The sequence below is a fragment of the Plectropomus leopardus genome, chromosome 6, assembly GCF_026936395.1.
Source record: "Plectropomus leopardus strain MGB_pleo_1.0 chromosome 6, ASM2693639v1, whole genome shotgun sequence".
NCBI lineage: Eukaryota > Metazoa > Chordata > Actinopteri > Perciformes > Serranidae > Plectropomus > Plectropomus leopardus.
The window spans coordinates 28544201-28768603 of NC_142181.1; the positions used below are offsets into that span (position 1 = coordinate 28544201).

The 224403-nt window shown below is 37.2% G+C and overlaps 8 protein-coding genes and 1 long non-coding RNA gene across 14 annotated transcripts; 8 read left to right on the top strand and 1 right to left on the bottom strand.

The window, feature by feature from the left end:
• The first annotated feature begins 8061 nt into the window (after positions 1-8061).
• urb1 (URB1 ribosome biogenesis homolog) lies at positions 8062-25953 on the top strand. 2 transcript variants are annotated; one of them, XM_042487064.2, is made up of 39 exons: positions 8062-8299; positions 8455-8594; positions 10816-10967; positions 11356-11485; positions 11572-11668; positions 11751-11836; positions 11920-12045; positions 12141-12271; positions 12354-12549; positions 12937-13074; positions 13196-13369; positions 13461-13593; positions 13696-13821; positions 13931-14043; positions 14156-14275; positions 14814-14930; positions 15064-15202; positions 15289-15447; positions 15730-15929; positions 16019-16237; positions 16318-16521; positions 16663-17500; positions 17616-17820; positions 17896-18082; positions 18162-18220; positions 18322-18509; positions 18625-18735; positions 18808-18871; positions 18957-19125; positions 19459-19561; positions 19649-19809; positions 19978-20089; positions 20281-20387; positions 20606-20749; positions 21285-21394; positions 21508-21714; positions 21877-22118; positions 23497-24075; positions 25378-25953. In XM_042487064.2, exons 1-39 carry the CDS (start codon positions 8176-8178, stop codon positions 25563-25565), a joined length of 6798 nt encoding a protein of 2265 aa, XP_042342998.2. In that variant the 5' UTR covers positions 8062-8175; the 3' UTR covers positions 25566-25953. The 2 variants fall into 2 exon arrangements, with proteins under 2 accessions (XP_042342998.2, XP_087935282.1); XM_088079156.1 differs by having other exon boundaries at positions 13699-13821.
• A 5639-nt stretch (positions 25954-31592) lies between these two features.
• LOC121942959 (SR-related and CTD-associated factor 4-like) lies at positions 31593-60344 on the top strand. Of its 2 annotated transcripts, none has more exons than XM_042486280.2 (18): positions 31593-31839; positions 35090-35173; positions 37449-37493; positions 37629-37790; positions 37882-38005; positions 38151-38284; positions 38383-38529; positions 38625-38698; positions 38805-38901; positions 39143-39226; positions 39470-39552; positions 39863-40050; positions 42666-42766; positions 42869-42982; positions 43088-43244; positions 43343-43437; positions 58411-58549; positions 59293-60344. In XM_042486280.2, exons 1-18 carry the CDS (start codon positions 31810-31812, stop codon positions 59709-59711), a joined length of 2277 nt encoding a protein of 758 aa, XP_042342214.2. In that variant the 5' UTR covers positions 31593-31809; the 3' UTR covers positions 59712-60344. The 2 variants fall into 2 exon arrangements, with proteins under 2 accessions (XP_042342214.2, XP_042342212.2); XM_042486278.2 differs by having other exon boundaries at positions 31594-31839; positions 59290-60344.
• Positions 60345-61049: 705 nt separating this feature from the next.
• On the top strand, positions 61050-166089 carry LOC121943546 (rho guanine nucleotide exchange factor TIAM1). Of its 3 annotated transcripts, none has more exons than XM_088079157.1 (27): positions 61050-61283; positions 85639-85730; positions 85851-86772; positions 87787-88243; positions 88702-88874; positions 89116-89340; positions 91503-91688; positions 93462-93608; positions 93764-93841; positions 94230-94400; positions 94769-94873; positions 95350-95431; positions 95715-95801; positions 96549-96761; positions 97843-97940; positions 104208-104393; positions 158430-158498; positions 158856-158981; positions 159091-159199; positions 160702-160881; positions 160982-161100; positions 161188-161296; positions 161396-161454; positions 161659-161764; positions 161897-161984; positions 162111-162283; positions 164374-166089. In XM_088079157.1, exons 3-27 carry the CDS (start codon positions 85861-85863, stop codon positions 164910-164912), a joined length of 4797 nt encoding a protein of 1598 aa, XP_087935283.1. In that variant the 5' UTR covers positions 61050-61283; positions 85639-85730; positions 85851-85860; the 3' UTR covers positions 164913-166089. The 3 variants fall into 3 exon arrangements, with proteins under 3 accessions (XP_087935283.1, XP_042343021.2, XP_087935284.1); XM_042487087.2 differs by having other exon boundaries at positions 61052-61283; positions 93767-93841; XM_088079158.1 differs by lacking the exon at positions 61050-61283 and adding an exon at positions 73052-73188.
• LOC148189422 (uncharacterized) lies at positions 153940-208534 on the bottom strand. The gene is made up of 4 exons (XR_015776836.1): positions 208395-208534; positions 201659-201863; positions 158881-158948; positions 153940-157170 (listed from the first exon to the last, which is right to left on the bottom strand). It is a non-coding gene; the product is annotated as an uncharacterized LOC148189422 (long non-coding RNA).
• LOC121943676 (claudin-17-like) lies at positions 170319-171539 on the top strand. Its single transcript, XM_042487254.2, has one exon. The coding sequence runs from the start codon at positions 170450-170452 to the stop codon at positions 171137-171139; it is 690 nt and encodes a 229-aa protein (XP_042343188.1). The 5' UTR covers positions 170319-170449; the 3' UTR covers positions 171140-171539.
• cldn8.2 (claudin 8.2) lies at positions 173046-174518 on the top strand. Its single transcript, XM_042487033.2, has one exon. The coding sequence runs from the start codon at positions 173135-173137 to the stop codon at positions 174008-174010; it is 876 nt and encodes a 291-aa protein (XP_042342967.1). The 5' UTR covers positions 173046-173134; the 3' UTR covers positions 174011-174518.
• On the top strand, positions 178880-181554 carry cldn8.1 (claudin 8.1). Its single transcript, XM_042486931.2, has one exon. The coding sequence runs from the start codon at positions 179017-179019 to the stop codon at positions 179785-179787; it is 771 nt and encodes a 256-aa protein (XP_042342865.1). The 5' UTR covers positions 178880-179016; the 3' UTR covers positions 179788-181554.
• Positions 181679-184217, top strand: LOC121943672 (claudin-8-like). The gene has a single exon (XM_042487251.2). The coding sequence runs from the start codon at positions 181887-181889 to the stop codon at positions 182979-182981; it is 1095 nt and encodes a 364-aa protein (XP_042343185.2). The 5' UTR covers positions 181679-181886; the 3' UTR covers positions 182982-184217.
• LOC121943302 (glutamate receptor ionotropic, kainate 1) lies at positions 185581-218540 on the top strand. Of its 2 annotated transcripts, XM_088079159.1 has the most exons (16): positions 185581-185992; positions 196540-196707; positions 196838-197095; positions 207185-207366; positions 207919-207972; positions 208403-208576; positions 209547-209690; positions 214026-214133; positions 214672-214713; positions 215078-215191; positions 215277-215480; positions 215575-215798; positions 215984-216102; positions 216322-216539; positions 217098-217323; positions 217441-218540. In XM_088079159.1, exons 1-16 carry the CDS (start codon positions 185908-185910, stop codon positions 217728-217730), a joined length of 2610 nt encoding a protein of 869 aa, XP_087935285.1. In that variant the 5' UTR covers positions 185581-185907; the 3' UTR covers positions 217731-218540. The 2 variants fall into 2 exon arrangements, with proteins under 2 accessions (XP_087935285.1, XP_042342744.1); XM_042486810.2 differs by lacking the exon at positions 214672-214713.
• The last annotated feature ends 5863 nt before the right edge of the window (positions 218541-224403 follow it).

Genomic DNA, 224403 nt, shown 5'->3' on the forward strand with positions numbered 1-224403 from the left:
AAACATATTTATATATTTTTTTCTGTTGCGCTTATGGAACTTGATGTTACAGTCCCTTAGAATTATCAGCACTTGTGGTGTCTTGAGTAGGCAGAGATAAATATTAATGCTTAGAAATTTGTCTCGAAGAACAATTCATTTCCCTATCAGCTTCCTGTGTTTCCTTATGGGGCACATCAGCAGGGCTAGCTGAAAGATGTACACAGTAAAATACATAGTAGGTCTCCATTCCAGGCGGCCAACCAAGGTGGCACATCCCAGGCTCGTTAGGATCCATTGCCAAAGTCTGCAGTTTAAACAGATATTGTAGAGGTAAGCACTACTATAAAATGACATGAAACACATGGGCGGTAAAACCAAGGATTTTTGTCATTTTAACTGGAATGTCATTGAAGAAAAGTTTTAACTGTAAAAAATGGAGCGATGTGTATCGTAAAAAGACTTTATCATTAGTGAAACTTAATACTGAAAGTGAAATTTTAATTAACATGGAAAGAGGAAACAACTCTTAGGATATTTCAAAAAGAATGGCTTACATTCAAATGATAATTTTTCCAGCGACCTCTGCTAAATCAAGGGGTGGTTTAATAATTGAATATCATGCTTTCACAGAAAAGCCTTTGAGAGATTTATCACAGTTGGGAGGAGCCTCTATATCACATGTGGCTGGTGTACAAGAAAACCCTTTTAACTCTCCCATTAACCTGCTCACGCTGCTCTATGTCATTCTACTGTCTTATATCTGAATTAATTTTAACCCTTAGCCCCTGCCATAGGATTCAACTAACACTCCACAGTGACATCTTCTGACAGATAACCCTCCCCTGAGATTTAAGGCCCCTGGGTTCAGCTTTGAAGACCACCAGGCAGCTGGAGGACAGATTGATGACAGAGAGAGCAAAAGTAGTAGTGCAGACATTGGACTTTAACAATGGGGGATCATCTAAAATCAAGACTAAAAACAAATGCATGTCTAGGACAGTGATGTTATCACGGCCCACAAGTCTCATACTAAGGCTTTAACTCATCATGCTTACTCTGCAGGGGAAAACTTGAGGAAAAGATATACAGAAAGTAAAAGCCAGTACAAACAGAAGACCTCCCTTTGATGTACAGAACAAAACCATTTCAGTCATGAGAATGGGGAGGAGGGGGTCACGGTGAGGGTACCTCACTAAACTTTACTTCCGATGTCATGCTCAGTGAGCCTGGGCCAAAGATGTTGTTTTAATGGTGTGCAGAGAGAGGGAACAGGCGGAGACAGCAGAGGGATAGAAAAACAGGGGGTAATATCCACCAAAGTGTTTTTCTAATCACCACAGGCAACCCTTAGGGGCGGAAGACTCTCTCCAGGCCATCTCAGGTCTGGTATTAACATCATATCCAGTGCATTAATATGTCAACTCTACAATCACTAATAGGTGTCTTCATGTCTATGTATCATTAACTTTACATCTCCACAGTGGGTTCTAATGCATCATGTACCGGACTGGACACCAAGCCACTTGGTTTTATGTTCTCTCCTCAACTCTTTTTGGATTTTAAATGTTTCTTTTGAGCCATTTTTCTTAAACAATGTATTGTATTTAGTGCAACAGCAGACTGGCTTATACTGTCAGGAACATCATCTTCTGTCAAACTGCAAATAAAGACTTAACCTGAGCAAATCGGCTTGATGTCTTTCAAAAATATGTGAGAAAGTCAATGGGCAACTCGAGAAGAAATGACAAAAATGGCAAAAAAAAAAAAAAAAAAACACCAGAAAATTAACTGAAAATTAGAAGAAAAAGTGCAAAAGAATTATATATATATATATATATATATATATATATATATATATATATATATATATATATATATATATATATATGTTCTGTAACATATTTTGAATATAGGATTATATGAATCATAAACATAGTTCCTGGACTTTTTTCCCTTCTGGGCAATTTTTCTACTATAGAAACAAAGAAAGAAATAAAACCTATTTAGACATTTCTGAGATTAAAATCTGCACTTTACAATGCTGTATCTGAATGTTGTACTTTTTGTTATTCTGATGTTAAAAAAAAAAAACAATACAAAAACATGTCAGTTCATGAAATATGATGCATTGTCCTAGACTGAACTACCCAACACTCTGTATATTAAGAAAAATCAGCACCAGCTGGACCAGCTGACACATTCATGCATCAACAATCTTGGTTATGGGATGTTACGAAGTGTCTTGTGGTAAACATAACTTTACTTCAACAAGCACTAAATTTAGGCATCATATTTCAAGAACTGAAATCTAAGTGCTTATTATGTAAAATCTATGAAAAAGTTCTGCAGCATTCTCGCCTCTAGGGTCACACTAGGTGATATTTAGTGGTTCACACTCGCCCATTTGGAAAAAAGCAACATTTTTTGCACTGTTTTCAAAAAGCATCTTGCAAGCGGCACTGTTTTCAATCAGCTTTGCTGAATAGTGACAACCCACAAGCCAGTGGCATATCCCGAGGTACTGAACCCAATCTGGGTGTAGTACAAACATTCTAAATTTAATAGGACTTCAGAAAGCATTTTACTTCTCCTTGTGGTGGGCGATTCTGAGGAACAGAAACATCTGTACCTTACGTGAGATGATCTCCAACATCTGGCCTGAGTCCTGATTGTTTCAGGGGTGTGGGCATGCACCAACAGCTGCAACCAACCACTCCCAGATGTTTCTGATAGGCCAAGTGTCTAGCTGTTTGTTAGGCGTGGGGTGATCTTTGATCCTACGACAGCGTTGGCTGTAGTGTTATCGTGAGGAGGCCTGAGAGGCTCTGAGAGGCACACAACGGAAGCGCAGCAACCTCACAGAAGGGCCTGTGGTGCACTGTGGTGAAAACAGGCATGGTAAAGTGGCTTCAGCTGTGGAAAAGAACTCTTTGGAAACCACCCAGCGTCCTCATCCAGACCCAGTCGCGCTACTGGCATCGTAATAGAGGAAGTAAACACATAAGTATAGTATATAACCTTGTGATTTACAGTTGCACCAAAAGGAAAGAGAAGAGTGCGTAATTTTTAAGTGTGTTTTATATGAAAGAAATGGGAATCTCTGAAACTTTATCATAAAAACAAAGAAATATCTATCTCATAAAAACATCAATGTTAATGTATTCAGCAAAAATTATTCTCAATTTCTACACTGCAATGCTTTTTCCATCATATATCAGTGGTGAGTAGTGTAGCACATTGTGGTACGGAAGACACCAGTGTCATAAATAATCCTTTTCTTCTTTTCCACTGCAAAAAAGGGAGAACTTTGCCCTTCTGCTGACATGATCACTCTGCCTGAGCTACACGTGGCTAAAACCTCTTTGAACTGATGAACATCCTGCTTCTACATCCCAAGGCTATAAAGGCCTGGCCATCCCTGTCAGCGCCGTGACAGGCTTTACACACCCACCGTTTTGTTTAAAAGAGAAGTGGTGCACACCAGGCCAGAACTTCAAAAATAAACATGGCATTTATGGACCGGAAAAGGCTTTGCATTGCTATGCCACTCCTGCTTCCTCTCTCATCCAGCATAGCTTGGTCCCACTGCCAGAGCACTTTAGCATCAGGTCCGTAAGAGGCAACACAGCAGATTTTTCTGTCATTTATGAAATACCTATGCCACAAGGTTCAAATACACATCACTTGAGAGCATGTTTCGAAGAGCTTTTACACACTAGAGAGAATCTCATTTGGGTGAAGATGCCTCAAACAGCAGCATACAAGAAAGGGTGATATATTGGCAATGAACAGCTTATGGTCAGAAAAAGCATCCATCCATAAAGTGGTCACGATGAGTTAACCACATATTGTATGAGTATCAATGTTTTTCTTTATGATTTAACTGTGGAACAAAGGTTGGGAAATTAATCCCTATTGTAAAAAGTTATATTTCAATGTGTTTTCTTTTATTATAAAGCAAGTATAGGGGTATAAGTATTGTGAAAGTATTAAATTGCTCGATCCACAGAGAAATGCACAGTCTGCATTCAGAAACTATGCCTTTAAAAGAGCCATCAGGATTTCTGTGAAGTTGTGATGTCACAACTTTACTAAATAGACCATTTCAAAGTTGATACAAAAACAAACCAAATTAGTCTCTTTTAATTATTTTAAGTCTCTTTTGACCCCAAAGTCTTTGTTCAGGCCTCAGATGCAAAAACTAAAGGATTCATCAGTATGAAAAATATATAACTATAGATAGATACAACATATATACATAAACAAACAGAGAGAAACCTTGGAAACTTGACAACTTGAAAACAACAACAAACCCCTTCTTTTGAACATCAAGTGATTAGGTTTTCATGCAGACCTCAATGCATTTTTTTTATTTCATTAAAGATGTAAAAATGTATTTAGTTTTGGCTCTGCATGACTGATTTCAGAGTTCTCAGAGATTTCAGTTCCACCATGATATTTTGCTCATTTTTCATTTCAGTTCCTTTAATATTATCTAGCACCGTTTGACATCCCTGCACCATGATTAAAGATACATTTTAATCTGTTTTGCCATGTCTTGCAGGAATCCATTCACTAAATATTCTCTTCAGTCAGCAGTGCTGAACAAGCTAACAATCACTCTGTGGTGAAGTTGCATCAGAACAGTCATGCTATTAAGCTGTAGCATTCATTAAAAAAGTCTGTTCACTTTCATTTTGTGCACTTCAGGAATTCATTGGAGACAAAGCAGGAGTGGGTCTCATTACTTCTGGAGTTTTGTATTGAAAAATTTAAACAAAGACACTGGGGAGTCTGGGAGTTAATACAGGGGTTCCAGTCTTATTGTAGCCTACTGTGTCCCAAGAGAGAGTTTGTAGGACTGCATATTAACGAGTTGTGTAATTACATTGTGAAAACTGAAGTATGATCTCAAAATGTAGTTTTACTGTGCTACGCCCTGTTATATCGCAGATAGATTAAAGTGTATTGTATCACAGGCAGAGCCTAATTTACAAACCTTTATTCTAAAAAGGGCTTTAAAGTAGTTTGGGGTTTTCTGCAGCAGATATCTTTTACAGCATGCGCAGCAGTGAGTTGTAATCAAATCACCAGAACATCTCAGACAATAGCAGACTGCCTGCAGGCCAAACCTCACAGCGGATCTCAGTTATAGTTTAACACAGTGGATCTGGAGACTCCAGATGACTAAACCTTACGGCATCTAACATGTTGCATCTGCCGTCAAAGGTGTTTCACAGCATGTCCTTCTGACTGGATTGTAACTGATTATGTGAGACTCTTGAGTAATCTGGACAGCTGTTGTATGTCAATTTACATGCAGGTCAGTTTTCAGTGCATAGTTTTGTGTGACTCTTAAGTTCTCAAACAAGCAAAGGTGCCCCCTGATGGCCATGCAGCTGCACAACAACTAATAGAGTACACTGACATTGTGGAGAACAAAAACTGCATAAATCTGATGCTGCCATTTCCTTTTGAGTGGAAAAAGTGGTTATCTTATTCAAGTTCATGCCACAAAATAATAAAATTGTTGTCTTTCTCAGTGATCACTAAAAGTAGATGTGTATCATTTGGAAGAGCAGTCTTTATGTGTTGTCTAAGCTTTAATAGACATAATGCAACTTATTTTATAAAGATGTCATATTTTCTCAATGATCATTGAGTCCAATCACCAAATGAGCTGCTTGGTTTTTTGTCCTTGTTTAAATCTTATAAACCAATGATTATATACACTAAAACAAACTGTTAGACTAAAATGGAAAAATTACCCCAGCTTGAAAAAAATAGATTTCATATTTCAGAAAACATTTTCAAATGCTGAACTGAACAGCTTTGGGCCTTTATAACTTTGACATCAACTCTGAGTTCTGGTTAGGCCCTGGCTGCAAAGGTTTGTTGAAAGAATAACTGAGAAGAGGCTGCACTTTGGTTGTAAACCACATACTCTTCAAATAGGCTACAAAGCTAAACCACAACTATGTCTACATGGTCTCAGCAAAATGTGTGTTTTCCCAAAATTATGCTGTAAGTGAATGAAACTAGAACAAGGCATGCTGAAAACTGAAGTGCATAAAACAAAAATCGCAGAGACCATAATCTGTACTGTCAAAACTTTACAAAATGAAATGCAGTTTTCTTATTTGATAGTTAGGCAAAATATATAAAGCCTCTTCAGCATAATATTCAAGCATAATAAAAAAAAATGAAAAATGCATTTCCTGCAGAACAAGCGTGTGGATGTTTAAAGCTGAAATAAATTCAAAACTATGGCTGATAATAGAGACATATATTACAAATTGCCAGATATATCTGAAAAACCAACAGAAAGTACTGGAAGCTGAAGAACTGTAAACTGAAGAAGCTACGACTTAAACTGGAAGAGTGTCAAAGAAGGAAGCTGACGTTAACTGAGAAAGTTAAATAGAAGAAATGTTTAGAAGTTTGAGGAATAAAATGAGGGAAAAAAATTAAGAGACATTATTGTCTTTGAATCCCATGACATTTTGACATTTGAATGGTTTTTGTTACTGAAAGTATGCAAAGGTAGTAGGAGTCCATCAAAGAAGTACACAAAAGTACTACTAGTAGTCATAGTAGTAGTAGTTGTAGTAATGGTAGCAGAAGAAATAGCAGTACTTCCGGAGTAGTAGCAGTAGCAGTAGCAGCAGTAGTACGTAGTAGCAGTAGTGGTAGTAGTATTAGAAGTAGTGGTATTAATAGTAAAAGTAGTTCTAGTACAACTCCTAGTAATAGCAGTAATGGTGGTAGTAAAAGAAGTAATAGTAGTAGTAGTAGTAGTAGTAGTAGTAGTAGTAGTAATAGCAGTAGCGGGAATAGAATTAGTTGGTGTGGTATTAATACTATGACTAATAGTTAGTAGCAGTAGTTGTAGTAGAAATAGTAGTGGTAAAAGTAGTTGTAGTAGTGCTACTGGTAGTAGTAGCATTAGTAGTAGAAGTAGTTGTATGCACTACTAGTAGTACCAGTGGTAAAAGAAAGGTTACATTTCAAAGTGGAGTGGGCTGAAGAGGATTTGAGATTTTCTCCATTTGTTTAAACAGGGGAAAAAAAGTTGGGAAAAAAGCAGAATATTTTAAAAAGTATAAATAGTTGGAATGAGAAAAGTGACAACCATCATGTCTTGAAAGAGCTGAACATTTTGATAGTTAAATGGTATAATAGTTAAAAGTGTGCAGAAGTAGTTGAGTGCCGAAAAACGTACGAAATCAGAAAAATAAAGATTTGTAGAACAATGGCGGCTGTTGAAGCATCTACAGTAAATAAGAAAACCTGCTCATGACACAAAATAGCTTCTAGACTATAATTAAACATGAAGTATTGCAGGCTAATAATACACATATTGTTCAGCCTCTTTCATCACGCAAATATATCTATTATAACTGTTGCTGTATTTGTTTGCTATGACTTGCTATGTTACTTTGTACATTATGTGTGTATGCAAATTTTCATTACATATATGTGGGTCTATATGTTTTGTCATGTTTTTTTCTTTCCTCTTTCTGCATATTCCATCATGAACTTTAACTATTTGCCTGAAGACTGCTGTTATGATTAAGAAATGTATCATTGTTGAAAGCATTTTATTAAGTGGGGTCAATTTGCACAAATTGTTAGCAAATATTCACAAACATAGAAATTACTAATAAATATAACAATGTGGCATGATTATAATTAGTGTATTTATATAACTAGTACAGACACTGCTCTTCTCCAGGATTTAAATTTTTACTTTGCTTTTTACTTCTTTTTTTTAAATTATAAAAAAGAAATTTAAAAAAAGAGAAAACAAACGCAAAAGCATACATCCCACCCAGCCTAGACACCCAATACTAAATCAAAAACATCCTACAAACAGTTGATAGCAAAAATTAGCAAGTGGCATTACATTGTTATTTTCTCCAAATAGGAGAAATTGAAGGAATGAATTGTTGAAAATGTATTTCAATATGTTATTTTTTAGACAAAGAAAGGAGCAAAAACAAGCTTCCTTTGAAGTAAGCTGAACGCAAACAATGCGGAACTAAAGTGCAGTAGCAAACGTTTTCAGCCGGATGACAATTTTGTTGCACATTTTTCTGTTTACAGCTCAACGTGGGTCATTGTGACAGAACTTTTATGGGTGATATAATTCCTAAAAGTCGATAACATTGGGGGTTTTTTACGCGTATTGAAATGGGTAAAAAGCGCCACAGCGAAGACTCGGCGGAGTCAAACACTCAAGCGAAAAAACAAGTTCCGGAGTTCAATGGGACTGTTTTTAAAGCCATGTTAAAGGATCCCACTACAGCCATGAAGGGTGAGAGTCTGAGTTACACACATCTCACAGATACTAACTCATATTAGTTATTCATCCCTTCATGTAGCTGCCCATCCATCCACTATTGTGTAGTCAGTATGTGAGTACCATCTTTCTTGCCCTCTAGGCTAATTCTTAATTTTCATCGCCTGCAGGACTGGAGACATTCATATCCACCGCCAAGAAGCTGCCATGCTCTGACCTGTATGATGTGGTGGAGGGTTATATTAAAATCTCTATGGAGTGTGCAGAAATATTCAAATTGCTGGAGAGAGAAAGGCCTCTAGAGAGCGAGGTAAGTACAAACCAAACCAAAATTACTGATTTATTGTCGCACAAAGAACTGCTTTAAAATAGAACCTGAAGTGAGGTATGATTTCAACTAAAAACAAAGATCTCTGTGTACACAGTTATGCTCACAAACGTTACCATTAGCCTTAGAGACTGGTAGGCTTAATGCCATTCCAGAAGAGGGGCGACACAGGAACAATAAAATGAGAATGAGGTTCATTACCTCTTTTGCTGTAATATATATGAAGATATAAGGGGTGTACCTCTCAGTAAAATGACCTCCCATTCAGTTCAATGTATTATTTGCCCCAGAGGGCAATTGTTGTTGGGGCAAGTGTTAAAACACATAAAGCACAAACAATATGACACATAAAGGTACAAGGTAGATTTATTAGTCATTTTTTAAACATAGTTCAAAAAATTGTATTTTTCACGTTGAGCAAGGGGTTTAGGATTCTCACAGCCTGGGGAAAGAAGCTGCTCCATAGTCTGGTGGTTCTGCAGCGGATACTTCTGTATCTTTTTCAAGATGGCAGCAGGGTGAACAGACTGTGGCTGCTGTCTTTCAGTATCCTTTGGGCTCTGTGCAGACACCTCACCTCACCGAGGTCACTGATGCTCTGTAGATGGGAACCAGTGATGTTCTGGGCAGTTTTAATCACCGGCTTTAGAGCCTTCCTGTCCTGGGCCGTGCACGAACCATGCCAGTTTGTGATGTTTCCAGTCAGTATGCTTTTTTATTGCTTCTCTGTAGAAGTTAACCAGGATCTTGCTCTGGAATTTAGCCTTCCTAAGTTTCCGTAGGAAGTAGAGCCTTTTCTCTGGTTTTTTAAGCTGGGTGGTGATGTGTGATGACCAAGATAGGTTCTCAGTGATGGTAATTCCAAGGAACCTATTGCTGTTCACCTGCTCCACCTCAGCTGATGTGAACATACAATATAAAACATAAACATACACCAATTGACATTAATCTGTACACAGGGTGACTTGCACCTATGCACATTCAATCTCCACAGGAGCAGATTAATAAGTGTCCACCATAACTCCATAGGGCCTATAATAATTCAGTAGGCGTTAAAAGTGACAGCATCTCCTATTAACACAAACCATTTCCAGTGCGGTACACAGCACCATCAACAGGCCATGACAGTCACAATAATGCAGCATCAGGACCCGCACTATAAAGGCTGACAGTGCAACATAGCACACAATTACAATATGTACTGTTACTGTCACTCTTACATCAACATCATCAACATCAATATCTCAACTGCAATATGTATAGCTATTGTCAACCAATCATCGCCATCATCAACATCATCATACTACAATACAACATGTACTGCTGCTGTAACCATATCGTCATCATTGTCATCTTCATCATCATCATCATTATCACCATCACAGGTAATGGACAACCAAAGCAGGTTCTTCTTTCTATTATTAGTGTTAAAGGCATGAATGGAGGCAGGAATTAAGGAAATTTTATACCTTTTTTGGCAGCTACAACCCATACAGTCTAAGGCGTGGTGAAGTCAGTCGCAATATATGTGATGGCATTGGCAGTTCAGTGCGCTGAAATGCCACCAAAACATTCAAAAATATGGTTGCATTTTATGCAACTGAATGCTTCCTATTGGACTCTGTTGGTATTAATGTCACTGGAAGGGCACTGGTGTCGTCGTTTTTTTATATTTATTTATTTTTTATAACATAAATCGCCTGCATTTAGGCGTAGGCCGTTTATGTTGATTTCTGTTGGGTGGATGACTATGAAAAGTTTGAGCGATGTTTTAGAAGCAGAAGTAGCAGAATTTGCTTTTCAGGCCTGGGATAGAGGACAGAGTATTATCTTTAGTGGCCGAGCAGTAAGATAACATGTATTTTGTTTTTTTTGGTTTTTTTTAAACACATTTTATTGATTTTTTTTTTTTATAACCCAAACAATACAAAACACAGAAACACCCCCCAGACAGCCCATGTTATACAAAATTAGACAAGAAAAAATGTAAAATAGTTAAGTTGACTAAGAATATATTATGTATTTTGTTTTGATCACAGCAATGATATTATAATGGTGTCTTGTAAACCCATGAGGGTTGGACATATGTTTGTATGCATGACACAGAATAAAGAAATCGTCATCCCTCCTCACAGTGTATGGGATTGACTGGCAACCTGTTTTTGGACATGTAAAGCTCTAATCCAATCCTGCTTCTGTCCAGATGATGCTGATTTTTGAGAGTTTGGAGATGATTCTTCTCAGGACGGCCAGTGACTTGTCCCACTTCAACATGGTCGGCAATGCGATTGTGAAAAAGACTGTTTCCAGCTATATGAAACTTCTGCAGGGATCTTTTCATTCAGAGAATCACAGGTTGGTGTGATGACCTCAGGGCAAGGGTCAGTCCTTTTAAGCACAGTTTAAAATTTGCCCTCTGCCCTGTAAATAATAATGAAAAAATGTTGATGTTTGATTTGGGGTATGTGGGTGTATGCATATATGTTTAACTAATTAGAATATAGGTTTAAATTAATACAGAAGCTGGCTCATTTAAATTCAATGACTTATGGGGAAAGGGTGGGATTAAATAAGTTTTTACTTCTTCTCACTCCTTTTCAAATATGTAGGCAAAGTCATCATCTGTAAATATTGTTTTTTGTCTGTCTGCTTGTTTGTAAAATGATTTTTCTATTTTCTTTTTTACATGTTTGAAATAAATCAGATCACAATCAAATCATGTTGTGTTTTCCTTTGTGCGCAGGTTTGTCCGTCAGTGCCTCAGTCTCCTGTCCGCCTTGGTGTCTCAGGGTCCAGAAGCTGCCAGAGAGATCCTGAGTAACATTCATGTCAATAAATCTCTGTCTAGACTGGCAAAAAGGAAAGATAAGAGGGTGTGATGCCTTTTTCAGTTGTCAGCATGTTTTTTTGGGTTTTTGAATCTGTAGATATGTATGCTTACTCTTGGTGAATTATCCAGGGAAGACCTGATGTCCGCATGGCCTTCATCCAGTTTGTGCTGTCCTTCTTGGTGTCTGGAGACAATGCTACAGTTGGACAAATATTAGAAATCAAAGGTAACAATTAAATATGCATTTACATTCACTCAATCCACATTTATCTCAGGTATATTAACGAAATTTAAATTTGGTGCGTCAGAACTGCTGCCAGAGATCCTGAGTACAGGTCTGAAGGAGGATAGGATGTCCATCGTCAATTTGATTTTGTCCACATTGAAGACTAGAGTAAGTGCTCAGCAATTTACACTTAACATTTAAAAAATGATTTATGGATTTGACCATTCTGTTTGTTGTTTGTCTTGCTGCAGGTTGTACTAAACAAGGTCATTAGTAAAACACAAAAGGTGCGTTTTTTCACACCTGCTGTTTTAGCCAACATAGCATCTCTGTATAAATGGAACGGGATTGTAGATGCAACCACAGATGATGACAGAGTGAGTCAATTGTTTTTCTTTTTTTTTTTAAAAAAAAAAAAAAGCTTTCTTATCCCAATTTACCTTTCAACTAAATGTTATTTATTTTCCTCAAGATGCTAGAGGACTCAGAGCATGCTGGGATATCTGTCATTCGGGAACTTGTTCACAGTTTTCTCCTTGACTTGTGTTGCTCTCGTAAGCATGGCATCAGCTTTCATGATGCCAGCTTTGGCACAGCTGGTCGGTAAGTAATCAGAGTGTCAAGTTTACCCCTTACTCTTCTGGAAACTCTTCATGCTGATTGTAAAATTTTGACTTTTTTCCAGAGCTGGCAACATTGTCTTGCTTCAGTTCCTGGTGGGACAGAAGCAAGCCACAGAGGATGAACTGGTGACGGAGCTGGTGGTGAATGTGCTGAAAGCTAGCCCCGACATGCTGGCCAGATACTTTCAGGAGACACAATATTCGTACACCCCCCGTCCCAAAAATGCTTGGCAGGAAAACGTCAAGTTACTCAAAAAGGTAATACCTGCAAGTATATTTGAGTTCTAGTAGGGCTGCAGCTGACATTAATCGTTAAGTCCAAAAGTGTTTACAAAATTGTAAAAAAAAATTGCTTCTGTTGTCCAACCCACAGTCTAAAGCACAAAGACTCTCCAATTACTATCATAAATTACAAAGAAAGTAGCAAAGTATCTCACATAAGAAGGTGGAACCAGAAAATGTTTGACATTTTTGCTCGAAAAATGACTAATTTATCAATCAGCAAAATAGATGGCAATTCATTTTCTTTCAAATCACTAATTGATTAATTTACTAATCGTTGCAGCTGTATTCCTCAGTGTTGGCTCATATCTTTTTTTTAATCTATTTTTAGAAATAATGATTCTCTTTGAATTTATACGTCAGATCTACGAGGCTCAGCCAGAGATTTCCACAGTCTTCCAAACTCGTGAGGTCATCCCTCTGCCTCGCCTACTGTCCATGATCATGGTGATATCTCTTCCTCCGGTCTGTAACAAGGCCTTCTTCACACAGGGCCTCAGTGTAAGTGACTGAGCCTCATACAGTAAATTCAACCACGCTGTAGTTGCAGTACCACAAAATACCAAAAATGTACAGCACTGTGTCACAAATTGTCAGAAAATCTCCTCTTGTATCCTGATAGCTTGCCAACACAGCAGTGCAGCTCACAACTCTGTCCATGATGAGTTTCATCTTGAAAAGAGCCCATAAGAATATAGAGCACCTCCTGGAGAAGTCTGAGTGGCACGACTCAGATGTATACACTTGTGACATGATGGGGGATTTGGTGCAGCAGTACAGGGAGACACTCAGCAAGGTAAGCTCTGAAGATTGCTGGATTCATACCCACAACAGTAACGGTGCACCATTCAACAACTCAAGTTTCCACTTTTCATCCTCTGTCCCAGATTTTGCCCGATATGACGAGCATAGTTGCAAAGTGGCAGTCACTCAGCAAGAAGGAAAAGACGGATGGTGAAGAAAAACAGACCAGAACTGAAGGGAGTGCTGTACAGACAGACAATAAAAACGAAGTGCCTGGTATTAACATTAACATTTCATGTACAGTGTTTATTCTATCCAGTTCTGTCAGGTAAAAGGCACGACCAGCATTTGTTTAATTGTGTTTTTCTGTGTGTTCAGCAGTTGCTGAGACAGCTGAGGTAATCCTGCTGAAGACTCTGATTCTTCAGGTCATATGTCTTTACCAGAAGGTTGTGCCACATCTGGTCAGCCAGTGCAAATTTGACTTCAGCAAGCTCTTAAAAGGTAATGTTGGGGGTTTTGTTCATTAAATTTATTTGTAAGTGATATGTTTTGTGGATGATGCTTGTGCTTCTTAAACAAAGCTTTTAAGAATATTTTTTAACCTCTTAAGGGATTGTGTCAGAGAAAGGAATGAGGGAAGAAGTTCCTCCAGTTTTGCAGTATCAGATACTGCAGTTGGCCTTAGATCTGCCTGCAAGCAAGTTCTCCTGGTTCCGCATACAAGTAAGTTACAGGGTTCATTTACCCTGTCATTTTCAATGATTGCTGTTTAGAAGGTTTCACTTTGTAATTAACATTGTTTCAAATGTGTTTGGTTATTGCTGTTTCCTCCCAGGATGTTGCAGATATAGACTCATCATCTGGAGAGAAGTCAGTTCTTTACCTCCTTCTCAAGATGTTTGTCAGCAGCAGCAGAAGCCACTTGAAAACCTCCACACGGATGCTTGTTCTAAAAGTAATTTCTTATTTTCATCTGTGCATTTGACATCAGTATTAAGATACCAGAACTGCAAATCTTTCAATTAGTCACGTATTAGACCTGATCGTTGTTTACTCCTAAAGTTTACCACATTAGTCTACTCGAGTAATCAGACTGTAAGTTGGACACATGATCAACAAAAGTTGTATAGAACAAAAACTCAGATACACTTCTTGCATAAATTAGCACAAGTTCACCCCCCTGTAGTTGTCAAGAGTCAAAGTACAGCTTGAAGATGTATTACTTCATTTGAGGTACAGCGTAAGGTCAAGAAGATATTTTAGCAGTCCTTCAGCTATATTGGGGAATAGTTCAGGCCGTACATTTACAGAGGTAGTTTGTCCATATAACTTAAAAGTGCCTTAACCATAATGATACTGAGGTAAAAGTTCATATTTATGGAGCTAATGAAGTAAGAGCAACATTGACAAAGTCCCTGTGTCTGCAAAAGTTTCATATTAAACTGAACTCCTTGCTACTTTCTCTTAACAATCTCTTCCTGCTTTGTTTTCAGGTGCTTAAGGACAGTGGGGTGTTTGAGTACACCTGGACTGAGCTGGAGCTCTGGCTCGACCAGCTTGCCAGAGTGCAGACAAACCAACAAGAGACTGTCATCCAGTTCATGGAGAGGGTGAGCTCATCTCCATATCTTTGCTTAAGTGTTGATACTTCTGTCTGTTACTGTTATGCTGTTATTAGACAGAATAAGACATTCATGACATCGTTTTCATACTTGATAATAAAGTCCTGATCTCTTACTGTAGGTGTTGGTGAAACTGGTGTGCAATTCTCACACATACACAGATAAGGTTGCCAGCCTGGTTCAGGAGGCAGCTTATCTGCAAGCTAACCTGAGCAGCCAGGAGGGTGACGCTGCCAGTATCCCAATCTCACACATAGATGGTGAGCATTTAAAACATTGAATCAAGGTTCATTTCTTCTATTCATGAGCATGTCTGTGAAACTTGTGTTTATAATCTGATTTTTAGATGTTTTGGACATGCTTGATGTCATTATGGAGGGTAATGAAGGTGAGATGGAAGAGTTTGGGCCATCTCTGAGTGAAGACCTCATTATTCAGACCTTCCCCTTCAGTGTGGTGGTACCCACTGCTCTGGAGGCCCGAAACAAACTGCCAGCAGACAAGGGTAAAGCACTTCTGCCTCAAAATGGAAAAATACTACAATGTTGAGAATGGAGCCATACATAGACTGTGAAATGGTTAAAGTAGTGATAGAGTCAATGCACACATTAAAAACATTTCTGTTGCAGCTCAACATTGTAATTTGCTGCTTTAAACTGCCACTTTACCCTGGACGAAAGCCTGTTCTTTATACTTAAAATGTGGTTTCTCCTTCCTGATATGTGTTTCAAAACTAACTGTGTAGTATGATGTAATGCTGATAACCATCTGTCCTTTCTTTTCTCAGGGGTGGTATATGAGTACTTGTCTGCGGTTTTGTCAGATGTGCTGCACTGTCAGAGAGAGCCGCTCCCCTTCTGTCTGGCTCTGCTGCAGTACGATAAGGAGCTCGTGTCCGCAGAACTCTCTGCCTCCCCTCATCCCTCCATCATACAACTTCATCAGTATTACATCAAATGGCTGCCACAGCAGTGCCGGGAGGAACTGGTCAGTTTTTAATGAAACCAAGAAATTGTTTAACTCAAAGGTTAGCATACTCTTTATGTAGAAAATAACAGCTCTCTTTTTTTTGGCAGTTCAAATCCTCTGAATGCCAATCAGAGGGATTGTTGACCCCCATTTCATTTACTGCACTGATGAAATCTGCATATAGTCAAGGACCCAGTGCTTTGCTTGAGGAATCCTTTGGGAAAAATGTGGAAGGAGCTCTAGCTTCCATGTCGATGGCTGAAATTCCAGTAGCAATCAAGCAGATTTTACTCTACATAAAATCAACAGTGGAAAACCTTGGCAAGGTAAGAACACAAAGCAAGCTTTCTACTCAGCAAATCACTTAGCTGAAAATATACTCAACACATCATGGTCTTCTGCACAGTTCCCCAAAGACATAGGAACTGCCCCACTGAAGACCTTAATGGGAATGCTCCAGGATTTGGTGACCAAGCTTCAAGGCTTTCAAGAGACTACAAACTGTGAGCAGCCAGCAGCAGCAGCGGCGGCAGCAGAGAACTCCCAAGAAGGATCAGACCTCTTCCTGGAAATCAACCAGTCGTCCACAGCAGAAGCCAATAAAGAGCAGGTTGGGAAGAAGTTTGGCCTTTACAATGACTTTTATTTGATGGAAATACTTTATTTTTTCAAGCAATGACCAATGTTAGCAAGTTAAATTCTACTATTTTTTTACAGTTGCTGATTCTTATACAACACTTTATGTCTTTAGATCCTTGTTTCTGCCCTTGGCTCCATCTTCAAGCATCCATGTCTGGAACAGTGGTTTCTGGCTCTGGAGCTGGCGTCTTTGCCTCCTCACACTCTGAACCCTGTCAGGCTAAAGCATCTGTGTGCTCAGCTGAATGATGACATTTTGGCCTTGCTGAAGACCAGCTCCCCCACTCTCCGTGATCTAGGTCATGTGGAGCTTATTTGTAGCTACATGGGGTCAATAGGAAAAGCTGTTCTCAAGGAACTGATGGAGAAGGGCTCCCAGGCTGCAAAGGAACAGTCCAGACCTTTCCAGGCCCTCCTGTCTATGCACAGCTTCATGGATTCCTGCAGTTTGAGAGAGGTGGTTTCCAAATTGCTACTCCTCCCTCGGCAGAGTCTAATCTCCCCCAGCAGTGATGGCACACAAGCCGAGCTTAGTGCCTATGGTCATGCAGCACTGCAGATCCTCACACAGTCTAAAGCAAACTCTTCCCAGGACCATGGGATCTTTCTATCTCAGGCACACCTCCACGGCCTGAGCACCCTGCTGCTGTCCTGCTCCAGCCCTGCGCTGGAGGCCTTCCTGCTGCAGACTGTGTCTAGCGAGCCAGGTAGTGCTAAACTCATCCACACAGACGTGCTGCTGCACTGCCTCCGGTGCCCCCGCCCAGACACTCAGGCCATCAGCTCTCTGCTGCTGCAGAACTGCTCCACACACCGCCTCTGCTTTGAGATGTGGTGCCTAGAGCCAGAAAACATGGAGAAGCTTTCCGACCAGTCAGAAACATTCCTTCCACTAATCAAAACCTACCTACAGGTGGCAAGTAGAGAGGATCCTGCACGGCCTGAAGATGGTTTGTACTAAACAAATTCTCTATTCTCTGAAAGCATACAAGATTAATGCCACTATTTTTCTGTCATGTTAACTTATATATTAATATAGATGTGCTCAATTGCTGTCTTTTATAGTGCAAAAAGAAGTTTTAAAGGCCTTGAAGCAAGCACTGCTCAACAAATTATCCCAGTGTGTTCTGGGGAACCTGACAGACGACTCCGGAGCTCAGCTTGCTGAAACACTTGCTAGTCTGATCAAGCTCTCTGCAAATATCAAAGACATCTCCAATTTGATCAACAATTTGCCCAATGCTCTTCAAAAAGTGGACAGTTTTGAAAGGTATTAATTAACTCTTAATACTGTATGTAAATCATCAGTCACTAGGTGTTAACTAAATGTTGTTTTCCCTTTCAGATGGCAACTAGTAGATGTTATCACGGACAAACTGGCTGAGTGCCCAAAAGAACAAGAAGCCTGGAAGAAGTCTGTCACCACTGCTGCCGTCAAGTGCCTCATCGCTGCGTACAGTCACTCTAAAGATCAGGCTGCTTCCTGGTCAGAGCAGGAGCAGAACATCCTGGAAAGACTTCAAGCACTCGTAGTGGGTCTATTTTTGTCACACATACTGAACATTTTCTGATTTTATTTTATGCATGTCATAACATATTTTCTTTTCATAGATATCAGCTGAAGACATCACTGCATCTGAATGGAATAGTTTTGTCAAGAGTGGACTGAAGTAAGATATTTGTCTAAATCCATTCTGCTAGATGTGTGTTCCAGAGCGTCAAATCAAAATTTTTTTTTTTCAGTGACCTAAAAAATATTCTTCCACTGTAGATATCGCTACAGAGATCAACACTATCTGAACACACTGAGCAAACTAGTGGAAGTGATATACAGTAACAGTGAAGTCCAGAAGGATCTGATTCCTTTATCCACCCTTCACATGATGACCAGCAGCCATTCTCTGTTCCTGCCCACCATGTTGGGCGTGGATGAAGAGCCTAGCAGGTGTCAGGCTAAAGGTACATATGGAGCAGAATAGAATGGACAAAACCATTCACCTGCAAACCTGAGACCTTATTTCTCAATTATATATTTTAGTACTGAATACAAACACTTATCTTGTTGTCATTTCAGATGCGTTAGTGTCCCTTCTTCTCTGTTTGGTGAAGAAATGCCCAACAATCTGCAACATCAATCACTTTGTTGTGCTTCTGGGAGCATATGGAGTTACACTGAGTACTTCAGGTAAAATAGGGAATCTAAGTATAATTTGTGTGTTTTTTGTCCTTTCCTCTTACCTCTTGTTTTGGTTTGCAGATCAAAAACTGTTGCTGCTTCTTCAAGAATATGAAAGAAACAATATCAGTCTGCTGAAATTTCAGTAAGTCACATTCATATGTGTATGTTCTACATGCAAGTAGTGGACTTGTTATCTGCAAACACTAAATATGTGTTTTTGACTGCAGATCCTTCTTGTGGGGCCCAGCAGCTGTGGAACATCACAAGACCAGGAAAAGCCTTGGAGCTTCTCTGTGGAAGCAAGCAAGCTCAGATGACCTGCTGGCTCTGCTGAAAACTGAGAGGATGCTCCAAACGATCGCACACTTTCCCCAACAATGCCAAATCATCCCACAGGTAGATATTTGATTTCATATTTCGTTTCCAACAGAGTATTTTTAGAAGAATTTATCTGTTAAAGGGTCAGTTCGCTTAAATCACAAAGAAAAAAAAACTCAAATACCTTTAGTGATGTCAAGCTATATGAGGAAATGGTTTTATATGTTGTTTTCAAGGCTTTAAATGTCATAAATGAAATTCCATCCACCTCCATTGTAATTGAATGGCTTCAGTAATCTCAGAGATAGATATCTAAAAAAAATCCAGCAGATAAAAGAAGAGGAATTAGTGAGAAAATAATGTTTTTTGTTATTTGGATGACCGTTTTATATCTTAAGTTTTCTCTTATAGAATGATAAGGAGCCACTGTACAGTGACAATGCAGTTAAGGACCTTGGGGATTTGTATGATCCCCGTTTTCTTTTGCCTCTGTTCAGTACCATTCTGCAGCCAGGTGAGTATATTTCAGTGCTGTTGTCATCTCTTAATCTGTTATCACTGCCTTTTAACTGTAACATTTTCTCTTTTTTCTATGTACCAGAGTGTGTGATTGACTGCCTCAAGTTTGTATCCAGTCATGCCCTCGGAGTGACTGTAATGGCTCTAAGTAGCTACGACCCCAAAGTGAGAGCAGCAGCGTACCATGTACTGAGCTGCTTCTACCAACACCTGGAGGGTGCTCGCTTCAGAGAGAAGAGACAGGTAAAGTATGATGGAGGTGGTGTGTGAATATGGTATATGTGTGTGTGTGTGTGTGTGTGTGTGTGTGTGTGTGTGTGTGTGTGTGTGTATGTATGTATGTGTGTGTGTGTGTGTGAGAGAGAGAAAATCCCCTCTGGAAGCACTGATGGGCTTGTTTTTCTCAAATAGCTGCTGTACTTGATGGACACAGTGAAGAATGGAGTTCGACAGCAGAATCAAAAACTTCCATTTGTCCTGACCACTTACATCGCCAAAGTGGCTCAGCAGATGCTCAAACCTGGTGTGTAACTCTGAGAAAGTGTTTGAGACTTTTTTCAAACTTATAAGGAACTCTGCATTATTACGTAGTATGTTTTTTGAATGCTCTATTACATATCTGTACACTGTATATATTTTACTTTTGCCTGCTGAATCAGCACTTTTGCCTTCAGGATCCTTGAATTTTTGTCTTTGCTTTCTGTGATTTCCCAGAGGACCACATGTACGTGGTGTTAAACAGGTTTTTGCTGTCCCATCAGAGTTTGGACTTCAAGAGAGTCCCTGAGTTCTTCAAGCTATTCTATGGCTTTGACCTAGAGGTAAAGTTGCTGAAAGTTTTTTGTTTTTTTTTTTCCTGAACTGCAAGTCGTTAATCATGATGACCTAAAAAAAATACATGATTGTCCAAATAAACTCTTCTTGTGTCAGCAACAGTCAGCCTTCAACTGTTTGTTTTGCTCAGCCTGTGCTTTTTTAGACTGATGTAATCTGGTCACGTTGTCAGTTGTGAGAGTATGACTGTCTGTTTTCTCTGCAGCATAAAATGGAACGCGAGTGGATCTTGAGTGTACTTGAGGAAGGGATAAGTGATGGACACTGCTATGAGCTGTGTGAACAACAAGGCATCTTTCAGACCCTTCTAGGCTTCAGCAGCAGCCCCCTGTGTGATGAGCACTTCCAGGTACACACTGTGAAAATCACAATGCAACACATACTATTGGCGACTATCAGGCTTTCAAAAGTTAGCTGCCAATAGGCTGAGCAGAGAAACACTAACCTGCTGGATGTGCTGGCTGTCACTGAATGAGTGAGACGACTCTGATGATTGTGTGTTTGTGTTTATAGTAGAAAAGTGTTGCAGCAAAACACTTAAAACAACGTTCCATGGCAGTACACAGGTGTTCAAAACAGAAAAACGGCAATCAAAGACATAACTAAATATAAAAAAGCGAAATGCGGTCAGAAATAAATTAGAGCTTCCCCTGTCATCCCTCCTCCTCCATTCATTCACAAAACTGACTGACAGCGTGATATCTGTATTCCAACACCATGTGAACTAATCACCTGACATGGTGAAATAAGGTGTATAATAACATAATAATAATAAAGATAGTAATCAGGCGCCACAATTACAATGCTCTGAAATGCATTTCACAAGGAAAACGAATGAATAAAGTTATGTCTAATGAGCACGTATTTCCCTTGTATGTCTCTAGTTACAGATTATCAGGGTGTTGTGCCAGGCTGCCCGTGTGACCAGAGCAGCCTACAACCTCACAAAGAGCTCTGGGCTCCTGACCTGGATAATACAGATAGTTGAAAAAAGGTAAGCTGGAGAGTAAGCTCTAGTCTTAACTATAGCTTGTTATTTTGACATTATTCATCATATAACTACAATAATCTCTTCAGCCATAAGTCTGCACTTACTATCCTTCTCAGGAGTCTAGACCAGCAGCTGCTGAGTGCCATCATAGATCTGCTCCATGTGCTGTGGTTTACTAATCTTGGGCAGAAGGAGAAGCAGGTGGAAGAGGCCAAAACCTCCTCATCTACAGAAAAGAAACCTATAGGCTCTGTGAAGTGTCTCCCACTCCCACTCATCAGTGAATTCCTGTGTGTGGCATTAACTATCAGCAGACACCTCAGGTAAAGCATAACTATCAGATACAAGCAGTTGTAGGCAATCACAGTGAAAATGTAATTTAAGTCACTCTTTTGGCACTCTCAGTAATACATATAAATAACATAATAGATGTTAGCTGCCTTTTGGTCAAGGATGTCATTGTTTGTCTGATTTCTTCCCGTCAGGTCACGTGTAAAGGCCGCTCAGCTCAGCCTGTTTCTGCAGACTCTTTGCTCGGTACTGAAACATCGTGGGACAGCTCTTAACGTAAACGAACAGGCTGACCGGCTAACGTTCCACCCACAGCCTCTCACTTGTACGGAAGCTCTCACTCTGCTTCATTGTTGGGCCTCTCTGTCCCGCAACACAGAACTCCTAACCCAAATACAAGCCTTGTCTGAAAAGCACAAAGTGAAGGAACTGTTGGGTGAGTGGCATCCTGACATATCGAGAAGGTTTCACAAATATCATGGTTTTATTTCTATCTAAAGGGCTGACAAAATACTGTAAACACCTAATGGAAATGTAGTTAGATTGAATTCTGTCAGGATAAGTCTTACAGTAATGCTGCTTTCATATGGAATCAGGGAGAAGGTAGACGGCAAACTGGATAACATTTTAGTGGAGGAGAGCATGACCGTAAAATTAGGTGAGGCTGGCTGGAAATACCGGCAGTGGTTACGGTAGAAGGCATTTCCATTCAAAGTTAAAATATTTTAACTTTTTACTGTCCTCAGTCATGGAATTTACAACCAGATGTTGCATAGCTCCTCTCCAAAAGCGGAAAATACAGGTGATCTCGACAATTACTGGACTTTATTAGAAATATCACATTAAATATTAAACAGTACACGCTTTTATTTAATATATTTTAATTCCGTTTTTTGTAAACAATATGGCATCATCATAACACATAGTTATGCATGTTTCATCCTCCTATCCTGCCATTTTATCAAACTGTTTTTCCCTTGCTGTCCAGAAAGTGTTTCCTGTCTGCCTGCCATGTGAACGCAGCATAAGCCTTTTGATATGATATCTAATTGATATGTTTTCAAAGCAACAAGAGACAATGAACCAAAAGAGGACAAATTTATTTGTGTAGTAAAAAACACAAGTTGTAAACTCAACAAAATGAACACAACAGACATATTCAATGTATAGATGTTGACATATATTACTAATCGTCATGAAAATGGAATATGACCCATCTTGTAGCAGTGTTTGCAGCTGAGTTTTAATTAATTAGGCATCACGTAATTAATATTTTCTACACTTCTGCTCAAACAGGGCTTTTGCATAGCCTTAATAACTATATAACTGTTAACTATAGATTGTAGATGGAGAACTGCTTTTCTAAAATATCTTGTTTTTGTGTAATGTGACTGATTTGTAGCCAAACAGAAAGATGCTATGAGGCATATGGGCATTTAAATATAGACAGCCAAAAAAACAACATCAGTCCCAACAAATAATGCTAAATATTTAATATTAGGCTATCTGAACCTACAATGAAGCAAGCTCATGTAAGAATGTTTGAGCCCTTGAAGACTATACAGTTAAAACACTATCTCTGGTCAGTAGATGCTCCAAGATGGCTGCTCTTTCACTGACCGTGTGTTCACCTCTCTGTAGGGAGATGATGCTTAAAAAGTATCAATTTGTTACATGTGATGGCATTGCATGCTGGGCTATTTTTTCCATTACAAAAAGTGGAGAGTTCAGAACTTTGTTCCACTTCACAGTATCTAAATCATTCCTTGTACCTTTAATGGCATAAACATGGTTTTGTTCATCTTCCTCCTCAGGGATGGGAAAGGATAAGGCCAGAGGTAAAGGCTCTTTTTCCCAGGGCCGCACACGAAAAGAGAACCTGGCAGACGATGCTGAGACTGAGAAACAAGAAGAGGGTCTCCTGACAGAGTGTAAATTTTACCTCAGCAGTATCTTTGTTCACTGGGAGCCTGTGCTCCCCCTCTCTGAGCCCCAGCCAGCACAGCCAAGAGACAAACCGGATCCCAGTTGGTTGGCCGTGGATACTGCGCACCTGCTTACCAAGTGGTCCCTGAGGTGTTTGTTGGAGGACGCGCATGATGAAAGCAGAACAAAAGAGTTCTTGGACTGGGTCGAGAAGGCTGTGATAGAACATGGGGAAATCGTGAATGTTGCATTACTCAGTCCTGGCATGAAAGCAGATATCCTTCGACTCTACCATCAGGCCTTTGAAGCGCAGTGTCACTCCAGCATTTCAGCAAGAATGGAAGTCCTCCAGCTATTTACCAACATTATGATATGCTTACTAGAGACCCAAGGCCACCTTCCAGAGCTGCATCAGACTGTCGTCTCTGCCTGCCTGCCAGAAGCCACACATGATCAGTCAAGACGTGGTAAGAGCCTGCCACCTCATTTACACACTCTATCTGTGACTGCTAGTGTGCTGAACAAACAATACCATATCATTACTGTGCCTCACTGAAAAACTCACCTCTCCACTACTAAAAGAACTTAACTGTGTTGAAGCACTGACACCATCAAGATTTTTATATCCAAGGTGCCCAAACTTATAAAAAATGTAACTTAATGGGAATGCCATCAAGTGGTATATGATCTTAAAGGAGCAGTGTGTAGGATTTAGGGAGATTTAGGAGCATCTAGCAGTGAAGACTGCAGATTGCAACAAGGGAGCTGAATTATCTACAGACGTCTCTTCTAATCCAAAACAAACGTACCAGTTGATTAAAACTGCTAAAAACACTCAATAAAGTTGTTTCACAAAAAAATTAAATAAAATAAAATAGTATTTTTCAACACTGCTCATTGCAGAACAGCTGCTAACTATAACAGCCAATGCAAAAATGAAAATGGCCCTATCTAGAGCCAGTGTTTGGTTTGTCCATTCTGGGCTTATGTAGAAACAAAATGGTGCATATGGTGATTTACAGATGAGGACCAGCTCCCTATATAAACGCAGATGCTCATTCTAAGTTAACAAAGGCTCGACTATTATTATTTTCAGGTGATTATACGCTGATGAAAACATACTTATTTTATTATCTTCCATTCCTGCTAGTATTTCCCCATAAATCCACCACACCGAGCCTCCAAGATGTAAAATGATTTAAAGGTCCCAGATCTTTAAAAATCTTAAAAAAAAAAAAAAAAAAAGCCTGAAAATGCCCCAATTGACAGTCATCATTTATTTTAAGTGGATCTGGATTCAGGATTTTTTTTTTAGATTGCAAGATGGGATATTTTTTTAACATTATTACCATTTTTTCATGGACTACTACATTTATTGAAAAAAAGAAATATAATGTGTCCCATGCCTAAATCATTTGTGATATAGATCCAGACACAGATTGTTGTTCTATTTTTAAAATGACTTTAAAAAAGATATAAACATTTACTTTGATTATCCAGCAGTGGACTATGAAAGTGATTAAAGACATTAAGTCTTGCAACATTTATTGTAGTTCCCATCTAACAGGACATGTTAGTGAGGTTGTGTTTTTACAAAACAATTCAGTTACTTTGCTTTAACACATTCCTAGAAATCAGTTTTATTATGTAGCACTATATGTGCCACATTTGCAATAAACACGGAGGGGAAACTTGATTTTGAAAATAATTATACATATGTAATAGGTCAAAGTGTAAATTAATTAAGCCTCTTGTTTTCCCCTTTCCAGAGGCGGGGCTGTTCCTGTTGTCGTCATACATCCATGAGTTGTGGAGTGGAGCCACGTCAGTGGGCCTGTTCCTGTCTCATGTCAGTTTGGTGACCAGAACCAAGTGTAAAAGACAGAAAGCATCCAAATCAGTGACTCAAGCTGCCATCAGATCCATCTGTAATGACATGATGACCATGAAGAGTTAAATATGACATCTGAACTACACTGTGTTTGCTGAAATAGACTTAACCATAAGAATTTTCTTTTTGTTCATTTTATTCCTTTTTGTTTTTTGTAAAAACACTGAAGATATTTTATAAAACCCTCTGTTATAAAATGGTGTTTTACAAATCTCTTACAATTTTTGTAATGTTTTCTCAACATATTGTTCCTGCAACAGTTAATTTGAAAAGTAATTGTATGTGAAAATGTTGGGATTTGAACATGAGCTGTTGTGGACAAAGAAACTGGACCTCTCCTCTCCTTGTACTTTTAACATTTAGGGCAGGGTCCAAATGTACACTGCAGTTTAAAGCACAGGATGAAAGTTACATAACATGATAAATAATAAAGTATCCTTGTACTTTGAAGGTATTCAGTGTAATAGAAAGAAAACAGAATCACTGGCTACTCTTTTTCAAAACTTCTCCTTCTCTTTTTCCCCAGAATTATCATTACTTTTGCATTTTCATTATTCTGATATTGTCCATCACCTCAATTTTGGAGGTTTTTCTTCACGTCCATCCACAAAAAGTGCCTCAGCCCCCGGTCAAGCAATAGATGTTCTGTGACTTCCACTGATGGTTGATCTTTGACTCCTGCAACAATAATGAGGAGAACGTTTTAAAGTTTAGTTGAACTTTGTAGCTTTAATGTAGTTTAGGATGTGTGAGTGTATAATATTTAAGTTTGGTAAACCCAGTTACCGCATCCTCCATTCAAGACAGTTGAGACTTTGAAAGATGACGCACGCATCACACTTACCTTGGCAAGTTTCCACTGCGAGACATTATATTTAAACAGAGAAAGAGGAATCCCAAAAAAGCAGCCAGAATGATCCAAAATATTATAACAATTGAGTCTGAAAGTTAAGAGGAAAATTGTTATCATCTTCTTTATCACAAGAGGACATACAAAAAAGTCTATGAAGCATAAAGACTTACATTTGTTGTATTTCAGCTTGTTCTCATCCACAATTACAGTATCAAGGTAATCATAATAGTATTCCCACTGAGTGGGAATAACACTCGTTGAGTTTTCCATCATAGCCACCATTTCATTTTGAAGTAAAGCTGTCTCATTCCAAAAAGCAGATAGTCTTGTATATTACAGCAAGCCTAAGGAAAGCTCCCTCTAATCCTTTCCCACATGTTTGTCTGCTCAACCCCAGTTGTTTTTCCTCTTGTCAGTTCTGCGGACTTCATTTCAGCAGATGTGTGCAGGTTTGGCCACAGGAGGGCGTAAAAGAGAAATACTCAAGGAAACTAAAATAGAATAAGGTAGGGTAACATACCTATTTAAAGTACCTAGTATTCTGTCGCTCTGTATGTAATTAATGAGTGGGTCTAACGAGGTGCACCTTATTGTATTATTATAAGCCTAATTATAACTTGGTTATTTTTATATTAAGAGCTGATGGATCTTTGGATGTAGTTTTTTTTAAGTGAGGTTATTCCCAAAAAGAATTGAAATGGTAGCACATCTCAAGTCTTCAAGTCAAAGAGGACAAAATGCTTATATTTTACTTATTTATTATGGGCCAACCCTTCCAACCCCTCCATCACATAATAAGAGGGGCTGGAAGTCAGAAAATTTCCAAAGAGTTACACATCACTCGTGATGAGAGCCAAATGAATAAATTAAATGTGAGTATTTTGTCCTTCTTGACTTCAAGACTTCAGATTTAAAACTTTTTCATTTTTTTGGAATAAGCTCACTGGATTTAGCACTCCACTGAGAATCCCATTGTTGAAGCACAGACTCTTTTTCTAAATACAGTTGTTTTTAAGTCTCACTTAATCTTGAAAATCAAGAGAAAATTGAGTCATAATAGATCAAATAGCCTTTATATAAATATGTATCCATATTTTGCATTTGATTTGTTTAACTATTACAGCGATGGAGTAGACAGTCAGGCTACCCATTGAGACCAGTAGCCTACAGTATAGTAAAAAAAAGAAGAAGAAACGTTAATTAATTTAAAAAGATTTATCCCTATAAAACAATGCCCCAAACTACTGCCAATATTAAAGAAAATATTTACTTTAAACTTCATATCAATAACATTGCCACGGTCAAAAGTAGTCCCCCATGCTGTTTAAGAGACCCAACAACAGCTATTCTACCTGTTGTTTAGTAACTGGTAGCCTACATTGTGACTTATAGTCCCATTTAGAAAAGTGGCTATCCAGATGTGGCTACTTCTGAAAAGTTTGTTGGCCATTCTGGATTAAGTTGATCCAATCCAATCTTGCTTTTAAAAAACAGCATGAAAGTAAAATGGGTTAGTTGAACCTGGATAGCAAAATAGGCCCAGGCCTCTGTATTCTAGTCTGAGTCTGAACAGAATTAGGCTGTGGGATTTAAAAAACAGCTATACAGGTACAATATGGAAGCAGTGGATTTATGTGCAGGTTTATTTCTCCCAGTTATCACCTGGTGCAAAGCGAGATAGCTGGCAGCTCAGTGTCTGCATAAGAAACTCGAAACTCGGATGCTTAGAGAAAAGTCTGCAAACAGTGGACTGCATCGCCTCTGTGCTGATGACAAATGGATGAAAGTGGTGAGATCTTCTCCCTATGGGTAAGAGTCCATAGTAACACTATAGTAATATAATGATGAATGAGATTTCAAACTAACACTGTGGTCTTTTACCATACAATTAATTTCAGATCAGTTTTTTTCAGATATGAATTGCTTAATCAGAACAGGACAAAATTGTCAAGGTTTAATTTGAGTCAGTAGAGCTGAAAATACACAATATTTAAAGATTACCACTTCACAAATTAGTTGTTTGATTTCTATTATTGGTTAAGTGATGTTGTTGGGCTATTATTTTGATTCTATTGTTTTTTTATGAGTAGTATTTCCCATCCTTAATTATAAGGAAAACATATTTTTCAGTGTGTTCAGGCTCATTTCATGTGCTTTGTTGTTATCATTGTCCTGCACTTCCTGTGCTAAACACTTGCTTATGTTTCAGTTTCAACCAGATAAAACATCACATCTTGATGGATCATGTCTTATGAAGAATCAAAGTGTGTTTCTATCCCTTGATCAGCAACTGGTGGGAGAACACAGCTGCTACTTTCACAGATAATCAGTAGTTGAAGCATTTAGGGTATCAAGAGGCCTTTTCCTCTGCACCATGTTGAAGCCACAGTTGAAGAGGCAGGACACCACTTATCGCCTCTGCATCCTCCAACAGAAGAGAGTGGCTTTGACTCTATAAATTTGACAACCCGTGACTACAAAACTGTGGCAGATCTCTTTGCTGTGGGGGTAGCATCTTTTTGCTGCTGTGTGCATGAGTTCTGCACTGCAGTCACTGAAGTACTTCAGCTGCAGCTTGCTGTGACACCAAAGAAATCTAAACTTGTGAGAATGGCCAACTCTGGATACTCAGTGTGTGTTGAACTGACAGCAGATGCTTTATTGTTGGTGATACTGGGTATCCTTCTCAACACTGGCATGTCAAACCATTCATCAGCACAAGCTAGCTGATTGCAGAGCAAGAGCTGTTAACTCTCAGATTAGTCAAGGGCACAGTGAAGCCCAGTATGCGTTTGAAAGGCTGAAGGGTGTGTGGAGTTGCCTCAATAAATGAAATGATTGCAAACTGGAGTTTGTCAAGGGCATGCTGGTTGAGACATGCTGTGTGCTTCATCATCTCTGAGAAAAACAAGGATATGTTTCTCCCAGGATGGATCAGTCTTAAGCCACGAAGACACATAATGACACCTCATGTACTGAATAATGTGCATGTCATTAATAGTTAAGGCTAATTGGAGATTTCTTTAAAGTCTTATTCAAACATTTAAAAACAAACAACATCATTAAACATGATTGTATAAGTTATGTGACTTGAAAACTCTGATTTGGACAATTTCATAGTGGTAAAACTCCGAACAATAAACAAAAATATACCTTGAAGTTGTTAGTAGCTGTTGTGCATTGAATGACTCATTGGCAAAATTAGATAAAAAACAAGCTGTTAATCCAGTTACCTAAATACTGTTAAAGAGCTAAATTACATTAAAATATGCTTTCCTTTCATTTAACCCTTTAAATCCTGCAGTAACATCACTTTTCTTGAGTTGCTTTCAGCTGCCTTTCACAAGAATTTAACCCTCTGAACCCTGAGCAAATTTGTAAGATTTCTTTCAAAACCACTGGGAAAAAGGCAATGAGCAACTTGGTGAGAAATGTTTCATGAATTGTAAGAAATTAGTAGATTTAAGAAATTATTATTTTTTTGAATGCAAGGGAAAATGTCTGTATGGAAAAAACTATACCTATAGTTATCATAATTACATGTTTAAAATTATGTTTAAAAAAAATTGAGCACAGAAGGTCTTTTGTTGTTATTGTTTTGTTTGTTTGTTGGTTGTTTTTTTTTTAACATTTTGATTTTCTTGTACTTCTTACTGATTCCTTGCTAATTTTTGGGTAATTTCCTCTTTCATTGCTCATTGCCTTCTTCCCATGTTTTTGAAACAAATCAAGCTAATTTGTGAAGGTTTGAAGGAGTTAAAGTACAAAAGAAAGTACTTCTTTGTCAATGTTATGACATTTTGTCAAGTACAGCTATGCTGTGGTGTCCAGAATAAAAAATTAACTGTCCAAATAACATCTGTCCAATGCTACTGTTCTGTAGCAATATAAGAGTGTGTTTGAATTTACAAAGTAAATAAAAATACATCAATTGCCATCAAAAATGTACCATTCATGGAACTGTCGTATATCCTTACAAAGCAGCGGGGTCCTTTGAAATAAACTTGCAATTTGCATTTAGCAGGTCAGTAGCTCACTGTCTCTCTCATCAAGCTTTTTGCACCTCAGTTTCTGGTCTCTTTTGTCTTCCTCTCCACATAAAGCCAGCTCCTGATGCATTGCCTCTGCTGAGCTCGTCTCCCTCCCCATTTTGCCCCTTCTGCAGCCACTGCCTGTGGCACTGTCATGACACTGAAAAACTCTTTTGTAGTGTCACACTTAGCCCTCTGTTTATGTCTCTGTCTCCTAAACTGCAAACATCTGCATTATGTGGTGTTTCAATACACCTTGTATCTATAGACACCATTAGATGGAGCCAAAGCAAGGACCAACAGCCCTGTAGAAAGACGCTAGCTGGGGAATGTAGTAGATGATCAAGACTTCCCCTGACACATGGTGCAATCATGGGGAGAAACAGCTGTAGCTCGTCTTCAGTCAGCTCACCATGAGCTGAAACTCCTCTCCATCCTCAGCCCAAAGAGAGAGAAAAGCAAGAGAACGCACCTGCAATAGGTCCAGGTTTTTTTTTTTTAATTATTATTATTTCATGGGGGACACAAGAAAACTTTGTCCTTTAGTTGCTTTTACCTAAGCAAATTAATTTGACGGAAAATTAAGTGATTCCACAGTTTATATTTAGTCCAATGGTGTTTATATGCTTCTGTAATTACCTTCAAATGAAGAATTGCATCACAGCAATATTAAGTTTTGCTGTAAAAGGAGAGGGGACACCACTTAAATTCCAGGGGTAGTGTTTGATCCATCATGTCTGACCCCTAAATTACTTTCCTAGTCAAACAAGAGCAAAAAAAAAAAGACAAATAGCCTACTTTCCTTTTTCACCCCACAGAAATCAAATTTATACAAATTTATAGATTTCAGTATTCAGTTTGGATCTTTCCAACACAAGCTTTGCTGGATACATTCTATATAATATCTTGAAGGATATTCCCTTAAGCTTGTTATTTATACAGTGGGCCTATTTGTCTCCCACACTGTAGGCTATAACATCAAATAAGGATAACTAAAAATATCTAGAATGAAGAGACAATAACGTAACTAATTGTGTTTCTAATATTTTTGTTAAAGCACATCTCTTTAATATATTAGTTCAACCAATATAAATATCTTCCCCACAATCTTCAAAATTAACAGGTAGATCTATAACCATACAGCCCCAGAGTTAAGTAGAATTGTATTAAAATTTCCGACAGTCCTGAAGGCAGCTATACCTCGTGACATCAGACTCTGACGCGCGCGCACGGGGTGGATCCGCGTAGCTAGTAGCTTTCCCTAGCACAGCTTTCACAAGCAATGTGAACATATCAGGATCAAAATAGTCTTTCAACGTCACTGTTTATGATGTTAGCTAGCGTAATATAACTGCAAGTGGTTATGATTTGATAGAGTAATAAAAGAGAAACGTTCGTCAACCGATTTTCAACATAACAAATCATCATGGATGCAGTGAACGCGTTCAACATGGAGGTAAAGTTTGCTCGTGTTTCAACCTAACGTTCGAGCTAAACCCGAAGGCTAATGCTAACTAGTGTCTGTTGCCTCACGTCAACGCTGGCAAATGTGTTTGATAGCCGAGTTCATCGTAAATATATACATCTAAAACGGCCGGATTGGCTTATTTTGAGTGAAACTGTTCGCCTAGTTGAATGTGATCAGTTAAAACTTAAACACGGCTTGACTGGATTTGTTAGCCATTAGGCCCGTTTCACACAGCGCGCGTCAGCAGTGCGTGACTTCAGCCTCGCCAAGCTGCAGCGCGTTTCATGTTTGTGGTCATACCATGGATGTACGCACATGCGGCGTTGTTTCAACGTCGCCGCTACGTCGCTGCGCGCAGATATGAGTTGTGTATTGTCATATTTGTCAGTACAAATTCCACTCATCTGTGTATCAGTGCAAGCCCCCGCATTGCCGTCAACACCGTCGGTCCTGTAAATGTTTCAAAATAAAATGCCTTGTATCAGCAACTGATGGGATTCTGTCCACATAGAGAGCTTTTGTTTTTAAAAGAGAAGGGGGGAGTTGGGGTAAAACAGACGTTGTATTTCCTCATTTCTGTGACAGCGAGAGAGACGTTTAAGCTGCAGTAAAAAGTGGTATAAGTTCAATCTAATCATTAAACACCATTTTCAGTGTCTATTTCTGCTGACAAACGCGCGCGACACGCGTAATAGAAAACGGCCAGCCACTGTTTCTCTGGATGTGCATCAGTTGACACGCAGCTGAGACGCGCCTGACAACCGCTGCTTAGGCACTGTTGACGCGTGCTAACGGGCCTAGCTTAAATCGAGTTCAACGTTTGTAACGCCACCCTAATCTTGCTAGGCCAGTGTAATGTACTAGAATAAAAAATTAAAAATAAACAATCTCTTAAAGAGCTATGGGCCTGTGAATTTAGCATCTAACTTTTTTCAAAGGTGCAATAATTATCATACATTGTGTTAACTACAAGAATTGGTGAAACAATTCTGCTACAACAGTCCTCTTTGCAATAATTCAAAGTGCGATATTCTTTCAACTCTTGAATGTAGTCTATATTTAACATGTTACACATATTGTATATGTTGTATACTTATTCTTACTTATGTATCTGTTGTACATTTTAGCATCATACACATATTTTATGTTTATAGCTTTACATGTTGGTGTTATGCATTGTGTTGTAGCGTAAGGCACGTCGTTTTATATTTTTACACACTTTACACCCTCAGCACGGTATACATATTTATCATTTTAAATGTTTACATACTAGTGCTAATTGTTTTTTATTATCACTGTATTTCTATTTTGTATTTTAAACACTTTACACACTTAGCACATTATACATATTGATAAGTTTTCAATATACATATACTAGTGCTAATTGTTTTTATTATTGTTGTATTTCATCTTTATAGTTTATATTTTTAAATACTTTGTGCTGGTAATTATTCCTACTTTTTTATAATTCTCCTTGCTTTGCATCAGAGCTACTGTAACAAACCACAATTTCCCCCCAAGGATAGATAAAGTATTACGGATTTTGATGGTTAACATAATAATAGCTTATGTAACCTTATATCCCACACTTATAGAATCAATTATCTGTCTTGTTTTTAGTCTTAAAAATTAAGCCGTTGACATTACCTTTGAGTCACCAAGTATTGTTTGCACTGCTGCCATCTGATGTTACCTGTTTTGAGGAAGTTTACGCGAACTTAATGTTATTAACGCACAATAGACCAACATGACTTAAGCATGTATTATTTTACTGTTGTTGTCTTGCTTTGCTTTGAATATGTGTGTCGTCGATGGTGGGACATAATTCTTAGCCTTCTATTAATTTTTTTTTTAAACTGCGTGTTGCTTTCAAAAGGTATTTCGATGCTTTCCCATGTATAAATCAAGGCATTGCACGTGTTAAACCTGTTTGATCAGAAAATTGGTCACAGTAATCAACATAAGTGATCATTCATTTTTCTGTTTCTTGCGCATTTATGTTGAAATTAAGTGCTTGATTTTTTGTTTTAGATTTAAGCTATAGTAAAGGCCAACATTGGCTTACGCATCTGCATTTTTTTGTAATTGAGCCTCAGGTAATCAGTAAACATTGTCTAAGAGCAACTTTCTTAGACAGAAATACATTTTTCTCAATCCCAGATGCTTGAATATGGTTGTAGAGTGTAATTTGTTAACTTATCACAACCTAAATTAAGAACAGGAATTCTGGAAAGGTATTCGGTTTGCACAGATAGCATGTTGATATAACCCAGGTTTTGTGAGAATGGATACAGTCTGTATTCGATTTTTGATCTAATTTCACTTTATTGTCAGAAAAGAAAAAATTGTATAATTTGTCTTGCGTCCCAAGACATTGACTGTTTCACATAAATGCACTTAAATACAAAAAACATAACAAGAATTAACTAAACAACAGAATCATACAAGAAACACTACAAATCACATCAAACACCATGAAAAGTGGAGGATGCAGTGCAACATATTACGCATTACTCCAGTGTTCGACCCAGGCTGTTAGCCCATACTTGGGCCATATTCTGATTTAATACGTTCACAGACTGAGGAACAAATGAGTTCCTCGAACCTGTGGGACACTAAATCTTCTGTGTGATAGCAAAAGCTGATATTCTTTCAATAATGTTTGAGAAGGGTTAGATGCCGAATTAACAGCCAGAGACGACACTCTTTTGGTATATGCAGTTTGGAAACAAACGCTTGACCCACAATTTTTGAGCAAATATGCAACAGTGTAGCTTTAAGCTGAACAGAAAGAAAACTGTAACATGCAATGATTCCATACTGCATAACACTCTGTATTATAGATTGACAAAATAATAACAGGATCTTTGTTTGCTCCTAATGACCTCAGTCTAATATGAAAATGAATGCATTGTACCGTACTACAAATATGATCTATATGTGCACTCCATGGCAAGCAGTCTTTAGATGTGTAGGTGTATAAACACTTGCAGTGCTTTAGCATGTTTAAAAACATTGTTTAAACTATCTATTTTCTTAATTATATTGAGAGTTTGTTCCTGAATTTTCTTTGGCCCACTAAAGGGAAATGGCTGTATGTTACTGTAATTTAGTGGTGTCTGTGTTGTGTATTATTATATAAAGCAGGACATTGTGTGCTTTCCAGTGTTAATATATGCTAGTATTTTCTTTTTAATTAAAATGTACTGATGTATTTCTGTTTTTGATTACCATTTAGCTGTTCTCCATGATTGACGTGAAGCCTCCAATATCCCGTGCTAAAATGATGTCTGTAACAAAGTCAGCCATCAAAGCTATCAAGGTAAAGTGAATATTTTATCAGTTTTATTGTCACTGAGTGGCTAATGCAAGTGGTGGCCTACTAGACTTTTTGATTTAGTTGTTTCAGAGTGAAACGCATTCATTTTACTAGGGATGTCTTGATCAGATTGGAAGGATAGGTATTGGGCCTGATCAGTGCATTTCTTAATTGATCAGGATTAGTTATTTTGAACGAGTGCCCCACTTGATCCCATGTATACATCCACTGTCACACAGGTGTCATAAATTGAGAGCACAATTAGTGGCAGGTATTGAGGTTTTATTGTAATGCTGCTACTCCAAAAAGTAGAAACATTTTTTTTCATATTCAGTGTAAGCTGCTACGTCACTTTTTAAACATTCACATTCTAAATGTTGGAAACTGATTGTTGAAAACATGTTACAACGACCCTTTACTATATAGTACTGAATTATGGAGTTAGACAGTTGACTGTTTTTTCACCATTTTCCTGTTTTAAGATTTTTTGGGTGGGCCTAAAACCATAGCTCGATGATGCAATGGAGCTATACTCAGCATAACCCCGCCCCCTGACAGTGTAGCAGTATAGAAATGGTGAGCATCATTAGCATAGTCCCGTGATTGGGCGTGGCCTCTGCTCCTCCAGCAGACACGCCCCCAGCATTTCAGGTCAGAGAATACTGTGCATTTTTTCATGATTTTGAGACCTTCTTTTACATACTTGGCAAATTTTTTGGTCATTCAAATTTGGTCAGGTATTTAATAACACATCTTTCTGTGATGTGACGAACTCAGAACACATTTTAATTATCACTTTACATGGACTTTAAGGTGAATTGATTGAATTGATTTTTTTACTATGATGCTATAATACGTGGAATTGTGGGTGATTTTTGGGACTGTTGGGACTTGGAATGTTGAACTTAAGCTCTAATACTACTTTGAAATGGAATTGTTATATATCATCATTTATAGTGTTCTGTACTTTTATTGTAATACTACACTAAGTGGATTTTAGAGCAATTTCTGAAGACACAGTTGTTGTTTTTTTACTTGGTTATTTTATTTAAACAAACAAACCAAATGATGCACTAAGTGGAATTTTGATGAGAGCCATATGAAACACATTTAGTTTGTTTACTTAAAAAATAAATATGAAATAAAAAAATCTGTTAAAACAGTTTGCATGCAGAATTTTTCCTTGTATTGCATTGCTGTATTATCCAGGTAAAACAAGTATTTGTTAATATCAAATTTCAATTTCAAATTTTCAAACTTGGATTGGGATCGAGGGTGAAAAAACTTAATCGGCACATCCCCACATTATACCCAGAGCATTGTGCTCTGGGTTTTGTCATATGTCGCAAATGGAACAATGAGATTTTTCCCCAATATGTCTTTGATGTTGCTTTAATGATTATCTTTAATGATTATCATGCAAAATTAAAAAGTTTTTCTGTAGACTGACAAGCCTTACCCCAGGGAAAACTGTACTGACAAATTCTAATTTTCATTTAAATGATTCACCTCCTGTAGTGTTGATTGCTGAATGCAATTATTTGTACCAGGGGGTACCCATAAATCTGTTGCTTCAACAGTCAGAGATGTGGCAACCAAAGTAGCTACTGAAATGACTACATTCACTCACTACAATCAGTGAGTGAGCAACAGCTAAACAGAGCTCCTCCAGTCCAACAATTATGCTTGCTAGTGGACATTAGGGGATTGTGGGAGATGGGTATACTTATCTTCTGTATATTTGAGTGAAAATAGCGTATTTGTATATATTGAACATTTTAGTAGAGATATTTAAAATTATGTGCTAATAGTTTTTGCAGACATTTTGGACCAGGCAATGGCAAAAACTTTGAAAGCTCTATTTTTCATGGTTACAGTGTTATAATGCAAATATTTCTTCATTTCAGGCTAAAGGGGGTAATTAAGTGTTGTAAAAATCCAAATTTTGAATCAGTCTTTTACAATATTGTCAACCCAGTCCCTTTTTTGGGATTTATATTTCCAAGGGCATCAATGAACTGAACACGACTAGTTAAATATGATGTTTGTGTGGTCTTAATGGGTACTTACTGAGACATTTTGAAGAACACAGAAATTCAGTGTCATATGAAAAGCATCACCACCAGATAGCAGGTTAATCTTTCATTTGATGCCAGTTAATGTGATGTTTATATGCCCAAAAAATCGTGTAGGAAATATTCCTCCATGATTATACTTTGCATGAGTGAAGTATAATTTTCTATGCTGTGACTGATATATTTTTTCTGTCTTCTATTAGCTTTACAAACATGTTGTCCAGATTGTTGAAAAGTTCATCAAGAAGGTATGTGCTACAGAGCCCCTTACTATACATTATATTCAACACTGGAGGACAAAGTGTGCTTTAAAAGTGCAATTTGTAATGAGACAATAAGAAAATAATTTTCTATTTTGTTTTGTTTTTGTGTGTTCCTGACAGTGCAAGCCAGAATTAAAGGTCCCTGGTTTATATGTGGTGGATTCCATTGTTCGACAGTCACGGCATCAGTTTGGTGTTGACAAGGATGTATTTGGACCCAGATTCTTGAAGAATTTTACAGATACCTTCCAAAACCTTTACCGCTGCCCAGAGGATGATAAGGTAGTCGATGTTTGTCCTCTTGGCATTTTATTTAGTCGCGGTAAATGATAAAAAATATCTCAAGGGTTGGATTGCCTTTATTCTTTTTCAGAGCAAAATTATCCGTGTCCTGAACCTGTGGCAGAAGAATGGTGTGTTTGACATGAGCATCATTCAGCCTCTGATGGATATGGCCAATGGAGCCATTGTAGACCTACCTGCCCAAGCACTGGAAGGTAGAGAAATAAATATAATTCTTATTGGACACTGTTTGAATGCGCTGGTATGCTGACTGGAAGGAAAGGAATGTGAGGTTGTAATTTGTCAACTGTTTGATGAACTGCACACAATGTAAGATGACATTTTCCTGAATCTGAACAGTTCCCGCTGACCCTCAGCCAGAGACACAGCCTCCCGTCACCACTGCCCCAGTCGTGCCTGCTGTGCCTCAGCTACCCACACCTGATGCCTTAGCTGCTGTGGCACAGCTTTTTCAGTCCCCTCATGGTCAGGAGGTAAACAAGAAATAGGTGAAAGCATTCTATCATTACTAGATCATTGTGGCTAATGAAATCTTTAAATTCTGAATGGTCCCTTCCTCTCCCTCCTCCAGCTGCAGAGGATGCTCCATAACTTCCAGCAGGCAGATAAGACCCTGGCAGCCACCATCACAAACAACATAACAACCCCACCCCAGATGCCTGCCACCCAGCTCAACCCGTACAGCTCACATACTGAAAAGAAAAGCTCTTTAGCTGAGGTAATGGCATAGTTCAGTCTCACTACATAAACTGCTTTGATCATATACAAACTTACTTTGCCCATTTCCTTAACTGCAATTTACTATTTCCTCAGAAACTCCTTGACCGATTTGACTATGACGATGAACCAGATGATATAATGGCAAAAGATGGCAGTGGCCAGTCGCTGTGAGTTTTATAAACTGTATTTATGTTGACACATATGATGTGTTTTATAATCTTTGTAGGTTTGTAATACCCAGACTCACTATAAGTGTATATTTTGTCATGACAGAGGCATTCCTGAAAATGTGTTTAACCAGTTTCCTGGTCAGATGCCCTACACAGAGAGTGTTCATCCACATATGATGGGACAGTCTGGCTGTACAGAGGTATCCAGTTGTAACTGCATTAAATACGTACTTAACTATCTGAAATATAGCACTTCTCTAGTATGATGCCAGCATGCTCTCCACAAATTGTTTGAAGCAAATGATGTTTTAAATTTTTGTTTTTATTATGTAAATTATCAAATTTATGGCTCTGCATGCTGCAGTCAAAATGACTGTCGTCAATGCCCCTGTATCTATGTTTTTTACTCTCTCCTGTGTCTGTCTCTTTGTCATCCCTCAGCATGGTGAAGGGATGAGTCATGATGAACATCACATGATGCTCGATGGATACCGTTCCATAGATGAGGCTTATTCAAGATCACGGGTAAGCCTTCAGACCCACTTTAGTTTAAACTTTAAAATGTCTCTGTTGAGAGATAAAGAAAAAGAGTTTAATTGCATTTGAATGTCAATCTTCTCTGTAAGTAAATTGTTCTCATTAGTAATAAATGTTATCATGCCACATTTTAATTTAAGGCCTGTGGTGTAAACTTTTAAATTGGTACCTGGAACCCTCAGCTCATTAATTTTGGACAAATAAAAGTACCATGTTATCATTGTCTAATAGGGGAATTCAAGAGAAGACTCATCTAGGCACGAGGGCAGACACAGAGGCTATAGCAGGAGATCAAGGTCCAGATCTGGTTCAAGGTAAGAGACTGTGCTCATCACCGATAACTGTGTGGTGTGGTGTGGTGGACTTCAGTTAGAGGTTAGTCATAGGTTTTATTGGGGTACACGTTACACTTGCCAAAGCCTATTTTGTAACTACTTTTGGTGTTTCAGTGGGTTAAGAAATCCTTTTATAATCTACTGCAGTATTCAATGCATCTGGTTAAATTACACTTGAGAAAGTGCGGAGTACTGGTAATTAAAAATGGTGAATCGCTAACTCCCCCTCTTAGGAATTGTATTATTTGGTGTCAACATATTTCAGCTGGTTCAATGCTTTGTGTTTCAGATCTCCAAGGAGAAGAAGATCAAGATCTTCGTCTCGCTCAAGAAGGTCAAGGCATCGGCGCTCTCGTTCTCGCTCCAAAGAACGTCGCTGGAGATCTCGCTCTCGTTCTCAGGACAGGAATGAAAGAGAGAAAGACAGAGAGCGCAGACAGAAAGGTCTTCCCAGCATGAAGAGCCAGACACTCAGTGGTAAGTGCTACAGCAGAAACTAAACTGTGAAAGTCATTTATGATACATACTACTACACATAACTCCTGGAATCACGCCTACTTGCAAGTTACAACAACAATATCTAGCTAACCCTGTAGAGAGGAACCACTTAGATTTTACAAGTGATAACTAGAATAGTTGGAAATATCACTGCTGTGTATATACAGTGAGCTACAACACACAATTATCATCAGTGTGTTGAGTAAACAGTCAATTGTTGAGGCTATAAAGACGAGTGCCAGTCAGTGCTACCAGAACCTAAAGTGATGTCTTAAAATTGCTTACATTTTTAGAGTTGAAAACTTTGATTGGGGGGGGGGCTGCACATTCAGTGTTTCTGCATCTGTATGAGATTGTTGCTGCTAACTTTTGGCTGGTAGGAAAAAATCTACCAGCCAAGCATATTTTTTACAAGCCATAATACTAAATCTCTTTTTTTGTCTCACATGTACATTTATTTCAGTACATTTAATTGAGATAATATGCAAACTTTGAGAAGAGGCCAGAGCAAAATCTGAAGTAAAAGTATTAAATATTGTGAACATCTCATCACCACAGCCTCTGTGTGTAAATGACTTCCCTCTGGTTAGCTGTGATGCAGTGTATCTGTCTAGGGCGCAGATGTGTGTAAGTGCGAGTGACGCAGAGAAAGCACAGGAGCAGCTGCACAGAGCAGCAGAGCCGTGCACCCCTAAAAACGCACCGGTGACTCTCAGCAGAGTTCAATACGTGACTGTTCTGGCACAAATATTTACCCACCAGTGTGGCGAATAACATTCAGAGATTTTTACCACATTTGGTGCTCGGCGGGTGTTAATTTGGGATGCCGCTGACAGTTTTCTTTTTTAGTGATTTCAAAGCACGGTTATCAATAATTAAAATTTGAATGATATCACTTACCGTCAGGGAATTTCACCACATTTTTCTTGATATATTTTTTGTGCTTTATTGAATTGATTTTATTTCTTTGTGCATCAGAAAGCACACTGAATTTGTTTTATGTGTTCATGTATTCATAAATACAAAAACTTTGTGAATGTCTTAACAGAAACAGTTATAATCTACGTTTAAACAGAAATGGTTCCTTTTCAAGCATGGCACAGACATGTTAAACTTCAGAGCACGGTGAGGGTTAACTGTAAGCATACTCATTCTTCTAAGAAGTACTTCAGTGTGAGATTTAACACTACTTTTTGTGCATGATGCAGTTACACCAGTGTTATGACAGTGTTTTATTACTATGGACATTTTTTATTGGTTATGGCAAGATCTTGAGTAACAGTAGCAGAAGATTGTGTTGTTCTAACTTATACTGCTGCAACCAATAGTGAAATTCCTCAGTTTTGTGGTTACCTAAAAGTAGAAATGTTTTGATACCATTCTTCCCTTCCCAATACTGATTCCAAAACCTGAACTTTCCCAGCTGCTGATACTGAATACTGATCCAATACCACTGCGTAAAAAAACTGTTTAATAGTTGTGTACTACTAATCCTGTTTGGATGTGAAATGATTGCTGTCATTGTTATATGGCATGGCTTAGTAAGATGTTTAAATTGGCAACACTAGTTCCACTCCTAAAGCTAAAGCCTTGCTTACTTTACACATTGCTTGTTTAATGGTGGGACTATTCAGTGTAAATATTGCCAAACTTCTTTTCATTTTGCTAGTGGCTGATGTTACACTATGTACTGGAAATCAGTTCGCCATGAAAAATGGTAATTACTAATGGCCGCACAGGGCAACTTGCTGTGCTTGCTACTGTTTTAAAACAGCGAAGAAGAATTGATTTCTTGGAAAACTGTAGTTTTCTCCAGCTGTGAAACTACTGTTATGTTCAGTAATAAATCTCTTTTATTGGAGCAGTGCATAAACTCACATACTCGCCAATAATTGATCAAGCATTTTAGGCCCTTCAGAGTAACTCTGTCTGGAAGTCCACTTCTCAGAATCAGCTGTCCTCTCATACAAAGGCTGTGTCCATTATGCAACAATCATCTGGACATTACAGTATGTGTATGCAAAACATAGAGATAAACACATAGACACACTTTTCATATAATTATTGCCATTTGGAATGTGAAACTTTCGAGCTTAATATCTCAAAACCGCTCAAAACGCAGATAGATTCTTTTAATTCTAAGGTGGCAATTAGTTGTTTTGTTTTATTCCACACAGTTTAATTTTGCTGAAGTATATGAGTTGAACAATAACAGCAGTCTCATTCACTGAGGCACAAGGTCGCATGCTGAGGGCAAGGGATATGTTGTTTTTTTTGTTTGTTTTTTTCAATACAGGGCAGCTGGTGCAGCCAGATTTGTAATAGTCTCTAATTTCTGAGCAAAACTGTATAACCAACACCTAAGAGTCCTGGGCAACCAAATTAGTCCACCATTGAGTGCTTTCATGTTGCCCAGGTGTATCTGAGTAATAACCTTTACAGTAGAACTGTAAATATTTTTCAACTCATACCAGCAAAATTTAAAATTAAAAAAAGCAGAGTAACGAGCATTCACATTTAACAGATAGTGAAGTTAAACACAGCCTAAAGCTGTTGCATGTTCCAAGCAATTTCTAATCCATGTTTGCTTGTAGTTTGTAGCACTACACTCTGGGTTGGACAGCTAGACAAGAAAACTCAGCAATCCGATGTGATGTCACTTTTGGAAGAGTTTGGCCAAATTGAGTCCATCAATGTAAGTTTTGACAATTGATGTCATAGATACTTGAAATACTCTATGTTCTTAAGATAATTTTATCAAGTATTTAACCATTGCCTTTGCTTTCTCTATGTCCAGATGATTCCTCCGAGGGGTTGTGCCTATATTGTTATGGTTCACAGACAAGATGCCTACACAGCCTTGAACAAACTCAGTAGGGGGTCATACAAAGTTAATCAGAGACCTGTTAAGGTACATTGTACACTGATTTTTTAAATTTTATGTTTTATGTCAGTTTTGTGACTTGTTGTTGTGGTGATTGTTAACTTGATCATAGCTAATGTCATTTTTGCCTAGATTGCTTGGGCTCTGAACAAAGGTATAAAATCAGCGCACAAAAAGTTCTGGGATGTGGAGCGGGGAGTTACCTACATCCCATGGAGCAAAGTCAAAGTTGAGGAGTTGGAGAGCTATCGAGAAGGGGGTTTGCTGGACGCAGAGACACTTAATCCAGGTAAACACTCACCTATGCCTTCAGCATGGCCAAGATTCGTTGTCTGCAGGCTATTAAAAGATTTGCCTAACAATGCCATTGAATTTTCCATTTTGCAGATTGGAATCATGGCAAGGACATCAATAAGCAGGCAGCTGTGAATGGAGCTCTGCAAAGCGTACCGGCAGATGGAACTGTCACTGCTCACATTCAGGTAATGTTAATCGAGTCTTTAAACACCTTCTTTTTGATATTACAAGTGCTGATATTTCATTGGTTTAATGGCCTTGGTGTCAGAGGCTTACTTCACAGTCTTTCTTGTGGAGGCTGTAAGGAAAATAAATTATTGTTACATTAGTAGTGGAGCTTATCTGAACTTACCTCTTATCTTATCTACAAAAAATGAAGATTTAAATTAATTACCCAAGTGAATGACTCAATCCTCTAAATCAAATCAGAAATAATGTGATCGTTTCATACTGTACAATTTTAGAAATACTGTGTTTACAGACTATCCCATTGAGTGAGAAATACCCTGCAAATGAAGGTATACACATGACATGTTTCTAAGGCTTTCTTCTGAGAACTTTCATCAGGACTCTTACAATGGGCCAAGGGAAATATCTTGTCCTTATTTGCCCACAAGTGTTTAAAATTGTGTAAGGGGACATGTTATGCCAAGTTCAGTGAAATCATGGTCATACTGTAAATGAGTGCTCAGTCTATATTAGGTCAACCTGTTCTCAGTTCCACCTTGTTACATACTGACGCTTGGTCAGTGGCCCTCAGTGTCAGATACCGATGCACTGAGACACCCTTAAGACTCTGAATAAAATGCAGCTGGCCGCGCAATTTTCAATGCTCCAAGCAACAGAGGTAGTATTAAGAGCAAAAAAGTCTGCATAGGGTGGGAGGGAGAGGTGGTTGATGCGTCAAACAAACACAGGACTTTGACCCAGGAAATATTGTTCATTTCCTATGTGAAACAAGAAGTCAACATTGAGTTACCTTAAAAACGTAATGTAGTATGTCACGTGATTTTGGTGACCAGCTGCTGTCCCTTGTAACCTGTAGGGTGAAACATTTCAAGAGACTTTTCACCATGTAAGTTCTTATTGAACGATGCTGGGATATGGTTCACTGTAAATTGGTTTTGAGAAAAAATCACATGACCTTTGTGGCCCTTGGGCGACTGCTGGTCCCTCCACTGCCATCACCACTGTGACTGCTCTTAGCTGACCAGATACTGCTCCAGTGCCCCCCACTTCTCTTATACAGCTGTTTCATCGCCGCCTGCAGTACACTCTCCTAGACCAGATACTCCTTCTCCAGTTCCGTGTTACATTATGCTAGGAACAAACACACTTATTTTAAACAGAATCATAATCTTTTGTCTCAAACTAACTATTTACTTCTGATGCCTAAATAAACCAACTGCAGTAAACCAAAAAATGAATTAAACCTATGTTATTTTTGAAAGAGACTGTATGCATTTAACAGTTGCACTGTACATTTTCTGTAAACACTCAAAAAGACACTGCATGTAATATGAGCTACCAAAACTGAAGCAAGAGGGACACTTTGAGCGTCGTAGTTTAAGGTGTGGAGCTGCTGACCAAGTGTCAGTAGTACGAGTTGGGAGTGACAATGTGTCAGTTAGTCCATAAGTAACCACAGTAACATTTCTGATGCCCTGTTGTGCCTTTGATGAAATACACTAATGGTTAAACTGCTCGATCATCCAAAAAAAGCAATTTGCCACAAGAGTGCATATGCTCTGATAGAATTTAACTAAGGCCAATGCTTAGTCAGAAGGGATGCTATAACCCACTGCGTTGATCAGTACTGATTGCATCTACACTTAAACTGTGAGTGAGTTATCTTTAGGGCTTTCTGTATTTATTTATTTATTTATCTGGTCTAGTTTACACAAGGCTTACATGAAATGGGCCGTGATCTAGAGGCCAAGAAAATAAACATTCTGCAGTGAAATCTGACAGTGGAATTGGTGTCAATAAAGGATACAAATTTAACTGTTGGTGTATTAGGGCTAATGTGCAAATGTTTGTGGGCTTATGAGCTCCAAGTGTCAGATCTACATAACTGAAGTATTACTGTGGATGACAAACACTGTATTTGGAGAATATACCCATGCAGTATTGCTTGCAAAGCCCCAAATGTTATGATGAAATATAAATTGGATAGATTAAGCCTGTCGCAGACAGCAGATGTGTTCATTCTATGACCCAACCCAACAGAGAAATTCATTTCGATCGCTTAAAAAGTGACGCCCTTCGATGCTCATGATAAAAATGTAGCTTTGAGCAACTCAGTTTTATTAGTCCGTTCTTCTATGAGGTCTCAATGTGTAGTCTCGACCTGGTGTTGAACACTGAGTTTGATGCTTGTCATGTGTAAGTTTCTCAAAGAGGTCAGACAGCCCGTAAATGGTAACAGGTTACAACTTGCTGCCCAAGTTTTGTGCTTTTAGAAAACCTTCTCAGTCAAGGTGTGTGCAACAGATGTGGGATGTGATGAGTATTTTGAGTGCTGTATTAAAGTGATGAATGAAAGAGAAATTTCTGTTTCTGTTTAAAATGAATATCAGATTATTTACTCTATAAGAGGGTTTGTTGACATGTCACTCATGTCTTTGTTTGCATCCAAAGGGATGTTTTTAGTCATCAAATAAGCAGATAAGTCTAATTTGGTGATTTTTATCAACTTTGCCACAATTCAGATAAGCTCCTCTGCTGTTAGTCATTAAATCAGCGATGCTTATTCATCCTTTCTCCCTTTTTCCTTTCAAAACACTATCATCTTCACTCAGTAACTTTGTACTGTGCAGTATAACTTATTCAAATAAAGTGGGAATTGCAAAAAACTTAAATTACTGTTGTATGTGTAGAGGGAAGCATTTCTGTGATCCTTTCTCTGTTTTCCATAACTAAACTCTATTACCAAGAATGTCAGGGTTTGGCACAGTTATCTGTTTTTTCACATCTAAATACAAAAAATGTTTTCCTAACAACACACCAGGTTGAATGACACAAAAAAAATATTTTAATCGTTGAACAGATGAATCAATGGGTGTGAACCCTAAAGTCATGAACATATAAACTGAGCCTGTAATAACTCAGGTAAAGCACAAAATAAATGCAACAAATGTATAAGTTTTATGTAGAAAAGTACACTCAGTTGATTGCAGCTTTCCACCCAGTGTGTCTGGGGGCATGTGGGTGGGGAACAGGGAGTGCAGGGCAGGCTGTGTGTCTAGTGTGTACACATGACAATGGTGGAACAAATAGCTGAAACTCACTCAGTTGTCCCTCCTGGCTCCCTTACAGTCATGCTGGCAGATGACAGAAACAGGAAGGAATACATTCATCTTGTATTGTGTCTAACTGTAGTGGATCATAATGCACGGAGTGTGGAATTAATCTGCAGATGTTCCAGCTCAAAATGAGACCAGTTTTTGAGCCATGACAAAGGCCAAAATGTGACGTGCAACAGACTAGGTAAGGGTTGTTGTTATCTGAGCTGATTTACAGAAATGCCTTTTTCTTTGTAAATGGCAGTTGTTGATCACTTGCTTTTCTCTCCAGCAAGTTAAGAGGAGTAGAATCAACAGTCAATGATGGTATTAAACAGAGCAGTCAATAAAATAGGTTTTTTAAAGTAGTTATCGCAAGCACGAGAGCTTTTTGAGCATAGTCATAAATGTGCACAAAATATAATTAGGCTTTTGTGAGATTAGCTTCGGACAGACAGATACATGTACACACACACAGCTAAACGCGTGAACTCAACAGGCTTACATCTGGCCAAGATCATAAAAAGTTAACTAAAACTTTTTAAGCAATTTTTTTTTTTTAAAGTTCGAATCACGACATGCTGAAAAAATAAACTATGTGTAAACCGGTTAAACATGATCCAGCTGGACTGTCAAACCTGCCATACTTAGCAGGCATGCTAGACTGCACACCTCTCTTTCAAGAAAGGTTGCTCACGTCTTGAGGTCGAGAGTATCTGATTGTTGGATGCTGGTGGGACATAAAGGCCCGATTGGGATGAAGAGTGTCCAAGTGGAGACAAGGTAAGCCGTCAGCATCGTGAAATGTTGCGTAAAACCCGCCAATTCTTAATGAAAACTTGACAGGGGATTTGACTTTTGAATTTGTTTAGATATGTTATTGGCAAGGATATTGCCTAGCAAAATAAGCCCTGAGTCGTCATTCATGACTTGGTGTCTATGTATATAAAGCAGATTTCAGTTTTCGTTAACTAGACATTTTACACTGGACATAAAGGTTGAATGAGTGCCATTGATGGTATGATTAGGGGAAAAACTCCACAATCCTAAAAAGTACAAAACAACTAAAACCACTCGTGGCATAGTCTTCGGTATCAAATCAGTCACAGATACCCGGTGGTGCACTCTCTTGATTTCTTCATTTAATACTTAATTACTAAATTAACCATTTGTAATGCTTACCTTTGACTCAGTTGTTTGGCTATCACTCATTCTTTGTCCGTCTTGTCATATTGTTAAAGATAACTAAAAGAAACTGGCTTTAGTTTAGTTGTTAATGAATCTGTTTTTAACAACTATTTTGTGGGTCTGAACACCTTTTTTTTTATGTGTAAACAGAACCCAGCCCTCTTTTTTTAAATATGTGGATTTCGAGACCTGAAGCAAAAGGAAATTTCTTAGTTGTTAGACCACATGCATGTTGTCTGCTATTTGAAATGTATGCAAAAATATAACGACACCAGCAGAATGTATACTTAGCCTTCATCTGTATCCACCTAACCATGTTATGGTCACTTTATACCAAAAAATATAAACTTAACATGGAAGCTGAAGATATGAATAAAAACTTAATCTTCGCTAAACACTTTCAAAAACATTTTTAAAAAATTTGTCGTCTACTCTATATGTGTAGTCCACATCTGGCCGGTCACTATATTTAACTGTATTTTATCAGATCGCCTCTAGGGATGACATTTAAGGGGCATCAAATGCTGTCACTCTTCTTAACGTTTGTGTGGATTTTTTACCAGCAAAAAACTGCCATATTTTCTGTTCGGTTTATAGTCATGATAGCCTTTTGCATTTGGGCAACCTAGAAAATGTGAATGTGATTGTCTATTAAGTCTGTTTTTTTGTTTGTTTGTTTGTTTTTTTCAAAAACATTTCCCATATTCTTTGCTTTATGGGATTTTACAGAAAACTGAACTTGTCAGTTTTCTAAATATTACCACATCCTTTTTATTACCGTCCAATCACTACAAAAATGTAGGCATCCCACATAATGACGGTGAAAATGTCTTTATTTTAAAGCAAGTGCACCAGTTTGACTTCTTTGGTTTCAAAACGTGTCTTTCAAAAAGTTGCTTTTCTGAGGCAAACCACTTTTAATATCTGCAAAACCCTTTGGTGAATTTCCCTTTTGGATATAAGATATGGCACCCAGATGAGTTGTGCAGATCAGCATATAAAGGTTTGTCCTTTTGCATCTGTGATCTGCCTGTGTTAGCCACAGGGATTATAGGACGTCTTGAACATGTTTGTATAGCAATGCAAACTACAGGTAAACCCTTTTCTCAGTCATGTTGCTAGCTATAGGATATAGCATCCTGTCCAAATCAATTGAGCACTGAAAGAAGCTAAGCTTAGCTTTGTTTGTGACATTGTTTGCTCAGCCTGCATTGTATGATGCGCATCAAAGCGTGCACACACTATTGCTTTCTATGTGTATATCTACATAATCTGGCACACCAACAGCGTCTTGGCACACATGTATGAGTCAAGACATGCAAGTGTCTTGACTCATACATGTGTGCCAAGATCACATCAGTGTGCCTCAACTCTCAAAAAAGCTGCAGTGTCATCACATTTGCTCCCCATCCAGGGAGCAAATGCCTTGACTGGCTCTTCTGTCCATATGCCATATTTGGTATCTGCTACAGATGTCATGTGACACCTCCACCGATGTGGCCAATGTGTGTGCAGCACTCAAAGGAGGAAGTTTTGCTGTCAGCCATCTGCTAGGTTAGCAGAAAGGAGAAGATAGGTGCCTTGTAAAAAAAAAAAAAAAAAAAAAAAGTCTAATCTAATAGAGTCTAATCTGCTCTTAACTGCAAGGCCAGGTGAATGATTTCTTTTCTTGCAGACAGTATGTTACTGCCTGGATTGCCTATTCTCGTACTAAATGGTAAATATCACTTAGTGACTTGGTGGCTCTAATGCTCCTGTAATGTTTACAAATGATTGGGTCTGATGTCAGAGCCCATTTAATGAGGTCAGTGTTTCTTTGCAGGGCATTTTAAATGTCTTACATAATTTAGACATATTTGACCCAGGGTGTTTGCATCTCTGATTCCATGTTTTGCAGCATGTTTATCAATTTTTCACCGATAAATAACCAAACAGACAACATTACAGGATTTCCACTTGACTATCAGCCATTGCTTCTACAGGTAAACAGGCATGTTGAAGCAAAGCAGATACAGCAAAAAATGTTGCCAGTCCTTGGAATGAAGTGGATGAGGTTTAAAAAAAAAAAAAAAAAAAGAGGTCAAAGATAAAAAAAAAAAGCTTTTACTGCGCAAAACAACTATTAAATCAAGGAAAATTAGATTTACTTGCACTTTAAGGACATTAATGTAGTAGTCAATAAAGTAGTGCTCCCTAACTGTCAAATTTAATCTTACATTTCGCTCCTGAACATTTAACTTTTTTACACTTTCTTTCATCATATTATTTTTCAAAAAGGATTTATGAATAGTCACTGGTTTATGGAACACTTAAATATTCAAAACATCAAAGAAAAAAATTACATATAATCTATTTCTAGTCAGTTTTTAAGGGACGGTCCACTTTTAAATGAATTAGATATATAAAAACTCTAAATTACATTTATGATGTTTATAACAAATGGCTGCAGAATTATGACAAGAAATTGCAAAGTCACTATGTTTTTGTGTGGCTGTCACTCAGGAGATTCTATTTTTTAAAAAATTCAAATCACTTTCTTAGTTTGATTGATGCTTAATTTTAATAAGTTCACACAGAACGAAAGTATTCTAACTCAACACTTGTGTCTGCTTCTATTTTTCGTGAGGTTGAAAGAAAAGATAATTCTTTTCACACAAAATGCCTATTTTTCTTAAACGCTGTATACAAATTAGTTTAAATCTGTGTTGGTGAGCAATTTGCCAACATAATCTATCAATCCATAATCCATCCACTTGACTGGTGTGGCATATAAATATACAGATTAGACAGCATGATTATTGCTCAGGTGTGCCTTTGGCTGGTCCTAAGAAAATTCCACCATAAAATGTGCAATTTTATAACACAACGAAATACCATAGATGTCGAGGAAGAAGTTTTAAGAGCGTTCCATTGGCATGTTGACTACAGCACTGTTCACCAGGTTTTTTTGCCCCTAAAATAACTATTACACTACCATAAGCTGATGTTATTTGCAAGATTTTGGCAGCATATGCCACCAGTCTCATGACACCAGACTATGCATAACCACATAGTCCAACTCCACATCCAGCATGTTTACCTGCAAGATCATCTGAGACCAGCCACCTGACAGCTGATGAAACAATGGGTTTACACAGTGAAAGACTTCATGCACAGGTTGTTCTCAGCTGTCTCAGGGAAGCTCATCTCAGTGGCTGGTCTCAGACCCTGGAGGGACTGGATACGGTGGCTTTGGGCTGGCTTTCGAGACAGGTTGGATGTTCTGCCAAGTTCTTGGAAAAGACATTGGAGGCGGCTTATGCAGTAAAATGGAAACTAGATTCACCGGCAACAGCTCTGGTGGACAGTCCTGCGGTTAGAAAGCCTAAGGCACACTCACTCAAAACTTGTGGCATCTGTGGCATTGTATTGTTTGATAGAACTGCACATTTAATGGTGGCCTGTCATTGAGACCAGCCCAAGGCACACTAGTGTAATAATCCTGCTGTTTAATCAGCATCATGGTACGACACACCTGCTGGATGCATTATGCTGGCTAAGTGCTCGACTATGTGGCTTTATACAAAATTGAAGAGAACCAAGGCTTTTGTGAGCATAGAAAAAGTATAAGATCTTCATGAAAAAGGGGAGCAAAAACAAGTGTTTCTATTTTTGTTGTTCAGTGTACTTACACATTAGGGTCTGTGCATGAGAGTTTTTTACAAAGGTTTTGCATAGAATACAAATGTATTTTAAAATGTGAGGAGGAGAAGTAAGGAGAATTGCAGATTCAAAATGCGATGGTGTCATGCTGTAAAACCTTAAGCTGCTCTCTTTTTTTGAAAGTTACTTTTTATGCCTTCTATTTTACATGTTGTAGACATCATTGGTGTAAGTCTTAGACCTCTGGTTCAGGTAGCTCAGTGATTGACATGGAATATAATGTAAACTTCTGAGCAGTCTTCTCCTTTCAGTCATTTTCGAGTGAAGTGACATTTCAAGGAAAAAAGGGAAATGCTTCAGTTACATCAGACTCACATGAGGCCTCACAAAGGTGAGTGTTAAAGAAATGATCTGATGTTGGGATTCCCACTGTTGGATGATGCTGTTGACTGGTTGGAAGGTAATGAAAGGCTCTTTTATATTAAAATGGACTTTTAAATTGTTCCATGACATTTGTTTACTCATGAATAATATAAGCTATATTGTAGAGCCATATCATTACCGTCCTTTCACGTCTTATAAGTAGCAGATATAAACAGAGAGCAAAGAGTGACGAGTGAAAGCTCTGAGTTGATGCCCACCTGAGATTTGAGTTTTGATCAAAGATCCAGTGCCCAGCTGCCTGGCCTGTGGGGTTTCCTAAGTGGAAATAACCTGCAGGAAAAATGGAGCAGCAGATATCCTGTGTTTTCTGCTGATGGAGTGAAACGCCAGGGTAAGAGCAGACTCCTCTGTTGCTATTTGCAGAGCACTGAGTGCATCAAAGATGATTGATTTATGAACTGCTTTTTCTTTATTTTAATTGTATGATAGTAGTAATTGAAAGAAAACATCACCCACAAAATGATTGTTTGTATATCAATTAGTTGAGCCTTATTGCCTTAAAAAAAAGCATTTTTCTTACATGCCTCGCAACAACAGCAAAACTGTATCAAAATGTCCGTAAACAAACTTTCTTGTGTAGTACAGTATAATCCAATCAAGTAGTATTCTGTTCTTCGCAAACACAAGAAGATTCACTAAAATTCTGAAACTGTAGTGAAAGTAAAACTTTGTGCTCTCTTCAAAGCCAGACTCCAATACTAATCTGCATCTGTTGTTTTTAGCGAGAGAAAAAAAAAAGCTTTTGTTTGGGAAGTACAGCACATACAACTGGATTTCTGAGATTTGGATTGTACTGCACAAGTAGAGTTTGTATACTGATGTTTTTATATAGTTTTGTTAGTTCAGTTTGAAGGATTTAGGGGGATATATTGGCAGAGATGGAATTTAATGTAATAAGTATGTTTTCTTTAGTGTAACATCATCTGAAAATAAGAATTGTGTCTTTGTTACCTGTTTCAACAGTCGTCAAGAGTGGACAAAAAAACTCTGGATGGTGCCATTCAGGTTTTTCAGTTTTCATGTCTGCCACAGACGTTAGCAGGCCCTTCGCAACAAGCAACATCGGAAAAACACTGAATTATTAACGTGAAACTGCTTTATTACAGCAGTTTAAAACTCCAGGTCCATTTGTTTCAAAGAGGAATAAACCTCTACGGATAATTTGGCTCCTGGCATAAACCTCCAGAAAAATGAACACTGAAGGATTTCTAACCGGGAAAAGTTTAAGCTGGTTGTAATCTGCCATCCTCACCACTAGACGCCACTAAATTCCCTTAAATCTTTGACACTGTTCCTCCAAAGGTGTTCCACAATCAATCAATGAGTCAATATGTTCGTTGTTCTGTGTGGAGGCATACGAGAAAAACATTGTTTTCTTTTTTAATCCAAGATAATATGACATGACTAACTGATAAACAAATGTTCATTTTGTGGGTGAAGTACTCCTTTGCATGAAATGGGCTTATATAGAAAAAAAATGTCATGTTCTCTTTGTATTTTCTGTCATTGCTGCACATAGCTAAATTGTGCTCCATACTGTGTGTCTGTTTGTCTGTGTGTCTGTGTGTCTGTGTCTGTCTCCCAAATGTAATTTTTATAATTTCACGTCTCACCTTGACATTGTCAGTCACCTGGGGAAGAGTTGCTCTTCCATCTTCTACTTTTCCTTAGATATCACTGTAATGTGTGAGCATCATGGTCATCAAATGTGCCACGCCTGCCACAATGTCTAGCCCTACTCACTGATGTCTGTCTCATACATCGAAGTGCAGATGTTGCCATTCTTAGTGTGTGTGTGTGTGTGTGTGTGTGTGTGTGTGTGTGTGTGTGTGTGAGAGAGAGAGAGAGAGAGAGAGAGCCCTAACTCAAAAAAATGCATCCCCTCTCAGTGCACTGTAGCAAGCAGAAATGTACACTTCTATCAAGAACTAATCAGCCATTTCAGCAAAGATTAACAAATGATCAAAGTGAAAACAATGTCATTGAGCATTGCATTTATCTGGACTGAGGTTAACTGTCAAATAAGTTGTTAACTCAAATATTAAATGGCCTGTGGGTGTTTGTTCTGGCTACTTTTTGTTGTTGCACTCTCTTTTAAAAAAAAAAAAGAAAGAAAAAAAAGACTTTTACCCATTAAGATAGCAAAGCTTTAACTATAAGAATCAATTGTATCACTGACTTGAGTTTGGCTCCTGATGATTCAAGCTATAACCATCTCTGCCAAATTCTGAGTCTATTGCAGAGGTGCTTTTATCTGCAGTTCTTTTGATGGCCACTGAAGTGTTTTCTTATTAAAACAAACAAACAAGCATTATTATATATACATAAAACATTATTGAAACAACAGGGAAATCCCAAAGTTCTCTCTTGAAATACAAAGTAAGTATAATGTCCGTTCCTGTATTCAGTCATTCTGGTGATGTGGGATAAATGATTACATTACTATTGCGTGTAGATTTTGTTATTGGTGATATCTTCTTTAAAATTAGTTTAATGGCACATATTTTCTTTTGTAGATAAAAACAGATAATTCCTGTGAAACCAGCAACCTAAAGTATGTGTTGTTGTCTGCAATATGTGCTTATTTTTGCTTTCTTGATACTAGCTGATGGCAAACTAAGATTTTTCCAACAGTACACATGGTGCCAAAAAAGGAGGGGGAAGTTAGACTTGTAGTTTGCTTTGTCAATGAAGTCATATCTACACAAAAAGCAAAAAAAAAAATAATAATAATAATAATAAGGAGCACTGTTTTGCAAAAGTTTGAAAGGGTTTAATAAATGGGATCAGCGCCTAGGCATACAACTCAGTCTTCATCAGGGCTTGTTAAAACAAGTGGCAGCTCACAGATATATCAAGGCTTATGTCAGGTGTCAGCCAATCAGAGTAACATTAGATAATTGTTTCAGGTCAACTCTAATAATGCACCATTACACTCAAGACCAGCAAATTCATCACACAAACAACAACATTAGTCACTTAATTTTATACAAAAACATCCATAAAAATGAATATTATATTATTATAAAAATTAATATAAAATTTCTCATAGGAGCACTATTTCATCACAACAGATTTTTTACAGATATGGAAATTAGTCCAGCTCTTCATTCAGGCCTGCACTCACAGTGGCCTTTAACTGGAAGATCCAAAATGTTTCTCTTTGTAACAGTTTCTTTAGTTTTAGACATTTAGATGGCCTCTATACCTTCTGCTTTGAGTGTGTCCGGATAACAACCATGGTGCTGTTTATAATTCTTGGCAATGGGGTGGTCCTGATTCCATGTGTGGATTGCATATTTGTGTTCAGCAATTTCTCTCTCAGTTTTCTTTTTGTTATTCCCACATCAAAATACCCACACGGGCAAAATGCTGCAGCACTCCTCAGCAAACCTATTTTACAGTACACATGGTGCCTTTAAATTCTGTTAAGGTCCCAGAGTCTTTGTAGGCTTATATCTCTTAAATTATTTCTAATTCATACCTTAATAAATTTAAATAAACATTTTGAATTTTATAAGACTGAATTTTAGTTTAATATGTGTGCATGTGTCTGTGATAGGCAACAGACACACGTTGCAGAGAACTATCCCGACTGGGTGTCAAAATTCAGGTCCAATAATAATTCAGAATGGCTTATACTGTAGATACTAAGACAGTTTTAGTTGCCAGATTTTCTTTTTCTCAGAGTATTTGATTTTTTAAATAGGATTAAATTGATTTCTACCATTATATTAAAGATAGGGTTTTAGATGTTGCTGACAGTTGCTTTAATGTGTCGTTTCTTTATGCTCTGTCACTAAAAACTTTTCTTACAGTGACAAGGAAAACTTTCCCTGTGCTATAGCATTTTGGAAAGCATTTGATGCATGATTAATGAATAATTTGTGACTCATCTGTACAGAAATGATTTTTAACATCTCACTCCACTGTATGTGTTTAAGATAATATGAAACAAAAACAGGTGCTCTCTGGGGAGATATGTTTGATTTGCAAATTAATCCCGTTGTTGCTCATTTTTGAACACATGGTTCATTGGGAGAATTTTTGTGTATTTGTTGTCCTGGTGGTATGCACTGGGAGGTCGGCAAGTCACATTTTGAAGGATAACAGCATATTGCATGCATGTCAGTAAGATTTATGTGTAAATTTGCCCTCTAGCCTGTGTGCAGTAAACATCTTTGGTATCAAGGAGAGAATGACAATGCAAGAGCTTATGGTCATCAACTTGCAACATCTGGTAGGCGATGAGTATTAACTTGATGTGCTTGGTGGCTCTGTGGCCAACAGTTATCACGCTTTTATAGAGAGAAATGTGATTTGTGTTAATGATAGATTTAGGGTTGTGAGTTGAATGCACGACACGTGATTTCCATTTGGGGAGAAATTGAAATGTAATGAACAATTTGAGTTAAATTAATGCATCAGTGGTACTGGTGGACATAAGTGTTTTAATTGTATATGTCATACTAATTATTCCTCTTATCAAATTGAATTACCTGAGGGAACAGTCATGCAGTAACTAGTACAGCACATGACATGATTAATATGTTTCTTATTTTTATTATTTTAGATACCGTATTCTGACTTAAAATATAACACTGTTAACTCGTCATTCATAGATAATAGTATGTATTTATTATACAATGTGTATGCCTGATGCTATTTCATATACCCAGAAAGTGTTATTTATCTGTGCATAAAGCTTTAGTTCTGCCTTATTAACCCTTTAAAACCTGGACTGACATCACTTTTCTCCTGCTAAGTTCAGGCGCCTTTCACAAGCTGTTCTATCTTTTGAAACCAAATTGGTTTGATTTCTTTTAAATATGTGAAAAAAAGGTTTCAAGAAATTAATAAAAGGTGACAAGAAAATTACCTGAAAATTATATTTTAAAAAAGGGGTCAGGATTATTAGACAATTATCAAAAAACCTAGGAGAAAATGTCCAGAAAACTATCATTCTAATTATTATAATTATATTTTTAAAATTGTGTCACAGGAGGCAAAAAAAGGTTTTCTTATATCTGTAATTTTCTGCATTTTTGAGGTAATTTTCGTGTAAATTTTTACTTATCTTGTTAATTTTAGGAACATGTCTTGTTAAGTTGCTCATTGCCTTCTCGTGTTTTTGAAAGAAATCAAAGCAATTTTCTCTGGTTTCAGATGGTTAATATATATAATGGTTGAGATCAACTCTTTCTTTGCAAGCTGCACAGTTCTATAAATTTAAAGCTGCATCAGTATGAATGTAGGCACAGTTATGCCTCTGATAAAAGGAAGTAATTGGTATACCTGTGCAGTGTAGCTTGTAAAATGTTTGTGTATGGCAGTTCAGGATTATTAGTGAAACGGATCACAGAGAGGGGAACTTGACCTCTGCCACAGAGTCATAGCTTTTGTCCATTGTTAGTTTGTCGGTCAGCAGGATATCTCAATATATGCTAACTCATTTCTCTTAAAGTTGGTGCCAACTGTGTAACAGTATGTCTTAGGTCAAGTGATTTTACATGTGCATGTTTGGAAATTAAAGAGTCACCTTTAACTTGACCTGAAAAGAAAGTTATTATGTTGGCTTTAACTAGAAAACTAAAGAAAAACTGAAAGATGCTAAAGGAGTTTTTATTGGGACAAGAAATATAATTTAACATTTTGTTTGTTGTTTGGGAGTATTATAGGAAACGTGAATTTTTGTGATTTTTTTCACCATTGTAAGGGTTGTAATGTTTACCTTCTGAAAAATCCAGACTCCATAATGGCAGATGTCCTCCAATATGCGGTCCCTGCTTCTCTTCAGAAGCAAATTTGATGTTTGTTCACAATTGTGTGTGGTTGTAGTGTTTAAAAAATGTGTGGTGTGTATAAATCAACGGTATTTCATGCTTTGCTGGTAAAGTGTTATGGGATGACTCAATGACATTATGACTTAAAAAGGCACCATAATGTCACAGGGATGTATACAGTATATACTGTGAACCTCCACATATCAAAGTATATTCATCCATAAACAAGGCTCAACTGAATTTCAGCATGTGCTCCACGTTCCTGTGATTGAAGCTGTAATATAGTAAGGAATAATAGTTGTGTTTTCAATATTAACTCACTACAGATTGTTGCAATTATATTGAATAAATACATAGTTTTATCATACAAAGCTTGCAGTTAGTGTCAGCTGCAAGGTAAGACTGTGTTGGCCTCTGTTTTTGATCTGTGCATTCCCTTTACCAAACACCTCTTTACAATGCCTGACACTTACCATGATGTATGCATTTCTAGTTTGTTTTTAATGTGACAGTTGGGTCAACTTTGGAACATGATTATATATATAAATATATTATCTTCTGAGGACTCTACTGAAAATTCTTGATGAAACTTTCAAAAATACTGCGCAGAAATAATCAACAGAAGATGTTGTTTGTCAGATATGACAAAGATTAATGAAATATACAAACATGGGATGCTGCCAAGAAGCTGCTTCCTGCTGTAGAATAAGAAAATGTTAATGTTGTCTCTTCTTTCAGTTCACCTCTCAAGGAAAGCTTTCTTGCTTGTTTTACTTTAATTTTAACAAGGACGCCGTTGTGTTCCTGTGTCTTCCAGGTGCCATCAGTTCAACAGGCAGAACCCATCGGAAGTCCACCTGCTTTTCCTGGCCCCATCATGCTGTCCCCTCCATCCATGCCTCCAGGAGGACCTCCTTTCATTCCTCCTGAGTTTGACCCTACAAAGTTGACACCAGGCAAGACATTTATATTGATGAAAACAGTGTGGGGGTTTTAACCATCATCTTAAGGGAAGATGTCAATGCAATCCTTAAAAGTATTTAAAGGCACTGAATTCAGTAATCTAAAAATAAGCCCTTGATTGGTATTAAAATGTCTTTAATACATCTGTGAAAAGTCTTAAAAATGCTAAGATACCTGGAAGCAGGATTTCTTTTTCTGATGTTGTATTGTAAAATCTAAAAAAAAAAAATGGTAACATCTTTTTAAATATAGAATTTACCAAATGCCTTGTGTATCAGTGTCACACAGGTCAGGATAATTGAACCACTCATTATTTTGTTTCCAAGGCAGTGGAGTAATACATGCAAAGTGTGCAAAACACCAAGTCATGTTATATGTTACAATGCACATTTGGGTCAAAATTGTCCCTAACTCATTTATGTTAGTCCATGTATATATTTTAAATTAAGTTTTAGTCATTGTAAAATCTTATCTTTTAAATATTATTCAAAGAGGCATTAAAAAGTCTTAAATCTTACTTGCTTTAAGCTGTAGGTACCCTGGAATGCTGTCATGTTGATTAAAAGTATCTTCTCTTTGGACTTGTTAATATGAACAGATCTGTGCTGCAGTGTGTCACTGTTTTTTGCTTGATGTTATTTCTTTAGACGTTTTTCTCTGTTTTTCTTTCTGCTGCCACAGTACTTAATTTCCCATTAAGGATCAATAAAACCTTCTCTTATCCTCTTTGCAGCAGGAAGTGTAAAACCCCCAGAGGAGTCCACCAAGGATTCTACAGGAGACAAAGGCACACCCTCAGATCCGGTCACTGCAAACAAGCTGGGGTCTCCAGTAGCACCGATGATGACCCTGCCAGGCCCAGGGGTCATTCATGCTCCCAGGCCAGGGATGCCACCTCTGCAGCCTCCCCCCGGAATACCACCTCCATTCTTCCCACCACCAAGCATGCCACACATGCCCCCGCACATGATGCCCGGAGGACCCATGTTTCCACCAAATAGATTCAGAATGCCGATGCCCTTTCCACCACGTGGCCCCCCTTTCCATCGACATCCCACTATTAGACCAGAGGACATGGATGACAGAGAAGGGAGGCCTTTCCGAAATGGGAGGCCAGGGTTTGGGCCCCCACCCTTCCCCAGAGCGAGGTGGTAGAGGTGAATGATGGACCTTAAGGGGGTTGATTCTGAATCACTGTGACAGATACTGAGTATCAGGGCATTTGGTTCAACAAGGACTGCTGTAAACAACTGAGGTGCAGAAACTTCTTTTCAGACTTTATTTTACACCACCAGAATCTTTTCTTAGTGTCAAATAAAAAATGAAAAACAAGACACCATGTTCTGAATGTGGTTCGTTTTCACCAGAGAGTTCACCAGAGAAGTGGCTGTAAATACTGTACGTGCTTCTAGCTGTTTGCTATCTTTTTTGTATATCTGAAGTTGTCTAGTTTATGCTCAAGTCTAATCTCATAGTTGGAGGTAAAAACAAAGTGTGTATTTTTGAGCTTATTCCCTCACCAGAGTTTTTGTGTATGGAAGGAGACTGTTAAAATCTATAATTCATACCTTTTTGGTATTTTGTTTTTAGTAAAATGCATTTGTAACACACTAATGTTCAATTCTTCATAAGGGAAGATGGATTTCACTTCAAGCAGAAGAGAATTTCATGTCCTGCCAGTAGAGGGTAGAGTAAACCCTGTCACTATGGCCAACCTCTGTTGTACATTAAGGTCATACTTTGTAGGATCACGTGGAGTGAATATTAAAAAGAGGTATTACCATTTGACCGTGTGGTTTTATTTGTGTCGATCACACAGACATTTCAAAGCTCTTTTTAAGAAAACTAACTTGTGTTGATAAATAGTCTTGCATGAGAGTTTGCTATCAGTTTTAAAGACCATTTAGCAAACAGCCATAATGTTTTTTTTTTTTTTGCATTTTAAGAAATTACATGACATAGTGACACTGGAGTTACTGATCAAAATAGAAAAGAAAAAAACTTAATACTTAAACAATACGTGAAGCTAAAAACACAACACAACACAAAAAACAGAATATGAAAATAAACAGATAAATAATAATAGTTACTGCATGCCTCATCGGTGATACATACAGAAATAACTTGCAATTTCCCTGCCTTTCTCATATTAAACCACAGTTATGGGATATTTATAATGATGCTACTTGACATAAACGCCTAAGCCTTTATCCTTTTTTACAAATGTTTGACAGATAGAATAAAAGTCAGTGACGATTTTAGTCCGTCACATTTCTTGAAGCATTTATTCGCTCACATCTTTGCAAATAAATGCATGTGTATGTGCGGGAGATGGAATGCACAAGCAGGCTGCACCAACCACCATTTAAATTGTGCATTAGGTTTAAAGAAACAGATCATCTCGCCGTTTTTTTTCCTCGTAATTAAAACACTCTTGTGAAACTACCTTGTACATGGTCATTGAACGCCGATTCGAGGTGAACCGCAGCTGATTGGCTCTGAGAATAAGCAAGTGGCATTCTCATGATCCACTTGCGCACAGTCTCCAAGGGCCGTGCGCTCCGCCCCTCTCAGCGGTGTGGAAACAACACGCATGGTCCGTGCACAGGCACAGACCTTGGAGAGGCGGCAGGATTGAGAGAGGCGGACGGGCAACACCGGCGTGTGAAACATGAATTTTTCGGTGTCCGGACGGACGCAGCCAGGAGCCGACGGCGGCGGTGACAGGTATGTGCCGACACACCGGGAAGCACGCTGTCTTCATCATGACAAGGATAATAGGCTCGGTGTCCGATCATGCTTCCGCGTGGTCCTAGCGCCGTGTGAACGCATGACAGCGTCACTCAATCATACAAGTTTATCAGGGGTGACAGACGGTGCCGCACTGAGGTCCGGTGGAAAAGGCCATCAAAGCTGCGTTTGTGTGCACGGAGTGTTGCGCATCTTGTGCGTCTTCTTTCAGTCAGGCGTCACTGATTTTGGGGGTACAACAACCGTGTAGCCTGAATGACGTTGGGCATACAGCAGGGTTAACGTGCATGTTCAGACGTTTCAATTTCCTCCCCAGAGCATGAATGCGCATCCTGCACTTGCTAATGTTGCCTCTCTGAAGCAGTGCAAATGCAGGAACACAAAAACAGACACGGTAACCTGTCATACCCTGGAGGTGTTTGGACGGCACTGTGGTCATTTCTGCTGTTAGGGAGAGCAGGAGCTGCGTTTGGCCTCAGTGCGGTATAGTGTTGCACGAAGCAGAGTCATTCAATCTGACTCGTTGCTGTCTTTTTGTTGTAGTACAGATGATCCATGCTGCTGCTGTTGTATTTACTCTTTGCGTTGGCAAACAGATCATGTGCAGGTGACTCAACTGAAAGGCGATAGCTCGTTTGTGCAGCTGCCTCACTCCCAATGACCTTATGGTGTCAAGTTTGTTGCAGCGTCACTGCAACAGTCTGCTGCTGAAAGTGGTGTCCTCCTGTCATGTTTCTCTTTGGCTCTGATAATCACCCTAACAGGTAGGTGCACATGTGACTATGAGATGATGCCAATGTGCAGTGCTGTAGCAGGTTAAGATCTAATGCTGCATCACATTTCACTCATGGGGACAACATGACACTGAAATGGTTTTATGCAGTCTTTTAAAACTGACCAGCAATGAGGTAGCTATGTATAAGGTTTTTAGTATTAGGTAGATGTGCTTTTGTTGGCATTCAGTTTTCTGCAATTTATGCTGCCAAGAGAATATTGCTTTTCTACAAAAAAAAAAAAAAAAAAATCTCACTACTGGGAGGGTAAGGCACAATTTTTCCCAGTCAGCAGCTTGTATTTATGGTGAGTCCAGTATGACCGTACCGGCCCACAAACAGGCATCTCTCAAGGAGATCCGGACAACAGAAATAATAATATTGTATTTGCATAGAACAATTGATAACTACAGGAGATTTTCAGTGATGGAAGTTAAAGTAACATTTCACCCTGCACTAAAATGTAACAATGCTGTTTAAAACTGTAACTGTGGCATCATCTAAATCTATCTTTTTAGTATCAAAAAACCCACCTGTGGCCTGAAAGGTGAGAGGTCTGTAGTTTACTTCCTCACAGAATGCAGTGGCATGAATTATGTCAGTAATGATTCTAACAGTTAATGTTTTTCACACAAGGAAAAGTGTAACACCCATAGAAATCTCTTAAATCTACTTAAGTGTCCATCCATGTGCTCAGTGTGTTTTGGCAAGAGTTTCATACACTGATTATTAAAAAATTGCAACAGGTTTATTCTGTGTTTTGAGAGGTTTAAATCACCAGGTCCATCTGTTATGAAGTGTTAGAGAGTTCGGCAGATAATGTGGCTCCCGTTAAAAACCTCCTGAACTGCTGGATCTTAAGTTATTAGAAAAAAAGGTGAGGACGTATTAGTAGGTGCTGGGCTATTGGCCCATCTCCGTCATGCCAAACAGAATCAGAGAAACACTGATTTGGAATGTGAAACTGCTTTATTCTGTGTTTTTATCGGTTTTAAACATGCGGTCTTCTTGTTTTAAAGAGATCTTTGCTGATAATTCAGATCCCAGTTAAAAAAAACTCCTGAAAAAATGAACACTAATGAAATTGAACTGGGCGAAGTTTCAGCTGGTTGTAATCTGCAATCCTCACTTTAAGATGCCACTAAATATACCTAATTACCTGATTACAAATGGTGACAAGATTTCGCACCATGAAGAAGAGTTTTAAGTTGTTAACAGAAATCCTTGTAGTGTGTGATTGGCTTAACTTTACTTTGAAGCTGACAAAATGGTTGTTGCTGTGATAGCTTTCCAGTTTAGTTTTGGCATCTGATAAGTCTTAAAACTCATGAATTTAGTACTCAAACTGGATGTTATTAAGTTCCCACAGTACCTGAAATAAAACGGCCAAAAACTAATGCTGGACTGGACTGTTTTTTTATTTTATTTTATTTAATTTATTTTTTTTATGCACTGTTTTTTTTTTTGTTGTTGTTTAAATGCACTTTAATTCAGCTGTCCTCCATAGATCTATAGATCTAGTCGTTGTTGTCCAAATACATATTCAGAGTGAGTGTTTGATACTCCCAAGATGCTTTAGTTTTGGAGTGGATTACTCATTTAAAGTTTAGTTTGTTATATTGAGTTATTAGTTGTTTCAAGATAACTTACAAGTTATGTAAGGCACAAGTTAAGGTAGAACTATTGATTCACATGTGGAAGGTGTTTTCTGCAGTGGTAACTAAAAATGCATGCCCCAAACAGTAGCCTGAATACTTAATACACGGTGGAGAACCATGGGAGTAAAATAACCGTGCTACAGAGCATTCAGCAGAATGGCTTCAGTGCATGCAGTGTGTCCTCAGGGTGGTAACCTGAGCCCACCTGTGTGACATGCCTGCACAGAAACCCCGGCCTCTGCCTTTGTGTGGTCAAGTTGGAACTAGTTTTGCTCCCCCTCTGGCTTGTGTCCACACTCTTTAACTCTCCATCTCAAAGATCCCAAACGTTGGACCAACTTGAGGCAGAGTAGCGACTGGCGCAGCCACACATGAAAGAATGTCTTTGCATTCATATGCTAATTTGTTGGCTTTTTGTACAATCCATGACTTTGTTCTTCATGTCTGTACAGCCATGTACTACCAAACACAGTTGATTTCTTCAAATGCGCATAATTTAACCCTGGTAAGTGCTCTTTGTGAATTATTCATTTCCCATCCCACTTGCACATAACTCTTCATTTCTCTGCAAAGTGGTGCAAAGTAAATAGTGAAGACAGTGTAGTGTTTTGCATAGTGCCAAGAAAATAACATACTGAGCCCAGCGTGATAACATTAACACAGACTATTCATTCCAAGACAAACTCACTACTACCAACTGCATTACTTACAGTAGTTTTGAATCTTGTAAAATCAATGGTTTTATTCTTAATGCCATAACAACAGTGTGTTTTTACATAGTGTCTTACTTAGTCAAGCCATGTGTTTGGAAAAAAACTAAACAAAACAGCAAATAAGAAGAGGAGGTCAGTCAGTCAGTCATTTTCTGTAACCGCTTGTCCTCGTAAGGGTCGCGGGGGGGCTGGAGCCAATCCCAGCTGTCATTGGGCGGAAGGCTGGGTACACCGTGGACAGGTCGCTAGACTATCACAGGGCCGACACATATAGACAAGCAACCACACACTCACAATCACACCTAAGGGCAATTTAGAGTCATCAATCAACCTGAGCTGCATGTCTTTGGACTGTGGGAGGAAGCCAGAGACCCCGGAGAGAACCCACGCACACACGGGGAAGAAGAGGAGGTGTGTTGCGGAAATATTAAGTACACAAGTTGGACCCCAACCACAATATCTGGAAATCTTTCCCACTAGGAAACTTTTGTCATTCTAAGTGTCCGATTATAAGTACTATATTACAGTGGGCGTGCATAGCTGAGCTAAAGCCCCAGTGCCATGCACACATATGTCCAAATGTGGAAGGAAAATCTTAATTGCCATTATTCCAACCATTAAGTTTTAATAATGAAATGACCACATCTATACTTTCCAGCAGTTCACTTAAATGCACACTGCTGGCAGAGTTTTTAAACGTTATAGACTTTGGGCTCCACTGATGTTTGTGAGTCTGAAAGTTCATATTTCCTGAATAGAAGCCCTGTTCAGTGAAAGGAGAACCCATGCTTCAGTTTTTATGGCAATACGAAACTCTAAAAATTTTTTAGAGGTGTAAGGAATAGTTGATCAACAGGTAATTGATGAGAAACAATTCTGAAAACAATTAATCGATGAAAGGATGGATGACTTGCTTTTGCCGATTTTTCTCCTTTTTTTTTTATTAAAAATTGAATTGTTCTTGGCTGTTAGTTAGACAAAGCATGTCCTTTTAGGATTTCTCCCCGGGCTGTTGGAAATAATGATGTGCAATTCATAGGCTTTATCTTTTATAAAATAATTAAGTAAAAAAAATAATTATCTCTAGCCCTAAACTGCATTTTATAGGACAGACAAGTCACCTCCCTGTGACGTTACAACTGGAACTGCGCTCTGTTAAACATTTTTTCAGTGTAAAAGTGGCCTTCTCCCACGCAAATCCTGTATTTGAGCAGCCACATTGTGTAACAGTGTTGCTGTTGCAGCTGTGAGTGGTCGTCTGTGTGCAGACTCTTGGGGTGAATGCAGTCTGCACAGGCTGATTGCCAAATTTGTCTTGTTAGAATTAACTGCTCTCTTTCTGCATAGAACAACAGATTCCTTATAAAGTGGGTTCGCCTTCATGTTGCAACCATATGCATGATTGATTGATTACTTTCACAACATGTATATCAGATAATGGCATTAAGAGTTTTTTTTTAAATCAAGTAGTCTTTGTTCCCTTTCAGTTCAAGTTGATGGATGAAGGAAAACCATGCTTTCCTCTCCACTTCTGTTTACATCCATGTTGTGTTGAGTTTCAGACTAGAGCCTGGCCTTCCCTTGTTCCTCCTGACAGGACATCTGTCTCCATTAGAGAGCACTATTGATGTGCTGCTGTATCAGCCTGTCTTCCACCATCTTTGGACAGTTGAAAAGAGGAATCTTATTGTTCCGCACAATCGGCCACATTGTACACATCTAAGACTGCAGTATTGTTTTGTTCCGGACCATATGCTGCTAAGCAGGTGATTCACTGAATCTTTGAACTGTACTTCAGTATTTCACATCCGTTTTAAAAAACCTTGTATATTTTTCTCATGTAATACTGATGGCAGAAGACTGTCAGATGCTGGAGTATGTTGCAATTCTAAAGTGAGGTCACATATGATGAATTCATGATGTGCTGACAGTCAGCGTAATCTGGAAAAGCATGTAAATGGCTTGCCAAGTTTTGATCCCAGATGCTTTCCATAGCACAAACCCTTTAGCAGTGCTGTACTTTTGAGTGACTATGATGCGCTTTGTTGAATGTGAGACAAGGTTGGGTTATATCCCGCTAACCTTAAAAAGCAAAGACCAAAGTCACAATTATTTCACACTTTGAGTTGAAGCTTGTACAGCTGAATGTATACTGCTATGTAGCAGATAAACACTGCTGATGCTTCAACAAATATTCTCATCAAAGTCAAAACGAATAGGCCCTTTGCTGTGGCTTGCACCGTAGAAACAAGCAAGCAAGTGCTCCACACAAATTAAGTTGACTCGCCTGCACCGTTGCGTATTGACTTGAGCTTCAAAGCTGCCTTTGAGGTTGTGGTAGCCTCAGAAAAGTGATTTCTGAAAAGATTCTATTCCAATTACAGTGGGCTAGTATTCCAAAGTGAGAGGCAAGTGTGTGTGTATGTGATGACTAGTGGATGGTATTCGATAGCACCGTGGTACTTGCTCTCCACAATGGTCATGCGGGTTTGGAAAGACATGTCTGATGAGCATTAAAAGGCCTCATCAAAGTTCAGCTCCTCCTCCTATTTCTGAGCTGTGAGCAAAAACGTATGAGCAGCTGTCAGAGTTGCACATGGTGATGATCATCAGCTTCACATGGCTGATAGAGCCTTGTGGTTTTAGGATGAATAATGGATACTAAGTGCACTAAACTGCTGAGGCTATGAGTCACTTTGGGAAGGTTGGAGTTAGGCTAACTTTACCACGCCATTAATCATAAACTAGAACTTCTCAGGGCCTTTTCTGTTTGCTTGAGGTTGACTCTGAAGTGGGATTTGTTTTGAAATGGCATAGAGCAATAATTATTTATCCTGGGTGTGCAAATGAACCTCTCTCAGTAAGCATTTATTTGGTGATATGCCGCCAAAACATGTCTAGACGTCAAGGTTGAAACTGGGCTAAATTTGGCACAAAAATGAGAGCAAGATTCCTAGGTTACATAAAGAGTAACAGTTCTTTTAGATGACAAATTAGGTCAAATTCCGCGCATATATCTTAGAGAGTATAATGATTAAGTTCTGATATTTTATATCCAAGAGGTCGGAGGTCAACTGTGAAATCCTAAAGTTTTGCAAAAACACCTTTCTGGCCATTATTCAACATCATAAGTCAGGAACAGATGGGGAGACATTTGGTCAGGTACTGAATTGATGACACGTCCATCTTGAAACTGTGCTGATTGTTTAGATCTTCTGTGCTGCCAGCGGGGAAGATTTGTGTGAAGCATCCATGTTTTCATAGACATGGATATAAACTGTAAAAGCAACTTTACTGGTGCGCGGTGGCATACAACTGGACCAATATTAAGAATTTTCCTAATGACATTTTCATCTACTATAGCATAACTTTAATTACTTTTTTAAAATACTAAACTATGACTGTTTTACGATATACTATGACTTTTCTTAATGACAATTTCACGACCTTTTTACATGACATAGTATGACTTTTTTTAGTGACTTTTTTTTTTTTGACATACTATAATATGACATTTTTTATGACATACTATACTATGACATCTTTAATGACAGAAAACTATGACTTTTTTATGACATACTATTGTCTGACTTTTTTATTACATAATAGAAAAAGGTTTTTGTGTGCTATACTATGACTTTTTTAGGACTTACTGTACTATGACATTTTTAATGATTTTGACATATTGTACTTTGACATTTTTTAAGACATAGTATGCTAGTATGACTTTTTTGTGACATACTATTTCATTACTTTTTTATGACATACTATACTATGACTTTTTTTAATGACAATCTTTAAGGCATACTTTACTTAGAATTTTATTTTTAGGACTTTTTTATCACATATTATACTATGACTTTTTAATTACATACTATACTATAGTATAACTTTGTATGAGATATTATACTCTGACTTTGTATAGGGCATTTTGTATGACATGATATACTGACATTTTTTATGACATATACTATGATTTTTTATCAAATATTATACTTTTATTATCCAAAAGGTCAAAGATAAATTTCAGTGTGGCATCATAATGATGTGCAACATTTTTCTGGCCATTTCTCAAAGCCATAACTCAGGAACAGGCGGGGAGACTGAATTGATGACACTAATCTTGGGAGTCCACCTTGAAGCTGTGCTGATTGTTTAGATCCTCTTTGCTGCTGGGTTGAAGATGTGTGGAAGGAATTCATGTTTTCATAGACATGGATGTAATGTATAAGTGCAACTGACTTGACTTGATGCGCGGAGAACCGTGAGGCAGTATTTCTATTCTTAATTAGTAGAGAAAGATAATCGACTGATAAAATTTAATGAATTTTGTTATCTTTTGGCCTGTACATCAGTGCATACTTGGCCATGGATACCTTTATGTAGTTTACAAATTCTTGTCAGCCAAATGATGGTCAGTGTGCTTTGTGTACAGTAACAAGCTCAGTAAATAATTGACCTTGCCCAGCGGCTTGTCAGGTGTAGACTACTGCACTTCTAATGTGCTTCAAGCATTTTTTTAATAACTCGGATTGGAGAGCTACCTATGCTGTATAGGTTTAGTCCTGTCCAATCAATTCCAGCTCTTTTTCCGCATTGTAAATTATTTCCCTCTCTATACTGGTGTCTTTGATGTCGACGCTTGAGAGGCAACTCACTGCTGGAGACCACTGAGTCTTTCGCTAATGATCTCTACCCGGGCTGGGTTACTGCTTTCATGTCTTGCGAAGCAGTTGCATTTTTATCTTAAGATATCAGTTGTACATGGTGTTCTTTTTCAGTACAATGGATCATCTGTTCCCTCAGAGGGGCACAGGGGGGACATGTGTTGTTGTGATTGAGGAGACCTTCAAGAAAATATACACTTGAACCCTTGTCGAGATGGATGTTCTTTTCAGTGTTGTTGTAGATTCACAAGACCGCCTTATGCTGAACAAACTGCTGCATACAGCAGAGCACTTGTTTAATAGTAAAAATCAGCTTCAACATGATGTATGCACAGTTTGTATTTATTGACCAGTAGCTTGGTGTACAGTGCTGGGAAAGTTTGAATGGTCAGACAGATGGTGCTGAATCTACATCTTGATGCATAATTGCGGGCTTTACTCATCCCCTGTGTGTTAATTGAGTATTTAATCGTTGTGCATTATATTCTGGTTATAGAAAGTCAGGTTACTTGTGCCTAATAATTCTACTCTGATCTACAAAGCAACACACTGTAGGCCTGCCTTGACCTCTCTATATTGAAATTTGGCTTGTGGGTGCTGTTTGGATCCCTTGTTTTGGTGACTGTATCTATCAGCATGCCCTTTAAATTAATACATAAAACAATGAACATTTTAACATAGCAGCTGCATTGCGTTGAATGATATGCTGTCCTGTGGTCCATTCAGAATTGCTTTAATAAACCAGCGTGTAGTCATTTATTAACTGACCTTTATTTAGAGCTATTCTGGGGAGCTGCTCTGTGATTTATCTGCTTAGATGTGAGATATTAGGCTCCACTGCCTCGAGAAAGTCTTAACCCCTGTTGACTTTTTTCTCATTCTGTGATGTCTAAGGCCTCACTTCAGAACAAAGAAGGAAGAATTTATGTGACTGGTCTTGTTGTAATGACCCCAATTGGCAAGTTCCAAACTAAAACTATAGTGCCCCAAAATAATCAGTTTGGTGCAACTAATCTCCTGTCCGAATGAGTCTGTTTCTGTTGAAGGCAGCACAGCTCATCACCTCTCTAACACCATCCCTGCTGTGAAGCATGGTAGGATCATCAGCTGTTTTACTGGTAGGAGCTGAGGCATGGGTGAAAATAAAGGGGTGGATGCTGTTGGAAAAAACACAGGGAATTGCTGCAGAATTATTATTCAGTGGCTTCCTTACTAACTTGAGGTAGCTTGAGCAAATGTTGAAATTTTCAGATCAGTAATTTTGCAAAATAAATCCCTGTAATGCAATTTGAACTTTTTCTGCTAAAACATGAGAAAGAAATGTGATTTTGATTTTTTTTTAAAGATGCTACAAGTATAAATCCAAATAATAGTGTAGGGATGCGCAATAATGATCGGCCCAATAATGGGACTTATGACATCATAGCGATAGCATTTCAGCTTTTTGTCTGAAATGTCATTTTTTTTTAAATGAAAATGCACAAATTCAGATATTAAAAATGAAACCGAAAAAGCTAGATTTAAATGGTTTTATGGTCTATAAAAGCTGAAGATCTGTTCTTTATCTTTGATGTATTCATTGTTTTTGTATTCAAAAGATAAAATATTCTGCAGGTCACAACAGTCTATCTGTATTTGTCGATGTTTTATCTACAGACTAAGCAGCCGAAGGCTTTTAGTTGTATAAAAGCTTTTATATTTTTATTGAGTGATACAATTTATAGTTACTCTGATTTGACAGATTGTCAGAGCTTTTAACTTGAAAACAAAATGTCCACTTTAAGAATCAGAACTGTTGTTGTGTTAACTGTAGTAATGTCAGTTATATTTGGTTTGGTCTGAGCTATAATGGTAAATTCATCTGTACTCACCACATCTCAGCCTTTCATAACCTCAGGAAATGAAAAAAAAAGAAATGATCAGTTATTGGTATCTTATCGGCCACGAGAAGCTGGAAATTATTGGTTATCGGTATCAGTTGAAATCCTCATTATCGTGCATCACTAAATAGCGTTACTTATAACAAAACATTTCAGGTAAACTAGATTGTTGTGGTTTTGTGAAGAGTTGAATCCAGTGAACTTGCATATTCTAGGTAATGGATTGCTATCATTCCTCCACCTTCAGCTGTGATATTTTTGCTCTCTATGGCTGAAGGTGATTGGCAGTGATTGCAGTTAGTTTTGACACCTGGACAGCATCAGCAGTCTGTAGTGTTGCTGTTGATCTGTAACTGTAATCTCACCTGCCAAATTGCTCTAGCGGTATTGAATGGCCTGTCAATGCATTGGATGTCCAATTCAATCAGCTCCTAAATTGAGTGCAGATAGCACCAGGGCTAATAGCCTTGTGTTGGTGATGAGAAAGCAGAGTATTCTGTTTAGCTGGGCTCCATGCAAGCAATCTACATTTCTAAAATGCCTGTGGTGAGACGAGAGCAGACGTGGATTCAGCATTAGCCCACATTTCACTGATAGATGCATTTACTGCACTGCTGCCAGTATTTTTTTTGAGTGAGGACCCAAGCAGATGAGATGATTGCATCTCATGGAACATGAGCTTATATTTTTTTAACTTACACCTGAGAACACATCAGAAGTCCCTTTAGGCTAACATTTGATTGTAAATTGCTATAGTCAAAACACACTATTGGTATATTTTTGTCGACTCTTTTAATGTCTGTCTAAATAATAATTTCTTGACATTGTGTCCTCAAGCGGTATCATGTGCTTCCAAGTCTTTTGTTTTCATTGGATCAGGTCCCAACAAATTGTTCATTAATTAGAATAAAGAAATTGGCACATGGTGTGTTTTGTGAGTGGAATTTGTAGCAATTTTGGCACAAGACCTCAAAAAAATCTGTTTTCCTGAAAGATTACATGTGTGAAATTGAGCTCAGGGAGTTGATAAGAACACAGGTTATTATGTCTGGTTGCCTCTGAAGACCAGACATTCCTGTCTTCACAATAAAACCCCAGTGATTTAGTTTGATATTAGGGTCACAACCTTGGCAGTGCATGAAATACATTTAGAGTTGGTCAGTCTGACCACACTGCTGAGTGCTTTTTATTTTGGTCATAGTCATCGCAAAGTCTAGACAAGGCAATTCAGCCCTCCAATCTGTGGACTCCTTTCAGGCAGACTAAGCCCAGTGCTCTCTCCGTCTCTGCTCTGTGTCGTTGTCAGGGTGTCTACATCCTCGACTAGCTTGAAGCTTGTTTTACTTTCAGCATGCATGCAAAGCGGCTTCTGGAGCACATGATGCAGGCTGCAGCTGAACAGACGTCGCTGTGCCCTCAATCTCCCCATCCTCCCTTTCCTCTCTCTCCCCTGTTCCATCATCTTAAAATGAATCCGGCACTGACGCTGTCACTGCTGACGTGATAGCCACACGACATCACTGGTGCTATGACAACAGCAAGTCCAGCCTTTTCTCTCATTCACAGGTCCATTTTGGGGCGTCACTGAATGTTCCAAATTATACACTGCAACACATTAAGACCTTTCAGCCCTTGTTGCCTCTGAGGTGAAGAAAACATGAGCTTCATTATTCACAAACAAAAGAGATGAAAGCAAGATTATTTTTTTTACAGTTAAGCTTCTTCTGATCCAGAATGAGAAGTGCAGACCTGAATCTGACAGTTGTGGACAATAAAAAGGCTGCTACTTTTAGTGTAAACATAAAGCTGCTCATAGTAGAGTGGAGGGGCAATTACAGAGGAGACGAGGGAGGGAACACGCATTCCTGTTGGCAGTAGGTTTGTAGTTTAGGGGGATGGAATTATAGAATGAAGGAGGGAGCAAAGAGGGGAGGGAGGGAGCAAAGAGTGTGAAAGATTTAGCAGGAGGGGTGTGTGTGGGGGGTGGGGGGGATTACAAACAGTCACTCCCCCTCTCTCCTTCAGTTCTTCAACTCATCCTTGCATGTAGTCAGTCTGCTGTGGACTTGCAGGAGGAGTGTCAATAATCCTCTCATGTGGGGCTTTAAATTTTTCCCTCAGTGATGTGTGGGATTTCCCTTGGCTTCTGTGGAGAAGCAGAAGTGACACATGTTGGTTGTACTTAGCAAGGTAAGTCATTGTATTTGCTGCTGTGTATTTATGTAGCATTGTGTGTTTGGCTGTGTTAGTAGATAGAGGAGACAAATGGCAGTCCAGCTTGAAACCTCCCACTTTTCAAAAGAGGTGCTAAATCACAGCAGCAGTAACCCCCTGAGTCAACATGTGGCCTGCAAGCAAAGGTTGCAGAGTGTAGTTACATTTGTCAGATGCAGCCAAAGCGCTTGTGAATCTCATTGTGACTTAAGGTTTGTATTTATTTTTATTAGTTTCCATCACTGTTTGAATTTCCATGCTCTTGGCCTATAATTTCATGTTTTGTGTGTGTGTGTGTGTGATGCAACCATATCCTGGGGTCTTCACAGCCTGTGTTTAGGGTGGGGTTTCCACTTCATGTTTGTACCTGTAGCCCTCCTGTGTAGGGAACAACTTTACCTACAACAGCAGGCTGTGAGCCATTGTATTGCTCTCCATTCACTGCCAGACACAAACAATACTGCTTGTGTCTGTGTCGTTGTAATGACAAAGAACTGGTGGTGGTGGCGGTTTTGTGATGCTGAGAAAGAGAGATGATGAATTGCAAATGAAAGAGATGGTCAAAGTCAAGGAGAATTCCCAGAGCGCATCCTGGAGGGGGGCTGGAGGACTTCATGATGTGTGAGTTCATTTAAAATCTTGGCTTTGTGTTTGAAAGCCCCGTTGTGACTCCTGTGGTGGGGAGAGGGGCGAGAAATGGTCATCTGGTGTCATAGTTATGGAAATGTATTGACCAATCGAGGCTTAGCAGGACAGGAGGTCAGGCGCTGGCTTTCAGGCTTGTAAATCTTGACAATGCTCCCATTATGAGTGGAGGAAAGCAAGCTTTAAAAAAAACTCAAACTCTGAGTTTTTTAAAAAAAGCATTATATGATAATCACATGACTCGGAGGATTTTCCCAAATCTAAATTCAACCCTACAAAAATACTCTTCTGAGAGGAAAATAATTGTCATCACAGATTGGTTTGCATGGTCTTGTGTCATAAGCTTCATTTCATTGAAAGGCACAGTGTGCAGAGTTCCTCAGAGATCAGGTGGTTTTTCAGATACTGAGCTTATTATAAGTTAGACTATATATGAAGCAGATTTCAGCATGACAGCCAATGCGGCTCCACATAGAGGTTTTTCTATTTGCTCAGTTTGATACCACACGCCTCAAAGCATTGCCCTTAACTGCATTTTGTTCTGGCTTTTACTCAAATTTTCACCTGTAGCATGTGCAGCCTACTCCTGCATTTCTTTTAGCACAGGAAAGACCTAGAGAAAAACTCGTAAGACTGTAAAGACTCTAATGAATGAGAGGAATTGTTCTCTACCACTCAGGATATTGGAGCTATAAACTAGATAATTCTTTGCTTAGTGTGAAAGCCAGTATTACTATATTAAGACAATACCCTTTATTTAGTTTAGAAAATACATGTACGTAACTTCTTTTTAGATCTTTCATTGTAGCTGTTTTTTTTTTTTTTTTGCTTTAGACTCATGCAAATTTGTTTCCATTCAAAAGCAAATTCCCAGTCCAAACATGTAGAACCACATGGGCCATCAAATGTTTTGTTTGCTAACAGTCAAATAAGATTTTTTTATCACCACTACTGCATGTTTTATGTCTGCTATTTAATTTGCTACCATATATGGTGCTGAGTGTAAAAATGAGTCATGAATTTGTAACATAAAGGTATGCAACTTGGCAAGAAATTCTTTTCAACATTTTCAAAGAAGGGAGCTGTGCCATGGAATGGAGATGTGTGATTAGTAGTTTGGCTGCCCACTTCTCTATTACTTTTTAGATGATTTTAGATGATGAGTTGAATGTTGATTGGCCTGTTCATGTTTCTTTTATCCCCAGATTAAAGATTGGACTGATTGTGCCCACTTTCCAAGCTGATGGGACAACTTGAGTGTTTTATTGATAAATTTTCCACGTGTATTGGACATATCACAGAGTTTTTGTGCTCTTTCAAAAAGTTGGTGTCATCCTTAGCTTTGGACTTATTGAGAGCACTAATAATGTTGGCTACTTATATTTCAGATATGTCATTTATTTAAAAAACAGGGTGTGCTTGGTTGATTATAATCCCAGTTAGGTGGATTAAACAACTGAGATATTTTTTGTACAGACTTAAAATAAATATTTAATTCAGTAGCAAGGATATGATATTTCACCAGATCACTGTTAATATTAACCTTAGTTTATTAATAAAATAATATATTTTTCCTCTTTTATTGGACACTTCAAAAGGAGAGAGTGCCAAGGTGAGAGATAGAGAAAGATAGTGGTGTTTGTGGGATGCCCCTCGAACATTCAAATTTGCCTGATCTTTTGCATCCACTGAGCTCTGTGGAGGTACAGGATATCAGTATGGCCCATGCTTCAGTGATACTTCAGCATGGATGATTATTACAGACCAAAGTTTTTGCTAATTGTAAAGGAATTGCATGTTTGCGGCTAAAATTCAGTGTTGCCTCTAACGCTACAATATGCTGTTGTTTGAATTAATTAAATGCACCACATTAGCAGGGAGTGCCTCTTCTACATACCAGTGTCCTCCTGCTAAGACACCTCTGCATGAGATGTAGTATTTACTACCAGGTTTAAAGTCTAGTCAATGAATGAAGATACTGGACTACAGCTGAGATGTGACCTTTTTTAGTGACGTCATACCACAGGAGAATTAAAGAGGCCTGTACTGGAAAATGTGATCAGGACTGCTCGGAGGAAGCGGACACATTTTCTACTCAGCTTTGTGTAGTCATGTGTGTCAGGATCCACCGTTGCTGTGCCTCAGTGCACAATGCAGCACAGTAAGGAGTTTGGAGCTCCAGGGGTGTTATGGTTGAGGTGGTGCTCAGGGATGACTTCTCCAGGGCCTCTGTCCACAGATATGATTTAGATCAAGTCCTCAGTGCATGTTAACACTGTGCATGTAACTGATGCAGCAACAAACTCTGTAGTTTTTTGACAGTGTTATTTGGAAACTTCCTCCTATGTTCTTCCTTCCTCTGTATCTATTTGCAACATAACGTAAAAATGTTTATTCCCTGCTCATTAATATTGAAATCAAATTGAGGGAATGGACTTTGACATTGACCCAGATGTGATTTTTGAGAGGAGATGGATTGTGTGTCTGCACTTGTGATACTAGATAAAAGGCTTGATATTCCCACTCACTGACCTGAAAACAAATGATTGCCTCTGTGGAAGAAGATCCTGAGTGAACCAGATTTAGAAAACACATTTCCAATGCAGGATTGCTGCTCCTCTGTATTCTTGGCATTGTGTTTATTCTGCTGCCAGCAAAGGGACATTCAGGCAAAGACAAGTCAGCTGCCATACTGAGATTGGTAGGTGAATGGCTCACCCAGCAGTGGACTGGCTTCTGGTTTCAAGACATCAACATCCATTCACTGCTGTTTTTGTGGTATTGCCAGATTACTGAACATGACCAGAACATTTGATTTAGATTTGAATTTTATATAATGCAAAGATTGCAAGGTCAGCTGGGCTCACTGCAAGTGTGCTGACCAAGGCTGAATTTTACACAGCCTTCGATATATAAAATGTACTTGAGCACGGAAGAAATTGCAAGCATATTCTTAACTCTTACTGACTTTGAATTTCTCTGTAACCCCATTATTTAGGTTTTGGTGCAATTTATCTGGTGGCATGTCCTTATAATCGCATATATAGATTACTTTTACCTACATTTATCTATTTATCTACATCCACAAGCTGAATATTGACCCTACCTTGCTATTGAGCTGAAGACCAGTGTGACATCACCAGTTGTAGGAAAGATAAATTATATAGAGATGGAAAGATATTTCATTCTTGGCTGTTTCCACTAGGGGCCGACAGATTCTCGGGGGACTGATATTTGGCAATTTGCGGATTATCTATCTTGATATTTTACATTAATGATTGCCGATAAAACTAGTCAATTAAAAAGTGTAAAGAAAGTGTCAGCATGGGAGGAACTGTTACTTTGTAAAACCTCAGGGAGCTATTTTTTAAATTCCTTTTAAAAAAAAATTGCATTTGACTTTATAAAAAAAAGTTGTTGGGAACTTGATTTATATGATGTTAAATGTTTCAGTTTTGATTAAACATTTGCTAAAGGCATTTAAACAAAGTTTTGTGTTGGAGTTTGTTGTGTTACAAATTCTAAATATTGACTGAAAGAATTTCATTTTTATTGTAAATACATATCGGTTCCAAATATCATTTACCGGTCTTATTAACTACAAATAATCTGTATTGGTATCTGCCCAGAAAAAACAAAATCGGTCGACTCCTAGTTTCCACCAATATCTAATTTCAGCTTGCAGCTGTTTTTCCATATACATCATCCTGTGTCAATGCTCAGTAGATAATATTCCCTAGTACATGCAGCAATTTACCATTGCGACAGAAACCCAGTGTTTTGGTAACCAGTGTGTCCCAGCATTGATACCGTTGATCACAAATCTACAATCATAAAACTGTCAAGCACATTTGCTCGTCTTGTGAGGGGGAAAATTGTTGGGTGTGTTTGGAGTAAAACTATGGAGGAGCGAATTGTAAAAGTCTGGAATGTGAAGCATGTAAAGGCAAACTAATGTTGATGCTCCATGTAGCCAAGGGAGACCTTTTCACTGACAGTGACAGTAACAGGCTATGAGAAGGTCAGTGACTGAAAGTCTCTGGTGATGGTGGTTGTGATATTTTATCACAGCAGCTGAAGCCTTTTTCATTACATGAAGCATTTTTTTATGCACCTCCCAGATGAATACTTCCATCACAAACTGTTAAGTGTTGATCTTGAATTCTTGTGTGATCCTGCTGTCACCGTCTCATAGTGAACATTTCTCTGGCATCTGATGTGAGTTTCACATTATTGGTAGTTGAGTTTAAATGATGTTCAAAGGATTTACTTTGGCACTTTTGCCTGCATCCAAATCTAAAAGCACCTGCCTCCAGTATTAAAGAAAAAGGGTAAACAGACTATTGATGCTCTGACAGTGTCTTATGAAATGAACATGGGGGCTATGATTTAGTGAAGGGGATTTTAAAGAAGATGACGGATTAAATGGGAGGATAATTTATTTAGGATGTTATTAGTTATTATTAAGTTATTTGGTTTTATTCTAGCAAGCAAGTCAAAGCATTAAAAGAAATAAGAAGCCTAACACTTATCTATCTGACACACTAATGATGATTACCTGCAAATTTCAAACTGTGCTGTCAGTTGCCTTTTAATCTGAGCATTAATAATACTATGACTTTTTTGGGCATACTATACCATAACATTTTTATTTCCTTTTTACACCATTTATACCATGAGGTTTTAATAACTTTTTTATGCATACTATACTATGATGTTTTCACTTCAACTTTTTTTTAGGCTTATTACAGTCTGACATTTGTAGGGCTTTTAAGGTATATTATACTATGATTTTTTTTTTTTTTAACTTTTTTAGTTATACAATACTATGATTGTTTAAATGATTTTTTAGGCACACTATACTGTAACATTTTTAGAATTGTTTTTAGGTCTTTTTTTAGGCATTCTATACTATGATATTTTTTAGGTCTTTTATTAGGTATGCTATACTATGATGTTTTTATGACTTTTACTAGCATATTCTACTATGATGTATTTTTTTCAGATATGCTGTGCTATGATGTTTTGAAGCATACTGTACTCTGATGTTTTTATGACTTTTAAGGCATACTACACTATAACGTTTTCAAGTCTTTTTTTAAGGCATGCTATAGTATTGCGTTTTTAGGTGTTTTTAAGGCATACAATACTGTGATGTTTTTTTGTGTTCTTTAGGCATACAATACTATGACTTTTTTTAGGTTTACTATACTATGGCATTTTTAGGCATACTATAGTATGCTTTTTATGACTTTTTTAGGCATACTATACTATGTTGATTTTATGTGTTTTTAGGCATACTCTACTATGATGTTGGTAGGCATACTGACCAAATGAGTTGTTCATATCAGCATAACAGATATCGCATCTCTAGATAATTGGCATAGCAGTCTCCTCTCAGAGTAGAATTCTCTGCAGAGAGACTGCAGAGAATTTGCAAAAACAAAAACCTCCATCCACCCCCTTTATCTTAACAGTGGTCTGTGGCTCACGTACACCTCCAATCAACATCTGTTAAGGGACTTCAAAGGTTGCCAATGAGGAGCTAAAGAGCCGTAAGCAGGATGTGGTCTGATAGCACCTCGGTTGTGACCCTCTGGACAAGCAAACAGATCACACTGATGATGGAGATGAAAGTACTTGTGTTTCTAGAGCCAGTGTGAAAAAAGACAAAGAAAAAAAAAACAATTTTCATCAGTGTTGCATCTTTTTATAAGTAAGATTGATTATCACTGAGGTCTTTTTAAAATTTCTATCTTTGTAAGTGAAATTGCATATCACTGGGGTCTCTTTTAAATTCATATAAATTATCCTTGTGCTAATTTTACATGTCTCCTGGTACAGCAAGTGCATAATAAGTAGGAACTACAGTTAAAATGGTCAGATTTAGTCTAGTCTAGTCTATTCTTTAAAAAGTACACTTTAGGAAATAAAATTTTTACCAGTGGCATAGAAGCATGTAAAGCATTCCTAAACCAATAGAGTGGACAAAAGACTTGTTGACCCAACAAACCCGGCAGCATCTGCTGTAGACATACCCCATAAAGCGTAAACAGCAGCAGAAGAAGTGACCTCTGCACACAATGCTGCCCGAGAGAAAACCCTGGCAGGGACAGAGGTGTCACCAGGCTTAACAACACCAGCTGCTGCTCAACAACAGGTTCCAAAACCAGTGCCTGCAGAGTTATTGCAAAGAATATAACTAACTTATAATATACACACTTTATGCACCAGGGCATATCTTTTGCAATCCTTAACCACTTTGAAACCAATAACAAAGTCCCACAACACACAACCACCTGAGCCTCTCATGTCGGGGTCACACAGGTCACACACAGCACCATCATTTGCTGCCATCCTCTGAAACATGAAATCAGTTCTGCAGGAAATTAAAATGACTGAGGTGGTTTGACTCACTGTCTGTTTTTGTTTTTGATGGCCCCATGATTTTGTATGTGTAATGTTACTTCACCCACTTCTATGTCAAAGTAAGATTTGTTATTGCCAGAGTAGCTGTTAAAAATATATTAAATATATATTTCTAAAATATTAGCAGTGGCAGTAAAATTATTTTGACCAATATTACTGTACCTATTCTGCTTTTCTAGATGTATTCTCGACAGATATTTTTCAAAGATGGCTGTATAAATCTTGGCTGGATGAGCCCAATGCTGGCTAGCCCCTTGGTTCGTGATGCATTCTGTGCCACATCTTGGCACAAAGCTATTCCAATACAAGTTGAACTGCTTTCATTATCATTTTCCAGCTGTTTGCTATTCAGGGTTTCTAGGGCTACAGATTCCAGTCAGAAAAATACTCCTTGGCTACTTGACAGCAGTGTATCGTTTTCTGTTGTGCTATCAAAGGAAGACTGAGGGAAGTACTTATTTTGTTTATCAACATCCCAAATAAATGCTGCTCTGATACGGATGTTTCTCATCGACGTGAATCATTTGAAAGAGGATGCAAGCTTTGTTGAGGCTAAATTTCCCCTCTGGCCTAAAAGAATCCTAAATGCAGTTGAGCACACTCGGGAGCAGAAAATGAGTCATGAGAACAAGAGATTTCTGTTTGGTACTTCCATTTGTGCAGAAGCATATGACTCTATCAGCGGGGAAATGTGAGCTGTCTTGAGTTCAGTCTTTCAGTGGTAACCTCCTCCCCTCCCCCTTTGTATAACTACCTGTGTTATTATCTCTAGAGACTGGAGTGTTCAGATTACAGGGTTTTGTGTTGGAGCTTGTAACTAGTCGGCCCGGTGCATTCTTGCCTTTCACCAGTGTTGTTAGGTTCAATGACAGGCGTGTGTTTGCAACATAGTCAGAATCAGATTGTGTCCAAATTAATCTCAATTTCCATTTCTATCTTCTGCTACATTAGGAGTCTGAGTTCAAGGCAGCTGAGTCATTTATTTTACTTTCAGATTTGTCTTTACAGTGTTGTATTTTGTTGTGGAGCTTATGAGAATAGGAATGTGTGACCAGGTGTTTCTCACTGTCAGTGGACTCTACTTTCTTTTGAAAGTCAGTTTTTGGCTTTAGGGCAAGAATTGTCATCGTTTCCTCAAATAATACAAGCAACTTGGCATTTTTGTCCCTGGGGATCTAAAGGAGAAGAACAGCAGGTGGGGGTTAGGACAGTTTTCCCTTATTCCTGTTCCCACAGGCCCAAGTATTTGTCAAATATAAGCTGGGCTTTTAAGTGTTCTTTAATAACAAAAGGTCTTTAAATCTGCCTGTCACATATTTCGGCGATGACAAAATCCCAAAGCACATGGGATGGAAATATGAACATGTTTCTCCCAAAACAGTTTCAGATATCATCGACATTGTAGAGAAAATGAGTGGCTCTGGCATAAATTAGAGTGCATTTATGTCCCAGTACCATCATGCAGATATTAAAGATCCGTCCTGGATATAATTTCAAGTCTGTCTTACCATAAATCCAGAGTCTGGCCACTGGGGACAGAACCTAAAACATCTTTATGTTCAAATAACAACTTCCCGCTCCAGTTACTAACATTGTGCAAATATTTGCCTTGTACTAACAGTAACTAATAATTTCATAAGCAATCATCTTCTGATGGGGAGGGTGCAGCATTCTGACTTTGTATTTCACTTTAAGTGGGTTCCGAAAACCTGGTTATGGAAAACCTGTAAAATCATAGAATTTTAATGTCACATTTTCCAGACCTGGAAAAGTCATGGAATTAGTAAAAATTGTTGAAATGTTTTGAAAAGTCATGAAAGTTTGATGTGTATAATAAAATTATGACATTATCTAAGGATGATTTATCTTCTGTAGCTTTCAATTAACATGTGTGTTGTTTTGTTTACCATCACATACATTTCTTCATTTCTTCATTTGTGTCCGTCAGCTGAAATTATGTTTAAAGAGTATGAATGAGGCATACTCATTCATACTGCCATGTCTGGAAAAAATATATTTTTTTCCCCAGACATAGCAGTTACGCTCTAACATATACTGGATAGTGACAAACAACTGAAAGTGCTACACAGTAAGACTCTTGACATGAAAACTGTATTTTATGGATTTTACAAAATTGATGTTTGTACCTCAGCTGCTCATTCACAAACAGCCTTGGTCTGGTGTTAGCCTTAGTTGAATTTCTTTGCTTTTCCCTGAAGCCGTTGTGTTGCTAATCTTGAGTCACAATAAATCTGTTCTTCTGTTTGATCTGTGGGTGGATGGAATCTCCTGTGGTTATGTATTTCATTAAGGGATATCAATGACATTGTTGTTGAATCCTCTGTCCTGTGCTCCTATGTAGCCTGCTGAAAATGATCCCATTTACTCAGGGCCCTCACTCTATCACACTCCCAAATTACTGGCAGCATTTTCCAATTTAATTGTTCATTTCCATTTATTTATTTAGTCGCGTATGAAGTACAAAAGTGACAATACAAGACGGGGACACGTATGTGTGTTAGCAGGTATCTCTACAAGAGCCCACTGGCTGTTCCTGGGGATATGATACTCTACAACATCTTATCCAACCCCACCATTTCTTCCTCATGTATTAATAAAGAGCTGATGATGGATTCTGTGCACCAACACCATTGCAGCTTTAGAGAATAGTGAGGTTGAGGCCATTTAACCTTGTGTTTAGATATTCTGGTATATTGTATGGCATATATACATTCTTATTAATTTGTATTTATAAGAGCCTATCCAGGTCAGCGGCTTAAATACCTGGTTTCATGTAACTTAAAACCTCTGGTAGAAATCATCACTATGCTCAAAGGGAATCAGTGTTCTCCATGAAAGAGGAAAAAGTAGCTTTGCTAATTCATCACGGATCCTGCTGCAAAACCAATTCTACTGCAAAGAGAGCTGTTCTTTCTTTATTGCAAGATAATAATGAGCTTGTGGCAGATTGAACAAGACGCTGTGTGTGCTGTTAAGATTTAAATCTGTTGTTCCAGTGAACATGCTGATTTGATAATGGCTGAGTGGACAAGTTTGACTTTGTTCTCATGGGAGTTTAATATTTGATTTTATGCACAGTTTTACTTCCCTCTCTTTTAATAAATGTCGAGTTCTGTTTGACTTCTGCTGCTGTTTTTTTTTAACTAAATGGGACTACCCCTGTGAGAGAGAGGTTAAGGACAGACTATGTGTAGTCAATGGTAATAGGTCTTGTTGCACTCCAACAGTGTTGCAGAATGAAGTAGCTATTTTCATCTGTTAAATATTTGTGATCATTTGGTGTATTCGCTGATCAGCTGGTTCACATATTCCAGGCCTGAACAAATGAGGTTGTGCTGTTAAATCCAAGGTCAGAGCACAGTGGGCTGCCTCAACGGTACCAGCTGAGGAAACCACGTCTCTGCTGTTTAAGCCCCTCATCTCTGCTTGAAACACTCCAATTAATTTCTGGCCAATTTCACCTCATATTAACATTGAAACTACTGAGAACATTAGTAAATCCAGCAAAGCAACATATTAAAGCTCCCCTATAAATGGCAGACACTTCATCCATGACTGTTGGACCTGTCAGAACATTCTCGTGAGTCTTTATTTTATTGTATTTACAGTTTTATGACACCCTGTAGCCCTCACAAAGTGGCAATCAGGGCTAAAACGCACTGGACGTTTTGTTTCTCTCCAGGGATGACATCTGCAGAGCCATTAAACTTTCACCTAACGCATATGAAAAAATAGAGGGTACTGTGCAGGGAACTAGCACAAACAAGACAAGGAGTAGCCCTTGGTATAATGTTTATGCTAGCATTTTGTAAGCATGTTCGTGTTCCTCAGTGAATCTCATTTCCTATATATAATGAATGCAGTGGCATTTCATTTTTCTGCCCCTCCTCCTTTGTTTTCTGTTCTTTTCCTCCTTCAAATAGGATCGAGTGAAACAGGCACTAAACTGGAGGGTTTTATGAAAAATAAATGGACTTCCATCAACATCAAACATTGTGCATTGCGGTACCAGTGAGGGGTGATGAGTGAGCAGAATGAAGAGGGGAAAGGGAGCAACATAAGGTAGAAAAACGGGGTCAGCTCCAGTTTACGTAACGCCCCTCTTCACAGTAAGCCTGAGTGCATGCAGTAGCAGAGGGTTGGGCTTCCACTCATCTGCGGTGGCTACACATGCAAAAAACACTGCACCCCCAAAGGGTCTGTCCTAAAAGGAGGGAAGCACACATCAGGAGGAACAGCAGTCACAATGTTGTTAGTTAATCTCCTGTCCCATCTGTTGATGGTCCCAGGCATAGAGCCGGACCTTTTTGGAGCAAGCTGTCCAGCCTAAAGGCAGGTAGATGAAGTCCAAATGTGCATTATGGTGAAAAAGTATCCCCCCCGTTCCCAACCATGTTTAATGCAGTGGTTCTTAAAAACACACAACAACAACGCTACATGGACGACTCACTTCAGCTCTGAATAACTCATGTTCACTCAGGCTGTCACACTGCTCATATTGTCATTACGTCCCCTCCACTTCACACAACCCCTGTGCACATTGAAAGGGGCTGAGTGGATCACTTCCTCTGTCAAAATGAGGGAGTGGTTTTTCTAGCTGGCTTGACCAAAACTGGCTCTTTTTTTTCTTTTAAGTGAGTGATGGAAAAAAGAAACACAATAAGCCAGGATTGCATTACATCTGATCCTCTTTTCTGCTTTCCTTATCTCAACTCCTACATTTTATTTTCTGACCAGCATCAGAGTTGTTAAGGGGGGAAGTCTGTGCTGGAGGGTTGGCCACATCCATGTCACTTTGCAGTTTCAAGATTTAGTGGGGTACAAAAGTACGAGAAAAAGTTAGTAAATGCTTGGATCAGGCTCATTTTTTATCAGCAAAACAAAATAATTGAAAATGAAGACATAAGTTGTGTTCCATTATGCACTCTTGGGCTTGCAACAGTAAAGGGATTTTTCTGCAGTCTTTAGCGGAGTTCTAGTTGATGAATGCTCAAACATGCTTCAATATAACTGATCATGTCTGTACCTTGCTTTAACGGTATATTGTTGTTCAAGGGGAGTGTATACACTTTTGTCCCGTAGATTATGATCCATGTAAGTATGCGGGCCCTTTGGGCAAAAAACAAACAACTCTAGCTTTGTGTACAACTTTTTTGACTATTACATAACAGCCCAAGAAAGGCCACTATGATGAAAGTAGCTTGTTTATGTTTCTATCTTTAGCTGCAGATTTCTTTAAACACAAGCCAGTATTTAACCATGAAAGCATACATAATTGGAAGCACACAAGGCACAAATTGAATGATTTCTCATCTGGATATCTGTTTTCAGAGCTTTGTGGATTGTACCAACAGCTGAAGGTCCAAACTGTCTGATGATCCAGTGACAAATGCAATGCAAGAAAAATCACCACAATCTTGCAGGTAAGCTTACATTCAGACACATTTCTGTCATTTAATGTTTGACACATTTAAGAGACAATTATGATCCTGTGTTCGTTTCATGTTCTTTTGAAAGTAAGCTTCATTTTTACTTCTGTTCAGTGTCTGAATCATGGGAAATGTCGAGAGCCAGAATGGGGACCATGCCCTCTATGGTCACGAACATGGCTATTTGTCACGTAAGCACATGTCTCGGTCCCTTCGCATCTCCAACAAGCAGTCCAGACGCTCTCGACATGCTTCATCAGGGAAAATAGAGCACAGGAACTCTGAGACGAGTACACGCTCAAGTAGCACCCCCAGTATCCCACAATCCCTGGCTGACAATGGCCTGGAGCCCTTCAATGAGACAAATATCCTCCCAGACTTTGGAAGCCCCATTTGGGTGGACCGTGTGGCCATGAACCTGCGGCCGGTGTCCTTTCACAATGACCTGGCAAACCCCTCTGTGCACATGAATACGATGCGCATAACCCTACCTGGCCCCACTGCAGAGGAGGCGCAGGATGAAGATGTATACACAGGTGAGGTAACATACCTACAGAAAACTCGGGATGGCGCCAAGGAGACTGTTAGCTTCAAGAAGAAGAGGTCTAAGTCTGCAGACATGTGGCGAGATGACAGCCTGGAGTACTCCCTGTCTGACCTCAGCCAAGAGCACCTGACGAGCACAGAGGAGATCGTAGACACAGCCAATGAGAGGGACTTTGCTGACTGCAAAGGACACCTGCAGTCCAGCCCCTCAGACTCCACTGACAGGGCGAATTCCCTGGACGAGCTTTATGGCCAGAAGAACCCTGCCCGCAAGCAACCCCACGGCCGCTATTCCAAGTGGCATGATGCGACCAGGGCTATCAGGGAGGGCGAGGATGATAAGATGCTCTCCCCATCAGAAGAGGATGTGAACACCTATGGTGCATACACCCTCCCTTGCCGGCGTTCCCACTGCCTATCCGAAGGCCTGAGCAGCCACCAAGCTGCCATGTGTGCCAGTATGCAGGGCAGGAGGGCGCAGACGATTCAGGTAAGATGCAGAGCAATTTAACATTGTGCTGATCTTTTAAACCACCTATTTGGCTTAAATAATCTCATTTAAAAAGTGGTACGATTCAAAGAAAACAGAACAAAAGCATTTCCTCTTTGCCTAAAATGTAAATAGTATATTCATGTCCGTTTGGCACTCTTAGTGAAATGTCATGGACCTGAACTGTTGAAGCTGTGTCATGGCTCCTTTCATGTTCCTTGGACAGAGTATGAAAAGCTGTGCAGAATCTTAATGTAGTCTGGTGGCATCACCAATAAGAGAGCTCCCCTCATTCATTTTCCCTCCATTGTGTCTGAGCGTTTCCTCTCCTGCATTCACCTCACAGATAATAAGCTGCTGAAACAGATTAAGTGTAAAAAGAAAGCTAATGTCAGAGGAGCAATGTGTCGTTTCCTGATCAAACTCTTGTTTTTCTTGGGAGAGAAGACTGTTGACGAGAGGGTGTGTGTGTGTGTGTGTGTGTGCAGAGCTTAAAGTCACTCCCTGTTTGAAATGCCTCAGTCTTTTGTCATGTTAATGAGGGGAGGCCTGTGGAAGAGTGTAACAGTAAAACGTGTATGGTGGCCCTGTCACTGCGGGGCACCATCAGCCCTAGAGAATGGAGCTGTGGAGCACATGATTGTGTCATGTGACCAGATGGAGATACCGAGCTCGGTGTAACCCCCTTCATCTCCCAGGAGCCTTTGGCCATGTGGGTAGGAGAGGGCAGACCCTGTGGTGCCACAGGGAGGGCAGGCTGTACTCACACAGCAGACGCTTTGCTGTGAGTAATTAATTTTGAGCAGAACCTCAGGATTAAGCAGCCCACAGACTTTCGTTAGGCCTCAGTACACAATTTTTGCAAAATGTGTAGAAGAGAGGCTCTATCCTGTATGTACATAGACAGCGTAGTTGTCAGTGAGGGTAGGAGTTTTGACTGGCTTCATTCTTAGTGATGCTGAAAACGTGGCTGCCATGCCGTCTCACCTGTCTTATGCTTCTGCCACGACGCAGGATGTCACAGCCGGGGAGGGCAGTGAGTATGAGGACAGTGGCATCGACGGGGTGACGGTGGAGGCTGAGCACCAGTCCCGACGCTACAAGACCATGTCGGCCTCCTTCTCCATGTGCTCAGCAGCCGGCAGGAGCATGTTTGCTGGCAGCGACAGTGGTAGCAGCAGTGGCGGTGGAGCCAGTGAGTGTGTACAAGGCGTGTACGAGAACTTTCGTCAAGAGCTGGAGATGAGCTCCTGCCAGACGGAGAGTTTGGAAGAGGCAGGGTCTGCGCTGAGTGACGAGCAGAGCACTATGAGCTCCGCCTATCAATCTGACCCATTGCTCAGTGTCGCCCAGGGGATGGTGCGCAAAGCTGGCAGGCTTGCTGTTAAGAACTTCCTCGTACATAAAAAGAACAAGAAAGTGGAGTCAGCCACGAGGCGCAAGTGGAAGAGTTACTGGGTTTCGCTGAAAGGTTTGTCATGCCCTCGATGTATCCATGACATTTACATTTTATTCCATAATATCAGTGTTAATACAGTTCTGTCAACACAGTAAGCTTTTGATATTTAGGTTTTTGCTGACATATAGTAGCTTATGAAGAAATACTCAAAGTCTAATCTAACTTCAACTTACACTAGTAGCAGTAGTTAATTCAAGCATGATGCAAACCTCATTATCAAATTTTATGCCACTTGACTGGGCTTCATATCAAATCATTACTCTGATGATCATGATGCTTCCCCTGCTGATAAGTCAGCCAAGCTGCACTTCTTAATGTCGGCCACTGGAGAGCAGAATTAAATCGCTTGAGCAAATCTGGCCTTTTTACAAAATAAAAACAAATTTAAAACATGGGTGTCATTGTTAGTCTTTCAGAGATATTGTGGCCAGCAACTGTCTGAAATGTCATTGATTGGTTTGGTTTTCCAGGTTGCACTCTGTTCTTCTATGAGACTGATGGCCGATCGGTGATTGACAACAACAGTATTCCCAAACATGCCATCTGGGTTGAGAACAGTATTGTCCAGGCTGTACCCGAGCATCCCAAAAAGGACTTCGTGTTCTGTCTCAGCAACTCCCTGGGAGATGCTTTTCTCTTTCAGGTAAAAGAATTCTTAAATGTCATCTGGTCTGTGATTAAATGCAAATTCTCCCATGGGCAAGCATTACCTTGACCTATATGTGATGTTTTATGCCTTTCATGCTCTTTTAAAGTCAGATTTGCTATTATAATTAGCAGTGAATCAACACAGGAAAAGCGAATAAAGAGTCTTTTTTATCTTGAATGTCAGGGAGTCGGTGTGTTGTTTAACCTCTGACCTTTCCCTTTCTGTCCCCACGCAGACCTGCAGCCAGACAGAACTGGAGAACTGGATCACAGCCATCCACTCGGCATGTGCCACCGCTGTCGCCCGCCAGCACCACAGAGAGGATACAGTGCGTCTGCTTCGCGCAGAGATCAAGAAGCTAGAGCAGAAGATAGACATGGATGAGAAGATGAAGAAGATGGGAGACATGCAGCTGTCTGCTGTTACTGACACCAAGAAGAGGAAGACGATCCTGGATCAAGTAGGTTATATTCTTCTTTCTCACTTCGGTTTGTCTCTCACAGAGTCCTCACATGACAGGCAGTTGTGTTGGATTCAAAAAAATATTATCCTGACTAGACAAGTCTGGAAATTAGATTGGTTTCCCTAGGAGGCCAGTTAATACCATGCCAACTTGGAAAAACACTTAATAGGAGTATACTTAAACTTGTTTTTTAAAATTGTATGCAATTTATATTTTGTTGTACTTGTTATTGCAGATTCAGATTTTCTTTTTTCTGTTCCCCATTCAACCTTTATATGAAATAGTTATTCTAACAGAATGATACCTCAAGTACAGGGTAGTAAATACCATTTGCCAAGTACTTTATCTTTGTCCATATAACTTCAAAAACAGAAAAAAGATATAATATAGAAACAAAGTGGACAAGTGCGTCTTCCAAACATGAGAAAACCCATCTGCTGCTAGAATACATTCAGATTAGTTTAGATATTCCTAATGCATCACAATATTAAATTATCTTTCAATTAAGGAGAAAAGTACAGCTTGCATTGCATATTTTCCTCAACAGTGGAACGGGTTTTAGTGGAAACCAACCTATTTACCTATTTGAAACTTTTCTGATCTGATTAGCAACTTAACAAGCTAGGAAGGCCATGGACAAGCTTTGTCCTGATTTAGTGGAGTAGTATAAAAAGTCATGAAGTATTACATCAACACAAAAGCTCCTGTCACCACCCCACAACTTTGAAGAGTCAGAGATCTGCTCAAGGAAGAACTTCATCTTTACCCTAGAAACAAATTACTGTAGCATTCAAGTCAGTATGTTTACATCCATAGTTAAGTTGAGCCACAGTTATAGCTTGAGCCATTTAAATGGACTGCTGTCCTTGTCCCAGTATACAAGCATCGGGGGAGAATGGATTTATTGACAGAAGTACGCCCCACTGCTTACGGTACTACGGTAGGTGGTGATATGCCCTCTTTCAGCTAGTTGCTAATGGACCTTCTTCCAGTTGACCTTTTACATCACAAATCAAACAAGTTGGCACTTTGTAAACAGGTTGTGTGTCAAACTGAAAACACAGCACTGTACATTTTGTATTTACTCTACCCTTTACTTTTTACCTTCATCTTATTTTGTTTTGTTTCCTTCTTCCTCTTTTGTTTTTCCCGGCTTTCTTCTATGAATTTATGCTGTTCGACTTCAAAGTCAAAAGGACTTCAATATGACTTTGATTTCCGTCAGACTAACATGTTAACATGCACTTTAAAAGTACAGTTTTAGTTAGACTAACACAATAATTTCACTTTTTCTAACATCATGTAAATGCGCTTTCACTCCTACTGGTCCACGTTTAAAGTGACATTAAGAACTTTAATTTTCAAAATATATTCGGGTTATATATTTTCTTAATTACATGTATCACATGTAAGTAGGTATTTCAATATCAGTATCCCAGAGTTTTCAGACTCAAGAAACATGAGATGGACAGAGAAGCAGAATGAGGGATGAGGGGATTAAGTAACAGATCTCAAAGGGTATCATCCGCTAGAGGCTGCTGATGCTACACACCTATTGGCCACCAGATTGCTTTTTTTTTAAACATAGTATGTAGTTGGCACCAGTGGATAGCCTGCCTTTTTTTCAATTAATCACAAAGCTCATTTTGTCTTTTAATAGGTCTGTTTACAGAGAAGGGAGATCAAGTGGCCTTTGTTTGGTGAGTTAGGTAGTGCCTAGTTGGAGCGGTTCTGTTCGGCAGTGTCAGGTTTCACATTGTGCAGAGCTGAATGGATATAGGCCTGCTCCTTAGAAAGCTGAAACGCTCCCAGCCTCTATCTGCCAGTGGAATGTGCAGTATTGTGTCTTTCTCGTCTCTGGGCTACTTGGCAGTAATACAGAGCCCTCCGCCATGGCACCGGCCACCCCTTCTAAACACCAGCGCAGGACCGTGACTGGGTGGGGACGGCCCAGTGAATAATCACAATGTCCTGCTCTACTGCCCCAGTAAACATCAAGCCATTAGGGACCGAGAGCGTAGGTTGGCAACACTTGGAGCAAACTGGTAAAAGGGCTTCTGGGTGAGAGAGTAGATGCTCCAACTTGGTCTGAAGTTGACAAACAAGAGCCCTGATGAACAATTAACCGGATGTGTTGTTGTGTCCCTCTAACTCTGCAGATCTTCCTGTGGGAGCAGAACCTGGAGCAGTTTCACATGGATCTATTCCGCTTCAGGTGCTACCTGGCCAGCCTGCAGGGGGGAGAGCTGCCCAACCCCAAAAGGCTCCTGGCTGTTGCCTCCCGCCCCACCAAGCTGGCAATGGGCCGACTGGGTATATTCTCAGTCTCTTCCTTCCATGCACTGGTAAATATCACCTCCTTGTTTCTTCATCTTTATTATAAAAATGCCCCCATTCAGTCTGTTTTTATGAGGAATTGTCATGATATGCTTTTTTTTAACATATTGGGTTTACAGCAGGGCTGTCACACGATGTATTTTTAAAATTGGGATTAATTGCAGAATTTCAATTGCTAACTGCGATTAATCATGTTTTCATTTCCATTATTTTGTCTTACAAAACAGTTATGAAGTCCATATTGACACGGTAAAGCAATTCTTATCAGACTGTCTTCATTGGGAATCAAATGACAGCAAAAAAAAAACTTGCATTGGGTAGAGAATAAAGTGGGCATGTATGGGTACCCATGACTCAATAATGACAGTACCATTATTCTCACTTTTAAAAGTTAGCCTGGCATAGCCTCTTAAAGAAAGAAATGTTGGCCAGCAATTATTGTGATAACAGCAACAACAAAAAAAGATGTGTTATGTATGGACCTTAACTGCATCTTGATTAGACAGCCCTCATTTACAGACATTTCAGTTTATTCACATTTAGCTGGAGAATTCAGAAATGTGACTTAAAATCAGCAAGTTTTTTAAGGAACCAATGTGCAGCTCAAGTATACTTCAGCAGCACGAACTGTAGCTGTTGCAGGGATCAAACCTGTAACCTTTCAGTTGTGGGATGATCTCTCTAAAACTACGTTGCCCATATATTTAGAAGTTGCTTAGATTGTAAGCAGAGCAGAATATCGTATCTCGCTCAAAATACATACCGGGCAATTGATTCCAGAAACTGACGTGCACGGTGCCAAACCACGTTTTTCCAATATGAGTACTATTTTGGAGTCTGGGTCTCACACAGGGTATCTGTTTGTGGGTTTTTGGTTCAGTTTTGGCCTCCCACTGCTGCACTGAGGTTACGTGCTTCATAGCTAAAAGCACTGGTAGTACTGGAAAACGTCTATTTGATTTGTAGAGATGTTTTGCAGATCAGCGAGGTAGCACCAATGCAGTGCTTTCGAGCAGGTGGGTGTTTAAGCTGGCAGATAACAGGCCAGGATGTCTAACAAAAGACACTCCAACAGCTCTCTCCTCTTTTTTTTTTATCTTTGCTACTGTTGCACTCCTATCTAATTTGCTCGACTCTACTTCCATGAATACGTTTATCAGCAATATGTCCAAAAGGGGCTGAAAGAGTTGAGAGAACAAAAACAGACAGAATGAGTGCTAAGGTTAAGTTTAGAGCATGCTTGCTCCTACATGCACAGTGCTTTTTAATGCCTCATTCAGCATATTTTTAAAGACCTTTTACTCTTGTTTCTTCACAGCTGAGTAGCCTAGAAATGCCAGGTTGTGTAAAAATCTGCATGAGCCCATTTCTCATGTGTGAATGTATATTAACTATTCATGCTGAGGTCCATGTAACTCCTTTTCCTCATTTTATTTAACCAGATAAGTCGATAAAAAAAAGACCTAATTCTAAGTGATGGTTGGGTAGAATGCTTCCTCAATTTTCATCTGTTTTTTTTGTAATGTAGAGCCCATGGTTTGAAAATACTTTGACCATTTTGTGCTTTTATGTTCATTTTGTGTTCCTTTTTAAGACTGTTTTTGTTTTTTCATTTACCCCTTAACCTACGTTGGACTCTTGTTGCTGAGAATATGATGTACAAAGCATTAATGCTTGCTACACATTTTTGCAAAATGTGATGTGACATGACGTCGAACAGATTGTTGTCAATGTGTCATTTGGTATGCTTGAACCCTGACTGAGCTGTTATATTTATGCAGGTGGCAGCTCGCACAGAGAACGGAGTGAGACGGCGAACACAGGCCATGTCTCGTTCCTGCAGCAAGCGCAGGAGCAGGTTCTCCTCCCTCTGGGGTCTGGATACTACCTCAAAGAAAAAATCAAAAGCACACCCTAGTATCAACCAGGTCTGTGATATTTATTATTAAATACCTTTTATTTTGAATTTTTAAGGCAATAGATAGAACTGCCATGGCTATGAAAATATTTATTTTGCATTTTGATCAAGCATTTATCCTCCACATCTTTGCCTGAGTTATGACCACCTCCTTTTTTGTGCCAGCAGGTCTTTGCTGATGGCGAAGAGCTGTTGAAAAAGCCTGTAGATGGCTTACATGTGGATTCTGCCAAGGAACACACAGTAAGGAGGAATTATTCTTTGTTTGAGTTGTAGGTCAAACATGACTGGGAACTTAATTGACTAAATCTTTAGCCAACACTGATGTCAATGAAATATTAGCCCTCTATGTAGCCTGAATAAGCTGCAGAGCAGAGACTGCTCATTTTTCTTTTACTTTCTTTCACTTTTCTCCATTCCTTTTAAGCAGATGTTTAGCAGTGTACTATACTACATGTAGATGGGAGTTACTGGTGAGAGTTTACTTTTGGGAATGGCTAAAACTCATTGGTCAAATATTCAGCCATTTTAATTGAACCTAAACTTTGCAGTAAAACATTTTTACAGAGTAAAAATTAATCTGTACTAAAGAAGCAGACTCAATAAGCCTTTTAAATGTCTCTGTTCAAAGAAAAGTGAGGATGGCACTGTGAAAAGCCTTCCACGGCCCAGCACAGAAAGTGACATCTGGGCCCCCGACCACCTCACCCCCTCTTGGGTGTGTTTGCCAAATGACCAGCCGGTGTTAACCATCATCCAGCCAGGGGAGTCGGTACTTTGTGCTCTGGAAACCATTTGCAAGGTAACAGTGGCCATTCCCAAATGACCTGAGCTGACCAGCAGTTAACATTTCACTTCAGTGATGTTTACATAAAAAAAATGTAAAGACTTGGAAACTTATGAAATGAAAGCTACTGTTTGGCCTCTCATAACATCATTTAATGAGACAAATAGCGGTGTTGCAGGGTCAGAAAGATAAAGGATAAAGTCAGGGAAGACTCAAATCTTATTGTATCTCATTGTAACAAAATATGTTGCTAGGTAAAAGCAGAATAGCTTTGTTAATCTTTATTTCTCGTCATTTAAAAAAAGAATCACTGATAAGCTGCTGTCAAATTTATGGTATCAAATAACCAATCCTTTTTCTGTCCTCTTTTCCTCATCTCACAGGCTCACCAGCTCGATCCTACTAAGCATTACTTGAGACTCAAATTCCTTATAGAAAACCAAGTGCAATTCTACATTCCCAAACCAGAGGAGGATGTGTGCGATTTGGTATGTAACTACCTGCTTAAACATGACCTTATACCACCTTCTCCATTTGAAAAGATTACAAAGATAAAAAAAAATGTTTGAGGAAACTCTTGTGATTGCATGGAGAAAACATGGAGAATATAAGACCATAATAGCATTCTTTGTTGTGAATTATTAATGGGTTTTGAATTTTTATCTTTTCGATTTGTTCTGTTTTCTCCTAAGAAATGCTTGCCTTTGAGAACTGTGCACTAAAACATAAATCTATTCATAGAGAACTTTGATAAACAATATCTGTAGTGTCTTTTGCATTTCCATCATGTAATCATGACATGTCATGGACCACCCTGCATAATGACTCCACAAGAGCAGCTTTGTCTACAAATAGACAAAATTAAAGCTCTCTTTCCATGCTGCCAATAACCCACCCACCAAAATGTGGACAAGTTAAGACGTTGTTTCATGATTTCTATAATAACTTTTTTTGTTCTTCACAGCTTTACAAAGAAATTGAGCTCTGCTCCAAAATTACAAAAGTAATCCAGTTTGACAGAGATGAATCCTGCATGATTGGTTATGGTAAGAACCATTTAAATTATCCTGCGCAGTTTCCTTACATTTACATTTTATAATATGATTTTTTTTTCAGTTAAGATGCTGTAATGATCTCAGTGTCAACAAATTTATGTAGTGCTGTTGTTTTCAGCATAATAATGGCTTTTCTTTGACCTATACACGACCTGCGTTTTTTTCAGACCATTCCCATTTGTGCTGCACAAATCCCTCTGATGTGTTTTATATAAGAGTCCCCCTTCTTACTCTCCCTCTCTCTCCTCTTTTCACCTCTCCTTTCCTCCTCCAGGTTTCTCCATTTCAGTGGTGGAGGAGGATGGCATACAGCAGCTCTACATCACTGATGTGAAGGCGGGTGGATTAGCCTTCGCCAAAGGTTCATTACCCTTTATTTCCATCAAATAGATTCCCTCCAAAGACGCTCAATACGTGTCCATGATCTGATAAGTTACAGCTAGAGAAAAAAAGAAAAAGAAACTGAGGTCGCTGTTTTTATACATTCTTTTACATATGTTTTCAAAGCATTTTTTTCTCACATCAAGGTCAATAGACATTTTTACTGCATCTCTTTAGAAATGCATTAGGCATGTTTTTGAATAGGCAGGGAGGGTTTCAGAGAGCACAGCAGTTCTCAAGAGCCGTTGATTACTATAATAATAACCACACTGCCTCTCACTGGCCTTTGTGAAGGATGTTGCTGTACAACACCTCACTGCAGCTGCTTTGTATTGGTACCCCTGCTAGGAAGTAAGCGTGAGGGGCTGAGTAATGTGAAAATGACTTGGTGGGGTTGGTCAGAGTGCAGGTAGAACACATGCAGTGATGCTGTGCTGCAGAAAATGAGATACCTGCGCTGTCTCAGCAGCTAACACTTTAAAGGGCATAGAGAAGTGGGTCATGCTAATGCTTGTGGGTCTGAGAGGAAAAGAAAAGACAATGAATCTGAAACTAATGGTCTCCAAAGTTGTGTTTTTACTTTGTTTCTTACAATAATTTAATCTCATCATCTTTATTAGGAGATAATAGCCTGTTAATCAGTAGTGAAAACAAGATATATTATTGATTGATTAACACATGAGGGGCAGTAAATTAAATCAAAGCTGATGGTGTTCACACTTTGCAGGTCTAAATGCAGGGGATGAAATACTTCAGCTGAATGGAAAAGACTCTCACAGTCTCAACTTCTCCGACATGAAGGCAGCTTTCTCTCAAGCCTCGCTGGCTTTGACGGTCAACACCCTGCCTTCTGTGGAGCGCCGTCAGCTTTGCTACCTGCCGCCACGCCGCTCAGATGCAGAGGAAGATCTCTACACAGACATCTTCTCCCAGAGTCAAGGTGAGAAGCTCCATCAAATAAAGCCTGAAAAAAAATCCAGGCCGCTTTAATTTTTTTTTTTCCATATTCATTTAAAGCTGCACTTGGCAACTTGGCACATTTACAGGTCCAATTAGTGGACAATACTAAAGAGTTTGACTTCAAATCTTTGACTTCCAGAAATTATGCACAGCGTATTAAAGCCATCAGTTGCTCACAGCATGGCCGTGTTTATAAACCCAGCTGGCCTGTAATCACTTAATACCAGTGGATAGCAAATGTACCAGAGGGCAAAAGGATGCAGTTCTCAAGCTCAGATTTGTTTTGCTTGTATGCAGAAAAGATTTATCGCTTGTGTCCTCAGTGACACCAGTTTCCTTTATGCAAATACAGTGAATATACAGGGTCTTAATTAGGGAGGACAGGAGGCTCTCAGCAGTGTGTTGTAGCTTAATTTTGTGGATTATTGTGATAAGGTCGTCAGGTTTTACATGAAGGTCTGTCAGAGCCATTTCAAGCTAGTCTTTCTAATTTCCCATTTTTTGGAGGGTCACTTGAATGTAACACCTGACCTGGCATCTCAGGTGTTTGAAATGGGTAGAGCAGGAAGGAAGCTACAGTCTTCAAATGCTGGATATTTGGTCAAAATCTCACTTTTATTGTTCGATAAATCCATTTTTGCCCCATTGATTTGAACTTTGTTTTTATAAAAGCCTGTTTATTTTGGGTGAACATTTGTTTGGATTTTTTTGTTTTTTTATATGAACGCGACAATCTTTCAAGTCAGTTAAGTGTCACACAGCAACTCTCCTAACATCTTGCAAATTAATCAACACAACAATAACCATGGATCATCAAACAAAAATGGTAAGTACAACCTAATACAATGATTTGGTCATATCCCATGGCATCTGTGCGCGGCTATTTCAAACTTATTTAGAAGCTGCAGTATGAACTTATTTTTAATAAAAAAGTACACAGCAAGGACAATGTTACTAAAGCATTTTACAGTGCTTTTAAAAGTGGAATCATCTAATTTGGAGAAAAAAGGATCCTTACAGCTTTTCATGAGGCTCATACATGACTGTTATGTTTGTTGCAGAGGAGATCCTGGACGATGGGGTGGGACTGTTGCTTGAGAGCTCAGGAGACAGCCTGGACGACGACTCTGAGATGTACAGTGATTTTGAGTGCAGAAAAGTAAGAGCACAGTTTTATTATTCATTTGTGGAGTCTGATTGAATATCACTCCAGAAAACCTCCGAAAGCATATCCTTCAAATGTTTCCATGCCTACATTATCCCAAAGTTAATCCCATGTTTCTCAACACAAATCTGCATCTGGTTTTTCTTTTCCTTTTATGACACAACTGTTTTAATTGCGCTTACTAGCCACTGACAACAAAAATCAAAAGAGACCTAAATATTAATATATGCCATCATTGCTAAATGAAATGCATTTATGCATCAGTGACTTGAGGCAAAGTGAAGTGTTTGCTTAGAATGTAACAGCCAAGTGATAGATGGGTCTTTGATTAAGCTTGCATTCCAATTGCATTTTAACTCTAAATGGACTTGCAGACACTGATTACAAAAGAAATCATAGAGCAAGATTGGTAACAACAAGCAATTGCAACCCCAGTTCAAAAAAAGTGGGAACAAAAACAAAATGCAGTGGTTAGATTTGCAAATACAACTGAATACAGCACAAAGATAGGCATTAAAGATATTTAATGTTTAAATGATAAAACTTTGCTTTGATGCCTGCATCACATTTCAAAAAGTTGGGATAGTGGCACGTTCACCACTGTGTGATATCACCCTTTCTTTTAAAAAAACTTAAACGCATTTGAGAACTGAGCACATTATTTGTTGAAGTTTTGAAAGTGTAATTCTTTGCCACTCCCTCTTCAGTTGCTCAACAGGCTGTCAACTGTCCATCGACATACAGTATTGTTAGCTTCATAATACCCTCACATTTTCAGTCAGGTCTGCACTGGAGGCAGGCTGCTCTGGTACCTGCACTCTTTTACTATGAAGCCATGCTGTTGTAACACCTGCAGACTGTTGTTCAGCATTGTTATTATGGGATAAGCAGGGACATCCCTGAAAAAGACATCATCTGCATGGTAGCATATGTTGCTCCAAAACCTTTACCTTTGAGCTGGGGCTCAGAGACAGCTTTTCTGGATGTTGTTGATATATGGCTTTAGCTTTGCATGGTGAAGTTTTAACTTACATTTGTAGATGCTCTGTCAAACTGTGTTTACTCAAAGTGTTCCTTAGCCCACCTAGTAATATCCTTGTATCGTAGTAGTTTCCTTGTCATGAAGTACTGCATAATGAGTCAAAGGTCACAGGCATTCAATCTTAGTTTGAAGCCTTGCCCCTTATGTGCAGAGATTCCTCTGGATTCTGTGATTTTTTTGATGATATTATGGATTGTAGATGAAAAGAGATGAGATTGTAGATGATTGTAGGTGAAATCCCTAAATTTATTGCAATAGTGCTTTGAGAAATGTTGTTAAACTGTTGGACTGTTTTTCTCACACAGTTTTTCACAAAGTGGTGAACCTTGCCCCCTCCTTGCCTGTTAACAGCTGAGCCTTTTGAGGATGCCCCTTTCATTATACTATCACCTGTTAACAATTGACCTGCTGACTTGTAAAAAAAAAAGAAGTATGCAACTAGCTGACTCCTAAGGACAACTGGGCTCCAGAAAGAACGATTAGTTCATCTCTTATCGAAACACTTGACATCATTTCTCATTGTATCAACTTTAATTAGGAGCTAAACTGGGAGAACACCAAGGGTCGCTATGATATCCTTATCTCAGTGTCAGCCCACTTGCCCTTTTGACTTGTCTTATTACTGCTCTTTTATCTGTTCTCTCTTCAGTCCCATCATGTAACCTCGCTTTGTTATTGAGCAGCAATTAATCAAATATTTTACCAATTCTAGTGAACAGCCTGTGAAAAAACTAGTAAGAATAATTTAATGGATATAAATGAAACAAGGATATGGATTTTGGATATGAGCAAAAGATAGGGAAAAACATCTGTAGATTTCTGCATTCTATCATAGTAGTGATTTGTCCTGTTAATTTGCTCCTTTGTTTTTCTTTGAATGCTGACTGCCCTTCCTCTCTCTTTGATGCTAGTTCCTTTGTCTTTGTGTAGTGTTGAAAGTATTTGATGAATCAGAGCAAGGCAAATCAGAGTAAGATGCTGCACTCTGAAAAACTTCAAAGTTCAGAGATGAGTTAGGATTTAAGGCTTTGTATCTGAAATGTCTTAATGATGTCTGGCATTGCACCACAAGCTCACTAATAATAAAACAAAATCATACAAATTGGCGAACTGATCTGCTTTTTGGCTTGGCAAGTGAGCCCCTTATGTGAAACATGATGGCCATTTGGTCCTTTAAAACTTCTTTTTGCAACAAATGTTTTTAGATTATAGTCAGTGAAAATTTGCAGTAACTCTGACAAGGGAGTAAAGTTAAAAATAGTCTACAGTAGCTTTAAAGTGAATGCTTTGAGAGATTGATTACTTTCATTTTGTTTTGTGCTTTGGATCTGACACAAACCTCTTTGTTATTGCACTAAAGGGCAACACTCTTTTTATTTATTTTACCAGAAAGTCCTATCAAGATCTTTTTGTTTTACACGAGAGACCTGTGAAAGATATATTAAAAAAGCTATTTGCAATATAGTGTCCATTCCTCTGTTTATGACCCCTTTACTTGTTGTGGGGTGCATTTAAATGGTCATATTTGTTAGTGCTAGACATTCATAGCAAGGACTTGGTTATACTCTACCACTGTCACTTTCTGGGCAAAGTGCCCTTTGTTGGTGTGTGTTTGAGAGCCATTCTTGTAAATAATGCAATAACTGAGAAAAAGGAAACACCAGAAAGTTTTCTCAATGATAACATAAGTACTGAAAACTACTCAGAGATGGAGGATTTCTAAATATGTGATAATATCTGTTGATGTATTTGCCTTGCTTCTCTCCTTTACCGATCTGAGCAAGGACTTGTCTCTGGGCTTGTGATGCTCCTTCCCCATTTGATTTATTACTTAATACATTTTGGCACGGTGCAAAATTTACCACTCTTCATTTTCTTCCCTGTAAAACCTCCCACACCGGTTGTTCCTGTATTCACCTTCCTCTGCAGCCTGCTCCCTTACAGCTCCCCTCTCCTCATCACTCTCCCCCTGTTCCTGAAATCCTGCATTTATATTCTACTGCGGTGTAGCTCACCCAGCCAATCCTGCTCTACCACAGCCTTACGGAGGAGACTCTTTCCCTCCTGCTCCCCTGCTTTCTCCCCGGTCTGGAGGATTATCAAGACTCATTTACAATGCTGCTGGAGTTGGACAGATCTTCACACTTACACTGTGTGCCTGAGTTTAGAGAAGAGAGAGAGGGAGAGAAAACACCAGAGCAGGATATCAGTGACAGAACTACAGCAGACTCTGAGGGTGAAAAGAAGGAGAGTTGGAAGGCTGTAAGCGCTAGTGGGCGGAGAGGAGGAGGCTAAGCAGCTTCACTCATCCCTCATCACAAGCACCACAGCACCTTCTCTTTTTTTTTTTACAACAAGAGGAAAGACAGAAAGGCTGAGACATGTGTTGGAGAGGCGCAGTATATACTTGACTTTTTCCAAAGCCTGGAGTCTCTTTCTCTCTGGCACTTAAAACGACGGTCCACCTGCACTTGGCTATGTCTGTCCTAAAGTGGAGCAAACACAGCAAGCGCTCCTCAGACTCCATCTATGACATGCTTCATCTGGTGAGATTCCTGCTTTGTTTACCTTTTCCTTAACTCGCTACCTCTTGCTACTGCTGTGATAGATGGCAAGCTGCTGTTGTCTTATTCCAGTGAGAGTAAAACACCTTTTCCTTTACAGCATTTGTTTCTCACCTCCTCTTGGCTGCTTGAGACAGATGAGAGGAAGCTGTGAGTCACTGTTTTGTCGCAGAATTGCCCCGTAATCACTGAAATACTCCACAGGATGCCAAAATGAAATGCTGTATGTAGGAGCTTAGACTCTACAGGTCTGACCACAGATGACTTGGATTCTGCTTGACATCCTACCCTGACTGTTTTTGTTGCTGTTGCAGAGTTTCTCTCTTTGGCACCCCGAGCTGTGATCTTAGGCTCAGTTTCATAGGGCAGACGTGCAATCTTCTCTACGCCATCATCTGTGCTTTCATGCTTTGAAACTGCTTTTAATCTATATTTCATTTGCAAGGGGACAGGCTGGTCCCTGGCATCTCACAGTTTTGCCCATGACAGCCTCTCTTATCTACATATTGTTCTTTTCATGTGATATTGGAGGCTTTGATCCCCCTCCATCCTCTGTTCTTTCTTCTTACTCTGCCATGTCATGACTTTCCATACACCCAAGGCTGTCATGGTGTTAATTATTTTGTGAATGGGATTGTGAAGACAATGACTGGGCTGTGGCTGTGTTATTAGGCTCAGTAAAACTGGTTGGGCTCAGTTGACTTAATTGGGTAAGAAAGAATCAGGTTTATTTACAGATTCTTTTCTTGGCATTGCATTTATTTTAAAGGTTGCACATTTGAATCTGTCCTGCTGTTGAGTGTGTTTGTTCATCAAACTCATTGTTGTCATACTGCACTTGGACTAACATGTGGCCGTATCATGATGTGTATCATCACATCAGAAAGTGCTGCAGGAATGAATGCAGACATGTACTGAGAAAGAAAACATATGTCTTGTGATGAAGTATGTTTTAAAGGATGCTTATGAAGCAAATCTCAATTGTGTTTTGACAGGATTTCTCATGCAGATTTTTTGTGTAAAAATATATTTTGCACACTGTCAGCAGTAAATTCATTGATAATGGGGTGTTTCAAGGTTAATAGACCTTTCTCAGGGAACTGGATTTTTTAGAACCACTTACTACATCCAAATGGTTTTGTAAATAACGGAACTTAGTTGCATGCACATGCTGTGTTTAATCTAACATTTTTCTACTCAGCCAAAACATCATCAGCAGATATTTTACTACAGATGTAGTTAAAATAGCACCAGTGCAATGGTGTAAATTGCTTGACATGACATTACGTTTCCAGACATGACAGCACTTCCTAGTTCATCTGTTGATCTGGGAGTTGCCTGATTATTTTGGGAACATTGTCACCGGGGACAAACTGCTGTCGTGCATCACATATGGATGTGTCTGTCTGATTAGATAACAACACTGATTATCATCGTCATTTGCAAAACTGCATGAGAAGCTGCGTGACTGTCACAGGATAACACAATGTTCTTCCTTTGTTCTGCATATACTTCGCTTTTGTATTTTTTTATCATAGTTTAGTGAATGGCTGTTTTTTTTTTACCTTGCATCAAGTTGTTGTAAGTCTGAAAAAACATTTTGTATTTCACTTAAATGAGCAATGCAGTTTCATATATACACTTGTTTTTACGCACAGTGATGACTAATTGAAAACACAAAGTTGTTTTGATGCCCTCTGATGTGTTAACCGATGATAGACTAGAAGCTTGGATCTTAATTAAGATTGTTTTAAGCTGAGAATGATAACTTTCTATCTTCTGCAGGTGTTCAAGGCTATATATTTTTTATTTCCCAGAGGAGCTTGTAGTTGTGACAGGATAAATGGCTTCTGTCTGACCTATAAAAAAATCCTTATATTACCAACCAGAGACCTCTCAGCTCTCCGCTATGCACTCAGTCTCAATACCATCAAGTGGGTTCTCTTATGTGGCCATAAATGTTTACTCCTCGCAACTTTCTCAATTTGTCTTTATCTGTCATATCTGTTAAAATAAAACATCTTTTATATATTAGATTCTGTCCCCATGAAATTGAATAAGGTTTTGATGGATATGAATAATTTTCTTTGTGTTTTCTGTTTGTATCGATCTCAAAAGCCAAAATACCCTTGTGTTGTTTTGACCGTCGAGACTGTAGCCTGTTGCGAACAAAGTAACCGTATTAGTTAGGCAATGTGGGCTGTTACTAAGTGGGGTCTATTTTTGTCCAAAATGATAGTCTAATTCACATCAGGGCTGGTCTCCAAGGCAACCCATACTGTATGTGGACAGACGCTGTTGTGTGTGTATTTTTTGATTCCATGAAAGAGATGAATCATTACACCACTGATCCTTCAGTAGGAAGAAAACACAAGGGAAAAGAGGGCTATGAGAGAAAGAGAGGGAGGCAGAGAGTCATTGTTATGACAGACTGAAAATAGACCAAATTAGTGCAAATGATTTTTTTTTTTTTTAAGCGCTGCCTCTCTGCCTCTTCCTAGGCTCACTTTCTGCACAGTCATGAACCTGTGCACATCAGTAGGTGGAAAGAAACACTGTATGTTAATATTTGAGGTGCTGCCTCTGTACTGATTGATAGATATTTGGATAAATATTTTTCTCCTCCACTTTTCTGTCCTTGAATTTTTTTTGTAGAGTACGGAGCAGGTCGCTGCTTTCTGCCGCAGTCTCCATGACATGAATACCTCGGAGTGTGTGTCCTCTTCGCCCAGTCCAGACTCGCCCTTCCCACCTCCTGCAACTCTTCGACAGCTCTCCGATGCCGACAAGCTTCGCAAAGTCATCTGTGAACTTGTGGAGACGGAACGCACCTATGTCAAAGTAAGTATCACTTGTCTTACTCGTAAGGGGCAGATCGTCTTTGTGGGTGTTTATGTGTGGCCCTCCTGTCCATCGATCCATGTTTCTTGTCAGCCTCAGGTTGTGTTAGACACACACATTACCTATTCCACATGACCAATCCATATTTATCTGTGTGTCCCAGGAGATATGAGGGGGACACAGCTGTGCCCTTGCCTGGATATTGCCTAATCTTTTTTCTGCCTGTTATAAATGTGGCTTGGTAAAATAACTGGGTTAGAGGGAGTGTATAATAGGATAATGTCTAGGCTATCTAAAACATTATACTTCACTACAGTGGGCAGATAATACACTAATTGCAGAAATATCTTTATGCATGATATAGTGTGTATTGTATAACCTTCAAAGGGGATAGTTAGATTTTTTGTGGACTTGGGCTATTTCTTCTAATTACAGAGTTAAACAGACATGTGCATATACTGTGTGTGCATGTGTGCAGTTTGCAGTAATGGGACCTTGTAGTTCAACTGGGAATGAAGTAGAGGTGTTGACAAAATAACAGAAAAAGACTAAATGAAGAGTGACTCACGCTATTTTGGATGAAATACTATACTATGACTATTTATAGTATAACATACTATTCTATGACCTTTTTATGCTATTTTTGAGGACATTTTACATTGTTTATGCTATTTTGGATGACATACAGTACTATACTATGACTTTTTTTCACTATTTACTATACTATGACTATTTTTTGTGAAAGTTTTATGCTGTTTGGGACAACATACTATTCTTTTACTTTCTATACAGTTTTGGGTGACATACTATACTATGCTGTTCTTTCATGATTTTGGATGACATATTATACTATGACGTTTTACCATAATTTTGGACCACATACTGTACTATGATGTTTTTTCATGATTTGGGAGACATACTATACTATGAAGTTTTTTCCTGATTTTGGACCACATACTATACTGAGGTATTTTCATGATTTTGGACCACATGCTATACTGTGATGTTTTTTTCAGGATTTTGGGCCATATACTACTATGATGGTTATGTGATGATGATGGACGACACATTATTCTTTGATGGTTTTTTTTAATGATTTTGGACCAAATATTATACCATGACGGCTTTGTGATGATTTTGTACGACATACTATAATATGACACTTTTTTCATGATTTTGGCCAACATACTATAATATGACATTTTTTTGGGGATTTTGGAAGACATACTACACTATGACCTTCTTTTTTTTCATCATTTTGTACAACATTCTATACTATGATGTTTCTTCATGATTTTGGACCACATACTATGCTGTGACAGTTTTGTGATGATTTTGGAAAACATAACCATACATTGACGATTTCTCATGATTTTAGATCATATGATTTTGCACAACATACCATGATATTTTTTCATGTATTTGGACTACATACTATACTGTGATGGTTCTTCGTGATTTTGAATGACATACTATAATATGGCCTTTTTTTAATGATTTTGGACAACATACTATACTATGATGTTTCTTCGTGATTTTGGACGACATACTATACCATGGCATTTTTCATGATTTTCACTATCACAGTGTTGCGATTATTATGGAAGACATACTATACTATAACTTTTTAATGATTTTCAACGACATACTATACTATGACTTTTTAATGATTTTCAACGACATACTATACTATGATGTTTTGCCATGATTTTGGACCACATACTGTACTATGATGTTTTTTTTCATGATTTTGGACCACATGCTATAGTATGATGTTTTTTCATGATTTTGGACCACTTACTATACCAAAATGTGTTTTCATGATTTTGGACAACATACTATACTGCGACATTTTTCACGCTTTTGGACCACATACTGTACTATGCCCTTCTTTCATGATTTTTGAAAAGATACTATGGTTTGACCTTTTTTCGCAATTTTGGACAACATACCATACCGTGCCGTTTCTTTTTTCACAATTTTGGATGATATACTATACTATAATGTTTTTTCATCATTTTGGGAATGCCATACTAAAGTATGGCGAAAAATGTCAAAATATGACATGTCCCAAGAACAACTGAAAACTGCATAAAATAGTGTGCCGAGACACGCCATAGCATAGAATGTTTCAAAAACGGCCCAAAACAACATAATATAGCATGTCGAAAAAACAACTGAGAAAGCCATATAGCCGCATAGCGAAAAATGTCAAAATATGATATGTGCCAAAACCAGCTGATAACTGCATAAAATAGTGTGCCGAGACACGCCATAGCATAGAATGTTGCAAAATTGGTCCAAAACACCATAATATAGCATGTCGAAAAAACAACTGAAAAAGCCTTACTATATTATGGCAAAAAATGTATATATGACATGTCCCAAAAACAGCTGACAACTGCATAAAATAGTGTGCTGAGACCCTTTGTAGCATAGAAGTTTGCAAATACTGCCCCAAAACAACATAATATAGCATGGCAAAAAATGTCAAAACATGACGTCCAAAAAACAGCTGAAAACCACATTAAACCACATGAAATAGTGTGCAGAGACATGCCATAGCATAGGATGTTGCAAGAATGGCCAAAAACACCATAAAATAGCATGTTGAAACAATGACCAAAAATGCCATACTATAATATGGCAAAAACTTCAAAAAATGACATGTCCAAAAAACTGCCGAAAACCACATTAAACCACATGAAATAGTGTGCAGAGACATGCCATAGCATAGGATGTTGCAAGAATGGCCAAAAACACCATAAAATAGCATGTTGAAACAATGACCAAAAATGCCATACTATAATATGGCAAAAACTTCAAAAAATGACATGTCCAAAAAACTGCCGAAAACCACATTAAACCACATAAAAGAGCATGCACAAAAATGACATAGCTTAGGATGTTGCAAAAATGGCCAAAAACAACATAAAATAGGATGTTGAAAAAAACACTAAAATTTCATGCTGTAGTATGGCAAAAATGTCAAAAAATGATGTGTCCAAAAAACTGCTGAAAACCACATTAAACCACATAAAATGGCATGTAGATACATGTCATAGCATAGAATGTTGCAAAAATGGCAAAAACACCATAAAACAGCATGTTGATGAAATGACCAAAAAAGCCATACTACAGTATGGCAAAAACATCAAAAAATGACATTTCCAAAAAACTGTTGAAAACCACATTAAACCACATGAAATGGCATGCAGAGACATGTCATAGCATAAGATGTTGCAAAAACTGCCCCAAACACCATAAAATAGCATGTTGAAAAAATGACTAAAAATGCCATACTATAGTATGGCAAAAATATCAAAAAATGATGTGTCCAAAAAACTGCTGAAAACCACATTAAACCACATAAAATGTCATGTAGATACATGCCATAGCATGGGATGTTGCAAAAATGGGCAAAAACACCTTAAAACAGCATGTTGATAAAATGACCAAAAAATGCCATACTATAGTATGGCAAAAATGTCAAAAAATGACATGTCTAAAAAACTGCCGAAAACCACATTAAACAACATTAAATAGCATGCAGAGACGTGCCATAGCATAGGATGTTGCAAAAATGGGCAAAAACACCATAAAATAGCATGTTGATAAAATGACCAAAAAATGCCATACTATAGTATGGCAAAAATGTCAAAAAATGACATGTCCAAAAAAACTGCTGACAACTGCATAAAATAGTGTGCTGAGACCCTTTGTAGCATAGACGTTTGCAAATACTGCCCCAAAACAACATAATATAGCATGGCAAAAAATGTCAAAACATGATATGTCCAAAAAACTGCTGGAACCCACATTAAACCACATGAAATGTCATGTAGATACATGCCATAGCATAGAATGTTGCAAAAATGGCCAAAAATACCATAAACCCAGCATATTGATAAAATGACCAAAAATGCCATGCAATAGTATGGCAAAAACGTCAAAAATGACATGTCCAAAAAACTGCTGAAAACCACATTAAACCACATGAAATGGCATGCAGAGACATGCCATAGCTTAGGATGTTGCAAAAACTGCCCCAAACACCATAAAATAGCATGTTGAAAAAATGACTAAAAATGCCATACTATAGTATGGCAAAAATATCAAAAAATGGTGTGTCCAAAAAAACTGCTGAAAACCAGATTAAACCACATGAAATGACATGCAGATACATGCCATAGCATAGGATGTTACAAAAATAGCCAAAAACACCATAAAACTGCATATTGATAAAATGACCATGAAATGCCATACTATAGTATGGCAAAAATGTCAAAAAATGACATGTCCAAACAACTGCTGAAAACCGCATTAAGCCACATGAAATGGGATGCAGAGACATGTCAACTACCCCAAACACCATAAAATAGCATGTTGAAAAAATGACTAAAAATGCCATACTATAGTATGGCAAAAATGTCAAAAAATGACATGTCTAAAAAACTGCTGAAAACCACATTAAATCACATGAAATGGCATGCAGATACATGCCATAGCATAGGATGTTGCAAAAATGGCCAAAAACACCATAAAACAGCATGTTGTTAAAATGACCAAAAATGCCATACTATAGAATGGCAAAAACGTCAAAAATGACATGTCTAAAAAACTGCTGAAAACCACATTAAACCACGTAAAATGTAATGTAGATACATGCCATAGCATAGGATGTTGCAAAATGGCCAAAAACACCATAAAATAGCATGTTGAAAAAAATGACTAAAAATGCCATACTATAGTATGGCAAAAATGTCAAAAAATGACATGTCTAAAAAACTGCTGAAAACCACATTAAACAACATAAAATAGTATGCAGAGACATGCCATAGCTTAGGATGTTGCAAAAACTGTCCCAAACACCATAAAATAGCATGTTGAAAAAATGACAAAAAATGCCATACTATAGTATGGCAAAAATGTCAAAAAATGACATGTCTAAAAAACTGCTGAAAACCACATTAAATCACATAAAATGTCACGTAGATACATGCCATAGCTTAGGATGTTGCAAAAATGGCCAAAAACACCATAAAACAGCATGTTGTTAAAATGACCAAAAATGCCATACTGTAGTATGGCAAAAACGTCAAAAAATGACATGTCTAAAAAACTGCTGAAAACCACATTAAACCACATAAAATGTCATGTAGATACATGCCATTGCATAGGATGTTGCAAAAATAGCCAAAACACCATAAAATAGCATGTTGTTAAAATGACCAAAAATGCCATACTATAGAATACAAAAACGTCAAAAAATGACATGTCCAAAAAAACTGCCGAAAACCACATTAAACAACATAAAATAGTATGCAGAGACATGCCATAGCATAGGATGTTGCAAAAACTGCCCCAAACACCATAAAATAGCATGTTGAAAAAATGACTAAAAATGCCATACTATAGTATGGCAAAAATGTCAAAAAATGACATGTCTAAAAAACTGCTGAAAACCACATTAAGCCACACAAAATGTCATGTAGATACATGTCATTGCATAGGATGTTGCAAAAACTGCCAAAAACACCATAAAATAGCATGTTGAAAAAATGACTAAAATTTCATACTGTACTATGGCAAAAATGGCAAAAAATGACATGTCCAAAAAACTGCCGAAAAACACATTAAACAACATAAAATAACATGCAGAGACATGCTGTAGCTTAGGATGTTGCAAAACTGGCCAGAAACACCATAAAATAGCATGTTGAAAAAATGACTAAAAATGCCATACTATAGTATGGCAAAAATGTCAAAAAATGACATGTCTAAAAAACTGCTGAAAATCACATTAAACAACATAAAATAGTATGCAGAGACATGCCATTGCATAGGATGTTGCAAAAATAGCCAAAACACCATAAAATAGCATGTTGAAAAAATGACTAAAATTTCATACTGTAGTATGGCAAAAATATCAAAAAATGATGTGTGCAAAAAACTGCTGAAAACCACATTAAATCACATAAAATGTCATGTAGATACATGCCATAGCATAGGATGTTGCAAAACTGGCCAGAAACACCATAAAATAGCATGTTGAAAAAATGACAAAAAATGCCATACTATAGTATGGCAAAAATGTCAAAAAATGACATGTCTAAAAAACTGCCGAAAACCACATTAAACAACATAAAATAGCATGCAGAGACATGCCATAGCTTAGGATGTTGCGAAACTGGCCAGAAACACCATAAAATAGCATGTTGAAAAAATGACTAAAAAACCCATACTATAGTATGGCAAAAATGTCAAAAAATGATGTGTCCAAAAAACTGCTGAAAACCACATTAAACCACATAAAATGGCATGTAGATACATGTCATAGCATAGAATGTTGCAAAAATGGCAAAAACACCATAAAACAGCATGTTGATGAAATGACCAAAAAAGCCATACTACAGTATGGCAAAAACATCAAAAAATGACATTTCCAAAAAACTGTTGAAAACCACATTAAACCACATGAAATGGCATGCAGAGACATGTCATAGCATAAGATGTTGCAAAAACTGCCCCAAACACCATAAAATAGCATGTTGAAAAAATGACTAAAAATGCCATACTATAGTATGGCAAAAATATCAAAAAATGATGTGTCCAAAAAACTGCTGAAAACCACATTAAACCACATAAAATGTCATGTAGATACATGCCATAGCATGGGATGTTGCAAAAATGGGCAAAAACACCTTAAAACAGCATGTTGATAAAATGACCAAAAAATGCCATACTATAGTATGGCAAAAATGTCAAAAAATGACATGTCTAAAAAACTGCCGAAAACCACATTAAACAACATTAAATAGCATGCAGAGACGTGCCATAGCATAGGATGTTGCAAAAATGGGCAAAAACACCATAAAATAGCATGTTGATAAAATGACCAAAAAATGCCATACTATAGTATGGCAAAAATGTCAAAAAATGACATGTCCAAAAAAACTGCTGACAACTGCATAAAATAGTGTGCTGAGACCCTTTGTAGCATAGACGTTTGCAAATACTGCCCCAAAACAACATAATATAGCATGGCAAAAAATGTCAAAACATGATATGTCCAAAAACCTGCAGAAAACCACATTATATTACATACAATAGCAAGCAGAGACATGCCATAGCATAGGATGTTGCAAGAATGGCAAAAAACACCATAAAATAGCATGTTCATAAAATGACCAAAAAATGCCATACTATAGTATGGCAAAAATGTCAAAAAATGACATGTCCAAAAAACTGCTGGAACCCACATTAAACCACATGAAATGTCATGTAGATACATGCCATAGCATAGAATGTTGCAAAAATGGCCAAAAATACCATAAACCCAGCATATTGATAAAATGACCAAAAATGCCATGCAATAGTATGGCAAAAACGTCAAAAATGACATGTCCAAAAAACTGCTGAAAACCACATTAAACCACATGAAATGGCATGCAGAGACATGCCATAGCTTAGGATGTTGCAAAAACTGCCCCAAACACCATAAAATAGCATGTTGAAAAAATGACTAAAAATGCCATACTATAGTATGGCAAAAATATCAAAAAATGGTGTGTCCAAAAAAACTGCTGAAAACCAGATTAAACCACATGAAATGACATGCAGATACATGCCATAGCATAGGATGTTACAAAAATAGCCAAAAACACCATAAAACTGCATATTGATAAAATGACCATGAAATGCCATACTATAGTATGGCAAAAATGTCAAAAAATGACATGTCCAAACAACTGCTGAAAACCGCATTAAGCCACATGAAATGGGATGCAGAGACATGTCAACTACCCCAAACACCATAAAATAGCATGTTGAAAAAATGACTAAAAATGCCATACTATAGTATGGCAAAAACGTCAAAAAATGACATGTCTAAAAAACTGCTGAAAACCACATTAAACAACATAAAATAGCATGCAGATACATGCCATAGCATAGGATGTTGCAAAACAGGCCAGAAACACCATAAAATAGCATGTTGAAAAAATGACTAAAAATGCCATACTATAGTATGGCAAAAATGTCAAAAAATGACATGTCTAAAAAACTGCTGAAAACCACATTAAATCACATGAAATGGCATGCAGATACATGCCATAGCATAGGATGTTGCAAAAATGGCCAAAAACACCATAAAACAGCATGTTGTTAAAATGACCAAAAATGCCATACTATAGAATGGCAAAAACGTCAAAAATGACATGTCTAAAAAACTGCTGAAAACCACATTAAACAACATAAAATAGCATGCAGAGACATGCCATAGCATAGGATGTTGCAAAATGGCCAAAAACACCATAAAATAGCATGTTGAAAAAAATGACTAAAAATGCCATACTATAGTATGGCAAAAATGTCAAAAAATTATGTGTCCAAAAAACTGCTGAAAACCACATTAAACAACATAAAATAGCATGCAGAGACATGCCATAGCATAGGATGTTGCAAAACTGGCCAGAAACACCATAAAATAGCATGTTGAAAAAAATGACTAAAAATGCCATACTATAGTATGGCAAAAATGTCAAAAAATGACATGTCTAAAAAACTGCTGAAAACCACATTAAACAACATAAAATAGTATGCAGAGACATGCCATAGCTTAGGATGTTGCAAAAACTGTCCCAAACACCATAAAATAGCATGTTGAAAAAATGACAAAAAATGCCATACTATAGTATGGCAAAAATGTCAAAAAATGACATGTCTAAAAAACTGCTGAAAACCACATTAAATCACATAAAATGTCACGTAGATACATGCCATAGCTTAGGATGTTGCAAAAATGGCCAAAAACACCATAAAACAGCATGTTGTTAAAATGACCAAAAATGCCATACTATAGTATGGCAAAAACGTCAAAAAAATATGTGTCCAAAAAACTGCTGAAAACCACATTAAACAACAGAAAATAGCATGCAGAGACATGCCATAGCATAGGATGTTGCAAAAATGGCCAAAAACACCATAAAACAGCATGTTGTTAAAATGACCAAAAATGCCATACTGTAGTATGGCAAAAACGTCAAAAAATGACATGTCTAAAAAACTGCTGAAAACCACATTAAACCACATAAAATGTCATGTAGATACATGCCATTGCATAGGATGTTGCAAAAATAGCCAAAACACCATAAAATAGCATGTTGTTAAAATGACCAAAAATGCCATACTATAGAATACAAAAACGTCAAAAAATGACATGTCCAAAAAAACTGCCGAAAACCACATTAAACAACATAAAATAGTATGCAGAGACATGCCATAGCATAGGATGTTGCAAAAACTGCCCCAAACACCATAAAATAGCATGTTGAAAAAATGACTAAAAATGCCATACTATAGTATGGCAAAAATGTCAAAAAATGACATGTCCAAAAAACTGCTGAAAACCACATTAAGCCACACAAAATGTCATGTAGATACATGTCATTGCATAGGATGTTGCAAAAATGGCCAAAAACACCATAAAATAGCATGTTGATAAAATGACTAAAATTTCATACTGTACTATGGCAAAAATGTCAAAAAATGACATGTCCAAAAAACTGCCGAAAAACACATTAAACAACATAAAATAACATGCAGAGACATGCTGTAGCTTAGGATGTTGCAAAACTGGCCAGAAACACCATAAAATAGCATGTTGAAAAAATGACTAAAAATGCCATACTATAGTATGGCAAAAATGTCAAAAAATGACATGTCTAAAAAACTGCTGAAAATCACATTAAACAACATAAAATAGTATGCAGAGACATGCCATTGCATAGGATGTTGCAAAAATAGCCAAAACACCATAAAATAGCATGTTGAAAAAATGACTAAAATTTCATACTGTAGTATGGCAAAAATATCAAAAAATGATGTGTGCAAAAAACTGCTGAAAACCACATTAAATCACATAAAATGTCATGTAGATACATGCCATAGCATAGGATGTTGCAAAACTGGCCAGAAACACCATAAAATAGCATGTTGAAAAAATGACAAAAAATGCCATACTATAGTATGGCAAAAATGTCAAAAAATGACATGTCTAAAAAACTGCCGAAAACCACATTAAACAACATAAAATAGCATGCAGAGACATGCCATAGCTTAGGATGTTGCGAAACTGGCCAGAAACACCATAAAATAGCATGTTGAAAAAATGACTAAAAAACCCATACTATAGTATGGCAAAAACGTCAAAAAATGACATGTCCAAAAAACTGCTTAAAACCACATTAAACAACATAAAATAGTATGCAGAGACATGCCATAGCTTAGGATGTTGCAAAAACTGTCCCAAACACCATAAAATAGCATGTTGAAAAAAATGACCAAAAATGCCATACTATAGTATGGCAAAAATGTCAAAAAATGACATGTCTAAAAAACTGCTGAAAATCACATTAAACAACATAAAATAGCATGCAGAGACATGCCATAGCTTAGGGTGTTGCAAAACTGGCCAGAAACACCATAAAATAGCATGTTGAAAAAATGACTAAAAATGCCATACTATAGTATGGCAAAAATGACATGTCTAAAAAACTGCTGAAAACCACATTAAACAACATAAAATAGTATGCAGAGACATGCCATAGCTTAGGATGTTGCAAAAACTGTCCCAAACACCATAAAATAGCATGTTGAAAAAAATGACCAAAAATGCCATACTATAGTATGGCAAAAATGTCAAAAAATGACATGTCCAAAAAACTGCTGAAAACCACATTAAACAACATAAAATAACATGCAGAGACATGCTATAGCTTAGGATGTTGCAAAAACTGCCCCAAACACCATAAAATAGCATGTTGAAAAAATGACTAAAAATGCCATACTATAGTATGGCAAAAATGTCAAAAAATTATGAATCCAAAAAACTGCTGAAAACCACATTAAACAACATAAAATAGCATGCAGAGACATGCCATAGCATAGGATGTTGCAAAACTGGCCAGAAACACCATAAAATAGCATGTTGAAAAAATGACTAAAAATGCCATACTATAGTATGGCAAAAATGTCAAAAAATTATGTGTCCAAAAAACTGCTGAAAACCACATTAAACAACAGAAAATAGCATGCAGAGACATGCCATAGCATAGGATGTTGCAAAACTGGCCAGAAACACCATAAAATCGCATGTTGAAAAAATGACTAAAAATGCCATACTATAGTATGGCAAAAATGTCAAAAAATGACATGTCTAAAAAACTGCCGAAAACCACATTAAACAACATAAAATAGTATGCAGAGACATGCCATAGATTAAGATGTTGCAAAAACTGCTCCAAACACCATAAAATAGCATGTTGAAAAAATGACTAAAAATGTCATACTATAGTATGGCAAAAATGTCAAAAAATGACATGTCTAAAAAACTGCTGAAAACCACATTAAGCCACACAAAATGTCATGTAGATACATGTCATTGCATAGGATGTTGCAAAAATGGCCAAAAACACCATAAAATAGCATGTTGAAAAAATGACTAAAATTTCATACTGTAGTATGGCAAAAATGTCAAAAAATGATGTGTGCAAAAAACTGCTGAAAGCCACATTAAATCACATAAAATGTCATGTAGATACATGCCATAGCATAGGATGTTGCAAAACTGGCCAGAAACACCGTGAAATAGCATGTTGATAAAATGACTAAAAATTCCATACTATAGTATGGCAAAAATGTCAAAAAATGACATATCCAAAAACTGCCGAAAAACACATTAAACAACATAAAATAACATGCAGAGACATGCTGTAGCTTAGGATGTTGCAAAAAATGCCCCAAACACCATAAAATAGCATGTTGATAAAATGACCAAAAATGCCATACTATAGTATGGCAAAAATGTCAAAAAGTGACATGTCTAAAAAACTGCTGAAAACCACATTAAACAACATAAAATAGCATGCAGAGACATGCCATAGCATAGGATGTTGCAAAACTGGCCAGAAACACCATAAAATAGCATGTTGAAAAATGACTAAAAATGCCATACTATAGTATGGCAAAATGTCAAAAATTGTGTCCAAAAAACGACTGAAAACCACATTAAACAACATAAAATGGCATGCAGATACATGCCATAGCATAGGATGTTGCAAAATGGCCAAAAACACCATAAAATAGCATGTTGAAAAAATGACTAAAAATGCCATACTATAGTATGGCAAAAATGTCAAAAAATGACATGTCTAAAAAACTGCCGAAAACCACATTAAACAACATAAAATAGTATGCAGAGACATGCCATAGATTAAGATGTTGCAAAACTGCCCCAAACACCATAAAATAGCATGTTGAAAAATGACTAAAAATGCCATACTATAGTATGGCAAAAATGTCAAAAATGACATGTCCAAAAACTGCCGAAAAACACATTAAACAACATAAAATAACATGCAGAGACATGCTGTAGCTTAGGATGTTGCAAAAAATGCCCCAAACACCATAAAATAGCATGTTGAAAAAATGACTAAAAATGCCATACTATAGTATGGCAAAAATGTCAAAAAATTATGTGTGCAAAAAACTGCTGAAAACCACATTAAATCACATAAAATGTCATGTAGATACATGCCATAGCATAGGATGTTGCAAAACTGGCCAGAAACACCGTGAAATAGCATGTTGATAAAATGACTAAAATTCCATACTATAGTATGGCAAAATGTCAAAAATGACATATCCAAAAAACTGCCGAAAAACACATTAAACAACATAAAATAACATGCAGAGACATGCTGTAGCTTAGGATGTTGCAAAAAATGCCCCAAACACCATAAAATAGCATGTTGATAAAATGACCAAAAATGCCATACTATAGTATGGCAAAAATGTCAAAAAGTGACATGTCTAAAAAACTGCTGAAAACCACATTAAACAACATAAAATAGCATGCAGAGACATGCCATAGCATAGGATGTTGCAAAACTGGCCAGAAACACCATAAAATAGCATGTTGAAAAAATGACTAAAAATGCCATACTATAGTATGGCAAAAATGTCAAAAAATGACATATCCAAAAAACTGCCGAAAAACACATTAAACAACATAAAATAACATGCAGAGACATGCCATAGCTTAGGATGTTGCAAAAAATGCCCCAAACACCATAAAATAGCATGTTGAAAAAATGACCAAAAATGCCATACTATAGTATGGCAAAAATGTCAAAAAATGACATGTCTAAAAAACTGCTGAAAACCACATTAAACAACATAAAATAGTATGCAGAGACATGCCATAGATTAAGATGTTGCAAAAACTGCCCCAAACACCATAAAATAGCATGTTGAAAAAATGACTAAAAATGCCATACTATAGTATGGCAAAAATGTCAAAAAATGACATGTCTAAAAAACTGCTGAAAACCACATTAAGCCACACAAAATGTCATGTAGATACATGTCATTGCATAGGATGTTGCAAAAATGGCCAAAAAACACCATAAAATAGCATGTTGAAAAAATGACTAAAATTTCATACTGTAGTATGGCAAAAATGTCAAAAAATGATGTGTGCAAAAAACTGCTGAAAACCACATTAAACAACATAAAATAGTATGCAGAGACATGCCATAGCTTAGGATGTTGCAAAAACTGTCCCAAACACCATAAAATAGCATGTTGAAAAAATGACTAAAATTTCATACTGTAGTATGGCAAAAATGTCAAAAAATGACATATCCAAAAAACTGCCGAAAAACACATTAAACAACATAAAATAACATGCAGAGACATGCTGTAGCTTAGGATGTTGCAAAAAATGCCCCAAACACCATAAAATAGCATGTTGATAAAATGACTAAAAATGCCATACTATAGTATGGCAAAAATGTCAAAAAGTGACATGTCTAAAAAACTGCTGAAAACCACATTAAACAACATAAAATAGCATGCAGAGACATGCCATAGCATAGGATATTGCAAAACTGGCCAGAAACACCATGAAATAGCATGTTGATAAAATGACTAAAAATGCCATACTATAGTATGGCAAAAATGTCAAAAAATGACATGTCTAAAAAACTGCTGAAAACCACATTAAACAACATAAAATAGTATGCAGAGACATGCCATAGCTTAGGATGTTGCAAAAACTGGCCAGAAACACCATGAAATAGCATGTTGATAAAATGACTAAAAATGCCATACTATAGTATGGCAAAAATGTCAAAAAAATTATGAATCCAAAAAACTGCTGAAAACCACATTAAACAACATAAAATAGCATGCAGAGACATGCCATAGCATAGGATGTTGCAAAACTGGCCAGAAACACCATAAAATAGCATGTTGAAAAAATGACTAAAAATGCCATACTATAGTATGGCAAAAATGTCAAAAAATTGTGTCCAAAAAACTGCTGAAAACCACATTAAACAACATAAAATAGCATGCAGAGACATTCCATAGCATAGGATGTTGCAAAAATGGCCCAAAACACCATAAAATAGCATGTTGAAAAAATGACTAAAAATGCCATACTATAGTATGGCAAAAATGTCAAAAAATGACATGTCTAAAAAACTGCTGAAAACCACATTAAGCCACACAAAATGTCATGTAGATACATGTCATTGCATAGGATGTTGCAAAAATGGCCAAAAAACACCATAAAATAGCATGTTGAAAAAATGACTAAAATTTCATACTGTAGTATGGCAAAAATGTCAAAAAATGATGTGTGCAAAAAACTGCTGAAAACCACATTAAACAACATAAAATAGTATGCAGAGACATGCCATAGCTTAGGATGTTGCAAAAACTGTCCCAAACACCATAAAATAGCATGTTGAAAAAATGACTAAAATTTCATACTGTAGTATGGCAAAAATGTCAAAAAATGACATATCCAAAAAACTGCCGAAAAACACATTAAACAACATAAAATAACATGCAGAGACATGCTGTAGCTTAGGATGTTGCAAAAAATGCCCCAAACACCATAAAATAGCATGTTGATAAATGATTAAAATGCCATACTATAGTATGGCAAAAATGTCAAAAAGTGACATGTCTAAAAAACTGCTGAAAACCACATTAAACAACATAAAATAGCATGCAGAGACATGCCATAGCATAGGATATTGCAAAACTGGCCAGAAACACCATGAAATAGCATGTTGATAAATGATTAAAATGCCATACTATAGTATGGCAAAAATGTCAAAAAATGACATGTCTAAAAAACTGCTGAAAACCACATTAAACAACATAAAATAGTATGCAGAGACATGCCATAGCTTAGGATGTTGCAAAAACTGGCCAGAAACACCATGAAATAGCATGTTGATAAAATGACTAAAAATGCCATACTATAGTATGGCAAAAATGTCAAAAAATTATGAATCCAAAAAACTGCTGAAAACCACATTAAACAACATAAAATAGCATGCAGAGACATGCCATAGCATAGGATGTTGCAAAACTGGCCAGAAACACCATAAAATAGCATGTTGAAAAAATGACTAAAAATGCCATACTATAGTATGGCAAAAATGTCAAAAAATTATATGTGCAAAAAACTGCTGAAAGCCACATTAAATCACATAAAATGTCATGTAGATACATGCCATAGCATAGGATGTTGCAAAACTGGCCAGAAACACCGTGAAATAGCATGTTGATAAAATGACTAAAAATTCCATACTATAGTATGGCAAAAATGTCAAAAAATGACATATCCAAAAAACTGCCGAAAAACACATTAAACAACATAAAATAACATGCAGAGACATGCTGTAGCTTAGGATGTTGCAAAAAATGCCCCAAACACCATAAAATAGCATGTTGATAAAATGACCAAAAATGCCATACTATAGTATGGCAAAAATGTCAAAAAGTGACATGTCTAAAAAACTGCTGAAAACCACATTAAACAACATAAAATAGCATGCAGAGACATGCCATAGCATAGGATGTTGCAAAACTGGCCAGAAACACCATAAAATAGCATGTTGAAAAAATGACTAAAAATGCCATACTATAGTATGGCAAAAATGTCAAAAAATTATGTGTCCAAAAAACTGCTGAAAACCACATTAAACAACAGAAAATAGCATGCAGAGACATGCCATAGCATAGGATGTTGCAAAAATGGCCCAAAACACCATAAAATAGCATGTTGATAAAATGACCAAAAATGCCATACTATAGTATGGCAAAAATGTCAAAAAATGACATGTCTAAAAAACTGCCGAAAACCACATTAAACAACATAAAATAGTATGCAGAGACATGCCATAGATTAAGATGTTGCAAAAACTGCCCCAAACACCATAAAATAGCATGTTGAAAAAATGACTAAAAATGCCATACTATAGTATGGCAAAAATGTCAAAAAATGACATGTCCAAAAAACTGCCGAAAAACACATTAAACAACATAACATAACATGCAGAGACATGCTGTAGCTTAGGATGTTGCAAAAACTGCCCCAAACACCATAAAATAGCATGTTGATAAAATGACCAAAAATGCCATACTATAGTATGGCAAAAATGTCAAAAAATGACATATCCAAAAAACTGCCGAAAACCACATTAAACAACATAAAATAGTATGCAGAGACATGCCATAGCTTAGGATGTTGCAAAAACTGTCCCAAACACCATAAAATAGCATGTTGAAAAAATGACTAAAATTTCATACTGTAGTATGGCAAAAATGTCAAAAAATGACATATCCAAAAAACTGCCGAAAAACACATTAAACAACATAAAATAACATGCAGAGACATGCTGTAGCTTAGGATGTTGCAAAAAATGCCCCAAACACCATAAAATAGCATGTTGATAAAATGACCAAAAATGCCATACTATAGTATGGCAAAAATGTCAAAAAGTGACATGTCTAAAAAACTGCTGAAAACCACATTAAACAACATAAAATAGCATGCAGAGACATGCCATAGCATAGGATATTGCAAAACTGGCCAGAAACACCATGAAATAGCATGTTGATAAAATGACTAAAAATGCCATACTATAGTATGGCAAAAATGTCAAAAAATGACATGTCTAAAAAACTGCTGAAAACCACATTAAACAACATAAAATAGTATGCAGAGACATGCCATAGCTTAGGATGTTGCAAAAACTGGCCAGAAACACCATGAAATAGCATGTTGATAAAATGACTAAAAATGCCATACTATAGTATGGCAAAAATGTCAAAAAATGACATGTCCAAAAAACTGCCGAAAAACACATTAAACAACATAAAATAACATGCAGAGACATGCTGTAGCTTAGGATGTTGCAAAAAATGCCCCAAACACCATAAAATAGCATGTTGAAAAAATGACTAAAAATGCCATACTATAGTATGGCAAAAATGTCAAAAAATTATGAATCCAAAAAACTGCTGAAAACCACATTAAACAACATAAAATAGCATGCAGAGACATGCCATAGCATAGGATGTTGCAAAACTGGCCAGAAACACCATAAAATAGCATGTTGAAAAAATGACTAAAAATGCCATACTATAGTATGGCAAAAATGTCAAAAAATTATGTGTGCAAAAAACTGCTGAAAGCCACATTAAATCACATAAAATGTCATGTAGATACATGCCATAGCATAGGATGTTGCAAAACTGGCCAGAAACACCGTGAAATAGCATGTTGATAAAATGACTAAAAATTCCATACTATAGTATGGCAAAAATGTCAAAAAATGACATATCCAAAAAACTGCCGAAAAACACATTAAACAACATAAAATAACATGCAGAGACATGCTGTAGCTTAGGATGTTGCAAAAAATGCCCCAAACACCATAAAATAGCATGTTGATAAAATGACCAAAAATGCCATACTATCGTATGGCAAAAATGTCAAAAAGTGACATGTCTAAAAAACTGCTGAAAACCACATTAAACAACATAAAATAGCATGCAGAGACATGCCATAGCTTAGGATGTTGCAAAACTGGCCAGAAACACCATAAAATAGCATGTTGAAAAAATGACTAAAAATGCCATACTATAGTATGGCAAAAATGTCAAAAAATTGTGTCCAAAAAACTGCTGAAAACCACATTAAACAACATAAAATAGCATGCAGAGACATTCCATAGCATAGGATGTTGCAAAAATGGCCCAAAACACCATAAAATAGCATGTTGAAAAAATGACTAAAAATGCCATACTATAGTATGGCAAAAATGTCAAAAAATGACATGTCTAAAAAACTGCCGAAAACCACATTAAACAACATAAAATAGTATGCAGAGACATGCCATAGATTAAGATGTTGCAAAAACTGCCCCAAACACCATAAAATAGCATGTTGAAAAAATGACTAAAAATGCCATACTATAGTATGGCAAAAATGTCAAAAAATGACATGTCCAAAAAACTGCCGAAAAACACATTAAACAACATAAAATAACATGCAGAGACATGCTGTAGCTTAGGATGTTGCAAAAACTGCCCCAAACACCATAAAATAGCATGTTAATAAAATGACCAAAAATGCCATACTATAGTATGGCAAAAATGTCAAAAAGTGACATGTCTAAAAAACTGCTGAAAACCACATTAAACAACAGAAAATAGCATGCAGAGACATGCCATAGCATAGGATATTGCAAAACTGGCCAGAAACACCATAAAATAGCATGTTGAAAAAATGACTAAAAATGCCATACTATAGTATGGCAAAAATGACATGTCTAAAAAACTGCTGAAAACCACATTAAACAACATAAAATAGTATGCAGAGACATGCCATAGCTTAGGATGTTGCAAAAACTGTCCCAAACACCATAAAATAGCATGTTGAAAAAAATGACCAAAAATGCCATACTATAGTATGGCAAAAATGTCAAAAAATGACATGTCCAAAAAACTGCTGAAAACCACATTAAACAACATAAAATAACATGCAGAGACATGCTATAGCTTAGGATGTTGCAAAAACTGCCCCAAACACCATAAAATAGCATGTTGAAAAAATGACCAAAAATGCCATACTATAGTATGGCAAAAATGTCAAAAAATTATGAATCCAAAAAACTGCTGAAAACCACATTAAACAACATAAAATAGCATGCAGAGACATGCCATAGCATAGGATGTTGCAAAACTGGCCAGAAACACCATAAAATAGCATGTTGAAAAAATGACTAAAAATGCCATACTATAGTATGGCAAAAATGTCAAAAAATGACATGTCTAAAAAACTGCCGAAAACCACATTAAACAACATAAAATAGTATGCAGAGACATGCCAAAGATTAAGATGTTGCAAAAACTGCTCCAAACACCATAAAATAGCATGTTGAAAAAATGACTAAAAATGTCATACTATAGTATGGCAAAAATGTCAAAAAATGACATGTCTAAAAACTGCTGAAAACCACATTAAGCCACACAAAATGTCATGTAGATACATGTCATTGCATAGGATGTTGCAAAATGGCCAAAACACCATAAAATAGCATGTTGAAAAAATGACTAAAATTTCATACTGTAGTATGGCAAAATGTCAAAAATGATGTGTGCAAAAACTGCTGAAAGCCACATTAAATCACATAAAATGTCATGTAGATACATGCCATAGCATAGGATGTTGCAAAACTGGCCAGAAACACCGTGAAATAGCATGTTGATAAAATGACTAAAAATTCCATACTATAGTATGGCAAAAATGTCAAAAAATGACATATCCAAAAAACTGCCGAAAAACACATTAAACAACATAAAATAACATGCAGAGACATGCTGTAGCTTAGGATGTTGCAAAAACTGCCCCAAACACCATAAAATAGCATGTTGATAAAATGACCAAAAATGCCATACTATAGTATGGCAAAAATGTCAAAAAATTGCATGTCTAAAAAACTGCTGAAAACCACATTAAACAACATAAAATAGCATGCAGAGACATGCCATAGCTTAGGATGTTGCAAAACTGGCCAGAAACACCATAAAATAGCATGTTGATAAAATGACCAAAAATGCCATACTATAGTATGGCAAAAATGTCAAAAAATTATGTGTCCAAAAAACTGCCGAAAACCACATTAAACAACATAAAATAACATGCAGAGACATTCCATAGCATAGGATGTTGCAAAATGGCCCAAAACACCATAAAATAGCATGTTGATAAAATGACTAAAAATGCCATACTATAGTATGGCAAAAATGTCAAAAAATGACATGTCTAAAAAACTGCCGAAAACCACATTAAACAACATAAAATAGTATGCAGAGACATGCCATAGATTAAGATGTTGCAAAAACTGCCCCAAACACCATAAAATAGCATGTTGAAAAAATGACTAAAAATGCCATACTATAGTATGGCAAAAATGTCAAAAAATGACATGTCCAAAAAACTGCCGAAAAACACATTAAACAACATAACATAACATGCAGAGACATGCTGTAGCTTAGGATGTTGCAAAAACTGCCCCAAACACCATAAAATAGCATGTTGATAAAATGACCAAAAATGCCATACTATAGTATGGCAAAAATGTCAAAAAATGACATATCCAAAAAACTGCCGAAAACCACATTAAACAACATAAAATAGTATGCAGAGACATGCCAAAGATTAAGATGTTGCAAAAACTGCTCCAAACACCATAAAATAGCATGTTGAAAAAATGACTAAAAAACCCATACTATAGTATGGCAAAAACGTCAAAAAATGACATGTCTAAAAAACTGCTGAAAACCACATTAAACCACATAAAATGTCACGTAGATACATGCCATAGCATAGGATGTTGCAAAATGGCCAAAAACACCATAAAATAGCATGTTGAAAAAATGACTAAAATTTCATACTGTAGTATGGCAAAAATGTCAAAAAATGATGTGTGCAAAAAACTGCTGAAAGCCACATTAAATCACATAAAATGTCATGTAGATACATGCCATAGCATAGGATGTTGCAAAACTGGCCAGAAACACCGTGAAATAGCATGTTGATAAAATGACTAAAAATTCCATACTATAGTATGGCAAAAATGTCAAAAAATGACATATCCAAAAAACTGCCGAAAAACACATTAAACAACATAAAATAACATGCAGAGACATGCTGTAGCTTAGGATGTTGCAAAAAATGCCCCAAACACCATAAAATAGCATGTTGATAAAATGACCAAAAATGCCATACTATAGTATGGCAAAAGTGTCAAAAAGTGACATGTCTAAAAAACTGCTGAAAACCACATTAAACAACATAAAATAGCATGCAGAGACATGCCATAGCTTAGGATGTTGCAAAACTGGCCAGAAACACCATAAAATAGCATGTTGAAAAAATGACTAAAAATGCCATACTATAGTATGGCAAAAATGTCAAAAAATTATGTGTCCAAAAAACTGCTGAAAACCACATTAAACAACATAAAATAGCATGCAGAGACATTCCATAGCATAGGATGTTGCAAAAATGGCCCAAAACACCATAAAATAGCATGTTGAAAAAATGACTAAAAATGCCATACTATAGTATGGCAAAAATGTCAAAAAATGACATGTCTAAAAAACTGCCGAAAACCACATTAAACAACATAAAATAGTATGCAGAGACATGCCATAGATTAAGATGTTGCAAAAACTGCCCCAAACACCATAAAATAGCATGTTGAAAAAATGACTAAAAATGCCATACTATAGTATGGCAAAAATGTCAAAAAATGACATGTCCAAAAAACTGCCGAAAAACACATTAAACAACATAACATAACATGCAGAGACATGCTGTAGCTTAGGATGTTGCAAAAACTGCCCCAAACACCATAAAATAGCATGTTGATAAAATGACCAAAAATGCCATACTATAGTATGGCAAAAATGTCAAAAAATGACATATCCAAAAAACTGCCGAAAACCACATTAAACAACATAAAATAGTATGCAGAGACATGCCATAGCTTAGGATGTTGCAAAAACTGTCCCAAACACCATAAAATAGCATGTTGAAAAAATGACTAAAATTTCATACTGTAGTATGGCAAAAATGTCAAAAAATGACATATCCAAAAAACTGCCGAAAAACACATTAAACAACATAAAATAACATGCAGAGACATGCTGTAGCTTAGGATGTTGCAAAAAATGCCCCAAACACCATAAAATAGCATGTTGATAAAATGACCAAAAATGCCATACTATAGTATGGCAAAAATGTCAAAAAGTGACATGTCTAAAAAACTGCTGAAAACCACATTAAACAACATAAAATAGCATGCAGAGACATGCCATAGCACAGGATATTGCAAAACTGGCCAGAAACACCATAAAATAGCATGTTGAAAAAATGACTAAAAATGCCATACTATAGTATGGCAAAAATGTCAAAAAATGACATGTCTAAAAAACTGCTGAAAACCACATTAAACAACATAAAATAGTATGCAGAGACATGCCATAGCTTAGGATGTTGCAAAAACTGGCCAGAAACACCATGAAATAGCACGTTGATAAAATGACTAAAAATGCCATACTATAGTATGGCAAAAATGTCAAAAAATGACATGTCCAAAAAACTGCCGAAAAACACATTAAACAACATAAAATAACATGCAGAGACATGCTGTAGCTTAGGATGTTGCAAAAAATGCCCCAAACACCATAAAATAGCATGTTGAAAAAATGACTAAAAATGCCATACTATAGTATGGCAAAAATGTCAAAAAATTATGAATCCAAAAAACTGCTGAAAACCACATTAAATCACATAAAATGTCATGTAGATACATGCCATAGCATAGGATGTTGCAAAACTGGCCAGAAACACCGTGAAATAGCATGTTGATAAAATGACTAAAAATTCCATACTATAGTATGGCAAAAATGTCAAAAAATGACATGTCCAAAAAACTGCCGAAAAACACATTAAACAACATAAAATAACATGCAGAGACATGCTGTAGCTTAGGATGTTGCAAAAAATGCCCCAAACACCATAAAATAGCATGTTGAAAAAATGACTAAAAATGCCATACTATAGTATGGCAAAAATGTCAAAAAATTATGTGCAAAAAACTGCTGAAAACCACATTAAATCACATAAAATGTCATGTAGATACATGCCATAGCATAGGATGTTGCAAAACTGGCCAGAAACACCGTGAAATAGCATGTTGATAAAATGACTAAAAATTCCATACTATAGTATGGCAAAAATGTCAAAAAATGACATATCCAAAAAACTGCCGAAAAACACATTAAACAACATAAAATAACATGCAGAGACATGCTGTAGCTTAGGATGTTGCAAAAAATGCCCCAAACACCATAAAATAGCATGTTGATAAAATGACCAAAAATGCCATACTATAGTATGGCAAAAATGTCAAAAAGTGACATGTCTAAAAAACTGCTGAAAACCACATTAAACAACATAAAATAGCATGCAGAGACATGCCATAGCATAGGATGTTGCAAAACTGGCCAGAAACACCATAAAATAGCATGTTGAAAAAATGACTAAAAATGCCATACTATAGTATGGCAAAAATGACATGTCTAAAAAACTGCTGAAAACCACATTAAACAACATAAAATAGTATGCAGAGACATGCCATAGCTTAGGATGTTGCAAAAACTGTCCCAAACACCATAAAATAGCATGTTGAAAAAAATGACCAAAAATGCCATACTATAGTATGGCAAAAATGTCAAAAAATGACATGTCCAAAAAACTGCTGAAAACCACATTAAACAACATAAAATAACATGCAGAGACATGCTATAGCTTAGGATGTTGCAAAAACTGCCCCAAACACCATAAAATAGCATGTTGAAAAAATGACTAAAAATGCCATACTATAGTATGGCAAAAATGTCAAAAAATTATGAATCCAAAAAACTGCTGAAAACCACATTAAACAACATAAAATAGCATGCAGAGACATGCCATAGCATAGGATGTTGCAAAACTGGCCAGAAACACCATAAAATAGCATGTTGAAAAAATGACTAAAAATGCCATACTATAGTATGGCAAAAATGTCAAAAAATGACATGTCTAAAAAACTGCCGAAAACCACATTAAACAACATAAAATAGTATGCAGAGACATGCCAAAGATTAAGATGTTGCAAAAACTGCTCCAAACACCATAAAATAGCATGTTGAAAAAATGACTAAAAATGTCATACTATAGTATGGCAAAAATGTCAAAAAATGACATGTCTAAAAAACTGCTGAAAACCACATTAAGCCACACAAAATGTCATGTAGATACATGTCATTGCATAGGATGTTGCAAAAATGGCCAAAAACACCATAAAATAGCATGTTGAAAAAATGACTAAAATTTCATACTGTAGTATGGCAAAAATGTCAAAAAATGATGTGTGCAAAAAACTGCTGAAAGCCACATTAAATCACATAAAATGTCATGTAGATACATGCCATAGCATAGGATGTTGCAAAACTGGCCAGAAACACCGTGAAATAGCATGTTGATAAAATGACTAAAAATTCCATACTATAGTATGGCAAAAATGTCAAAAAATGACATATCCAAAAAACTGCCGAAAAACACATTAAACAACATAAAATAACATGCAGAGACATGCTGTAGCTTAGGATGTTGCAAAAAATGCCCCAAACACCATAAAATAGCATGTTGATAAAATGACCAAAAATGTCAAAAAGTGACATGTCTAAAAAACTGCTGAAAACCACATTAAACAACATAAAATAGCATGCAGAGACATGCCATAGCTTAGGATGTTGCAAAACTGGCCAGAAACACCATAAAATAGCATGTTGAAAAAATGACTAAAAATGCCATACTATAGTATGGCAAAAATGTCAAAAAATTGTGTCCAAAAAACTGCTGAAAACCACATTAAACAACATAAAATAGCATGCAGAGACATTCCATAGCATAGGATGTTGCAAAAATGGCCCAAAACACCATAAAATAGCATGTTGAAAAAATGACTAAAAATGCCATACTATAGTATGGCAAAAATGTCAAAAAATGACATGTCTAAAAAACTGCCGAAAACCACATTAAACAACATAAAATAGTATGCAGAGACATGCCATAGATTAAGATGTTGCAAAAACTGCCCCAAACACCATAAAATAGCATGTTGAAAAAATGACTAAAAATGCCATACTATAGTATGGCAAAAATGTCAAAAAATGACATGTCCAAAAAACTGCCGAAAAACACATTAAACAACATAACATAACATGCAGAGACATGCCATAGCTTAGGATGTTGCAAAAACTGTCCCAAACACCATAAAATAGCATGTTGATAAAATGACCAAAAATGCCATACTATAGTATGGCAAAAATGTCAAAAAATGACATATCCAAAAAACTGCCGAAAACCACATTAAACAACATAAAATAGTATGCAGAGACATGCCAAAGATTAAGATGTTGCAAAAACTGCTCCAAACACCATAAAATAGCATGTTGAAAAAATGACTAAAAATGTCATACTATAGTATGGCAAAAATGTCAAAAAATGACATGTCTAAAAAACTGCTGAAAACCACATTAAGCCACACAAAATGTCATGTAGATACATGTCATTGCATAGGATGTTGCAAAAATGGCCAAAAACACCATAAAATAGCATGTTGAAAAAATGACTAAAATTTCATACTGTAGTATGGCAAAAATGTCAAAAAATGATGTGTGCAAAAAACTGCTGAAAGCCACATTAAATCACATAAAATGTCATGTAGATACATGCCATAGCATAGGATGTTGCAAAACTGGCCAGAAACACCGTGAAATAGCATGTTGATAAAATGACTAAAATTCCATACTATAGTATGGCAAAATGTCAAAAATGACATATCCAAAAACTGCCGAAAAACACATTAAACAACATAAAATAACATGCAGAGACATGCTGTAGCTTAGGATGTTGCAAAAAATGCCCCAAACACCATAAAATAGCATGTTGATAAAATGATTAAAAATGCCATACTATAGTATGGCAAAAGTGTCAAAAAGTGACATGTCTAAAAACTGCTGAAAACCACATTAAACAACATAAAATAGCATGCAGAGACATGCCATAGCATAGGATGTTGCAAAACTGGCCAGAAACACCATAAAATAGCATGTTGAAAAATGATTAAAATGCCATACTATAGTATGGCAAAATGTCAAAAATGACATGTCCAAAAACTGCTGAAAACCTACATTAAACAACATAAAATAGCATGCAGAGACATGCCATAGCTTAGGATGTTGCAAAAAATACTGCCCCCAAACACCATAAAAATAGCATGTTGATAAAAATGATTAAAAAAAATGCCATACTATAGTATGGCAAAATATCAAAAAATGACGTATCTAAAAACTGCTAAAACCACATTAAACAACATAAAAATAGTATTGCAGAGACATACTAGATTAAAGATGTTGCAAAAACTGCCCCAAAAACACCACTTAAAATAGCATATTTGAAAAAATGACTAAAATGCCATATATAGTATGGCAAAATGTCAAAAATGACATGTCCAAAAAACTGCCGAAAAACACATTAAAACAACATAACATAACATGCAGAGACATGCCATAAGCTTAAGGATGTTTACCAAAACTGACTAGAAACACCATAAAATAGCATGTTAGAAAAACGACTAAAAATGCCATACTGTAGTATGGCAAAAATATCAAAAATGACATATCCAAAAAACTGTAAAACACATTAAACAACATAAAATAACATGCAAGAGACATACTGTAGCTTAGGATGTTGCAAAAAATGCCCACAAACACCATAAAATAGCATGTTGATAAAAATGACTAAAATGCCATACTATAGTATGGCAAAATATCAAAAAGTGACACCATCTAAAACTGCAAAACCACATTAAATCCACATAAAATAGCATGCAGAGACAACCTATAGCATAGGATATTTATAAAACTGGCCAGAAAAACACCATAAAATAGCATGTTGAAAAAAAATGATTAAAATGCCATACTATAGTATGTGAAAAATATCAAAAATGACATGTCTAAAAAACTACGTCAGAAACACACATTAAACAACATAAAATAACATGCAGAGACATGCTGGCAAAAGCTTAGGATGTTGCAAAAAATGCCCCAAACACCATAAAATAGCATATGTTGAAAAATGACTAAAAATTTCATACTGTAGTATGTAAAATATCAGTAAAAAAATGATGTGCAAAAAAAACTGCTGAAAAACCACATTAAATCACATAAAATATCATGTAGATACATTACCCATAGCATAGGATGTTGCAAAACTGGCCAGAAACACCATAAAATAACATGTTGAAAAAATGACTAAAAAATGCCATACTATAGTATGGCAAAAATGTCAAAAATGACATGTCTAACGTCAAAAACTGTCAAAAACCACATTAAACAACATAAAATAGCATGCAGAGACATAGTTAGCTTAGAGATGTTGCAGTAAACTGGCCAGAAACACCATAAAATAGCATGTTGAAAAATGACTAAAAAAACCCATACTATAGTATGGCAATAAAAGCGTCAAAATGACATGTCTAAAAAACTGCTGAAAAACTCCACATTAAACCACATAAAATGTGCAGTAGATACATGCCATAGCATAGGATGCTGCAAAATGGCCAAAACACCATAAAATAGCATGTTGAAAAACACACTAAAAATGCCATGCTATAGTATGGCAAAAACATCAAAAATGATGTGTCCAAAAACTGCTGAAAACCACATTAAACAACATAAAATAGCGAAATGAGAGAGACATACCATAGCTTAAGATGTTACAAAACAGCCAGAAACACCATAAAAACAGCATGTTGAAAAAATGACTAAAAATACATACTATGGTATAGCAAAATATCAACAAAATGACATGTCCAAAAAACTGCTTAAACCACATTAAACAACATAAAATAGTATGCAGAGACATGCCATAGCTTAGGATGTTGCAAAAAACTGTGTTCCCAAACACCATAAAATAGCATGTTGAAAAAATGATAAAAATGCCATACTATACAAGTATGGCAAAAAATGTCAAAAATGACATATCTAAAAACTGCTGAAAATCACATTAAACAACATAAAATAGCATGCAGAGACATGCTACCATAAAGCTTAAGGATGTTACAAAACTGGCCAGAAAACACCATAAAATAGCATGTTGAAAAAATGATAAATGCCATACTGTAGTATGGCAAAAATGTCAAAAATGACATATCAAAAAAACTGTCAAAAAACACATTAAACAACATAAAATAACGGCAGAGACATGCACCTGTAGCTTAGGATGTTGCAAAAAATGCCCCAGAAACACCATAAAATAGCAACAAATGTTGATAAAATGATTCAAAAATGCCATACTATAGTATGGGCAAAATATCAAAAAAGTGACATGTCCAAAAACTGCTGAAAACCACATTAAACAACATAAAATAGCATGCAGAGACATGCCATAGCATAGGATATTGCAAAACTGGCCAGAAACACCATAAAATAGCATGTTGAAAAATGACTAAAAAATGCCATACTATAGTATGGCAAAATATCAAAAAATGGTTACGCCATGTCAAAAACTGTCAAAAACACATTAAACAACATAAAATAACATGCAGAGACATGTACCATAGGTAGCTTAAAGATGTTGCAAAAATGCCCCAAACACCATAAAATAGCATGTTGAAAAAATGACTAAAAATGTCATACTGTAGTATGGTAAAATATCAAAAAATGACATGTGCAAAAAACTACTAAAAACCACATTAAATCACATAAAATGTCATGAATCCATGCCATAGCATGAGATATTTGCAAAACTGGCCACAAAAACACCATAAAATAACGCATATTGAAAAAATGACTAAAATGCCATACTATAGTATAGCAAAAATGTCAAAAAAATGACATGTCTAAAACTGCTGAAAAACCACATTAAACAATACATAAAATAGTCATGCAGAGACATGCCATAGCTTAGGATGTTATAAGTGTAAACTATTGGCCAGAAACACCATAAAATAGCATGTTGATAAAATGACTAAAAACCCATGCTATAATAGTATGGCAAAAACGTCAAAAAATGACATGTCTAAAAAAACTGCCGAAAAACATTAAACAACATATAAAATGTCAGAGATACATGCTGTAGCATAGGATGTTGCAAAATGGCCAAAAACACCATAAAATAGCATGTTGAAAAAATGACCATTAAAAATGCCATACTATAGTATGGCAAAAATATCAAAAATGATGTTGTCAAAAAACTGCTGAAAACCACATTAAACAACATAAAATAGCATGAAGAGACATGCCATAGCTTAGATGTTGCAAAAATGGCCAAGAAACACCATAAAATAGCATGTTGAAAAAATGATTCAAAATGCCATACTATAGTATGGCAAAATATCAAAATGACATGTCCAAAAAAAACTGCTTAAAATACCATTAAACAACATAAAATAGTATGCAGAGACATACCATAGCTTAAGTATATTTGCAAAACTATCCCAAACACCATAAAATAGCATGTTGAAAAATGATTCAAAATGCCATACTATAGTATATGGCAAAATGTCAAAAATGACATGTCTAAAAACTGCTGAAAATCACATTAAACAACATAAAATAAGCATGCAGAGACATGCCATAGCTTAAGGATGTTGCAAAAACTGGCCAGAAACACCATAAAATAGCATGATTGAAAAATGACTAAAAAAATGCCATACTATAGTATAGCAAAAATATCAAAAACATATCAAAAAACTGCTAAAAACCATTAAACAACATAAAAATAGTATGCAGAGACATGCCATAGCTTAGGATGTTGCAAAAACTGTCCCCTAAACACCATAAAATAGCATGTTGAAAAAAATGACAAAAATGCCATACTATAGTATGGCAAAAATATCAAAAATGACATGTCCAAAAAACTGCTGAAAAACATTAAACAACATAAAATAACATGCAGAGACATGCTGTAGCTTAGGATGTTGCAAAAACTGCCCCAAACACCATAAAATAGCATGTTGAAAAATGATTAAAATGCCATACTATAGTATGGGCAAAATGTCAAAAATGACATATCCAAAAAACTGCTGAAAACCACATTAAACAACATAAAATAGTATGCAGAGACATGCCATAGATTAAGATGTTGCAAAACTGCTCCAAACACCATAAAATAGCATGTTGAAAAATGACTAAAAATGTCATACTATAGTATGGCAAAATGTCAAAAATGACATGTCTAAAAACTGCTGAAAACCACATTAAGCCACACAAAATGTCATGTAGATACATGTCATTGCATAGGATGTTGCAAAAATGGCCAAAAACACCATAAAATAGCATGTTGAAAAAATGACTAAAATTTCATACTGTAGTATGGCAAAATGTCAAAAATGATGTGTGCAAAAACTGCTGAAAGCCACATTAAATCACATAAAATGTCATGTAGATACATGCCATAGCATAGGATGTTGCAAAACTGGCCAGAAACACCGTGAAATAGCATGTTGATAAATGACTAAAAATTCCATACTATAGTATGGCAAAATGTCAAAAATGACATATCCAAAAACTGCCGAAAACACATTAAACAACATAAAATAACATGCAGAGACATGCTGTAGCTTAGGATGTTGCAAAAATGCCCCAAACACCATAAAATAGCATGTTGATAAATGATTAAAATGCCATACTATAGTATGGCAAAAAGTGTCAAAAAGTGACATGTCTAAAAACTGCTGAAAACCACATTAAACAACATAAAATAGCATGCAGAGACATGCCATAGCTTAGGATGTTGCAAAACTGGCCAGAAACACCATAAAATAGCATGTTGAAAAATGACTAAAATGCCATACTATAGTATGGCAAAATGTCAAAAAATTATGTGTCCAAAAAACTGCTGAAAACCACATTAAACAACAGAAAATAGCATGCAGAGACATGCCATAGCATAGGATGTTCCAAAAATGGCCCAAAACACCATAAAATAGCATGTTGAAAAAATGACTAAAAATGCCATACTATAGTATGGCAAAAATGTCAAAAAATGACATGTCTAAAAAACTGCCGAAAACCACATTAAACAACATAAAATAGTATGCAGAGACATGCCATAGATTAAGATGTTGCAAAACTGCCCCAAACACCATAAAATAGCATGTTGAAAAATGACTAAAAATGCCATACTATAGTATGGCAAAAATGTCAAAAAATGACATATCCAAAAAACTGCCGAAAAACACATTAAACAACATAACATAACATGCAGAGACATGCTGTAGCTTAGGATGTTGCAAAAACTGCCCCAAACACCATAAAATAGCATGTTGATAAAATGACCAAAAATGCCATACTATAGTATGGCAAAAATGTCAAAAAATGACATATCCAAAAACTGCCGAAAACCACATTAAACAACATAAAATAGTATGCAGAGACATGCCATAGCTTAGGATGTTGCAAAACTGTCCCAAACACCATAAAATAGCATGTTGAAAATGACTAAAATTTCATACTGTAGTATGGCAAAATGTCAAAAATGACATATCCAAAAACTGCCGAAAAACACATTAAACAACATAAAATAACATGCAGAGACATGCTGTAGCTTAGGATGTTGCAAAAACTGCCCCAAACACCATAAAATAGCATGTTGATAAAATGACTAAAAATGCCATACTATAGTATGGCAAAAATGTCAAAAAATGACATGTCTAAAAAACTGCTGAAAACCACATTAAACAACATAAAATAGCATGCAGAGACATGCCATAGCACAGGATATTGCAAAACTGGCCAGAAACACCATAAAATAGCATGTTGAAAAAATGACTAAAAATGCCATACTATAGTATGGCAAAAATGTCAAAAAATGACATGTCTAAAAAACTGCTGAAAACCACATTAAACAACATAAAATAGTATGCAGAGACATGCCATAGCTTAGGATGTTGCAAAAACTGGCCAGAAACACCATGAAATAGCACGTTGATAAAATGACTAAAAATGCCATACTATAGTATGGCAAAAATGTCAAAAATGACATGTCCAAAAACTGCCGAAAAACACATTAAACAACATAAAATAACATGCAGAGACATGCTGTAGCTTAGGATGTTGCAAAAATGCCCCAAACACCATAAAATAGCATGTTGAAAAATGATAAAAATGCCATACTATAGTATGGCAAAATGTCAAAAATTATGAATCCAAAAACTGCTGAAAACCACATTAAATCACATAAAATGTCATGTAGATACATGCCATAGCATAGGATGTTGCAAAACTGGCCAGAAACACCATGAAATAGCATGTTGATAAAATGACTAAAAATTCCATACTATAGTATGGCAAAAATGTCAAAAAATGACATATCCAAAAAACTGCCGAAAAACACATTAAACAACATAAAATAACATGCAGAGACATGCTGTAGCTTAGGATGTTGCAAAAAATGCCCCAAACACCATAAAATAGCATGTTGAAAAAATGACTAAAAATGCCATACTATAGTATGGCAAAAATGTCAAAAAATTATGTGTGCAAAAAACTGCTGAAAACCACATTAAATCACATAAAATGTCATGTAGATACATGCCATAGCATAGGATGTTGCAAAACTGGCCAGAAACACCATGAAATAGCATGTTGATAAAATGACTAAAAATTCCATACTATAGTATGGCAAAAATGTCAAAAAATGACATATCCAAAAACTGCCGAAAAACACATTAAACAACATAAAATAACATGCAGAGACATGCTGTAGCTTAGGATGTTGCAAAAAATGCCCCAAACACCATAAAATAGCATGTTGATAAAATGACCAAAAATGCCATACTATAGTATGGCAAAAATGTCAAAAAGTGACATGTCTAAAAAACTGCTGAAAACCACATTAAACAACATAAAATAGCATGCAGAGACATGCCATAGCATAGGATGTTGCAAAACTGGCCAGAAACACCATAAAATAGCATGTTGAAAAATGATTAAAATGCCATACTATAGTATGGCAAAAATGACATGTCTAAAAAACTGCTGAAAACCACATTAAACAACATAAATAGTATGCAGAGACATGCCATAGCTTAGGATGTTGCAAAACTGTCCCAAACACCATAAAATAGCATGTTGAAAAATGACTAAAATGCCATACTATAGTATGGCAAAATGTCAAAAAATGACATGTCCAAAAACTGCTGAAAACCACATTAAACAACATAAAATAACATGCAGAGACATGCTATAGCTTAGGATGTTGCAAAACTGCCCCAAACACCATAAAATAGCATGTTGAAAAATGATTAAAATGCCATACTATAGTATGGCAAAATGTCAAAAATTATGAATCCAAAAACTGCTGAAAACCACATTAAACAACAGAAAATAGCATGCAGAGACATGCCATAGCATAGGATGTTGCAAAACTGGCCAGAAACACCATAAAATAGCATGTTGAAAAAATGACTAAAAATGCCATACTATAGTATGGCAAAAATGTCAAAAAATGACATGTCCAAAAAACTGCCGAAACCACATTAAACAACATAAAATAGTATGCAGAGACATGCCAAAGATTAAGATGTTGCAAAAACTGCTCAAACACCATAAAATAGCATGTTGAAAAATGACTAAAATGTCATACTATAGTATGGCAAAATGTCAAAAATGACATGTCTAAAAAACTGCTGAAAACCACATTAAGACACAAAATGTCATGTAGATACATGTCATTGCATAGGATGTTGCAAAATGGCCAAAAACACCATAAAATAGCATGTTGAAAAATGACTAAAATTTCATACTGTAGTATGGCAAAATGTCAAAAATGATGTGTGCAAAAACTGCTGAAAGCCACATTAAATCACATAAAATGTCATGTAGATACATGCCATAGCATAGGATGTTGCAAAACTGGCCAGAAACACCGTGAAATAGCATGTTGATAAATGACTAAAATTCCATACTGTAGTATGGCAAAAATGTCAAAAAATGACATATCCAAAAAACTGCCGAAAAACACATTAAACAACATAAAATAACATGCAGAGACATGCTGTAGCTTAGGATGTTGCAAAAAATGCCCCAAACACCATAAAATAGCATGTTGATAAAATGACCAAAAATGCCATACTATAGTATGGCAAAAGTGTCAAAAAGTGACATGTCTAAAAAACTGCTGAAAACCACATTAAACAACATAAAATAGCATGCAGAGACATGCCATAGCATAGGATGTTGCAAAACTGGCCAGAAACACCATAAAATAGCATGTTGAAAAAATGACTAAAAATGCCATACTATAGTATGGCAAAAATGTCAAAAAATTGTGTCCAAAAACTGCTGAAAACCACATTAAACAACAACATAAAATAGCATGCAGAGACATTCCATAGCATAGGATGTTGCAAAATGGCCCAAAACACCATAAAATAGCATGTTGAAAAATGATTAAAATGCCATACTATAGAATGGCAAAAATGTCAAAAAATGACATGTCTAAAAAACTGCCGAAAACCACATTAAACAACATAAAATAGTATGCAGAGACATGCCATAGATTAAGATGTTGCAAAAACTGCCCCAAACACCATAAAATAGCATGTTGAAAAAATGACTAAAAATGCCATACTATAGTATGGCAAAATATCAAAATGACATGTCCAAAAACTGCCGAAAACCACATTAAACAACATAAAATAACATGCAGAGACATGCTGTAGCTTAGGATGTTGCAAAAACTGCCCCAAACACCATAAAATAGCATGTTGATAAAATGACCAAAAATGCCATACTATAGTATGGCAAAAATGTCAAAAAATGACATATCCAAAAAACTGCCGAAAACCACATTAAACAACATAAAATAGTATGCAGAGACATGCCATAGATTAAGATGTTGCAAAAACTGCTCCAAACACCATAAAATAGCATGTTGAAAAAATGACTAAAAATGTCATACTATAGTATGGCAAAAATGTCAAAAAATGACATGTCTAAAAACTGCTGAAAACCACATTAAACACAAATGTCATGTAGATACATGTCATTGCATAGGATGTTGCAAAATGGCCAAAAACACCATAAAATAGCATGTTGAAAAAATGACTAAAATTTCATACTGTAGTATGGCAAAAATGTCAAAAAATGATGTGTGCAAAAAACTGCTGAAAGCCACATTAAATCACATAAAATGTCATGTAGATACATGCCATAGCATAGGATGTTGCAAAACTGGCCAGAAACACCGTGAAATAGCATGTTGATAAAATGACTAAAAATTCCATACTATAGTATGGCAAAAATGTCAAAAAATGACATATCCAAAAAACTGCCGAAAAACACATTAAACAACATAAAATAACATGCAGAGACATGCTGTAGCTTAGGATGTTGCAAAAAATGCCCCAAACACCATAAAATAGCATGTTGATAAAATGATTAAAATGCCATACTATAGTATGGCAAAAGTGTCAAAAAGTGACATGTCTAAAAACTGCTGAAAACCACATTAAACAACAGAAAATAGCATGCAGAGACATGCCATAGCATAGGATGTTGCAAAAATGGCCCAAAACACCATAAAATAGCATGTTGAAAAAATGACTAAAAATGCCATACTATAGTATGGCAAAATGTCAAAAATTATGTGTCCAAAAACTGCTGAAAACCACATTAAACAACATAAAATAGCATGCAGAGACATTCCATAGCATAGGATGTTGCAAAATGGCCCAAAACACCATAAAATAGCATGTTGAAAAATGATTAAAATGCCATACTATAGTATGGCAAAAATGTCAAAAAATGACATGTCTAAAAAACTGCCGAAAACCACATTAAACAACATAAAATAGTATGCAGAGACATGCCATAGATTAAGATGTTGCAAAAACTGCCCCAAACACCATAAAATAGCATGTTGAAAAAATGACTAAAAATGCCATACTATAGTATGGCAAAAATGTCAAAAAATGACATGTCCAAAAAACTGCCGAAAAACACATTAAACAACATAACATAACATGCAGAGACATGCTGTAGCTTAGGATGTTGCAAAAACTGCCCCAAACACCATAAAATAGCATGTTGATAAAATGACCAAAAATGCCATACTATAGTATGGCAAAAATGTCAAAAAATGACATATCCAAAAACTGCCGAAAACCACATTAAACAACATAAAATAGTATGCAGAGACATGCCATAGCTTAGGATGTTGCAAAACTGTCCCAAACACCATAAAATAGCATGTTGAAAAATGACTAAAATTTCATACTGTAGTATGGCAAAAATGTCAAAAAATGACATATCCAAAAACTGCCGAAAAACACATTAAACAACATAAAATAACATGCAGAGACATGCTGTAGCTTAGGATGTTGCAAAAATGCCCCAAACACCATAAAATAGCATGTTGATAAAATGACAAAAAATGCCATACTATAGTATGGCAAAAATGTCAAAAAGTGACATGTCTAAAAAACTGCTGAAAACCACATTAAACAACATAAAATAGCATGCAGAGACATGCCATAGCATAGGATATTGCAAAACTGGCCAGAAACACCATAAAATAGCATGTTGAAAAAATGACTAAAAATGCCATACTATAGTATGGCAAAAATGTCAAAAAATGACATGTCTAAAAAACTGCTGAAAACCACATTAAACAACATAAAATAGTATGCAGAGACATGCCATAGCTTAGGATGTTGCAAAAACTGGCCAGAAACACCATGAAATAGCATGTTGATAAAATGACTAAAAATGCCATACTATAGTATGGCAAAATGTCAAAAAATGACATGTCCAAAAACTGCCGAAAAACACATTAAACAACATAAAATAACATGCAGAGACATGCTGTAGCTTAGGATGTTGCAAAAAATGCCCCAAACACCATAAAATAGCATGTTGAAAAATGATTAAAAATGCCATACTATAGTATGGCAAAATGTCAAAAATTATGAATCCAAAAACTGCTGAAAACCACATTAAACAACATAAAATAGCATGCAGAGACATGCCATAGCATAGGATGTTGCAAAACTGGCCAGAAACACCATAAAATAGCATGTTGATAAATGACTAAAATGCCATACTATAGTATGGCAAAATGTCAAAAAATGACATGTCCAAAAACTGCTGAAAACACATTAAACAACATAAAATAACATGCAGAGACATGCCATAGCATAGGATGTTCCAAAAATGGCCCAAAACACCATAAAATAGCATGTTGAAAAAATGACTAAAAATGCCATACTATAGTATGGCAAAAATGTCAAAAAATTATGTGTGCAAAAAACTGCTGAAAACCACATTAAATCACATAAAATGTCATGTAGATACATGCCATAGCATAGGATGTTGCAAAACTGGCCAGAAACACCGTGAAATAGCATGTTGATAAAATGACTAAAAATTCCATACTATAGTATGGCAAACATGTCAAAAATGACATATCCAAAAACTGCCGAAAAACACATTAAACAACATAAAATAACATGCAGAGACATGCTGTAGCTTAGGATGTTGCAAAAAATGCCCCAAACACCATAAAATAGCATGTTGATAAAATGACCAAAAATGCCATACTATAGTATGGCAAAAATGTCAAAAAGTGACATGTCTAAAAAACTGCTGAAAACCACATTAAACAACATAAAATAGCATGCAGAGACATGCCATAGCATAGGATGTTGCAAAACTGGCCAGAAACACCATAAAATAGCATGTTGAAAAAATGACTAAAAATGCCATACTATAGTATGGCAAAAATGTCAAAAAATGACATATCCAAAAAACTGCCGAAAAACACATTAAACAACATAAAATAACATGCAGAGACATGCCATAGCTTAGGATGTTGCAAAAAATGCCCCAAACACCATAAAATAGCATGTTGAAAAAATGACCAAAAATGCCATACTATAGTATGGCAAAAATGTCAAAAAATGACATGTCTAAAAAACTGCTGAAAACCACATTAAACAACATAAAATAGCATGCAGAGACATGCCATAGCATAGGATGTTGCAAAACTGGCCAGAAACACCATAAAATAGCATGAGGAAAAATGATTAAAATGCCATACTATAGTATGGCAAAATGTCAAAAAATGACATATCCAAAAACTGCCGAAAAACACATTAAACAACATAAAATAACATGCAGAGACATGCCATAGCTTAGGATGTTGCAAAAAATGCCCCAAACACCATAAAATAGCATGTTGAAAAAATGACTAAAATTTCATACTGTAGTATGGCAAAAATGTCAAAAAATGATGTGTGCAAAAAACTGCTGAAAGCCACATTAAATCACATAAAATGTCATGTAGATACATGCCATAGCATAGGATGTTGCAAAACTGGCCAGAAACACCGTGAAATAGCATGTTGATAAAATGACTAAAAATTCCATACTATAGTATGGCAAAAATGTCAAAAAATGACATATCCAAAAAACTGCCGAAAAACACATTAAACAACATAAAATAACATGCAGAGACATGCTGTAGCTTAGGATGTTGCAAAAAATGCCCCAAACACCATAAAATAGCATGTTGATAAAATGACCAAAAATGCCATACTATAGTATGGCAAAAGTGTCAAAAAGTGACATGTCTAAAAAACTGCTGAAAACCACATTAAACAACATAAAATAGCATGCAGAGACATGCCATAGCTTAGGATGTTGCAAAACTGGCCAGAAACACCATAAAATAGCATGTTGAAAAAATGACTAAAAATGCCATACTATAGTATGGCAAAAATGTCAAAAAATTATGTGTCCAAAAAACTGCTGAAAACCACATTAAACAACATAAAATAGCATGCAGAGACATTCCATAGCATAGGATGTTGCAAAAATGGCCCAAAACACCATAAAATAGCATGTTGAAAAAATGACTAAAAATGCCATACTATAGTATGGCAAAAATGTCAAAAAATGACATGTCTAAAAAACTGCCGAAAACCACATTAAACAACATAAAATAGTATGCAGAGACATGCCATAGATTAAGATGTTGCAAAAACTGCCCCAAACACCATAAAATAGCATGTTGAAAAATGATTAAAATGCCATACTATAGTATGGCAAAATGTCAAAAAATGACATGTCCAAAAAACTGCCGAAAAACACATTAAACAACATAACATAACATGCAGAGACATGCTGTAGCTTAGGATGTTGCAAAAACTGCCCCAAACACCATAAAATAGCATGTTGATAAATGACTAAAAATGCCATACTATAGTATGGCAAAATGTCAAAAAATGACATATCCAAAAACTGCCGAAAACCACATTAAACAACATAAAATAGTATGCAGAGACATGCCATAGCTTAGGATGTTGCAAAAACTGTCCCAAACACCATAAAATAGCATGTTGAAAAAATGACTAAAATTTCATACTGTAGTATGGCAAAAATGTCAAAAAATGACATATCCAAAAACTGCTGAAAACACATTAAACAACATAAAATAACATGCAGAGACATGCTGTAGCTTAGGATGTTGCAAAAATGCCCCAAACACCATAAAATAGCATGTTGAAAAATGATTAAAATGCCATACTATAGTATGGCAAAAATGTCAAAAAGTGACATGTCTAAAAAACTGCTGAAAACCACATTAAACAACATAAAATAGCATGCAGAGACATGCCATAGCATAGGATATTGCAAAACTGGCCAGAAACACCATAAAATAGCATGTTGAAAAAATGACTAAAAATGCCATACTATAGTATGGCAAAATGTCAAAAATGACATGTCTAAAAAACTGCTGAAAACCACATTAAACAACATAAAATAGTATGCAGAGACATGCCATAGCTTAGGATGTTGCAAAACTGGCCAGAAACCCCATGAAATAGCATGTTGATAAAATGACTAAAAATGCCATACTATAGTATGGCAAAAATGTCAAAAAATGACATGTCCAAAAAACTGCCGAAAAACACATTAAACAACATAAAATAACATGCAGAGACATGCTGTAGCTTAGGATGTTGCAAAAAATGCCCCAAACACCATAAAATAGCATGTTGAAAAAATGACTAAAAATGCCATACTATAGTATGGCAAAAATGTCAAAAAATTATGAATCCAAAAAACTGCTGAAAACCACATTAAATCACATAAAATGTCATGTAGATACATGCCATAGCATAGGATGTTGCAAAACTGGCCAGAAACACCGTGAAATAGCATGTTGATAAAATGACTAAAAATGCCATACTATAGTATGGCAAAAATGTCAAAAAATGACATGTCCAAAAAACTGCCGAAAAACACATTAAACAACATAAAATAACATGCAGAGACATGCTGTAGCTTAGGATGTTGCAAAATGCCCCAAAACACCATAAAATAGCATGTTGAAAAATGACTAAAAATGCCATACTATAGTATGGCAAAATGTCAAAAATTATGTGTGCAAAAACTGCTGAAAACCACATTAAATCACATAAAATGTCATGTAGATACATGCCATAGCATAGGATGTTGCAAAACTGGCCAGAAACACCGTGAAATAGCATGTTGATAAAATGACTAAAAATTCCATACTATAGTATGGCAAAAATGTCAAAAAATGACATATCCAAAAAACTGCCGAAAAACACATTAAACAACATAAAATAACATGCAGAGACATGCTGTAGCTTAGGATGTTGCAAAAAATGCCCCAAACACCATAAAATAGCATGTTGATAAAATGACCAAAAATGCCATACTATAGTATGGCAAAAATGTCAAAAAGTGACATGTCTAAAAAACTGCTGAAAACCACATTAAACAACATAAAATAGCATGCAGAGACATGCCATAGCATAGGATGTTGCAAAACTGGCCAGAAACACCATAAAATAGCATGTTGAAAAAATGACTAAAAATGCCATACTATAGTATGGCAAAAATGTCAAAAAATGACATATCCAAAAAACTGCCGAAAAACACATTAAACAACATAAAATAACATGCAGAGACATGCCATAGCTTAGGATGTTGCAAAAAATGCCCCAAACACCATAAAATAGCATGTTGAAAAAATGACCAAAAATGCCATACTATAGTATGGCAAAAATGTCAAAAAATGACATGTCTAAAAAACTGCTGAAAACCACATTAAACAACATAAAATAGCATGCAGAGACATGCCATAGCATAGGATGTTGCAAAACTGGCCAGAAACACCATAAAATAGCATGTTGAAAAAATGACTAAAAATGCCATACTATAGTATGGCAAAAATGTCAAAAAATGACATATCCAAAAAACTGCCGAAAAACACATTAAACAACATAAAATAACATGCAGAGACATGCCATAGCTTAGGATGTTGCAAAAAATGCCCCAAACACCATAAAATAGCATGTTGAAAAAATGACTAAAATGCCATACTATAGTATGGCAAAAATGTCAAAAAATGACATGTCTAAAAAACTGCTGAAAACCACATTAAACAACATAAAATAGTATGCAGAGACATGCCATAGATTAAGATGTTGCAAAAACTGCCCCAAACACCATAAAATAGCATGTTGAAAAAATGACTAAAAATGCCATACTATAGTATGGCAAAAATGTCAAAAAATGACATGTCTAAAAAACTGCTGAAAACCACATTAAGCCACACAAAATGTCATGTAGATACATGTCATTGCATAGGATGTTGCAAAAATGGCCAAAAAACACCATAAAATAGCATGTTGAAAAAATGACTAAAATTTCATACTGTAGTATGGCAAAAATGTCAAAAAATGATGTGTGCAAAAAACTGCTGAAAACCACATTAAACAACATAAAATAGTATGCAGAGACATGCCATAGCTTAGGATGTTGCAAAAACTGTCCCAAACACCATAAAATAGCATGTTGAAAAAATGACTAAAATTTCATACTGTAGTATGGCAAAAATGTCAAAAAATGACATATCCAAAAAACTGCCGAAAAACACATTAAACAACATAAAATAACATGCAGAGACATGCTGTAGCTTAGGATGTTGCAAAAAATGCCCCAAACACCATAAAATAGCATGTTGATAAAATGACTAAAAATGCCATACTATAGTATGGCAAAAATGTCAAAAAATGACATGTCTAAAAAACTGCTGAAAACCACATTAAACAACATAAAATAGCATGCAGAGACATGCCATAGCATAGGATATTGCAAAACTGGCCAGAAACACCATGAAATAGCATGTTGATAAAATGACTAAAAATGCCATACTATAGTATGGCAAAAATGTCAAAAAATGACATGTCTAAAAAACTGCTGAAAACCACATTAAACAACATAAAATAGTATGCAGAGACATGCCATAGCTTAGGATGTTGCAAAAACTGGCCAGAAACACCATGAAATAGCATGTTGATAAATGATTAAAATGCCATACTATAGTATGGCAAAAATGTCAAAAAATGACATGTCCAAAAAACTGCCGAAAAACACATTAAACAACATAAAATAACATGCAGAGACATGCTGTAGCTTAGGATGTTGCAAAAAATGCCCCAAACACCATAAAATAGCATGTTGAAAAAATGACTAAAAATGCCATACTATAGTATGGCAAAAATGTCAAAAAATTATGAATCCAAAAAACTGCTGAAAACCACATTAAACAACATAAAATAGCATGCAGAGACATGCCATAGCATAGGATGTTGCAAAACTGGCCAGAAACACCATAAAATAGCATGTTGAAAAAATGACTAAAATGCCATACTATAGTATGGCAAAAATGTCAAAAAATTACATGTCTAAAAAACTGCTGAAAACCACATTAAGCCACACAAAATGTCATGTAGATACATGTCATTGCATAGGATGTTGCAAAAATGGCCCAAAACACCATAAAATAGCATGTTGAAAAAATGACTAAAATGTCATACTGTAGTATGGCAAAAATGTCAAAAAATGACACATCCAAAAAACTGCCGAAAAACACATTAAACAACATAAAATAACATGCAGAGACATGCTGTAGCTTAGGATGTTGCAAAAAATGCCCCAAACACCATAAAATAGCATGTTGATAAAATGACCAAAAATGCCATACTATAGTATGGCAAAAATGTCAAAAAATGACATGTCTAAAAAACTGCTGAGAACCACATTAAACAACATAAAATAGCATGCAGAGACATGCCATAGCATAGGATATTGCAAAACTGGCCAGAAACACCATAAAATAGCATGTTGAAAAAATGACTAAAATTTCATACTGTAGTATGGCAAAAATGTCAAAAAATGACATGTCTAAAAAACTGCTGAAAACCACATTAAACAACAGAAAATAGTATGCAGAGACATGCCATAGCTTAGGATATTGCAAAAACTGCCCCAAACACCATAAAATAGCATGTTGATAAAATGACCAAAAATGCCATACTATAGTATGGCAAAAATGTCAAAAAATGACATATCCAAAAAACTGCCGAAAACCACATTAAACAACATAAAATAGTATGCAGAGACATGCTATAGCTTAGGATGTTGCAAAACTGGCCAGAAACACCATAAAATAGCATGTTGAAAAAATGACTAAAAATGCCATACTATAGTATGGCAAAAATGTCAAAAAATGACATGTCTAAAAAACTGCTGAAAACCACATTAAACAACATAAAATAGCATGCAGATACATGCCATAGCATAGGATGTTGCAAAACTGGCCAGAAACACCATGAAATAGCATGTTGATAAAATGACTAAAAATGCCATACTATAGTATGGCAAAAATGTCAAAAAATGACATGTCTAAAAAACTGCTGAAAACCACATTAAACAACATAAAATAGTATGCAGAGACATGCCATAGCTTAGGATGTTGCAAAACTGGCCAGAAACACCATGAAATAGCATGTTGATAAATGATTAAAAATGCCATACTATAGTATGGCAAAAATGTCAAAAAATGACATGTCCAAAAAACTGCCGAAAACCACATTAAACAACATAAAATAACATGCAGAGACATGCTATAGCTTAGGATGTTGCAAAAAATGCCCCAAACACCATAAAATAGCATGTTGAAAAAATGACTAAAAATGCCATACTATAGTATGGCAAAAATGTCAAAAAATTATGAATCCAAAAAACTGCTGAAAACCACATTAAACAACATAAAATAGCATGCAGAGACATGCCATAGCATAGGATGTTGCAAAACTGGCCAGAAACACCATAAAATAGCATGTTGAAAAAATGACTAAAAATGCCATACTATAGTATGGCAAAATGTCAAAAAATTACATGTCTAAAAACTGCTGAAAACCACATTAAGCCACACAAAATGTCATGTAGATACATGTCATTGCATAGGATGTTGCAAAAATGGCCCAAAACACCATAAAATAGCATGTTGAAAAAATGACTAAAATGTCATACTGTAGTATGGCAAAAATGACAAAAATGACATATCCAAAAAACTGCTGAAAAACACATTAAACAACATAAAATAACATGCAGAGACATGCTGTAGCTTAGGATGTTGCAAAAATGCCCCAAACACCATAAAATAGCATGTTGATAAATGATTAAAAATGCCATACTATAGTATGGCAAAATGTCAAAAATGACATGTCTAAAAACTGCTGAGAACCACATTAAACAACATAAAATAGCATGCAGAGACATGCCATAGCATAGGATGTTGCAAAACTGGCCAGAAACACCATAAAATAGCATGTTGAAAAAATGACTAAAAATGCCATACTATAGTATGGCAAAAATGACATGTCTAAAAAACTGCTGAAAACCACATTAAACAACAGAAAATAGTATGCAGAGACATGCCATAGCTTAGGATATTGCAAAAACTGCCCCAAACACCATAAAATAGCATGTTGATAAAATGACCAAAAATGCCATACTATAGTATGGCAAAAATGTCAAAAAATGACATATCCAAAAAACTGCCGAAAACCACATTAAACAACATAAAATAGTATGCAGAGACATGCTATAGCTTAGGATGTTGCAAAACTGGCCAGAAACACCATAAAATAGCATGTTGAAAAAATGACTAAAAATGCCATACTATAGTATGGCAAAAATGTCAAAAAATGACATGTCTAAAAAACTGCTGAAAACCACATTAAACAACATAAAATAGTATGCAGAGACATGCCATAGCTTAGGATGTTGCAAAAACTGTCCCAAACACCATAAAATAGCATGTTGAAAAAAATGACCAAAAATGCCATACTATAGTATGGCAAAAATGTCAAAAAATGACATGTCCAAAAAACTGCCGAAAACCACATTAAACAACATAAAATAACATGCAGAGACATGCTATAGCTTAGGATGTTGCAAAAAATGCCCCAAACACCATAAAATAGCATGTTGAAAAAATGACTAAAAATGCCATACTATAGTATGGCAAAAATGTCAAAAAATTATGAATCCAAAAAACTGCTGAAAACCACATTAAACAGCATAAAATAGCATGCAGAGACATGCCCATAGCATAGGATGTTGCAAAACTGGCCAGAAACACCATAAAATAGCATGTTGAAAAAATGACTAAAAATGCCATACTATAGTATGGCAAAAATGTCAAAAAATTATGTGTCCAAAAAACTGCTGAAAACCACATTAAACAACATAAAATAGCATGCAGAGACATGCCATAGCATAGGATGTTGCAAAACTGGCCAGAAACACCATAAAATAGCATGTTGAAAAAATGACTAAAAATGCCATACTATAGTATGGCAAAAATGTCAAAAAATTATGTGTCCAAAAAACTGCTGAAAACCACATTAAACAACAGAAAATAGCATGCAGAGACATGCCATAGCATAGGATGTTGCAAAACTGGCCAGAAACACCATAAAATAGCATGTTGAAAAAATGACTAAAAATGCCATACTATAGTATGGCAAAAATGTCAAAAAATGACATGTCTAAAAAACTGCCGAAAACCACATTAAACAACATAAAATAGTATGCAGAGACATGCCATAGATTAAGATGTTGCAAAAACTGCCCCAAACACCATAAAATAGCATGTTGAAAAAATGACTAAAAATGCCATACTATAGTATGGCAAAAATGTCAAAAAATGACATGTCTAAAAAACTGCTGAAAACCACATTAAGCCACACAAAATGTCATGTAGATACATGTCATTGCATAGGATGTTGCAAAAATGGCCAAAAAACACCATAAAATAGCATGTTGAAAAAATGACTAAAATTTCATACTGTAGTATGGCAAAAATGTCAAAAAATGATGTGTGCAAAAAACTGCTGAAAACCACATTAAATCACATAAAATGTCATGTAGATACATGCCATAGCATAGGATGTTGCAAAACTGGCCAGAAACACCATGAAATAGCATGTTGATAAAATGACTAAAAATTCCATACTATAGTATGGCAAAAATGTCAAAAAATGACATGTCCAAAAAACTGCCGAAAACCACATTAAACAACATAAAATAGTATGCAGAGACATGCCATAGATTAAGATGTTGCAAAAACTGCCCCAAACACCATAAAATAGCATGTTGATAAATGACTAAAAATGCCATACTATAGTATGGCAAAATGTCAAAAAATGACATGTCTAAAAAACTGCTGAAAACCACATTAAGCCACACAAAATGTCATGTAGATACATGTCATTGCATAGGATGTTGCAAAAATGGCCAAAAAACACCATAAAATAGCATGTTGAAAAAATGACTAAAATTTCATACTGTAGTATGGCAAAAATGTCAAAAAATGATGTGTGCAAAAAACTGCTGAAAACCACATTAAATCACATAAAATGTCATGTAGATACATGCCATAGCATAGGATGTTGCAAAACTGGCCAGAAACACCATGAAATAGCATGTTGATAAAATGACTAAAAATTCCATACTATAGTATGGCAAAAATGTCAAAAAATGACATGTCCAAAAAACTGCCGAAAACCACATTAAACAACATAAAATAGTATGCAGAGACATGCCATAGATTAAGATGTTGCAAAAACTGCCCCAAACACCATAAAATAGCATGTTGAAAAATGATTAAAATGCCATACTATAGTATGGCAAAATGTCAAAAATGACATGTCTAAAAACTGCTGAAAACCACATTAAACCACATACAATGTCATGTAGATACATGCCATTCAATAGGATGTTGCAAAAATGGCCAAAAACACCATAAAATAGCATGTTGAAAAAATGACTAAAATTTCATACTGTAGTATGGCAAAAATATCAAAAAATGATGTGTGCAAAAAACTGCTGAAAACCACATTAAATCACATAAAATGTCATGTAGATACATGCCATAGCATAGGATGTTGCAAAACTGGCCAGAAACACCATGAAATAGCATGTTGATAAAATGACTAAAAATTCCATACTATAGTATGGCAAAAATGTCAAAAAATGACATGTCCAAAAAACTGCCGAAAAACACATTAAACAACATAAAATAACATGCAGAGACATGCTATAGCTTAGGATGTTGCAAAAATGCCCCAAACACCATAAAATAGCATGTTGATAAAATGACTAAAAATGCCATACTATAGTATGGCAAAAATGTCAAAAAATGACATGTCTAAAAAACTGCTGAAAACCACATTAAGCCACACAAAATGTCATGTAGATACATGTCATTGCATAGGATGTTGCAAAAATGGCCAAAAACACCATAAAATAGCATGTTGATAAAATGACTAAAAATTCCATACTATAGTATGGCAAAAATGTCAAAAAATGACATGTCCAAAAAACTGCCGAAAAACACATTAAACAACATAAAATAACATGCAGAGACATGCCATAGCATAGGATATTGCAAAACTGGCCAGAAACACCATAAAATAGCATGTTGAAAAAATGACTAAAAATGCCATACTATAGTATGGCAAAAATGTCAAAAAATGACATGTCTAAAAAACTGCTGAAAACCACATTAAACAACATAAAATAGTATGCAGAGACATGCCATAGCTTAGGATGTTGCAAAAAATGCCCCAAACACCATAAAATAGCATGTTGATAAAATGACCAAAAATGCCATACTATAGTATGGTAAAAATGTCAAAAAATGACATGTCCAAAAAACTGCCGAAAACCACATTAAACAACATAAAATAGCATGAAGAGACATGCCATAGCTTAGGATGTTGCAAAACTGGCCAGAAACACCATAAAATAGTATGTTGAAAAAATGACTAAAAATGCCATACTATAGTATGGCAAAAATGTCAAAAAATGACATGTCTAAAAAACTGCCGAAAACCACATTAAACAACATAAAATAGTATGCAGAGACATGCCATAGCTTAGGATGTTGCAAAAACTGCCCCAAACACCATAAAATAGCATGTTGAAAAAATGACTAAAAATGCCATACTATAGTATGGCAAAAATGTCAAAAAATTGCATGTCTAAAAAACTGCTGAAAACCACATTAAACCACATACAATGTCATGTAGATACATGCCATTCAATAGGATGTTGCAAAAATGGCCAAAAACACCATAAAATAGCATGTTGAAAAAATGACTAAAATTTCATACTGTAGTATGGCAAAAATGTCAAAAAATGATGTGTGCAAAAAACTGCTGAAAACCACATTAAATCACATAAAATGTCATGTAGATACATGCCATAGCATAGGATGTTGCAAAACTGGCCAGAAACACCATGAAATAGCATGTTGATAAAATGACTAAAAATGCCATACTATAGTATGGCAAAAATGTCAAAAAATGACATGTCCAAAAAACTGCCGAAAACCACATTAAACAACATAAAATAGTATGCAGAGACATGCCATAGTTTAAGATGTTGCAAAAACTGCCCCAAACACCATAAAATAGCATGTTGAAAAAATGACTAAAATGCCATACTATAGTATGGCAAAAATGTCAAAAAATTACATGTCTAAAAAACTGCTGAAAACCACATTAAACCACATACAATGTCATGTAGATACATGCCATTGCATAGGATGTTGCAAAAATGGCCAAAAACACCATAAAATAGCATGTTGAAAAAATGACTAAAATTTCATACTGTACTATGGCAAAAATGTCAAAAAATGACATGTCTAAAAAACTGCTGAAAACCACATTAACCCACGTCAAATGTCATGTAGATACATGCCATAGCATAGGATGTTGCAAAAATGGCCAGAAACACCATAAAAAAGCACGCTGAAAAAATGACTAAAAATGCCATACTATAGTATGGCAAAAATGTCAAAAAATGACATGTCTAAAAAACTGCTGAAAACCACATTAAACAACAGAAAATAGTATGCAGAGACATGCCATAGCATAGGATGTTGCAAAACTGGCCAGAAACACCATAAAATAGCATGTTGAAAAAATGACTAAAAATGCCATACTATAGTATGGCAAAAATGTCAAAAAATGACATATCCAAAAAACTGCCGAAAACCACATTAAACAACATAAAATAGTATGCAGAGACATGCTATAGCATAGGATGTTGCAAAAATGGCTAAAAACACCATGAAATAGCATGTTGAAAAAGATACCAAAAAACACTTAAAATGACATAATATTGGTTATCAAATTACGTGATCATATAGAGTTGAAAAAAATGCCAATAACATGTCAATAGCATGTCGAAAAAATGGTTTAAAACCACATAGTATAGCATGTCGAAAAGAGTCAAATTTTGACATGCTGTGGACGTCTTGTGGAAACACATCAAAGTATGCTAAATCGAAGACAAAAAAAAACCTGCAAAAAAACTTCACAATATAATGTCCAAAAATGGCTGAAAACAGCATAGTACATAGTAGGTCGAAAAATTTCAAATTTTGACATGTCGAAAAAATTCCCAAAAACCACATAATATAGCTTGTCGAAGTACGTCATAGTGTACTAAGTTGAAAAAAAATGCCAATGACATCATAATTTAGCATGTCGCAAAATTGGCTCAAAACTATATGGTATAGTATGTCAAAAACATGAAATTTAGACATGTCAAAAAAACCTAAAAATGACATAATATAGCTTGACGAAGTATGTCATAGTACATTAAGTAAAAAAAAAAAATGCCAGTAACATCATAATTTAGCATGTCGAAAAAATGGTGCAAAATGACATAGTATGTCAAAGTTTCAAATTTTGACATGTCGAAAATATACCCAAAAACGACATAATATACATAGCTTGTCGAAATATGTCATAGTATACTGAGTCGGAAAAAATGCCAATAACATAATTTAGCATGTCAAAAAATGGTGCAAAACCACATAGTAAAGTATGTCGAAAAATGTCAAATTATGACGTTGAAAACATACCCAAAAACAACATAATATAGTTTGTCGAAGTATGTCACAGTGTATAAGCCAAAAAAATTCCAATAACATCATAATTTAGCATGTTGCAAAACTGGCTCAAAACTACATGGTATAGTAAGACGAGAAACATGAAATTTAGACATGTCAAAAAAACACCCAAAAGTGACATAATATAGCTTGTTAAATTACTTCTTAGTACATTAAGTCGAAAAAATGTCAATACCATCATAAATTTGCATGTCGAACAAACATCTAAAAAGGACAAAGGTTGTCGAGACACATCTTAGTGTACTATGATGAAAGAAATCCTCAAAACATCATAATATAGCATGTCGGAAAAACATCAATCAGAATCAGAATCTGGTTTTATTGCCAAGTACATTTACATATACAAGGAATATGACTAGGTGCTTTTGTGCAAAACAATTAACATAAAGGAAGAATGAAAATATTGAACTACATAGTATAAAACATAAGATAAAGAATAAAAGATATCGAGGCAATTTAAAAATATAAAATGACGAAAATAGAATAAAAGAACACAAAATGTATATACAAAAGGTACAATAGAGGGATTGTATAGTTGTGTAGAAGTTGGAGTTACAGTGCAAATATATCAGTCTAAATAAATAAATTAACCTACAGTGTGCAGTATAAACAGAGAAAGTGCATTCCAGTGTGCGTTAATGTAACACATAAAAACTTATATAGCCGAACATTAATATGATGTTTTCAGACGCTGGGGCTGGGTGAGAGTCTGTGTCGTGGGGGGAGGGGGTTATGTTAGTGACAGCAGTGGGGAAGAAACTGTTCTTGAGCCGTGAGGTTTTGGTTCTGATGGACTACGGCCGTTTGCCAGAGGGGAGGGTCTCGAAAAGTCTGTGTCCAGGATGAGAGGGATCGGCCACAATGTGGGGATGATACGCTGCAGACTGTTCTTGTTCCTCGCCGTGGCTGCATCGTAACAGACTGTGATGGAGGAGATGAGGATGGACTCGATGATGGTGGCATAGAAGTTCACCATCATTGTCTTTGGCAGGTTAAATTTTTCTTGAGCTACCACAGGAAGTACAGCCTCTGCTGTGATTTCTTCATGAGGGAGCTGATGTTCAGCTCCCACTCGAGGTCCTGGGTGATGATGGTTCCCAGGAAGCAGAAAGACTCCACAGTGGAAACTGGGACCGGATGTCAAATTTTGACATCTTGGAAAAACACCTAAAACAACAAGTCATAGTGTACTAAATCGAAAAAAAAAAACAAACAAAAAAAAACAGCGAAAAATGTCATAATATAGCATGTCGAATAACGTCAAATTTTGACATGTCGAACAGACACCTAAAAACGACATAATATAGCTTATCGAAGTACATCATCGTATACTAAGCCGAAAAACATGCCAATGACATCACAATTTTGCATGTCGAAAAAACATCTAGAAACGTCAAAGATGGTCGAGAAACGTCTTAGTATACTGTGCCGAAAGAAATCCAAAAAACATCATAATATAGCATGTTGAAAAAATGGCTCAAAACGACACAGTATAGTATGTCAAAAAACATCAATCAGAATCAGAATCTGGTTTTTCTGCCAAGTACATTTACATATACAAGGAATTTGACTAGGTGTTTTGGTGCAAAACAGTTCACATAAAGGAAGAATAAAAATATTGAATTACATAGTATAAGACATAAGATAAAAATATCAAGGCAATTCAAAAATATAAAACGACAAAAATAGAATATAAAGAACAAAAAATGTATGTACAAAAGATCCAACGGAGAGATTGTAAACAGTTACAGTGCAAATGTCTGTCTAAATAAAAACATTAACCTAGCGTTAACCTACCAGCGTAGGTTACCTAACATTGAGGATCCTATTGAGGGGAGGGTCTCAAAAAGTCCATGTCCAGGGTGAGAGGGTTCGGCCACAATTTTACCTGCACGCCTCAGGGCCCTGGAGGTGTACAGGTCATGGAGAGATGGCAGGTGGCAGCCAATCACCCTCTCTACCAGACTGTGATGGAGGAGATGAAGATGGACTTGATGATGGCGGCATAGAAGTGCACTGTCATTGTCTTTGGCAGGTTGAATTTCTTCAGATGCTGCAGTTAGTACATCCTCTGCTGTGCTCTCTTGATGAGGGAGCTGATGTTCAACTCCCACTTGAAGTCACTTGAAGTGATGATGGTCCCCAGATAGGCGTTAAGTCTCCACAGTGGAAAATGGGGAGTCACAGAGGGTGATGGGGGCGGGGGCGGGGATGACAGCGATCCTTGGTCAGTGAACTTGAGGAGTTTGACGGACTAGTGACTTGAGGTGCAGCTGTTCATGTGCAGGGAGAAGAGGAGAGGAGAAAGAACGCAGCCTTGAGGGGAGCCGGTGCTGATGGTTTTGCTGTCAGAAATGCTTTCCCAGGTTCACCTGCTGCAACCTGTAAGACAGGAAGTCTGTAATCCACCTGCAAGTGAAGACATACTATGTTGTAATTTTTTTTAATGATTTTTGAAGACACACAATGCTATGACATTTTGCCATGATTTTGGATCACATACTGTACTATGACGTTTTTTTTTCATGATTTTGGATGACATACTATACTATGACGATTTGTGTTGATTTCGGATGACACTATAGTACGACACTTTTTTAAAGATTGTGAAAGACATACATTTTTACACGACATTTTTTTTTCATGATTTTGGACAACATGCTATACTGTGATATTTCTTCGGGATTTTGGATGACATACTATAGTATGACAGTTTTGTGATGATTTTGGAAGAAAAACTACACTATAATGTTTTTTCATGATTCTGGACAACATACTATACAATGTAATTTTTTCGGGATTTTGGACGACATACTGTACTATAAATTTTTTTCATGATTTTGGACCACATACTGTTCTATGACATTTTTTCATGATCTTGGATGGCATACTGTACTATGACTATTGTGTGCTATTTTGGATGAACTACTAGACTGAGTTTTTTTTTATGGCACTCTGAATGAAATAGTATACTTTGCCCTTTTATGCTATTTTGGACAGCATACTACAGCATGACTTTCTCGCAATTTTGAAAGACATAGTATGACTTTTTCATGCAATTTTGGATGACATACTACACTATGACTTTTTTATGCTTTTTTGGACGACATATGACCTCTTTATGCTATTTTGGACGACATACTATACTATGAGTTTTTTTATTCTATTTTCAATTACATACTATACTGTGACTACAGTGTGCTGTTTTGGCTATACTATGAGTTTTTTCATGCCACTTTGAATGACTTAGTATACTTTGCCTTTTTATGCTACTTTGGACAACATTCTACAGTATGACTTTTCATGCCATTTTGGACGATATACTATAAAGAAGCCTGAATTGTATATGTTTTGAGACATCTAGACTAAGTTTAAGACAGTTACAAATATAAATATTACAGTGCAGTTTTTTTCTTAGGGTAGCCATCTTAGAGAGGTTAAATGATCTGTCCTGTTCATTTTTGGCTGAGCTTCTAAATGATCTCATAGGTCTCCTACAGTTTATTAGTGACAGCCATTTACTGTATTTAATTGATTTCCATAGCTCCTCTGACATTGATCTTGGAGGCACTTTCAGACTATCACAGCAACTTAATCACTGTTTTGTTGTGAGGATTTTTTTGACTTATGTGAAGCTTTGTCAAACATAATTCACTCTTGTCTTGCAGGATCTCAACTGTCTCATCGGAAGATATTTAACCCCACTGCAGAAAGAGACCTTCCTCACACAGGATGAGGTATGTCTAATGTTCCTTGTGAGCCTTTGAAGTATGGTTGGCTTTTCAAATGCCAACTCTGTTTAAATGTTCCAAGAACAGTGGGTTGCATAATCATGTGAAGGGTAGCTGTGTGAGAGGACAAGAGTGGTAAATGATGACAGAGGGGGAGGTTTGCTGTGTCAAGAGATGTTTTACATGCACTTGCATTTATGAAATGTATTGGGTTGTTTAATGTTTTCAGCATTTCCATGCTCTAATTGTAGCAAGAACTAATATTGGATAAATGAGATGAAGATATTGAGAAATATTACAGAACACACCCTGTAACATGAGAAGGATTTGTTTTTACTTTGCTCAAATGCTCTTTTCCTCCAGCTGGATGTACTGTTTGGGAACTTGCCTGAAATGGTGGAGTTCCAGGTTGAGTTTCTCAAGACCCTTGAAGATGGGACAAGACTGGTTCCAGACCTAGAGAAATTGGAAAGAGTTGATCAATTTAAGGTATATTCTTTGAGTAACATATACCAAAAATATCATCATAAAGCATTTAAAAAGCCCATGAAGTCTTTTATAACTACTGGTTTGGTAACTTCTCTTTCCTTTTTCACAGAAAATCCTCTTCTCTCTGGGAGGCTCTTTCCTGTACTATGCAGACCGTTTTAAAATCTACAGTGCTTTCTGTGCCAGTCACACCAAAGTCCCTAAGGTCCTCGTAAAGGGTGAGTAAATGTGCTCTTGGGATGAAATTCCTTCTTGGCTCAAAGGAGAGGATGTATTTATCCATCAACCATCTGCCATATCCTGCTAGGCTCAATAAATCTGCTCTGCAGAGTTGTCAGGCAGTCAGTTGTCCATTTGACCTCTGCATACTTTCAAGCTGGTAGCTCCCCGGGCTAAAAAGCCCTGCAACATTGTGTGGTATATAGTGAGCAGTGTTTAACAGTGTGTCCTTTAGCTAGCACACCCACTCCCCATTACACTTATGTGGCCAGCTTTGTTGGCTTTATTTACATTCAATGAGTCAACTAGTTATTGGCCATACTGACTTCGATGTACATTATTTGGATGAGGCTGTTTTAAGGCAGTTAACAGAATATTCCTGCCCACTCGTGTTTGCCTGCTTTTAGAAAAATGATTTGTCTACCAAAAGCCATCCCCTTCAGGACTTTGCAGGCTGTTTTTTGGGTTGTTGCAGCCTGAAATGCTTGATTTCATGGCAGCTTTTCTGAAAATGTTTAATGCATGTTTTGATGTTTTAGGTCAGGGGTCAGCAACACATACAGTCAAACTAGCCTATCAATATTATTAATGGGTCTATATGAGCATTCATTAATATGTTTAACCACTATTTATTATTTTTGTTCCATTAACTTTGCAGTGTTGGTGGTAAAAATTAAAAGATCTATCCATGCACTATTATTATTATGTATATGCACTATTAACGTCTCCATTTTCCTCTGAGACTTCTCCTATCTTGGATTTGGAATCCATTGACAGTCAAGGTTTTTTGATTCAAGACCGCCCACCACTTTTGAAATTTGGCAAAATTTAGCAGAAAAGGCACCAAGGCCACAGAAATATGATGCAATTTCTTAGTTAATGAAATGCATTTTCATATTCTGTGTACAGGCTACAAATTTTTGCAGTTGAAAAATTGAATGAAAATCTTTAAAAAATAATTGTCATTCATTTCCATATAAATTTTAGTCAGAGACACAGGAGCCACTGGAGAGGGGTTAAAGAGCCGCATGTGGCTCTAGAGCCACACATTGCCTACCCCTGTTCCAGGTGTTTGTGAGAGAGAAAGGCTGAGCAAGACTGTACATGTCTCAAATAGTCACAGTTGTAGTGATTTGACAAAATTGAAGGGCATGCAGAATTTGAAGGGATTGGCTGAATTTGCGTTTAATGTTGTGAACACAACATCCTGGAGGGACTTGAAAAGCATGGAACAGGTCAGTTCTTTTGACTTGGATAAAGGTAATTTCTAATGCAAGTCAAAATACTAAGACTAACTGGGTCTGAGTTTGCACAAGATCAACATGTTAATGCCACAGTAACTTGTGTAATACCTGCCAGCTATGGCAAACAACTGAATTCATTTTCATTAAACACTAAAGACTAAAATTATCTGTATGCAAAAATCCATTTTGGAAAGGATCAAAAAAATGGATGACATGTCTTGAGGTGTTGCAAAAGCATTCTTTATTTGTCGTTCTAGCCAAAACCGATCAGGATTTCAAGGCCTTCCTTGATGAGCGTAACCCCAAGCAGCAGCACTCTTCCACCCTGGAGTCGTACCTGATCAAACCCATCCAGAGGGTGCTGAAGTATCCCCTCCTGCTGAAGGAGCTCTACTCGCTCACAGACCCAGACAGTGAGGAGCATTACCACCTAGATGGTAAGACCTGAACAGGAGATTAAATAATTTTGACAGGGGAGAACGTGGGTTAACACATAATGTCACAACAACACAACACATATTTTGTGCTTCTCTGCAGTTGCAATGAAAGCCATGAACAAAGTTGCCAGCCACATCAATGAGATGCAGAAGATCCATGAGGAGTTTGGAGCAGTGTTCGATCTGCTCATCACTGAGCAGAGTGGTGAAAAGAAAGAGGTAGATTGGTTTTCAGTGGCTTGGCTCTGTTCTGTCATCTTAAGAATATGTGTGGAGTGATTGTTGATGTTTTGTTGCTTTTGCCAGGTGGCTGATCTCTCCATGGGTGACTTGCTGCTACACACCAGTGTGACATGGATCAACCCCCCTGCATCCTTAGGAAAATGGAAGAAAGAGCCCCAGATGGCTATATTTGGTATGTCAGGGATGAGTTTTCTCCTTGATTATGTAATGAGTAGGTCAAAGTCATCTGAACCTTTGACTAATAACTGGTGTTTTTTCCCATTTATTTTAGTATTCAAAACGGCAGTGGTCTTTGTATGCAAAGATGGATCCAAACAGAAAAAGAAAATGGTACGTTTCACACAATCAGTAAGCCATCAGTAACACCAAAGCCCATTTAAAATATAACCTACTCTGTAACGCATTGTAAATTCACTGCCCATGTGCCACTTTCAGAATCAGCACAGCGGGTCATTTGGAAAACAGCCTTGAAGCTGATTAGAATTAGATGCAGCTCACTTCATATGAAACATTTTTTTCTGTGAATGATTGCAGGGTGGATCCCATCGAGTCACTGTATCTTCAGAAGAAAAAGACCCCTTCCGATATCGTCACATGATCCCAACTGACGCCCTTCAAGTCAGATCCTTGGCCAATGCAGGTAGATGACTTAAAGAAAAATGTACAATACTGACTTGAAATATATATTATTCTAAGTTCAGAAATTAATAAGAAAATATCACCAGATTGCTCTGTACAAATGATCACACATGTATGTTGATTACTTCCTCAGATGGAGAGGGCTCAGCTGTGTGTGAGATTGTCCACACAAAGTCGGAGTCAGAGGGACGGCCAGAGAGGACATTCCAGCTGTGCTGTAGGTGAGGATCTCTTCTAATGGCGGCTCAATTCCTCAAGAGATTGAACCTTGTGTGCCACTGATACAGTCCTGTCTCCTGCTATCTACTGAGTGGCAAACTGATAATGTGCCCTTCTATCTCCCTCAGCTCTCCAGAGAATAGAAAAGACTTTCTGAAGACAGTCCATTCCATCTTGAGGGAAAAGCACCGTCGGCAGCTCCTAAAGACAGAGAGTTTACCCCTCAACCAGCAGTATGTGCCCTTTGGAGGAAAGCGTCTCTGTGCCCTGAAGGGAGCCCGTCCCGCTATAAATAGAGCAGGTAAATGCCATCCTGTGGCTGCATTCTCCTTACAGTTCCCAGTGCCCCAGTTTTGAGACAGAGGTATGGTGAGGGAGAATAAGGCAGAGGTAGGGAGGGTAAGGGTAAAGGAGAATGAGGCTGAATGAGGGTGAATCAAACAAGGGGAAGGTGAGGGGGAGTGAGGACAAAGGAGGAAGGGGTGGAGTGGGGGTACAGGGGAGGTAGAGCTATAGTAGGCTGAGGGGGGGGGGTCAGCCCTTGGTAGAGGTAAGTAAAAGGGAGAGAGGGAAGGTCAGCTATAGTAAGAGGGAGGTAGAGGTAGAATGAGGGTGGACAGACAGAGGTAGAGGGCAGGAAGTAAGGTTGGGACAGAGGTGCAGGGATGGGTGGAGCGAGGGAGAATGAGGTAGAGTGAAACAAAGAGCGAGGGAAGGTGAAGTACAGGCCGTTGAGGCAGAGCTCAATTCAGCATTTTGGACTGTCTCTGGAATGAATGGAAGAATGTGTAGTGGGGGAAATCTATGATATAATTAAAACAATAGATACAAATAAATGTGCTGTGAAAATTGGCAGCATGGAAACAGATTCCCTCCCCTGAAAGCAAAGGGGTTAAACAAGGGTGCAGTCTCAGACCTGGGCCCTGACAATGATTCTGGTCAAGAGTAATATCATGGTCTTGCAGAGACGACCCAGGTGTCAGGGAAACCCCAACAGGTTCCTACAGGGCTCCAGTAACACAGGACACACAACGCTACGCATATTCGGGACTAAAATGACCTCAAAAGAAAATTCCAATCTGGCTGTTAATATACTCAGTGCCAAGGAAAGAAGAGCTTTTTATGCTGTAAAAATGTCCAAACATACAGTGGAGAAAATAAGTATTCAAGACATCAACATTTTTTTCATTAAACTTATGTCCAATGCAGCTATTTGCATGAAATTTAGACCAGACTTCACTTTATATCCATAAAATTATGCAGATAAAAAAAATCATGAGGCTCCACCACAAAATATTAAATAGAATTCAGTTAGCGTGTGTCATTCTACTTAAAATCTTTTTTAATAGCAAAGTCTGGTCTTAATATCATTCAAATAGCTGAATTGGAAATAAGTTAAGTGAAAAAAAATGTTGACAAGTTAAATATTTATTACTCCCACTGTAGAATCTGACTCAAAATAATCAAATCTATAATCAATCCAACTTAACTATATGGTAGTAAAGTGTGGAATCAAGACTTGATCGAAGCTCTACACAATGAGATTTGCAACAGTATACTCAGAGTCAACAAGCACACCCCTGACAATGGACTGGGCTACACTAGGCCAGCTTCCCTATTTAATTAGGATACAAAAAAAGAGAAATCAAATCTACAATCAACTAAAAAAAAAAGTGATGCAAACTCCTACCATTATGAAGCTTCTTTGCCAAAAGGACAACATAGAGAAGTCGGACCAGCCAGTTGGTCCTGAGGCTTACCTCATCTAACAGCACAACACCTCAGAACAGCCCAGCAAAATTATAGATAAAGAAAAAGAAAACTAGATCAACTGTTGGACTTCTATCACAAAAACTCAAAACAAACTTAAAGCATTTCATCTCCAATCAGATAGCACATGATGACAAACCATCTGCCACTTGTGACAGATCAGAAACTGAGAAAGAGATAAACTATGTATAGACTCAGTCATCACAGCCTGGCCATAGAGACTAGCTGACACAGGTATACCTGACTGCCAAAGGAGACATGCTTTGTCAGATTCGTCCACAAAGGGAGGTGGAGACAGAGAAACATTTGCTGTTACAATGTAGCACATTTTAAGACTTAAGAACCAAGTTCTCATAAAAATTAAATTTAAACAATAAGATTTTGATACACCCTATTACAAGAGGAGAAAACAGTCTTAATGCCATAGGAGCAGAAAATTATGCCAATGCATGTACGAGCCTAGGAGACAACCAACGCATCAACAAATAACAGCAACAGTTCATCTCCTCACAGGTCAATTACTACTACTAATGTTTTGTTACAGCATTGCAAAGCCATTCCCTAAAGTGTTAAATACTAGAAAATACTAAATTAAGCTTTTGATGTCCTGTTTTTCTGCAGTGTCTGCACCAACTAGGACACTTGGCAGGAGGAAGTTGGTCCGCAACCGTTTCACTATAGACACCGACATCGTTTTTGATGGCGAGGCTGAACAGGACCTCGCTTCACCACAGGAACCCGACACAAATCGGCTGCAGCAGGACGACAAACCAGATCAGCTGCAACAGTCTGAGTTAGGAGGTGACACAGATCGCTGGGTGGAAGAACAGTTTGATCTTGAAGAATATGAGGACCAGGAAGAAGTTAAGGAGACAGACATCCTTAGTGATGAGGATGACGAGTTCTGCCAGACACCAAGAGCTTCATCCGACCTGGAGGCCCCTATCATGGCTTTGTCCTTGGAAAGTGAAGAAACTGAGGAAACCAAGAGCCTTAAGTCCCCAAAGGCCAGTGGGACACCTGATGATGTAAAGTTGCCTGACACAGAGAAGCAGAACGCAGTGATCGACAACAACAAGGAGGATCAAAAGCAAACAGAGAATGATGAGATTTGGGTTAGAAGGCAGCAGTCAGATTTGTCCCTAGACTGTGGCACATAAAAGCTAAGGAGGTCAGGCAGACTGCCTTAATAAATGGGCTCCAGAAAGATCAGACATCAGTCTTCACAAACAATGCATGGGCATTGACGTATATCACACAGCTAGTAAAAGATATATCCTTCCTAACCTTACTTTTGCTGAATGCTTATTGTACAGGTAAGACCATCAGTGAAGCAATACAGGAATCCAGAATGGGGGAGCTTTATCCCAAATCAAATGCTGTTACATAGAAGTCAAGTGTAAGCTTTGAGAGATGAACTAATGGTACAATCATGGAATCTAATCAGTTGCTTTGATTGGCATGGTTTGCACATTTAGGCAGCATTCTATAGTCCTGCCTGCTGTTGCCAAATTTGGGTATTGTGAGAACATTATTTGTTTTGTCTTTGTGACTCAGATATTATCATAGTTAAGGGCTGTATATTATTTGTCCTTAAATAGAATAATTGCAAAGGACAGTCTTGTCTTGCATAGTTTACTGTACTTGTACATTTTCACATGAATATACACTGACATGTTTTTGGAACATATTTCTTGGATATGTAAAACATATGATTTGATCTCTTGTTCCACAGACTTAAAGCTATCTTTATATCCTGGAAAATATTTTGTTTGTTTTCTCGTTACATTTAATAGTGGAATTATGTAACAAACCCTATGTCACAGAGGCTATGGTTTTTTAAATTTAGTTTTAACTTAACATAATCCTGTTTGACTTGAATTTGCTGTTTCATATTTTTGTTCTACTGTGAAAACAATTTCTTGTATTTTTCCTTTTTGCTCTTCAGTATTGCCATTTAAACAATATTTGATGTTACATTTCATTCTTAACACTTAACGTGCACACTCTGTTGTAGAGAATTGCACATTGGTTGTTTTAAAATGTCCTTTGTGTTCAAAAGATTGTTCACTGGTTATGGATCACAAAGCAATGTTTTTTTTTTATTTATTCATATGTAAATTAATTTTGTTAGCCAAAATAGGTCATCTTTTTTTTCACAAAGAAAGTCCAAATTTGCTCAAGCAATCAAGGGGAAGACTTGCAGTATGTCTGAACAGTGAAAGAAGTCATACTTGTAAACAACTCATTGTGCTACTAAGACTGCATTTTTATTACTGTGTGTATATAGAAAAATGTATTGATATCATAATAAATACAGTTGTTTCATACTTATAATTCAAAGTACCTCTCTGTAGTGATTCACCGATTCCTGTGGTTTTACTCAACAGTCTAACTCATTCCCTGCAGCTCTGCAGATATCATTCCTGCACAACATTTTTGTGATGTGAAGAAAAACACATAAAAGCACAATGTGCTCAGACATGCCCCAGAACGGCAGAACTAAGCAGCTAATCGATGCTCCCCTACCTCAGAGCAACCCAAAAAGACAGACTGAAATTCCAGAATAAAAGGGGGAAACTAAAAACTGAACCTTTAGAAGACGATAAGAGGCACTTTGGGTGTTTGCAAGCCACAACCAATGAGGTGTTGGTGAATGATGGTGAGGGAGCTAAAACCCTTATTATCAGAAAAAGGATAAAGCAATGTCTGTAGTCAGTGTGCTGTTTTTACTTCAGACTAATCCTCTGAAAAATGCTAACAGACTGAAAAGTATAATTATCTTGAGAATTGTGAGAGTCATGAATATGCAGATTAAACAAAATAAATTGGATGGAATAAGAAAATGAGAAGCAGACATTTTTTTCTATCCCTGGTCTAATCAATAAACTGATTAAGAAGTACTCTTGTGGCACAACCATAAATTCTTTACATGGATAGACAAAATAACACTATACAATACAATAGAAAACCAAGCCAAGCCCATGGAGCTGCATTCCATTCCTCTCATCACATCTGAGTACTTTTTTTTTTTTTTTTGTGCAAAGCAACTAATTTATCTTGTTAAGTGTGCTCCAGTGAGTGTGTGCAAGGGTCTGCTTATGATTTACTCTTTTATCATGGCTCTATATCTTTGTCTGGCAAATGTCATCATGAGTTTTGAGATGAAATTCAGCTTAAAATGTCACAAACTGCAAAAGCACGGTGACAAAGGGAACGGTATCCAAAAATCATGAAGCCAATCTTAAAAAAACTGAATCTGCAAAGATGAACAGTGGTCACAAGTAGACCCTCACCAGCACTGACTGAGAGACACTCAACAGAAACTAGGCAATTTGCTCCACAACCCTACAAAAATCAACTTAAATCCAGATCCTTGACAATTTCAACAAAACTTTGACACTAAGAGCTTCACCAAATTGGTATTTACTGGAGGGCTATTGTGCAGTAAAGTGCTTTTTTTCTATTGTCCATACCCTTCAGTTGTTTGAAGGTACTGGACAATTGAGCAGTAGATGGAGAAGGGGGACACCACATTACCACAAGGGGTACAGATAGGGCTCAGCACCAATTTTAAACAAAAAACTCTGTTATACATTTTCACTATTAATCACAGGTATGTATGAAAAGGACAGAGAAAATAATAACAAAACATCTCATCACTTGTATTCTTCTAATTAAAAGACTGTTTTAGGCAAGTGCAAAGGATGAGACAGTATGAATGATGCTTGTTTTCTTAAAGACTCATACAGAAGTAATCCCTCATCACTTATTACCCACTAGAACCATGGCGGCACAATTATCTGCAGAGACTCTGTCCTCTGGCTGTATTTTCTTATTTGCCCCTTACTTTCTGTGCTTGGAACATTTGTGGGCATGTTACCCCAACAGCACTAGGGTTAGGTCAGGGCTTAATAAAAAAAAAAAAACAGTTGCCAGACAGTAAGCAGCAGACACTGGAAAGGCACAGAGCCGAAAAACACAAATATAGTGAGGTGAAACACCAAACACAAGTGAATCTGGGTTGGCTTTTACTTCCTCCTCCACCGGCGAGCATGTTTACAATCAGGAACCAACAATCCTGCAACATCTAGCTTTGGACATGGAATAGGCACCACTGGACATGCAACAGACACTATGAGCTATGGCTCCCACAGACCTATCCCCTCTTTTTTTGTCTCTGAGCTCCTTGGACATCCTGTCACCCAAGCTCATCCTCCTTAACCAGCCCCCTCACTCCTGTCAATCACCACCCCCACCACAAAAGCTCTGGTGCTCCTTCAGATAAAAGAAAAAGATAACTACTGACATAATTGTGCTGTAGATCTGCAGCAATGGGATTTGCAGAAGTGTTGAACCACATTGTGCTGAGATGGGACAGGCATGCTTTGCTAATGCCCTTGCTTTAAAGGCACAGACTCATACCTTAGCCTAAGATAATATGGCAAAAGCTTGATTAATGGGATTTGGTTTTTCTGTTTTTCTGAAAAAATAATTTCTGCATTCTAGACCTAAAAATGAACTCTTTATTAAAAGCGGCAATTTATTTTAAAGTAGTTGCAAAATGATATCAATCAAGTTGTGGCCCAGGAATGTGCAGTCACATTTACATACAGCAGGTGGCACACACAGTCTGCTGTAGGTTTGCATGATTTCCTGTGCCACTGCACAAACTTAACACCTTACTATTCACTAACTTCCATTTGTATCATATTTCATATCAAATCCATCTCACATCAAAATCCCAAACTCTTACACCAGCAGCTTAGAGGTTACACATCTACAAGAAATACTTCACAGCATGTTTAATATACCTGAGTTCACTGCCACGGGTTTCTCAGCGTGAGTGTATGTTTACATTCAAAGCAGCTGAGGATGTGATAGTATCACTCAGCGAGCCTGTTCAACAGGCTCTTCAGTTTCTGTTCCTGCTGAGTGACCTCTCTACAACATTCTCTCTCTCCATGTATGCCTGAACCAACTGAAGTTTTAATAAAGGAGTGGCTCGTGTTAAGAACTGTAAAACCCCTGTTCCTCCTTATCTCCAATCAAACCATCTACCTGGTCATGTTTAAAGAATGTTTTGTATTTTTAAGTGAAAATGGTCATTCTAATGGCAGCATAACAAGCGCCTTTGCACTTTTTGTTTCAAAGTTACAACATAAATCCATCAAAAGGAAAAAAAAGCCTCAACAGATCAACTTACTAATGATAGGGTTTTTTAATCATCTCTTTCTAATGATAATGGTCAAGGAAGGATTTTTTTTTTTACATGAAAGAGGAACATTGTATTAATTCTCCATCATTAAAAAAGTGAGTTAATGAGCCTCACAACAAAGACATAAACATGAGGCTACATTTCAAATTAATCCTGACTTCAGTGCAACACACGCTGACCCCGTGCCATTGGGTTGTTTTGGATGATACCCATGGCACACACACAAAAATATTAGAGAAGAAGCAGTCAAGATAGCAAAGCCAGTATATGAAGATTTGGAAAGACAATGTGATTAAATTAATGCTTTTCTGGAGAGCTGACATTTGTTGACATTGGGAAACAGGACCATGCCTTATCCTCATGAGCTGACACTCAAAAAGATACCACCAATGCGTGGGCTTGTGTGTTAAAGCCCTTACAAACCAAATTGATATCAAAGAACTAATAACAATGAAAGCAGACTTTTGCTTTGCCCTTTCTTCCCCTGTGTCTTGGCCAAAAAGTTGCACTTGACAAAGGCAAAGACTACAGTCAACGGCCAACTAAAATGTATGTTCTGCGCCTGCATGAAAGGAAAATAACTCTCCATAGCATTAAGTGACGGTAGCCTGTATTTATTATAAAAAAAAAGGACAAAATACAGACAAGACTGATTTAAGATAGTCATCAGCCAGTTTGCATATAAACAACATGATGCAATGTTGAAAAATGTGCTAGCAAACAATAACACAAACACTTATGAACCATTTCTGCTAAAGAGTTGAATGGCTAAAAACATAATCTTACTAATCTTACTTCCACGTTCATTTCTCTTTTCATGCACTTAGCTGAACTGCCAATAAGAGTGATATCACTCACCAACAGGGCACCGCCATCTACAACACAATCCAACATTCTAAAACTTGGCTGGCAGATGCTCACCAACGGACTGACATTGACCAAAAGCTGATCACCGGCTTGGTATGTCAGGGCCCTAAGATTGGGTATAGTAGGCAATATAATACAGTAAAGGCAGGTTAACAAAAGTCAGCTTTACATGAAATAAATAAAGACATACAGTTTTCAGCTTTTGCATTTTATACAACTAGGTTTAAAGGGGTTTTGCAAGCCCAAGACATATAACCCACAGAAGATCATGTAAAATTTAAAACCTAAAAAATTTTAAAACTAAACTGGTAAGGTTTCCGCATGGCAATATAGCAACCCTTTTCAGGTGTGCTAGTCATGCATGACGAACAATGATGACAAATGCCTGACATCTGTTTGATTTTCAGAGAAAACAAATGATAGATAAACAAATGCTGAGTAGTTTGTTCCTGAAACACTGGTAGGATTAGAGGTCAAGTCAATGAAAACCAGTGGGATGACATTGCAGGCTAGCGATATTATCGTAGATTTACGGCTGTGCACAACAGATTGGTTGAGCAGTCTTTTCATAAGACGACAGACGAGAGACAGGACTGCACCTCCCTCTGAGCCATGAGAGCAAAGTTGGAGGTCTTGGCCTTGGTTCTGGGCTTCATTGGCCTGTTTGGGACCATAGCTGTCACCGCCCTGCCCATGTGGAGGGTCTCTGCCTTCATTGGAGCCAATCTCATTGTCATGGAGGAACTCTGGGAGGGCTTGTGGATGAACTGCTACAGACAGGCCGACATCAACATGCAGTGCAAGGTGTATGACTCACTGCTAATTCTTCCACCAGAGCTGCAGGCAGCCAGGGGGCTCATGTGTGTGTCCATAGTCCTCGTTGTCATCTCTCTGTCCGTCACAGGATGTGGGACCAAGAAGAGCAACTGTTGTGGCGACAATAGAAGGAGCAAGAACATCACCCTGGCTGTGGCGGGTAGTTTGTATCTGCTTTCCTTTTTGACCACACTCATCCCTGTCAGCTGGGTGGGTCATACTGTCATCCGCAACTTCTACAACCCAACAGTGCTAGATTCTCAGAAACGGGAGCTAGGGGAAGCCCTCTTCATTGGCTGGGCCACTTCTGGTATTCTTCTCATCACTGGGATCATCCTTCTGTTCAGCTACAGCAAACGTAGATCAAAGGAGGAAGAGCCCTACACTGATGCATATCTTATGTCAGCGAGGGATGTGCAGAAAGAGGACAGCGTGTACCTGGGGAGGACGCCATCCAGCACTCATAAGCATCAAGAATATGTGTAAAGAGCTGAACTGTGATGCCTGATATATGCAACTTCAACTTTACATGTTTCTAACATTTGAAAGATGTTGCCTGAGGAAGGTCACAAGATGACGACAGGAGTGTGCAAATTAAGTTTAACTGTAATTTTTTACAATACCTATGTTTACATTTTAATCACTATGCCTGTTAAAATTATTAAGTTAATTTATGTTCTCTGGTACAATGTATTAAAGTTCTAGAAGTGTTCTCTGTTACAATGTTTATATTGACGAAATCCCTCACAATTATGTAATGGGTTGGTTTAACAATACTTTTTTTGGCAATTATATACTGTCATGCCATTTTTACTGTCCATTTATATGACTGAGTTTCTCAACTGTCATTTTAACCGTTTAGTTGATCAATAAAGGCTTAATTCTGTGTTTGCCTGTGTGACTATATTTTCCAGTGGTGGAATATAGCTGAGTGCATTTACTCGAGCATTGCACTTAAGTACAAATTTGAGGTACTTATAGTATACTTTAGTATTTTATTCTCATGCATTTTCTAGTTTACTACATTTCAGAGGGAAATATTGCACTTTTTACTCCACTACTTTACTTTACTTACTTTTGCACATAAACAATTTGAGAATATACAACAGTAGCTGGCACAGTTAGCAGACTGATAAAAAGTAATATTAATTGGAAACTATTTTGATAATCGTTGAAGCCAAGTTAAAGGGTTGCAGCTTCTCAAATATAAGAAGTTGCAGCTATTCCTTTTAATTATTTTGATTTATTAAATTGATTTAATTTTTTCTGAATTGAGTACTTTTAGTTTTCATACTTAATACATTTTCTAATTTACTTACATACTTTGACTTAATATTTTGAATGCAGGATTATTATTAGAAGCCATATTTAACAGTGTGGTATTAGTACTTCTAATTAAATAAAGGAGCAGAATACTTCCTCCACCACTGTATTTTTCTAGTGTATAATCTCAATATGTCAACCAGCCTTCCCACAAAAACATGAAATGTAAACTTTAAAGCAACAGCAGCTAACACTCCAGATGCCCATCAGTTCAACTGCTCCATTTTTTTTTGTTTTCACTAAAGCTAAATGCCGCTGAATGTTAAAAACTGCACAGGTTATCTACAAACACAGTGTTAATATGTGTAAGAGAACAGGAAGACTTCAGTGTGTCAGTGACAGGTGAGAACTGCTGGCAAATGGACAATACTGTGTTACAATGAAACCAATCCTTCTCAAGTTTCTGTGCTCAACACCTTTTTAATCAGCTAAGCTTACATTTAAAGGAGTAGACATTCTGACATCAGTGATCATACTATTAGCTTTCAGTCTGAGAGAGACAACAGATTCTCCACCAACAGATGTAAATTTACCCAAATACAAGACAAACACAATATAATATATTATATATATTTTTTTCTTGTTTCACATAATATTGTGTATACAAAACTAGTTGTTTTAATGTCATGTCAATTGTTTTCAGAGATAAGAAAGGCCACACATTTATTTGGTCAATTTTAGCTCCAAGTTTTTACTAGTAATAGAAGGGAGACAGTTTGCATTCTTCATCTTTAGAGTGCATTTTTAGCAGTCTTGTGTGCTGTTTAAAAATACATTTAAAGAAATAAATGAATTATGAGTAGTACTGGAACTGTGCGAAAATACCTCATGGTTTAACATTAAAGGAGAGGAAACACACTTTGATTAACTGGCTTTCTACAATGATTGAATTTGTTTTTTTTAAGTGTTCTTAATCACAAGATCAAACGGTCACTAGTTAGTAGTGTCTGTTGTTTTTGTATTCAAACAAAGCTGCACCATTTGGTACGTCCCCATTGAATGAGCTGTGAGGAAGCTCAACCGGAATGGCTGCATTGCATCGTTAGTATTTTTTGTGGGTGTATAAGTGCCTTAACTTGCTCTTCTGCTCAGATTTGTTTCCTGGGCTGGCAGAGCACAGCCAAAAGTCTATCTTCTGCTCTCTGTCTGAAAGCCGCAATGGCCTCTTACACTGCTTACAGTGGCTACAGCAAGCCACCTCAATCGTACGTGGGCTCTTACTACGATGAGAAGCAGCCTAAGACATATGCAGAGTATGAAGACTCTGTATATGAGGAAAAAAAGAGAATTGAGAAAAAGGACCGTCGCAATGCCATCTGTTGTGAGGTAGTAGCTCTCGTCATCGGTTTCATTGGACTAATCGGAGTGGCAGCTGTGACAGGCCTGCCGATGTGGAAGGTAACAGCCTTCATCGAAGAGAACATCATTGTCATGGAGACCCGCTGGGAGGGTTTGTGGATGAACTGCTACAGACAAGCCAACATCAGGATGCAGTGTAAGGTGTACGATTCCCTGCTGTTTCTGCCCCCGGACCTCCAGGCTGCTAGGGGTCTGATGTGCAGCTCCGTTGCCCTGACCACCTTTGCCCTCATCGTTGCAGCAGTGGGTATGAAGTGTACCAAAGTGGTGGACCATCGGGCTCGCACCAAGCATATTGTTCTTGTGGCTGGAGGCTGTCTGTTCCTCATGGGCTGTGTCACTACCCTAATCCCTGTGTCCTGGACTGGCCATGTCATCATCAGGGATTTCTATAACCCCCTGCTAATTGATGCCCAGCGCAGGGAGCTTGGGGAGGCCCTTTACATCGGCTGGGTGACCTCAGCTTTGCTTTTCACCGCCGGAGTGATCCTTCTGTGCCGTCACGCTCCTCGCACCCAGGACCCAGATGAGAGGATTATATACAACCCCAATGGAAATATCTACCAACCTGCCTACACATACCAGCCGTACACGTACCAGCCAGCGTACTCCTACCAGCCTCCCTACTCAGTACCCCCGCCAGGATCTGTTGCATACACACCAAGTCAATACTAATGAGGATACCAAACACAAAGACAATATTGGACTCTTTTTTTTTTACTTGACAAGATTTGGCACATTTAAATGAGTTTGTATTGACTAATATGATCAAAGGCTGTCTCTGGAAATGGCCAAATCTTTCATTACTTTCTCAAAGAGGGGCAAGTGTAGTGCAGAAATTGAAATTCATTGAATGTGAACTGAATGTGATTAATCATGATAAACTGTGCTGAAATACTATTTTCTTTCTTTATTTTGATGTGCTTGCTTTACACTAAATTATACCAAAATATATTTATCTGTAATTATACAATGGTTGGTGATAACAATGCCTGAACAGCCTCTGCTGACATGCTCTTTGAGAACAAATTATGCACTAGGCCTTTTTCAGATAATATACCTCCAGATGATTTGTGTTCATTGCTGAGTTTTTATAGTAAATGTACATACTTTTTCTAAATGCTGGCCTTAAATATTAGGTCAATTGTGGTTTTCAATAAAGGGGTAAAGTTGAGTAAAAAAAGAGTATGTTATTATTATTTTTGGTGCCTAATTAAGAACGGTGAAATTGATTAAGTAGTACAGCTAAACTATTGCTTACTCATCAGTGTTTCATTTCCTGCCAAAAACTCTTGAGTTTGCGTAGAATTCAAAATGGCCAACTGAAACTGCTCTACTTCAGGGGTGTGTTTACAGAAAGTTGTTGCTGTCTCCATTGTTGTCAGTGGAAAAGTGCCTAAACTGGTAAAACCAGATTGCTCACACAGGTCCACCCACAATGCAAACCTGCCAAGAGATTTAATGTCAACCAAGCCAGAGTCACAACTGCCAGCATTTTCACAAACACAGAGAGACACAAGAGATCCAGACAAGAAATCCAATACTGACAATGACACATGGGTACACAAGTATTAACCCCTCCTATGACACAGACACACAGTGCAAACAATGGGCCTAATTCACCCACTGTTCTTCATAAGAAATCTCTTCTTAAAACCCACTTACACAGTTCTCATAAAGAATCTGACATTCACCAGTGTTTTCTTATTTGGTATTTGTTCTTAATTAAGTGTCTTTTTAGTGTCCACGCACACCCAAGAGCACCCAAAGCTAAAACCATTTCTTTACACTTCCTACACCACGCAGTAATGACTGAAAATTCATTGTAAAAGTTCATTTTAAATCATTTTATTTTTTTTTATAATGTACTTTTTATTGGCATTTAGCATGACACACCATCTCTTACATTGGTTTCAAAAGCTTTGTACAACCTTTGTATGTGTCTAAAATGCCACATTTTGAGAAATTATAACAAAAATATAAAAGGAACAGTAAGAAATGTACAACACGTAGGGAGTGATCTGTTCTTTACCATGTCACTATATGTGTGTAAAAACAAAGTCTGGCCTGTGGGGTGTGACATAGTTAACCCATCTTTCCCAGTGTGACATGAATAATTCCAAATTATAATTGACATGCGCTGTGATCTTCTCCATTTTGTAAATGTCCATTGTAATGTCCTTCCATGTATTCAAGGTTTTTAATAACAGGGCAATCCCATAGGACATGATAATGATCTGCATTTAGGTTTCCACATTTTCTCCAGCAGGCTGGTGAGTTACTGTCATAGTGGGATTTCTGGGATGGCGTAATGAAGAACCTTATCAGACATTTCCAACTGAACTCCCTCCAGGTTTGCGAACTGGTACATTTCCATTGATACCTCCATATTGTTGTCCATTCTTCATCAGATATGAGTACTCCTCCTTCCTTCTCCCATTTTGATTTAACGTACATAGTTGAGTGATCTTTAAGGTTCAACAGCCCTTTATACAAACATCCACCACCAATATTTGAATTGTATGCTTTTTTGAACAAGCCTATCAAGCTTACATTTGGTTCTGTTACAGGTTTCACCTTTCTAGTAACATAATGCCGAATCTGCAGGTACCGATAGAAATCTTGTTTTTCTAATAAAAATTTGTCTTTAAGTGTTTCAAAACTAAACAGTGTCCCATCTTCCATTATATTGAATAGAACAGTTATTCCTTTAGAAATCCAATCTTTAAATCTGTTATCTAATTTATCTGGAGTAAAATCTGTGTCATATGCACACCATTTAAGAACTGTAATGTCATCCCCTAATTTATATTCTCTTATCAGAGTTTTCCATATTTTAAGTGTTAATTTTACCCATGGATTTTCGATATTAATGTAGCCCTGTAGGTTGCTGTCAGCTATGATTGCCTGTAAAGGAGTAGAGGATATTTTCTCCTCAATATTTTTCCATTGGGCATCATATAATGGGTTACACCAATATATCATATATCTCAGTTGTGCTGCCCAATAATATTCTTTAAACAAGGGTAGACCCCATCCTCCCTTTTCTTTTGCTAGTTGTAAGGTTTTGAGGCGAATTCTAGGTCTTTTACCTTGCCATATGTACCTTGATAATATTCTGTCCAATTCATTAAATTGTTTTTGGCTCATTTCTATGGGTAAGGTCTGGAATAAATATAATATTCTTGGAAGTACGTTCATCTTGACAGATTCAATTCTGAAGCTGAGACTTAAGAAAGTGATAAGGTTCCATCTTGTTATATCCTCCTTGATTCTTTTATGTACAGGTGAATAGTTATGCTCTAATAGCTCTGGAATATCTTTTGATAGTATAATGCCCAGATATTTGAGACACCTTGTTTGCCATATCAAAGGGTATCTACTTCTTACCTCATCTGGTGGACTGTAATTGTATGAAAGCAATTGTGTTTTATTCACGTTTATCTTATATCCTGATAATTGCCCATATTTTCCAAATGACTGCATTAATTTAGGTAGAGAATTTGTTGGTTGTCCTAGGTAAATTAGAACATCATCTGCCTAGCAGGCCAATTTATGTTCTGCCCCATGAATTGTGATACCCTTTATTTCTTCATTTTGTCTTATGTATTGTGCTAATGGCTCCAAATATAATGCAACAAGTAATGGTGACCATGCGCAGCCCTGTCTCGAACCCCTTTCCAGAGTAAAACTATTTGATAGGTACCCATTAACTTTTATTTTAGCAGTGGGCTTATTATACAGTGCCTGTATAGTTTTAATAATTGTATCATGTAGACCAAATCTATGAAGAACTCGGTAGAGAAAATTCCAATTCACAGAGTCAAATGCCTTTTCCGCATCAACACTTATCACTACTGCTTTAATCTCATTTTTTTGAAATTTTAAATCATTTTAAATAATCTTTTTATCCTTGCCCCACTTTTCTGCCCCTTTGCCCTTTTGCTATTAGTAATGGCCATTTAAAAAAGATGAAATCATGTGGAAATTAATTTTACCTTTTGTGTATTTTCTCTTTACTCCTTTCTTGTAAGTCTGTATCCCTTAATATGTTTTATATCGTATTGCTCTGCAAAGAACTTGGAATTGCCCTGTTGTATAAAATGTGCTATACAAATAAAGCTGCCTTGCCCTGCCACTCTTATGCACATTTTGTGTGGACAAGTTAGTGAAAAAAAGAGTTATTATTAGGCAGCCTCTAGCTCACTTGCTAGAGTGTGAGCCCCATATGCCGAGGCCTTCTGAAGCGGCCCAGGTTCGAGTCCAGACTGTGGCCCTTTGCTGCGTGTCAATCCCCTCTCTCTCCCACATTTCCTGTCATTCTACAGCTGTCCTATCAATAAAGGGAAAAATCCCCCATAAAATAAAAAAATAATAATAATAAAATTGTATAATATTATGGGACTTAAATTGCTTTTTTAATTTTTTACAATATAAAATATTATTAAATAAATATTTTGCTTATTTTACAAGTATTATGGTCTTACACAATAAATTCATGATTACACCAACACTTGGATTGACATCACTTAATTGGAACCATGACATTTAATAATTAATGAAAAATAATTAGTGACAGTTGTGCTTCTATGATGCATAAAATGTATGGTTTTGCGAGTTGATTTGATTAACATGTATTTTTAGAATCTCATGCATATTTTTTGTTATGTAATCCACACTTGACACCACTGAATTTGACAGCTTGTTTGGCAATTACTTTCTGAAGAAGTACCTACACTTCATAACTATTTAAGTTTTTTTTGCTTGTAGTCCAGTGTTGCACTCTCTTCAGACTTTTGATTAAGCAGTCTTGACTTAATTTTCTCAACTTTTCCTCTTCGTCTTCTTCACTCTCTGTATGTGCACATGGCCCTGTAGTTTCATGTACTTTTATTGGGATTTGCGGGGCATTTACCTATGGTAATTATAAACTGGTATGCTAATTAGGATAAACTGGCAAATGCTTTCAACTTATGAGAACAATGGGATTGATGAATTTTAAAAATATGGGTTCAAACAATACTGAGATTTAAAAACACGTCATGAATCTGATGAAGATTTTTCTTAGGATCTTTCTTTAGAACAAATTCAATCAAATTTACAGTATCTTAAGTGTCACTCCAGCTGTTATTTTTAGTAATATGTCCTGTAACATGAGGGACCTCACGGCAGTGGATGATTGTGAGTTTGAACAGGAAAAAAAGATTATATTAAGTCCCAGAGCTTATTGATGTCTCTGATATGAAGTTCTAACTGGTAATACATTAGCAAAGTCTTTTTTTTTACTTTAAACTTTAAACTTTACTTTAAAACTTTAAAACTTTAAAAACTTTAAAAAACCCCTTTGTTAATGAACACCCTGTTATTCAAAGCTTCCTTGTAAGATGTGATCTGAGAATGTAAATCGAGACTTCTGAATAAACAAAGCGGCAGGTTACAGCAGCTACTGGGGAAGGTGTACAAAGAAAAAAAAGGCCTGGGGGATTCTGTTACCTGGAAACCAGTTGCAAGTCCCAACCCTCCCATTCTTGTGTCCTGTCCACAGGGAGGAGGCAGTACAGGTGAACATCAGCCTGCTCCTCCTCCTCCACTGGGATGCAAAGCCACTCCATAGAGGGAATCTACGGCTTCCTACCAGTCACACTGTGTCCGCATGTTATTATACACATAAGTTGGACAGGATGGCGAACTCAGCACTGGAGATAGTGGGTCTGCTATTGACCCTGATTGGGCTGATTGGGGCAGCAGCAAGCACTGGGATGCCGATGTGGCGAGTGACAGCCTTCATCGGGGAGAACATCATTGTGTTTGAAACCCGCTACGAGGGTCTGTGGATGAATTGTTTTCGGCAGGCTGACATCAGAATGCAGTGTAAGGTATACGACTCCCTCCTGGCCCTGTCCCCTGATCTGCAGGCAGCACGTGGGCTCATGTGCTGTGCTCTGGCACTGGGTGGTCTAGGTCTGCTGATCAGTTTGGTGGGACTGCAGTGCACATCCTGCATCGAAAACAACGATCGAGCTAAGCGTCTGGTCCTCATCATTGCAGGGAGCATGATCATAATGGCTTGCATCGCTGTCCTTATCCCGGTGTCCTGGACGGGTCATGTCATCATCAGGGACTTCTACAACCCCTTGCTGATTGACGCCCAGCGAAGGGAGCTCGGAGAGGCTTTGTACATCGGCTGGGTGGCCTCCGCATTTTTGTTCGCTGGAGGATGCATGTTTATTTGTTGCAACCTGCAGTCCGACGACAAAGGTTCAGAGAGGTATGTGTACTCAAGACCGTCCGACTACATGACCTATCCTCCACAGCAACTACAGCCTCAACAGCTGGTGCTACTTCCCCAACCACAACCCCAGCTTCAGCCAGTGCTGTCAAGACACCCATCAACCGTCTATAGCTACCCGTCTAGACACCCTTCTGTACGCAGCGGGGTGGCTTATCTCTGAACACCAACACTCACTGAGGTAATGATGACCTTAGTTATGGTTACTATACCCAAGGGGATTTCTTTTTAAATATGGCTTTGCTTGGCAGAGCAATCTATGAGACATTTCAGATAACAAAAGACACATTTCAGGTAAAAACAAGAGTATATTTCAATACATACATGTACTGTGAATGCAAATGGTTTGGGATCTATAGAGATGACTATTTAAAATCACTTTTTAAACATTATTTCAGTAGTACTTAAGGTCATGTTGAAGAGAATTAGTTACAGAATCTTGACATTAGCCCATAACATAATTATTTCCCTGACGTGGTAAGCCAATGTATAACTTCCATTACCTTTATGTGTGTTGCATAATGAAATTTTATATCAACAGCCTTATTTTTTGTATATTAGGTGACTAATTTTGTATTTTTATGCTGTATATAGCAATTAATGGAACCTTTAACTGCTGAGCAATGTTACAGACATATATGTGTATTTATGTTTACTGTTATTTGCTATTTTCTTGTTGTCAGCAAATGTCAGCAAATGTATATCCCCCACACCATCAACAAAGCATGCATACATACAAAATGTTTGAAAATTACACATCTGCACACAAATAACACCACCAATGAACCTTTTATAAACAGTCCTCATAATTTTTTGCTCAGTTTTAACCAGTATTTGCCACAGGATCAGGTGGTAACAGGTACTGAATAACCCTTAGGACCAGGGTGTAAAATTAATTTATTTGCCCACTGTCCAAATGGCTGGTGAATGATCTAAATTTACCAGCCAATCAATAGATTACCATTGTAAATTTTAACTGGTGAGTGAAGGAAATATACCAACCTCTTTCATATTTTACCAGCATTTGGTCAATGGATGATGCTAATTTTGTAACCTGCTTAGGACAGTAAATGCTTTATTGGTGACCGATTGTGTGAGAATAACACAAATCATTTTAACTAAACAATTTAACTAAAACTAAAAAACAAACTCAAGTCTCTTTTAAGTTTGGTATGACGTCCTGGAACTGATGGAACTGAAGAAATGGCTGAGTAAACATGAGATGCAAATTTAAGACTGCTTGTTAAAGGCGTGGACAGCTTTGTGTTTGTGAAGAAGCCAAACAGAGACGACCTGGCAGCACGCTCATGTGATCAGAATTTGCATGTCACTTTGAATGAAGAGACTGAGAGCTTTAGACCAAAAGTTGTCGAGATCAATTCAAAGTATATCCCAGCTCTATGTGTTCGAATTTTAAGAACATTTCAGTTTCTGTTCAGTGAAACATTTTAGCTCCTGAAGTATTAGGTCTGCTCATTTCATCTTCAGTGAGTTTTAAAAGCAAGTACACTTTCAATTCCTAATAAACTGGATGTTATGAACAGGAAGAGTACATTTCATTGATGATTCATGCTGAAAATATTTGGTGATGTAATGACAAGGTTATCTTTCTTATTGTTGCTAAAGGTTATATTTCAGTGAACAACCTGTTTGTCTATGTATTTTCCACAGCACTGAAGTTAAATAAAGATGAAATATTTTTACTTTTAATTTACAAATCTACATTTGTGTTAGTCAACAATCAATGACTGAGTTTGGACTGCATAATATGAGCTCCCTCTCTGTTTTGCCACCCTGAAAGTCATCTCTGCTCCCCTGTGGACAACAGAAGTACTGCAGGAGCTTATGTGCTACATTGTATATTTGTTTGCTTGTGAATTTTCATCACATTAAAAAGATAGGGAATAAAAACACAGCAAGTCATTAAAAACTTTTTGAAGTTGTGAGCAGTTTCTTGTATATCCTGTTGTAGGTGTTTTCTGCTAGAGAGCTGATGGCACAGATATACCACTATAACCAGAGGGACCATAAACACAAAATAAGCAAATGTCCTCTTTACCCCCATTGCCCTGAGCCAACCAGGTGACAGCAAAGCATCATTCCCATAACAAAACACCTCTTACAGCTTACAAACTGCATCAGATGGAAAGATCCTTGCTGCCTGGGACGCGTCTCTGACTTTGAGCTGTTGTAAAACATTAGAATTTGTTGGCGACGTGAGATAACTAATTTGGACATAGCTGAACTCTTGAACACTACACAATGGTTCAAGGTGTTTCTGAGATAGCTGCAATGTGCGTTGGTCTCATCGGGCTGATAGGGGCAGCAGCTACTACAGGGATGCCCATGTGGAAGGTGACAGCTTTCATTGGGGAGAACATCATTGTGATGGAAACCCGCTGGGAGGGCTTGTGGATGAACTGCTACAGACAGGCCAACATCAGGATGCAGTGTAAGGTGTACGACTCCTTGCTATTTTTGCCCCCAGAGTTACAGGCAGCCAGGGGTCTGATGTGCTGTTCTCTGGCTTTGTCAGGGGTGGGGCTCTTTCTGGCTCTGGCAGGGATGCGGTGTACATCCTGTATTCAAGATAATGATCGAGCTAAGACCATCATCCTGATGGTTGCAGGTGGTATGCAGTTCATGGCCTGTATCTGTGTCTTTATTCCTGTGTCATGGACAGGTCATGTCATCATCAGAGATTTTTACAATCCTTTGCTAATTGATGCCCAGAGGAGGGAGCTGGGAGAGGCTCTCTATGTAGGTTGGGTGACTGGCGCCTTCCTTTTTGCCTCAGCCCTCTTGTTTGTCTGCCGCCGTGTACCCTCGGACAAAGGCTCATTCGACATGTATCGACAAGCCAACTTGCTTAGTTACAAGCAAGCACCCAACAAGCCAACTCTAAGGAATTATCATCCCATCCCCAGTCTTTCATCCCTCCGATCTACTGTATACTATCCTTCTCTTCAGAACAACGGCTCTGTCCGACAACAACAACTTGCGACGCCACTGCAAAACATCCCTCAAGTAATGACAAATGATGGAACGCCGATCAACCAACCTCTTGTCTATAACTCGGGTCTTCCTGAAAACGCATCATTGTTATATCAAGGTAGCATGGCTCACCAGTCCTCCATGCAGAGTTCTAACCGCGTGGGAAGCTTGTATACACCCGGCAACTTGCTGTATATTAGCCAAAACACCACGCCACATTCACTGACATATATCGGCAATCCTACTGCGTCCTACCAATCCAGTTTTCATCCGCTTCCACACACACCTGTCTTCATTGGATATAAATCATCAAGAATCCAACCAGATTCTCACAGTGGCAGCAGTGGTGGTGTATATATATAAATATGAGTGTATTTTTGTAGCTGGTTAAACTTTATGGACACAAAGCACTATGCTTCAATAGTGTATCAAAAGCTAATTCAAACTTCTATCATCAGGTAAAATGAAGGTAAATAATGTTTCTATTAATGTATTTGGGATTATCCTGATGCCCAGACTAAATAGCGTGTTCATGTTTTTTTTTCTGCTATTAATACAAGTTTTATAATTTGTGTTATATTTGTGTGAAAATAACAACATATGAGTTGTTTGATCAGGCTGAAATTAGCTGCTGTTGTTGTTAGTGTAAATAAAGGCGACATTGTGCTGTTTTCATGAAGTCCTGGTACAGGCCTACTTTCCCCAAAACAGAGAGACTTGTGACAAATTATCTGTTTGGAACATCATAGCCTTTATGCATATGTGTAGCCATCTGTTCATATTATTTTTACTTTCTTTTTGTAGTTATAATTGAACACGATTTGTTTTTAATATCTTTTACTTTTAAGATGTCTTTGTAACAACTCAAATAGACTTTATCTGTTAAAGTTTGTATTAATAATAATTTTTAAACGGGTCAGTGACAAGTGCTTAGTAATTGGCAGTGCAGTTCACTAAGTTCACTAAGCAACTTTGGCTTTGTGTGGAAATTTTATGTTTCCCTGAGGGGCAGCAATTCTCCAAAGCTAAGCAGTTCTGATAGACTCAGAGTTTGTATTAGCCATTTGATTGACTGGCAACCTGTTAAGAATGTTTCCAAACATATTGCCCATTTTTGCTGCTAGGATCAGCTAATTGTGTTGCAGTACTGGAATAAACATGTAAAATAAATTTAATTTCAGAAATTAAACATGTAACTGTAGTCATACATTTACTTGTAGTAGTGGTAAAGGTGTTGTTTTAAGCCTGTTCTTGGTGTGACAATGGTGATGAATTCAAGATTTAGCTAGCAGACACACAGATTAAAGCTACTGAACTACTTAAATATATAAATCTGCTCTGGATTGATGGTGCAAATACTTCATGTGCTGTGACTGCTTGATAAAAGCATCATATGCTGGAAGTTATACTGACCCTGGGGTGGTCTGAGCCAATCCTTGACATTGTCATTTTTCACCACTAGATGACACCAGAGAATGTGATGAGCGTCCTACACCCTGGGCAGACAGTGCAATGCTTCCAACTCACAATGCAGGTGTGAGAGCAATAACGCCTCTGTATTTAATCAGCTGAAGCTTTAACAGGAACAACTTCATATTAAGAGAATTTACTGAAAATATTTAAACAGGCTGTATAGACATTGTATCCTGCAATCTAACTAAAATTTGTTTTCTGATATCAAAACAAGATGGTCATACTCTGTGTTTTACTTGATAGAGTTTAACTGTTTTTTTTCTTTCTGACTTCAAGTTGTTCAGTTGCATCTGTCAAATAAAACATTTTTTCTCCAGAAACTGCCAATTAAGGACATTAACAATATAAAGTGAGAAATTCTTTGCAACTATCAGTCTCTAATTTTGCCATTTTTTGTAGAATTAAATATTAAATTACACTAATACAAAAATACCCCATCAAACAACCCTGATGCCTCTGCCTTGCTTGGGGAGCAGTGGTTTAGAGCATCGTCACCATTTGCTGATTGGTGCTACTAAGCAACCGTGAGAACTTTTTTTAACTTATGCATCCAGAACCTCTCAAGTGAATTAAGGTAATGTGAACACATTTTATTTTACTATGAGCCTGTGTCAGATAAACAGTTTGAGGTAGTTAATCTTAAAGGGAGCACCACAGACCAGTTTGAAGATTAGATTTGCATTTCCATCAGGACTGGAGCAAAGATTTAATCATTCCTCGGTGTACCAAAGCAAAGACGTTGTCGAGGTCGAATGTTGCCAGATTTGAAGTTAATCTTCAGGACGTATCCATGTTTGCGGATTAGCGGCTTGGCTGTGCCCTCAATTGAGCGCCTGCACGGGAGGGATGCTCAGCTGTGTCAAGTCAGCCAAAGACAACGAGAGTGAGACCAGAAGAAAGGAGGGCGCGATTTCATAATAAAAGCATTTAAATAATGGGTAAATTAGGAATCAAAAAATGCAGAGGACAATGATCTAAACATTTAAATAGATTATTTACATGACTAAATCCTTGGAGATTGGGGTAATGGAATCATAAGCAAAACATGTCTACTTGAATATGGAAATTAGGTGCATGCAGGAAAAAGTGTGTATACTGTGTGTAATATATGTATATGTATAATAATGTGTATAATATAAAGACTGATTATTTAATTATATAAAAATAAAAGGCAGCGCAGTGTAAAAAGACTAGTTATGGGTCCAATTTCTATCATTACAAATGAGAAATGTGTGACAATATCAACTGGGAAATCATCTATAAGCACTAAAATACCCATACAACTACAGAATGATGGTCTGCAGTTTGTTTGAAATTCAAATTTAATTGTTGAAGTAGATGCAGCTTTTTCCTTTTTAAACATGCTTTTGACTTTCTCTATTGTTGCCACACGGTTGCCAATTCATCTTTTATTTTGAAAATGATAATCAGAAGCACCAACTTCTACTTATGCAAGCTTGACAGGAGGAGCCCAGCGCACAGTCCTCCTCCTCAGTTGCAACCCACAATTCAAGTGCTCACCAGAAAAAAATATGATAAGAGGGATGTCTGGGCAGTGAATATGGGAAGCAAAACCTTACTGGCGCATAAAGGATTTTAGAATGGGAAAATTGGAGTTCTTTTGATCAGTGACAGCTGCAGGTGGAGTGTGTGTTTTTGTTGGGGTTTTTTTCTCATCACAATGTGTGAGGCATGGATGTGGGTCGGATGCCTTTTTATTTTCGTTACGGATACAAGGACTGGCAAGTTATCAGCATGAATTACCGAGGGCAGAAAAACTGATATCAATGTTAAATTCGACTCTGGAAAGAGGACCATGGCGAAAGGGAAGGGACTGTTATTTTCACTGCTGTACTTTATAGCAGAGTTTTGGCTCACTTCGCAGCAAGTCCTGAGAATTGGTAAGTGGTCAAATTTTTCATCAGATTTTTAAATGCCAGTCCTTTTTGTTAATGTGCAGACTGCCACTGTACATCAGCTTTTTAAATATTCAATCATATGATTTCAAGACCAGGTTTGAAGCTCATTTCTCTTTGTAATTAGTAACCTACTCTGCCTTGACTTGTATATGTGAAAAAAGTTTCCAATTTTGACATCATTATAATGTATCACATTTTTAATATCCCACAATGCCTATCCAGCATGTAGCATTGCTTTTTTTCTAGATTACCAGATAAACATTATATTTAATTAAAGACAGCCAGGATAACATATGCAGGGATCATACATGTAGATGTCATGCAATGATATCCATACATAGCTATTGTTCACCTTAGTTGCTGTAGGTAAGTTAATGGGGACGGGATAACTTTTAACCCTTAACACTATTAACTAAAACTTAAAATAGGGACTACCAGTGTGTTCATTTGTGATTTTCTTTGACTGTTGCTGTATCACTATACTACTATTGTTACTAGATCTTGCAATCATATTGTCAGTACCCTGTAATAACCCTAGGCGACATACAGCTGTGTGCCTATGCTATTCAGCAGTGTTTTTATATTGACTGTCACTAGAAAAAATGCTTCTGTCCTGCTGTGACTTTCCATGTTGTTGTGATGTCTGTTCTTTAAGTTTCATTGTACGATTTTTTCTTTTGTCATAAGGGAGGTACACTGAGGACAGGGTGCTGGCTTGGCCACATAAAACAGCTCTATTGATTTTCATCAAATTCATGTTAATCCACTTTGGTTTGCTAATGCCAGAGTCTCTGTCTCAGTTCCTCCACGTTGACAGCGCAGGTCAGAGGCAGATGAGTGATTAAGTTGGCCTACTACAGCATCTAAAAGCATGTACTGCTGGCATGATGATGCCTTTGGCACTGAGGAATGTGAAATGGATACAGAGCTAAAGAATATACAGCAGCCAGTCTCAGTGAAATTCATGCCTCTCTCCTAACCAACAAACTCAAAAGTTATTTCGACTTTGTGCATATTCATGCTGATGGGCAATGACATCTGTGAATATGGATCTGAGTCCAAAGTTGTCTGTTAAGCCTTTGAGAGTTGACAAGGACTCTGCTTTCACATGTAATTAGATAAGCAGAGCTCTTGCTCCAACTATCTTCCTTTGATTTCTGATGTAACTTTGTAACAATGAGCCTGTGTTTGCTGGCAAATTAATGGTCTCTGCTCCTCTCCTCTCCATTGGTTATACACTATTCCTCTCATGGTTTAGAGGATTGCATCACAAAAATGACATTTTTAATTTAGGCCTCAGGACAATGCCCAAGGCGACTCTGTGTTTTTCTAAATTTCCTCTACTTCTAAAGACTTCAATATTCTTGTGCCGTTGCATAACTGTGGAGGCTAACAGGCCGGTGCCACCTTCCCGCTCTAACAGTCCCGATCTGTGCTCAATATTGTTTATCTCTCTAAATCATCTATCACTCTGCAAGGCCACCTAATCTTTGTCATTCTCTTCATGACCCGCACACATCATAATCTCTCCCATATGGTGTGTGGCTTGGTTCAATTAACATTTCTCTGTCTTGGCAAGTGCTGGCATCAGATTGTGACTGGCTTTCACTCTTTTCACTGGGGTTGGTAATAATGGTAAATCTTCTCCCTCAAGCCCTTAAACAACTAACACTAATCTTCTTTATGCAGAAAGTCTCTTACCCAAATATGGTACTTAGGCAGCAACCAAATCTCATCATTGGGGAGAGCATAGAAGCAGCAGCTTGTGGCTTGGCTTCCACTCTATTTTGCTGTTTGTTAAATTCCCGTTTCCTCTTGCCTGCATGCTTTATTTATTGGTTATATCTGATTTGTTTATTTATGACTTGACCCATTTGATGTGAAAGGTGTGATGAGCTACTGTCGGCCAGTGAAACATCCTTTGATGCATCTCCCTAGTCTTATATCCAGCAGTTCTATAAATTAGAGGGTTTTAATACATAGCTATAATCGTGATTTTAATTCTTTCAATCTAAATGTTTTGGTGTTGGGTCATAAGCAGCGATCCTATAAACAGAGAAACCTCAGTGCTCCACATCAAACGAAGATAGTAGACTGGTTAGGACCTCCTCATTCATTCACAGTCTGGCACCAGCCCAGGTTGGAGTGGTGCTGGTGGTGTTGTTGAGGTGGGGGTGCAGGGTCTCACTGGGAACTGGCCCAGAGAGGGGAGAGAGCAAAACACTACGTCATTGTGTTCCTCTGCCTTAAAAGACTCCCCTTCATGTGATAATTGCACAAAATCACAGATTAGAATCCGGATCTAAAGATCAGTTCCTTAATGTTAACCTCTTACTTTGGGTTTCTGGATTTAAAAAGGTCCACCCAGCTGCCTTAACCTGAACCCTGTTATTTTTCACGCTCAGTGCACTGAAGGAAGGAACAGAAGTCTATAAAAAGCAAAGCCTAAGGGTTTATCAGCATTTGCCTGCAGCATGAGCAGAATCTTTTGTTTTTGTGACCTCCTAGCATGCATCACCCCACAGCATTGTCTGGCCTATTAAAGATGAGATGGAAGCTCAGTGATCCTGAAAATTATATTGGAAAGTAATTAATGGTAGCTATAGCAAGAATTTTCATTCCACCTTTCTTTATAAATTGCATTAATCATAAAGCCCTGATAAAAAAAAAATGGTGGACTCTGTACCATTCAAATTACAAGGGGAAGCTTTTAAGTGCAATAGAAGCTGAGCTTTATTATATTGAGGCATTTAATGAATTTATTTTTTAAGACTGCATATGGATGATTGCATTCTTCTTCTACAGTGAACAATAAAGTGTCTCGCATGACACGCTTGTTTAGAAATTTCTGCTCCTATAGTTTTACCTGCACCTCGAGCTCAAACTTGTAATCAATGAAATATAAATTATCCCAGACAGCTCTTACTTTCTTGGCTATTTATTCTTTTGCTTGCTAATAGTCTATTAAGTGAGTGCATTGATCCATGTGGCATCTGCAAACATAAAGTATGAGGTGCTTGTTACCAATTTTTATCTGGATCAGTATTGAAGACAAATCCCATTTACAGTGCTGGTTTGTCCTCCTCCATGAAATGTAGAAGTGTAGAATATAAGGATGCACTGAGCCATGATCCCATGACCCATTTTTGGAGTTACACAGCGCTGCTAAAAAGCTTGTGTCCAAGGCAGGTTTGTTTACAGCCCACAGCATCAAGTCGCAAAAGCCACACAGGACTGATCTTAATTTGAATCTTAATTACTATTCAATTTTACAAATTATTGATCATTTCAAAGATGCAATGTGATATCTACATTTTTGTATGAACTCTATCTTAAAGTGAAGGTATGTACATAATTTCTACTTTTTATTTCAAATTTAACCTGACAAGTCATTAAGAACAAATTGTCATCTAAAACAAAGTGCTACAGGGACGATGTTTAATTGTAGGCCAGCATGGATGTTAACATCACCCTGGTTCCCTCGACAAACAGCAAATAAGATTTTTCCAGATTTTCCAAACAGGATTCTCAGGTACGGTGAAGGCTTTCCACTAAGCAAATTTGAAATATTGTATTGAGTTGCTATGAGAGTTGGTTGATTTCTAGGTATCATTAAGTCCTATTCACACAGGACTAGTATTACCTGGGGACCTCATGTGATGTAGAAATTAGTCCCCCACGTCCGTGTTTTCGCATTCACACAGGATAAGCAAAGTCCATATTTTACTGACATTCATTCACTGTCAATTTTAACTCCACTCTATATAACACAGAAACACTACTCAGCACTACAAGCAGTGATATACAGTATTCCCTTCATTTTTTATTTTAAATGTGGGCTAAACAAAGGGAACTGATTCAGCCACACTTTGTGGCATGTTAGCCATGTCCTCATCTTTCTAGATTTTGCTCCTCTGATTATTTTGAGCTTGCTCTCTTGGAGAATCGGTCTTCATGTTGTGTTGTGAAGTGAGCCTCCTGCACACAAAATGCAGTCAAAACCTTAATTTGTAATTGCCAGCAAAGCCTTTGTCATTCTCAAATGGGAAAGAGGCAGAAACGAGATGCAAAGAAAACAGGACACCTTAGTACGACCCCTTTGTTTGGCCAAATAGTTAATTTGCAGTGAAATTTTCACTTGACAAATTACAGCCACGGCAGATTCACATTAAAATCACAGATGACTGCCGTATTAATACAAATTACCAGAGATCCCCAGCTAATACTGGGGTTGTTCAAATAGGGCTTAAGACGATTGTTGATTTGAAATTGCTCACCTTTAAAAAGTGAAGGAAATCTTAAAAAGTCGACTCACTCTCATTGGACTACAAATATTAAAGCCTGGGGTAGAGACAAATTGAATTATTTTCCTGGTGATATGCACATAATGTTTATGGGGTCTTTTAATTGAAAATGCATGTAGAGATCACACTGATGATTTCCTGCCTCAGTTTTCAACCACTTGAAGATATTAGCTAATTTGAAACCAATTTTCCAGAAATGAAGTGGAGAATGGTTGTTGCTTCACTCCAGATGTCTGGATGGTTGATGGTGGTCGTGGGCATGATAATAACTGAGCGATTGTAGCTCAGCTTTAGTACCATGTTGCACAATAACCAAGCCAACATTTCCTGATACAGTGTTTAACCATCTCAGGTGAATTTATAATGTTTATCCAAAGACATTTTTAACAAAGAGCTCAGCTTCTTTACACTATAAATATTTCCTAGTAGTGTTTTGTGATTTGGACCAGCATTGATTGCTGGGACCAGTGCTCTTCATGCTGAGCTACAGACAAACTGCCATCACACTTAATCCCCAGGGTTTCCCTCTGGAAATCAACTCATTATACTTTAAACAGAAATTTAAAATCTTATCTCAGGTGGAAATGAGAGGAGAGATAAACGTGTTTTCTTTCATTGGGGATGTGCCTTTCCAGCAAACTTCAGAGGGGAAATAAGTGAACAGTGCAGTAAAATGTATATGTTTTTCTTTTAATGACAATAAAAGTTGTCTGCGCAAATAGTTTATATAGCTCATTTCAAAAACAATTTTCAGCTAAACACACGTCTGTTCTTACGTAGTGGCCTACCCAAACATAAGCGGATGCTTACACTGTCTGACAGCTAATAGTAGGTCTGTTTTTATTTCTGAATTCATCTTACAGATCTTTTGTATTAAAGCTCTCACTAAAGCTACAATCACTTAATCATTTAATAGTTTATTGCCCGAGGAGGCGGTAAATAGACTGGGTTGTAATTGTAACGGTTCATGTATTAGCACTGCACAGTCACAGTATGGGGGTCATGATTCGGTGCAGGCAGATGCAGGCAGAATACACGGTACGTAGATTGGTTCCACATTATGTGCATCAAAGTTCACAAGCACAAGTTCTACTTATACGCTGTTAGCAAAACAGCACAAAGTTAGAACAACAAGCAGATTGGAGTGCGAAGTCAGTCACGCTATTATTAGCGCAAATGAAATGCCAGAGCTGACCACCTGCCTTCAGGTCGGCTACAACAGCAACAGAGAGTTTTTTACAGATGGTGTGTCGGCTTTGCTTAACCGCTGTAAATTAGTGGATGCGAATGGAAACATATCCGAATGCTGACGCACATTCAACAGCATCACCCTGATGTGCATGTCACTGGGATGTTATGATAAATGTTTAGGTGTATTAAATGTTTAAATAGCCAAGGTGGAACAAAGTGGAAAAACTCTGATGCATTTTACTTTAATGTTTCTATTCATTCTGCATTTTCAATTTTATAAGCACATAAGAGATGCTTTTCAGTTTTATAGCCGCAGTGACCTGTTGTCGGGAAAGCATTTGTACAGTATAATACAGAGGTATTTAAAATTGTTCCTAATTTTTCAAATTAAAATAGTTTGCCAAAGTTGCCAGTGAGCAAATGCTACATCAGTACCCAGCAAGAGGATTTTATCTGTCTCTGACACTCACATTACTGTTAAAAACAATTGGAAAAAAACATATCTTTATGCATTTGGGTTTTTCCGCTGTACTGAACTCACACTGAACTGTGACTTTTGTGTGCTGTTACACCCCTGGTAATGGCATATCAATATATTATTAAAAGCTACTGACAAATGCTGAATTTATAAGCCAGCCTTATTTCATTTTAGAGCATCTCACATTTAGCTTCTTTTCATTTTCTCATCGTTTGTTCATTTCAATTATATTCCATTAAATACACTTTGCAGATGCATACAGTGGAAATTTTGGCCTGCATTTTGAGCTCTTGCAATGTAATGGACGCATTTTTTTTATGAGAGTAATTAGAGGTCAGCTACAAAAATGCAAATCAGAAAATTAAAATAGTAGTAGCTGTTTTTGCCCTTTGCACAAACTGCACCATCTTCTTTCACAGCCTTGTTTAAGTATGAGGAAAACAAAATCGCTGATTGAAAATGATACCCTGATGCTGCCACTTGGATTATTTTTTGTTAAATCTTTAATAGGGCCAGTACCATTTGCTGCAGCCTCTGCACTTGAAGCAAATTAACATCAAGACTGTCTAATCAATACTCTGTTTATTTCCCCTTTTATAATGAAAACCCCTCGAAACACATCAAAGATGCTTTGATGGACTACATTTTCTTGGCAAATTTGGGAGAAGGTTATTGTATTTTGGATCAAAAATTTCATATTCCAGTGGAAAGAATTAAGGACTTTAACAGGTCCTAGCAGCTGCTCACTGAGGCTTGGTAACCATAATTAGGATTGGCACTTTCAAGCATGCTTTTAGTGACCACGGAGTCCAGACAAGGCTCTCTCAGTTTGGGGTTTGAGGCTATGCTACACCAAAGAAAAAGGTCATTCACAATCAAGGTCTCAAGGGGAGCTTTTTAAAGGCCCTTTCTCCTTCCAAATCAATCACAATTTCACAGGCAATTCTTCAAACACTGTTAGAGAGTGCAATGACCTATTGCCATCTGCAGCCTCAGTGTTGAAGTGAGGTCATTTGCAAATTATTGTGGCACTGAAATGACACCTTCATGTTTTGTGTTCATAGTTAATGTAACTATTGATTGACAATTTTGAAAATGGCAGCACGTTTAAACTACCTTCCTTTAGTCATTGATTTCAAGTTTGCCAGACACATACGAAACAGTAAATTTCACATTTGGTTTAGGATAGGTTTATTTTACTGACTTTTCCAAACTGTAGAGCACTGATCTTGTTTCTGTCTGCACTCATGAATGCCAATGTGGTGAGAACAAATATTTAACCCTGACTGCATAATTTCAGAAATCCTATCACTCAAGGCCCAGATGTTTTAAAAGATTTACATTTGAAAGGCTTGGGTCAAATCAGCGTGCAGGGGCATTTTCAGCAGGGATAAGGACGCTGAATCTCACATGAGCCCCCCCCCCCATTTGCAGGTGGTGACAATCCAGCATTTTTCCGGTCTTAATCCTAATGGTTTTTATGTAACTGAAATGTAAATCACTGTATGTGGCACTCGTGTCTGGCTGGAGTAATATGTATTCATACTGTCGGCCGTGGCATGCTAGACCCATCATCTTTCTGGAGCAGCGCGGTGGATTAAGAGTAAGGACGGTTTTCAGAATGATCTCTCTGAAACAACCCCCTCCCTATGGCCCTGGCACACACAGCCTGCTAAAAAAGAACTGTTCTGTTTAAAAGAGAAATGTATATTGAAATCAATTTTTTCACAGTCGTGGTCTCAGCTCATTTTAAAAGAATTAGTCAGTGTGTATCACCTCCTCCTATGTAGTGGAAAATGTGAAAGCATCGTCAGACTGCACCTACTGGAGTTTCATAAAAAGAGGCGGAAAAGGCAGATAAAGGCAGACAATTGCAGTGTTACATGCTGATTTAAAATATGTGTATATTTTGTTTGTCCTTCCTAAGTCAATAAATGTTGATACTTTTAAGATTACTTTTAGGTGTCTTTTGATTTTGGTAGTCATTATTATTATTATTTTCTGAATATCTGAAATGATTAGTTGAATAGTCTTTTAACTCTCTTGAGTCACTTGACTGAAATGGTTATATCTTTTGAAAAATAATTATATTCGCATTTTGAAATGTTAATGAAACAAGAAATCTGGAGACATTTTTTACAGTATTTGTAAATACAAATAATTGTATTTGCTGAAACTGTCCCTACATTCACACAGCACTGAATGAGACAAAAAATCTGTGAAAACATATCATACTCCTCTGCCATACTCTAATGCCTTGTAGCACTTCAAATGGTCTTAGCGCATGTAAACAAAAACAACCAATCAGAGTCAAGGATTCTCTAATGCAGTTGTCAATCATGTCAATGACCTTTCATGAACTGCTGTCAAACTGTCAAACTAGGCAGCGCTGATCAAATATGACTCACAATTCTGTTACTAAACTGCTAACTTTTCCCTCAAATGTTGACAGAAACATATGTTGGTGTACGGTTAGTTTTAAAATGGGAATATTTATCCAGCCGGTGGGCAGTGCTTAGGAAACTGTGTCCAACATGGTGGCTGGGTCCACTACAAAATGTTTCTGAAAACATACAGTATGTGATAAGAAATTGGCAATACAGTAACAGAATATTGATTGATATTTGTGGGCGCTGCTTAGTTTGAGAGTTTGACCACAGTTCAGGAGCAGTGACTGACATGATTGACAGCTGCATTAGAGACTCTTCTGCTCTGGCTGTTTCAGTGTGCCATGGTGGATTCTTGCAAATACCATTAGAAGTAGTAGAAAGAGAAGGATGGAGATTACTTTTTACAGACAGTCTCACATAGATCTTCCACACAGTTTGAGCAATTTACAGTTTACAACTGTAACTTTAAATACAATACACGCAAGAGTATTAGATGTCCAAAATGACATGATAAACTTAGTTTTGCTCTGAAAAACGGCCCGTTATGCTACTGTCAGGTGCAAGTTGGTACTTAAAACAATTATTATAGAGACAGACATGACAAGAACATCCTTTTGCATGACTCACGATTATGTTTTAGTAAATGAAAAAATGTTTAGTCCTACAATATGTAACGTGCAGTTTATATATGGTAAGAGTGGATGATGTTAATCCACTGCAGCATCATTTAGTCTCTCCTCTTACACTGTAATATGAAGGGACGTTGAAGCAGCTTCTCTACAACACAGTCACACCTCAGAGGTTAGTTTTGCATTTTCATTGTGGTTCTTATGGGTCTTGAAGCTGCTGTGATTTTTATATACTGTGGTTTACAACTGAAGCAATGTTAGATTACAGCTCAACCACCAAATGTTCACTAAAAAATAGGATTCTTTAGTCATATTAAGTAGGGGTGGGAATCACCAGAGGCCACATGATATGATAGCATCACGATACGAGTCTCGATACACTATTATTCCTATTTTAAACATTTTGCAATATGGTGAGTATTGCAGTAAAGTATATTGCGATTTACTAAGTGTAAATTATGTCCCCTAAGGAAAAAAATTTTAACGCATCTAATCAGATAAGGTAATAAAGATAAAGTTTCTCACTTCAGTCATTTTTATTGCAGCAAAATACACCTAGTGGATTGAAAAAAGCAATTCATTTTATTATTCTAGTAGACTTTCAAAAGTTTAATTTTTTATTTTCAATATTAATATAAAATCAATAAATAATCAATATTTGGCTTCTGTGTATACGTATCCCAAATCTAGTGGAAAAAAAGTATTTCATAGGACTTTAGGGTCTACGGTGGTAGTCTGGGAAAAATGAGACCTCCACATCTTCTATTAAAGAACTTCAAAGTTTCAAGAAAACAGAGCAAAGAAGTCCAGAACAAACACAGGAGCTTATTCACTAAAAAGAAACATGTAGAGAGGATGGGTATTCGGAGAGTAGAGTGTTACGGTTTTAATGGAAGACAGTCTTTCACTGCAGCTGTGTTTTGGCAGCCTGAGCAGAAACACTTAACCTCCTCACAGTAAATTACATTATGGCACACATTTAAGTATGATTTCATCGAAGGTGACCGTTGTCTCGAACAGTGAATTGAAAAAGATTGGAAATACGACTATGTGAGATAAATGAGTGCAGCGGTTCATCCGTTGACTGAATTACTGTTTTAAACAGATGGTATAGGATGCTTTTAAGTTTTTGCCATGATAATATATTACAGGATATATTAAGTCACTAAATATATTAACTATAAGGTCAGTCTAGTGAACTAAAGGTGAGGCATGTCTTCCCTACCAAATAATCCTGTATGCCACTGTGTCAGCTTTCACAATGTAGGCCATGTAAATAGGGTGAAGTCATTAAAGGTCAAGCTTCTCTGTGAATGAGATTAAATTCTGTCACCCCAACCAGGTCCCTTAGCAGCATTATGTGGGAGAATTACACAGAAAATTTCGGCCACATTATGCAACAGTTAGAATTCAGTCATAGTGACCTTCGAAATGCTGTAAAGGAGGTGATTAACGATGCTGAGTGCAGTCATTAAATCAATAACTTTAGGCTAATACTTCGGTGTGATCTGTCTAATACTTTCTTCTCTTCCTACAGGCGGCATCTTTGAGACGCTCGAGAATGAGCCCATTAGTGTCGAAGAACTGGCCTTTAAATTTGCTGTAACCAATATAAACAGGAACCGGACCTTAATGCCAAACACCACATTGACCTATGACATCCAGAGAATAAACCTATTTGACAGTTTTGAGGCCTCGAGAAGAGGTAAGGATGCTCTCGTTCACTTCTGAAAGCTTTCTGTTGAATAATCAATAAAAAAAGAATGTTTATGACGCAACTGTCTCTCCTGTTGGTCATTTATTTTCTATCTCCACTTTCTGTTTCATTACTTCAGCCTGCGACCAGTTGGCTTTGGGTGTTGGGGCAGTATTTGGCCCTTCTCACAGCTCATCTGTCAGCGCAGTCCAGTCTATCTGTAACGCCCTGGAAGTTCCTCACATCCAGACTCGCTGGAAACACCCCTCAGTAGACAACAAAGACAGCTTCTACATCAATCTCTACCCAGAATACACCTCCATAAGCCGAGCCGTGTTGGACATAGTGCAGTACTACAAGTGGAAGACGGTCACTGTTGTCTACGAGGATGCAACTGGTGAGTCAAACCAGTAAAGCATTAAACACATCAGCAGCTGAATATGTCAGCTGAGTAAAACATGCAAAACTCACAAACTTTAGTTTCCAATTAACCCTTAGGGCCCACTTTAATGTTACACACACTTGTTTTGCGCAGCACACGAAATTCACTTTTCGAAAATCAAGCTTTAAAAAATATATTACACTAATTATTATTATTTTCTTCTTTCACTGAGTTAATGTTTTAACCAACATCAGTCCTAATCATAAATATCAAATATTCGTTAATTTTCAGAATTTTAACCCTTTAAATGCCAGGGTTTTGTCACAATGTCACTATGATTTTATATATATATACCATGCTAGGAAGATTTGTTTTTAATTATCACAGCCTGGGATATGCTAATGATTAGCAGTAACATTGACTGTGACAGTGCACCTAGTGGAAATAGCAAGTATTTTCTCCAGATGCCAAATATGGTAAAAATGACATCATCAGGTGGAAAATAGTAAAAATAATCAATTCCAAGTCAAAAGCCCAGAATGACACCCAGATATAATACAGTGCCTGCTTTTAAACTTTGATGGCTATGGGATCAAAAAATGCAGTTTGAATGGGTTTCAATGGTGCATTTTTCGCACTTAACAGTATTAATATAACGATTTTGTTTACACAGTGTATTTTAGACTTATTGGAGGAGCTGAGCTAGAAATTCGAAGATTTAAACAAAAATACACAATCTTCCCAAAATGTATGCAATGTGCATAAACACAGCCAAGATGATCATAACGTGAAGCATGAAAAGCATCTAAAATGTGCCAAACAGTCCCCAATGATTAAATCATATATATTTACAAAAGTGATGTCAGCGTTTTTACAAAAATGTGGTAACTGTTTCAGCATGTGTGACTACTGTACATGTTTGTATAGAGCTGTTTATGTGATTCAGTTTAAAATTAAAGGTCCAGTGTTGGGGTGGGCAATATATGGCGGTAAAATAATCTCACAATATTTCAGTATTTTTGCGATAACGATATTCTTGATGATATGTCAAAATACTGAAAAATATATCATTAATTTCAAGAAGATAGAACTGCAACAAAATAAGTGTTATAGTTATGTGTGTCACAACAAATGTAACAGTTTGCCTTCAAATATACAGTAAAAACTACATAATAATTAATAATTATTTAAAAAATATTATTTATAATTATTATTCTAAATTATTGTTTTATTATAACTGATATGACATGGCACAATCCTAGTCAAGTGTGTAAGATTTAAAGAGTGTGTAAGATTTAAGGAAATACAGTGGGTACAGAAAGTATTCAGACATTTTTCACTCTTTGTTATATTGCAGCCATTTGCTAAAATCATTTAAGTTCATTTTTTTCCTCATTAATGTACACACAGCACTCCATATTGACAGAAAAACACAGAATTGTTGACATTTTTGCAGATTTATTAAAAAAGAAACGCTGAAATATCACATGGTCATAAGTATTCAGAGCCTTTGCTGTGACACTCTTATATTTAACTCAGGTGCTGTCCGTTTCCTCTGATCATCCTTGAGATGGTTCTACACCTTGATTGGAGTCCAGCTGTGTTTTATTATACCGACTGGACTTGATTAGGAAAGCCACACACCTGTCTATATAAGACCTTACAGCTCACAGTGCATGTCAGAGTAAATGAGAATCGTGAGGTCAAAGGACCTGCCTGAAGAGCTCAGAGACAGAAGTGTGGCGAGGCACAGATCTGGCCAAGGTTACAAAAAAATTTCTGCTGCATTTAAGGTTCCTAAGAGCACAATGGCCTCCATAATCCTTAAATGGAAGACGTTTGGGCCAAACTGAGCAATCGGGGGAGAAGAGCCTTGGTGAGAGAGGTAAAGAAGAACCCAAAGATCACGGTGGCTGAGCTCCAGAGATGCAGTCGGGAGATGGGAGAAAGTTGTACAAAGTCAACCATCACTGCAGCCATCCACCAGTCGAGGCTTTATGGCAGAGTGGCCCGACTGAAGCCTCTCCTCTGTGCAAGACACATGAAAGCCCGCATGGAGTTTGCTAAAAAACACCTGAAGGACTCCAAGATGGTGAGAAATAAGATTCTCTGGTCTGATGAGACCAAGGTAGAACTTTTTGGCCTTAATTCCTTAATTATGTGAGGAGAACACCAGGCACTGCTCATCACCTGTCCAACACAGTCCCAACAGTGAAGCATGGTGGTGGCAGCATCGTGCTGTGGGGGTGTTTTTCAGCTGCAGCGACAGGACGACTGGTTGCAATCGAAGGAAAGATGAATGCGGCGAAGTACAGGGATATCCTGGACGAAAACCTTCTCCAGAGTGCTCAGGACCTCAGACTGGGCCGAAGGTTCACCTTCCAACAAGACAATGATCCTAAGCACACAGCTAAAATAACGAAGGAGTGGCTTCACAACAACTCTGACTGTTCTTGAATGGCCCAGCCAGAGCCCTGGCTTAAACCCAACTGAGCATCTCTGGAGAGACCTGAAAATGGCTGTCCACCAACGTTCACCATCCAACCTGACAGAACTGGAGAGGATCTGCAAGGAGGAATGGCAGAGGATCCCCAAATCCAGGTGTGAAAAACTTGTTGCATCATTCCCAAAAAGACTCATGGCTGTATTAGCTCAAAAGTGTGCTTCTAAATACTGAGCAAAGGGTCTGAATTCTTATGACCATGTGATATTTCAGTTTTTCTTTTTTAATAAATCTTCAAAAATGTCAACAATTCTGTGTTTTTCTGTCAATATGGGGTGCTGTGTGTACATTAATGAGGAAAAAAATGAACTTAAATGATTTTAGCAAATGGCTGCAATATAACAGTGAAAAATTTAAGGGGGTCTGAATACTTTCTGTACCCACTGTATATATGCAGAAATATTTCTTTAGTGTTTAATCAGCTACAAATAAGACTTGTTGTTTTTGTTACCTTTAGAATAAGCCGTTAATGTCTACAAAAGGTGCGGGTCCTCGTTCACCATGTTGCACCGTCAAGTTTCTTTTGTGGACAAACAAACCAAACACCGACTCCAGACAGAGACATGTGCATTTTTGCATCAGCCACCACAGTTAGCAGCCACTCCGCAACGTGCCACACAGCATGGAAAAATGCTGATTTTTAACACGAAACTGCTTTATTGACTGATTTTACTACTTTAAATCACCTGGTCTGTCTGTGTTGGCGAGGAAGAGACCTCTGCAGATAATTTGGCTACCAGTAAACACCTCCTGAACATCAGGAAGAATATTCTATTCTATTCTATTCTAGGATCTTAAGTTATCATAGAGAAAAGGTCAGCACACATTAACAGGTGCTGAGCTAGAAGCAATGTCCAAGAAACACTGATTTGTATTGTGAAACTGCTTTCTTCAGTATTTTTACCAGTTAAAATCGTCTGTTTTGGAGAAGAAAAGATGTCTGCGGATAATCCGAACAGAGAGTTCATGCTTGGCACACAGAAAAGTTTCAGCTGGTAGCAATCTGCAATCCTCACAGCTAGATGCTACTAAAAATTACGCACTGCTCCTTTAAGCTCAGTGATAAGAAGCCATGTGCAATGTTTGCAGCATTGAAGCCCATCATAAATTACAGTGGTCACTGTACAAAGTCAGTAATTTACTGTGCCATCATGCCAAAGGTTTACAATTTATCTTTTTATTTAAAAGTTAAATCACAACTCTCCACTTTATCTGTATCACTGCAAAGACTGACAATAGATCTCCACCCTTTAGGCCTGTGACTCTTTACCTCCAAACCATGCTGTACAGGACAGTGGGAGAATTGACATTCCTGAGTTTAAAGTTTTAAGAAGAAAAAAAGAATAATGCCATAGTGAATGAAATAATGACCAAAAAAAAGTCATCCAACAACAACCATCCACTTGCTCATTCACCAAGCCTACAATACATTGTTGAAAAGGCTTCCTGGATCCTGTATGTAAATGTGCACACATCAGCTGTTCTGTGAACCAACCCCAACAAACTATACAGTTTTTCATCAGGTTTGTCCCATTGAGATCAAAAGTCTCTTTCACAAGGGGAACCTAGCCAAGTATTAGAGTTTCACAAAGTACTAATCAACAGATTTACAGAGTTTCCAACTAACACACTATGGTTTACACCACAGATTTACTTCACAAAATGATGAAATGAAAGGTTTACTAGCAACTGTGTGTAGACATAAAACATCACAATGTGTCAAATGATTCTGCAGTCACAGCACATTAGGTCTTAAGTCAAACAACGTGAAAATCATCCCATAATATCAAACTCCTGTACAACAGATCACCTGTTTATCAATGAATGCAGCTGCCTACAATATTCACAACAACTACTGCACTCACACAATCTAAGCGCATTAAGCAGACTGTCACAGCAAACTTTACATCAAACACTGAGCACCAAAGACACTAGAAAAGTAACATGACTGTGTTAACTGCAGTTTGTTAACAGACTGTCGGTGGTTCATAGAAAATATGTTAACAATCATCTCAAAGTACAACAAGGCCCAAACTGCAGCACACTGAAGAGCGGTGATAAAGCAGCTGTCTTACCTTTGCAGAGCTTCTTCTTTGACTTCGTGTTTGCATGCTCACATATCAGATCCTCAGACTCCACAGCAGCAGTTTTGGTGTGTTGATGGTCAAAGTGTTCACACGGTCTCATCCGGTTACAAGCTGTGATCATAAACTGGCGGTAAAGTCCGGGTACAGCAGCGATGTTCTCCGGTGCTCCATGAGGAGGTTCTGCAGCAAATTACTGGGGGGAAAAGAAAGAAAAAGAAAAATACGTCAGGAAACTGTAATCCTGCTATGCAAACTCCCGCCATGCTGTTTGAATAGCGCGGCGGCTGGCGTGTGTATCACTGGCGTCGTTTCCTGTTGGTGTCCGCTAACTTTGGCGAGCACTCAGCTAACGTCGTTACCGAAGATGTCCAGTGTTTCATATGCGAGAGATACTCAGCCAGAGACAAAATAAACCTTTCAGAGCAGAAATGCCTCTTAGCAGTAGGTATCGACGTGTCTCTTCAGCACACCAAATTACGTGCCAAACACAAACCATGGATCTATTATAAATCACAAGGACACACACACCTAGTTCGACCACATCCGGTATAGTGTATAAGCGTAATCGGAGTTTTATTTTGAAAGCCGGAAATTAATGTACTGATTAAACAAATAAATAAATAAACGTTACGTAACGTTACGTTCACTAGTCAGAATATTCATTTTGTGTATAAGTGGCAAGTAATAACCACAATTTACAAATAATAATGCAGTGCAAATCATTACTTCAGTAAGTGCAATGTAATCGCACAAAACCAGAAAGAGAAAAAAATAAAATAGGTTAAATAAAATAAAGTAGACACATGTATAAACACACACACAGCTTTACCTAATTAATTATAAAGATGTAAGATTTTAATAAATTGATGCTTTTGGTTAGTTTTTTTATTACATATTTTTATGTTCAATATTGTTTTGAGATATGTGTGATTTTTGAAAGTGGTAAATGAGGACAATTTCTTTTTAAATAAAATTTAGCTAAAATACTGAGTAAATTAATTGTATACTTAATCTTACATCAGTGTGGTGTTTGACTGTTTTCAATTCTAAAAAATAAAGTTTAAAAAAATTATATACCCTTCATTCTTGGAGAGATTTTGATTTTTTTATTTTTTTTTTACATATGATTTATTTATGAGATTTTCAAGAAATTTTCATACAAAACTACAAAAACACAATGTGTAAGGCCATACATGTCCATAAGAGATAAAATTGGTGGAAAATTAGACAAATAATACAGCAAAGCAAGGTTGTTTGTAGAGACAGTGATAGAAAAAATGCATGGGGACAAGCAGTATAGTCGTAAAAGGTAATCATAAATAATAACTACAAGGACAACAACAGCAACAGGAAATAAGAAAACAAAAACAAACAAAAGGGGGAGGGAAAAAAAAGGGCAGATATTGATGAGTGCATGCGTAATCACAAATACAAAATGACCTACTCCATGTAGATGTACCACTAGGACTGGAAAAGCAGGGTTAGCAGGCCAGAGGGTTCAAGATGGTGGTACAGTGACGGGGGGCACACCACCGATGAGGACAATATTCAACTGAATGGACCTGACATGTTCTAGGAAGGGGAGCCAGATTTTAGAAAATTTAGCGTTGGAACCTCGAAGACAGTGTTTTATTTTCTCCAATTTCATGAAAAAAAGGGCATCTTTTATCCAGTGAGAATGGGAGGGGGGATGGGGGCTCTTCCAATGCATCAGAATTACACGCCTTGCTAGTAATGTCAAAAAGGCAACAAGTTCAGAAAAGTAGAATGGCAGAGATTTTGATTTTTAAAAATTTTGTTAAGTGAAATGTTTTTGCTAAAATGTCTGGAGATCCAACTGAAAATCAGCCAAAAAGGTAGTCACATGTATACATTGAAAAAAAGAAAGTGTTTTAATCTTTCCGACATAATGTCACAGAAAATTTAACCGGGTATTATATGTGTATAATTTTCAAAAGCATCTCTTTGAATTTGTTGGGCAGCACATATGAAGAGTAAATACAGTTTTCCATGTCTCACCATCAAGAGTCTGATCTGTCTGTAAGTGAGAAATTAAGGTAATTATCATGTCCAAAATGATGAAGCTTGACAAATTAAATGTGTTGTAATTTCCACTCTGTGACCACTGTAGGGCAATGATAAATCGTCTTATTTTTTTTATTGCAGTAATATATATAATATGAAGTCAAATCTGTTTTAATCTCCAGATGACAATTTAGCATTGTGTGGCACAAGAGACCTGAGGTGGGAGCATAACATAGTTTATATAACAAATATCTTTATAAAGAGCACATCAATTAAGGAATTATTCAGGGGCACAAAATACAATAAATAACATAGAATAAGTCAAACCCTTAAGCAGTTCAGGAAATTCTCTTAAACATTTTATATATTTAGACATATCGATTGAACGTACTGTTGCATTTTAGATTTTGAGGATTTAAAACATTCTGTAATATTAAAAAAATACCATTGTGGATTGTAAAGTGGCGCCCTCCTGTGGTCACAGTGAAGAACTGCAACATGTAATTCGTCAAGCTAGCGTCATTATGACAAAAATGTTTCTGCTAGCATGAAAACACCTACAGTAAATGTTCTTTAAATATTCTCTCGTATTGAAGGTTAGAGAATAAAACTTTGCATGGAGCCAAAATTCAGTTTATAAAATGTGATACTGTGCCAGTTGAATTCTCATTTTGAGCTGTTAAACTAGCCCGGTGGAGACAGAACCGTAAGTGTGGTGTTGGCGCCCTCCTGTGGTCACAGCGAGGAACTGCAACATGGAATTCATTAAGCTAGCGTCATTAAGACAAAACCGTTTCTGTTAGCACTTCCGTTGAGTGCTAGAAAATAAAGTCCTTGAGTATAGTTAGGCAGTGGTGTTGGTGATTGCAATGTGGGATTCGTTAAGATCGTCGTGAAATAAAATATGTGGAGCACACCACTTGTTAGACCTTAAGCAAGATGAAATGATCATTCTGCTATCATTTTTGACAATCATCTCATATTAATTGTTTTCCTATTTAACCAAGTGCATAGCATTAATTTACTATGTTACGTTAAATTTACCAGGGCACCGACCTGGCTTACGGCAAACATCTTCTTAAAGATGATTTATGTTTCCTTTCGACTCATAAACACATTCTGTATATTAATCATAATTTGGTAATAATTTTACCTAAAAGTAGAGTGAATCATCATGATGTTTACCGGCTCCGATCATCTCCCTTTAAAGGACACAGACACAGTTTCTAACTGCTGATTTATTGAATTGGTCGTCTACTGAGTGAAAAATGAGGCCGAATTTAGTAGCACACCTGTTGTATCAGTAATATGAGTAATAGTAAAATAAGTAACTTTAAGAATGGATTTTTAAATGATTGATGATATTGACAGAAAGTGGCCTTTATTTTAGATTTTGAGAATTTCAAACATTCTGCAATAAATAAAATTTACCATTGTGGATTATGGAGAGTAGGCGCCCTCCTGTGGTCACAGTGAGGAAATGCAACACGGAATTCGTTAAGCTAGCGTCATTAAGACAAAACCGTTTCTGCTAGCACTTCCGTTAAATGCTTTCAAAATAAAATCGAACAAACTGACGCAATCAGACACAAAAATAATCTTTAAATATTCTCCAGTTTTGACAATTACATATTAAAACTTTATGTTCTTCGTTGGAATAAAAAAAAAAATTAAATGTAGTACTGTGCCAGTTAGGTTCTTCTTTTGAGCTGATAAACTAGCCCGGTGGAGATTATAACTGCCACAAATGTATTTAGGAATGAATCTTAGCGCCCCCTTGTGGTCAGAGCATGGATCTATTAGTGTCAGAGTGCGGAACTGCAACCAGACTGCAACATGGAATTCGTTCTGATAAGCACTTTCATTATATCCTACAAAATAAAGTCCCTGAGTGTATTTAGGAAATTGTGTTGGCGACTGCGATTCAGAATTCATTAAACTAGCATCGGAAACTAAAATCTGTGGAGCACACCATTTGTTAGACCTCAAACTGGATAAAGTGATTTTTTAAAAGTATTTTTGACAGCTATCTCTACAATATTCATTTATAACTAGCATGTGGTAAACATCTTGGCAGCAAACCTCAATTTTATCAGAATGTAATAGTAAAATGAATAACTTTAAGCATTCGTTTTTATATGATTCATGATATTGACTGAAAGTGGCCTTTATTTTGGATTTTGTGGATTTCAAACATTCTGTAATATAAAATTTAACATTATGGATTATGGAGTGACGCCCTCCTGTGGTCACGGTGAGGACCTGCATAAGAGCAAGACCTCTGGTTAACACTTTCAAAATATAGTGAACTACAGATATTATTACAATTAAGAGCCTCTCAGGTTTCGGGTCTGGATTCTTTTTTTATTTTGATTACACGTTTTATAAAAGTTATGTTTGTGGATGTGTATGATTGCCTTGTTGCATTCCCATTGCGATATCAAAGTAGTTCAGATAGCTTCTAAAGTTTGCTAAAACTTCCAATGAAGACTTTCAAAATACAGGAACAAAACTGAAGCAACCAAACCAATAACCAATCAAAAGTAAATTGACTTTAAGTGGAATAATTATGATTTTATTTAATTCTCGTGGTTTGTGTTAGAAACTTAGACTTTCTTTCCCTTACAATGGCCATTATAGTTATTTGCTGCTATAAATTGGTTGTCAGAGGAACAATGGACAGGGGAAAGTGGGTGAGCTTGCTAACAACTTTTATAAGCTATTGATGGTTTACACTTAGTTGAGTTTTTGTGAGATTTATTTCTTATCATGTTCTCTGATAAATTGTTGCAAATTGCCATACACGATACATTTTGCACCTTTACATAAATTATGACAAAGCAATTATACTACTGATTTAATTCAATACCTAAAACTCCCATGAGACTCTCAATGTTTGCTAAAAGCTAAACCCCATGGCTTATGTTTGCAAAATAACCTATATTGTATTTTCTAGAAATGTATTTCATCCTGCAGAATTTACATGAACTATAATTAAATGGATTTCCTTCTTTAATTTATTTTATTTTATCTGACAGATTGGATGTTGGGTGAATTGTGAGACAGTCACTTTTCTTAATAAATACCACAAATATATTAATAAATACAGTTTATGCTTTGAGTACATTGTCCCAGTTACTGCACCATACATATTTTTTATTTTAAATATTTCAATAGCATAATCTCCCTTTAAACCTGAGGAGATCAAAGAAAAAAAGGCAATGACCAACTTGGCAAGAAATGTCCCACAAATGTCAACAAATTAGTAAAACATTACAAGAAAATCATCTACAATTAGTTTTAAAAATAGGAAGGTTTATTAGAGAGTTATTTAATAATAGGGAAAAATGTCCAGAAAACTATATTTATTTTCAGGCAATTTTCTAGTAACTTTTAACTATTTTTTGGGCTATTACCAACAGAGGATGTGTTTGTTGTGAATATGTGATTGTTGAGTCTAATAATGGTCTGCTTTTATTGTAATTTAAGGGCTGATTCGTTTGCAAGAGTTGATCAAAGCTCCATCAAGATACAGCATCAAAATCAAGATCCGCCAGCTGCCAACAGGAAGTAAAGATGCCCGTCCTCTGTTGAAAGAGATGAAGAAGGGGAAGGAGTTCTACGTCATCTTTGACTGCTCCTACCAAACGTCAGCGGATGTTCTTAAACAGGTGAATAACGAACACCTATCAGAGTGTAGTCCACATTGGGCAGAGGACATTGTCCTCAAGGTTTAATTCATAGCTCAACACCCAGAATGCAATCTTTTATCAGCAACACAATTTGAATTTATCAGTGGAGAGTAGTCTTGTGTTATTTTGATGTTTCTCTGCATTGCTTTTGATTTAATATTCACTATGAGCAAGATTAGTCTAATTCTATCCCCCTCAGAAATCCCATGATCATTTCCACATCTAAACTGAGCCTATTTTTGAGCCAGACATTCTAATTTAGAACCAAAAGCTGCATGGAAGATCAATTGGAAACACTGCGCTAACATGAGCAAATTGTGACAAACACTCACTCAGATACTTGTCAATGCAAACCATGCAATCAATAGGCTACAATTCAGAAAATGGGTGGAATGTGTAATTTGCAAGAATCGCTTTGTATACCTAGATGTGGTTGGATGGGGAAAGAAAATTTAATGCTGGCTTGAGGGAAATGTGAACGTATAGTCGGGGGAGGAAACTGTGAACCACTCCATCTCTCATCCTGTTTAGATCTTGTCCATGGGGATGATGACTGAATATTACCACTTCTTTTTCACCACACTGGTAAGAAAACTTCTCTAAATTTCTGCATCTCAAGAACGCATGAAGGTTGTTTTATTCAACGTCTGACTCCTTAGTTTCCTTGTGAAACTGGATTGAAAAAGCCGATGGATATGAACGTTGGTAATTACACCGTTCCATTGTCTTAATTAAGTGTCCTTTTATCCTGCACAAACTTAGATGTGTGTCTTCACCTAGAGATTCTGTTATGCAAAGATTATGCAGATGAACTAAAACATCTGTGGTTTGTTTTATAATAAGATTGTCGGATGTTTTCAGTGCCCTTGGCATAATTCCATGGTATTATACTGTATATTGTTCCCATGTTTTAATCAAGTGTGCCTTTACCCTTGCCAAGTAACCTAGATCTACTTTGGGGTATTTTTAAGCACAATGACATTCAATCTGCATTGATGATGCTGTACCTGTGCAGGACCTGTTCTCCCTCGACCTGGAGCCGTATCGCTACAGTGGGGTCAACATGACAGGCTTCAGACTGCTCAACATAGACAGCCCTCAGGTGGCCTCGGTGGTGGAGAGGTGGGCGATGGAGCGACTGCAGGCTCCCTCCAAAGCTGAGACTGGAATGATGGAGGGAATGATGACAGTGAGTGACATTACTTTCCTCCTTTCAGTCCTCTTGTGAAAGGTCTAGCATTGTATAGAGGTTGTGTGCCTCAGCGGGGACACCCATGTTGACAGTGTCCTCTCTGATGGCGTTGTGATTGTTTATGTACTTTCTTCACTAGCGTTTAAATCTCTGAAACCTGAGAAAAGTGGCTTGATTTCTTTCAAAAACATGGTTAAAAAAAAGGCCAGCAAACTAAAAAAAAGAAAAGTAAAAGATGACAAGGAAATGTTGTGAAAATCAGCTGGAAAGGGTTATTAGACATGATCAAAACACAGGGGGAAATTGTAAGGAATACTATATTTATAATTCTCATATTTATATATAATTAAAAATTATTTTATAGAAAAAACATATTTTTTAGCACCTTTTTAGGTTCTTTTCTTGTATTTTTTTAAATACCTTTGCTCATGTATTAAAGGGTTAATTAAACTAAACGTTAAATGGAAAATATATGGACAGTCTGAGTTTGCTGAAGCCAATCAAATTGTCATTAGCCGATTTGATTTCCATACTTTGCTTCTCTGTTGATTGGACTTTGTATGTACAGTATATCAGGAAAATTTGATTAATCACTTGATCTTCCCAGTAATGTTATTTTCTAATTGCTGGCTTTGCCTGTCAAATGTAAGCTGCACAAGACTTTATCAAAGTATTAATCTGAACCCCTTGTCGCCCACACTTGAGTCAGAATACAGCAATCTCTACCATGTTGCTTTCTGATTGTGTGTACAGTCAGAAAGGTAAATTGCTCAGCAGACTGTGCTTACTGTGGCTGGTTGCCTCCTTGATTGCCTTCCGTGTAGTTCGTAAAAGTATTGCTGCAATTTTTGGGGGGATGCTTTGTAGAAACCACACGGTGCCATGCATGTGCATCAACAGTCCTGATGTGATAAGTGCATGACGTGATCCCCGCTGATGGATGCTGACGGCCGCATTTCCCTTTCAGACTGAAGCAGCTCTGATGTACGACGCCGTCTACATGGTGGCTGCTGCCTCGCAACGCGCCTCCCAGATCACTGTCAGCTCCCTTCAGTGCCACCGACACAAACCCTGGCGCTTTGGATCACGCTTCATGAACATGCTCAAAGACGTGAGTTTGGTTTATGAATATGTGTGACACCAGCCCCTCGTCCTCCATCCATCCATCCGTCTCACAGCCTGCTGCCTCCGTTTCATTTCCTTGGGTGCAGGAGTAGAAACAATAGAGTTAGGAGATCAGATGTGATGAACGAGGAACGTGTGTGAGGGGATCATATTTAAAATAATTTTTCTCAGGAGATAGGGATTGACATGCTGCACGTTGGAGGCTTCTGGTTTGTCAGATGGCAACTGTCGAGAGCTGTCCATTGAGCGCAGCAGCTTTTTGTATGGATCTTTAATGCAAACAGGATAAGATAATAAAGATTCCTCAAAACTTAATACTCCATTTAAAATATATTTGTTAAAAAATTATCTCTGGATCCTCATTCATTAAGTTTGAAGGATGCACTAGAAGCGTATCTTATATCTAAGGTAATTAAAAATGAAAAAAAAAATTATTACATTCTGCATGGTCTATCGATCTGACAGCAGACTAAAGGAGAACACAATGAGCACAAAAGCACATTTAAATGCAAACACTGGAATTTTGAAAAACAGAAAATATCTCAGTTTAATTGTTGAAGTGGACTTTCTCCGCTCTGCTAAGATATTTTAATTTGATTTTAATAGGCTCGCTCGTTATGTTGCACTCTCTAATTAGATGTTTCTTTGACAAATGAGCTTTTCAACTGCGGGTGCGGACAGAATATTGAAGGACACAGGCGATGCCAGAGGAGCTCAGCGAGCAGAGTGTGAATAAATGAACTTTTCAGCTCTATAGTCTCAGCTGATGTGGTCTGTAATTAGACTTGTGATCAGTGCTTTTGCATAAACACTCTGAAGTTAAGAATATGAGGTTCTTGTCCATTGGTGGTTAACATCTTATTGCTCTGTGTTCTGTCCTCTTAGCAAACATGACGCTCTATATTTTCGCAAGGGTTGTTTTTTATTACATTGCATTAATTTAAAAGGACAAGACTGGTGTTTTCTTTCCATGTTTTGGTCTATTTACTACAAATCATTAGTACTTCACACTACCAGCCAATATTTTCAAAAGCTTACCATATAGTTTTCCTGTTAGCCATCAGTGTTAAAGCTCAGCAAAAGCACAGCAGAGGCAGTCAGGAGGGGAACTGGAAAAAATGAACAGTTTCAACACTGAGGAGGCTGATAGGAGAATGAGGAGCAGGCGTCGCAGGGGACGATTAGGGGCACGTTCAATATCAAAATGTTGTGCAACGTTTTGATATGGTTTCCGTGAATGGCTGGTTTCTTTGAAACGGTCTAAAATGGTGCGCAACAGGCTTTGAGGTACTTTCTCTCCTTTGGTGGGCGTGTCAGAGGTGTTAGCCATTTAGTAGCTACATGCATAAATTATGAACTTGCAGAAACCATGACATTTTGGGTCCATTCATTCAATTACTATGCCAAAATCAACTTGTTTTACTTACGAGACTCATATTTGAGTGAAATAAGATAAAAGTTGTGCTTGTGCAATGTAGTTCATTGTTAAATGGCCATCTTTGTTGTTTGTGTTCCTGAGAGTTTTGTCAGGAGGGATCATTGTTATCATATTGTCAAAAAGTGGAGGGATTTCCAGTGATTCTATCAAAACCTAATTTTGCAATTGTTTTTAAAAACATTTGGTTGACAAGTGTGACAGTGGCTGCCTCGATGGTGGAAAATACAGTCAAAAACTCTATGTTACGCTTTGGAAAAATGCTCAGTATACAGAATTTAAGTTAAATTGTAAAAACATGCGAAATACTGATTTGTTCCTTTAAGATTTTATTTTAAAACTTTGTTATCTGAAGTGCCCCTGAGCAAGAAAGTGGCTGCAGGGGTGCTGCTTTGTGGCTCACCCTGCACTCTGCTCTCATGGGGGAGGGAAGGAAAAAAGACAATTCCCCCGCCAGGAATCTGCATTACATATTTCATGCCAAAAGTTATGTTTGCAGAGAAAGTTCATGAAGACCTCACAGCTCAAGAAAATTAGGTTCAGCTTTGTGCACTTGGACCGTTTTCCTAAATGTACCAATGAGCATGCAGAACACGTTTGTTTGTGAGGGTGGTGTGTAGAGGCCTGAGGGACGAAGTGGAAAAAGCAAATGAGTTTTTCCCACAATGGTGCTGGTGGTGCGTCCAGTATATTCATGGATAATCAGGGAGGTTTTGAGTGGTGCATTGAAACTCATCCTTTTTATCATCTGGATTCTCCAATCCGACAAGATCCATGTCATCTCTGCATGTACAGTAATGACACCAACACATGGTCAAGACAGAGACACTTTTGATTGGTGCGGATTTAAAAAGAGACTTAATGACATGAATAAATCTGGACTTAGGGGTCAAGTAGGTCTCACAGATGTGTGCAATAAGACCGTGTGAAGCGGTCTAATTAAAGAGCAACTCCACCAAATGATACTCTGTAACCTTCTATAGATGTGAGAGATCTTTACATTAGAAACACACTTAATGAAGTGGATAATGTTCCTCGTGATGCCCTCAAGTTCAATCTTGAATTTCTGCCATGTACTACCCTCAGTAATATGCATTACTCTTTGTTTACAACCATCGTGAATATTATTTTTTTATTTAAATAATAATGTAAAGCTTGTGAAGCAGTTCAGAACTTAAGAATGATGAAATCTGATTCATTTCACTCTTGGTGCTCTTTTGTTTATTGCTTATTGTGCATACAAAAGGCTCAGGATACATTTGTTTTGGTTCCAGTAGATTAAATCGAATTATTTTCAGTTACAAGTTGACTGATGTAACTTTCTGTTTAATGGCTGAAAGAGCAAGATGATGAAACATAAAGGCTCAGGGCTGTTCTGCATCTGTTAATACACCTGTAATTGATTTCTAACAAAAAGCCTCCAGACTGAGCAATATAGTAGGAATATACTGCATACATATTGAAATTGGATTATTTCGTAGAATCTAATGCGCGGTGTGGCATGACACAAAATTAGTCTCAGAGATTATTAGATTCTATTATAATCAATTATTGCAGCAAGCGTCAGACGCAGTAAAACCTTCCGCTCTTACCTCCAAAGTCATATTTTCATTCAGAGTCTCGGTATGATTTGTGGTGATTTGAAGCTTTTGCCAGTACCGTGTGCTCAGTGGCATTTGGTTTTTGTGTGTCCCCAATAATTTGTAATTCTGAGAGCACACATACACACACACACACCCACACCCACACCCACACACACACACACACACAGTGAGAGCTGCACAGTGTTAGCTTCAACACATGTCCTTTAAAGATAAACAAGCCACACTGCTCTTCTCCCACATACTGACTTTATTTCCCAAAAGTATTTGGATATTATTATCGGCTTCTGCTCATTGGAAAAACCTAACAGCTATGTCCATTTTCAAAAATAATAATTTATCGCTTTTAAGCTTACTCACAATAATCCACAGGGCTTGTTGTAATCAGTTTCTCTGAGAACTACTTTATTCTAAAGAACACCAACAAACTGTCTTATGTTTGTGCAAAAAGAAGGAACTGCTCACAACAAGTTGTATAGGTTATTAATCATATCTATTCAATTTTTCAGTGATCATATGTAAATATGGGAGCAGCAGGTTATTTTAGTTTTAATCAGTGTGCGATAAGATTATTTCTCATGTAGATGTAATGCAACAGTCTCCCATAGGAATGTGGCTGTGGTGTAAGTCTTGGATCTACCTTCGCCACGTTTCTAAAAGGTTTGATATATGAAGACTTTGTGTTGTAGTGTGAATAGCCATTTTAATTTTATCTATAGTGCTCTTTGATTCGCAGACAGAAAAATAATTTAAATCATGAAATGTCATGGGCTGAACTTTGGCAAATTTACAGGAGGTGTATTGATTTGTAGATTTGCCATCCTCCCCTGAAGAAACGAGCTTCTCAGCTTTCTCCGTCAGTGCAAAATTGAGATTCATCTCATTTCTCTAAGCCCTCTGTAACAGAGATTTAACCTGACTGTTATTCAGCTGAGCTCACTTCATTATCAACTGCATTCAAATATCTTTGAGCTCTGCTGCCCACCCGCTGCTCTCTTACTCAGACAGAGGCCATGCTTGCCTGCTCCATTTACATCACTGTCCACCACGTTACACACTCAGAGATACTTAATATTTCCATTGAGGATCCAGCCAATGCAGAAATATCCATTAAGATGCACTTTGCCTTTGTCAACGTTCTTTGCGTAATGAAGCACTCATCAATTATTAATTTTTAAGAATTGCTTTCATTTTTCCAAGCTCCTGCTTGAGTTTGCATTTATGTATATGACACTGAGAACTGAGGGATTCATTGGTTTTGTTTTCTGTGCTCTCTTTGCCACAGGCACAATGGAACGGCTTGACGGGACAAATAATTATAAACAAGACGGACGGCCTGCGGAAAGAATTTGATTTGGATGTCATCAGCCTGAAGGAAGATGGCTTGGAGAAGGTGAACTATATGACCCACGTCTATACTATCGGTGCAGGCCGTTATTGTACGCATTCATAGCAGAGCTGAATGAGCAGGAAAAAATTGGAAAAACAAGGCCACTGCTATTCACTGAAACCTTTCTTTTCCTATAATTGCAGAGAGATGAGTTGTCTGTAAAAATATACTGCATCTTGAAATTTGGTGCACTAATTATACCTGAGAAAAAAAGCTTTTTGAACTGCCTTGACACATAGCTCTTGCAAATAGTTGTAGCTGCATTTTAAGGTCAAAAGTTTGTTCCTTTAATATCACTGACAATGCTATGCTGAATTTTTGCAGGTTATTAATAGGCTTCTTCACAACAAAGACATTAAACTTAAGTGACCACAGTTGAAAGTAAAGATTGAAATTATAATTAAGTAAGAGTTGTTACCAGAGGAGTTTTTATTTTCCACATTTGTTTTCAAGCTAAAATTCATCATTCATTATTGTTTTTTTTTTTCTTTAAGTTCAGGGTTCTGTGATTAAAATGCTTTCTCTTTATTATTTCTGCAAGACAATCGCGGGCAACAACCGCCTGAATAAAGTGTGGAAAAAGGTCTGTACTCTAACTGCCCTGGCAGACTGCAGGACTATTGACACTGTTCTTTAATTTGCTCTTCCTGCTGCCCTCTGTGACGTCTCCCCTTTTTCTAAAAAAAAAAAAAGTTTTAGGTACTGGTGGGAAGAAATGTTTCTTTCTGCACTGGACATGGCTTTTCAAGTTTAATTAAATAATGTGTTTCCTTTTCCCTCACTCTCTCATCTCTGTTTGTTCTTCCTCTGTAGTTTTTCTGCTTCCTAGTACTTGTCTCTTTTCCCTTATTTGCACTCCTGTGTGTGACTATGTGAAGGTGACTCGGGCAACTATGGATCTTTGATGTACAGTCAGTGTGGTCATCTGGATATTTTATTCTTTACAGATTGGCGTGTGGAACTCCCAAACAGGTCTTAATTTAACAGAAAACAACAAGGACTCATCCACAAATGTGACCGATTCAATGGCCAACAGGACCCTTATTGTCACAACTATTCTGGTATGAAATAAAGTAATTATCAGGCAACATTTGATCAGAAATGTCATGATAAAACAAATTAAGTCAATTATACGCTTCGTTCCAGGAAAATCCTTATGTCATGTATAAGAAATCTGACAAGCCACTGTATGGAAATGATCGCTTTGAGGGTTACTGCCTAGACCTGCTCAAAGAGCTCTCCAACATTTTGGGCTTCTCCTATGAGGTAAAGCTGGTGTCCGATGGCAAATACGGAGCTCAGAATGACAAGGGGGAGTGGAATGGCATGGTGCGAGAACTCATTGACCATGTAAGTACCAATAAATGTGAAAGAGTATCTGAGTGATCAGCAGCATCACCTGTCTTTGACTGCGATTCTGCTTGATGTTTTTGCTCTGTACCAGGTGGCTGACCTTGCTGTGGCCCCTCTCACTATCACGTATGTGAGGGAAAAGGTCATAGATTTCTCCAAGCCCTTCATGACACTGGGGATCAGCATCCTCTACCACAAACCCAACGGCACGAATCCAGGAGTGTTCTCCTTCCTTAACCCACTTTCCCCTGATATCTGGATGTATGTGCTGCTGGCATGCCTCGGGGTCAGCTGCGTTCTGTTTGTTATTGCCAGGTAAAAGCATTAAGCAAATTAAAATAAATGGGACCAAAGGATTAGTGTGTGCATAAAAATCCTTATCTTTAACCAGCTAGAATGAGATTTATTTGTTCAATATGGTGGGTTGCAGTGTAAGCAACATTGTTTAGCTGTATTTTATTTACAGTATTAATTGCGACTTTTTAATTCTTCATCTTCAGGTTCACTCCCTATGAGTGGTACAACCCTCACCCCTGCAACCCAGACTCAGATGTGGTTGAAAACAACTTCACTCTAATAAACAGTGTTTGGTTTGGAGTTGGAGCACTTATGCAGCAAGGTACACTTACTGAAATTATAATTGTATAACATGCAGTTTTCATACCTGGTAGAAGTTCCACTTTGATAGAGCAAATTCAACCATTACCTTCATACATGGAGAAGTGTTTGTGGTATGCCTGGGGAAAAAAACAACAGTTGGTGTCATGGCTATTTTTTGTAGAATACTGATGTACTTGTTTGTAGAATTCATAAAGTACCTTGTGTTGTTAATGCTTAGGATCTGAACTGATGCCCAAGGCCCTCTCAACAAGGATAGTCGGTGGAATATGGTGGTTCTTTACGTTGATCATCATCTCGTCATACACTGCCAACTTGGCTGCCTTCCTCACTGTGGAGAGAATGGACTCACCAATCGACTCTGCAGATGACTTGGCCAAGCAAACCAAAATAGAGTATGGTGCTGTAAGAGATGGCTCCACCATGACCTTTTTTAAGGTAATCTTCTTTTCATTGTACAGTAAATAGGAAAGTAACTGCACAACAATGAGGGGAGGAATGTATTAAAAAACACCACTCTTGATTTTAATAAGCCTGACAAGTTTTAACCTAGAGCCATCAGTCTTCAGTCATTACAGTAACATGACGTGCTGTCTGATGGGCTGGGTTGGGGGAAAAAGAGTAGGGTTAAAGGTTAGTATCTTGGAAGCTTCCTCATACACGCACATTAATAAAAGCCTGTGGCTAATTTTTCCACAAAGATTTCAACGATTTATTGTTTTGTCTGTAGAGCAGCAATGACTTTATCTGAATGTACAGAGAAAATTGAATGAACTTGGGCAGATTTGTGCACACTTGTCACATCTCATCTCCTGCCATGCAACAGGATTATTGCCCCTGTCAGCGTCTCCAAATACTGTTTCATTTGAAATATTAGAAACAAGTATCAAGCACTGACTGTGCATCAACATGATTTGTTGTGTGTTGTTGTTTGCTGTGTTTACCACTGAGATGCATTGTTTTAAACAACAATAAATCCCAATTCTGATTCAACAGAAATCTAAGATCTCAACATACGAGAAAATGTGGGCATTCATGAGCAGTAGGAAAAACACAGCTTTGGTGAAAAACAACCGGGAGGGCATTCAGAGGGTTCTCACCACAGACTACGCTCTTCTGATGGAGTCGACCAGCATCGAGTACATAAGCCAGCGCAACTGCAACCTCACACAGATTGGCGGCTTGATAGATTCAAAGGGCTATGGAGTGGGAACCCCAATTGGTAAGAGAGATAACAACATAGTAACAGTGATAACCAATAAATGCTCCTTATCTGTCTACAGACAACAATAATTATGATGCAGGTAATGGCATCAATATGGTTTTTATCCTGTTGTAGGCTCCCCTTACAGAGACAAGGTCACCATCGCCATCTTGCAGCTTCAGGAGGAAGGGAAGCTGCACATGATGAAGGAGAAATGGTGGAGAGGGAATGGCTGCCCAGAGGAGGACAGCAAAGAGGCCAGTGCTCTGGGTGTGGAGAACATAGGGGGTATCTTTATTGTGCTGGCAGCTGGACTAGTTCTCTCAGTTTTTGTAGCAATTGGAGAGTTTATTTACAAATCCAGAAAAAACTTGGACATTGAGGAGGTGAGTGTTGGTCAGTGTGAATGGCACAACAAGTATTAATTAACACACTAGGGGGGGGCTCAATCCAAGACTGTTATGAACCCTACTACACATTTGCGTTGTCATTGGTGTCTTCAGAGGACTACGGTAATCACTGGGCCAACAAAAATTTGAAGTCTGAATGTGTTGAACTGCATTGTTACAATCAAAACAGAAATACTTTTTAACACAGAGTTTAGTATTTTCAGTAGTTTTGACGTAGAGCACACGAACATTTTAGTCTTAATCGGAGGAATACATTTGAAACCCCTTTTTATGACGACAGATGGTTTTTGACTTCTGACATCATGAAACTTGACCATCTTGGCCTTGCTGTTTTTTCGCAAAAAACTGTAAACACTGTAACATTTTTGTGTGGAAAAAATGTAATTGTCATGACATGAACTTGTGAGTAAGTGATGGTAAGTTTTATCTTTTGAGGCATGCTTGCCGTATTATTTTCAACAACTGCAGTAGGTTTGAAGGTAATCTGTTATAAAATGTTTGCAATTTTCATATTTATAGAGCACAGAAACTTTGACATAACAGCACTGCTTCTTACCACTTTTGTATGTAATCATGTATTTCAAAAAAATGGATTTACTCTATGACGGTTGTTTCCACTTTGTTTATGAATGAGTGTTCCCATAAGATTTTATTCAAGTTGCTTGACACTCAGGCCATCAGTTGCTTACGCTCAATAATTTTTTGTTTGTTTATTTTGCTTTTGTATCATATGAAGTTCATAAACATGCATGTATATGTTTTGTCATGTTGGAATTGTTTCAGAATGACTAAAGTTGTGTGAGAACATTACATCCTTAAACCTTTTATTTTTGGTTGTTTGGTTTTGCTCCCTTTCTCTGCATGAATAGCCTTTTTCTTTACTGGATGGAGACATTATCAGTTGTGATAATCATAATAACATCTCCAAGATTTCATCCACAAACCCTTTAGATTACATGAAGATGTGACTTCTTGTAAAACTAATTTGATTTTCAAACTGTGGCTCTCCCATTCTGAATTCTTGATTGTTTTCATACTTTTTAATTCTCTTCACATCACTTGTTGACCATTTCTGAATAGGGGTTATGAGTTAACGGGTTTGCTTGATAATGTTGTTGGCCTGCACTATAGAAAACCTGCTTTATTACACATACTATTTTACATGCTTACATACTACTCTGTATTTTATTAAGGTCTTATTTTTGGCATACATAGATGTTGCTTGTAAGCACTTCACCAATTAGTTTTCCCACATTCATTCACTATTGGTGTATAGCAGCACATCTAATCACGAGTTACCAAAAAATCTACTTAAGCAATCCTAGAGCAGATAAGAGATAAAGAATTGTGTTAAAGTGGGTTGTCACTTAAGTCATTACATAATTGGCTCAGCAGTAGCTTCTTGCATCTCTGAATCACCTTTCTCTTTGGCTGCTTTCAGCTCTTATCAGACCCATGTTCCTTTCTCTCAGGCTTAAAGGCTTGTAAATAACGTCCTCATTTTTCTAGTGGATTACAAACACATATTAAACACTCCTGGTTAAAAGGTGTACAGGCCTAGTCACACAGATTAGGAAATACTGCACATGTAATGAAATCCTTCTTCCCCCAAATATGACAGGTAATGCTGAGTGTTGCTTGTTTTGTCTGCATAATAGGATTTGCTTCATATTCAGGATGATCTGACAGAATTTTTTAAATAATAATGCCTGTGAGTAAGGATAGTTGATTGGGATTTATAACCGACAATTATGATTGATGGGTATTATGATTATTACATAGATGATTTTTTTGAGTTGTACAAAAAGCATTGCTTCAGAAATTGATCCTAATTTGTGCATGTAAACCAAAATATTCAATGGGAATGCAGTGTTAGTGTTTCATTCATTGTCAACAAAACATCATCAGCATTCACACAAGGACATTGCAGTTTTGATGATCTTAATTTATATCACTGGAGAACAGATTTTAGTGCAAAGCATCAGGGTTTAACTGTTCCTGGACACATTTCCATTGTAAGAATTAAATTCAAACTGTTTAATGGAGTGTGGAAGCCCACCAACAAAAGAATGGGATCCAAGGCATTTGGACAACAAATCAGGACTCTTCTGGTACACCAGTGTGCAACTATAGCAAAAATCATATGAGAGATTACAGAAGTTTACACTGCTCTGCTCTGAATGGCAAACTCTAAATTTATCTAGTGACTGAGCTGTCTCGCTGAAATATGCCACCTGGTCAAAATCAAACGATCAACTGAAACACTTCTGTGAAGATGAAGATGTTTTTAAGGTCAATGGATTGCCTAATATCGACCTGAACACTTCAGTGTTTGTTTTTTCTCCAGATACACTTTGTTTCCACCATTTTATTCAATCTCTGACCAGCTGATCAGCAGATTTCAGTGCTGTGCAGAGGACACAGGTATGTTTTTTAAGTCTCACACAATAAAGAGAAACCCAAGGCAGGATTACACAGTATGTTCCTGTGCTATACAAAACACATCTTAAGAAGTAAAGTAACAGCCTGCACCTTTCAAGATTATTCATTTTTTTATTAATTTGATATTAATGTTGTCTTATTCACTGATATAAAATTATTAATAAAGATGACTCACACATTCCTGTTTAAAATATTTTAAACTGTTCAACAGAGCAGTACTGTCAACCACCAGCATAGATGCTTCAAGTGAGTTACACAAGTAAATCAATATTCTTTGCAGGTGTCCACTATTTAGCTGATGGTATTACACTCAAGTGAATCAGCAACTGAACATGTAACATGATCTGTTAATTCTGGTTGAAAGGTATTCTTGCTCTCCATCTGTCAATTATAATACAGACAAATACTGGACATTACTTGCATTGCATTGCACCTTAACACCAGCACACATCAAATGCATGAATAACCTACAGTATGTTGCTTTGTTCTGAGGACGATGGCTTCCCTTAAACTTTGGGGTTATTTTCTGCACTGCTAAGCTGAAAAAATGACTCAGTGCTCAATCTAGCTCTCAAAACAGCAAAGTTAATTAAAAACCAATGTACTTGGCAGAATTGCAGGCATTACTTTTGCTTTCCCAGTTGGCTCTCAACATCAATAAATTCCAACAATTTCCGCATGAGTGGTTAAATAGTCACACTCTGATACAGTTTGACTTCTCTGACAGATCTTGCCCTCAGGGGCACTTTTTCTTGAGCTTCTAATGTTACAAATGCATCACAGTGAGGATTGTTGAGACAAGAAAACAAGTGTGAATGTAATCTGTCACTGTACAACCAGCTGTTTGTTAATCTAACGGTTGCAAACCACAGTGCTAGTTGCCGGGGTTGGCATGTCTCCTGGTTTCTCTCATTTCTCTGGAAGATTACAGTATTATGGTCCTCATTTATATAATCCTGTCAATGTTATACGGCCCCCTTCTCTGTGCTACCCCCAAAATGAAGTTCATAGTGACTTCAGCATGTAATCATTTAGGATACAGTAGCTCAACAGCTTATAAGATTTATGTTGTGGTGCAAGAAGGTCATGGACCTTATGCTTGAATTGATTATACAAGTATTGTGTCTTTCTTGAGGATTTTAACCCCTTCTAGAGAAACTGGACAACTATATGGATGTCCACTACTTAGTGCTCCACTCAGGAGACCGCTCTTTCTATTTACATAGAATAAGGTGCATTCTTGCAGTAAAAATGGGGAATCTGAAAGCCAATTGACATATCACTCGATAATCTGGTGTTAACTGAGGTGAAGACCAATACTAACATAACACTTTTGGTTTACTATTATTTTGAGGTTCCTATTATTGGGTTATGTTGATTATGTATTTGTCTCAATAAAAGTGAATATAAAAGTTACTTTAGCAACCACAATCTGTAATGTGCAATTGTTGCTGGTTGTTTAACTAGATATTGGTGACAAGTACATCTGTGTTATCCTGCAGGAAGCGTCCAGTGAACTGCATGAGTGCCACACTGAGTAGAGTTTCTCAGTTTTATTGGCATATATATTCTCTGCTTTTGCAATTTTGCAAGCAAGCTAACTTCCAGATGTTTTAATTTCTAATCCTTGTTTTCCCCCTTGCCTCCTGTCTTCTAATCCTTGCCACTAAATAGTGTGGAGTCTGTCTGTCAGAGGATAATGACCAGGGTCAATGTAAAAAGTAGGTAAAAGAGACATGCATAACCCTTTTATAAAATAAAATCATATATTGTGTGACAATACAAAACAAGACAAAAAAATAATAAAAGGACTGGTAAATGTATTGACAGTAATCTGAGCCAATTCATACTGACAATGTTTCATGGGGATTTAAAGAAATAATTTCAATGACAGAAAAAAATCTGAGAGGGGAGAGGTGGAAAGAAATGACAAAGTGACAGATCTTCATCTAGATTTTTGGTTTAAAAAAAAGGAAATATAGGCTGTGACACAGAGGATATATCAAGACAGATACAGAGTTCGGGGCATTAATCTCACGTTGTAATGACAGTTTAAGGTTTTGGTATTCTGATGAATTCCAGGATTGGGCTTAAACTACTTTCATTTTGTTTGCTGGTCTTTAATCTTCCAACCCTGCGTTCTTAATCAGAACTCAGAGCAGGTTTTTAATCTCGCATGAATGAGGCCACGGATTATGGGCCTCTGACCTTGCCATGCCGCACAGCTGCTTCCTCCTCAAATCAAGTTTCCCTTCCTGTGTAGCTTGCAAAAGAGGATAATCTTACTTTTTGTGCTACAATGCTCCAAAATCCAAACTGTGCATAAAAGACACAAACAGAAGAACCCTAATTTTTGAGAGGGGAAACAAAAATGGGTCCAGTTCATAATGCTTTGGCATTTGAAGATGGTGCCAGTTTTGACAAACATCAGCTTGAGGATTTTCTACAGATGTGTGTCATGATATTTGATCTCTGTGGCATTATCATCATCTAATCCTTTTCACTTTTAGATGCAACACCAATTGTCGAATTTAGAGTTGCAGCTTTGTTTTTCAGTGTGTGTGTGTGTGTGTGTGTGTTTGTGTGTCAGCTGACTTCTCAAAGATAGGTACAAACTATATTAGTTGCTTCAGGGTTGCCCATGTAATTACCACTTTAACCTTGAAGATTGTGTTCTGAGGAAAAGACAACGAGATTGCTTTTTCCTCTATTGTCCCCAAGTGCTACAGCAGCTATTTTGAAGGACACAAATCAACAAGGCCAGCACTGTCCAAAATTCAGACAAGTAGGAGATTTCATACCAGAGGAAAAAAACATCAACAAAATAGCTTCTTAAATTTTAAAAGGGTCTTTGTAAAATAGCTGTTGCATTTCATACTGGTTTGTTTGACCAAACCAGAAGGAAGCTCCTCTCTGCTCTGAAATCGAAGAGAGCACTCAGTTTCATTTCAGACATAAATGTTAGTTTTTTACAAAAATAAGCAGCATAACAGTGAGGTAAGGAATGTGGCTTAAAATCTGCAAGTAAGAATCACATACAATCAAACTGTATCTTTGAGCATCTTTGCTTTTTTTTTAATAATTATCTTGGTGTATCTTAGGCTTTGACCTGAGATGACCTACACACGCACAGTTTGCTTAAGAACTGGGCTGCTGCGATGTAAGAGAGAGGAATGATGTAAGAAACACGTTAAAAAGATTGACTTTATTATTTTAACAGATGAGGATGATACCGATTGTTTCACAACAGCTGAAATTGGTCTTTGAAAAGTTAACTATGCAGTTAAATATGTGACACGTACCTAAAGCAGTACTTTAATCAAATGGGAGCATCAGAACCTCTTGTTTCTTGAATATCATTTCTTATGCTACACTTAATCATAAATGAAGGCAACCTGCCAGTTAAACTCATACCAACTATTGGTACTAAAAGCAGCTGTCTGCATGTGGACCTGCACATGTGGACCTGCACATGTGGACCTGCACATGTGGACCTGCACATGTGGACCTGCACATGTGGACCTGCACATGTGGACCTGCACATGTGGACCTGCACATGTGGACGTGTGTGCCATTTAAATGCAAATGAAGAATATCTTCTGCAGTTTGGACACTTGTGCCAAAAGCAGACAATAAAAATTACAACTGAAGTTCACATGTTTTAGCTTCTTTTTCTTATTTTTTTTCTGCAGGTCACGCAGGTTTGTGTAGATGACAAACCCAGTAATTTGTGGTTTAATAAATACAAAGAAAAGTTGTCAGCTGGACCACGACATGTCTGATTTCAGTAGTTTGGGAGGGCCTCTTCTTGCATTTACAGCATATTGAGTCTTACAACTCAGCTTGGACTGCAGAGTTATATATGATGGCTCTCATATACACCTTACTTTTTTCAGTTTCCTGTCTGCAGTCTCTGAATATCTCCACTCTTTACACAGCATTAGTCACTTACAAGCCTCTGCATTTCATTTCAGTCTTAATTCAGTCCCGTCAAAAGTCCTTATGAATGTCTGAAGATCAAATAAATGTATAGGCAACTGTTCAGTTTCAACTGGTAGATACTATTGGTGGCAGTAACATCATTTTTCTATCCAGAGGAAACAAATTTAGTTTTATCATAATCCATGTTCATCATACCTCAGCCCCATGTAAAATAAGCACAACTTTTAGGCAACAAAGTCATTTTTTCCATTGTAACGCAATTAGCTCTAAACCAGCTTCATGCCCAAATTTCTTTGTGAATATC

Excerpts from the sequence above, each read along its gene's own strand:
- urb1 (XM_042487064.2), top strand. The coding sequence starts at position 8,176 with ATGGGTAAAAAGCGCCACAGCGAAGACTCGGCGGAGTCAAACACTCAA. Across the intron at positions 13,075-13,195 it reads TCTTCACACAGGGCCTCAGT|CTTGCCAACACAGCAGTGCA; the intron begins GTAAGTGACTGA and ends GTATCCTGATAG. Across the intron at positions 13,822-13,930 it reads CTTCAGCAAGCTCTTAAAAG|GGATTGTGTCAGAGAAAGGA; the intron begins GTAATGTTGGGG and ends TAACCTCTTAAG.
- LOC121942959 (XM_042486278.2), top strand. The coding sequence starts at position 31,810 with ATGGATGCAGTGAACGCGTTCAACATGGAG. Across the intron at positions 38,285-38,382 it reads AGTCCCCTCATGGTCAGGAG|CTGCAGAGGATGCTCCATAA; the intron begins GTAAACAAGAAA and ends TCCCTCCTCCAG. Across the intron at positions 38,530-38,624 it reads AGAAAAGCTCTTTAGCTGAG|AAACTCCTTGACCGATTTGA; the intron begins GTAATGGCATAG and ends CTATTTCCTCAG.
- LOC121943546 (XM_088079157.1), top strand. The coding sequence starts at position 85,861 with ATGGGAAATGTCGAGAGCCAGAATGGGGACCATGCCCTCTATGGTCAC. Across the intron at positions 94,401-94,768 it reads CTCTGGAAACCATTTGCAAG|GCTCACCAGCTCGATCCTAC; the intron begins GTAACAGTGGCC and ends CTCATCTCACAG. Across the intron at positions 161,985-162,110 it reads ACATTCCAGCTGTGCTGTAG|CTCTCCAGAGAATAGAAAAG; the intron begins GTGAGGATCTCT and ends TATCTCCCTCAG.
- LOC121943676 (XM_042487254.2), top strand. The coding sequence starts at position 170,450 with ATGAGAGCAAAGTTGGAGGTCTTGGCCTTGGTTCTGGGCTTCATTGGC.
- cldn8.2 (XM_042487033.2), top strand. The coding sequence starts at position 173,135 with ATGGCCTCTTACACTGCTTACAGTGGCTACAGCAAGCCACCTCAATCG.
- cldn8.1 (XM_042486931.2), top strand. The coding sequence starts at position 179,017 with ATGGCGAACTCAGCACTGGAGATAGTGGGTCTGCTATTGACCCTGATT.
- LOC121943672 (XM_042487251.2), top strand. The coding sequence starts at position 181,887 with ATGGTTCAAGGTGTTTCTGAGATAGCTGCAATGTGCGTTGGTCTCATC.
- LOC121943302 (XM_088079159.1), top strand. The coding sequence starts at position 185,908 with ATGGCGAAAGGGAAGGGACTGTTATTTTCACTGCTGTACTTTATAGCA. Across the intron at positions 208,577-209,546 it reads TGATGGAGGGAATGATGACA|ACTGAAGCAGCTCTGATGTA; the intron begins GTGAGTGACATT and ends TTTCCCTTTCAG. Across the intron at positions 217,324-217,440 it reads TGGAGTGGGAACCCCAATTG|GCTCCCCTTACAGAGACAAG; the intron begins GTAAGAGAGATA and ends ATCCTGTTGTAG.